Here is a 288358-nt window from a genome sequence, read left to right as displayed (position 1 = left end):
ACGCCGGAAAATCTGGATGAACACCCGACCTCCAGGCTAGCGAACCAGCGTCTTACCCACTTAGCCACGTGATCCCTTCAAACAAATTTGGTTTATATGTTTTTTTGATTTCAGATTTGTTGAATGTTGTTAATAATTCTCGTTAGGGCGTGGCGGAATTAAATTTAGACCTTTTTGCACAATTACACTAAACCGCTAACTGTATTTCAACCAAATTTTGTAAGTATTTTCCATGGCTGGTGGTGCTTATTCGTATGCATTTACCTAAACTGCTGAAGCAATTTGAGATAAACTGTTTAGGGTTGTTGATGGGTGTTTATTTAAATGGTTTATTTCAATAATATGATTTGTTCAAATATAATAATTCTATATACATGTACACCTGTACCATTGATTATATATTGAATTGTTTATAAGTTTAACATATTGCTGGTGTGTTTTATTAGATGTTGTAGAGATATAGATTGATTAGATAGAAAGATCTGGTACACACCATCAACACCATATGTTATACTACATGGTATAAACACTACCATAGTCCATATGTCATTTTGATGATTAATACAGATGGACACTAATATTACATACCGCATCACTTAAACTCACCACGTATTTTAAGGTGATGAATCATAATCATGAAAACAATCTGATGTTATTATGAATGTCTGAATATGAGAGAGACAGAGAGAGAGAGAGAGAGAGAGAGAGAGAGAAAAGAGAGGGGGGTAACGTCCACACGACACAAACTAGGTCATTTCGGGACTAACATACGGTCCACGGAGCTGGACAGGCGACCCTACTCCTTATCACGACACTTGACTCAATGACAGACCTTATGATTTCACGCGCACACCTTAAACCACTAGGCCTTCCTCCCCCAAGATCAACAAACCGCAAATCATAAATTTTCTTCCCCGTTAGAAATGGGTATTGGAATGCATTTGTTGATACTGATGCTTTCTGATCGAATCAACTGTAAGAACTTTTGTGTTTGAAATGGTTTATTACGTACAACCCAGTGCGACAGTGGTTTGCTTTGAAATGCATAGCCATAATGTTTACTCTAGAATGATCTTGACCTATTGGGGTGACGAGATTATATACACGCTTACCGATCCAACACCTTTCACAATCTGTTAAATGAGTGATAATGAAACCGAAATATATTTCTTTTGACAATTGAAATAAGTATCCAGACTTTATACAACCCATGGTTCGTGATTCATCGTTTAATGATGGACAGTGATGCCAAGAAAAGCTTACGTATCTACATAGATACTCATTGAACTGATTCATTCTATACTTGCTACAATCTATAAAATAACACATTCTCTACGTCAAAGGAAAACTGCTTCTCTTCCCACTAACAAATTTGCCGGCAGGTGTCACCGCTTTTCTGACCACCTGCTTCCGGTTTTCTACCAATAAGGGTAATCAAATGTTTCAAATTTCGTTATATTTCCGTTTGAAAATTTGTTTAAGCTCAGTACATGTTCTATCAGGGTGCCAGTAGGCAAATAATGTAGTGTTTAGTCGTGTGCTTATATCATTATTAAATGATGTTATTCCATATATTATAATGTTGATGGTGATATAGTAGGTGGTAGGTATAAATAACAATTTATCAGTAAAGTCATTGTTGGTCACCATATGACAGAAACTGCCTTCTGTTCCTGGACATTTTGTAATAGTCGGTCAGTACGAATTCTCCCAAAACAGTAGGAAAATACCTCAAGATTCGCACAGGATTGAATTTCAACCATTTTTACACCGGAACTAAAAAATGACATCCAAAAGTAAATATCTTCAATAATGCCACATAATTACGTTTCAAAATGAGTAAGCATACTATATCTCGCGCGTGGCACTTACTCATACGATAACATAGGTAATTTGGCTAAATACAAAAACATCATTTCATATAAGTTTTTGAATGGAGTTTCAAAACTGGGTGTTAAGAGTACCCGTTGTTAATAAACCACATATGTAAGTAGAAAGTCACCATAAAATGTACATGCTCTAGCTAGATCCGGTATATATCTACATAAAATACACATGTTCTAGCGAGAATGTTTATATATCTCCATAAAAATATACATGGGTGGATATTTTTCAATAATAAGTACATACTCTAGCGAGAATGGGTATATTATATTTACATTAAATGTAACAAGATTGGGTATATATCTACATTAAATGAAGATATAACCTTAGGAAAATTAAAATCATTCTCTGTTTCGGACAGATTCAAGTTTCTAGTTTTAGTCTATTTAGAAGCAATGTAATTGAAGATGCTGAGGTATTTTTTATCTTTAATCTCTAACTAGTGAGCGTAGATAATCTCTTTAAACACAGTGATTTTACATGGTTGGAAAACTTGAATCCACAACTAATAAAACATATTCTACCGATTGAAAAAATATTATTTCAGAGTTTTATAATCTGTGATATTTATTAAAAGTAGATTATACGTATGTACGTGTTAATATATAATAGGTTTATCATGTGACTCTTATGAAATGAAAGTGTTCAGTAGTTTTCTTTTTACATAATAATTATTATCTATTAAACATACATTATCTGGCTCATAGTGTGCTCTGGTGGAAACTTTTACTCTTTTTATCATTTATGACTCACTCTCACTGAAACACTCATCAACTAGTTTTTATACCAGTAATATTGTAGTAAGTTACGGTCTTAACGGCTCATTCAATGTACATTTCATGTTGATGGATATTGACGAGTCAAGTTTTATTGAAAAGACATGTGTCTACTGTAGCACGCGCATCCCCATCATATATCACACCGTCTTACAAATTATGGTGTAAAAAGTCTGTAGAAAATGGTATAAACATGTACGTGTAATATTTATATGAAAATTATACTTACATAATATGCTCGTGAATTTTCAGTATATTTTAAACTACATAAGAAACATGAGTTTATTAAAGGGGCATTAGGTAGCTGACAGTTCTCGCTATAATAGTTAAAATATAGATAATGAGAAGAGATTATGCTGAAAATTTCTGTCAAATTGCCTCACTTTGAACCTAGATGGGGGTGGGGTGAATGGCCGAATGGTTAGCACGTGCGCGCTGTATCAAAATTATGTCATTGAGTCAACTGGCGGGGTTTCGATTCCCCGGTTGTACGTGACAAGGAGTAGGGTCGCCTGTCCAACCTCGTGTGTTTTCCTCCGGGTCCTCCGGTTCCCCCCACTGCTAAAGACCCCTACGAGCAAGCGAATTATTGAAATAAAATTAAAACATGTGTTAGTCCGGAAATGACCTAGTTTGTGTCGAGTGGACGTTAAACCCCGTCTCTCTCTCTCTCTCTATCTCTCTTTCTCTCTCTCTAATCCTAGATATTCAATTTTAGGCTAGCATCCATCGTCATTACTACCGTTGTTACAATAATAAACACAGTCTCGATTGTCTAATTTTACGGCTATGCATCCACAACCAATCTGATTAAAACACAGATCCTACTTCGTTTCGTTTTTTATAGTTCAATATTTCGTTTTACTTGTCTTTATTACACTAGGATCTGGAAAAGTTGTTATATACTTTTCAAAAGAAAGTAGGAGATATTGAAGTGGAAATACCTATGCAGGTTGCGATATGATAAATAGTCATGGACATTTGACATGCTTTGAGAGTATGTTCACATATGAAGAAACACAGAGCTGCACATGCGACACGCAATAGTGCCATACACGCGGGAGGGGTTCATTGTCAAATTTGACACTTCAAGGAAGGGTTGATGAAAACTGCCGCGTGCTGGTTTATCTACCCATGTTTGCTTTCCTATCGGTTCTTGCATAAGATTTACTGTTTAGCGTATCTTTGCTTTAGTGTGTTACGTTTAATTTGATCGGGAGACGTGTTCGTCGACGTCAACGTCAACCGACAACACTGCAAGAATTAGCCGTGGCACTGCAAGAGGAGTGGGTCAGATTGCCCCAAATCGTGATTGGACGGTTGATTAGGAGCATGCCACGACGAATGTACGTCCATTTTCACTTTTAACCGTGTATCTCTTTGCGAGTGAAATGAGTCCGTCAGATAAGCCGCCGATATGAACTGTTTATGTTCATGTGTAGGCAATTGGGCTGTTATTAACATACACTGGTTACCTCTAATAAAAACAGCAGTTTTGTATTGTTTCTGGATATCCCCTACTTTTTTTGAAGAGTATATTACCAGCGTTCTAGTTGAGGTGATGGATTAGCCAATGAAACGACCTGTTACGACGAGCTCTTTGTGTGCGATGCACGGGACTGTGGGTAAACCACTAGAAACATCAACGCCGCTCTAATGACCCTGACGCGACCTTCCAGTATAGCCGGTCAGATCTTCATGTAGTGTAGGCCATCGAAAATAAAAAAAAACGAAACGAAATATAAATTTGTATTTTAATCAGATTGGTCCACCACAAAACGTATTCAAATCCACTAAATCTGGCAGGCTAACGATGACACCGAGAGTTGATTATGGTCTTGATAAGTTCATTAATGTCTAATTAATAATTTAGATAAAATTTAAGGCCCAAAGAAAGACCTGCAAGAGGCAGATTTAGCTCTTGCATAATGATGTTTAAGTGTGGTTTAATAGTCGAGGTCGAGGATGAGACATTAAGTAATATTATAGTCCGAGGGCTATATCTATATATAACGCAACGTCTTGCACCAGACCATTAAACAACTTTAAATACAGACACTATCCCACACGTGCATTTCGATGAGTCCAATATTTCATATAGTATAAATAATGTACGATTGGCACGTAATGACATGCAATTGAAAAAATGGTACGCCAACATCAAAGGATGACGTCACATTTATACTTCAACTATTGATGAAGCAGGACATTTTTCATACACCACATTTTCATTTGGACGTATTATGCCGTCAACCCTGTCCGTCCGTCTAGTATTTTTTTATGGACACTCTACAGGTCACAATTTTATCCGATTTTGACGAAACTTGAAATATGGGTCTCACCCCCACAGATCTCGGTCCCTTTCGATATTGGCGTGTATCGGGCCATAACTTCAAGGATTATGACCCCTGATTGTATGAAAAATCACGTTTTTGGCTTGTGAACACTCCAGAGGTGACAATTTTCATCCGGGTTTTGATGAATCTTGAAATAAATGTTTATAACCCACAGATCTTGGTTCCTTTCGATACTCGCGCATGTCGGATCTAAACTTCTTGAATTATGGCCCTTGGTTGTACGAAAATCGCGTTTTAACTTATGGTCCCTCTAAAGGTCACAATGTTTATCTAGTAGAAAAAAAAAGTTTAAATATATCACCGTTTGGGTCATTTTATAAAATTAAAGTAAAATAGTTCTTACAAATACAATTTTGCAAGAACAAAGCCATTCTAACGTAGTTATAGTGAAATAGTATTAAAAGTGTATTCCAATACGTAAGTATGAATATGACAATTTCTTATATCATAGTTTCTCTGTCGCATAATAAATTTTAGTTCCGTTATAAATCTCTACTAGCCTTTATATCTCTTCAACCATGCCCAACGGCATCAGAACGGAAACGTTACAACATCGTATACACTTATTATACAATAATTACTGTAACACAATATATACAATCCCTGTAATAATACTGCCATACAAATTGTTTATATAATAATAATACAAAAGAGAGTTTGGTGTCTACAATTTTAACAGAAAATACTACATTAAATTATATATAACCGGACCCTTCTATTTAAATATATGAGCTCATTTAATCTAATCTATTGAGAATCCAGCAGCCAGGAATATATTTCCTAACCGAACTGGCGAGACATTTTCTTAGGCTCTTTGAAAGTTGAGACTAAAAATCAACAGAAGGGCGCCACTGTACAAGGTTTTATAAACGATAGTTAGAAACCACTTTCATTTTCTACAATATATAATGTTAACATGTTCATTAAACGACCCTTTACTCAATTGACTTGGAAACACACCCTATTTGCTGCTGCACGATTATAAAATAGAAAGATTGCTAACAGGTACCCTCACGTGAGGTCATAATAGTAATAGTTCTCCTACGCTTTTGGCAATTCTTCAAGGTCGACGTATTAACCCATTCATAATTTATTTGTTTAACAATATACTATATAACCTTTACATATTTCACACATCTACATCCTTACATCCGGTCTCGGCAAACAGCCAACATATTGTATGTCTGTTCTAATTTGTTTTTTTTTAATATAAATATATACACTATTAGTCGACATTAAGTAAGCGACTTTATTGAGAACGTCTCAATAAAAAAGGAAAATAATTTGAAAAAATTCTTTGAGTGTGACGATTTTATATTATTGAACTATGTTATTTTTCCAGTCTAATTAAATAAAATATATAATACAGTAAATGTATTTTATTTGCATTTATTATATATCTAAAATTTTTATGTTATCTTTAAATTTTTATTTTATATCAATCAACTTTTCTTGGTTTCGACTTATTCTTATCGCTTATCCAATATATCTACCCCCCCCCCCCCCGCTTTCCGAAAGTAATCTGTAGCCCCCTAACATTTGAGAAATAACCCCACCCACATCCCCGCAATTTTAAAAACAATATTCGGGGATATACCTTAACCATCCCTGTTACCCAACATTAAGCCGGGCACCTGCAGCACAGCACTAGTACATGACTTTATTTTTGTCTAGACGGACATAAATGGCACAGAACGTAAATTTTGGCATGCAATTTATTATTCTTTGGGTGCAACTTTATACGTTTTAGTCTATCGCTCATTTGCTCACTTTATAAAAGACAAATTTCGTATAAAAAAACTAGATATACCGTACTCATCCAACCATTCAGCTACAATTTGATATTAAATTCACTGAGACTGTAGCAAAATACCTCCCCCTCTTCCACCCCCCCCCCCCCCACATCCACCAGCTCGAAATGTTATGGGAGGTTTGATAAAAATACTCTATTGCTCGTCGGAAAATAGAGGTAAAATCGTTGTCACGGCGCACGCGTCTGAATTAAAGATAGTTTTACCTAAATACAAAACTGATTGTTAGCCAAGACGTTTGACCCCAACTCCACCTGACAACGAGACATTAGTGTTTCTTTGAAAACATACAACGTATATTCGGGTGTTTCCATGGTTTGGACTAAAATAAAAGATTCTTAGTCTAAGATTTCCACTCAGAATTAATCAGTTTTCAGACCAGAATATTGCCCGGGTAGACACAAAATTAAAATGTCGTGAGAAAGGTAGATGGATGGTAAATTTGTAGCGGAGGGGGTCGATTTTCATGCAAGTTTAAACACAATTTGGCAAAAACTGTTACCAGTATATTATGTAGAGATAACCTGGTCTATATCTGCACACAAACTGATGTACGCCTCTATAAGGTGTGACATTCTGCCACCGCGGCATCCCACTGGACTATTCTGCCAGGAGGACTAACCAGGAAAGTGGGTCTAATCGTTAGCATCCATGTCAAGATGAAAGCCGGATAAGAGTAGGCGGGCAATTCAATGTCTAAGATTTTGGGAATAAGGACTGCTCGAGCCGGGTATTGACATTGGACTTGTGACGCTGCATTACGTCTCAATTTTGGGAATGAGGGTTGCTCGAGCCGGGGAGTGACGCTGCTTTACCACTTCCGGTTTCATAGTTATACTACTTCCTGTTCATGCACTACCCATGCAACGTCGGATCAACCACCAGTATATGGGCATTTCCAGGCATTCTCGGAAAAGTAATCACACCGTGTCTTAAGCAGGGCACCGATCACAAAGCGTACGCGACTGTCATCCGACCCGGTTTCAGCATCTTTGCATCCCAGTGAAAAGGGTGCACATTCTGGTTATTGTCCGTCACACTCATACAAATGCATTTTGTATGTTAGTATGGCACAAACATATACAACAGAATAAATAAAATTAGAAATTATATACTATCTATATAAAATTCACATTTAATTAGAACAAATTTGTTGGCTCCTTTAATATTGGGGACCTTAGATGCAGCTCACTGAGACGTAGTAAATGTATAGAAGCGTGTATAAAAGACTATATTTACCTATGCGGAAAAATGTGGAAACCTTTTTAAATGCGATATTGATATTATATACTTGTATCTATTGCTAGTCATCAAACCTATCACATTCAATGACACGCCCAACTCGTGAAAAAAAAATATCAGAAGGTGATGAACTCTACAATTTTTTTAGCAACCTTACCATTTTACCTAAGATGCTGATTGCTGGCTAGATTTCGTTTAAACTATTACCCGAATGCTTTGTTACGGTGTAAAGTTACAACAATGGCTGTCTACTGCAGCAGATCTGTGGTTTTAAGTGGCATAATACCACACATAACCAACACATATTACTAACTTGTAGTTTTCACACCTGGTTTTATCTCTATATTTATAGTTGTTGTTTGTTTGGCTGTAATATGTTTGCCACATGATGTAGGGTGTGTGAAAAGAAATCTCTATATATTATTGTTATAGATGTTAAACGTGATTCACATAAATATAAACTGATATACATTATTTACATTGTTTACTGTTTATAATCGGTATATATAAGATAGATAATATAATATACATATTTTATAAATCTAAAGATATTTGTTAATTAACAAATACCGGCGTACTATGGGCCATATAACGAGTATGACGTCATCGCAGCCATCTTGGAATTGTTACGTCATATTAAAGTCAATGCGAAATTGTCCAAGGAACAAACATGCCAAGTTTCATGCCCAACGTACTTGAATTGGTTGTGCCTTAGGCTCTCTTCGATGAGCGTCGACCCCAAAATGAAGAAGAACGCCAACAACAATAACAATTACAAGATTAGTAGCGCTTGCGGCAAAGTCGCTGGCCGTATAATGTATTATTTGATCGGTACATGAAACCTGCTGTATGATCTCGTACTAGACAACCTGGCCAGTTATCTCGATTGACCACTCCACTACCATTACCAAAGGGGTGCATTTAATACCGAGATGAAATTGACTAATATAAAATGGGGTTAAAAAGTTCCATTTTCCTTTACCATTCGTGCAATGTGCTATGGAAGAAATTTTGTCCAGTGGGCGGTGTTTCCACCTAATATTTATTGAATTTCTGTCATAGGTTCTTTTACGTATACGGTTTTACATCCCATCTGCACTACTAAATATTTTACCCTGCCAGGCCTACAATTCTAACAAATAATCAACTGAGAAATTAACAAAAGAAGAGTGGAGACCGGATAGGCTTCCAACAGTTTTAAGATAGCATGCACGCAGTTACCTAGTAACTTGAAAGACTTTGACGCAAAAGGTTTATCCACAAGTTCCAACGTCTGTACAATCAAATAATCTAGCGTTATGGGACACCTTATAGTGTAATATAACAAAGCATTTTATTTTTTTCAGCGGCTATTGAACCGATTTACTCTATTTAAATTTATAAAATCCATTAGAAATTATGTAAAATCCGATTTCGGAGAAATACATCAATTCAATTTGTCCCTTTAAGGGGAGGGGACGGGGTAGCATACGTGTAGGTTTGATTTGATAATAAAGGGTTCATTAGCATACAAAAGTCTATTTATCCCATTGTTGTTTTATCTGCTAACATAAACCCACAAACAGTACGCTACGCTTTACAGGAATTGTATTTAGTCTTGGGGCCACTGTGGCTTATTGAGTATTGCGCTGTGTCACTAACCAGGGGATTCCCGGGTTCCCCGAAATCGATCCCGGTGTTGGCCGGGAAAGTTCCACCGTCTAGTTATTCGGTGCAGGCCTACACGTAAAAAAAGCCTTGACAGCTGGAATTCGATGAAGGGTAGACGGAAATGGACGCTGCCCATACCAAATTTCACCCATAGTACACTGTATGGCATATGTCCGTCTTTCATGCCTCCATTAGGACATTAAACCCCATTTCATAAAGGATGAATTCAATTTTAGAGTCTCCGCCATCTTGGACAGTGTTAGGTAAAAACGTTAATGCCCGAAAGAGATAAAGTCAAATTAAAATACACAAAAATAGACAAATCTAAAACTATGATAGACGGATAACATTTAAAGTTGAATCGACGTCTCGTGGTCTACATTGCATGTAATGTAGGGTAAAATTTTAACCTCGACGATCTTGGGTTACTGTTTCTTGGTGCCTTGTATATTCATTAAGATAAGAATATCATATGCATAAAGTGATTGTAAATGTCAAATTATAAATTACAACATATGATATGAACCAAGGCAACATCCCTAGAGTCATAATTATACACCGGTTTATATGATAATATAGATATATGTAGTCACATTTTCAATAAACACACCTAATACATCTTTCACTCAAATATCAAACATTGAACTGAAACACCCTCAGCTCTTAAAGGGCTCGGGAATAATTAGGTGTGTGTACTTTGAAATTGTTTATTTTGTTTCCAGAATTTAAATTCACAAATTGAAGAGAAAGTGATCAGCGACTGACTGTTTCTCTATCAGTGATTGTTTATTTATCAGCGATTGACTATTTCTTTATCAGCGATTGACTATTTCTTTATCAGTGATTGACCGTTTCTTTACCAGTGATTGGCCGTTTCTATCGGTGATTGGCTGTTTCATTATCAGTAATTGACTTTAAAGTGAAAATGTGCAGGAATGTCAGAAAAAGTAAATAAACAAAATTTCTAAGCTAATTATTAAAATTTCTTTTACATAAACAAAAATTATTTTTCGGTCAATGGCCAAACTTTTAATAATATGAATTCCCTAGGAAAATATGACGTTATTAGCGACATAAATGTGGGGTTATTAATCATGTTTATAAATGTAGGGTTATTATTCATGTTTATTAATGTAGGTTCTGGATAGAATTAGCTTTCTCATTACCAATATCTTGCAACATATTTGGTATAGTAGAAAACAGTTTGTGACACACGCTCACTTCAATATGATAAACTACCTCAAAATTTATAGGTTTATTTTTCTTTCGCTTCCATCTGTAGACTTCAATTATATGTAAGTATGAAATACATGTTGGCATATGGAACTAAGTGGCAGTAATTTAATATACATGCTAGAAGTTTCTTAAGTCGACCTTCATCTTCTTAGTAGAAAAAGGTTGACCTAAGTGAAAAGTGCCATAAATTATTTTGAAAATGGTGAAATTGAGCTTCCAGTTTAACGCTTAGAATGTTAAATGGAGCATATTTAAAGGGTGATCTTATACTTATATTTCTCGAAAATACGAATCTTATAAAATATATCATTGGACAAGGCTATCCACCTTGTTCTCCTTCTTGGGGCGACGCTCTTCGACGAAAGCCCAAGGATCCGCCAATTTAAGTACGATCGACGTGAAAGTTGGAATTTTCCTTGGACAATTGCGCATCGATTGATTTCACAAATCTAAGACGGTCCCTGGTCCATAGTACACCCTTTCTTGTAGCTAGTGACAAATAATTAAAGTGGTGTGTGACAATTTATTAACATATTGAAACTCCTTATGCTGTAGTTGTAGTTGTTGTAGTTACGGCTAAATAAGATAGTTTCTATTTGATAAACTGACACTCATATAGTTCATATGATAGTTTCTATTTGATAAATTGACCCTCAGATAGTTCACATTATCAGAGAATTAGTTTTCACATTATTCCGTGTAGCGCGGTCAGTGTTGGTATTTAAAATATAGATTAATGGTGTCGTTAAGGCAACAGGTTTGAGTATTTTAGAGCCTCTTTATTCAATTTTATCGTAACAGACACCGTGTTATTTATTTATTTATTTATTTTTTTTGATCTTGCCCATCTGCAAGGCGTTCTGAAACGGACTTGATTCCTTGTCATTTTGATAACAAAATAAGGGCCAGTGACGAAAAAAACTGCCTCATAAGAAAAGCCTAAATTCCTGTTACCCATACTGACCCGGGAATCCACTCGTCGTGTCGGTTTTCTGCCTGGAGAGGGAGGTTACCATCACAAACTTAGATAACTCTTAATTTGTTTTTGTGGTGAATTAAGGAGACCGATCACCCTGGGTAACTGATTGATAATCTCTGGTACGAGTAATAATAGTGTCAGTGTTTCTGATTGTATATATTATTTACTTAGGCTTCTTATTTGATTTTTTGTTGGGTTTTTTTTAGGGGCGGGGGATATAATGTATATGCTATCCTTGTATCCGTCGACATTCTGTTTTAAATACAAACTCAAGAATATTTTATTATTGATCAACCACTAATTATCTTTGTTCAATGTTTTAAAACTAAGAACAAGTTGACCTTAGTATTTTGAGTTTGGGGAGTAACTCAACTTATATTACAACTCCTGTTTTAAAACTTTTAACCGAGATCTTGTACTGCTGTCAAGTTATAAACGTATTCTAGTCTGTTTAAATTTGTGCACCATGTGTGTTTAGACTTGTTTCTAGTAAAACACATGTTTTTTGCCAACTCGACGTAAATCTGTGTGAATCTTCAAAATGGATCCAGTGACATTTGGTTGCTATAGTAACGTTCCAAGACTAGAGTTATAAAGTTACCGTGTAGTAGGAATAAGTAGCTGTAAAGCACAATCTATAAGACGTACCTCCACAAAATTTGCAACTCAATTTAATGAGATACGTAATGCATTTAGGTTGAAATATGTTAAAATATTTGTCTCCTTAAATAGTGCGTTGACAATGCAACAAGGTAAAAGTGGCCAGGATGCCAAACCCCATTTCATTCATTCATACAGCCAAGTAAATTAAAAGTTAGATCACGAGAATATTATATGCCTATTTATTGCATTACGTTATTATTGATTTAATGTTTATCATAATAAAATGTTCATTACAAAGTAAAACCGTTATTGTCAAAACACATGACATTCCTATATATTTTTCCCACATGACATTCCTATACATTTTCCCCACATGACATTCTTATATGTCTTTCCCACATGACATTCTTATATGTCTTTCCCACATGAATTCTTATATATTTTTCCCACATGACATTGTTATATATTTCCCCACATGACATTCCTATATATTTTCTCCACATGACATTCTTATATATTATACACATGACATTCTTATTAAATTTTCCCACATGACATTCTTATATATTTCCCCACATGCCATTCCTATATATTTTCCCCACATGACATTCTTATATATTTACCCATGACATTCCTGTATATTTTCCCCATATGATATTCATTATGTTCCCCCACATGACATTTCTATATACATGTATATATTTGCACACAGTACATAAACACGACCAAAATTGCATTTCACTAATGCTTAAAAAGACTAAATTTTAAAAAATAAGTTTAAGTATACATTCATTGAAAAGATAACCAATTTATATAGCCTACATCATATTTATATAAAACTTACATTCTCATCAAATATTAATTAATTATTTGTGTTCCCATATTATTACTTATATGAAAACAGGTGTAGTCTATATAAGCTTGCCATAGTTAGTGTCTAGTCTATTTGGGGTAACTTTCATGCTGCCTCTTTTACTGATTGGCAGAGTACTTCCTCTTCTAGAAGTATTATTTTTATTAACAGTGGAATTAACAGATAAACTTGTACTAGTAACAGAAATTGTCGGCACTGCATTAACAGGTTTATCTATAACCAATGTTGTCTTCGGCACCCTTTCCCCTTTCATGGAATTTCTGGCCATACTGACATTGACTACTTTCCGTATTTTATCTTGCGCCTTTTTGTTGCTCGTCTTAGGCGGTGCTGATTCACTTGGTTTATCTTTGTTTTTCTGGTTCGAATATTTGGTAAATTTTTGCTGTAATACCTTTAGTTTCTTCATAGAACTTTGTCTACAATCAAAGGTATTCTTCTTCATGAACCTCAGATGACGATGCAAGGTTGCCACATCTAGCATGACGATAATGATGATGATGGCAAGAAGAATTACAATACCAAAGAAACCGAACACTATAACTGACCCTCTGTTGTCGCTAGCACTTGTATATCTACGCCTACGCTTTGATGTACTTTCATCGTCGACTATTAAATATTGAAATTGGTCGGTAGTTGCCACACTATCTGTAAGATGGAAATAAGATAGAACATGTATTTGAAGGCGTGGACATCATTGATAATGATTTAGACTACCAAGTTATAAAAAAATTAATAATAGAAAATGTAACATTTAGAGAAAGAGGTAATGAAAAATGAAATTATTGAAAATTTCACTCAAATTACGTTATTTTAAGCGAATCTATGAATGTTTTATGTTTTGACAAACTTCATAAATTGTCTCCGTCGATTTGCGATTGACAGTTATGTTCTCAATTTCCAAGTACCATTGCCATGATAATAAACTATTTTCTATCATTTTACTGTTTTACTAGGGTCTCTGTGGGTGTCGGCCATATTAGCGTTCATTGTCTAAACTCGCCCAATATCTATGAGCTGATTATGGGCTTGTGATGTGAACAAATGTCTAATTATTATTTTATATAACATTTGAAGCTACAAAAACGCATGGCAATAGGGGGGTTGGGTGGCTGAATGGTTAGCGTGCGCGCACTGTATCATAAAGTCTGTCATTGAGTCGACTGGCGTGGTTTCGAATCCCCGGTTGTACGTGACAAGGAGTAGGGTCGCCTGCCCAACCTCGTGGGTTTTCTCCGGGTCCTCCGGTTTCCTCCCACAGCTAAAGACCCCTACGCGCAAGCGAATTATGTAAATAAAATTAAACCATATGTTAGTCCTGAAATGATCTAGTTTGTGTCGAGTGGACATTAAACCCCATTTCTCTCTCTCTCTCTCTCCCGCATGGCAATAGGCAAGTTTAGCCCCTTCATAAGTCCTCTTAATGCTTTCAAGACAATGTTAATTTTTTTTTTGTCTTTTTGAGATCAACTATATCCGTGTATAATGACCGTTTATAAAATATACAAATAAAGTTTATTACCTTCAGACCATTGTATGGTTAATATAGAAGCTGGTATGAATTCACCACCTATAGATGACAGAATAACAAAAAATAACAGACGATCAGTACAGTACTAATACAATATTATAATTAAGGCCCTTTGCTACAAACAAACAAAAACAAAATTAAGTGTCACATTGAAAATGACAAAACATATAATTATGTTAATCAATGTTCAAATTGCCTCCTTATTAAGTCTATTTATTCCTTGATTCTATGAAATAAAAAGAATTTTGTCACCGAAGATGGCTGGAATCTATTGTGTGAGCAGTGAACCTATGACTAGATTATTATAATGGTAAATAAATATATAAATATTTTGAGACAAGGAATATATTTGCTAATTCCATTTTCATTATACGGGGACCGACTGGAGGCTATTCTGTGCGCAGTGAACATACCCTAACCAGATTTTGTCAGGGTAACCATTATGATAATGGTAAGTAATTATATAAATATTTTGAGGTTAGGAATATATTTGCTAATTTCATTGAAATGACGGACATGATGTAGTGAAACGAAAAGATTTTTCGTTGCATTTTAAAAAATAAATTTACATATACATTCATTTCAAATCTATTGCCTACATCATACTTATACACCGTTCCATGCAAGATAATTTTGACAAGAGATTCATTTTGAGAAATTGTCCTCCATGGATGTATTATATTCGAGAAATCTGCTGCATACTATTTTAAATAAGTGAGAAAAAGAACATTAGTTATATCATAAAGAGACCATGTTTAAAGATACATCCTCGCGTACAAACTTGGTGATTTGATGATATATTTGGACTAAAAAAACATATTCAAACTAATTAATTTATCATAATTTTGCTTCAAATGGGTGTTTTTTCATGGAATCCAGTATTTTTCTAGTAAGATTGGATGTTTCGACTTTCCATATATTATACCATAATTGCCATAATTTTATTGGAAATAAACACCCGATAAATACTTTTCTTGGAAATTATCTTTGAAAGGTTAATATTTAACAGAAAATATTCACGGTAAAATGTTGCTTCCATTGTGAAAATGTCAAGATTAGACAAATAATATTGGATTTCACAATAAAATCGTGTCTGAAGGATGACGCAGTGAAACTGATCAAATTTGACCAGTTTGGTTTTCCATAGTAATAACGCGGAGGGATATTTGCTGTCATAGAAAGGGAGATCACCCTCTTTAAGCGTCGCAAACACTTTGTATTCAGCTTTTGTATTCTGTTTGCTATAAGAGAAGTGTTATTTTTCTCTTAAACAGACAACGTTAATCACGATTAAAATTCGGTACCATGTTTGAGACTAAGTGGTTCAAGAACTATAAACCACAGTAGCCACAAGTCGCCATCATTTGTCTGGTAAAAATGTACAAGGGAAATTTATAATGTGCAGTTATTTCAAAATAGATTGATTGTTGATAAACCACGATTAAGAAACGAAATGAAATGGAATGGGGTTTAACGTCAATCTTCTGCTCCGACTGGGCTAATGAAGACGGGCATACGCCATACAGTGTGCTATGAAGGAAGTTTTTCCCGGGCAGCAGCACTATGGCCTACTCTTATATCGAATTCCAACTGCCAGGGGATCTTTAACGTGTACGCCAATGTATACGCACGAGACCTTGGTTTTTCGTCCCATCCGAACGACTAGACAGCTGTCCTTGCCAGGCCCTCCATCCTGCACCACTGACAAAGAGGAACCACGTCGAAAAATCCCCATGAACCTTTTCGGTCAATGCAGGGGTCGAACACGCGACCTCCAGACTAGCGAGCCAGTCTTACCCGCTTAATCAGTGCGGTTAAGAGGAATTACGACGATAGACTGTACAATTCCTACATAAAGTGATACTAGCTAAAGTGATACAAGATTGAAACAGACGAAATGTTAATACATATTATGCACAACGCACTTTACACAACCCTTTGCTAGAAGTCAAAATCGTATACGCTTCTTCGATTTCGATAAATCAGACCGTTACTTTTCTCTTATGTCAAAATGCCTTACTATTATTTTCAAATAGACTTAAAATTGCTTAGACGGCACCATTCTGCAATTAAGTTTAAGGTGGGGAGAGCGCGCGGAGTTAGTGCACCCGGAAGCCATGAAAGTCTCGCAACTGCGCCCCGTGTGTCGCCTGTTCCACGCGATATATTATTATTAAATATATGTCTTTAATTTTAAAAGAGCTTGCCCTGGAAATTTTCATCAAAATCCACGAAAAGCTGAAAACATTACTGCTGGTTTCAAAAAATCATCTCTCGATTATATACATAGCCATTGTTACAAATTATAATATTGACTTCACAAACCTTTAAGTTACGGGATGGGGGACGCCACACGATAATAACACGCATAGAGAAGTATCACTGATACGTTTACATACCCCGCCATTCAAATCTGTATATTTTATTACCATAAGCACGACTTGTATAATCTAGTCTTAAAGTATTGAACTTGGTTGTTGCCACGGGAAAAACATAGTTGACACCTTTTGTAGAGTTTGGTCGAAATACCTGGCAAATAAAATACAGATCTCTGGTAACCACTGGTGTAAAATAGTTCAGCAGTGGGGACGATTTCGTCGTTGTTACAATCATTGTCAATAACCTTTGGGAAATTTGATTCTAGGTGCGTTCTATAGGGCACTACATATGAATGGTTTATACATGTACCTTGTGACTGTGTTAGTATATTAACGGTCGTGAGCAACACTGCACAAGGCTAAAACGCATCAAACATATTGCTATACAAATTTATAAGTTACAAAAAAAACCTATCCTACCTCTTCCTCTCCAAATTTATTTCTGTAAGGAAGTAATCCAGCGTAACATGTTTTCTCTGTACTTGTTTGAAACCGAACATAATCGATAGATGTAGAGGCTGTAAGACTATTCTCTATACCAATACCATAGATATATCTAGTTGTAGTACATATCTGTAATATTATTTATAAATAATTATACCAAAACCATAGGCATATTTAGTTGTAGTACATATCTGTCATATTATTTATAAACAATTATACCAATACCATAGATATATCTTGTTGTAGTACATATCTGTAATATTACTTATAATCAGTTATGCCATACTATAGATATATCTATAGTTGTAGTACATATCTGCAATACTATTTAGAAACAATTATACCAATACCATAGATATATCTATAGTTGTAGTACATATCTGCAAAACTATTTATAAACAATTATACCAATACCAAAGATATATCTGGTTGTAGTACATATCTGTAATAATTATTATTTATAAACAATTATAACAATATCATAGATATATCTGGTTTTAGTACATATCTGTAATATTTATTATTTATAAACAATTATATAATACCATAGGTATATCTGGTTGTGGTACATCTGTTATTTATAAATAATATAATAATAATCGTTTAAAACAAGATTACCGTCAGAGTTAATATCAACCCTCTATTTAATAAACATTTCAATTAATTATAAAAGCAATACTATAATTCAATACTATAAAATGCCATTAAGGTATTGCAAAACTGATATCAATTTATATATAATAATTATTTTAAAACAACGCTTCAATTTATATAATAATTGTTTGAATACAAGATTATCTTTATGATTCTACGAAAGAGTAATAGCGTCATTAAAATTTAAAAAAAAAATACATTATAATGGATTGTGCGTTAGCGCATCCAATCCGTGGAGCACATTCACTCCACCATGTCGCATTAAAGAATCCATTATATTCAACGCCTTGCAATGTATCTCAGAATGATAACGGATTGCAGAATCTTTATTTAACGGATTGCAGAATATATATGTTTTAACGGATTCCAGAATATGTTTTTAACAGATTTCCAAATGGGCTACAACGGAATTTAGAATGAACTATATAACGGATTTCAGAATGAATTATAACGGAGTTCAGAAGGCATTATCGCGGATAACACAATGCTTTAAAAATTCTTAATGGTACTAATACTCTTTTGTTGATACCAGTTTACATAAAACTAAAGTAAAAACAACATTACTGCTCTGTTATCAGCGACCACATTGTAGTAGATCATATTAGTAGTCTGTAATACCAGTTGATTATTCGGTAGATACGACACATCTGTAAATATTGCATGTTTATCAAATAAGAACATTTAAATTATACTAAAAATTAATATTTTAAACCTACAAATTTTAAATGACAGTACATATAATCTGAGTCCTGTTTCTCGAAATCTTAACTAAAGATAAAATCCAAATTTTAGTAGACACCTCAATTTTGATTGGCTAAGCACTAAAATCAATCTAATATTGCATCATAAGGTCTGTCATTGTGTCAACTGGCGTGGTTTCTATTCCCCGGTTTTACGCGACAAGGAGTAGGGCCGCCTGTCCAGCCTCGTGGGTTTTTCCGGGTCATCCGGTTCTCCCCAGTGCTAAAGATCCCTAAGCGCAAGCAAATTATTGAAATAAAATTGAACCATAGGTTAGTCCCCAAATGACCTAGTTTGTGTCGAGTGGACGTTAAACCCCATTTCGCTCTCGAAATAGGGATAACCCATGGGGTTAATCTTAGCAGGTGTGCTAAAATACCTGCACACTGGAGATTAGTGTTCAGATACCGGTATTTCTGCGTGGAGGGAAATTGGTAGACATGTATTTAAAGTTATTTAGAAACAAACTCTGTAGAAAACGACAGTCCTTAAGATAATTACTGAAAACGTAAGATGACAATTTAGTTGATTTTGTAGAAAGTTTCACAATACATATGATCAGTGTATTGTACTGTTTGACAATACTCGTGACCATTGTATTATACTGTTGGGCAATTTGTAATACCATGGACCGTATATACTTACCAGCTAACTTGGTTCTAGCTATTGCCCTACTACTCGAAAACGCTATTTCAGGTCCCGATGATGCAGTTAGCCAGCTAGTATGTAGCCACGTGTTTTGATCTTTTTGTTGAACTGATATGGTGTCTTGGTTAAATCTACAATTATTATTACTTAAAAGATTAGAATAGATGCATGCTATAGTAACCCAATTTCTGGATAAATTTTGAAAGACTTTATTTAACCTTTCTACGGTTCCTATTCGACTTTTTTCTGGCTGGTAAACAGTCGTCTTCTATTTCCAACTTTCGGTGCTGTTAAATCAGTTTTTGTTTTGCTTTGTTAATTTTTGATTTTACAATTTTCATTGTTTCTTAAATATTGGATACTATGAGCTCATATATAGTAAAAACATCAATATTGATTAAAATTGACCAATATAGAATTAATTTATTATCAAATATTATGGATGACACTGAGTTAGAGCTATACTCTCTTTAGACGGCATTCACCCTCCATAATAAACCATCTAAGAAATAAATATAAACTTTAACTGCAGACGTGAAACCAAAGTTTGTATCACATAGTTTTTTAGTTGGAGTAAATCTTTTAAAAAATGTTTGGAGAACTTACATGAGCACCAAGTTATTTTGAAGTTTTTTATCCATTATTGTAGTATCAAGCGATGATATTAGTCGTTCTACTGTAAACCAACTGGCAGGATCTTTCGTTGTTTCACTTCCGTTAAAGGTCATATGCCATAATAAGCCACCATTATCGTTATGTAGTGCTAGACGAATCTGTAGTCGATGATTATATTATAATTACTATTTAAAACAGCAACGATAATCAATTTAAAAACTAAAATTTAGAGAACCAATTTTGTGTTTCAGGAGGAGGTGGGTGTTTCAATATGTCAATGCTTGAAATTCTTTGTGATGACAAAAAAAGAGCAAGATTTCATAAAGATTTCCTTTAATAAAGTTTTGAGGCGTAGTAATAGAGTTCAAGGTACCTTAAATATAGACCTGGCTCCATATTCACAAAACATTCTCAGACTTAAGTTAAGAATTTACTCAAAATTGTTTCTGGATCAAAGATGTTTCTCAAAACTGTGACTGGAAGTTGAGAAAATGCTTAACTTAAATCTAAGAATGCTTTGTGAACTCGGGCCAGAACTGTCATATCTCAAAATATTGCATAGTTAGAAATCCGTGTTTTGTCTTTACCTTCAAATAAAAACTTCCAGAGCCATTTTAGTCTATACTAATATCCCTATAATATTTTCGAGACCAGTATTTTCAACAGAGGCAATGTGTAAATATGAACAAGCGAATGTCCCTTTATTTTCTGTACTGTTGGTAGTAAGTCCAGTTCTACGTTATACATTAATTCTAAATATTTACCTTTTTGGGCGTTCGGGTACTCCATTTATTAAAGATGTTACTTTTGTAGTTGCCGTCTGCCGCGATGTGACTTGGATTTCTTAAGTTCTTATCTGGATTAAGGTCGACATCATCGCGAAAACTGGCTGCTTCGTTATAAAAACTCCATATGTTTTCTCCTGTACCTCTTTGTACAAGAAAAACAGTTCTCCACACTACAATATAATTTTTAAAAAATGATATAAAGTGAAACACCACCCACGCATCATAGCTAGTAAGTACTGTCTAAATGGATTGCAGTGCTCAGAGATTGTTGATAATGGTGTTAAACAAACGTTTATTATATAAAGGATTTCAATGAATTAAGCGTGAAGTTTCGGGGTGAGCAAAGATAACAACAAGAAGACCATAGATTTACGGGAGCAAATCCGCAAAATATCACATTAATTTGGTATTACATATTCCAAGTAAATTTCAATACTTTTACATAAATATTTATGCGAATAAGAATATTTTAATACATCGAAAGCCTATAGCAAATAGGAGAAATTGATGATTTAAAAAATATTCCTACCATCAATACATGAGATATCGTATAATCCAATAATCTCCAGGATTAAGTGTAAAACTATATTAGATCTCTTCATATCTGTCGTTTTAAAACACCTCTTTGCAACAATTCATATACATCCTTATCTATAGGCGTACAAAATGTTATTAAGACTTTTCCAAGTAATTCAACTTTTTTTCTGGAACGTGTTGTCAACTTCGGTTAACAAAACCCATCTTTATAACAATTCATATATAACTTTATCTGTAGGTATAAGAAAATGTTATTAGCAACTAATTCGGGTTTTTTCCGGAAATGACTTTACCTTTGGAAATACTTTCTTTTTCCATAAAAAAAACCCAATGTTATTAAGACTTTTTCAAGTAATGCAACTTTTTTCTTGGACGTGTTGTCAACTCCGGTTAACAAAACCCATCTTTATAACAATTCATATATAACTTTATCTGTAGGTATAAGAAAATGTTATTAGCAACTAATTCAGCTTTTTTCCAGAACTGACTTTACCTTTGGAAATACTTTCTTTTTCCATAACCCCCCCCCCCCCCAAAAAAAAAACAAAAACACCAAGATGAGCCTGAACAAAAACTACCAAATAAAATTGCAATAATCTGACGCCAAAAACTGAACGACAGAATGATTACAAATGATTACCTGATCGTTGGACACAAATACAACATAGTATTGAGAATTCTGTACCAAAATAAATATAATTATAACTCAGGCTTGAAATCTTCTGTGTAAGAGTGCCCAGAACCAGTTAATTTATGATACCACATTAATAATCAATCAGCGTATCCTCTCAATCGACACCTTGCTATTTATTATATAATCAATATGGTATTGTATTAAAGTTATTCTAATCTTAACACAGGAGATCTAAGTGCTTTCAAAGTGATTAAACGCACCTTTTATCCCCATTACATATAATGTTCCTTTAATGGTATTCGGGTATTTTTTTATATATTATATATTGCTGTATTATTATGCTATTACGTTTATGTGTTGTATGCGATAACAGTTATATGCAACCATGTTCAAAATAATTCAAGATTAATTCTAAAAGTACGTTGATTCAAATTGCACTCAACGCCGTAAAACCAAGAACAAAATCTACATGATTTATTGATTAATTCTATTAGATGAGTATAATGTGCTGAATTCAATCACATTGGCTTTATCTCTTTATTTCATAACAGTACGCTATATATAATAAAGGATTTATTTCACATTCTAGTCTTTGAGATTGATATATTGTACTGATGGGTTTCTGAAAAGCATTCCGTTTGTTTAATTTCATTACCAAGAACACAAATTGACTATCCTTTCTTCAATGAAAGGCTGCCTGGCGCATGTAAAAGAAAACTTGACAGTTGGAAATCGCCTAAGATTCAGCAGAAACGCCGCTACACGCGAAAACATTCCTTTTCCCTCGCATTGCACGCGTAAACATTGAGCATATATGTTAGTCTCAGAAATACTGTGTTGCCACTCCATCTTGTTACCATGATGTCGTGCACTATGGAAGCCTACGCGTCAACGAGGTGCGAAGGCGATAAGCCCCGACAATGGTCCTATCTCGCCCCCCCCCCCACTTGCCTTCGCTTCGCTACGATTAACAGCGAAGTCAAAAAAGCAAGTAACCAGTGCGAAGCCAAAAAGTCGAGTCTGGCCTTCTTGGCTTCGTGCTGTAAACTCAAAGCGATGACCACGCTGGGCCAAGACCAGTCGGACCAGCCAAAGGCCACTAGGCCTAGTGGTACCAATATTTTGCTTTATCCATTCGCTTCATAATTAAAATAAAAGACTACTTATTTATTAACTCATAAGACCCCCCGAAGGAGATTACTTGCCGAATATCCCTTTTCTGGGACCATTTGTAAGAGTGGTAGGTTCAAGTAGCTTGACTATGGCATCTGTCTCACGTTCAGCACAATGTTTGCTTTGCTACGTTTTGGACTCGTAATAATAAAATATTTTACTAAATTTTGATTCGCGATGATGTTGCTGTACGTTCGCTTCTACAGAACGCATGTACTGGTTCTTTGTCCTCTATTGTAAGCATGGGCGTGCCCCCCCCCCCCTTTAGAATCGGAAGGGGGAACGAATAGGTCTCTGACCCCCCCCCCCCCATGATTTTGATCGCCAGGGCAGATTTTCAGGTTTATATCCACATGAGATTCTGGACAATACGATGGTGAACTTGTTTTTACGTATCCGGAACTGAATCGGGATTTGGAACAAGAATTGCCAATCTTTAAGCGCCAGTTTTCGGCCAAATCTATTTCACTTGTGCACGAAGCGTTCCTCGGTATGTCACCTGAAGTGAGACAGATGTTCCCTTCTATCGAAGCTCTTCTCCGTCTCACACTGCTGAACCCTGCTATTTCCTGCTCAGTCGAGCGACCCTTCAGCACTCTGTACCGTATCAAAACTTGGCTGCGCAACTCCATGGCAAAATGGGGATCACCATAGCTAAGTGGGTAAGACGCTGGCTCGCTAGCCGCCTGGACATCGGGTGTTCGATCCCTGCATTGGCCGAGAAAGTTCATCCAGATTTTCCGGTGTGGTTCCCCCTTGTCAGTGATGCAGGACGGAAGGCCTGGCAAGGACAGCTGTCTAGTCATTCGGATGGGACGAAAAACCGAGGTCCCGTGTATACATTGGAATGCACGTAAAAGATCCCTTGCCAGTTGGAATTTGATATAAGAGTAGGCCGTAGTGCCGTTGTCGGGGAAAATTTCCCTCATAGCACACTGTATGGCGTATACCCGTCTTCATTAGCCCAGTTCGGAGCAGAACAGTAGGACGTTAAACTCCATTTCATTTCCATGGCAAAATCGACTGAACCGCCTGATGGTATGTGCGGTGCATAATGACCTCCTTCATGATCAGGGCCCAAAGCATGTCGCCAAGATATTCATAGAGAACAATCCTGATCGTAGAATGAACGTCTTTGGGCGATTCACTTAACTTTGGGAAAATCCACGTCCGTGATTGTAAGGATATTAATTGGACATAGTTTTAAATCATTATGCATCTCAAGAACACCCTCCTACTTTTCTTCAGAAAGTGTATGCCACGCCTGTGTTTTCTCCAGTTCAAACATCCAAGTCAAGACGAATGACCTGGAATGTTTTATCAACACATTGAGACTGTGTCATTAACTCTGTAACATTCAATACGGTAAAGCAAGTGAATCTATTAATGTTTTCATTGGTTGTACCAGTGTGAAATAGTTGCTTTTATTAAGTCACACGCGTATTAATGACTTTGGTTTGAATACAAAATAAAATTGTCGATTTCACTTGATCTTTTATGTTGATTTATTTTGTGGAATAACAAACTGTCTTCCTTTGAAAGCAAATAAGGTAGTTTTGAGATTAAAATAAACAAGCACCCCCACCCCCTCTTCTATCCTCCCAAAATTTACCTAGGTTTCAACTTTCAAAACAAAAATGTAATCGAAATTAAACATCAGATCATTTCAATTTATTCCTACAAATGCCCTTAAACACACTGGCGAAACGAACAGTTGCTTTAAATCTTTCAGGACATTTCCCTGTGATATTTGATGGCCTGGGGAGGCAACGTTCCCTTATATATTATTACTATTGACTTGGTTCTGGTTTATACACGTACCCTTGACGAGTCTATGTTTTCAGCGATAACACTATCATCCCAAAAGTCATTCCTCTAATATGCTAGGTGGAATATAAATGGGACTAAATAGACATAGAAAGTCAATACAAAGCACACACTCGTCTCTATTAGCCAAATGAACAGTGAAAACTTATCTGGAATAAGCTGATTAAAATGCAATTATTATACAAGTCGTATCCACCTCTTTGAACTTATATAGTAGTTAATCGATTAGGTTCTAATCCGACGCTACCTAGTTAATCAATAAGTTTGTTCTTACGTGAATACATAATTAAGATAGGTTGGTCTGCCTGATCAGATTATTCCTTCATGCTAATTTACCTTTTTGTGAAGTGAATATATAAAAAAAAAATGAAAAGTATCCAATCGATGATGTCGAATAATACAATGTCAGTAAAAACAAAGGCTGCCAAGCAATAAGGCATATACCCACCAGCACCTAATTATATAAGTAGTCCGACAGTTAATATTGGGGCAGCCAGGGTAAACCTCTTTCTAATCTTGATACAAGCACTAAGATTTGCTAGGGTCTTTATTAAGAAAATCCCGTTTTCTAAGATGGGTGTCCTTTTCGGTTTTTCTTTTACAGAATTTTACCCACTGGACCGATTGAGAGAATTTGTATACACGCACATTTATATTGTCATCCATGTCCGTCCGTCCGTACACATTTGTTTGTAGACAATCTGGAGATCACAATTTTTATCCGATTGTGATGAAACTTAAAGTATATGTTGATATCCAAGAAATGGAAGATCAAAAAGCTCTCTATTCAGCAGTGTTCTTAATTCTTAGTTCTAAGTTCACAGTCCTTAAATCTTATTTCTTCATTTGTTGTCGTATTTCGACATTTGTACACTAAAATTAACATTTGTATCTTAAAATCATTATTTGTTTTACAAGTTAGACATTTGTCATATCAGATTTATAAAATGTATTTTTGATGTAATTTTATTTTAATATAAAGACAAAATGTATTTTAGTAAATCAAAAAAATAATCCATATTTACATTTCATCATAGACATACAACGAAAAACAAATCTCGAACAACAAATTTCTAAATACAAATCTCCAAATACAAATCTTGCAAAACATTTGTCTTCAATAACATTTCTCGAAATCCATCTAACCGGAATATCATGACGACATGAGCGAAAATCATAATGGCATACATTTTTCTATAATAACATCTATAGGGTTATTATCCTATATTATAAAGCAATAGGATTCTTCCATCCGATAGGATAGACAAACAGTAAAAGAATTCAGAAAGATAGGGCATTAACTACAGCCTGTAAAATTCTAACAAGATTCCATAATAAAGTGGAATAATACTGAGGTGATTATTGAAAAATATTAAAAATCAACAATTTTTTGTCCCATCTTAAAGATTAGAGGCTAATCCTTGCTAGGACCCCCACCCTGCACCAATAAACGCACCTGGATCGAACCCGGGACAGTTTCGTTAGAGAGCCAACCGTTTAATGAATATTTGAAACGTTTATATTATCAACCATATCTATGTAAAAAAAATAAGCAGTTAGTTTCTTTATGTCGCTCTTGGAATTGTATCCAGGAGCACCTACATTATTTGTTTAATAATCTGGGAAGTTATTATTTTAAAAACATTTGCAATGCTGCACATTAAAGTCATGTTGGTATAAATAAAAAAATATGGCGATAGCAGAAGATATATTTAAAGAAAATGAATTCTTTGTTGGAAACAAATTATTATAATAATTTGTTTTAACAGATAATTTATGCATTGCGTGTAATGACCTAACAGGCGACCATATTCGTACACAATGCCGGTGCATAAAATTATAGTATTTCTGAATGGGTATACTTATATGCCTTCGGCAGTGGGATAGATGCTGAAAACCTAAATAAAAAGCTTAAGGATGACGCGATTGATTCGATTCCAGTTGGATGCAGACCACCAATTTTTTCCTCCATCTTACTCAGTACGAATGTATTTATTCTCTGTAGATGTGGAAGAATAACGGAGCTAAGACATCAGTTACGGTGATATGTACGACAGATAGTTATATCTTTACTACTTTTCTACTTCAAATGTGTGTATCTAAAATTTAGGGAAAAGTTGAAGCCGGGCAATGAGAGAGTTGACATTAAAGATTTATCTCCCCTTGATGTTATAGGTCGATGTTGACTGCTAAGAACTGTCGATAACAGTAATTGATAACCATTCTGGTTTTAAGGTTATGTGAGATTATCTTGAGAATATAGTTTGCCAAAGTTATTGACGTAGCATGAAAAATGTTGATTTTTGAAAGCAACTGTGGATTTAGTGTCATAATAAATCATCTTAAGAATACTTTGGCGGACGTCACGAATTCCACTAGAATAGAGTCACGGGCATTATGAAAAATTATCATAAGATATATAATTTAAAATATTTGTCAGATATGGGACAATATGGGTTTTAAGAACGCGTCCACGACAGGACCACGCAGAATTGAAAAAAACGACAACACGCGTGGGTGGGGGTCAGCAAATTTCAACCATACTTAGTCTATGTGGACCCCTAGGCGACAGAAGTCACACGGTGAAGTGAAAATATTTTGAACGGACGACTCCCGGTACAACTGGAAATTTGACATATTTCGACCAATTTCTTACCCTAATTTCAAAACTCTCTTACCAGAAATGTTGGGTCTCTAAATTTTTGACATTGGTCAGGTATGATAGGCCTAGTAGTAGATTTAAAATCTGGCAGTTGTTTTGGACTGAATGAAACGTGTGAAATGCTCTGTGAGTAATCTTAAAGTGGTCATTTTACATTATGTTTAAAACTACGCCATCCTAAAACGCATGTAGCTGTCTCTTCGCAAGTCTCGCATAGAATTGCTTGGTCTGGTTGTGGAGGATATTCCTCAGAGTAAATGTCAGAAGAAAAATACGGACGGCAGCACAGCCCACTAGAGTGCTGCAATATTCCGAAAATGTGTTAAAGCGGTCTTTTCCACGCAATTCGTCTTTTCACTGATGACCGACTACTGTCTTCAAGAGTTCAAATTTTAATGACCGTTGAATATCAACATCAGTAGGTCTACTATATTTTGTTACTTGAACTTTCTCGTGCCAAATATACTATCTTAGTTAAAAATCATGCAGTTTTTGTGACAAAATCGAACGTTCGCGGTCATTGTAGGAAAGTGGTGTAATTGGTGTATTAACGTCTGTATTCTGTAGTTAGTAGCACGGATGTGCATAAATGGATGGGCTGGCATGGCAAGTTTTTTTATTTGTACAAAGCAGCCGCTCATGTAAAAAAAGAACCATAAGAAGAAACATTTAGAAGTGTTCATGTAGGGACATTTAATGTCTGGTATTGAAATCTTTGAAGGGGAAGATGACATAGATCACAACAAGATTTACGGCACTCCAGGATAATGTTGACCGCAAGTGTCAACCTCCTACATATACCTACGTTCGAGCAGAAGTGCTCACTTACTTAGATTCCTATGTTCGAGTGTAAATGCTCTCTGACCTTCCTTCAAGTTTTTGGACCCCAGAGTACTGTTTTGTTTTGTAGTACTTTCAATATGGAATGTATGATAGCCTCCTAATTTCCAATGCCTCTCGAGAACATCCAAATGTTACTATACAGCGATCGGCTCCTAAATACAGATGAGAATAAGCGGGTCTGATTCCTAAAATATTTTTGACCGAAATAACCTCTTTGGCACAAGGAACGTTGGTAGAAAGGGTGATACGCGAACCCACTAATCCTGTGCTTGTTGTGTAGTCATCTTGCTGGTCGTGCGAATACGACTAAATGTCACAGGATCAACAATCCCCTTAAAACTCGTTACAAGCGCGAACATTTTCTTTCCTCAGAAACGTCGCGGACTTGGTTCTCTACAACCCAAGAACTATTGCGGTTCGGTTGGCCGGTTCTCTACGGAACATTTCCAGGCACGAGGAGGTACCGAAGATGCTGTTGCGAACCTTCCGCAGCCATTGACAGAGCGTAGTGATCTTGTACTTGAGAGCTGAAATATGCTACCCTGAATCGTGTATCATATTTCACATTTCGTTATCAAATCATATTCATATAAGATGACGTATTCTGTGTAAATTACACGATACTTGTCCCTGGTCTAACACATAGACGTTAGATAATAAGATCAACTGCCATTGAGTTAAGTGCCGTGACAGCTTGCAGGGGGCATGGCGTAGTGTTGTTTGTCCAACCTCATTGATTTTCTCTTTTCGCTCAAGCGAATTATTGAAGTAAAATTGTACCAATTGATAGTCCCAAAGTGACCTAGATTGTGTTGAGTGGACCTTAAACCCGATTTCTCTCTCTTAAGGGAAAATCATGATTTCTAACAACTGAATAGAGAGAGAGAGAGAGAGAGAGAGAGAGAGAGAGAGGGTGGGGGCGGGTAACGTCCACTCGACATCAACTATGTTATTTCTGGACTAACATATGGTTCAATTTTATTTCATTTTAAAATTCGCTTGCGCGTAGGGGGCCTTAGCAGTGGGGGCAAACCGGAGGACCGGGAGAAATCCCACGAGGCTGGACAGGCGACCCTACTCCTTGTCACGTACAAACGAGGAATCGAAACCACGCCAGTTGACTCAATGGCAGACCTCATGATACAGCGCGCAAGCGCTAACCAATCGGCCATCCACCCCCACCCCACCCCGACTGAATGGAATATATTGTAATGATGTCCATAGATTTGCATCACGATATGTTAGTCTCATAATGACCTAGTTTGTGTCCAATGGGCGCTAAAGCTTATTTATCTCATGTCTAAATGACCATTGCTAACGACCAAATGGAATATATTAAATTTGCAAAGGATGTCCGTACATATATACTAAACAGCAAAAAACAAACAAAAAAAAGTCAGTACGATTTCAAAATCAGAGAGGCACTTTCATCAAATCATTCTAGAAAACGACTAACTAAATGGGTCAAAGCATTTTTTTGTGAACAGTATTTTGACACATTAGTGATTAATTCATCACAATTCCAAGACATTACGAGAAGGTTTATACATCAGTATCTGGTGTGTCCACCGCGAGACGTCGGCGCACTGTATCGGTACTGATGGGTCTTCCGTGTATTCCCACTGTCTGACGTGCTGTCACAGATGCCTGTGTGAAGGGATTCTGCACGTGCTGTCGCACAACATGGCGGTCTTATCGCCTTGTGGTGACCCTTAGTCTACCAGTTCGAGGACGATCATCCGTGGTATTGGTGGTCCGGAAGCGTTGCTGAAGCCTGTAGATGGTCCAAACATTGACCTGGAAGTGATTGGCAACGGCTTGGGCAGTGTGGCCAGCGTCGAGTCTTCCAAGCGCCTAGTTCCTCTTAGCTGTCGTGAGTCGTTTCATGCTGCTGACGTTGTAGTGTGAATGATTCAACCAGGTATGGGTGTGCATTTTATAGGGCTGGTCCCGGTGAACAGCACGTGCAGCATGAGTTACATGAAAATCATGGAGAATACATTACCATCTCAGAAGTCAGGTTGCGTTTATGAGAACATTTCCTGTGTTCAATTCTGTGTTTGGGAAGGAGCCTAATTGCTCAGGTAAAGTTGGCGATGTGGTCACAAATATACAATAAAAACATTTGGCAAGATTTATACAATGCGTCTATTCAGAGTAACATACCAACCTGGCGTTTCTTTTGCTGCTTAGTATATTTCGTCTGGGATATTGACAAACGGAACATTTTATCCCAATTTTGGGTTGTTTTGTTTTTAATTTATTTTATTTCTCCTGTTTTTAAATACAATTTTCAGTGAGTGTTGGATATCTGGGCAGTACCCAAGTATCTATCATTAGCAGTAGAAACTTCAAACTCGGCGTGAAGGAGGAACCCGAGTGGTCCTACTAATGCCCAGAATTTTGTCTGTCCAAATCATTGTCCGAAAAGCAGATCATCCAAATTTGGTTCCATAATTGTCCATTTTTTGCTTATTTTTCTATTAAAATATATTTTTCCAATTTTTGAGGTCTGTATCAACTGAATCAATCTAATATATTGTGGGAATGTATCTGAGTACAAACCCATCTCACAGAAAAAAAAATTGGTCCAAATCCCTGACCCAAGCTTTGTCACCCCCTGCATGGTGCTCTCGCGGACACGCTCTTAAACATATAATTATTATTTGCTGAGAGACAGGTTTCGGCTGTAGAGACCGTGTGTTTACAGGGCGCCGAGGTGTCCACAATATATAAAGACGAATGTTTTTACGTTAACATGTAGTCGAACGTTGTGTTTCAGAGATGTGGGACACAATACAGACCGTGCAGGGTAAGGAAATATATTTTGGGGCGTGGGTTGCTGGGTATGGATCATATAAACTAAATTGTCACAAATTTGAAAAATGTTTTAAGATCTGCTGAATGATATTAAAATGACATCCAATTGGCATATAAGGTATAGTGTAAGCATGCTTTGCTCCACACACGACACCGGTAACAACCATAAAACAGCAGATTGTGACGTACAAGAAAACAAATATCGTCTAAAAAGATGCACTGGTACTACTTACAGTAACAGGCATATAACTGGGACGGAAAGAAAATACACCATTGATTTGACTTGAAGTACTGATGAGATATAATGTAGCTGAATTGTGTTTATTAAGTTGACTGAAGCCTGGAAATTTACCAACACAAGTAAATCCACAACAACCGAACTTTGGCATAAAGGGTAAAAGCAAAAGTCATTAACGGTCCAACGTAGGCCGTCTGGCGCGCATTCCAATGGAGCTTAGCCGGCGACCAACAACATCAGCAGAAATAAACCCATGGGGAACTCTTACAGTAGCACCAGCACGGAAGCTGTGTCGGTCTTGTCAGTCGTAGAATGGTAGTGTGGTGGCGCGTTCTCGGTATCAACCTTTCAATAGTTCTACTCATTAAAAGCCACATTTTATGCCCCATGTCTGCAACATGAAATTGTGATAATTCAACATTCCCATTCTGTCAAATTCAATTTTTGGAATTTGGGGGAATTAATTTGTGGTGTGTTTACGCAATCGGCTAACCATGTGTTATCTGGTGTTACATTTATTCACACTTGCAAGATTAAAGTGTATCTCTCAAACAAGATTTACAATCACCATTTATAAAAAATGGTCTCAGTATATTATATTTTTCGTTAAAATACATATGTAACGCCATTCTTTGATGTTGACGTACCATTACTTCAAATAATGGTACTGGCAACGTGTCAATCATACATTATTTATAATAGTTGAAATGTTGGGCACGCATGGAGATTTCACTGAAATGCACGTATGAGATAGTGTATGTATTTTAAGATGTTTAATGGTCTCGAGCAAGACATTGCGCAATATATTGGAACAACACCAATTGGGCTAACGCCCTCGTGCAGTATTACTTAATGTCTCGCAATCGACCATTAAACCACACATAATTTCTATAGTTGACAGAAAATAAACGTACGCACATCAACTTTGAATTATATACCTAGCTACACACGTATGTTGTTCAAATCTTGATGAATAGCGGAATAAAGCCTGGAAACTGTTGGGCAACCAAAATGTACGTAATTCCTCTAAAAGTTGGCCACCCGTAACAAAACTAAAACTCGAACATGTATCTACCCATACTACATCTACCAATCAACTTCCAGCTTGTGATAACGAAGCATTCTGGAAAAGGGTCCATAAAACACTGACGAAAATTAAAGTAGATCAGATTTCAGATTTAGATCTTCAATCATTTGGGGAAAACGTCCGGGGAAACTATATGGGACGGACAGTAAGACTAAAGGAGCGGGACCGATCAATTTGTCCATCTACCCCTTTGTGGCACTTACAAATATGTCAATCTCTGGCCAGGGGCGGGCTGAGTAGCTCTGGGCCCTCGGACCGACTCGTTTCCTAGCCCCCCCCCCCCATCGTGGTGAAGAATCTGTATGCAATGATTAAACAAAACTAGGTTTATCCACCTTTCCCGCCCGCCACTCCGAGTTTTAGTAGGTCATTACATTTTTCAGTGGATGCAAAGAATATAGTTAATTCGATCAAATTTCGTTTTAATTTCCTGATATCTCAGATATTTTAATATTTCAGTAATATATTTCAATTGTCACTGTCATCAAATTGTCTTTCTTTTCGGTTATTGTGTGTTAGTTTTGAAACCTTACTGTCTCCCCCAGAACCTCCGCCTTACCTCCTAATGAAAAAAATTCTGGCGTCGCCAATGGTTAATTAATAATTGTAAACGTCAAACGAAAATAAACAGGGATTATATAGTCCACTTTAGACTTCGATGACATTTGTATATCTAATAGAACTGTGTGTATTAATAGAACGTAGATAAAGCATCTACTATATAGATATAGAAACAGCAAATATCAAAGTTTGTCTGTTAACAATAAACCACAATAAGCAGATATAATTTAATATGGTATCGTGTTTGATAAACTCCACTCCCAATTACGTTACTAATATATAATTCTCTTGGATATTGAATTGTAAAGATAAACTGCGGTGATGGAGTTGTATTATTTGACAAATTATCCAACATATTCTGTGTGCCAGTTATAATACGCAATAGACATTTTTCAACAAGAGTTAAATTAAATAATTGTACATGTACATAAGACACATGCAGACAATACAACCAAGAGAAAAAACATATCGCACAACACCCCCTACAGTTGAGCAAAGTGACAAATGGTATGTATTACATAGAATTAGTTTTTGTTTTTCTTCCATTTGGAACCAAAATAATCAAATTTAAATTGAAATAAAATGAAATGGGGTTTAACGTCCTACTGTTCTGCTTCTATGCTGGGCTAATGAAATGAAATGGAGTTTAACGTCCTACTGTTCTGCTCCTAACCTGGGCTATAGTGAAGACGGGCATACGCCATACAGTGTGCTATGAGGGAAATTTTGCCCGGGCAGCGGCGCTACGGCCTTCTCTTATATCGAATTCCAACAGCCAAGGGGTCTTTTACGTGCACGCCAATGTGTTCACGGGACCTCGGTTTTACGTCCCATCCGAACGACTAGACAGCCCCCCCCCCCTAATTTTCGACAGTGCCCTTTTTTACTGCTGAAAGTGCCTTTTCTCAGACCCAAATATGTCCGTTCCCAACCGGTTGCAGGGATCCCAAATGACTCAAACCATCGACTCAACACACCAGTCTGGTCTAATTAATGCTTCCACTTTCAAACGAATTCTTGTTGTTTAGCTGACGGTGCCCTAATCCTATAGAGTGACTATAGACAGACATCAATGATAGCATCTTGTGGAATCGGCGGCGTATACTACTATACACTCAAGCCCATCACCGACGCGCATTAGTGCAACTTGATGTAGCATTGTTTCATGTGTGGACAGTCCAAGTTACAAGGCTTAAATAGTGAAGTGGCTAGGGAATAGATTCGTCTTTTTTCCCATCATAATGCCTCGCTCGCCTTGACAATTTTCGAGTCGCGTGTTAAACTGGCTTTTTTGCTCGATTTTAAGGCTCTTTTTCAACGATTTCCGAACGTTTACTTAGACGAAAATATCAGCCAAATAGCTCTTGGAATGGCCACAGATGCAGGAAATGACGGATAATTTTCTTGGGGGACCCCCCCCCCCCACCTCTCAGCCGCGTGCCGTGTCTCCGCGGTCAGTGCCCTCATTTTGCGGCGCCCCCCCATTTCAAAATTCCTGGATCCGCCCCTGGTCCTTGTCAGGCATTCCATCCTGCATCACTGACAAGGGGAAACCACGCCGGAAAATCTGAATGAACTTTCTCGGCCAATGCAGGGATCGAACACCCGACCTCCAGGCTAGCGAGCCAGCGTCTTCTGGGCTAATGAACACGGGCATACGCCATACAGTGTGCTATGAGGGAAATTTTTGGCCGGGCAGCGGCACTATCGCCTACTCTTATATAGAATTACAACTGCCAAGGGATCTTTTAGGTGCACGCCAGGGTACCAAACGATAGGGGGAGGGGGGTCCGGGGTCCCGGCCTCTAGAAAATTTTGAAATTTGTCAATTCCGAGAACGCTGTTTAGAGCGCCTCTAGCATTCCAATTCCAACATAAAACGCCTGATTATTCACAATTTTCGTATCATGAGCAATTGATCTCATAAAAAATTCTTTTTAATTTGACATTCAATACACCAATTTTCCTCAAGAAAATAGAATAAGCTTTTTGAACGAGACAGCAGATTTAGAGAGCAATTACATATCTATCATTTAAAAATGAATAGACTAGTAAAAAGGTTAAAAACTTTCATCTTTAGGGCATGGGTATACATTTATACCCCAGAAAAGGGCAGGGTATCATTTGTATACCCTGGTACCCGGGTTCCGGCGCCCACAAGAACGTAAAAGAGCTAACATATTTGATGAAACAGTAGCACTATATTCAAATAGGGGTGCTGCGATAATTTTTTTCTCTGTGCATATATGACGGCTAAATAGCAAACATCTGACAAAATGTCTTGTATGCGAGTCTCCGTTTCGTTTTACAGCTACGGAAATCGGTAAATTGCATGTTGCCTGTAAGTTCAGCAAAAAGCATCGATTTTTATTTCCGTTTCTGTAAATTATCAACCATTGATAGAATGTAACACTTTGGCCCTTGAGACAATTTTGGGTCTTTATAAAATTGTCTCTTCAATTTTGTCTATAAAGTCAAATCTCACGTACTTATTGAACGTGAGTATAGTTATTCGTTAAAAAAAAGTGATATTTTGGTCAAATTATAATCATTGTCAAAATAGTCATCAAATTCTGGCTGTTATATTGACCTATGGTTGATAGACCAAAAATAGGTAATGTTTCCTATCTTATTTGTGGGAAATAAAGAGTTTTATTCCTTATATGGCGTGGAAATTAACGTCAAGGGGGTATAAATTAGGGTGTAGAGGCGAGCTGGATTAGAGCTCACCCAGAAATTCCTACTAGCCATTATATTATAAACTATATTATTACTGTAGTATTATTTACGATCACAAGGAAACACAACAATTAAAGAAGTCCATAGTACTACAAGAATGCAGAAACAGTAATCGTGGTGCCAGCGGTCATACATTCTACTGAAAATCTGCAGTAATAGTTCCGAGACAGTTGTTTGCACAATGGCAATGAAAACGTCAATAACATAAGTGTCGTCATATTATAATTTCTTACAAGAACTTAGCTAATCATAATATACACCGCCAGACACGAAGAAACCATTTTGAAAGCAAAGGGCTATAATTTAAAAAGAAAGACACTAAAGCGAAGTAGAGTGCGATGTGAATCTTTTGGGAAGTATTTTCAGATTTATTTCAAAAAGATATGTTCCCTCGAGCTTAATTATGTTATCTACCGAGAATGATACGTACATTATATCAGATCACGTACGTGACTGGATCTGGGGGCTTGTCGAAAGCCTCCCCTGTTCTATACAGTTCAAGTCTTCACTTAAAATAGCAAGATGCAATCTCACGGAATCTCATAATTTTAATATTGGATGTTGAAAAATTAAGATTAATAACGGCGAGCGGAGTTCATTCACTTGTATCTTAATTAAAGAAAACATAAAGTTTACTATAAATAAGGTGCATCTAAAATCTAAGCTGTCAGGGCTTTTTTATTCAAGAAAAATGACAGACTAATTATTTGAAAGAATTAAAAAATAGAACCGTTAATGTCTGAACATCCGTAAATGGACACAAGTCATTGCGCCTGTCATTTAATAACAAGTAGGACATTACACGGGGCAATTGATTATATGAGTATAACAGTTTGTATACCCTAAGAAGCATTGACCTTACTGGTAAACTTTTTTACTTTTCATCTGACACAACAGAATTCTACCATCACCAACATTAAAAAGCCGGAAGTTAAATATTGACAAACATAATGTCGCGGGAGTCGAATCGGAAACGAAAAGCGCGGTTGGCACATGTCTTTTAATTATAACTATACTGGCGGATCAAATTTGACATTTCACTTTCAAGTTTACTAATAGATATTGTAAAATAATTAAATATTGGTAATCGCAAAGCCTATATAACTAACACCCCAGCTTTCAGAAAAAAATACAAATAATTTTCACTACAATCCACAACACTTGTTTTTATATTACACACGAGATGATGATGTCACATTTTTGATGAATATATTTGAACAATTTAAAATACTGCTTATTTCTTTTAGATGTTCGTTACAACATGGGCACTAGTCTAAAATGTTTGACCCTTTCAATTCTTTTTATTGATTGGTATTTTTAGAAACAATTTGGACACAATTTCAGCCCCTCAACAAATCTGTACTGACATAATCAGTGCAAAGGGCCAAAGAATATACAAGTTCGGCTTGGGTGTATCAGGATCGAAATTGATGTCAATAATATACTGAATTACCGTATTGCCTATATCGACGTCTTCCTTCACATACCGACAGGCTGATATATTCATAATATGCGACTTTTATCCCTTCTAGGCAACAACCAATTCTAAAACCTCTAATCAGCATACCTTGTTGTCGTTTTTTGTATATTTAAAAGCCGGTCCCACCTCAGAGTCCCCGGAGACATCTTTTTTTCTTAAGTCAGATTCCGGTGTTTTCAGGTGTAATACAATAATAGCTGAAACAACTAATTGAAGATAGTTCTCCTTTTTGTCTTCTATATTAATAATTTCTATGGCCTCTTCAATGTCAAAATTTGTGTCAGCTGCAAACCGTTTTAGATCAGTAATAGTCAAAGTTGTCATATTGGCCAATTTCTTGAGGAGTGAACCATTTTCTCTGAATGCCTTCAGAACATTATTTTGTGATGGATTTGTTTCCCCGTTCTACGTGGTTCTCGACATTTTCACCGATCGTGCGCCTGACATGTTGCCGATACCAGTGTTTAAAATCAAGTAATGTTATGTAGTTGGGACACTTCCCTCTTGTGAGAAGGACCGGTAATTCAGTGAATAATGTAATTGTCCATTACTAGGGTGCCCCATGCAGCGAAAATTTTCCCTATACTGAAAGTTGAACTCATCACGCGGTGCGATAACACTCAGCGTAAGCGTCTATAAAGCGCCATCGCACGTGAAATTCTCTACACATCTATCAACTACATGTACAGCCGTAAAAAATCTATTGTCGACGATTCTGAATAGCAGTAATATTTAGCTTTTTGGTGTATTACAGCAGCTTTAGAAATTACTTTTGTTTTATTTTTTAAATTGCTTTATCATTAACTATACCGTTAGGAGCGGCAACTTTTGATTTAGTACAAATAATATCTCTGAAAGACTCGGGTTAGGCAAGAACATGATATTAACAGTAGTTTCATTTTACTTTTACAAGGTTCTTAAAACAATTGTTGAGTTGCCCAACGTGCGTGTTTCTAAATTCAATTTCTTGTTCCAGCTTTCGGTTATGTTTCGTAAAAAAGTAGTCTTGATTATCCCGCTCTGTCAATCAGACGGAGAATGGTCGGTAGACTGGTTAAGCGAGACTAATTTCAAAACAATAGCACGTAACTTTACTCAAAAGTGCCCGGATGCTATGGCCGGCAGTCGTAACTATTTTCAGTCTATTATTCATCGATGGTTAAATGGTCATGGCTTATTAAGTACAACATGACCTTTTATTTAGTGGTGTAATTATCGAGATATTTGTAGATATTTATTTATGGTGGGGCACTCTACCATTACTTCGTGGGTTTTGGGGATCTGTCTAGATCGGTTTATTCCCACAACGGCGCAGTTATTGACCGTAACGGATTAAAGGAGATCGTTTTCGAAGCCTTCGTGGAATCCAGCTTTTAGAGATTAAAATGGATTAAAAATGTAACAATGGTGTTATAGATTGTTAGTTGGGGGCATTGCATTTTGGGCGTGCAATACCACACCCACCACCAGAAACCCGGCAGACTTACATTCTGATGATACCAGATATACATGCATTGATACCACTGGGCTCCCGGTCTATTAGTTGCCAATTCGTGAATAAAATTCAGAGTGAACATAAATTCATAAAATCTTTAACACAGTTAAACATACATTATGCAAGAGCTAAATCTGTCTATTGCAGGTCTTTCTTTAGGCCTGAAATGTTATCTAATTTATTAATTAGACATTAATTAACTTATCCAGGCCATAATCAACTCTCGATGTTATCGTTATCCTGCGATATTTACTGGATTAGGATCCGATTTGTCGCTCAACTTTCATTCATGATTAAATCATGAAATGGATAATCGAGACTATGTTTTATATCGTACCGACTTTAGAAATGATGATCGAGGCTAGGCCGAAAATTCAATCGCTACTTTCTCGGTTCAGAGTGGATCAATTTGACTGAAATTTTCCGCAAATCCCCTTTATATTATCTAATTTTTAACTATTATAGTGAGAACTGCCAGCTGTTTATCTAATCTCCCATTATGTATCTTTAATTGGGCCCTAATAACAACATGGTTTATTTAAAACGAAAGCTGATAAGTCAGTATCTGCGCCTTCGTGGGAAGGAAGTTCATCCAGATTTTCCGGCGTGGTTCCCCCTTGTCAGTGATGCAGGACGGAGGACCTGACAAGGCCAGTTGTCTAGTCGTTCGGATGTGACGAAAAACCGGGGTCCCGTGTATACATTGGCGTGCACGTTAAAGATCCCTTGACAGTTGGAATTCGATATAAGAGAAGGCCGTAGTGCCGCTGTCCAGGCACAATTTCCCTCATAGCACACTGTATGGCGTAAGCCCGTCTTCGTTAGCCCACTTCGAAGCAGAACAGTAGGACATTAAACCCCATTTCATTTCATTTCGTGGGAAGGATTAATTTTGGCCACGCTCTGTAAATGCGCTGTTGTGGGAATACACCGACTGATCAAGTAAACACGTGCCTCGCTAACTTCGCTGAAGTGTTGATGTTTCGGCAAACGCGTTTCTCATTCCACGCAGGGATTGTGTGTAGTTATATCATTACCTATTTAATTATGTGATCTCATAGGGTATTATTCATCATCACCCCTAATTAATAATTATAGTGAGGATCCAGAGACCGTGGATAGGTGGGGGGGGCGCACGGGCGGCGAAGAACACAGCGAGGAATTGATTTTCAGAGTCTCTGAACGCCGGTTTAGAATTGCATCATGATCACCCAACCCATTGGTCAGTAAAAGTCTCGGATTTCGGATACTTCAGTTTGCGAGATGGAATAATTTTCATATCTTTCCTTTTATATCCACGAAAAATTTGATGAACGCCCGTCCGAAAAAAATTTTACTTTGTCAGACTCCGGGCAATCGTAGGCATGCCAAAGATTTGGGTAGCGCTAACGAAGTTGCTGCGGAAGCCTGAGAAACTCCACAGGCGGTCATACGATGGCTTAATATACCCTCACGAATGACCCGATGTTTTTACGACCAGAGCCGAATTTGAACATTTACTTTATCGTGTGACCATCTGGTATCAATTTCGGGACACTGTGACGCCCGCAAAAACATCTTTCCGAGTCAGTCCTGAGCAACTCTATAGAGCCATCGTGAGACAATCGTGTGCCAAGTGGGTATAAACTACAAATTCACATCTTCGTATTACCTTAGTGTGTGGTTCGGGTGCCATCGCGTGACCTTCTGTGGGCATCGCACTTGCTTCGGCTTTTGAGTGGCTGTTGACAAAGTTCATGGTCATCTTCGCGCGAAATTCAAAATTTCATATATTCATATGGCCATCTGGTGTCAATTTCGGTACAGTGTGACGCCCGCATTAACGAATAATATATGAATGTCACGTAATGCCAAAATCACGACATTTATTGAAATATACAGATCACAGTTCTATGGAACTGTACTCCATATAATTGTGACCTGTATATTCCAGTTCAGTTACTAAATGCCATTGCATCAATTTATGTATTGATATATTCACATGTAAGGAAATAACCACTAGCCATTCATAAAATAGCCATATAAGGCAGCAATCCCGTTCCCTGGTGGTGGATGCCGTACAATTGAACTTCATCAAGAGTACAAGTGGTTGTTGCCAGAATCTAATCTCGTTGCATTACAATCCCAATTTGTCATTCATTTTTGGATATCTTTTTGTGGGCCCTTGTTCAATGCGTTCTTTGCACCATGATAAATTAGACATTGTGTAACTCCTGGCCTGTACACAGTGGGAGATGGATGGGGAAGGCGGGGGGGGGGGGGAATCAGGCGACGGTAATAAAATTGTTCAAACTCCAAAAAACTGCTTTTCTCGTGGCCAACGATTTGCAATTTCCGAACTCAATCAATATCCCATGTAACCCAGTGATGCGTGTTTAGTAATTCAGACAAAGATATCTCATAAGCTTATGATAACGTAAATGACTAGATTCGTTGACCTAGTTTCAAGGTTTAATCTCGCTTACCCAACCCTATATTATATATTATATAGTTTAATCTGTAGGGGAATTTAGACGACACCGTTTTCCATTAAAATAAAACAAAATAGCCACGTGATCGGCCGTAATTTACTCAAATATCTGGAGGAAACAAACTGCACCACGTTGCTGTGCGAAGGACATGTTAATTTGTCCTTGTGTCCCAAAGAATACATGAAGTTACTTAAAGAAATACATTTTATTATAACTTTTCACATCGTTAATACGTTGTAGGATAGTTCAGCAGTTTTTTTGGTTTTGGTAACAGACCATAAGAAAGCTCAGACAAAAGCATAATTGTTTTAAAACAGACGTAGCCTACTTGCAAAATTAATATTGTGTAAAAACAACTTGGTGTATCTATTTCGCCTTTAAACTTGACAATAATATACATGACAACCAAGTTACATGAATAAACGTGCAATCAGTTAAAGATGCATTATGTAAGAGCTAAATCTGCCTATTGCCAGTCTTTATTTTGGCTACAAATGTTTTATAAACTATTATTTAGACATGTAATAACATGACAAACCCATAATCAACTCTCTAGACCACCGGGATTTAACGATAAAATGGATAATCGAGACTTAGTCTGGTTTGTCCAGTACCGTTGCTACGATAATAAACAATCTACGCTACATGTTCTAAAACCCATAACTTCGCTCAGAATAAAGCAATTTAAATGATCTTTTCAATATATCAATTTTTCATAATCTATTTTCAATTATTATAGCAAGAACGACCAGGGTCCTGTTTCACGAAATTTTAACTAAAGATAAAATCCAAATTTTAGTAGATACTTCAATTTTGATTGGCTAAGCACTACAATCAGTTCAATATTATCCAATCAAATTACTAAAATTTGGATTTTATCTTAGTTAAAATTTCGTGAAATAGGCCCCAGTTCTTTATCCGAATCTTACATAATGCATGTTTAGCTTGATATAATAATATCACTGTCTTGCTTTTTGATATGTGAATTGGGAAATGCATTCACAATGTCTTGACTTATTACCCAATAAAACAAAATATTAGATTCAAACAAAAAATATTGACCCCCTTTTCAAATATATCCGGTAGTTGGCCACCACAGACTGAAACTATTAGACTGACACTGAACAATATACTTCTGAATGAATGAAAATACACCATAACTGCTCAGTTAGTGAGATCTGATCACAAAAAATAAAGTTTCAAAGCCTTGAACGGATTCACTTAATATGAACGTTCCTTCTCCACCAGTTTCCATAATTCGATGATAATTTAAACTTTCTTGGTTTTTCCAATTTATTTCTTCCTAGAATTCGCATTCTACAAATATAAGAATTTTTACTATAATTATCAATTAATTAAATGTATCAGTGTGTAGTGGTCAGATAAAAGTCCTTAACTTTTGGGGTGATATTTTACTGTAAAAGAGAAAATACTCAAGATAGTTTTAGATGTATGTTTGTTTTGAATATCTGCCGCGACAAGTATGGTGCGGAAGTAATCAGCTGGCTTTGTGGTATTGTTCATCGGTGCATAGACAGAACCCTACGATTTCGAAGTTCTTCGAGTACAGATTACGTACACTTGAGAAAGCGTTTTGAAATAAAGTAAGCATGATATTGTGGCGCACCATAACACATTTTCGCGGTAAAACGCGAAAACCAAAAGCAAAAGCACCGAAACTGACAAAACTAAACCGGCGATAAGAAGAAAATAATACATGACTTTTTAGAGTCAATAGATTCTCTCCTGTCTCTCCACGCGCTTAGTAGTAGCAATATATACTAATGTCCAAAAGAAAGTATACACCCGAAAAGTATGACTAAGTTTTATTTAGATTAAAAACATTTGATAAAACATTAGTGAGTTTGTCTCTTGCGTCAAAACTCAACATTTCTAAGCAAAATAAAAAAGCGAAACAAATTGACATTGTACCCAAATAGTTTTTTCTTGTACAATTTACTTATTTGAACGAGAATTGTTGATCCGGTCGGGGCGGGAGGATCACTCAACGGGTTTAAATTTTTGCAAAGCCGAAAATAATTTTGTAAAATGTTAAAATAAAATGTCAAAATAATTTTTAAAAATGTCGCAATTCTTATAAAAACGTAAACTGGAGCGATATCCGATTGGATATATATCTAGATACGTACGACTCTTTCTCTATAACAGTGGGAGAATCGTCAAAAATATTACCCTGTCGTTCAATGTATTGACATGGCCATGTTTAATGTTCAAAAATGGGACTTGGCATTAAAATAATTATATCATTGTGGAAAATATGTACAATTCTAGAAGGCTTTCACTATAGCCATAATATTAAAATAGCAATAAAATATATATACGTACCTATCTTTTAAGTGGTTTTCAATAGTTTTCAAAATCTTTGAAGTAGTTGGTTTCACACTCAGTAGACGGGTTCTGTCAGTGGCATCTATAGCGGTATGTTCTGTATTTAAACTACTATGTCGAGATTGGTTAAACTCTCTTCTGAGTTTTCTAACATAGTCTTTGTTGGAAGGTAAATTTTGATTAACGATCACATTATTTATCTGTGAGATATACTGTATCCCATGGTCTGATCTACCACTCCTTTTAAAACAAGCCCCAAAACAGAACAAATCAACAAAACAACACGACCCTTCGTTTCTCTGTACATCATGCCACGCAATAGTTTCTTTTATCAAATTTATCGAAATAAGAATTATTAGATATTGTTTTAAAATATGTTCATCCATTTTTCTTAAAACTAAACTTTAAGTCGTGTAAGTGCGAAGAAAGTTAACGAACTTTCGCGTAATTCACGAATAAGTGTTGTCGCAGGTCCAATAGTTATTAGATTATTGTAAAAAGAAAAGTTATACATTTTATATAGAATTTCCACCTGATAATAAATTGAATAATGGTTTGTAATGTGCGGAAGCGGTGGGAATATTCTAAGTGAAAGCAGACGGCTCATTGATCATGTGACATGTTGGTTTTTACTGAGCTCCATTATACAAATCAATGTACATCCTGATATCTCACGTAGACTTTGTCTAGTAAATTATAGTGAAATGTCAATTAGCAATTTGAAACAAGTTTAAGCATGAAGATCAACAAAAGTGATAACATGTTCTTATATTTAGCCATTTATCGAAGTTGTTAATAATGATTGACCGTTATCACAGCCAAGTATATATATATATAATCAAAAAATATATATATATAGTGTGTGTACCGATAGTATCAGAGCAATATCGACAAGAAACATATTACTGTCAAACAATAGAGACAATAAAACCCAATCAACCTTTTAAGCTCATATAGGTCCCAACTTAATAATGCTGACTGATATATTTTACCACCCACACTCCATATATTGCAGACATGATTATATTATTATGTATGGGCACGTATTGTTGGCATTCACCTTTTCTGCGTCGCCACACAGTTATACAGTTAGTATATTCTCCTAATTTCTCAATATTCTAATACCCCAAAAGTTGGATTTCTTTTTTAAAACTCGGCAATTTATATAAGTACAGTTGCCTGAATAGACTACTACGATCGCATCTCTAGGAAAACACGATGGCATTATTTATTTTTGCAGATTTCCAGAAAATTCTTCGGAATTTTTCCCTTCTCAGTGGCAAGGGCAGTGTTTGCTCATTCGGATGGGATAAAAAAAAACGAAGTCCCGTGTATACTTGACAACTGGAATACAAAATAACAGTAGGACGTAGCACCGGGCAAACTTTTCCTCATAGCCCGTCTTCATTAGCCGTGTCTGTGCAAAAAAGTAGAATGTTAAACCCCATTCCATTTCATTTCCAACTTACTTTTAACTCGAAAAAATAATCCACTTATATATGTTTTATGGGCTTGCAGCCTTGGTATCATTCTTGAGTCTTGTTTCCTACTTAACAACGTACACTATGGATTATAACATTTTCAATTTTTGCACCTTTGAATATGATCTGCAAAAATTGTTTAAAATATCAAATATCCCACCGTTCTAATGCAAGTTCTGTTACCATGAAGGTAATTCAATTTTCTTCTTAAAGAGTCAGGTAATATCATTGATTTCTGATTTAAAGAGTCAGGCATTATCATTGATTTCTTATTTATTATAACATCATATTCAAAATACCCCTAGATTCGTCTAATTATTGAAATTATCTATAACTTGTAATTACATGTAAGTCTTGAAACAAACTGGAAGAACTGGCTTCTAATTTGAATACTCCAGTCAAATCATTGATCTATTTAAACTGATATTTTTGCTATTTATTTTCAAAAAACAGCAGGGGGTAGGTGTGGTTACTAACTTCAAGGAGCATAGGATATGGTTGTGACAAGCTTTGATATTTAGTAGATTTACAACATAGGGAAACAAGATGGTGTATGCAACCAACAAATAAGGAAGCGTCTGTCTGTTTAACAAACTTAAAATAACCACTGTCATTCGTCGTTCTATTGACAGGAAGCTGTGGATTATAATCTCTGTAAAAAAAAGGATAAGCGCATGAAAGGGGCGTGGGTGGGGGATTGGATTGGGTGGGGTGATGCAATTCACACTGGAGATCAGAGTTTCAAAAAATCACACAAATTTGATTTTGATTCAGGATGCCTAGTCCTCAAACTCAAACTGTAGTTCCAGAAAATTCGCCCCGGTTATTTTGTGAGTTCAATCTCTCGACTGTGACTGAGACTTTTACCATCAGCTGATTCATTATTTTGACCGGTACGACATTTGGTTATGAACTGCATGCAATTCGCATTTTGTTTTTATCTGGTCGGAGGATGTATGATGACCCCCTCATATAAAATCCCTCGTCACAGCCAGATTACTATTTTGCACAATGACCGATTTCGATTCAGACTGTTTTTGTATTACACGTTTAATTTCACTAGAAAGTGATCGTTTTAATGAACTAATTTTTAGAATTTCGTCTCTTATGCTGTTCACAAGTTCTCGAAGAAACGTCCCAGAGCTAAGGGTAGAATTGTGTGTGACTAACTCAGGATTGTTATGGTTCACCTCTTTCTGCTGGGTTTGTTATTTATGCTGTATGTTTTGTCCATATATGTGTTTAGCTATACGTAGAGCTAAATTTGGAGTAGAGTTTGGGTAGAAGTCTTAATTATTTTGTGAGTCAAGTAAAGGCAAAATGGAGTTAATTAATCTTTGAAGAATATGTGTAGAGCCCTTGTGTAAATCGCGAATAACGTTATGGGTTTTAGTGGGGATATTTATTACAAGAGAAATGAAAAATAAAAGGAGTTATATGACCTTTGAGTTTTAGGGTTAAGTTCTGGCAGAAGAAGTGCCAGTATATTATATGCATTGCGCCTAAAAATCGCCAGAATTCGTGTAGGTGATTTTGATATAGTTTTTCGAGGAGGAATTAGGATAATTGGCTCGTTTACTTTGCGAGATTATCGAGCGAGTCAGTTATTTAGTATATTACAATTTCGTAATTTTTGCTTTAAAATTTAAAATACTATATATCTGCATGCGTTATGTATGTTGTTAGAAATGTTTAATCGATATTATGTCGTCTGCTCTCCTGTGTGCAAGTCACGTGGTGATTTGATAGATAAGAAATGAAATGAAATGGAGTTTAACGTCCTACTGTTCTGCTCCGAACTGGGCTAATAAAGACGGGCATACGCCATACAGTGTGCTATCTGTTACGTGCGCGCCAATGTGTACACGGGGCCTCGGTTTTTCGTTCCATCCGAACGACTAGACAGCTGTCCTCGTCTGGCTCTCTGTCCTGCATCACTGACGAGGGGGGACCACGCCGGAAAATTGATAGATAAGAGATATTTACTAAAACAATATACCGTTGGTTTATCAAATTAAAATGTTGAGTTTAGATAAAATTAGAATTGCACATGATAACAATTTGTTTATGTTGACGAGTAAAATTGTAGATTAATGATTTCAGGTCAAAAGGTTGATCTACTGCTTTAGAGTATGGTAATTATCTTAAAGAGACACGTTAAGGGTTTTTCCATTATTAAAGATACACTATGGCAGTTCTCACTATAATAGTTAAAAACTAGATAATGTAAAAGGAATTTGCTGAAAATTTCAGTCAAATTGATCCATTTTGAACCGAGAATTTAGCAATTGAATTTTCGGCCTAGCCTCGATCATCATTACTAAAGTCAGTACGATAAAAAACATAGCCTCGATTATCCATTTCATGATTAAATCTTGAATGAAATTTGAGCAGCAAATCGAATCCTAATCCAGTAAATATCGCAGGCTAGAGTTGATTATGATCTGGATAAGTTAATTAATGTCTAATTAATCAACCAAACATCAGAAGGGCTGATGGAAATTTTATAAAGTCGAGATAGATTTGTGATTAACGAGATAATCTCTGCTTCAAGAAAGGAAACGATTTATTGTTGAGACTTACGGTAGCTGAAACAGACCAATAGAAATCCAAGGCGCGAAAATGGTTTGCCAATGATACCAAATTGGGGATTCCTGACACAGAATTTAAAGTGAAAACAGAACTTTATAAATACTAATGTAGAGTTGTAATATTTTGGAATAAGGACATTTGAGTGTTTACTTAAAGATAATTATTATAGGACTTTGGAAGTGCGGTGAATAACTTTTTGAGGGCGATTGCATGCGACTTTTGATTTTTGATTATTTATGTTTTTCTTTTGGTTTTATTCTTAAGCGTTGGAAAATTAACTTTACAGCCCTAACTGATACGTGTTGGCCATATGTAATATTGGATGTTAATCGTATAGTAATCATATTTAGTTAATAGCCAAAAATATAGAAAATATACTGGTTATGTTGATACGTTAACTGAGCTATAGATTAATACACATGTTGGTCGTTTACATTTGTCTTTGTTATAAAACCTATATCATACTTGTTGACCAAATTAGGTAATAATACCTGCCGATATCCAGGGTATGGTGCATATCTACTCCATATTTGGAATTTAGCTGTTATCAGTCTATGACGTAAATCAGTTAGGGGTAGGCACCTATAAAAGACGGCTAGACATCATTGGATTCTTTAGAAGACCAGATATCATTGGATTCTTTAGAAGACCAGACATTATGCAAATTCTTTGGAAAATCAGCCTCGCATTGGTTTTTTTTAGAGGACTATTTCATGATGTAGTTGTTTCCCGAATTTAGTCACGCTGGTTAGACTTTTACAGGAGTTGGGGGTTGAGAGAAAGAGATATTAATTTTAAATATTGTAATGTAGACTATTGTGTAACTGTTGTGAAGAAAAAACTGTTAGTAAATGTCAAATTAATAATTTATACAACATTTCAGGCCCAAAGAAAGAATTTAAGAAAGTATGTTTAAGAAGAAAGAATTTCAACAATATTCGAGCCCGAGACAAAACTAGACAATCACATACCAAAAAAGATCTGCGGCAAGAGAGAATATGTCGGACGTCGGATGGGGTAAGCTTTTTGAAGGTTTTGGGCTTTCCATATCTGACCGACGACGTATATTGCTACAATCGCTGCAATTTCCAGAATGGCGTTATTTACGGCCAAGACATATTTAGATTTGAGTACCGAGAAAAATATTTTTGAATTCTTCTTTGTAAAGTGGTATGTTTTTGACATAAAATCATTAATGATTGTGAGAATAAAGTAATCATTATCGTTTAGAAGAATAACATCATGCTTAATTTATATATGAAACCAAAAACTATAGGAACTGTAATTTCACCTATTTTCTTCTAAACTTACACTAATTCCCAGTGGGGGTAAATTAACTCCAGCATGGGAACGCTTGCTCAAACCAGTACCTTTCCTTTATGAAACCCTTCCCACCAAGCGCATTGTATTTGGTGCATGGCGGTTCCTCTGAAATGTGCTTTATAACGATACGAGGATACTTGTCGAAACGCCGTGCTTATATAATAAACATAGAAAACTAGTGTTGTTCATTGTCAATATACTAGCTCTTAGTTAGACGGCGAATTAAGCCACCACCTGCTTGGTGCATGCGCAAATCCACCCGAACATGGACCAAGTAGTAGGCAATGGCACAGCCAGGCGTTCCTAGACCAAGTAGTAGGCAATGGCACAGCCAGGCGTTCCTAGTCAAAAGTGTTGTCATAGTTATATTCAATGACATCGTTTAGTGTAACTTTACCTCTACCTGCAATTTCCCAAATAGTATGTCGTTTGCCAATACCATACCTCAAAAGACAAGAACGGCAACATTTAAGACTTTTCGGTTTCATATGCAAACTAAGCATGACGCTATTCCTATAAATGATAATGATTACTTTATTCTCACAATCATTAATGATCCACGTTACTCTACTTTTCTAGTCAAAGGTTGGCCTCTTTTTTCAGTAACTTACTGTTCTCAATTCGCAGCCATTTTGAAGGGGTTAAAAAATATTGCCATTCCCTAGTCTATGGGCTGTCGCTGAGTAGTGCCCGGAATTTGAAATGGGTAGCTGCGCGACAATGGCTACTCGCCATGTGGGGCCAGACGTCCAGTTCTGACATCATACAGTGTAAATTGAAAGACATAAACGTCTCCCTGTCTTGGGGAAATCAGGCTATTAGGATTTCGGATTAAGAAAGGAAAATAAAAACTATTTAGGGGGGTATCTATACACATTTAATTTGTTTTAGTTAGTTACAAAATAATATTTTTAGTTAGACACGATTTAAAATTTACTGATAAGATTGTAATAATAAGACTATACAATATTGGTATTGAGAATAGAATACCAATACCCCCAGGTTTAAACTGCATATCTCCATTTAAAAAATAACTGTTGTGCCATTTTACAAGATGACTGAAAAAATGAACCAATCTAAGTCTACAAAATATTGAATTAAACCTACATGGTAAACACATACATGAATTAATAATTCAAATCCAATGAGCACTGATAAAAAGAGATTAATCAATCAGCACCTTGACTATGTTGACTTTAACCCTTTAGTGACACCAGGTGCCACTGTGGCCCATATCTAACTGTGTGGCTTTGACTTGTGTGCTCATTGATATGCTGAGGTAGAACAATAAATAACACTTATTATTTAACTTATTAATAAATCATGAATACCTACAATGCAATGATAAAGACACAATGGTTAAATACTACGGCAAATTGTACCTTGTGTGCGTTAAATTTCCCATAATCAATGCCGACAGTTCTAACACCACTATGATAAAAAAAAATGAGTACTGAACTCTAACAGAACATACACCCCATTGCCAGCAAATCTCATGAGCAGTCGGATAGAATCAATCGCCTGAAGTTTAGCAATGGATTCAATTATCATTGAGCCACAAATTGATTGCTTAGCATCAAATGAACAACCCATTTTATTAAACAATTGTTCCATGTGACAAGTTGGAATATGGTTGATAACTATGAAATAACCTACTGTCTGTTTCAGGAGATATTCTGACTCTCTAAAATTCCTCGCCATGTCTTAAGTTTTTAATTTAAACTGCCAAAACCTGGTGACATACCTGAAAGTATCACACCGTTGCTCTCTTCGTCAAGCCTTAACGCCTAGAGGTTTGATAAAATCCACTATTCTCATGTAAATTTCTCTTGTAAATGGTACTAGCTATAATTATTATTCATACAAAATATTTCTTTATCTCAATTTGGCCGATATACCTGGATAGCCCTCGTAAATAAGAAGAGCAAGACATGAACCGATTTTTGTACTGTTTTCCCGCAAATGTTATTTAACTTTAATATTTGTATTCGAAACATTTATATACACGTAGTTTTGAATTTTTGCCATTTCCGAGAAATAGGTAATTTTGTGGGAGTCACTTTTCAAAAGAATAAAATATTGTTCTATTTTCATGACATTTGCACCATTTGATGCCTACTGCGACTGTTCATTATTGTAACATTCTTGTCATTAGAAATGACGTCATTTTGGCAAAACTTGTACTTTTAACCTTTATTAAACAAACTTTTGTTTCAAATGTACCCGTTTTTTTATATTTAAATTTTAAATCTTTAATTCCACTCATCGAAAAGCACAAATCAATGCGAATATATAGATATCAAAATATAGTTTATAACTTGATGCAATTGTACAAAAGCACCTTTTTACGTTGTTTTGCTCAACACATCTATAGTGATTTTGAAAAACATACCCACCTTAAAGCAAACATTTAATAATAATGTTTACTAATTTCCTTTAAGTAATATTGTGCAGATGCACGATCAAGCACTTATCACAAAATTATTTCTTACATTAACCATTGGTCACTTTGTAAAGGTTCTACGCGTCAACATGCTTTCATACATGACCATTTCGCTTAAATTTTTAACAGGTGTGTCATGCTCATATGGGAATATATTAAATTGGCGTCAGTGTTAAAGGATAACTGGCACTGGTGAAACCCGTCATGACTCTATCGCAGTTATAGTTTTCTATAATTTACTGAGCTATTTCTAAACCCCTTTTTTTTTGCAAAATAAATGCCGATATTTTAATATCCCTCAAAGTTCATTGCATCATAGGCATTCATAGTATTGTATTGCTATCAAAAGGTACCCCACAGAACATTTATTGGACAACAGTTTCGCATAACGGTAATGAATAGTTTATTTTTGAGGTTTAGGCACGTAAAATGTTTCAGATATTAAGTTAGAAAAGACAAAAAAGCGAATCTTAGAAAATATAACCCCTAGAATAATTAATGGGGTGATGGCAATTCCAGGTATGTCACTAAATGTCAGCCGTTTTAATTCAATATTGAAGAAATGACAAGCAATTTTCTTGTCGTAGTGTCACCTGGAACAGACAGTAATGAGTAATACATATATAGTGTTCATCCTTAAAATATTAATATGCAAGGGCAATAACCATGATAATGCATTGATTTTCATGCAAATTCAACCATAATCATATCTATAATACATTTACATCCTTTATCATATGAAGTACCAAGCCAATAGTAAACTTATTTTATAAATTTTACTAGAACTGCAGCGTTTTTTTTTCAGGGTTCATCTGACTGTATGTCATATTTGATCAGAATGTTTTCAAGGGCAATAAGTCTGTAAATAATTGCAGATATGTGCTGATGTTTCGATTTTATGACAGTTTGAAAAAGATTTCATCATTTAACTTTTCTCTAAAACTTGTTCACATGAAAATATGAAAGGACAACGGTCTGGATAACAACAATATATATCAACATCAAAAACATTTAAAGTATCATCACAAGATTTACTTCAAATTAGAAAATGCATTTAATACCAATTGTTTTAATTAAAACAAAATATATAACGACAGTCCACTATTGTATTCTCGTGAAAAATATGAACCATATTTAACATACATGTCTGACTTTTCATTAAATTTTAGACCATCATCTTATTTCATGAATAAGATTCTTTGTAAAACCACATTTAACTTGACAGCCGCTCAAAACAATGGCTTTAAATTTACAGTCTAAATATCTTTTATATGATAATTTATTTAACAAGTTGTTGTAAAAGTCAGATTGTCCCTCAAAATTTACTATTACCTGTGATTTAAATTATAATTTAAAAATGAAATATGAAAATAATTTCAGTACCTAAATATTCATAAGATTTTAGTACAATATGACATTTTTAATAACCTTAACAGAAGAAAATCAAGTAAAAACGAATATGATATAATTAAAATCTAATCATCTAAAAATTCTAATTTAAATTAAAAAACTAAATCATTGTATACATAGCTTCTGAACAACCACTAAGCTAAATACTGAATTGACTAGCCTAAGTTGATTTGGACTATTTTTTGTCACCTTATGCATGAACATTTGCTTCGAAACCTACAAAAGGCTAAACATAATATAGGTTTATCTCATATTTTTTTACCAGACTTTTCGGATATCATTCATTACATTTTATAGACACAACTATAAGAGTTTTACATTTGAACCTTTATGAGAGGAGCATTTCATCATGGTTTTTATTAAACATACTCATATGGAGTGCTAGCTTTTAAGAGAGTAAATATCTGAACATGGTATATAAGGAGAGTGAACTGTGAGTAAAAGTGCTCACAAGCTATTTCTGACACTGGCTATAACTCTGGGAATAACTGATGAAATGCGATCTCTTGGATTTTTGGAGTGTCATTAAAATCACAATTTATGTTGAGGGTGAAAACTCCATGCATAATTGACAAACATTGTTCAAATCAAACTCATCCAAACTATGAATGCCAGACTAAATACAGTACCAAGTTTCTGTAGAAAATGTAAATGATCACACAAGAAGTATGGACTGACTAATAGACAGTAGTAACGATGATACAATACACATGTGAGCATAGAAAAATGCAACTATTAGCAAAAATGTAATCTTTTGACAAGGCCATATGTTATATATGCAATGGCTAAAATATTACCTTTATTAAACTTATCAGAAATGTATGACATAAAAAATATCAAAGAACACATTTCAATGGCTCTCTTAAGGTATACACATTACATTGGGGAAAAAAATGAACACTTTTGGTTAATGAGAGTTGAGCCCCTTTTTATCTTAGAAAAAAAAAATCTACAATCTATATTATTATATTTGCCATTGGGTTCTTCTATGTCATGATTTTGAGGTATTTCTATAGACTTTGTTAAGAAAATATTACCTCTGATATTTAAATATAAAACAATGTACATGAACGTAAGATAAATATTATAAGGACATAACACATCAAATATGAATTACCATACATGTTTTTCAAGGGTCTGGCAAACTAACAGTTTATAAAAAAAAAATCAATCAATAGGCTACAAGTAAATGCAATATAATTATCAATTTTATAATATTTACACTTCTGTCACCATATTATTTTATATACATCAACTAACAATAGGTGAAATATATTACATTAACAATAATGAACAGTTGCAAATTATATGTGTCTATTTGTCATCCTTTATTATCTGACAAATTCTGTGGCCATCCTTAGGTACCTGTTTTAAGTACTTGATCCTCAGAGATTCATTATGAACACAAAACTCTATATTTACTTTGTACAAAATATATCCTCTCATCACAAAACCTTCACAACCACTAGTTCTGAACAGCCCAGACTATCACCATTTACAACTGATTGTTCATGTACAACATTCCATCATATATGTCCTTTAAACCAGTCCATTTGGCTTAGTTTGTGCTTTATCACTAGATTTCTGGTCAATTTAATTAGGTACCATTAGGATTTTGAGTTTGTATTGTTATCTACTTCAATTGACTTAATAGGAAATTCCATCCTAATTTATATGATAAATGAACTGTGGTCAGGAAATACAAATTAATTGATCTACAAGATCAGGTTACATTTAACACTTTGAACAGCCACATTTACGAATAACTGGAAGTTCATAAATGTAATTAGTTCCATCTTGACAGAAAAGGCGAACTTTGCGTGTTTTGATCTTTTTTGGTTTACAGCACATTTTACCACAAGTACCCTCACATCGTCGATACTTTATTCTGGCTCTTGATGTACATTTTGTTTTTGGATCCGAGTAGGTATCTCGGAAAACAATTTCTCTACATGTTGGTGCTATAGAAAAACATAAAACAAATAATATTTATCAACTGGGAACATTTCAGAAAAGAATATGTCCATCGTTAAACATTTCTTTGGATTACAACAAACAACTATTATTTAAGATATTTGCCAGAATTCAAAAATGAAAAACAGAATCAAGCCAACAGTGAGACAGATGTCTCCTGCCTCAGTCCCAAAATAAGTAGATCATTTGCCAAAGCAAAAGAGGCTCTTCATGATCTCAGTCAAGGCATTCACCTAATGAACATCTTCATGTACATCAAGTTAGAATATTTTACCTCAATTAGAAGCAGAGGTATTATGTTCCAAAAAGTGTGAATGATGAACAAATAGATTGACAAACCAATTTTAGTAGACAATAATCAATTAACACCTTGAACATGAACAGCTTCAACCAGTCCACGATCTGGTACGTGCAGATATGCTTGGATATATTTCAATACGATCAACACAATTGCTACGACTGACCTCAAAGTATTGTTGGGATCAACATGATTACTCCACGATTAAAACCACAATTTCAATCGTAACATGAATCCTGATAGTGGAAACCTAGCATTAGATACAAGAACTGTTTCTACGACAAGCACCACAAGAAAGCAACTTTGTGGTGCCCAGAATACTAACAGCAGGCTGTGTGTTGGTCCAAGCGCATAACAAGTACTTATATGAGAACATATAATTAAAAAAGAACTTTGAATGGAGGAACATGTAGCATTGGTATAACAAGTTCTATTAAGATGTACCATGGAAAGATTTCTTAGGTACTTTATAAGATTTTGTACACAAAATCTTTTCAGTATCAAGCTTAAACCCCATAATATATTATTTAGACTTTATACAAAAATATATTTTGCTCACAAAGAAATAAATTAATACACAAATTTTTAACAGATAACTCTGTACAGTGGCAGCAGAATCATAATATTTGTTTAGAGGGGACCAAGGGGTGGTGGCCCTCCTTCAGGAACATTTTGAAAAATGGGGGGGGGGGGGGTCAATGTAACATTCAATTTCATCAGTTACATCAACCCCAACAAAGAGCTCAGATTCATACTTTTCAATGCAACAGATTGGTAAGTTAAGTTTTATACTGTTATTGAGGTGGTGGTGGGGGGGGGGCATCTGGATCTGTCACTGCCACTGACTCTGTGTAAAATAAACATATTATTAAAGGCTAGTTTCTATAGATCACTACTTAATATTAACAAAAGAAAAGAAAATTAAACAAGACCAAAACCAAATATGATGCACAGTATTAAATGGATGAAGGTAGGATAAATGAAAAAAATCTTACCACTGCAAAAACAAGAGCTAGGAAACTATTTCTAGAGGTCTGTTATTAACTAAATTAACAACAATGAAATGACAACATCAATGCAACTTGCCAGTAACAGAAAAACATTAAAATAATAATTTAAATTGTTAAACAGAGTTTAGTCATTTAATGCGACTTGATAGTTTTGTTATACATTTATAAGAATTTGGTATAATCAAGTTTCATTTAATACATTTCTTAATAGCATTATTTTAGGTTGTAAAAAGATTTCTTCACAATAATAATAATAATAATAACTAGATCTGCTAGGCAGATATGAAAGCTTTCATATTCACGGTCACTTCCTGTCACATGTCATAGGTTATATAATGAAACGTAGTGTGAAATAAAATCAGTGATTGTTTTCCATATAAATTTGTGTTTTTATATTATAAAGAATCTTAAAGAGAAAAAATAATTATTAAAACTCGCAAAGTTATAAGCTTAAATATAGCGAGAAATATTTCACACTGGCAAAAAAATAATCTGAAAAGTAAAAGAAAATAACTGAGACTTGTATTTCTGTAATCCGATGACTTCCAGTTCCAAAAGTTTCAGAAAAAAACAAGACGGATCAGCAAATACAATGAAAATGCTGGGAAAAATCTCCAAAATGGTGTGAAAAATGAAATGATATAATTTTGAATGGAACTTATATTTTTGGAATCAGATTGACCTCAGCTGTTCGAATATTTAGGTAAAATTTGTAAATTTTGAAAATTAAGGAAATAAATTGTCTTATAAACAATTTTGTCGGCACGAAAAAGGTCAAAGGCGAAATTCGAAATTTTCGAACATCAAAAATTCAACCCTGAGCCCGGGCTATCCAGAAATGTATTCATTTCGGATATAGGAGAGGTATTCTTCAAACTACGGTCTATTGTCTTCATTTTCACGTTCGTTAACATGGATTTTTAACTTTTTTCATATTTATTTCAAAATGGTGACCATCAGTTGATTGTGAACACATCAATAATTTCTTAGCTAGTACAGAAAAAAATTTCAAGGCATTCTGACCTACTTTTTTTCAATTTTCTTAAAACTTTGTCGTAAAATTCTGTGATTTCGGACTTGTAAAGTGTTTTGAAAATATATTCATTCCAAAGCCACAACCCATTAGTACACGGAGGCTAACCAGAAATGTATTAATTTCGGAAAAAGGAGATGAATACATGAAACTACAGCCTATTCCGAGTATTTCCAAGCTGTTAATGCAGATTTTTCACTTGTAAAAAAACTTTGTCAGCACGAAAAATGTCAAAGTGGAAATTCGAAATTTTGAATTTTTCAAATACTGTTTAGGCGCATTCACTGAGAATGATCTGTATCCAAACAATTTTAACTTCCACCTTGATCAACACAACTAATGAAGTCTGTTTGACCAAAGGTTATGCGAGGGAACATGTACTTGCATAAGGTCCGATAAGTATTTTGTAGCTAAGCCATTTACACACAGATATGTCAAAGATAGAATTTTGAAGATGATTCTTTCATTTATTGGAAGCCAATCGAGTGATTTGAGAACAGGAGTAATATGAGAGTATTTTGATGATCTGGTAGCAATTCAAGCTGTGGTATTTTGCACAAGTTGGCACTAGATGTTTCTACTAACAAGCTACTACAGTAGTCAACCCTCGAGAATACCAGAGATCATACAATCTATAATCATTATCTAGTAACATGTACATTGAGGGAAATAATCCTTTACGCTAATACAGCCTCCCAATTTTTTTTTTTAATGTCATCTTTTTAATTCCATATATTGACAACATTAGCTGTGCAAAACCATATCTGCAAATGTGAGTGAAAATCAAATTGTCCTTTGCAGATAAAATTTTAATTTGTGACCTGATAAGTATGTGAGAAATTATTCTTACTCGGATAAAAGTCTCTGTTTTTTGGTTTTTTTTAGAATCTAAGCTTTATCATTTTATCATTAAAACTTAATCATACTTTTTATACCAAATTCTTTTGTAAAACAAAATAATTTTGTAATTATAAATGTATTATTAGTATAAAATAACCTATCTACAGTAAAATACTATTGATGATACTACGGGTATATTAAATAACTTTTTCCATAATTTGTCAGAGAGCCATGGTTGTCAAGTGGTTATGAAAATGGACTCTTTAACTAGAATGCCTTGGGATCAAATCCCAGTCAGTTTTTATCATCTGAGGATTATTTGACAAATGAAGTAGTAAGAATTGCTAAAATACTGTCATAATCCATGGAAATGCACAAAAATGAGTTTGTCTGTGGTGTTTATGTTGTATGTATATCAGCTAGAGTAATGCAACACTTGTTCTTATAGCAATAATGTGAAAATAGATTTTTGGAACTAATAAGAAAAAGATCATAATTGTGTTTTGCTGGCGTTCAAAAGGCCCAATGAGTAACATCAGTAATAAGATGTTGAAGTAGTATCATCAATAGAAATATTATGTTTAATAATCTGACAAGTTGCTATTGAGATGAGAAAATGATATGCTCACGTTTGTCTTGGCCTTGAAGGAACCCCGCAAACTTACGTATGTTGCAAAATGTTCCAGAATAACCTCTTTTACACTTGCATCTATAGCCTGGTTTATTTTTACGCGGTTTACAACGGCCATTTTCACACTTATGATCTTGACAAGGATCAAACTGACAACCTGGTGATACTTTATGACTATCAGTTGCTGACAACAAATCTTGTTGTTTTCTGTTTATAAACACCTGACTAAAACAACCTAAAATATAACAATACATGGCATGACAACATAAAGCCCTTTACTTTTGAACATAACTGTTTTCAGGATTTTTTGTCAAAGTTTAAAGGGATATAAGTGGTTTTGGGTTTTCATTAGTTCGTTAGGAAAGCCATTTTTAATTTGACTTGTCTATACAGTTACATCGGAGATGTTCAAAGTAGACCCAAAATGAGACAACTGAGCTAAGCTATTGATGAGAAAACAGTGTTTTAAATTTCACTTAGGATATTTCTACCTTTAAAACTAACACCTTCTCTGATATGCCACTTTTTAAATGCTCTTGTATTGACATCTGCTGGTAATCCACCAAGAAACAGATCATCTTCCACTTCTAGATAATCTTGTGGACCTTGATTAACAACAGTTCTAGGGAAACCATCATAATCTATTTTCATGGTGAAGTTCTTCTGTTTGATCAGCATTTCTAAAGAATGAAGTTTACCATCATCTACACGTTTATAACTAAACATGGTAGATACTGGATAATTGCCCACATCAAAACTAACTCGTACTCGACCTCGAAATAGTTCCACAGCAACATGTTGATCCTGACCAGAATATAACAACACACCAGTTGAAGAATCCGTTTTAAACACAATAGTAATATTTACACCTCTCTTAAAATCTACATTTGGTAATTGAATATATGAGTCCTTTTCCTTAAAGGAAACGCTTGCCATCTTTTCACATTTTTTACCATCAAAACCTGTTGAAAATAGTAATTTAATATTAAATAATGTTTTAGAGATTTATATCATACTGTATGTATTTATTATATTAATAAAACTGTGAAATAATAAACAGATACAGAACTTAATGAATGAATACATTAAGATTAAGACAAAAATGGCAAATAAAACAAAGTAGTTCAATTTGATCTTGAAAATATCAGGAAGTAGACCAGACCCATCCCTGACAACCTATTTGATGCTGTCGAAGGCTATTAATAGCAATAATTTTACATATTTCAGCCGTGAATCCCTATTGGATTAATTCTTTAAAAGATTAGGGGATTTGTTTTTTTTTCTATTTCATATGGTAAATCATTGTGTATTGCATCATTAAGCCCGGCCCATACCGCTACGACTAGACACAAGCCGACAGGACTCAGCGTCTTGGGTAGTTGTAAAAAAAAATCGGGTCGCGCCTTTACTTCACTTGCCTACGACAGTACAAGTCCACACAGGCCCGACTCTCACAGATTATGCGTCGTGAGTTACGTCACTTCCCTCTAGCGAGTGATTCCAAAAGTAAACCGGAAGCATAAAAGTAGGACAATTGATCACGTCGTGTGAGTGTCCACACAAACACAATAAGTTACGACTGCAACCAACTGCATCCGACTACGATTGAACATGTTCAATCAGGCTGACGGGCCACGACGTGACGGAAATCGATTGAATTGTGGTCGTGGGACTGTCCACACTGCACTGATTATCTGAGACAAGACGTTGCGTTGGGTATAGTCTGGGCAAGTCGTGGCGGTATGGGCCAGGCTTTAAACATTAAAACTGTAGACATTAAAAATGAAGATGGTGATCCATATTTGGATTGTTTCAAAGACCACAACAAAACCTAAGTTTCTTTAACAATAAAAAATATACTAGCAAGCAATTGTCTTGAGTTTAGGTCTTTAGGTAGTTTGGCCAATCCAGAACATGAATGTAATACATGAATTGAAAAAAAGAAGATTTAAATTTGTCAAGTGTGACATTTGAAATTGTAGGAATATTCTAGACTTGATCGTCTTGAGCTCTTGCTGCTACAGCATTCATTTAATACTAAAGATAGGTTGCCAGGCCACTAAACATACGTACATAGCGGCTAAGTCATTGTCGATAATGAAACATTTATAATACACTAAAATCTGATTAAGAGTAACAACTAATTAAATAATTATCAGAAAATCATTAGAATTTGTTTGGCTTTTAGTTCTACTCCATGCCAACGTTTAGTATACGAAACATTTAATATCATGGATTTAGCTGTTTAATATACTTGTTCATCTCAAGACCTTAAACTCTGTGTATCAATCTAAAGTCAATCGGATGATAACTTCGGTCTCTAGAGCCTTTTCGTCTCATGGCCTTAAACACTGTGTTAATCAGATATCAACTTTAGCCTCTAGAGCATCCACAAGATTTTTCGAAGTGATCAAGGGCCATAACTTTGGCAGTAATTATCGAAAATCATTGTGAAAATCGATAGGATTCTTCGTCACATGAACTTAAACACTGTAAATTGTTGAAAATCGATAAGCTTCACTCGGCTTTTTCGTCTCATGACCTTAAACACCATGTATAAATTTAAAGTCAACTCTGGCAATAATTATCGGAAAAAATCGTTGAATATCAATAGGCTTCTTCGTCTCATGACCTTCAATAGGCTTTTTCATCTCATGACCTTAAATAATGTGTATAAATTTAAAGTCAATTGGATATTAGCTTTAGCCCCTAGAGCATCCTCAAGACATTTGAAAATCAATAGGTTTCTTCGCCTCATGACCTTAAACACTGTGTATAAATCCAAAGTCAATTGGATATTAACTTTAGCCTCTAGAGCGGCTGGACAGACAGCAAGACGGGTGCCATGACAATATACGACCACATTTCAATGTTGGCATATAAAAAGTGATAACAGTCTACTAAAGCAATGAGCAGACATGGTAATAAACATTTCAATGTGGAAATGAAAGGAAATATTTGAAAGCCAAATAAAGCCATATTGTGTACATGTATGTCACCAAATCATAGTGAGATACCATAAATAATTTAAAACATAAAACTTCTGGTTAATTTCTTAACCCTTTCAATGCTAGACGTAAATCCACTGCCTGTGCTAGACCCTTTTTTGAGGAAAAAAGGGAGGTTGGAACTGAATGCCTAGCAGTACTTATGGAAGCTTTTATGAAAAATCTTTTTGTCTGTTGGGATGGGCATGAGGTTGGGCTAAGAGGAAAAAATAGAATTTTGGAAATTTCCATAATAATGTAGTCACGTGACGTCATGGCGGCCATTTTGGATTTCTCATTTCACACTAAAGCTAACACGAAAACGAATTTTTCTCCATGAAATACTTAAAAGATACTGTTTTTTTTACTGGATTTTGATAAAGATATATAAAATGAACAAAAATATCAATAGCAGCCATGAGCAATGCCGCCGCGAACACGCGCATCACGTCTCCCGCTGCCATGACCACGTGCGGATTGCAATACCTTGTTTTTACTTTCACTTTCACTTTCATCCCCAAGTCCCATATCATTATCAATATAGTCAGTCAATAGATCTACACGTTCGGGAATCAGGAATTACCTACGTATTTTACGATCCAGCAGGCCAGCATTATTATCAATATCAGAATTATTGTCAGAATCTACTGCAGACACAGGGCTATCGTGTTCACATTGGGCTTGTTCATCATGCACGGGAGACATAGCTAGCCATGGGCGGAACGTCGCGCAACAAATCACACACTTCATAATACCAATCACTGTCCTGACTACTATCATTATCAAGTAACTGGAAACGAATTATGTGTATCACCCGCCTCGAAATTGTCCACATGTTGGTCAGCAAGACGTCATTCACGACTTCGTCGAGAGTGCATCGTCTACTTGCAGTTACGGTACTAATTTTAGCGAGGGCTTTACTGAGTACACGGTAATACCGGGTACGGGCATTTTACCGACATTTTATAATACCCGGTACTACCGGGTATACGCAGTGAAAGGGTTAAATCAGAACTAAAACACTGATCTCTGGCTAATATACATCTTTCAACATATGTTTTGCATATCAATTCATATGATATAATATAAAAATTTTTTAAAAAGAACATTGAATAAAACAAGCCAACAGACTAATGTTCCCTGCCTTATTTCCAAAATAAATAGATGACACTTAATAATTATTTGCACATTGCTTTTTATTCTGCCAAATAGTAGCAGAAAATGCTCATCATCGAACTTAGTCAAGGTATAATTGTAATGAAACCATAGCAGAGTTATTGTGTTCCAAGGTTTCAACCAATCAAATTACTTATCTCTGTTTGGCTCAAGCAGAAAATGTTCATTATCGAAATCAGTCAAGGCATTCGCCTAATAAACACATATTAGCTTAATCATCTAATAAACACATATACTAAGTTTGAACATTCTAGCTCAATTAGAAAGAGGGTTGAGTTATTATGTCTTAAAAAAGTGTGACAGACAGATGGCGGATCCCATCTTACAGTACCCTGCTTTCTTTGAAAAAAAAAAATAACTACAAGTTGGCAGCAACAGCTTAAACAAAGTAGCCACTAAAAATTGTAAGCAGATTGATGAAAGAAAATGTATTCTGGCACATGTATAAAGCAGCTATGTACAAGTGCAAAAAGTCCTTCATACTTTTGCTTCCATAAAGAAGACTGGGTAAGAATATAGTGTAGAACTAATCCATGACTTGGGGTGTTAACAATAATCTGATTTATGAAGTAGACATATTTTAGTACTTAGTCAATAATCTTTATTTTGTTCATGTTAATTTTAATAAAAATCAGATCATGCATCAACATATGGTACCTGATAAACTGTAAATGGGAATTCAAATGATTAATCAAGTTTTAATTTATTAGAAAGTAAGCTGAACAAAGCGACAAAATAGCAGAAAAACAGTTACTTGCAATCAACAGAAAATTTGTAAATAATTTGAAATGTATACAGAATCATCAAAGAAATGATGGTGTTCTACTTGACAAAGAAATAGCTGTATACCTCTTGACAAATTACAGTGTTTTATACTTGACAAAGAAATAGTTCTTGTTATAATAACTCAGCTAAATTGTGAGAGCAATGAGGAAAGCTGCCAGTTAAAGCAAGAGAATTACAACTGACTAGGGATCTTTTACTTGAACTGTGTACCTCATTAGTTTTATTTTAAGAGAAAATCAATATAAAATTCTACATTGGCACCATTAAAAAATTCTCAATAATTAGACTATCAAAGTAAATCTGATGAAATACGATAAGTTGTAAAAATTCTATACTGCAGTTTACATGTAGAGTATTACAACACAGATGTATGGACGGATATGTGGGTGAAGAAAGATAAGTGTATATAAGTAATAAAGATAGGTAAGCCATCTATATTAATAAAAATGTAATATATTATACAGCACTTTATAGATAGATAGCAAGAGTATCAAACAATGAGAATATTTTAGAAACTGAATTTGATGATTTCTTAAAATAAAAGATGAAAGTTATAATGAAGGCTATAAAGGGCTGTATAATTGTAGTAAGAAGCATGACAAAGCTTGTTAAATACCTGGTGCACATCTACACTGATAGTCAGTGGTTTCCATGGCACCACGTGGCATGAAGCAGACAGCATTATTCTGACAGTCGTGGTACTTGCAAACACTCGGCATGGACTGCCGATGCCAAAACTCTACAGAAAGAACTGGTGCGATCTCACAGTGTTGTCCTGAGTAACCAGTGGGACACATGCATGTGTAAGTATTAAAGCCATCCACGCAAGTAGCACCATTTTGACAGACATGGGACTTACAGTCGTCTATGTTAGAAGAACAATTCTTTCCTGTATAACCTGTTATACATTCACATCTGTAACAAATATCATTATAACAGTATACATTATCATACATTTCAATAGTTATATCATTATTATACACATCTTAATTATACTGACAGGCAATAAAAAATAAACACTTTTTTTTACATGATACACGTTTGAGAGATATAAGATGTTTTACGATCACATAAATGCACTGCAGATCAATTCTCTAAAGCACCAAAACAATGAATTTGAAAACTGAAAGTCACAATTTTATTATGGGTATTTAAAAATTTGGCTTTTAAAAATCTAGAATAACTTCTACAGTTCTCTGGAAGACGCAACTATACACATGAACACTGAGAATATACCATTGCTATAATTCAAGAGGGCATGAGTAGCAGAGCCGTCACACGAAGGTTTGGATACCATAACACTACCGTCCTGAGACTGGGCTATCATTTCCTGCAAATTGGATGCACCAGAGATCCATCAAGGTGTGACAATGCCTTGACAAGAGAGGCACTTTATACAGCAACATCTGCAGGATGGCACCCTGTTAGTCCACAAGGTTCATCGGTGATGCTGGTATTGAGTAGGCTCTGCCCGTCTTCATTCCAGACAACCTTATATTGAACAAATTTTGACTAAAATCTGTTAATGACTTTCGATTTGTACACCCTTTTGCCTATGTTTCACTTTCAAGTAATATTATCATGTTCTTGTATCAGTAAGCCTACACTGATGCTAACAATTATATTTTAGCTGGATTATGTCTCTACAACACTTTCAGTCAAATCACTGGTGCATTTTTATTGCATCTCAGTATATTATATAATGATCATACATAATATTCACATATTTCAAATGGCATGTCATCACTACACATTCGATATAGATTTCAAATTAGGAACACTGAACATCTGAAATTAGGTGTCTGTTGAAAATGAACATTCATTCAGAAGTATATATTATATACCTACTGACTTATTTTAGAAGTATATGTATACCTAGCTACTATAAATAACTACAACTATATACCTGTAATCTGTGTTCATACTAACACATGTAGCACCATTGAGACAATAATTAAAACCAGCTTTACAAAATGGTATCTTATTCTCACATCTTTTACCTAATATAAATAATGACAACTATTATAAACATGAAATAACAATAACAAAACATCATATCTTAAATTATATAGATTAACGCTTACATCACCAACCTAATATCTTGTTATTAAATAGGGCTGGGAAGAAGAGATTACAGGGAAGGCAACAAACATCCACATTGACGGCATGTGACATGCTTTGACTGCAGTACAGTGATCAAATATGTGTAGATGGCATTGATGTTTGAAATAGGGCTTGAAACTGTTATGAAAATGTATTATAAATCTGGTTACTTGAAGTAAAGTTTTGCACTTAAAAGGCCCGATTAACCAGATTGTAATACTAATAATTAATGATATAGATTGTAGTGATGTTCAAACTGAGAAGAGATTTTTAGTATTAAAACAATGTTTTGATTTCTGTTGATATCTGTTGACTAAAAGTAAACATAAAGTATTTCACAAGATCTACCAATCAGATAACTGATGTTCAAACAACAAGAATAATGAAGATCTTTGTAAGGTTTGATCTAATTAAACGAACCATAAGTACAGATTTTGCATTTGAAAAAAAAAACCAATCAGATTATAAAATAATATTTCACTATGAAAAATCATACCCGTAAAAGCTGGAGCACATCGACAAGAATAAGACATAATCTCATCAACACAGGTGGCATTATTTTGACACTTATTATTAACACAATCATCTATATTAGTTTCACATCTTTCACCTTTAAAACCATCTAAACAACTGCATCTGTAATAATAAAATATTTATTATATAACTATAAACAATCACACCTTTTCCAGAAGAAGCTGTGCACATTTGATATGAAGGAGAGATTAGACACACTTTCAGATATATAATAGTCGTAGCCTACATATATCACAACTTGATGTGTCTATATCTGCATAAACTATTATATATCTATGAGGATTGTGTATTCCCTGCTCAACAGAAGTACAACAGATTTGGTAGAATAATAGTTTAATATATAAGGTTTAAATGTTCATTTGACAAAGAGTTATTATAAGACCCGAAAGTCTGTTGTATCTCTGAGGGTAGACTATCCTCTATTCTCTACCTGCATCATTTTATGATCCAGTAGGGACAGAGAATAAATTGGTTTATCCGACCTCTTTCAAAGAGGCTCTTTGACTCATTCAGTGGAGTGTTGCAGATCCCCACCATATCCTAATCATTTATCTAGATACATGTAAACTAGACAGACATATCCATCTCCAAACTTGCTAACTTTTTAAAGTTTCTGAAGTTTACAATACACCAATAGTAATTACCAATTGTATTACCGATATTATGAGAGTATTGAGTAAAACCATACCTGAATCTACCATGTTCTAAAACCTCACAATTACCACCATTATTACAAGGATTACCAAAACAAGCATCTATCTGTCTTTCACATCTTTCACCATGAAACGCTGTGGTACATTCACATGTAAAGTTTTTAAATTCTACAGTATGACACGTACCTCCATTAGTACATGGATTTGTCATACACACATTACATTTCTCTGCAATCATTGGATCCAATGTTCCTATAATGGAGAATTAACAAATGACTCTCCATCAACTATGAGCTATGTAATAATTATATAATGTTCGTATCATTCAAGCCTAAATATATTATACATCTTCCATCTGTACAATTAAACATAAATAAATATATTCCAACTTACCTAAACATTCAAAATATTTGGATGGTGTGGTTAATAATAATTTATGTGTCATTTGTGGAGGTCCAATACACAGCGCTATACCAGGTTCAATAAAATCTGCCTTTATCCAATCTGACAGCCATTTTAAATTACAGTCACAATACATAGGATTTCCACCTAGAGCACTAAATAAATACAAAGTAGAAACCATATAACAGATATATTGTATATGACCAATAAACAAATATATTGTATATGACCAATAAACAAATATATTGTATATGACCAATAAACAAATTGTTGTATATGACCAATGACCAATAAACAAATACATTGTAAGATACGACTGATAAACAAATATATTGTATATCAAGGATAGACAAATATATTGTACATCAAGGATAAACAAATATATTGTATATGACTGATAAACAAATATATTGTATATGACTGATAAACAAATATATTGTATATGACTGATAAACAAATATATTGTATATGACTGATAAACAAATATATTGTATATCAAGGATAAACAAATATATTGTATTTCAAGGATAAACAAATATATTGTAAACAAATATTTTGTATATGGCCGAAAAACAGTGATGGGATTTTGCCCGTATATTCCGGACATGTCCGACACTATTTTCCAATCGTCCTAAATTGTCCGACCAGGAATATGCCCAATCAGACATCAAGACATGGTAAATAATATTCAAAATTCCAAAATTAATATAGTATACTGAGTGCATAACTACCACTCAACCCGATTATTGTTGATAATAGGCTGGATTGATTAGGTAATTAAGTAATCAACATATTTATCGTTTTATGCCGTCAATACACCTACCTTGATTAACTACTTAATCTGCCTTGATTGGCTGACTTAATTCTTTGTCGGACAATTCATCAATTCAATCCTGAACAGAAGTCATTGCTTCTCTTTGTCCAACTATATATCAATCCAATAAACTTAATCTATGTGATTAACCTGTGATTTCTCCATTGTCTCATGTTTTAATCTCCTTGATATCGGCCGTAGACATTAGTCATATATGTCACATATCCTAATAGTATATAACACCCAAAATCAATATACATTGCGTCCGATAACTTGTCTGTGATATTTCTTCAGTGGAAGGCGAAGTTAAATAAAGCTATTTCACACACACGCAAAATGAAAGTAGAAATCTCGCGAGACACGTGGAATTAAGAGGTGTAAACGTGCCAAATGTAATATGGCTGATGTCGGCAGAAAAGATTCTATTTTGATGGCATATTGTCAGATTTATAATCATATTTTGAATGGGGTTTATGTTTTTAAATAAATGTTGACGAATATTTCGATTGGAATTACGTAAGTAGTTACAGTAATTGTTTTTAGACGATAGCGTGTGCTTAGAGTCGAATGGGATTATTTAGCAGTTGGTGTCACTCACTCATTCTGTTACAGCGACGTTTACTACGGTTTAGGGCCAAATAGATTTCAGGATGTCATTTTTTTTTACCTTCTGTATATAAATCGAAATGGAGCATAAGACGAATGCCGGACTTTGCTGAAAAATATATCGACTTATGACCTGAAAAATACGGTAATTTTGGGGGAATTTGAAACCGGTACGGATGGGCAATAGTCGGCACGCTTTCATTCTATGGTATTATGATGTCATGTAATTTTTTAGGAATATTATCGACATAAATTTGAATTAAATATGAAAAATTACGAGGTGCATCTAATTTTTTTTTATTACGTATGAATTTGAATAATTTGTTGACACGTGATTCTTAATTGTGGTTTGAAAACGCCTGCTTAAATAACGATAAGAGTTATGTCCCTTTATTTTCGGGAAGAAAATGTCTGACAACTAAAATTTTGAAATCCCATCACTGCCGAAAAACATATATAATATTGTATATGACGATACACAAAATTAAGGTATTGTAAACATAATTATAAACAAAATTGTATATATAACTTACATGTGTCGTAGAGCTGTGAGGTCTTTAAATGATCCATAAGGAATGCTGGATATATTGTTTCCATGTAATGACCTGTAAAATTAAGATTCATTTTAATTGTAAGAAAATAAAAGTTTAACATCTGTCATGACTAACTGATGAATTATTATATTCTATTACTATTGCATAAATTAGTTATTCAAATATCAAGAGATCTTCATACTTACAAAATTCGAAGTTTTTCTAATGATTTAAAACTTGAAGCGGCTATGCACTGCAATTTGTTGTAACTTAAAATTCTGAAAATAAAATCTTCATTAAATTAAACGATCACATTTGACTGATTTACTTGAAACCATTATATAGTTTAATATTCAACCATTGAATGTGGCATTTTTCTGTGAGAAAAAGCAGAAGAACATCTTTGTTCACATTATTGACAATTTGATTTGATATTGTAAAACTGAACAACATTTTAAGATACTTACAATGTTTCTAAGTTTGTTAAATTGCTAAATACAGATTCTTGTAATGTAATCAATTTATTATGACTCAAATCCCTGTAACAAATAATACATTGAAATGAAGCTTATCATGAAAGATTTAGAAGAATTTAACTATTTCTAAGGCATTATCACACTAATAGTATATATAACTCTTTAAAACAATATTTATTTTGTTTGTTATTATATTAATATAAAAATGGGAAAGAAGATATTATAAAACAAGAAACAATTCAAGGAGTCATAATAGATATATCTCAGTGAATAAAACTGCTTATTGGTAATTCTATTTGGAAGCCTCCTAAATTAGTAAAGTACAGCCATAGTTTTGGGCAACTATTTGAAGTTATGAATTATCATTATTCAAAGAAATACAAATGCTCAGTTTGCAAACTGACAGTGAGTCTAAAATAACATCACACATGAGTAATACACCCATATGTGCATTATGTAACCCAGTCAAGCAATTTTGGTGACGGTATCTGAACAGCTCAATATTTTAAGCCAAAATTTTCAGGCAAAGTAAATGGGCGATTCCTGTGTGTGGTATGATTCAAAATTTGGGACTGTTAATTTAAGTTTGATATTGTAAAATTATTCTACTTACAATCTGTTTAATTTTGTTAATAAACCAATTTCATTTGGTATACGAATTATCGAGTTCACATCCAAATATCTACAAGATAAAAACAGAGTTGTGTCCCTTACAATAGTAAATCAAAATGGCTCTTAAAGGCCCATAATATCCAGTTTCATTGTTACAAGAAAACCACCAAATGTATGAAATATCTAATCCATAAGAAACATACATGAATGGTGATTATTATCAAAAATTCATCTGGTATCCACGTCAATGAAGGCCTTACAAACTACCAAGTCTAAAAGTGCCATTATCCATGTTTGAACATTCTACTGACACATGAGACGAACCAATTTTAATATATTCATCAGTTGATTTCTTTATCTTGGTTATCAAACTAACGTTTCAATATATTTTGGACGTTTGATATTGATGACATTATCAAAGTGGACATGACACTTTTGAGCTGAAACTAATCATCCATGTACATTTATTTATTTACTGGTATTTGTATTTTTTTGGGTGGATCCAAGATATACAAAATGATGTATTTGATAGTTTTAGAGAGATCATAAAACACAGATTTAGTGGTATAAATGTGAAAATAGTTTATGATTTCCTTTTTTATAATTGTGAGGGCCATATTCTATGAAAGTAAATGATAAAATTTTCAATGATTGTCAAGTGTGAAATGAAAAAATTCTACTTTTGAAATGAAATTTAATTTGTGTTTTTTTTTAAATCAAAAAATTATATTTCAAACAAGCTATATGTATAAAAACTACACATTTCTAAAATTTAAATACTCAATTAAGTAAGATAAAAAAAGAAATGATCTACTTACAATTCTGTTGTATCAAGTGGAATGTATTTAGGTATTTCAGTCAGTTCTTGACGACTACATCTAACAACAGTACCTTTACATGAACATTTAGGAGGACAATAAGCTCTAGGATCACAACTATTCTCTTCTGTAACTAATTAAATATAATAATACAATATAAAAAAAATCTTTTTTCAGAGATACTATCAAGACAATCATTAATTCAGTCATTTTTTCTAAGAAACTCAACTAGAATTTTCCCAATTTAAAAACCAGGGTGAGATCTTTTGTGTGTTTTATTTGATAGTCAATGATTGGGTTAAGAGAACTGAATTTCAGAATTTTCAACTGAGCATCCACATATCAGATAAGTGCTTATCATATAAGAATGTAAACAAAATCAGTCTTACTCATATTACTATCATGACAGCATCCAGGTATACCAACATTACATCCCACATCATTGTTTTCTACAAATATAAAATTATTGTTTTCTACAAATATAAAAACATTGCTACATATTTGGGGCAAAAATCATTGATTTTAGCAAAATATGTAAAACAATTTCGGAATTTGAAAAATAAAAAAATTGTGAATTATTACCTTCACAAACAAAGTCTTTTTCTTTTAGATCTTGTATAGGTGTATTTTTATGTATGTGTGGAGCGAAACACGTTGGTGTTCCTGTTATAACATTACGTTGTTTTAACCATTTAGATAACCATCCCAAATGACAATTACAGTTGAAAGGGTTGGCCATTAGATTTCTGAAATAAGGTAAAATTACACAGAGGATATTGCCTGTTATTTTTACAAATATTGTATTTATCTTATCAAGAGAGCTTTGAGGATTGATATTTCACATGTGGCTTTGCAACAAGTTCACAAGATGATATCACAAAATATAATTGATAAATTCTGACATTTCACAGATATTATGTAACAAAACATCTTTGTTCCACCATCTATCAATAAATAAACTTATAATATAAAAATAACTTTTAAGGTGAATAGTAACAATTATATAATTGCATATAGTAAGTGTTTTGATAAGATTCAAATTCCTCCTTTATTTATTCAATGCCTAAAGAAACATATTGCAGAAAACACAAATGATACGCCAACATTTTGCAAGAGATGGTTAGAGACCAAACTAAAAGAAAACCCCACAATTTTTTGTACTATCAGGGGCCATAATTCACGAAATTTGAACTCAACCGACATTACAGTGTAATGATGATATATTCGAAGGGTTTTTAAATCGGATAATAATTGTGACCTCTAGAGGGACTACAAGCTAAAAACTCAATTTTTCGTACAATCAGGAGCCATAATTCAGGAAGTTACGATCCACTATGTGCGAGTTTGGGTTACAAACATGCATTTCAAAATTTATAAAAATCAGCTTAAAATTGTGACCTCTAGAGTGTTCACAATCTAAAAACGTGATTTATCGTACAATCAGGGGCCATTTTTCATGAAGTTATGGTCCGATACATGCCAATATTGATAGGAACCGAGATCTTTGGGAGATAGACCTATATTTCAAGTTTCGTTACAATCAAATAAAAATTGTGATCTGTAGAGCGTCCACAATCAAATTGTGGGACAGGGGTGATAATGAAAATATGGTCATATAAAAATGTTGTAGTTTACAAAAAGTACCTGAATGTAACAAATATTTCATATCTATATAAAGAGAGAATCTTGACGCTTACTTTTGAAATAAAGTTCAAATAATATGATATTATGATTTTATAGTGTCTACTATTCATGAACATGTCAGAAATCTTTTAATTTTTAGCCAAGATCCATTAAAGTTTTGTTTATGTAAAACCCATTTTTGATGGAAGCTTCAATCAAATATTTATTTTGTATACTTACAAAGTTGAGAGGTAGTACAATCTATCAAATGATCCTTTCATAATACACCTGATTTGATTATCATAGATAGACCTACAATATAAATATATACATTAAACTAGTCGATTATATAAACCATATGTTAACATTATTATACACTCTTCTTCCACAACAACTCAACATACTCTATAAGATTACAAGGGACATGCAAAGACAATATCTGTAATACTTTTATCAGTTTTATATACTTTAGATTAGTGTCCTTGTAGAACAGATGTGTAAATAATGGTGCTTTGCCAATCAAACTTTATGGACATGTTCAAAATTTCTGAAATTGGAAATGAAATGAAATGAAATGAGGTTTAACATTCTACTGTTCTGTTCCTAACCTTGGCTAATGAAGACAGGCATACGCCATACAGTGTACTATGAGGGAAATTTTGCCCGGGCAGCGGCACTACGGCCTACTCTTATATCGAATTCCAACTGCCAAAAGATCTTTTACGTGTATGCCAATGTGTACACGGGACCTCAGTTTTTCGTCCCATCCGAACGACTAGACAGCTGTCCTTATTAGGCCCTCCATCCTGCATCACTGACAAGGGGAAACCATGCCAGAAAATCTGAATGAACTTTCTCGGCCAATGCAGTTCTGAAATTGGTGAGTTTGAGGTTTGATTTCATTATCTGTTTTCCGTTGAGCACATGGATTATCTTATTGAGATTGCTTCGTCACATTATTTCTTTAATTACTACACCCACTGCTTTGCAAAAATGGCTATATTTAAGTGTTTACTCAATTTAATAAAACTAAAGCCATCTACTCAGTTTATTGTAAATATATTTTACCGGTTAAAAACTGGTGAAAAGCAAAAGCAACTTCTATTAGAAAATGAAAATGAAGCAAATGTTGACATGCTAGAACCAAGAGAAAAAAAACTAAATAATTATTTCTATGTTCTCACAAAACCATTTTTCTTATGATGTTTCAAAGGAAAAACTTATCTCCAAAAGGCCATAATAGATTACAGTGAATTATTGTTTTATCAGAGTAAAAACAAAATGAAATGAGATTTTCTTTGACTTGTAAAGGTAATAAGGAATATATTTGACAAGTGAAATCAGGCTTTTTTCAAAAGAAAAACACTGAACATTATCACATAATGGTTTAAGAATTTTTCGGGCCCTGATAATACAAAAGTTTGTCTATAAAAATATTTTATACATACTACATAAATTTTTACATTTTACTTTCATTTCCAAAAGGGTGAAAAATATAGAGTATAATATTTTGATTTTCTCTTCAAAATATAACTGGGTATACATATATTCAAATAAGTTTACATGAAGGCATTCTAGATACAAGAATGAAGCGAAACCATTAGCATAGTGTACGTTTTACTCTTTAGCCACAATTGGTCTCTTAGTTTTAAGTGTAAAATTATTACGATTCCTGAACCTGACAAAGTTGGTTCGAACAATCAATGGTTAATTAGTCAAATGAAATGGGTCATGCTTGAAATAACACCAAATAACTAACCCTTGCTACAATTCATAACAATTAAATAACATATCAAAGTGTCATAAATATCTTAAGGGAATAATGGTAAGCATGAATCACCTCTGGAAGGTAAGATTTATTATTGCCATCGTAAATCATGATAGACCAAGCAAAATGTATGGGAAAAAATGCTACTGGAAATTGAGAGGAGAGTAGAGATAGTTTCTAATTTGATGCTTGAATAAAGGAGCCATATTGATGATTCCACAATTTTTTTTCTGGAAGAGATCTTTAAGCATGGCCTATTTTGGTGCTTCACCTTCCCCATACCTAACCTCGTATCCAGTTTGTTAAATACTAAAATATACTTACAATAATCTTAATCTGGGTGTTTCTGTAAATGTAGAGTTATTGATACACGTAATTTTATTACCTCGTAACATTCTACAATAAAGTAAATAATTTTTTCAGAAAGGTGATAAAACAATACATCACTAGAACAGTATGAATATATATAGAAAGAATCTAAATACTAAAATGCATCTTATATGTCGTTAAAGGCATAACTTAATCTGGTTTGAAATTGCAGACAATTGTTAAGAAAGATTAAATTTGTCTTCTGAATGCAAAGGTGCACCAAATAGGGCCTAACCCAGGTTAAAAACTGGCTACCTGTATTTTTCTAATTAAGCTGGCTTATCTTGGCCCTCTGAACACCTTAGCATGAAATATTTTATTGTTTTATTGAAATCTTTGAATTTAAGTAGGATTTATGTGCATTACTAAGTATAACCTGTGACTGTTAGAAGTAAAGACCGGTTTGGTTAGAAAGTGTGAATGCTATGCAATCCTGCTGTCCTAGATTAATATCATCCATGTTCTTCAACTAGCTTGTATATGGCCATCTTGATGGCATATTTTAATGTACACTTATATTTTATTGTGTATGCTTGACTCATACTTCTGATTAGTAAAAAATTTTAACAACACATTTTACATATTTACACTTACAGAGTTTTCACATTTTCTAAACCAGCAAATATTTTCCCAGATAACTGTGTTAAACGGTTATTGGTTAATTGTCTGAAAAAAAAAGAGAGCAAAATTCTTAGACTTTTCAGATCACAACAACCACACCCAGCAAAGACACGCGATAAGGTCTTAGATTATGTGAACCAGAAAGTTTTTAACTTTTATCTTAATCTTTTTCTAACTCAAACCTAAATACCATTAAATTTCAAAATACTTTCAATGATTACAATCATTATGTCTACTTGAATTAAAAAAAACTCCTGAAAATCATAAACAATTCAGGCAAATCATTTAGAATCTAGAGACCAATAGGGAGAGTCTATAACTATATCTAACATAAACAAACAAACAATTTGTTTTAAAAAGTGTGAGAATCCAATAACAGATAAATCAAACTTCTCATAAATTTGTAAAACCAGAAAAAAGTGACATTTATTTCCCTTATTATTTATGTTAATAAAATATTAATGGAATACCACCCATATATCCCAATATGCCTTTTTTTCTCCATTTTCTCTTACATGTTTGTTATGATAAAAAAACAATTCAAAATATCTGTCTTATTTTGATTTGATTAAAAATCAATAAATCAATAACCATTCACTGTAAATAATTACTGTTAAATTTTGTTAATTTCACTGTAAATAATGGCTGTTAAATTTTGTTAATTTCACTGAAAATAATGGCTGTTAAATTTTTTATTTTCACAAATATTTCCAAAAACTTCCAACACCTGAAAAATTGACATTGAATTGAATAATTATAATTACGTCAGTGTGTGAAGCGAAAGTTGTGCATGGCATAAAAATATAGAGAATGCTTTACAGTAGAGTATAATAAAATATAACAGGGAATTAATGTCACGAGATTCAGGTCAAATGTAATCCCTGTGACTGATGTGATATAAAACCCAACATGAAGCTAATGTGACCTAGGTGTGTTATTACATTAATCATAAAACATTCACTATTCTATAAAATATATCATGGCTACTTCATGAATTGTAATTTAGAGTGGCTTGGTGGCTGAATGATCTAACATGTGTGCTTTAGATAATAAGGTCTGTCATTGAGTCAAGTGACATGGTTTCAACCCCAGGCTTCCTCTCACTCCTAAAGATCACAAGGAAAATAATTTAAGTATATATATATATATGTCAGTCCCAAAATAACCTAGTTTATGAGGAATGCCCTCTCTATCTTAATGTTTAATTATCACCAATAATATAATCATAACTAATTATGGTACTAGCTTTAAAATGTAGCAGTTGCCCTTTAAGTGTTTGTCAGCGTGCTACGTAAGTAAGTAAAACAAGACTGAGCAAATTGATTTGTTTGATAAAGAAGAATTTAATCATAGAATGATTGTATTGTTTAGTCTGGGTACAATCTACACCCTTTCATTATTCTAGTTTTGGCAACAAAGTTAATAGTTATACTTACAAATCCGTTAGTTGACTGGCTCCAGCAAATGTACCTTCTTCTATTATTTCTATCTTATTGTCATTTAATTCTCTAGAAACATAAACACAAACAGTAGACAAATATACAGACTCAAAACATAGAATAGTACATCCAAATATTATACAATTATTATTAACCATACATTATATCCACACATTAATGTATTAGATGGCAGTCCAAATCAGATTATTCCAAACTTTTATTCAATCCATTTGGTTATTTACTTCACTACATCACAGTTTAAAGAAATGTGTTATCAGGAGTGCTAAGCATAGGCGTACGGGCAAATTTTTGATTGAGGGGGGGCGGGGGCGGTGGTGGTTGGTGCCCAAAAAATGTAGTTAGGTTCTTAGTATGTTACATAATAATAATAAATTCGCTGTTAAATTGGACACATTCAAGAACACAATATTTTTTTATACAACTTTTACAAAGTACAATAATTGTGTGCCCAAATTTTCCCAGCTTTTCCCAGCATTTGGTGCCCAAAATGGGGTGGCGGCCGCCCCCCCCCCCCCCCAGCTCGTACGCCTATGGTGCTCAGTAATGCTCAGAATTTTATTGGTCAACTCTAGATTTACTGACTAATCAAAACCCTCAAAAGATACTTAGAACTTGAGATCCTGAACTCCTGAGAACATTATGTAAAGATATCTTGATTTCATGATACTTATGAGGGATGTCCAGATACGATCATCCGATATCTGTATGTCAGGAAGTCTTGAACTAAGGATCTTAAATTCTATAACAGATCTTGAGCCAATGATCTCAGATTCTATTACAGAAACTCTTGTGCTAATTAAGTCAAGATCTCAGATTGTATAACAGATCTTGAGCTAACTAAGTCAAAAATCTTGAAATGTCTTGATATTAGTTCTCAAAATTTCAAAATATTAATTAGGGGTCTGAGATGTTGAAGTGAGGTTATTAAGATAATTATGTTGCAGCATCTCAAGATAGAATATCACAAGATTTCCAGCTGTTTATGTTAATATCATGTTATGTGTACATTTCATCGTGTCGTGTTGTAGTTTAAAAAATAAATGTATACAAACGGTGAAGTAGTAAACACTGTATCTCCATTTATTATGTGTATAAAGCCTGTTATACAAAAAACCTATTTTGTTCAAAATAATGCACATTATTTTCAAACAAGTGAATTGGTCTTATGTTTACAAATGTACAGCTGGGAATACTTAGATTTGAACATTTCTACATCACAAGTATAGAAAACATTAAATATATTATAGCAGGTTTTTCTACCAAATATTCTATTGTAAAAATGTTCTATGTTTATTTTTGAAGTCACATACAAGTATTTCAATAAAGCAGATTGTACATTGTTTCAGTGGTAGATAAAGTAAAATGTCCACTAGATGACCTTTGACTGTTGTTCAGTAACAGTATATAATAATAATACTTACAATACTTGTAGATTACTGAGCTTACTAAACAACCCTTCTGCTTTTACTCTTGTTATTTCATTGTCTCCTAGTTTCCTGTAAAATACATTATACATTACGTATATGTGTGGTGTTTTCTTTGTTTTGTATTTTTGAAATTTATTTGAATTACAAAATATGTATTATGTAAAAGCTAAATCTGCCTATTTTTTAGGTCTTTTATCAGGCTTCAAGTATTATATAAATTATTATTTAGGCATTTATTCACATGACAAGCCCATTATCAAGTCTTTAGGCCATTGGATGGCAGAGATATTAAATGGATTGGAACACTTGCATCATTTAATAATATAATGTTAAAATGGATAATCAAGTCTTTGTTTATTATTTTATGAATGAAAACTATTTACATCAAAGCTTCAAGCACTCTTAACTTGGCTCAAAATTTTCAATATATTCAGAACATCAAGCAGAACATTTAAATCTTACATAGTGCATCTTTAATGGTATACATTTAAAATTTGCTTATGTAATTATAAAAGAAACAGTAAAGTGTAACTTACAGCTCTGTAGTGTACATGGGTAAGAACTGGGGTAGTGTTTTTAGACCACGTCCTGAACAATCAACTGTTGTACCTATACATGTACATTGTTGTGGACACTCTCGATCTATCATACAATTACCAGCATTAGCTGTACGATGTACTTCAGCTCCTTTAAATAAAACAAATATTTCAACAACGATTATAATATTGTTTTCTAATAATAAATCTGAATAGTCATCAGTTATGAATAAAATGTGAATAGATGTAAAGTTATCTGTGAAAGAAAAAACATATAAGAAGCCTTTCCATAACATCCACTTTAAGTATTCCTAGCTTCAACTTTAGGACCAGCTTTCTCATAATGGTTTTTAGTCCATGTACATTGAAAGCACTATCCGGCTAGGGACAAAACAACTCATGATATTTACTTTGTATGAACGAAAAGCTTGACAGCTCACATTCTGTAGATGGACGGATGACAAAGGCCTTGAAGTTGATGGCTCAATGGGCTTAAAAAATGGCAAAGGGTTACCATGCAATCCAGTGTCTTGCCTCTACTTGGCTAACTTTTCGTATTGTAATATCTTATTTTGGGGGAATATTAATTTTTTAAATATAAGTTGTGTTATGACAAATATTGGTTTGACTATATCTAATCCTTTTTTTCACTGTTTTTTATTGGAGGTTGTCCTACATATAAGACACATTAATGGAAGATAACCGATGATTAATTCTTGGCCTTTAAAGTACGATACCTTTTAGCCAAAACATATCAGAGCATGCGTCAGTCTTACCTTTGCACTTAAATTTGTTTGGTTTTATAGATGCTATTTTTTTACGACTCATACGTCTTGGAGATTCACATCGTGCACCACTAGTTTCAATAGGATTTATCTGTAGATATTTGGCCATCCAGAATAAGTTACAATCACATATAAATGGATTCCTTGCCAAGTGCCTGAAAAAAAATTATATCTATTTGCCTCAGATAGAACTATATGCTCCATTCTTTTCTTTTGACATCAACAATCTATCTACAGCTTTGTGAGAAAGGACAAGAATTTTGCCAGGACAGCATCATTCAAATCCAATCCAGGACAGCATCATTCAAATCCATACATTAAAATTCAATATAATATCTCCACCATGCCAGGGTGCTGGCTTTACATACACTACATTTCAAACATTTCCATCCAACAAATTTCTGTTTGATGACTTTAAGGGATGTCAATTTTTCTTAATGAGATCATTATAGATAAAAATTAAAAAATCAACTTACAATGTTTGAATGTTTTTCAATGGTGTAAATGAACCATTAGCTAATGATTGGATTTTATTATCATATAAAGATCTGAAATAAAATATAATTACCTATAATTTCAATAACGTTTAAAAAGTTAAGATGTACAACCAAACATTCTATATCAATAAAAACAATTCCTTTAATGACAGAACATTTCTGTAGCATCATTATATCTTTAGATGATATAAAACGCCTAAGGCAAAATTTTCTCTTCAAAAACAAATTCTAAATTAAGAAAAACTATCAATCTAATGCCAACATTACTGCATATTTCAAACAAGGTAACATGTAATTAACTTGTTACCATGCTATATGTGTATCAATCCTATAGAATGTGTAAATAATTTAGTAATTACAGTTACTATTAACACTAGTTTATATTATTTCCTCAGAATTCTTCAGGTTAAGTGATTCAGGAAAAGGCTTTAACTATATTAATATTACAATTACCTGCATATTAAAATATTTTAATCATTTCCTAAACAATCCAAAAATAATGCTAAATTTTGTAGCTACAAGGAACATTTACAAGGGATGTAAAAAATATACCTACAGTATGTCAATTTTGCACTGGCAAGTTATCATCCAATTTTTATTGATTGACAGAAAGAAAATAAAGTTAAAATGAATATCATTTAATTTGTTTGGATATATGCCCTTCTTCAGGTAAATAAAGACCCCAATTAATTACATACAGTTTTAAAAGAAAGTTACTAAAAATGGCATTATTTGGATAAAATATACTAGTTCATCCTAGTCTGAGAGCCTGAATCTCAATTAAAGATCCAACAAGGTTGATTCTACTTACAATAAATTTAAACTGTGTAAATCTTTAAAAGCGTCTTCTCTTACACATGTTATCTTGTTAGCATTCAACAATCTATAATATATAATAACATATTATAACAAATACAATAATACTCGACCAATACAAGCAGTAAAAATTGCAGATAGCCCCACTTAGAGATTCCAGTAATGAAAGAAAGAGAGAGAGAAATGGGGTTTAACGTCCATGACACATCATTTCTGGACTAACATATCTTTTAATTTCATTTTAATTATTTGCTTTTCCGTAGGGGTCTATAGCAGTGGAAGAAACCGGAGGAACTTGATAAAACCCACGAGGTCACATACCAGCTGGGAATCGAAACACCATAACCTGACTAACAGACCTTATGAACCAAAGTGCACATGTTAGACCACTCGGCCACCAAAACCCTCCAGAAAATAAAAGCAGTCAAACACAGACAAATTTAGGGTTCCAACTTTGCACCATAAAAGTTACTATTGGAAGAAGAGTGAATTGGGTGTTTTTTTGTAAACCAATGGAGATGATCCAGTGAATAATTAATGAAATGCATCCATATTCAAATATATCCACAGTCTCATGTAATATAAGACCATAATACCAATTTATTAAAATAAAATACAAAGATGTAAACTTGATATCATTTACAAATTATTTTGGCATAGTTTAGACCAATGACTTGAGCAATAAATAATCAATGAATTTCGTTCAAATTGAAATCTATGGCCAAATATCAAGTTTCATTAAAATCAGATGAAAAGTGTTTTCTATATCTCATTTACAGGTTATTTTTGGACATAACTTAGCAATAACTTAAGCAGTAAATAATTAATGGATCTTGCTCAAATTCAAACTAACCTGAGATCTCTTGGATATAAGTGCACATAACAAGTTTCATTAAAATCTCATGTATTATAATTCACAAACTACTTTTGACCAGGAAATAAATAATAAATCTGGCTCAAATTCAAACCTGCATGACCACACACCAAGTTAATGCTATTTGTGCCTTTGTCAAGAGCAATAACACAGTGAATGATAGGACAACATTTGTTGAAATTTTTCAACCATTTATGGGCAGGGTGAAAAACCTAATTCAAACCATCAAATAGTGATTTGACGATTCTTTAGTATTTACTTTGGCTCATCCACTTAATCAAAAGCAATCTGAATTTGATTGTAGTTAAAAGTTCCATTCGAAATCTTCCAAAGCAATAACCTTAATCGGTTATCATTAAATGTATTATGTGAAAGAAATATACTGTGTTCAAAATGCAAAGCAACAAGGTTATTTCTTCAAAATTTAATTTTGGAACAAATTTGACTTACAGAGAGAAAAGTTTATAAATATTTGAGCATTTGACTGCCAAAAACATAAGAGAGATAAATTAGTTGAGTGAAGTTTCTGTACATCATATAAGATATCATATACATTATATGGCACCTGTTATACTTCTAAATAAATATAATAAATATCTTATATATATATATATTATAGATAGAATAGTTGGTATAGAGAGATATCAACCTCTCAACACCTGAAGAAACCTACTTAATTTACCCTATATATGAAATGGGTTTAATATCCTACTTTTCTGCACAGACTGGGATTATGAAGATGGGCATACACCATACAGTGTGCTATGTGGGAAATTTGGCCAAGACAGCAGCATTATGGCCTACTCTTATTTCAAATTCCAACTGTCACAGGTTCTTTTAAGTGCACGCCAATGTATACACAGGACCTCCATTTTCATCCCATCCCAACAACTATACATTGTTCCTTTTCACGCCCTTCGTCCTGCTCCAATGACATGGGGAACACACATCCAGAAAATCTGAGGAACTTTCTCGGTCAACCCCTGGAGCAAACCAGAGACCTCCTGGTTAGCGAGCCAACAGCTTACTCCCCTCTTCCCTTTCATGTTTCACAAAAGTTAGAGAACATTCTTTAAATTTTAAACAATTACAACCAAAATGTCCTGTCTTTATTATAAAATATAGCTTTAATGATTAAACATGCAGTAAAGACTTGAAATTAAATTCTATTAAAATTTCTATGAGTTTACATATCCGGTGTGTGGTATTACTCAACAGAGGTATTCTTGTAAGATTGTAACAAACTACCTGAGTTCTCATATAAACATATCTAGATAATTATCTTTATCTTCAAATTTCTCAACATTTTATCATATAATCTATAGGTTATCAAATCTTCAATTATTGTCAGGATATCATCCTTTCATGTTACACTAACCAATATTTTACCTATTAGTACATATCGGTACTAGTGATTCAAGATGGTGGTCCTTGTTTATAGCATATTTTCAAGATGATAGACTTTTTCTACTATTACTGCGCAGTAGGTTTTCAAAATGACAGAATTACCATACTGCATAATTGAACAAGAATCAAAAAAGCAAAAAATTATATGATTTATTACTGGTTAGTTATATCAACCAAACCCAGCAAAAATTAAATATTGTCCAGATGTTAAATGAAAATCGAAGGTGTAATGATATCTTGTGTGATATATTGGTTCTGTTTTTGAAGTAGGTAATATGGTAATAGATAATTGTAATTAGTTGATTAGTGTCTTATTTTGTATAATGTCGACTGGTTGTGCATTTGTATTTTCGAGTCTTATATCAGATTTGTATGGCGGGATTTAAGGGCCAAAACTAAATGTATGTTGAAAGTGTTATTATACATCATAGAAAATACAAAATACATGTCCTTTGACCGTTGACCTCAAGAACTCTAGATGCAAAACACAAAAGACAAATGTCATTTTGCAAAGTTGCTTTGTTGAAGTGTGTATTGTGAAAAGGTTGTGCACATTAGTGGATTTTTTCCAAAAAACATTTGTAATTTGACATTTGACTTTTACTTTAACGGTATTATGTATTTATCATTATAAACGACATATGTATTTTGCATCTTAGGTATTAGGTATTTTCTATGATGTATAATAACACTTTCAACATACATTTAGTTTTGGCCCTTAAATCCCGCCATAGATCTGTGTCCGTTTGCTCACAGATGAGATGCTCATCCACTGAATGCCTGACAATATTTAATCAGACTTCAGAGAATCTCGATGTCAGACTTAAGAGAAACTCGATGTCTAATAGCAAACGATTATATGTCTTCATACTGAACTTTATCTGTGGTATGACGACAAGCAGACATGTATTACATGGCATTTCAGGGCAAAATAATATTTTATGCAGTATCTGTGAATGGGATTGGGCTGCAGGAATAGTCTATGTAAACCCCCATTTAAAACATGACAGTCTGATAGGACATTAATTAAACAAATTATATTCACACATTACAGATATTTGAATGACATTGACAGTGTTAATAATCTTGAAGGATATAAGTCACCCACGGTCCCGCTTCACATTTTACTAAACAACTCTATAGAACTTCAGTGTATATAATAACTTATGTACATTCGTTAAGTGGGCTTTACAACTGAAAGTGATATATTACTTTAATTAGATACCATCACCTAAATTCTATGAAATTTTGTATAGCAACACAGACAACTTGAGTGCGTTTCTGTGTCTCTGAAGGCTCTTGCTTTAATTAATCATGATTTGTCTCCTGTATATTGTAATACAGTGTACAGCATACTTGTATTTGGAAGTATAACCTAACCCTTGCCATTATTGCAAGGTTTTTTCCTACTACATACTGATCAATGTCTTGAAGTTGCTTTAGTGAATCACTCTCAAATATACCTTAGTCTAAACCAATGCTTCACAATCTTCCGATGTGATATTATAAGCTGTTTCATTTTCTCACCTAATACTTTTCTATTTTCAGTGAAATCATTTCCATGAATACAATTGACTAATCTATCAATAAGGCTTCTGTTACGTTAAGCTTGGGTAAAATTTTTAAATTATATTGTGACTTCATACATATGAAGCAGGAGTGAATGAACTTTCTTATCAATTAAGACAAAAGTCATTTATTACACAATGAAGTTTTGATAATCTCCACTAGAGCCACTAATATTATAATGAATAGGTTAAAGATATTTGAAAATGAATGCAAAAAGTATAACAAAGAAATTCAAATAACTTTGTAGTAATCAAATTAATACAGTAGGCTACGGTAATAATATATAGCCAAAATCAACTTATACATTGTTTCCTCTTTTTTACTTTTTTTCCAACTTGTAAACTTGTTTTGTTTAAGCGTTATTTTTGATACAGCACGCCAATTGTTTTGCCAATTAGTAAATGTTCTGATTGCCTAATTAAATCTTGCTATGGAATATGAAAGCATTTTTGCAACTATGTTTAATTATGTAAAAAAATTCTAGTGCTGTAAACTACTTTCTTCTTGATAACCTTGTTCTCCATTTTCAGCATTCAACTCTTAATTATTAACATCCTGGGAAGCCTTATATAATTCCTGATCACTAAGACATTGATTGATCGGATTTGTTTGTACATCAGACAAGACTATCATTTGTATTGTATGTACACATCTTAACTTGTCATGTACTATCTGGGCAATACTTCAGTCATGTGAAGTGTAAGTCAAAGGACATATGCATGTTCAGGTAGGAATGTTAACATGTCAATATTTTAAATACAATGTAGATTAGTGGTTTTTAACTTTTCAAGAGATTGACGATCAGTATATAAATGCAGTGAAACGAAATGAGGTTTAAAGTCCAACTTTAAGAAGTAAGAATCTTACTACAATAAAATTAATTTTAAGGACCAAGAATCTTCCAATAATTTAGAGAAAGAGAGAAATGGTGTTTAACGTCCACTTGACAAAAACTGGTAACATATGGTTCAATTTTATTTCAATAAGTCGATTGCATGTAGGGGACTTTAGCAGTGGGAGGAAACCGGGGGACCTAGAAAAAAAAACCCAAGAGGCTGGACAGGCGACTCTACTCCTTGTCACGTACAACCTGGAAATCGAAACCACGTCAGTTGACTCCATGACAGACATTATGATACAGCATGGACGCGCTAACCATTTGGCAATTCAACCCCCCATAAGGTGAGCAAGAATCTTTAGGATTAAGAGTAAGAATGTAACAATAAATGCAATTCATAAGGTTAAAGAGTGGGATTCTTACAATAACTGTAGTTTATATGGATTTCTGTGTATTTTATTTTGTTTATTTTATTTTGTTTATATTTTAATGTAGGTAGAACTGTTTCATAATTGAAAAGTGCATCTGACCATTTCCTAGTGAAAGATTGCACTGTTAAAGGTTGTAAATCACATCAGATAGGCTGCTAATGAAGGTGATTGTGGCTGCCTTGTAATGCTGGTTTTATCTGCTTCATTCGACACCATCGATCCATCTGTACTCCTCCAGAAATTAAATGGTGAATTTAGAATATCGGAAAATGCTTTGAATTGGTTTCAGTCATACCTTATTGGGTGCTCGCAATCTGTACAAATAAGTAAATGAATGGAGTAACCCAAGGTTCCGTCCTTGGACCACTGTTGTTTGTGTTGTATACTGTAAGGGTCGCCAGTATTCTAAAGAAACACAATTTTCTGTATCACTGCTATGCAGATTAACATTAACTATATTTTTATCTTGTGATATGTGGTGAGCTAAATGAGACTTGAGCATTAGCTTTGATGGATCGGTGTGCAATATAAGAATTTACTATTATTATTATTATTGTTATTATATAACAGTTTCAATAATAAAATATTAAATAATAATGATAATATGCTTAATAATTATAATTTCTAAATATAAGAATACTTACAATAATTGTAATTTACGTAATCCACTAAATACACCAGGTGGTAGATCCACTATTTTATTACCATATAATACACTATAATAGATAATGTGCAATGTAAATATAAAAACAGTAGTTTATCTTAATATCCAATGTTTCATACCTTAATATACTATTTATCTTTATGCATGTACATATCTGAGTTTTTTCATCTGTTTACAGAAATTATGTCATCCCTCTAGTCTTTGACACACACCTACATTCATAATTATATTAGCAAGATTTACCAGACCAGAATAGCAGTATAGTTTAGTAAGATTTAATTAGTCTGAACTATATTTTTCTTGATGCATTCTATTCCTTAAATTGAATTATGACCACTCCCAACCCCTCACCTTACATATATCGGTATACAAATTATACTTACAGTGAACTAAGAGAATGTAATCCAGCAAAGGCATCTGGCGCTAAATAAGCTATCTGGTTATTGCTAAAATCTCTGAAAGCCGTTAAAAGAAAATCATAAATATAGCACATCATGCACATCATTTGACGATTGGTTAGCCAGGATTTGGTATCACAGAGTCAAAGTACCTAAATTTTCCAGAGAACTGATTGAGAAAATGAGAGATATTAGTTATCGGGGTCTTTTGCAGCTTAAATCTTTTTATGCATCTGAAGTAAAGTCCAGCTAATTACGTTTTTAAAGGCCTTTTTACTTCTAATGGAAGCCAATTGTCCGTAGGCTTATCTGTGAGAGAGCTTCACATAGCCGATAGTAAATCAAATGACATGTTTAGCGTTACAAGGTGAAAAAATCCTAATAATTCTTAGTGAAGTTTGTAATACAACCACATTTTAACATTGGTGCATAAAAACTGCAATAAGATAAAACTTACATTCTTCTGAGTTTCTTCATATCTTCAAATACCCTGGATGGTATCTCTGTGATATGATTCTGCTCCATTCGACTTAAAAAGAAAATAAAAACATAATGATTTAATCCCATCTGAAACCCATTCTCTATTCATTACCGGACAACCCTCAGTAGGGCTGAAAAGGTTGTTGTTGCATATCATTACAGAGTTTTTCAGCCAATTGGGCACTTCTCTGTATATTTATGGGGTTTGTCCTCTCATAACCTGAATGCCTCTTACTAGATTTGAAAACAAATACATTAAGGACTGTAACCTTTATCATGCTCACAAGCTTTTTTGAATGCTGAATATCAATACATGTAAGCGCATAAAAATATGAGAAAAATCTACTGAATAGTATGATCTCTATGCCATTTGATCAGAATATTATAAATATAAAAAAACAATTTAACGATTTCTAGCTAAATCATGGAGTCAAAAACGAGTGGTAGAAAACTTTATTTATGTATTTATTTCCAATATAAGTATTAGAAATTGTGTAGTAAATGTAAAGGCTGGTTTGGTCTAGTTTAGTCTTACTTACACTACATTAGTTACTATTATCTTAACACATTTCTATCTGTATTACATTTAATAAACATATTATTACATGCAATATTACAGTTCTCCTCGCATTTCTCTAATTAAATATGATATAACTTTTCTTATTTTACTAACAAAAGACAGTATAAGTATATTTATGGGCATTGTATGACATGGTCTTATAATTGATAAAACAAGCCAACAGTGAGGCTGATGTCCCCCGCCGAAATAGGAAAATAATTAGAGGACACATATAAATTTATCACAAATTATCTTTTACAAAGTATTGAACAATCAAACAGTATATCTTTACTTATAGTCTAACAATCAAAGTAGGAGAGTTATTGTTTTCCAAAGTCTCGACCAATCAAATTGCGTATCGCTCTGCTTACCCTGAGCAGAAAATGCTCATTATCAAACTTAGTCAAGGTATTACTGTAATGAAACTATACACCAAGTTTCATCAATCTCACTTAATTAGAACTAAAGTTATCGTGTCCCAAAGCATCAACCAATCAAATTGCTTATCTCTGCTTACCCTAAGCGGAAAATGCTCATCTTCGAACTCCATCAAGGCATTGACCTAATCAACACATACACCAAGTTTGAACATTCTAGCTCAATTAGGAAGAGAGTTATCGTGCCCCAAAGTATCAACCAATCAAATTGCTTATCTCTGCTTACCCTAAGCGGAAAATGCTCATCTTCGAACTCCATCAAGGCATTGACCTAATAAACACATACACCAAGTTTGAACATTCTAGCTCAATTAAAAGTTATCGTGTCCCAAAGCATCAACCAATCAAATTGCTTATCTCTGCTTACCCTAAGCGGAAAATGCTCATCTTCGAACTCCATCAAGGCATTGACCTAATCAACACATACACCAAGTTTGAACATTCTAGCCCAATTAGGAAGAGAGTTATCGTGTCCCAAAGCATCAACCAATCAAATTGCTTATCTCTGCTTACCCTAAGCGGAAAATGCTCATCTTCGAACTCCATCAAGGCATTGACCTAATAAACACATACACCAAGTTTGAACATTCTAGCTCAATTAGGAAGAGAGTTATTGTGTCCCAAAAAGTGTGACGGACAGACAGACGGACGGACAGACAGACAGACGGACGGACAGACAGACAGACAGACGGACAGACAGACGGACGAACCCATTTTAATAGTCCCCTGCTTTCTTCGAAAGGCGGGGGACAAAAAAAGCATGAACTGCTTATAGAAAATACAGGATTTAAATCTCAGGAGAATATTCTAATGGACAATGTCCCTTAAAACTGAAATACCCTAGCTTTAAATATATACAATACTATAGGAAGAACGTATGTATATAGGTGGAATTTATGTTGATATACTGCAAGCAGACAGCCTATTATGTTATCTAAACAAGCAAACCATATGGGAGGTACCTATTAAAACATTATTTCTTGCATGGTTTAAGTTTGTTAGCTGATATTAAGCCTTCTGCCTTATAAATAGAAGCTGGATCTATAGTGAAAACTTTACACCAATGACATTATGTTATCTCTAATTGAACAAATGTTTTAACACAAATTGTTTGTTCATCAATAAACTACATTCCTCAAGTATTATTCTTATCTAAATTACAATTCCTGCCAATAAAACAAACACATCTCTTAAAACTTTAAAGAGTGGTCTCAGCAGCACATTTAAACTGATTTAATGTTAGTATGAATTAAATGAGATGGTCCATCTGTTTCTATGTTTTAGTGATAATGAGGAATGAAAATTTCAAGATACCCCTTCACCCAATTCACATACTACTGTAAAGATTACCAAAGGAAAAAAGAAAATACATATAGCCAGGCAACTTATACAATTTTAAGAAGATCAGATGACAACTGTATAGCCCCCAACCAAAGGGCTTCTTATTCTGATATAGCTAGCTAGACAACCTACTAAAATTTCAAAACAATCAGATAAAAATTCCATCCTCTAGGGCATTAACAACGTTTCATAACAAAGGGGAATAACTCGAAAATCTGAAGATAAAAATCAATGAAAATAGCCTTTTTCTTCTTATATAACTAGAAAAGTCTTTAGTCTTTTTTTTTTTTTTAAATATTGGAAAAAAATTGTAGCTTCTATATATAGTGTTAACAGATGCACGGACTGAAAATGAAAACAATAGAAATACATCAGCACGACTAGACCTGTCAATATTGTGTCTTCAAGTTAATAAATAGTCATGTTTTGAGTGAATTGGTCAAATTAGTTCATTTTGTAGTCAGAGATATTTGTTAATCATGTAATTACTCTTTCCTGGGAAATCACAAACACCTTATTATAGGGTAGCTTATTATGATCAAGGCACTAAGGTTCGGCTAGCTGTCATTTGTCATTGTAATCTAATATTTCTTCAATAATAAAATTAGGCGGACTATTTCTTTGAATACCATCTTTATTAACCTCACATCAAAAACTATCATATATAATGGTAGAGGAATTAATATATTATCTACAATCAAATTAACATCTAACAATCTTAGCACTGCCTCTCTTTCTTACTATAGTTTGTAAATATTACTATATTTGTTTAATAATAATCATGTTAGCTTCAAATACGTTAATCACAATCTTGTCAATCTAAAGATAAAGGCAATATTTCTTTCATCTATCAATGGTCTGTGTGTGATGACTTACAATAAGTGAAATCACATGACGTCTACAGACATCTTAAGATCAATATACAAATATGTTTAATATGAAGAAATAATCAATATGTAATCCAGGAAGTCTTAGATCAACTTTCTCTAATTTGGCATTTGATATAATTTCTAACAAATTGTAAATCAGTTCTCCTTACATTGATTAGGTGATATTTGATAAGTTATTATTTTTATCCCAAATATCATATCATATCATTTTGGACAAATTCTTCATCAAAAACTATTTACAGAAAATGAAAATCAAACATTGAAGTTCTGAAGTATCTGATTAACAGTATTTATAGTTAAGTTAAAATCTATGATTCATGTTATCATTGCTATCAATGGTTCATGGGGTTGTTATTTGGCACATTTTTTCAAACTTAATTTCCAATATTAAATATGAGAAATCTACAAGTGTAGCACATTGTAACACAATTTTTGGCCATTTGCAAAGCAAATACTGTGTATGGACCAGATTTTTAGGTAGGTAAAAATCTTAATCTGAAGCATAAACAATAAAATATTTAATCTAAAATGAAACATCAGTGAAACATAGTTTTACATTATTCAAAATCACAACTTGGCAAACTCTAAATACAGAGTGACAAAACATTTTAAAAATCTTCACCAAAGAAATATCTTGTAGAATTTCTCTCCAAATTAGTCAAGGATATAATATAGAGATTAAAGTTTACATGTATACCACCCAAAATTGATCATTATTATCATAACTAATCTACTTTCTTTCTTATTCTTATATTTGTGTTTAATTATGGAACAGTATGTAAAACCGGGTTCTTTTATCCCTTTTACACAAATGCCAATCTATTAACCACCCCCTAGTGTGTAGCTAATAACTCTACCTGCCATCACATTTGGCCTTAAGATCGCACCAGGTAGTTTTATGGTTAGAGAAGTGAAGGTGATTATTACTGGACTATAATTATTGAGGTAATAATTGTTTATGGATCATCAGATTCATATATCTGTGTTCCTTTCAACTTGATGATAGATATAGGTTAAATATACACTAGAGTACAATTACTTACATTTCTGTGGCTGTTTCAGGAATATTATCAGGTATCTGAGACAAGCCTTTATTACGACAATCAATGACCCCTTCTGTACATGTACATTTATGAGGACATAAATTGTCAACAATACAGTGCTGATTATGGTGGTCGTCTCGAACTCCATCTGTAATAAAATTAAAGAGAACAATAAAGGAAGAATTTATTAAGGGATCACAGAAGTGCTAGACTATCAATGTAAGAATTGGGTGATAATTTAACAAGCAGAAGAAAAGGAATTGTGTAAGGTTCTGTTGAAAAATATATATGGTATTTCAAACCAACAGATAAGAAAGTAGTCACCATTTTAGATCTACAAATTACTAGTATATATCTCACTAGTAATTAGCTTGAATCTGTTTGGCGATAAACTCCACAATATCCCTTAGTGCCTGGATAGTCATGCATACTACCTGCTCAAGATTATCAAGCCACTCATACAATTGAACAATGGATTCCTTATAAAAGTTAGGTAACTCTGTTCAATAAATCTAGTCATCACTTCCAAACAATTTATCATTTGGAGCTGAAACTTTTAGACAAGCAATTTGGGTCATTTCTTTTGGCATTGAATTTGTATGCTGTAATGCACTTTTTATCAACAAGTACCTTGTGAAATCTGGGACTATTCCTTTCAAATTAAACAAATTAGGACTCTTGATGCAGCCAGTGTTGTTTGCAAAATAAAATGAAGACAAGTACCTTGATTAACCTGCTCTTTTAATTTAAGAATCAAGCAAATTAAATTTTAAAAACTATCAAAAAAATAAAGTTTAAAAAATATTCCTCTATGACCAGCATACCTGACAAGCCATCTGAATTTACAGTAAGACGCCAGTAAAGTAGATCATTCTCAAGTTCAGAAAAGAAATCTGGTACTGGAAGAGTAGACATATCAACTGTAGACTGGATCATCATGTTATTGTACAGTTAGTAAACTGTTTTTTAGAAACATGCAATGATTAATCCAGTTCAATTGATATACATGTAACTATGTGAGTAGACCTAGAGGCTGTAGAAAGCAGGGTTTATTATTATTTTGGCCTTTCTAGCAGTTTTCACAAATTGGTAAAAGAAATGAGAGAATTATGTGGAGAGTTGATTTTTTGCACACATTTAATAAAAAGTTTCATAAATATAGTCTATTACAAATTCTTAGTAGAAGGAAATTGGTTATAAAAGTCCAGGTACGACCAGGAAATTGCATTTGTTTTATTGTATTCTACACGGTCTCCCCAGTTCTTACGATATCATAATTATATGATGGTAAAAACTTGACATTGTTTGAGGGATGCTCATCATTGGAATATATATTTTGTATTTTTAAACTGTAAATAGACAATATTAAAGATTTCTAGTACTTTAGACAACTCAACAATAAATACACACATCACACATTTTTCTTAAATATTTGTATTTTTTTTAATAGAATAAAAAAAATCACTTCATCTTCACATCTAATTAAAATCAAATAACTACAGTAACTAACCAACCAATAATAAACAATTCAAACATCACACATCTTGTCAAATAAAAACCAACAAAAACACTTTAATCGATAAACAACAAAAACCCAATGCCCACAAGGTTGAATATGTGTTTTTTCAAATCTAGGTTTACAAAATAGCATGCCTTCATGGTGTTCCTTGAAAACTTTTCTTCAAATGAGGATAAGAATTTAAACAATGTGTGAGATTTTTGGGTGTATCTATAACAGCATCAAATTTAACCTAACTCAGAAAATCAAGGTTTTAAATTTAAAACAAATTGTAGCTGATCTTTGTACATGTACTTGTCACATTTGTATGTTCCATTACAGATAAAGTGTTGACAGACTTTAAATCTATGTTAAATATGATGTTTAAGGCTGTATATATATATTTCTGTAAAGTATGAATATAAATGTATATAAAGAGCTAGATTCCAAAAATTCAATCGCCCATCTTTACACCCATCTTATTGTTTTAAAGTCATTGCATATTATATTTTCATTATTCTATCTTTGGTATTTTGAAAGAAAACACCCTTTTTTGACCCCAAAATAGTGAGGATTTTCATATTTTGGAAACGAGCTCTTTGTTTTAAAAATAGAAAATAATTCAAACAAATATATATATCAATCTTCTGTCAAAATATATTTAATACATAGATTTGTATCTTGTAGTAGTATATTCTATTTGACACTGTAAAACTAAAACTGTGCATCAAGTTAACCCCTTGTGTTTCAAACTAATACAAGTATTTATAAATAGACAAATAAATTTTTTTTTATTCTTTAAGAGGTAATTATCTGATCATGTGTCCATTGCTGGCTGGCTATAATCTTCAGTTTAAAATAATAATTTCACAATTAATATTCTGTACATGGCATACAACATAACTCAGATTCCTATATTATTATTATGTTTCAACGGATTCTGTGTTTTTGAATAGTCCAGTGTGTGAAAGTCTTAAACCACAGAAATTTGTAGCATGAATGGTTGCTAACCCAATTTTTAATATCGCTACCTTAATTTTTAATATGGCTAACTTTATTTTTAATATCAGTTGATACTAGCAAAATTTTTAAGATTTTAAAATGAGTACAGATTTTAGATAGTGAGAAAAGACTAATATAAATTTCAAACATCTAAGCCTTGCCCACATGTCTGAGCAGAATTTTTCCTATTAGTTAAAATTTCCAAAGAAATGAAATGAAATGGGGTTTAATGTCCTACTGTTCTCCTCCGAACTGGGCTAATGAAGACAGGCATACGCCATACAGTGTGCTATGAAGGAAATTTTGCCCGCACAGCGGCACTACGGCCTGCTCTTATATCGAATTCTAACTTTCAAGGGATCTTTTACGTGCACGCCAATGTGTACACTGGACCTTGGTTTTTCGTCCCATCCAATTGACTAGTCAGTTGTCCTTGTCAGGCCCTCCATTCTGCATCACTGACAAGGAGGAACCACGCCGGGAAAATTTGGATGAATTTTCTTGAGTAATCCTGGTATCAAACACCCGACCTGCAGGCTAGCGAGCCAGCATCTTACCCACTTAGCCACCATGACCCCCAAATTTCCAAATAGGTAAATATTTAAGAAGCTGTATATCTTACTTGAGAAAATATCATATTGTCTTACCTATACATTTAAAATCACTTTCTTGTAATTCAGCTAATTCCTTATTTTTCAGATGTTGTGGATTAGCACACTCTGTAAATAAAGCTAATGTTGGTTGATTACGTAACCAACGGGCTAACCAGGCCAGATGACAATCACATACTAACTTATTCTCACTTATACGCCTGGAAAATATAAACATTTTGTTAAAAGACACATATATATGAATTGTTACCAATGACTATATAGGGTAAAGAATGCACTACACATCATTTCACTAGATTTATTTTTTGTAGGGGTGTTGGGGTTTGGGTGGTCCAGTCCAGAGATCTAACGCTTGTGCTTTAAATTGTAAGATCTGTCATTGAGTCAAGTGACCCAAGCCTGGACAATTTTCTTTCGGGAGTTCAGATTGTATTTTGCATATAAATCCCTGATTTTGTACAGAATTTCTTTAAGTTATTTTGTTATTATATGCAACAAATTGATTGATTAAGATGAGTGTGTATATTTAACAACATCAACTATTACACAATATTGCTTTTTGGATAGGTATAAAAGGCCTGTCTGCTCTCCACCACCTTCCATGTTTTAGACTAATTAAGTTTCAGAATTAGGGTTAGAGAAACCGAATCCTTTAATCTTTAAATTATCTGGAGAGCAGGTCGACCGTGGAGGGCCTGAAATACACCCCATGTTGCTTTTAATATAACATTGGGGATTTGGAAGCGAGCCGACATTTTACACAAGTCAGCTAGCTTAAACATGTCTAAATCTGACATAAAGAATATCTGTGAAGATGTAAATAATGTGGAGCTAGTTTTTTATCCTTGTGAAACCAGGTGTAATTATAACAGAGAACAGATGGTAAAATTCATGCTCCATTTGAAATATTTATCTTTCAACCAATTACACAGCCTGTTAAAGATTTTCTCTGGGTAATTACAAACAGCAGTAGAGTTATATATAGAAACAATAGTACAGAAAGTGTTGTCGACATTTTTGCAAGCTATTATACAACTGTTTTTACAACTCCACTCTTATTTAAGAGTTCCATGACATGAAAAGTACTTTAAATATTATAATGACATGAATTCTTTAACAGCCTGGTTATCTTCGATTGTATACTTACAGAACTCGTAATTTGGACATGGAAGAAAAGACATCTTTTGGTAGTGTAGTTATATTGTTGTTACTGAGTGTTCTGAAAATGAAATGACAAAGAAATTGATAAATACATTGTTTTATAGCTATATATTCTTAGTCCTTCGACAAGGAGTAGGGTCACCTCACCAATCTCTAGATTTTCTTCAGGTCCTCCGATTTCCTACCACTGCAAAAGACCTTTATGCACAAGAAAATTAAAGATACATTATGGGAGATTCGATAACGAGTTGGCAGGTCTCAGTATAATAGTTAAAAACTAGATAATGTAAAGGCAATTTGCTGAAAATTTCATTCAAATTGATCCACTATGAACCGAGAACTAAGCGATTGCCTAGCCTCGATCATCATCATAACATTTCAGGCCTAAAGAAAGACCTGCAATAGACAGATTTAGCTCTTGCATAATGTATGTTTAAAGCATGTCTCCTCATAAGTTATTTCCAGTTGTTGGTACCCGGCACAGTGGACGAAATTATTTCAGAAATGATATAATGAGATAACATGTGTTATGAGATGTTATCTTGTGAACATGATGTTACAGTGTGAACATACAGATTATAAATGGTGGTGGCAATGGGATGAGCTACCAGAAGTAACTTATTGCTCATGTCGGTTTTGTCACAAGAAATATTCTAAAACTCTAAAGCAGGGTGATGTAAACCCAAGTATTGTAACTTTTGTTGTTGTTTACTAGTCTTTACAGTTTATCCTACACATTATTTATATCAGGGTAGTCTCTATCATTTCCATAACCCATTAACTACCGAGTTCATGTATGTTTCAATGCCAAAATACTGGTTGCCTGGTACCAAGAAGTTGGACATCAGCGCATAAATAAGGGTTGATCATGGCTAGAAAACTAGTATTGTGGACACTACATTGTTGCTGTCTTGATCTATCTCCAATATTCTACTGTATTTCTGCCTGATGTCTGACATTTGGACATAAACAAGTAAACAGAGCTCTACAAATCTGGTTGGGTGTTCAAACGGTTAAAAATCAAGATATTTTCTTGATGGGTGACTCCACTAACATCCAACAATAAAATTTATTTTGAGCTGTTTGATTTATTTTATGAGCAATTATACACTTTTAAATGTACTCACAACGACCAAAACAGATCATAGATTTTAAACTTTACCTAATAAATTCTCAAATTTTACGAGATGAGTTATCAAAAGTGACAGAGAGTGACCTCAAGTGTGCTTATAAACACATAACATGCAATTGAAACTGACTTGAATATCATTTGGTACACAGCTCTTATCAATTTTAAGAAGGATAGGATGTCGAACAATAAACATGTGCACCTACAAGCTTAAGCCACTTGGTCATCTTGGCTATAATGGAAACTAAGTATATTATGTCTAAAATTAATTCATTGGTATATACTTCTGCCAGTCAAAAATTGTTTTGGAAATCAATGGGCGCAAATGTTATGGCCACAACATTCAAGAATACACAAAAGAGCAAACACAGGATTTAAGACAATCAAAAGTACTCTTAAGGGGGCATTATGCTATAAAATTTCAAAAATAGATCATGAAAACATGAATATATTGAAAATTTCAGTCAAATTATTTTAAGTAATCACCTGATCCTAGGTTACACTATTACGAAAAGAGTTTTCCCCATTAGAAATCAGTTCAAACTATCTAATTGTGAGAGAAAGTAAAATATGTGTAACATTAGTTTAAAATAAACATGAACATCCTGTAGGTGAGATTATATTAGATTTTTTTTTTAAACCTATATCTGATTATATTTTCTAAGTTGTAAGATTACAACCAAGAATCACAATAAAAACATAAGCTTCTTACATCCCTAAAACAAGAACTGATCATTTTAGAACCAAGTGCTTAACTGTTGCTATAGTTATACTCAACCGATAGTGAATTGTATGCTTTTTGCTATTCAACACCTTTAATTGTGCAGAAGTTTACCTTGTGCTTGAAACACACGGCGAACTTAATTTACACATGCGACAATGCACTTTTGGTCACATGATATAGGCGGTGATAAATATTCAGGAAATAAATATCAAACATGTTTGAAATTGGTGGATGATGTCAGCCTTGTGCGAATGTTGCCAGTCTAGAAACACTAGGCAGAGTTTGTGGGCAATGGGTTCGCGCGAATTATTCGCCTAAAATTTGTCTAGTGTGTCCTAGCTATTACAGAGCACATAAAGTAAACACATTATAATTATATGAAGATTTCATGTTTTTATATACCAAAAATAAAATTTCATCTAAATCTATTCATATTAATTAAATATATATATCCACTCAAAGTAAAAATATAATGTGCCCATGACTAAGACTAACATTAATCTAAAACACAAGTGTGTGACATCACTACAGAGACCAAATGTTTGTTACAAACTACTGGTAGCTGATCTGAATGATTTTAAATCCAAATGCGTAATAAAATATCACATGAAGTTGAAGAGAAATGATGTAAAGTGGTTTTGTTTTAGATTCTATTTAAAATTTGTTATAAATGTGGTATAATCAAGCCAAAAACACACCTACAATAATTGGAAATTCAGAGGATGTGAAATTATTATACATAAACAGACTGCTAATACAATGTATATTGTGATTAACTCAAAATGTACGTCTTCCATAGCCTACTTTTACAAGTTAAAATATGTACAAATAGGTTTCCTATGGTGATAGATCATACGTAAATACTATAATACAATTTTAATAAACCCTCAAAATATATATAAGACTCTTTTATTTGTATTGTATTTTTTGGCAATATTTTAATAAAGAAAAAAAAAGTTTGTGGACTTAACTATGCCTATTAAGTTTGACAAGATACTAATTGAATTTGGGCATTTGACAACTATATTATGACTATATATATTCTTCATTACATATTTTCCATCTTTTAGGGATTGGGGAGCTGCTAATTATTAAAGGCTGTACTGAGATCTCATTAATCTTGTTTTATGGAAGAACATTTAAAGGGGTGTGACTCTATTCTTTGGAACCTTATAATAGATGTTTGCAAAATGATCTCTACATCAATGGAAATCTACGGAACGACATGGCACTAACTCCTGTTTCCCTGATGGAACATGCACAAATCTTAATCACAAATATGAGAAATCTTCACATTCAATTTAAATTTAAATAATATCCAATCATGATTACAATTAAGAATAATTCAAGAAGAGAAAAGTTCATTTATTTTACCGATGACCTTTAAACAGGTGCATATTAAATCAAAGGTTGAGTTAAAGAGTCCTGGAAGTAGAACATGCTGAACTTTGATAAAATGAAGAGTTGATATGAGTTGTACACATACTTGTTATCAGTTGGGTTGGGTTGTCTACATATCTACTCTTACCAGTTTTAAATTAGCTTTAAGTACTGGTATGTCCTTGTAATTTCTCATCCTTTACTTCATTCTACAATATCTTGTTTTACATGCATACCAACAGTATATACGCTTAGCAATCTCTATTTTACATTTAGATCATAAGGTCTGTGATAGAGTCAAACGGTGCAGTTTCGATACCAAGCTTGTGTGTGACAAGGAGTAGGGTTATAGATCCCTACTCCCAAGCAAATTATTGAAATAATTTGTCACATTTGTGTGACCTAGTTACTCTCTCTCATTTCAATTTGATACTACTATATTTCCACATCTAATCTTTATTTCAGAACTAGAAGTATAGTACACCTTAATCATTTATTTCAGTCTTCAATGATGGCTCAAAACTAGCAACTACTATATAATATAATCAAAAGCAAAGTTATTGTTACTTTTTTAGTGTGATTTTTCACCCAGCAGTAAATATTTTTCTAGTATGTATAGTATTTATGATGCGTACAATGTATCTATTTCTATATGTATGGTAAATACATCATCACATTAAGACTGTTCTTCTAACAAACATTACATTGAATACCTTAATATACCTATCTATTTCAGCACTCTTCTATTGTTATTTCACAATTCTCTAGTATATTTACCATGAAAAGAATTTTTTACGGTATACAGATATTTGTAAATGAATACTCCACACTTTTATGCAATTAACCAATATTTACAGAACACATTGTCTGAATATTGTTTTACTAATTCTCTTTTCGGTATTTATAAAAAGCAAACGTAGCAAGTTTAAAACTGTGTTGATTGACAGTCTGCTTTGGAATATATTCCATGTTAATACATCACAGCAACAAAGATCAGAGTTACTTTCAGCTCTACTAATGGGTTTATATTTGAAATCATCAATCAACAACTATATGATGATCATTGGATAACAAGAGTAAATTGTTAGACGATTTTGAAGACAAAAGTCAGTTTGATATCTAAAATATCTGTGGACTAACCACTTGCTTTTTCTTTAAAAATGATTTGTTGGTAGATTTAAGACTAACTACAAAACTGATGGTGTTTAAGACTATAGGGTCATTCCAGGTTACATCAAGTGATGCAGAGAACACCCAACCATCTTTGACTAATAATGTTATAAACTATCCAATGCAAAATTTCAAATTTTACTTCCATTAAATGAACGGTTCCAAAATTATGGAGTGCTAAATATGTCAAAATTTGTAATATGTTCAGAAGTCCATGTTTTACGATGTAATCCATCAATACTGACCTTTCTCATTAAACCAAGAATGCAATATTTGTGGACATTATGGCTAATAAAAATAAAAGCAACACTAAAAAAAATTAATTGTTATCCTCTCCAACAGCCCACTCTCTTCTTATGATCAATCATTTGTTTGACATGAATAATGTTTTAAAGGAAATTTCAATACTTACAGAATTTCCATATCATGTAGTCCCCGAATAGCTTGATCAGATACACAGGTAATTTCATTATGATCTAATTGTCTGTAAATAGATTGATTCAAAGATTTAATAGTTTTGAGAATGAAACATACGCCCACAGCAGCTAAATCGTCTGCGCAGTCGACAAGGGTTGTCACATATTTATTCTTTTGTAGATAATGAGCACCTTTACAAGACACTGATATCAATTTCAAACAGATCGGTTGACAACTTTTGTTGAAATAACATTCACAAGGTTCTACAAAGTGAAACAAGGGCCACAACTCTAAAAATAATTAATGAAAATTGCTAAAATTCAATAGGGTTCTTCACTTGACTAATTTAAATAATGCATATATACATTTCAAACAGATCTGATGACAACTAACATTGTTAGAGCATTCACAATGTTCTACAAAGTGAAATTAGGGCCATAGCTCTAGAAGTATTTCACGGAAATTGTTGAATATGTGTCACTAATTAAGAAGATGCTTATAAATTTCTTACAGATCGGATTATAACCTTTGTCATTAGAGTGTTCACAAGGATCAGCGAAGTGAAACAAGATCAGATGATTACTTTTGTCATTAGAACATTCACAAGGGTTTAACAAAGTGAAAAAAGGCCCATAATTCCAGAAGTAATTAACGGAAATTGCTGAAATTCAATAAGATTCTTCAATTTACTAATCTATATAATGCATATGAATTTAATACAGATCAGATGATAATTTTAGCCATTAGAGCGTTCATAGGGCTTTACATAGTAAAACATCGGAGTAAAACATTGGCCATAACTCTAGAAGTAATTAACGGAAATTGCCGAAAATTAATAGGATTCTCCGTTGTACTAATCTAAATGATTCATATAAATTTCATACAGATCAGATGATCACTTTTGTCATTAGAGTGTTCACATGGTTTGAAAAAGTGTAACATGGGTCCTTGAAGTAATTAACATGAATACGTGCCTTCGTCTTACCAATATAAACAACATATATAAATTTCAAAAAAATTGGATAATAAATGTAGTCTGTGGAGTGTTCACAAGAAATTGTGGACAGACGGCAATTTTCTACCATATTTCCATTTGGGCATATAAAAACTTGTTGCAATTAAACATAGATAGGAGCTAGTCAGACCCCTAATTTCAAAGTTTTGACAGCCATTTCTCAAGGCATATTAACTTTGCTCAAATGTGTGTGAAACTGTACTTCTATAAGGTTCAACTTTCTTGAACTTCTTTCAATGACAGAGGCAATAACTTTGCAAACAATTATTAGTGAATCTGAGTTTCAGTAGGGTTTAGAATTATGATCAGTTGAAAATTTTCTGCAAGTTTGAATAAAAAATCTCCAAAACTCTGACATGTAGAGCCACTATAGGGTTTCAAGGACAAGGCCATTTGATAGGGTTCACAAGCATAAGATTACACTAGCAAAAACTCAAACCCTGTAGAGCAATTACAATGTTTTGATGTCAATGGTGGTAGCTATCTGAATAGCTGATATTGGATTCTGGCTTTTTATAGGTCTAACTTTATTACTATCACACAAGTTCAGATTTCTTTTCTTCAAAACTCTAACCTGTAGAACAATCACAAGGTTTAATAACTAGGGCAATAGTTCTGATGATCAGTGTTTCGATAGGGTAAACAATTCCAGAAGTTTTAAAAAAAACCCCAAAAAACAGTCAAAATCTCTGATATGCTGATTACAATTTGTTGTTGTCAAATAATTGTGGGCGTATAAAAATTGATTATGTATTGGTATGGAGATATTAAGGGCAGAATATAATCTTGAATCAACAAACTTATGGGCAAGATAGCGGTGAGCGTCACAATCTGATCTGTAATCACCGTCAAAAAACCTTATTATATCACCAATTTAACATTTGATCATAACAGTGGGCTGAGAACTTCCTATATCCGTACATCTATTTTATACTGAGTAATTATTCATTCCCTTGTCACCAAAACCTTTTGACCAGACATGTCTGAATCTTTCCTTAGCCTTTTTTGTGCTGATTTCCAATGGAGAGTCAGAACAATAAAACCCTGTGTTTTGTCAGTTTTCCCAACCATTGAAGCTCTGAAGTTGTTGAGAATGTTGTGAGACAGCTCATATTATACATTGATTGAAAGCTTAATTAATACCTATACAAATATGTATCCCAGACCTTTCTAATACTTGTGTGTTGGAAAGTATCCAAAACAATACCACCTATATGAATATCACATGTTGACAATGAAATTAGCAATGTTGATATGTGGTAGGTTTATTGGTTTGTGCACAGTTTAAGAAAGATAAAGAGATGTGTCTTTGGAAGTAAAATAGCCTCATGTTTTATACTTTTGGGAGGTCATCCAAATTGGTCTCACTTAAAAGTCTTAAATTTAATTTTTGAGTTGATAAAACATCAGAGTTCATAAGGGACTCAGCTTCTGATGATTGTTAGTCATGTACATGTAGCTCCAAAGACCTTAATAACCTCTTTAACTGGTCTTTTGTCATTGAGAATGATTTCTAAAATAGACATTTTTTTCATAATAAATGATTTTTAAATGTATCATATTGTTGATGTACACAATAAAATCTTATATTGTCATCTTCAAACAAAAACATCTAGTTTTATATAGGTCAATTTTTTTACTATTAACTGACAATCTAAACAAATTCCTCACATTTATATATTTATGGGTAACACCATTAGGTACCAAATCACCCACTTCATTTTGACATCATAAATCATCAGATCACCCACTAGTGACCAAGGCTCTAAAGTAGTTAATAATGACGGTAGGAATATGTTTTCAGCAATTTACAGATATTATGAAGAAATTCAGGTGTTATGTTGACCTCCGTAAAATTTGGCAGAAAATTTACATTTAACTTAAAATGTGAATGAAGGCTATAACATAGTGTCCCCAAAATTTTTTTGTGAATTCTGCTTTCAAAATTGGTATAAATCTAACAAAAACACCTATAATTTTTTCTATATTATGTAAATACCCTTTTATTTTTCTAGAAAATAAACATAACATGTGATGTTCCATATAGAATAGCTTAAAACATCTGATATCACTTTGTGTTCGAGGAGTTCACGTAGCTGACAATGTTTGTTGTAGGCCTACCTATCAATTATGAGTCCTTAAAAATATATCATGACCTTATGATTTTAGCTTAAATTAAAAAGATGTCCCCGTAATTTGATATCATTTGTAATTATTGATTTTGGTACCCAAGGGTAATTATACATGTTTCAATAATGATTACATAATATTTTATATAGCTTATAACTTACAGATTCTTCAACTTTGTTGAGCTTTTCAGGGTTTTCTTTCCAATAAATTGTATTTTGTTATAACTTAAATCCCTGAAAGTAAAAAAGTCATAATTTAAATTTACATTACAATTTCCAGATGGTTGCTCCACAACTGTTACTACAACAGGATGGTCATTATTATCAGGTGGTACTATTTAATATAGTCTAATAAAAAGACTGGCAAATCCATGCCAATTCAATTCCAGGTGTGCTCTAATCATATGAAAAATGTATCTATCCGAAGCCTGCACTGTATTAGCTAATACACACCAGTTTAATTTTTCTCCATTTAAGAAACTACTTCACGGCTAAAATAGCACTTGCTGACAAGCTTGCATTGCTTTCTACAAAAGCTAACTAGAATGGTTCATTTTAGTGGAAAAAACAAGTCATATGGGCAAATAACAATAACATGGTGACCATGCTTACATTGCTTATGGGTGTCGATGCTACACCGATGGAATTTTAAAATACCGTTTATAAAGATGACAAACTATTCTTATCACAGAAGTTTTACTGTCATTTTCTGCCGTATTAGCGATGACACAAAATTTTGGAGGAAAATTACTGGCATGAGTTTGAAGCAGGTATGGGTCGGTACGCTTTCATTCCAACGTATTACAAAAACACATAATTTTGTAGGAATATTACTAACATAAATTTGAATATCTTACGGAAATTATATGTGAAAAATAGCATGGTGCACCTATTTTTTATGCTACATAACATAAAAATATTTTTAGTTGAAGTCTATTAAAGGGAGTAGAAGCTTCTTGACGCTATTCCTGAAGCTGACAAATGACTTCTGGTGACCTACTTCTGGTCTCTATTAATAAACCTCAACTAAAAATGTCTGAGGAGCAAAATTTTGAAATAGCATCCCTGGTGTGCTTTCAATTGCGCACCAGAAACATGCTCAAAAAATTAAAATTCAATCTCATTATCAAATCCTTGATTTCTCTCACTAAATTAGATATAAACATTCGTTTACTGGGCTAAGTGGGTAAGACGCTGGCTCGCTAGACTGGAGGTCGGGTGTTCGATCCCTACATTGGCCGAGAAAGTTCATCCAGATTTTGCAGCGTGGTTCCTCATTGTCAGTGATGCAAGAGGGATGGCCTGACAAGGACAGCTGTCTAGTCATTCGGATGGGACAAAAAACCGAGGTCCCGTGTACATATTGGCATGCACGTAAAAGATCCTTTGACAATTGGAAATTGATATAAGAGTAGGCCGTAGTGCAGCTGTCTGGGCAAAATTTCCCTCATAGCACACTGTATGGCGTATGTCCATCTTCATTAGCCCAGTTCTTCAATATATTGAGTTCCTATTCAATTTATGGATGTATTATGTCAGGCTGTTTCATGGAAATCCCATTTTGATTGGTCAATTATAGTATTTGAATATTACCGTGACATATCTTCTACGCGGGCCAGCTGAAAAATTCTAAGCCTATCTGTGACAGACCTTTACAAAATCAATGGTTTCTATTTATTTTTCTACATAGTAGCCTTTGAGGTATACACACTTTTGCCAACGATGTTGCAAAGCCTGGATGCCGGTCAGAAAGAAATTTCTTCAGCCACCCTAAAAAAAGTCGTTCACAGCTGACATGATGTCATCATTACTAGGAATCTGATGACGGGCTATTTCCTTTTTCATTTCTGGAAACAGGTCTCATCCATTGTTACAAATCTGGCCAAAAATTCCAAATGGCGCAGAATGTCATGGGACGTCAGGTATCTGAAAAGTTTCAGATCTGCAGTCAAGACCTTTGACACCTATCTTACAGAAACTTTTGTCATGCCCACAACACTGGCAGCATGTTGAGTGGTCAATCACCATGAGATGCACCTAACCAATGTTTTCTTGAATGGTTGCTGTTAATGGCCTTCCAGGATGCGGGACATTATCAAGGCTCTCTCTGCCACACTTAAATTCTGCAGCCCACTTCTTTACTGTGAAAAGGAAGGGGCATCATCACCTAAAATGTAGACCATAGCAGTATATATCTGTGTTGGAGTTAGTCCTTTCAGTTCCAGGTACTTGTCCATTTCTGGTGATTTCAAAGGGTAGATTCACAAGATGGTCTGGTACAAAGACAATAACAACACTACAGTTGCAGTTCTTATGTCTATGATTAATTCAATGATTGTCCTTGTTGGTGGCAAAAGATTGTTTCAACCCAATTGATCTATCCTTTTCAGGCTTAGAACTTTTCAGCCAGCCATCCCTCGTATATAAAAAAAATATAAGTTTAATTATGCCATAGATTTCGATAAGTGAATATCACAGGTTTGTCAGTTATAATACTGGGAAGATAGAATCAAGGAATGTTAGCCTTTACATTGCGAAATTGTCCGTGTCCGGTCTTAATGTGACCAAAAGTGTTTGAAAGATCTCTATCCCATGAAGATCAGTACATGTGGGTCATAATATAAAATATTCAAAAGAGATAATTTTGTGAACTTGTTGATCTTCCACTATTAAATTTCAGACTCTACAGACCTCATTCAAAAGTTAGTTGCAAACATTAATTCCGCCTGTTACACTTAAAAATAAATGTTGACCAGATAATCAAGTACATATTTATGCATTTCCTGTTGACAATGTAACATATCTATGAGTTAGTATGGTTATCTCAAATATCCAGATATCCAGACATTTGTGATATGTTTCCATCATCAAAAACTTATTTGTGCAGATGGAAAAAAGATAAAATACATACAAATGGCATGTTTTGATGTGCTATTATAAGGGTATCAAAAGCTCTCAAATGCTTTGTTTCCATAGTAAATTGCATGGATTATCTATAATACAGCTGTACTATGTGGCAATATCCCTTTAATATTATATTTGAACCATTCCCCTACCTGCACATTCAACATACATATGTATATGAAACTGGCATCAAACTGTATATTGTTTTAATTTCATATCATCATAGTGACACAATAAATTTTTCTCAGATCAGAAGCTAACAAAGTTTTCTTCTACTATTATTATTTTAAATATTCTTTTTTTTTTTAATTTTAATGCTTAAGCAAAATACTTTGATTTCAAACACATCATTAAGAGAAAGTATTTCCAAAGTGTACACGTAAATTTGTATGAAATAATTTTATGATATTTTGATGCATGAAAATGAGCATGAATATCATTTTGCAAACTTGAAAGGTTTTTGTGACAGTAGATCTGTCAACTCATATACATAATCTCAAAGTTGCTGACACAAACATTATCATATCCTTTAAATATCATATGTATATGAATAAGTAAAAGGATAAAACTATTTTCACATTCATAGAGTGTGTATTTAGGGAAAGAAATGTTTTCCAGTCTGTATGTCCAATAGAGACATCATGTATCCAGGTATGTAAAGATAAAACCATGTAAAGTGTAATATACACTAGTTAAATAAATATATACATGCATAAATATATTTATATAGACCTTTAATCTTACAACAAATGTCTGCTTATCTTATATAGACATAAAACTTATATTCAAAGTACGTCTCAATATTGAAGATCATGTGAACACATTTTCAAAGAATTTTGCAGGCAAGAAGATCTATGAGGACCACACACACACATCTAATATAAATCTATTCAACACTTGAATCAATAAGTTTCACATTGAAATCTTATTTCAAAATCTCACTACCATTTTCAATCTTTAGTTTTATAACACACAAAGATCTGTAGTTGATGTCCAAAATGTAGAACATGCTCTAAACCTAGCACAGACAGTAGTAAATTATTATTTTAAGAAAAGAGCTTTAACATTTACATAGTTAAAACAATACTTGGCGAACTTCTTTCATCTTAGTATTAAGTTATAGCATCAAAAACACCTTGTCTTACAAATAAGTTGGTAACAGATCACAGAAATACTTAAACATTCCTTTTATGTTGGTATCACTTAATACTAGGGTTATTATACATAGTAAAAGAATAGAAGTTTTGGTTTAAAGGTTTGAATATAATCTATGTGTTCTACAAGAAGATCACAAGGTCTAGAACGTGTTTCTATAAGATATCTGTAAGGAATGGTAATAACACTGCCAAATATGTTGTCAGATAAAAAAACTTGCCAACTTGCTGAGTGCATCTTCAATGATTAAGATCTGACTTCCACAAAGAAAGACCAAATTATCTGATAATTTCTTGCCATGGTGTTTATGTGTAGGCTTTGTGGTTGACCTATGTTTTGTTTTACTCTAGGAATAACAAATGTATCTGATTACATCACCAACCGGTTTGTTTTACAAAAACTCAACACTCACCATTTGTCTACCCAACACCTGCTTTATTTTACTTTATGTCGTCAAAAACTACCATATATATGCGTTTGTGAATTTTTTTCGAAAGGCAAACAATTGACAATAATATGTCTTTTGTATGTGAACAATAGTGAGTTCATTATCTTCACACTAAGAGTAACCTAGCTGTTTAACCTTATGTTGTTGTTTTTTATTGTTTTACTGTGGAGGTATTCAAATATGTCAGTTTGAATGGTTGAGTTGCACAATCTAAGACTTGGGATTGGGAACATTATTTTATGTAGGCTATTTTGTAACCTAATCTTTTCAATAAAACATTCAGTTCTAACATTGTTAATAACTACAGTAGCTTGGAAGCAGGGTTCTTTAGCAGTGGGAGAAGAGCCAGAGAAAGGCAATGACCAAGGCCTAAAATAAGGTGGAATTCTTGTAGCACGGATTCTGTGTCCGGTGGATCAAGCTCCAGTTTCCCATCCATATTTCAATGCTTAAAATCGCAGTTAATACTGAAAATTCGTGAAAATTATGTCAAAAATAAACTTTTTCATAGTGAATTTGAAATGACGGTCAAGGACGCAGCGGATCAGATACCAAAGTTACTGAAAACCTGACTAGTGTGCTGATGCGCCTGGCGTTCACTCGACTCATCCGAGGAAGTCGATCAGGCGCCAGCTGATCTGATCTGATCTGCGCAACTGACCACCACAAGAGAAAACACTCTTTAGGGGTCAGGAGGCATCGCTACCTTACACTTTTTCAGAGCCCTACACCATTTCTTTCAGAGCACGGTTTTCTTATTTTTGAAGCACAGATTTTTCATTTTGAAGCACGTTCGTGCTCCAGGGCACGTTATTTTAGGCCCTGGCAATGACATTCCTTCTCCTTGTCACACAAAAAGGTTGGACTCACAATCAACTTAATGATAAACTTTTCATTCACAACTAATTACACTATGAGGCAAGTCACCCCCCCACCATACTGCAGACCCAATACAAAAATGCAAAGGCATCAATTTGAACTATCTGATCTTTTAATAAAAGTAATACATAGACAACTTCCTTTCTTTGAGTCGAGACTGAGCATCAGTAATATAAAATATTTAAAGTATGTGTTGGGAGAAGTAAATGTTTTGAAAGGTTTAGACATGGAAGTACAGGTTAGGTAAAGAAAGAAAATACAAAAGATAAAGAAGAGTGTTATTTGAGCTATTCCCTTCCTAGTAAACATTTGGTCCACTTGCTAGTCCAACTTTCAATATTGAGCAGACGGGTTGTAATTAGTGTTAAGAAAAAACCTGGAATTCTGATGAAGATTACAAGCCTAACAGGTAGTTGACAACAAACACAGGAAAAATAGGCAAAGCTGTGCTAACAGATTAAATACACACACATCGCTTGAGACATACCTGCTATTGTTGACAAACTATTGTACTCTTCCCATCAAATAATAAGGTCATGACCATTTAACATATGTATACTGTTACTTGGTCTACTCATCAATTTCTTTAAACCGGTGGAAATCATCTTAACACGCATGTATATGCATTTCTTAAGTCTATTCAACAAAAGCCACCAAAGTTATATGGTGCTCTCAGTCATTAAATGATAGTTCTCTTGTAAACTTTTAACAATCAAAATTTGTATGACATGTCTGAAATTGACTTCAATCTGAATACACAATAATCGAAACATATGCCCACAACATAAAAGTCGTCTAAGCAGTCCACATAAGGTCTTTTTCACTGTGAATATTTAGGTAAATTAGAAAGAAAAAGAGAGAAGTGGGGTTTAACGTCCATTCAACACAAATTAGGTCATTTTGGGACAAACATATGGTTGAATTTTATTTTAATAATTTTCTTGCGCGTAGGGGACTTTAGCAGTGAGGGGAACACCGGAGGACCCGGACTAAAACCAACGAGGTTGCACAAACCACCCTACTCCTTGTCACATACTACCAGGGAATCAAAATCACGCCAGTTGACTCAATGACAGACCTTATAATACAGTGTGCATGCACTAACCATTGGGCCGCCATCCACCCCCCAGGTAAATAAGAATCCAAAATCTTTTTACTTTATACCAGTAATATCACTGCACTTTGTTAAGATTTTATGACATAATCAAGGGAAATAGGATAATCAGAAATTGTTGAAATTTAAAACTATTTCCACTGACCACTAATTAATGCTAGCTGGAACTCAGATATATGAAATTTCTTTCAGCATTTACATTCCTGAATCATCTCATTCAGTAATAGTGCCAATAGAAATCCTTGGATTCGGCATTGCAGTTTGAGTTCATGTTAAAATGTATCAGTTACATATATATTTGGTGCCCTGTTTTCTTAAGGAACCTATTTTATAACAGCCGAAAATTTATTCAATATGTTGCTTCTTTTTGCAATGCATTTATGTAACTCTCTACTAGAAAGCTTTTCAACAACCCAATTGTAGGGTGGTCCACAGAGGTTTACATGTACCTGTTCCTGTTCATTCAGTAACATGGCTGCCCTACCAATTGTCTATCACATAAGTATAAATCTTTTACTTGATAAATTATAATTCTTATTTATTTACATATTCTTCGGTTTTACATATTATGTAGGTCTATACTGACCACATGCCTACCATCTTCTTTGCAAAAATGTCAAACAATGATACCAGCTTCAAGGTAGTTTGAAGCTGAAACACCATTTATAAGTCTATAATTGTTGATAAAGATTATGTAAGCGGGTAATGTTTAAACTATGTTGAGAAGCAGACAGAAAATAAAGGCAGGTAACTAGTAGCATACATTCATCATCTTGTAGTTATCAGGACGTCTGCTACAGACAGACTACAAACACTACTTCCATCTTTAATTGTTTATTGGAAGGTAATCAGACGGCCAAAATAAATAAGCCTACAGAAAGATAACAAGAGTAGATTCAGACAACTAAACTTGTTTCACACACCTTTAACTATAAGGAGAGGCAGGGTACAACCTCAAGTCACCCTGAAAATGACCAGATAATCGTCTTGACTATCTTAAATGGTGCACTCAACCCTTTACTTCACTGTTTGCTTCAAGTATATACAATAATCCAGCAAATGGCAAATAAATAATTTCTTTCTATCTACTGGCCTTCAAATGACTGTAAACAAATGCAAGAAAGAAATAAACAGAACTCATGATGGTGAATTCCATCCCCTTGCTACAACAAATTACTTGTTCATCTTCAAGTGGCTGAAGTGTTTAAATGTGTTTTATATTAATCAAGGTGTTCACCTATCCCCATCCCCAGACATGAAAGATATTGTTAAAGGCTTACAAATACTGCACTATGATGAGAATGTGAATTATTAGTGGGCATGTGTAAATGTATGAATACCAAAGAAATAGCTATGTCTAATAGAAATATGATTTATGATGTTTTACAACTTGTGTAATAATTCATACCAAGGTGGGATGAAATATGTATACCTTGCATAATTCATAGATATTTTCATGTTCATATATATTTTTATGGAGCAGAAAGTATGTTATATTTCAAAAGTTCAACAAAATGTAAGACAAATATATAAATATCTGGATACATTTCTGTAAAACCAATATAAGGTTGCTGTATAATAAATTTTATATTCAAAATTAAACTCTTTAAATGAAATTTAGAGTGGGACATGTACTGTATATTTGGCATCATATTCTGTGTAATGATGCAGTTAAATAATACAATATTTTTCACCTATATTTATTCTCAAAATCTAGTCACAATTAACTTATAAGAGCCTTGAAGGGTGCTGGTTGACCATCTCAAATTTTTCGTTGCATGGCTAAAGCAATTTTTTGAATCTGACCTCATTTTCAAAGGTAATTTTCCACATACCTCCTGACCCTTCTGCCTCAAAATCATGAATATTCATCAAGTCCTAATAAAAAAAATGTAAGTTCAAACACTCTTCTTCGATTTTTGGCCAAAAGTTCAACAAAAGTTGTCATGCAAAAGGAGGGAGGTGGGGGAGAGAACTGCTATAATTCAAAATCATGAATATTCATCAAGTCCTAATAAAAAAAATGTAAGTTCAAACACTCTTCTTCGATTTTTGGCCAAAAGTTCAACAAAAGTTGTCATGCAAAAGGAGGGAGGTGGGGGAGAGAACTGCTATAATTCAACAACCTATATTGGTGTGTACAGAAAGTGTTGTAGAGTATCTATCGTGTGGTCATTTTGCTTTAGCTTGTCAATATTTTCTGTTATAATAATCTGAGTATGATACACCAGTTAAACCTGAATTTACTTCAATTCATACACTTTATGCCCTCTATTATAGAGTTGATTGACTGGTAATGAAATAATCTGATTAGTGTTAATTAAGTCACAATCATTGAGTGCATGCAGCCAGTTCGTTATACATGTACATGTAGTTAGAAAGAATGGCTATTTTTAGTTAGTGCCAGTTTGTGTCTAATGTTTCATTTTTGGATATATAAAATCATAATAATAATGGTAATGTCTGCTAGGCGGAGTCAGTTCTTAGGTCATTGAGATCAAAGTTCAGTTTAAATAACTGTCAACCTGACTTAAAGCCCAGAAGGAGATAACTAAATGAACCTGGCTAATAAAGACAGGAAAATGCCATGAAGTCTGCTTTGAGCGAAAAATGATGTCTGGACTGCAGCATTTCCACCTACTTTTTGTGTAAATCCAACTATCAAGGGTTCTATGAACACTGTGTACACAAGATCTCAGTTTGTTGTTCCATCCAAACGACTAGACACGATTCCTTGCTAAGTTTTCCTGCACAAGTGGAAACCAAGTTGAAAAATCCTGCTTTACTTTCATGGTCATCAATAGCTTCAACCCCTGGACCTCCTGGTTAGTGAGCCAGCCCTTACACCAAGGTTGGAAACTCCCTGGACAATATTTCTAGATATTATTAAAGGCAATGTCTGGCAAATCACAAAACCTGGTACCATTTGGTTACAGTAAGTTGTATTAGGTGAGAAATGATGTTAACTATTGATACAATTTAATGTACAATAGGACAAAACATTAGATACAGGTAAAAAATATGATACTAAAATATGTCTACTAAAAATACACTAAACATACCAAATGATCACCAAAAAAAGAAATAAAATCTAAACTCTATAAGTTAAACCCAGCTCACAGATATTTTATGAAACCGGTCCTTTCCTCCATCTACCTATTCATTCCAGCTCTATGTAATTTGTACTAAATTTAAGGTTGTTATTTTCTTTGTGCATTTAAAAGTGAATTTTGACAATAATTTACTATAAACTGTGATGGCTAAATTACAAATACTATTATTAATGAAAATTTTGGAAAATTCACAAAATATGGCCACAAAACTTACAAATATTTTTCAAAAACAGAACAATTATGATCACTGTAACCATATGTTGTTTTCTGAGGGTACAGACATGACTATTCAATAACTAGTCTGTTTTTTTTCTTGATTAATTTTCAATACAGCTTTGATGACAGTCAATGACACCCATAAAATAAATATAACAGTCAAGTGTTAAATAATAAAGTAAGATGAAACTACTCAGGATAAACAGGTTTGTCGGAAAATAGTTTTCATTTTTATATCTCAATATGCATGCCTCAGTTTTTTTGTTTTTTGGGGGGAATATATATTTCTAGTCTATTTCAAAGTGCCATAAAACTGTTATGATAATCGTGTCTGAACTTACACATAATTTGGGTGTAAAATCATCTACACAAATGTTGGGTTTTTTTTCTTTTGTTTTATGTTCATTTAGTCATAGCTAGATATTTAAAGAACCAAAGAAAAAATCTGAAATTTAAATAACCAAATTCGTTCATGAAATAGATAATATTTGTACTTCTGTAGTACTGTTTGTTCTGTCTATGATTTGTTCTATAGTCAGCATTGTCTATTAGAGATCCAGTACAATTTCTTTTCTTTTTTTGGAATCAGACAATGCAAGTCAATAGACTAACTGAATATGAGACAAAAATGTGATGCTTTGTCTTTAGACAAAAAAATGAAATTACCCTCAGCTGGCGTTTGCTGGGTTTATTAATTTGATCAGCGATGTTATCTTATATCATATTAAAGATGCATTATGTAAGATTTAGATAAAGAACTGGTCGTGCTTGCTATAATAGTTTAAAAATAGATAATGAAAAATGAAATATATTGAAACTTTCAGTCAAATTATGTAATTCGGAGCCTAAATAGTCAAGTACCATTGCCATGGTAATAAACAAAGTCTCAATTTACAGTCCTTCAATCGGCAGTCTCTGGCAGACATTGTCTAATCCACTGAATATCTTAGCCATCCGATGATCTAAATAAAAACCTGCAATAGACAGATTTAGCACTTGCATAATGCATCTTTAATAAGATTCGGAAACTTTTAAAGTTGTCTGTAACAGAGAAAGTGACAACTACTAGAATGTGTGGTATGATGTAGACTGTATGTACATGTATAAAACTACAGGTTATACTTGCTGTATATCATATTACTAAATCCAGGTGAACTATCAGCAAGCCAACATATTTAAATGACTATATATTGATAATAAAGAAGGTGGTCAGGTGGTCAATATTGTAATAAAATAGTTGATATAAATGTCTCTCTAATCTTTGTTTATTACATGTACTTGTCATACTATATCATCACATACTCTTATCACTTCATACATATATCAAACACTAATTGACCAAATGAAGATTTATTTTCTTTTCAACCTCTTTATTTATAAATCAATTTAATAGTAGAATAGTAGACCCTTTGTTTATCTGAGATAGTAAATATTTACTGTACGTTTGTTTATGTGGCATGATTCACAATTTCAAAAATAGTAGATTTATTTCTCTTATGGAAGTAGAAATCAATGCAATAGAAGCTAATACACAGAACACAATTCAATGGAATACAATTACTGAGCGATGTTTCAACTATGCTTATTTTCTAGTCTTTATCAACCAATGTCAGCAATGATGAAATATAAAATATGAAGTATTTCCAGTTATGCCTTTGGAATTTTTTTAATAGAGGCCTCTACATTATCATCAAATTCTTTTTCTCATTATAATTAAATGGGATCCTTTGACTGGTATTTAAATGAAAATTTAAAAAATAAGAAAGAACAAGTACCAAGTTATGCTAGCAAATAGAAAACCCTTGTGAAGAAATTTGTGGTAAAGAAAAGAAAGACTCTGGAATATCTTTATTCAAGTTCAAATATGTTGTTGCAATGGCATTTAGTAATTGAACTAGAATTAAACAGTGCTCCATTATATGGAATACAATTACTGTTTATTACTGAGAAACAGTTTGACAAGGATTCTCTAGTCTTTATCAAGTAATTACTAAATGCCATTGGAACAATTTATCAGACATCAATATGGAGATGTGGCAGTTAAACTCACCGATCAAAATTGATGGTAAATATATTCATGTATCTAACAATCTTACTTTCTTAATACGATGCAGTAGAGATGCTGGTGTAATTAGTGGCATGTCTGATCGGTCATAAGTTGTTGTCATTGTATCAAATGTCCGATTACTTTTTATAGTTTTATCATTTGGTTGATAATGACTTAAAGAATCGTAGTTGACGTCACTCAATAATAAACAGTACTTGTATCCATAAAATTGGGTCCTGTATAAGTTCAAATATATACTGTTAATGAACAATGAACATCAATCCTATAGAATTTGAGGACTATAAAACTCTTCTTTAAACTGACATGAAACTGTTGATTTTGTTAGATCTTTTAGTTTCACTTAAAAATGAAGTTGTAAATTTATTTGAGCCATTGGTTCAGCTGAGATAAAAAAAAAAATATGCAGAACAGGCGGAATTTTTTAGCTGCAACTAGAGCTTGTACAGGAAATAACAACCTTGTGCCTGCACAGTTACCATTGCATAAAAGTTACCTTCCACTAATATTTTGAACTTGGGGTAATTGAGCTTAAAAGGTACTAGTGATAATTAGAATCACTTTCTTTCATGGCTTATTTTCATTAATATTTTTTCCTCCAGCAAAATTTGTTTGATTTGCAACCATAAGGATGCCATGTATCAAAATTGACATATTTATATATGCAAAATACAGCAGATATATTTGCAGCAACATACATATATTACCCCAAAAGGTTTTTCACATTCATGTCATCTATACATGTATAACCATTGTTTGAAATAACTTGTCCAATTCACCAAATATCACTATGAAACAATTCAGTTTATCAATAATTTTTTTAATTATGACATATGCCTTCTTTTTCAATCTGTGGACAGTATTATACTCAGCTGTTTCAGTTCACATGAATATTTTTACAAATACATTAATTCTTGTCACAAACAATTAGGTTTCATGATTTGTAGCAGCACAAAAACAAAGAAAGAGCAAGAACATGCCATGTAAAGCAATTAATTTAAACATTATGATTCATTTCCAGAGATCAATGCGATACAACGCCACTCGTTATATTTTCTTTTCCACTGGTATCCATCCATATAATGATTTCAACTAAAGACAAATTAATGTCCAAGTGTGAAACTTCACAATCAGTTACAAATACTTGTGCAGTGAAGATTTTACTTATTAAGAATATCAATGCTTTTTAAAAAAAACATTTTATTATTGTAATTTATAATAATGCATAATAATCATTTTCAACGCTCTGGAGATCTTTGCCATTAGCTAAATCATTTTTTTTCTGATATGAGTTGATCTGACAACATTAGGGTCCCAGGGAGTTCAAATTGTATTGTATACCAAATTTGGGATAGATCAACTAATCCTATATACCGGTAGACGACAGGTGTTTCAAGTTTCGACTTATGAGTCTACTCATTTTCAATGGTTTTCAAGGAGTTTACTTCTTGCAAAATGTTTTAGTCTATAAAGTCAGTCAGTACCTAGATTTTAGACAATTAGGTGTGTCCAAGGTTTTGTTTTTAAATGCAATTTGATTCAAAATAAAATGCTCTTCCCTTTGGATGAAGATTTTCTGGATATGTACTAATCAAATTTCCCTGTACTACCTTAATATTCAATTTGGTTGAAATGATATCAAAATATTAAATCTTAAAGAGACTGAAAACGTAACACGTTTATGCCAGGTATCTGAACATCAACAGTAATGATTTGCCAGGGTTGTAACTTTTGGAACAGTAACAACACCCTAGCCCTACTCTTGTTGTTCTACTTGGAGTCAACACTCTTCAAAAAATACTTAAAGGTCTGCCAATTTATAGACGATCAACATGCTTGTTCCTTGGACAATTGTGAATCGATAAAAGGTAATTCCATGATAGTAGCGATGACATCAAGCTCAGTTCCTGGTCCATTATTTCTATAGTACTTGTTATTCGATGATCTAGAAAAATTATGCTTTGATAATAAAAAAAACAATAAAAAACTATTCATTGTACAGGTACTTGTAAAACCCCTTGTCAAATCATGTGAACAGTTGGCATTACTAATATTATTTATTTCTAAATATAAATACTTTAACCTTTTGTATGAAATTTTACCTCTGATTAAACTTTGGGTGCACAGTAGTTGAAACCATATTATATTACAAATATAATAGAGAGACTTTTTCTATTAACTACTGGTATTTCAATTATATATTTATACATACATTTCTATAGGTATAAATTTGATGAATTTTTAGACTGTAATGTCATTATTTATGTGGTCATTTGATTTTTACTTCTTCTTAACATATAACTGATCAATTATAAGAATGGAAAACTGGTTATTTGATCATAGTTAAATTACCATATTTGGGGAAATTACATGTCTCACTTAATGAATAGTTTGTTTGCTTATGGGTGTTGATAATCAGTAGAAATCTTGCGTAGACACGTCTATACTATAATAACATCATATAAAAAAGGCTGAATGATCTATTTCATATGTTGATCATATATTTAAGTAAATAATCTTTATTATATATTTGCAATGAACTTAGATATAAATAAAATATGTTTTGGGATTAAATGTATGTAAATCCAATGAAAAAAGATATGAGTTATGTACAAATCCAAGAGTGTCATTGTATTTATATATCTCTGTCTGGACAAAAAGCCTGAACACATTTTTGCTACTACTCTTAAAATACTGTTTATTCAAGCATTTTTGATATACAATGTAAGATATGGGCTTATAATTGACCTCTTTACTACAAATTTTGATAGTCATTTAATTTTATAATTGCAAATTTTGCAGATAAAAATCAAATGTCACGGTACTTTACTACAGTGAACAAAAGTTGACAAGTACAAATATCTCGAAAGAAAAATACTGCTATATTGGATGAGGAGGCCAATGAAATTTGGGGAACTGGGTCAAGGAAATCGATGTCAATAACATAGATTGTCTTTCACCTTCAAAAGCTTTCTATATGCATTTAAAATGAAGATATTTTACAGTCTGTACATACTCTCCTTGCTATAGTTTTATTGTATGGATGGTATCAGAAACTTTATTTCCATCTTTTATATCACTTTCAAATATAGACATACTTCAGAAATATGTTTTACTATTGTGCATAAATCAAATTTCTTGCTATTTGGGATTGTAAATTGGGTTTGGTTATGTCATCGTGTTAAATTGTGTTATATTTTCATAACAATAGTTATGAAACTTCCAATGAAAATGCTGGGTTGAACCTAACTTTGACACCGCTTTCCCCCAGCTTCATTGACTGAGCCAAATATAGCCTTGTTAAGCAAGACATCTAATAGACCATTCATTAATCAAAGTAATCAAGACTAAAACATCAGAGCCTTGTTTAAAATGGTGACTAGGTGGCGCTGCCGTCATGCACTGGCCAAACTGTGCCGCCTACTGAGCCCAAAAATTGAACACTGGGCGGCAACATACATACGTTTAGAAAATCTCTGACAAGGTTTTTCCCCAAGTCCCAATACTATATCATGGTGCGTAGGTTTACAAAATCGTCTTTCTGATTGTTTTATGGGTATATTCCTGTCTGTGGGTCAGCCGCAGCAGTGTTTTGATCTCGATTTTACAGGGTATTAATCAATCCATGGTTTAACAAGTTGCCAAAACTAATAGTGTATCAAATCTCCGAAACTATTTTTTAAGTGCTCAGAAATCGAGTCTAATGGAGTCAATTTTCAAAATTTTCTGGGGGAGGACCCCCCAGAACCCCTGCGCGGGCTCTCACCTGTGGGGTGCTCGCAGGTGAGGCTTCGTCCGAACGTTGCCGCGCACGGCCAAATCCTCAGACGAGGCTCTGCTAAACATATCCTTTAATAAATTGATGAGGGTTAAACTGAAAGTGATTCCTTATGTTTTACTATTTCTTAAACAACACCATTCTTCATTAGCCCAGACAGTGCAGAAAAGTAGGACGTTAAACCCCATTTCACTTCATTTCCTTAAACAACTGTACATTTTCATAAAAAGGACAAAAATGTACCGGTAATAAGTAGTGCAAGGAATGGTCCAGTTCAGTCAAGCAGATGGTAAATAAATAAACAGTAAAGAGTGTCTGAAGGTGCTGACCAAACATCTTGGTTAAACATAAATACTGGAGGCCAACTAAATCTGTTGATAGTCCTTCTCAATGTGCAGTCCATTAGTAAATAACTAGAAACATACTGAAAAGCCATTAGACTACAGTGGACAGACAGTCGGCTACTTAGAGATGAAGTAGGCTATACAAAACATAATACTCTTCTGAACTAAATGTGTACTTCGAGGCAGTTTCTTTTTTTGGATGTTAGTAGATTTTAGTAGATCAACTTTTCTTATAGATTGTAAAACTCCATTTACACTGGACCAGTTAATGCACCTTTCAGACATTTGTACATAAGCTTGTTTAAAATCTCAGGGATATTTAAACCAATTAATTTTAGACTTCATACAGACAATAGCTGTACTTAAACCATGATTTGATCCACAACACAATAAAATATGAAGTCAAACATCGAAATACATGGGTGTAAAAATGATACAAGACCTATTTTGGAGCTCAGATCCCATGCTTAATTGGCCTTGCATATTTGAGGCTTTTAAAGCTTCAAATTTCATGGGGTGTGAATAAATCCAGTGTATTATAATGTAGTGTCGATGATTTAATACTGATCTAGATAAGAGGTCAGTTTGGCCCTGTATCACTGTGACTGCAGTCTAAGCATTTGGTGTGGACCTAAACTGCACCCGTACATCACCACTTTTTTTTAAAAACAAACAATTTCAGATGGCCAAGTTAAGTTAGCTTGATAGAAAGCTGTTAGTAAAGACAGGCTGTGAGCTAACACTTTCAAACTTCATTTATTTGCCCTCCCTTCATGTACAGGTGACAAAGTTAAGCTAGCTATTGATTGCCACAGATTTTGAACCAACTGAACTGTGGCCTAACTGAATGTCCAATAAATGTCATACCCATTCATGAACATCTGGTACCACATTCCACTATGAGATTTTTTCCATGTGGCATGGTCACTTGTTGTTGTTAATTGATTTTGCCAAATTCATCAACTATTTTTTTTGTATTTTGACCACTGGAAGACTGATTGTACTTGATTTTAATTTGCTATCCATGAATTTTGTTGTTCACCTAGAGTTTAACAGATAATATGATAGGTCTGCTATTCATGTGTTTCAACTTGTAGAAGGGTATACTTGACAGGAAATCTGATAAAACAAGTATAATACCATAACCTAGTGGACAGTATGCTATAGCAACTAGTTGATGACCATAGGTCAGATAAGAACATCTTGTAGAGTCATTGTGTCATCATTTACCTACTATCAAATTGACAATAGTATATATCATATTACCTACTATCTATGTTTACATATAGTTAGTTGTCATATTACCTACACCTCTTTAAAGAGATCCTAAACCTTCTAGAAAAAAATATTTTGTTTACTGATTTGCTTTGAAAATTAAATGCTGAACAAAACTTATAAACAACCTGAATCAAAAAGAAGCCTATTATATATATATATAGCCAACTGGAATTCTTTCAAATGAGTTAAGATATATTATGGGAGATTAGATAAAGAGCTGGCAGTTCTCACTATAATAGTTAAAAACGAGATAATGTAAAGGGAATTTGCTGAAAATTTCAGTCAAATTGATCCACTCTAAACCAAGATTTTAGCAATTGAATTTTCGGCCTAGCCTCGATCATCATTACTAAAGTCAGTACGATATAAACATAGTCTCGTTATCCTTTTTTATGTTTGATTATTTTTTAAAAAATGTATTCCAATCCGTTAAATATTGCAGGCTAGCAATGACATCGAGAATTGATTATGGTCTGGATAAGTTTATTAATGTCTAATTAATAATTTAGATAACATTTCAGGCCCAAAGAAAGACCTGCAATAGGCAGATTTAGCTCTTGCATAATGTATGTGTACTAATTGTGTGTGAACTTAACAGAATGATTTTATCTCAAAAACTCATGTGCTTATTTGGATAAATACAGAAGGTTATAAACTCATATGTCAGAGTGAAATATCAATATAGTTTGATACCACGTATAAGATACATAATGCAAATACTGATATTTACTCCATGCATTATATCATATTCATGCTGGAAACCAAATGTGAATACTTAGAAGTAACAAGGATTTTTGTCAAAATGTTACAGGAAGAAACCGATATATAGCAGAAGTTTTCACATTTATTCTGGATCCATTTTCACCTGACATTTTCTTAGGAATAAAGTCAGAAAACAAAACATTGCAAGTTGAGGAACAGCAGGGATGAATTTCTTCATGCACGCTTATCAGTTTGCCCATTCCAACACAATTTGGCCGAACCTTAACTTTTGAGCAATATAACTAATTTAAAGAATAGATTTTGCTTGCACCAAAACAGACAAAGCAATGATAAGAAATATTATCAGCTCATTAACCCCAACCACATCAGGCAGCAATCATTGGCATTTGTTTTCACTGGTCTACCAAGTTCATTTGATAACTAACCAAAATAGTAAATACATCCCTTCCTTTAGTGTTTTTACTTTATACTTCTATAAAACTTTAAAGAAACCCAAGGTGACATTTCATCTCTTTTATTCAGTTCAATCCCTATCTTTCAAATGGTAATCTGTGAAAATTTGAGATGATGAAAATGTCGAGGTACTGACATTTAAAAAGCTATTTGGAAATACGAAGATGCACAAAAAGTAAGCATGGTTGAGTTACTAAAACATTATCAACAAACCCAATAATACTACCAAGAAGACTCCTTCTTTTTGAACAGTATTCCATTCAATCACCTTCTTGATATAAACAAATGAAAGCTGCAACATTATGGCCTTGTCAATATTAAGATAAAATTACCTAAAACATCATTCAGCTACTTAATATTTTAAGAGAACAGTGTTAAAATGATATTCTTATATTATCCATGAATTTAAGGCTGTGGGAGGTCGGTACCCCAGTACTACATATTGTTTTACACATTACAAACTTTCAAAAGGGCATCGATTATGTTTTTAGGAAAGGTGTAGTACATATTGAGGCTGTATTAAGTCAAAACAACATGTATGTAGCGGTGATCAGTCTTGAAGCCCCTAGCTATAGATACCGTATATCAGTGTCGAAGAGGGGATAGTTTTAGGTCCAAAAATATTTATGACAATATTTCACTCATAGACTGACCCGTCTCATCAGATCAGACCATATTCTTGTCCTGTATATCTCCCTCGATAGAGTCCTTACTGTCAATGAATTTAATATACTGTAGTCTTCTGACTGTGCAATCACTTTAGGCTTCTTTTTATGGTGGTGTTTCTAATTGCTACTTCATCATTTGTCCTTGAAACATTGTGTCTGACTGAAATACAGACATGGACCATATGGTCACCATATTGAATCTTTAACCCCAATGACTCTTATAAATATCGCTACCTTGATATATACAAAAGTTTGCAGTGTCTGTTCTACATTATCAAAGGTACAACTATGAGCTTTTATTTGTAAAAGTAATCGTTAATAATAAAGAAAAATATAATATATTCAATAGTTTCAATTAAATAATGCATAAATATCAAGTTAAAGATACATTATTCAAGAGCTAAATCTGTCTATTGCAGGTCTTTCTTTAGGCCTTTAATGTTATATAAATAGCAAGAAGTGTGATGTTTCAACAGGACCGTTATAAGGTCTACATTGAATAAAGTATAAGACAAGATAAGAAAAGATTTTATTGTATCTATATGAATGTGTTTATGAGGAAGTTTGTCACAGAGGTTATCTTTTGGCCCTAGTTTCATCCAGCCTACAGTGTCCGATATATACGTTCCATAGTGTAGTACAAAAACACAGATTAAGAAATCAGTCTGTCCAATTAGAACAAGTTCATAAATTTGTTGCACTGATAAATATGTCAATTTTAGATATAGAAGTTAAGTTTATGTTTGATTTGATCGTAAGTAACATTAACCACCTACATGTCTGTTGATATTGAAACTATCAGACACTCTACTTCAGGAAGCTATCTTGTTTAAAGATAACTTTGACATATCTTAATGCCTGTACAACTTAAGCCTGTTTTAGAAATATACTACCAATTGGTACCTATCAGATAATATTTTTCTATTTTTTTATTACCAATCAAACCTCTTGCAACTATCAGAGTTACCGAGAAATGGAACAGGATTTTCTGATAAGTTTCTTCACATTAACCCCTTGAACCCATTACCTTGATATGGATCAAAGTGATTCCAATTTTCCTATAGCCTGCTACCTTAATATTTGAAAACAGATGCATATTCTATTTGTTTGTAGCACTAGCATTTGCCATTTATTTACTTATTATCAAGTATTTGACATCACCAATTTGGGGTACATCGACATATATATATTTACTGAACAGGGGCTCCAGTTCTATGGGTCAAAAATAAATTGTGAAGGAATTTAGTCTCCATCCACTATCCAAGAAATTAGTGTTTATAGTTATATATCAAAGCTGAAAACAAAATGGTTTCCTGAAAATTTATTAGTTGCATTGGGTTGATGTACTGTGATATTTTGATTTGTGACATACTGACAAGATTATTATTATCCTTTATTTCAGTGGAATAAGTGAAATCAGTGGTTCATGATAATCTATAAATTAGATCAGTTTTTGTCTCTTTTCCTAAAACTAGATTGACAGCCGTGCTAGAGAGGGTCAGAAACTTGTGGAAAGAAGCAGTCCCAAATGGGTAGCTGTCTTGTTGTCAATGATTAGTCAGTCATACTGCACATTTTACTTGGATTTCCAAGCCTATGCAAATTATTCAGGACTTTATATGACATATATCTGCCACAAGACCTTCAGTTCAAACAAATGATCCAACGATTCGCACAATAATGAATTAATATTGGTTCATTCCCAATTAAGTGCTGGCACTGTAAGTTTATAAGGGTTCCTGCAATCAATGATAGCAAACTGAAACTGTGGAGGCTGTCATATTTATCTGACTCAAATCTTTTTAGTGAAACAACCGAAGTAGCTGACTTAATCATCACATTCCAACAATTTACCATTCACACAGGCCTAATATTGGTTTTATCTAAAACATATTAATTCTCATGTAATATTTTCTAGATACTCGATCTTATAAAATAAATCATCATGCCAAATTAAATTCAAATAACACTTCCATTTTTCACCCAAATCAAAAAGATCATCTCCCTTTTTTACAAATCTTTTTCCCCAGAAAATTGCATGAGGTTCTTGTAATAATTTCTTCAAATAATAGTACAATTATCATATTCAAATTACAAATAATCAATAACCTTCACAAATATTCACTGACAAGACTAGGTTATTGCTCATCATCAACAACCCATCATTTATCTATCTTAATAAAAGGTTAAAAATGGAAAGGTTGGGCAAATAATAGCTTTCCATAATTTAGGGTTGTTTAAGGCAAGGATTGAATAAAGACTATAATTTAGTCTTGGTAATAGTAATAACCTATAATTTAAATGCTCTTTTATCTACAGTAGTAGGATGTTAGAATTTCATGAACTATATTAATTTACTTAAAACCATCATCAGATTAGATACAAAACATTTACTGGTTTACCTCTTCTAATCCTTACACTATAAATACCCTAACCTTTTACATTTGACACATTTTTCATCTTCATATGGATGAATTAAAGTTATTCAATGCTACTTCAATGCAGATAAATTATGTATACACACAACCAATTAAAAAATTCTTCTTTTTGGGGATGCTACAAATGAGTATATAAATAATCTTGTGAGTTTGACCTATCATTCTCAAAGCAAATGAACACAGCAACAGAGAAAACTAAAGAATTTGAAGTTGATGGTAAGAATCTTCGGTGAATGTAAATGTCAGTATATTTAGATGGGTTTTATTCATACAGCTAATTTAGCGACTATAAGATCAGTTATCAAAGATGAAAAAGACATTGATTTGTGAGTTGAAGTGTAGGTGTGAGGATATATATAAATACTAGACAGTGACACAGAATACATTTTTATATAAATACATGAGTTTACAATAGACACTAGAGAATAATGATGAAGTACTGAGTATAAACTAACAATACGAGTGAATAGTTCAAACACACTCTAATTCCCTTTCTAATTTAACATGTTATGGTCAAATTTACCATTTAATTTGGATCAAGAACTTATTTGTACTGTAGGTAGAATATTCAGGTATTTGTCTTCATTATTTTTGTTATTACCTCAAATTCAGGTAGTTTGACTTTATTTCACATACATACATATACCTCCAGCATTTATCCAAACTTCGATATGTCTGGCATGATTTGGTTGTTTATGACAATGAGATTTTATGTCCTGACTTTGGATGTTACCCAAAATTCAAATTATCCAGGTTCACACATAACAACAGATTTTGCTGACTTTCTGATTGTTTCTCATGGCTTTGAACATCTAGTAACACATGAGTATAATACTACATACAAACAAATGCACAATATGATCTGTATATAGCTATGAACACTAGGTTTTTTAACACATTTTATGCATGTATTTTAAACAATTTGCTACAACCAACTGAAGATTTAAAAATGTATTCGCCTAGTTTGTGATATGACATTATCACTATTTACATTACATTACCCTTCATTATACAATGTGAAAGCTTCATGGTTTTGTAATATTTACATTCATAGCACTTAACAGTCAATCTTCTGGCTTAAGGAGATTGCTTCACATTTTCTTCACCAATCTCCTCAACCCCCGTTTAAAATGTAAGTTAGAGCAAACATGCAACTAAGATAACACATACCTCAAATACCTAGGGTTTTGAAAAAAAGAGGGGTTAGTCACTCCCCATCTGGATATCATCATATACATATACACTTAGTGAAGGGCAGCACTTTTGTAGTCTATTTTTATATTACTAATTCCTACTAAAATTATCTTTACATGCAATAATTTTCTGATTGATCTCAGCGAAGAAATATCCGAAATTCAGAGAGGTATGCAACACAATGTCCTATTTTTTTTAAAAAAGTAAAGACAAGATGCCTAGGGTTAATCTGTGCATGACAGATGGACTAACATTACATTTGTGTGCTGCAGCTATAACTCCCCTCATCAGCAATTTGTTCATGAGGCCATCCCAAAAATCCAGATCTTTGCCCTCTAGTAAAATGGTGTTGGTTTGATACATGGTGCATTTTGTATGACTGGCATGATCTTGCCAAGGTGCTGATTATAGAGCAGAATTAAAAACATCATGCACTATGACCAATTCCTTGAATCTGTGAGTGGGCATATAAACAAAGAATAGTCTATAACACCACACAAATTCAACCAATTTTGTGGATACAATCTGTCCAGAAAGAGGTATGTTCCCTAATTTGATTGTTTAGTACTTTAAAGGACCTAGTAGAGTTCAATTGCATCCATCACATCTTAAACTGAACTGTATCTATTTAAATAGCAAATAACATTATTGGTTTACAAACTATGTAACTGTATTTAAATTGTATATGCTAACATGAAGACCATGACATTATCAGTGACCTATACCAACCCAAGAGGTATTTTCCTTGGTGCCATATAAACACTATCTGGAATTATATCTGCTAACATCAAGGCCATGACATTGCCTGACCTACCACTGAAGAGCTACTTACTCCAAAAATGGAATGGTGTGGATGGCATTTTGGAAAATAAATCTTTAGTTTCTTTTTAATCTTTTAACTGTCTTTTCTAAAGAAATACTTTTCAGCTTTTATTTTTGTTTAATGTAGACATGAAAAGCTTTTATTGTTATGTTGCCCGGTTAATAAATTGAGTAATAAATGTGCAACCATCTTATATAAATTTATGTTTAAAGGACAACAGAAATATTTACAATTGAGACCATTGTGATATAGAAATACAGAAATAAAAACAACATTTAAGTTAACATGCGATACATCTAAGAAATACTCTCAACGGGAACCTAGCCAATAATGTAACTCTAGACACTTGCTGGAGATTTATTGAAGAAATAAATTATCCAAGTTAAGAAAATTAAAGGCTAAAACCCAGGTCTTATTCCACTTAAATCATCCATTATGAAAAGGTGGTGACCAGGGTTGATATGAGGAATAATAGTTTGGACGCCAAAGAAAATTTAATTAGGGTATAGAGAGTAGTTTATGTTGTCATCTTATTGCTTACTGTAGATATAAGGGTAGCAATATAAGATAGTTATCGTCATCTGATTTATAGTCTCTCTATATTAAACATCCATACCTTGACTTTAATCATACATATTTCATTCTTAATACAAACAGAATGTTGCCAGGCAATGAAAATGAAAATATTATGTCCATCAGCAGGCAAATACATCTCATTATTCTATGATGTAAGTCACAAAAAACTGTGATTTGTAGAAGTTTCGGTTGAAAGAGACAATAACTCCACATATATATATTAATGGATACATAACTGAATTTAAAGAGGGTTCTACCTAATGAACTAGCTGCACAATCCCTGACAATTATTACCTGTTGTTGATAGGTTTCCACCACAGAGGCAGTAATTCTGTATGAAATCAACATTCAACTCTTGAGTTTTGATATAGTTCCCCCTCATGACTAGCTGTACGTATAACCTCAACTAGTTTCAAAATTAATTTCAACATTAGAGCATTTATGAACATTCAGTGACAGGGCAAATAAAACCAAAGTGTGACTTTTCTCTTTATGACTAACCAAGCAATCCCAGCAAGTTTGAATAAAAATTCTCAAAAACTCTGACCCATGGTGTGGACGGACTATAGTCGCGACATAATACAGTTACAATACATATGCTGTGATATTATTTGAGAAAAAAAAAAAAAACTAATAGACATATGTTTATATTTTAATGTACTGGTAAGTAGAACTTAGATAATTCTGTTACCATATGTTTTTCAAAGTGTAATGAGAGTCATTTTGTACCAGAAATCATTGAAATCTATTGAATAGTTCATATTAAAACCAAAGTAACAAGTATCAAGATTCACACCTTGTTTTTCAATACAGTGTACTGCATAAAGGTAAATTACAATTTAACAATGTATTGTACCAGCACTAATATAGTAGGTATAAATATATATTACTATAAGTCAAAGCTAAAGTTTTAAAAAAAACCTCAGGATTGTCATATTTATTAGATTGGGAAGGTTAATATGTAAATTAAGCTGGTGTGTATATAGGAATATACTGTGATCCATCATAGTTTATTTATTAGTATTATCCAAACGTCTGACATTAATACCATTAATGGTCTAAAATTTTGCTTTGGTTTTGACAAAACAGATTTAAAGATCAACCAAAACTTGTGAATTTTTCGGATATTAAAAATCAAGATCAACCTGTACATTTATGGGGTCATTTATCATTAATAGGCATAATGACTCAATTATTCATCACATGCATTTGTAATGATTGTGGAGAAGTTCATATGGTGTATGGAATAACCAAAGGCAGCTACTTCTTAAAAGAAGAAAAAAAATAGGTTACATTTTCTAGCAAACTTATCTGGATTCCAAGGGTTCAACCTTATTTCTGTACGTAAAACCTGTGTTTGAATGATTTATGTGATGAAAAATCAAATTCATAGACCCAAAATTAATGGAAATAAATGTACTTATCATATGTGCATAATTTCAACAGTGTAAATTACAACAGTTCTGCATACATTCTTACACTAATATATATAATTTTGTCCAATTTTTTTTAACAAATTTTATTTCATTTAATAACAGATGAATCATTGTAAATTTAACTAGTTTTCTTCAAAAATACAACATTAATTAAAAGTGTCTATATTATAATTTTATCAGAAAAACTATTTAATTTCTTAATGTATTCTGCTTTGAAGTCTGCAAGTTGATTCTTTTTTGCTACACTATATTCTCATATATATATATATATATCATTCAAGCTATCTAGCTAATCTACTTTACTTTTAAAATTATCTTTATAAAAATAGGAAATACTTTAATTGCTTAGGGGTCTCTTATCATAATTTGAGGTTCATATATTGTGATTACAAGTACAAGCCATATTAGTGATAATATAGCATTACTTGAAATATTTTATCCTAAAATCTGATAAATTTGTATGTTTCTGGACAGGTTTATTAAGTCTATATCTAAGTGATACATGTATATACCAGTTGTATCATGGGCACACTGACGCACTTAATGCTATATTAAATATCAACTTTTATGTGACTACATATATCTTAAATAGCAGCAGGTACAGGGAGAGGAGATGTCAATCAAATCATTTACATGCACATTATCACATTTATATGCCATTCACACATGCTTGGTTTAAAAAAAAACAGCAAATCAAAACGTGTTTAAAAAACCAAACTCACTACTCGTCTTCAAGAAGTACCATTTCTTAGTTATCTGAAATCTAAATGTGTCAGTTTAATATGCCAGCTTCAGCTAGGTTAGAGCATGTGCATATCATCACTTTCTGAGGAAATTAACAATTTCAAGTAGGATATATGCATGTGTATAATCGCTCTGGCTTTGTGTGAACACTCCATCAGTATATACTCCTGGCTTTAAAATCCTCAGGTATTTCCAAACTAATTAATAGAAAGCTGTTTGGTCATTTTACATCAAGCTACTCTTTTTAGTTTATGAATTATCTGAATTAGCAGGAGTGGGATAGGATAAATCACTGTGTAGGTTTTTTTAACCCGTTACTAGGAGAATAAATGAGAAGTTTTGTAAGAATATTTTCACAAATGACACTTGTCAGTCTATACATAGTTAAATAAAGCCAATTGTCCGAACATCGACTATCTACCAATCTATATCAAATCTAATACAAGTGCTATAGCTCAACACTATAATTTGTGCAGAATAATAATCCGTTTCAATTAAATTCCTAAACTAAATATTGTTACTCTCATAGAATAAATAATAATTCTCACACAAGTAATATCACTAGAACATTGCACTTATTTTCTCTCCAATATTCACATCTCAGCCAATATAAGCAATGGAAAATTACTTTCCCATTTATTTCAATTGTTTTCCAAGAACACAAACATATTTACACAATTGACAAATGAAAAGGGTGCTGTTTTCATTACCTGTTCTCCTAATTGGATTTAATGAAATGATATTCCTACTAGAAATTCTTATCTTCAAGCATTATGGATGAACATGTACAGTTGTCCCTAACCCTAACTAGAGAGAAATATATATATATATATATATCATTACAAGTAGTATTATTTACAATTTTTATTATTAATATGAAGATCTATATTCATATATTAAAAACATCAATCAGATTCTTCCCTCTCCTACCAAATATAAGCATGATTGTCTATTTATAAGAAAATTATTCATGATATATCAAATCTGAACTTCCTTAAACCAAGTTGAAAATCATGAGATGACTTCTTAATGAGAGACTAGCATCGAAAGGTTCAATAATTTGTTGAGATATTTATTGATTAAAGGATGCAATAGCTCAATAGAGACGGTCAAATTAGATATACCAAAACCTTTGACCGAAGGTCATAATTATAGATAAATGAACTTAATTGAAAGCAAAATTTCTTTTGAAAATGGGATGAATTTAAATGTTTTAATCTTCCTTATTCTTTTCTCACATAACTTACCAGTAATTCTCTAGAAAAGGTACTGTTGTAAAAAAAACTAATATCACATTCCTTGGGGAATAAAATTTATATAAAAAACGGACATACCGTAAAAGGCTCTCAAAGTAGCCATTTGTTCATATCAAGTGGCATTATTGTCAACCCTATGCCTAGTTAATTCTATTTTATTGTGGTGCTTTTGTGAGGTCTATAAGATTGGTGTTTTGATGGGAACAATATTTATCCAATCTAACACAGCTGCCTTCAAGTAATTGAACATGAAAAACCTCTTCAGTGTTAAAGCATGCAGAAGACGAACAATTAAGATGAAGCTGTCACATTACTATACAAAACTAAAGCTTGTTAACAGTCAGGTTACTGATATAAAATAGAAAACAAAACATCTCCTTCCCCAGTTTCAAATTATCATCTTGTATTTTAAAGATACATTCCCGCGAAGTATTTATAGGGTAGTTATTTCCAATAAAAGTATGGCAAATTTGGTATATATGGAAAGCAGACACACAATCTTACTAGAAAAATACTAGATTCCCTGAAAAACACCCATGGGGCACATACAGGATAAAAAGGTAAGGTTATCACTAACTAGCAACCTGTCAGCTTGTTGTCTATTGGGGTGAGGTAGGGAGTACTTGTTATTTGTAAATTGAATAGCTATTGGTTGTAAGATCAGGAAAAGCGTTGTTCGGTTTAGGGTAGCTCCTTGCGTTTAAATTTTTTTGAGAGGGATTTGAAGCAAACCATTGATAGATAAATTAGTTTGAATATGGTTTTAGTCAAATCACACAACAGTTTGTGGATGATAAAGCATCTTTAATGTGTGTAGTCAAAGCAGAGATTATCATAATTTGGGCTAGAAGGATTGAGACTACTATAATTAACTAAAGATGAAACTAAAGATGAAAAGGAACCATGTTTCTTGTATATCAGATTATCAGTATACTGAAACCAATGACACTCAAAGAAGAAAAACATGTTGATTTAAGATATAATATTAATAAATCAGCTTAAAAATACAAATACTTGCTAAAAACCTCATGAAACAATCTCAAAATAGGATATGCACATCTTCAATATGTATGAAACATCTGTACTAGTTTCAAAATGATCCATGGATAATTTGAAGATATGTTGATTTTACTCTCTAAGAATCGTTGTAGAAAAAATCTATGAAACAGTTTAAAAATAGATGTCTGTAATATAACAACCGTATACAGTTCCAAAACAGCTCATCATTTAGTGGAAGATTTGTTGATTTCATAATCTAATTACACTCTATGTCTACAGAAACACATGTTTCTGAAATATTGACAAGGGAGCTTAATTATCAAAAAGAGCAAATTTAAAAGGATGAGTGAATGTGGATTGAACCAAACAATCAAATGCTATCAACCCTGACAAAATTTTAGTAAATAATTTGTTATTTTTTGGTTCATCTTATGTTCTCTTTAATGTAAATAGCAAAGAGCACTTGAATTTTGGAACAGATTGGGGAGGGGGGAATCTCATTGTGTTCCCCTTACTCCTGAATTCACACCTCATCGAAATTGCCAAACTTCATGCCAAAGATAGTCAACATGCTTTCATCCCAACTTCTCTTTTGAAATTAGTTAGCAAAAAAAATATACTCTATCATGTGATCATGGAGAGTAGGTAAACTATAGAAACTGTCACTTGAATTTTTGAAGGTGGGGAGGAAGGACGCTTATCAAAATTGTCAAAATTCATGCCAAAAATTAGTCAACATGCTTTCATCCCAGTTTCTCCTTTGATCTTTATAATATTTTGAAATTATTTGGAAAAAATAAAATATGCTGCAATGTGATCATGAAGAGTAGGTAATGTTGTAAATAAATGTAATAGAAAGATGATAATGTTAAGGTCATTAATTCTATATCCTGTCAGTTGACAGTTTTAAGATATTTAAACTGGGCTATGCCCTACAAGTTAAGTGGCTGGTCAATATGATCTTTCCCCTTGTAATTATGATACTATTGTCATACTGGGGTCATACCAGAAATGTATAGTTGGGACTGATTATAAAACTTTAGACAGAGATTAAAAAGTTCATAAAAGCTGGTCACTTGTCACATATCAAATTGTTTGTGATTGCTTTTAACAAGTGCAATACTGCCTGACCAAGGGTCACTAAGGTATATGATAATTGTTGACCTATGACTCTTCACAGAGTTGGATGCAAACAAATATTACATAACTTTTTTTCATTCACCAGTACTTAAATAACAATTGTTGTCCAGCTATAATGTAAATGATTTAATGTCTGCAAGATGTCAATAAATTTGAACCCTAGATATCTTTGATGTTTAATATATAAAGGTAATTGTTAATTATAACACCTATGTAATATGTTTATTGTTTCATTTAATAGTGAATACTATTTGTTCATCAATGGCATTATTATCTTTTAGAGTATAGAAAAAGGCCAGCTTAAATCAACATTATTTGAAGGTGTTGAATCTGTCCTATTATGGATACGGGTCACAAGTTCTAAATAAATTGACAGCAACATTATTTCTTCAATCCTCAATCCTTTCTGTCATACAAAATTACCCGCTACTGCTACATGAATTCTGGACATTGGATATTGAAGTTACTGGCTTATTTAACAAATGCTGATAGGAAATAAGGATGTAATAACAACAATAAACTATTCTTATTTCAGAAAATTGTAGTATTAAAGGATTAATATACTTTTACACAGGATTATTAGGCTCAATTACTTATCTGATAATCTATAGTGTGTGACAAACACTTACAAAAATTCTTCAAAAACGTTAACCCTTATTGACATAATCAAAGCACCTTGATTAAATTTATGGCACATGTGTGGTTTATTTTATGTTGATGTTACATGACAGGTAAACAAATGCTGTTTACAGTAAAAGATGGGTGGCTGGGTGCTTATTGAAGTTCTGAGAAACAGTGGAAGGTTGGCTCTAACTTGAGGGGGTAATTATTACATCCAGTACAGTATTGGTGTGCAATATCTCAATGAATTACTTTCTCAAACCCACAATACACAATACTAAGGTGTATGTATAAAAAGTTAGTGAAAGTATAATATATATTGCAGTCAGGGTCAACATAATTGTATCTATAAACCCCATATACATGTAGTATATTGTTCAAGGAAGCTTACAAGATATACCAGGGTTAATTTAATAGATATTATATAACTTGCAAATTATACACCATACAGACCTACCAAGTGACATCAAAGTCAATTGATACGTTATCAGATTGTTTGAAATCATTGAATTAATAACTGAAGATAAAATTTGTATGTAGATTCAGTAAAAATTACCAACAAGTTACTGAAATATCTCAATCCATAAACAAATTATAAATGTCATTTCCACTGAAAATTAGATTAGAGCCATACAGAATTAAAAAGGGTCGGGGGGGGGGGGGGGGGGGGCTTTACTTGCTGCTTTATATTCTGGGTTAATTGGCTGTTCTGTGTGCTGTGGTTTTCCTGTACATTAGTGGTCATTAGAAAAAAGACATGACAAAAGACGAATTTTCAATGCATTCATTTCTACAATCTAAGGACGGATAAAATATTAATTACCAGTCAATCAAACAAGTTTGTAGATTTGTGTGTTTTGGTACCTATGACATTGTGTGTTTGATGGGAGTAACCCTACATTTGTCTTATATTCTGCCTTGTTCCTTTTAATTTGGATGGTTTACCATGACCCCTAAATAATGTGAAACAGACTGGTTTACCATGATCAGTAAACTTTGCTAAATAATGTGAAACAGATTGGTGTCAAAAAAGTGATCGAATTTGGATTTTACACTGATCCTTTTGTAAGAACCTGTTTTCCATATTAGACTGAGAGGGTCATAGACCATGATCTAAATGACATTTATATGTAATCTGCCACTGATTACACAAGAGTTTTGAGGACTGGTAACATATATAGATTAAACATAATAATATCAATGGTGAAAGCATTATAATACCTCTTTACAATGACTAGTCAATTTGAATAATGTTTGATGAGAAGAAAAAAACACAAATTATGGCAAACTTGCATTGCTCTATTAAGAGGTGTTACCTACTAAGTATTTCCAAACAGATGAAAACTCTTCAATAATCAAAGATGCCTGTCTTTTGAAACCTGCCATAAACGAAGCTACTATAATGGTGAAAATATTATTACAGGCTGCAGTGAAAATATTTGCCATAGCTCTCACTCAATGTCAAGCTGAATATTGAAGGTTTTATTGAAAGTAATTCACTGATTAATGGAGGAGAAATATTGAAGTACTTGTTTGGCACTCATACTAGTGCTATAAAAACAACAATTTACCAACTTCAAAAGACATGAATAATTAATTTGTGATGACTAGATAGAAATATGCAGGGTATACTGTTATATAAGCGCAATGACTCCTATAATCTAGTATAACTGTGTATATTTAGAGACCTCTCCCATCAAATGTAATTAAAGTAATGGAAGGGCTTTATTATATATAGAATAGTAGATACATTTTATAACAAAAGACCCCAAAGCCTTAATCCCTCACAAGAGAGTGCATGAATTGTTCATACCTACACATTAAAATCCTTTAATTGAAATCTTTGTGGGGCCAATTTCAGAGTCTATCAACCAACCATATTTAATAAATGTCCAATTGGGAACAATTTTAGCAGGTTCACAGTCAAGGTCTGTCTTACAGAAATTTAGGCAGTTCTACTTGAGTTGATTACTTAAGCATTGGGTCCAAATAGGGGCAATTGATCCAGCTGTATTAAACCAGTCCAGTGTTTACTATTCAGTTCTCTTTTACCTAAAGAAAGGGAAACCAGCTCAAAATCAACTTATGAAAACAAGTGAAAATTGTCAGCTAGAATCACAATAAATCTGGAACCCATACTTAGCCAAGATCCTTCACTTTTCAAACACAGAGACCTTTCAGAAGATAACTTTGTAATTCTTGTTTGAAACACATGATCCAATCATTCTGTATTTTAATAGAATTCTTATGCCAATAAACAATCCCACTATGACCTAAAACAATTCCATATAGAACTCTTTCCTGTAAGCTTATTGCACTAACAATTGTCCCTATTGAGTCCACGATCTGGTACGTGCAGATATGTTTCGATATGATCAACATGATTGCAACGACTAACCACAATATATGATAAGACCTGATAGGATCACCACAATTAAAACCAGGATTTCAATTGTAGCGTGTATCGTAATAGTGGGAACCTAGCATTGTCACCTACACGCAAACTACTGTAATGGCAATGGAGTTTAATTATTGTACCTTTCTGTTGTACCAGTACTTTCTGGGGTTTTTTTTAATTTTAATCTTATTTCAATGTGGTTTGATAGATAATATGTTCACCTATTTTAAAGCTCTCTAAAATTCCTTCAGTCACACACTGTTAAAAATGGGGTCAATTTAACAAAAACGAAAAACTGGTTTTGTAGTCTATATAGCTTTAACATCATTTCATAAAAATTTACACTGTTTTAAAATTATTAGTCAAAGATGTCTGACCATTCAGGTGTGTTAACATCTAACACCACGTGTTCAATAGATGTTCTATATGTGTGTGTAGGATTTTACTGGCTTACCAACCAGGAGATCCCTGGTTTCATCCTGTGGTGGTCCACAAAGTTCCTCAGGGTTTTTCAGTGTGATTTCCCTTCTGTCAGTGGTACAGTGTGCATGTTGGCGTGCACGTAAAAGAGCACTTGACCGTGTGAAATGTATGAACCCTTTTTCATTTCATCTGAAATTTAACTTTTTGGAATCTGTGAAAAGTGAAATTTCTGTCATGTTTGTGTATATTAGAGAAATAAAATAGAAGAGACTGGTACTTACAATCTGACTAGATCTGTCATGGATGAAAATAATAAATCTGGTAAAGACACTAAATTATTTCTATCCAATCGTCTGAAATATAAATATAGAAATATTTCAATACACCAAAGGGTGGTTCAATAATATCAGCTTATCTTAAATATGATAATGTAAAAAATAAATTGTGTTCATGTGTATAATGAATGCAAGAATTTTGCAATGGAGACAAGACAAGAAAAACACAAAACACAACACTCAAAAAAATGGTTGATGGTTTAATCATTGACATAAAATAATATACCCAATGACCAATTACTTAGCCCATTGGCATTGAATAGGTCACCAAGACATAGTGATAGCAATTCATTCTTTACAAATAAGATTGGCAAATAGACAATACAAAGCAAAAGGTATACAAATGAAAAATGAAATGATATGGGGTTTAACGTCCTACTGTTCTGTTCCGACTGGGCTAATGAAGACAGGCATAGCCATACAGTGTGCTATGAGGGAAATTTTGCCCAGACAGCAGCACTATGGCCTACTGTTATATCGAATTTCAACTGTCAAGGGATCTTTTACATGCACGCCAATGTATACATGGGCAAAAGGTATACAATTACAAACAAAATTGGTACTGAGGAGTGGTAACAGATATAGGTTATGATACAAAAGTACCACAAAAGTTTATAATAGATATATCCAGGGGCAGATCCTGGAATTTTATGAAGATCTGACCAGTTGTACTGGGATGTCGCGTCAGGGGTCATATGAGTGGCTTTTGATCCTGTGACATCAGACATTGATTAATCAATCAGCGTTGACGTTTCTAGGGGTTTACCCACAGTTCCGTGCTGAGCACGCCAAGAACTCGCCGTAACAGACCGTTTCATTGGCTAATTCCCCACATCATCTAAAACACCTGTTATATAACAACTCTTCCAGATCCTAGTGTTGTGAAGACAAGTAAAATGAAATTCTGAACTAGAAAAAACAAAACGAAATAGGATCTGTGTTTTAATCAGATTGCAATAGAACACTGTGTTTTGACCAACTGCTTTGAAAATAAAATATCAACGTAATACTTTTGATTCACCTGGGCCCTTATTCACGAAAACTTAAACTAAGATACAATCGAAATTTTAAGAAATACTGCAATTCGATTGGCTGACCAGTAAAATCAATTTGCATATATCCAATGAAGTTGCAGTATTTCTTAAAATTTCGGTTGTAACTTAGTTTAAGTTTTCGTTAATAAGGGCCCAGGTTTATTACATTATGATTTGAGAATGCTCAGCAGATGTCTATGACAATTGGAACTAAGCATCCTTATATTTCTTAAATCAAATGATTTGAAGGAAAATTCTGAAACTAATTGGATATTAAGTGTTAACCTACCAATCTGCTAGTCAATAAATATGGCCTACATACGAAAATATTCACAATACATGTAAATGAATGAATTGGTATATGGATATGTAGGTATGGCTACAGAAGATGGCATTGATATTGTGCCCAAACTCAGGAAAAGTCTAGTGGTAGATTATATACTCTTCTAAAAAAGTAGGGGATATTGAAATGCAAATACATGTACCTATGCAGGTTGTGATATGATAAATAGTCATGGACATTTGACATGCTTTGAGAGTATGTTCACAGATGAAGAACTTATCCCCCCAACAGAACCACTGAGCTGCATGTGCGACACACAATAGCCCCATACACGTGGGAGGGGTTCATTGTCAAATTTGACACTTCAAGGAAGGGTTGATGAAAACTGCCGCTTGCTGGTTTATCCTATCCATGTTTGCTTTCCTATTGCTTCTTGCATAAGATTTACTGTTTAGCGTATCTTTGGTGTGTTACGTTCAATTTGATCGGGAGACGTGTTCGCCGACGTCAACGTCGACCAACAACACTGCGAGAATTGGCCGTGGCACTGCAAGAGAAGTGGGTCAGATTGCCCCAAATCGTGATTGGACGGTTGATTAGGAGCATGCCACGACGAATTGCTGAATGTCTGAGGATTGGTGGAGCAATTACTCATTATTAAGACAAAAATCAAAAACGTCCATTTTCACTTCTGACAGTGTATATCTAATTGCGAGTGAAATGGAGCCGTCAGATATGCTGCCCATATGAACTGTTTATGTTCATGTGTAGGCAATTGGCCTGTTATTAACATACACTGGTTACCTTTAATAAAAACAGCAGTTCATTTCCACAGTTTTGTATTGTTTCTGAATATCCCCTACTTTTTTTTGAAGAGTATATTATCTCTTCAAATTTGATGTCATTGCACTGTGCAAGCTTTGAGAAAATGATTTTTTAGGATTGGCTTATAAAGGGTTTTCTTTCTACAAAAGTCGAAAAAATTCTGGACAATAACCATGATCAATATTAAACAATACATTGTGATTGTACAATAATTATAAGGAAATAAAAAATAAAAATATTGCGCTGCATGTTATCATTCAATCAAACCACCCATTTCTTGACAGCCCAATTATACAACAGATGTTCAACCCTTTAAAAAGGAACAATACTCATAAATACTTCTTTCTTGTATAATTAAAGTTCATGCAATACTTGTTTTGCTGGAGTTTTCAATTGGGACCACCTTAGTACATTTTTAACCTCCTTGGCAAAGAGGGAGGTTGGATGGCCGAATGGTAAGCACATCCGCGCTGTATCATAAGGCCTGTCATTAAGTCAACTGGCGTGGTTTTGAATCCCCGGTTGTACAGTCGCCTGTCTAACCTCGTTGGGTTTTCTCCGGGTACTCCGGTTTCCTCCCACTGCTAAAGACCCCTACGCACAAGCGAATTATTGAAATAAAATTAAACCATATGTTAGTCCCAAAATGACCTAGTTTGTGTCGAGTGGACGCTAAACCCCATTTCTCTCTCTCTCCTTGGCAAAGAAAGTGATCGCTGGTCAAATTATTTAATGTCTTGCTGTAGAAGGTCTGTCATATAGTTTCGCCACCCCCCCACCCCTCCCCTCTGAAAAAATTTTCGACAATAAAAAAAATAGATATACATTGTCCGTCAATATTACAGCACCCCCGAGAACACTTCCCGCCACCCCTCGTTGCTCTGAGCTAGTTACGGCCCTGCATATATTCAAGAGTCCAATGTTCCTCCTCTAAAGACCCCTGCTTGAAAGCACATTATTTGAAATAAAAATAGTTTTCTTAGCAGAGAAAGGCAGTTTCTTTCAACCATATCACCATTTGTTACAACAATTTTATTGTTCTAGATACGAATGATATCCGTACGGTAGTAAGTCAAGCTTATTTTATAAGAAGCCACGGTAATTATAAACCACCGTTCATCTTACATTAAATTTAACCTGTTGGGTTTCATCCATGATGGTTTATAGGCGTGATTTTCGTCATAAAGTTTCCTTTAATGAAACCTAATGAACAAATTAGGCACTTTTAGTAAGATACATCTAACTCTGGAATTAGTCCTTGTCGGCGAGTTGTATTATTAAAATGATTGTTTCTGCGCATGTCTAAAAAATGGCATCATTTTTAGCTGTAAAAAATACCCTGATTTTCACTCGATGGACTTTTATGATATTAGGAATTGAATACACATTATTTGCAGGTCTGTCAAAAAGAACTATCTGGTTGAATTTCTTATATCTTAAAGGGACAATAACACTCTTACTGGCTTGAAAGCTCCAGAAAATAAATAATATCTCTATCTAAGTACTAGATGTTTAAGTGTCCTACCTGCATAGGCGTAGGAGCTCAAAGTAATTCAGGGGGGCATAAGAGAAAATTGCCCGAAATCAATACCGTTTTTTCGGGCATACCTATCATAAGGGGGCTTCGGGCATATTTTCGGGCATGCAGTGGACAAGAAAAAGACGAGAAAATACTTTTCGGGCAGTGTGGATCTCAAAGAAATAAGTTAGTTATATTTTTTCTCTAAACGTTAATAGAAAAAAAAGGTCGTCGAATTTTTCATTGCCCCCCCCCCCCCGGCTCCTACGCCTATGCCTACCTGTTGTGTAAATTATCCATTAAATCCTATTTTACTTGTCCAGAGGGTTCGAAAATATTTTTAAATCGAAGTTTCATTTGAAAAGGTTTACGTTAGACGTTTCAAACCATTATGTTGAATTTTTCAAAATTTTTAAATAAGGTGTGTTAAGATGAAATTTGTGTCATCAATTAATTGGAATATTCTAAAATAGTACAATTTGTTGACCAGAATAAAGATTGGGACATATTATTCAGTAACAGCAAGAGTGGTATTGAGACTTTAAATAATATAAATATTAGACACTTTGTATTTATATAGCTGGGCCAGTGTAATTGATGAATGTCAACAGAATGATGCCAATTACGTTTCTTCAAATCCGCTCTGTGAAAGTTCTCTCAATTTGTTTTAAATCGCTCTATATTAACTCTTTATATAAATTCAATCATTTAAAAAAATCTAGAAAATAACTGCTCAAATATTTTATGTTGAAATTTTCGATTTATTAACTTTATATACGCATCAAAGGAAAAGAGAGAAAAAGGGATAGCACGAACTGTACATTGTTTAGGAATTGGGTGACCGAGTGGTCTAATCAATCGTGCGCACACAATCCAGGCTTAGGCAACATCCAGGTTGAAAAGAGCTATACCTAGTGTATTGTCAACTCCCACCATTAACAACTACTGGAAGCAACAGCGTTATTTGATACTGTTCGGTGTCCCACTTTTCTTTACAAGAATTTAACTTTGTGATCCGATCAAAAAAGGTCTTATTTCGATAACGGTGTTATATGATATAATGGCTGCAGTAACAATGGTGCATTGACAGCAACCTGCATGACTTGACAGCAGTAGAGATCTTTCTCTAACTCAACTTGAGTAACTTTTCCGACGTCAGTAGAGGTGTAATGCAAGTGGGTTCGATCCAAGCTACCCCCAATAACTGAAAATAACTAAATTAAGGCATTTCTGTTTAGGGTTTTTTCCCGGAAATTCCACCTCCACCACTGTTTATCTAGGTAATATAGGTTATCGTGAACGAATTCAATTCATAATTCTTGTTCTGGGATAGGCACACTTAATTTATTTTTTTATTAAAAGCTCATCTACTCGTTCGTGAGTTGTAATATTCCTTCTATTCACACCAAACTGATTATCTATAATAATACCATTTCATTTTCTCCTTACAATGGCCGAACATGATCTTTCATATCTAAGACCGTGAGTCTGTGGCCAACAAAGTCGAATGATTGAGAAGTAGACGAGTGTTAAAGACGTATTGATGATTGTTGAGAGTATTTAATCCTGACTGATTCGTGTAATCAAAGATCGATATAAGTGATTGTTTTGCTCTAATCTACCGTGGCTTTCACATTCAGCATGTATAGCTAGATTAGAACGCCTAATTACATCCACAAGACTAAAACATTTCACTATTTTGTGAAATAACATGACCAAACAATACATATTCGCCCATACGAAAGAAAATATATCCGTATCTGATTTTTATTTTATATGGAAGAGTTATTTAATATTCTGCCAGTAGTCGTTGATATCGATATATCTATTAATAAAAGTGGAATTGTAAGGTAGACGTGACGGTCAATATGTTATAGAGATTTATTTACAAGAGAAACGCATGAATCAAGCCACAGACAGGACATTATTTTCTTATTTAAAAACATTGTTTGTTTTTTCCCAAAATAATGAAAAGCAAATAATTAAAGGTGTGTTGCCATTCCAACCAAAATTACAAATTTTGAATGATGTTTTTTTTTATTGAGATTGAAAAATGCCCGGAATGAAAATTAGCTGACTGCTATAAATGTTGACAAATGCAAGAGATGGGAGCAAGAGAAAGTCTTCTAAAATTGCAGGGGATTATACGCTCCTGGACATTTTTTCGGTTAAAAAATTATGTACTGGCAATTATATAGACATTTATGAATGAATTATTGCTAGACAATGTAACTGTTTACAATTAATGTAATCATCTAAATGATTCTACTGTACAAAGTAGCTGTTTATTTTTCAAAGGTAAATTGAGTAAGAATAATCTAAAAGCACTCAAATACATCCATAATCACAGGTGCTTGGTTGCACATCTTAATTTGTTTAATTATAGCTTTTTAACTATACACCCATCTCTATAATTTCTTTATTTTTCGACTTGTCCAATCAGTGTTACTGTAAAAATATTTCTATATTGGTGCTTTACCCAATGCACTTGTAATTCATACAGATGAATTGGTTTGCCCTGCGTATTAAATACCATCGTCACGGAAGGTTGTCTTGGCGTGAATCTGGTCAAGTTAACGGTCTTGTGCACGGTGGTCAGTATTATTAAGTCTTTGGCAAGCTGTGACGACAGTTTAACAATCCACGTATCATATAACTCACGACAGCTTGACAGCTGCATTTTATATAAATGACCACCGATGAGCATATAATAAGTTTAATACAAACACAGGCTAAAGTATTAAACTAGTTGGTGAACCTATCAGACTACCGGCTCGATCATCTCCCTCTCTTCAATGTCAAATATTTCGGCTTCTCAGCGTTGATTTTACGACGTACTACAGTATTATCAGACTTGGCAATCGAAATGAATGCACTATGCACCTTGATGACTAGTTCAGATGCCGTGAGTCACCTCGATTCATTTTCTTCTCTTTGTGCCGGCGTTTAGTTTTATCAGTATTAAATAAAGGTATCAAATAATATGTGATCACACTGTGCAAAGAACTCCATAAGAGGACTGTGTTGTCAATTTTTTAGTACAATAAACCGTGGAAATGATGTATTTTTGTTATCCATTGAAATGTTCTACGTTCGTCATCTGTTTGATCAATAAAGGGTATAATTATATAATTGACATGTCAAGTTAACGTATTGTACTAGTGTATATCTGTGACCATTTAACATTGGACTGCGAAATTCCGTAACATGCTCAAGCATCTTATTAAAGCGCTAATTAGGTTATGCAAACCAGAATAAATTTGTCGTCATTAATTAGCTCTTAATTATACTAATTGGTGAACATGCAATTTAATTAAGAAATTTAAACAGTTTATTTCACTTGCAATATTATTGAACAATGTCCATTGTTTATCACTCTATGGCATCACTTACTTCAAAAAAAAAAAAAAAAAAAAATCAAGCGTTATTTTGGTAGCCATTCAATTTAATTAAGAATTACGTTTTTCGAAAGTTGTATTTGTGAAATTTGGAAAGTTATAAGATTTAATAAATAGTCCATAAAATAGTACATTTTTACTCTATTAACAGATAGGGCGTGGTTGGTTTTTATATTTTTATAAATAAATGTATTGCTACTTTAAAACTTTCTTCAAGGTCCAAACATATTTTTCCATTTTTTTACCACAGCTTTCATATCAATACCATGTTAATATAACCACGTGATACTTCTCAAAGCTACAAGTTTTCTACATGTTCTAAATATAAATACATGTAGTGGAAAATAAATACCGGATGTTTTACGTCACACATCTAAACCAATAATTAGCCCAAAGATTTAATTTGAAAAAAAAAAGATAATTAGAAAAATTTGTTTTGTAACCAAATTAATGTATATAAATAGAAATATACATGGATAAATAATAGGACCATTACTGTATACCTACTTTCAAGCCTGTAAATATCGACAACCCATAGTTTTAATTTAGAATACTACATGGTTTTAATTTAGAATATTTAATGGTTTTAATTTAGAATGTTAAACTGGTTTTAATTTAGAATATTAAGTAGCTTAATTTTGACATTGATTATAAAGAACAATTAATATAAACACAGCGAATGTTTAAAGTTTTAGCTTTTAGGGGGGGGGGGCAGAGTGAGAGCTTTTCCGCCCAAAATAAAACCATTTCCATCCACGATGAAACGCTTTCACCTATGTTGTTGTTCTTCTTCTTAGCGTTTAACGTCCGCTTCCACCGAAGGTGATCTTTCACCTATGAGTTTATAACAGTTTTATAGGTCGACAGATTGGTCTCAAATGTTGCACAAGATATAATTTGAACATGCCCGATTGAATTAGTTAAATGAGAAAACCATTTACTGGTCGTTGACGGTCGTCAAATTTAGAGTGCCACAATGCAGTCTAGACAGTGAAAGATAATTCGGTAGCTTTTATTTGGAGATAACCAGAAATAAAGGCCTGGTGCAAGTCTCAAAATGATCGATGATTAAACAACTTAACAATCGTAAAGAAATAAGTTAAACAGATTTCAAATATACTTCAGAATAGAAGATATGTGACATAGTTGATCCGTGACCCCAACCCGCACATTCCTGATAAGAAATCAGTTTATGACTGACGTCGAGACTAGTGACAGATGAACAAAGTTAACGGTAATCAGCTCTTCCATAAGAGAAGGCTGTCAATGCCTGATACATGAGACCGTCAGTGCAGAGACTGTTTAAACCCGATTATTCACAACTAGTTTAAATCTAAAAACTCTTATTAGAGAACCGAAATTCCACTAAAACCAAAACACAAAACTTCCAACAAACCCCCAAAACCTATCCACGCGTCTGTGGGATTTCTCAATACATTTTGATACGCTTAACATTTCACAGCAGGTTTTACGCGGTTAATAAACAAGCTAGTCTAGCTTAGATTTTGGATCCATTTCTTTTGCCCCTTTGACCACATCCCCCCACAACGGGCGCGGCAGACGTTCATATCCTGTGACAGTGACCCATAGGGAACCTAGTGACACATATAGAAATTAGTTAGCTTTTCAGCTAGATTGAACCCCCTGGGCTCCTAGTCTACTCAGCCAATTAACCAGATTTCCTTCGTTTTAGGTTTGGTTGTTGAATCTACTTCATCTTGGTGTCGATGAATTTCTTTATATGGCGAGCTCTGTGGTGTGCAGATTGTAAATACATGTAGTCGGACTACATCGACTTGCCATACAACTTCTGTGGTACAGAAAATTTCACGAAATCTTCTGAACTATCGAGAAAATTTATTGGTTGTCTAATCAAGGTATGCTGTAACCTAACGTATTACTCTTTAACAGGCCTTCTTTAGATGTTAGCATGAAGTGGCCGCCCGAATAAATGGAATGGAAATAACATATATAGTCTTATTTAGATTGTGTCCTCTTTAATATCATATCACAAATACTAATTAACTTTATCTTTAAGTATTCTCGTTAGGACCATTGATCTTATCTCGCAGAATGAAGTATTCGTATAGGTGCATATGATCAATAATCAATAACTCTTCTGTGTGCCTTCTTATATTATATTTGAGATTAAAATTGTATGGGTACAGCCATCCAGTATAAAACATAGTGTTTTTTATAATCAATGTATTGTCTTCAGAATGTTAATGAGTAGTGGCCTATTATCAACACTGCCTGTGTGCAAAAAGTCTTTTCACAACTAAAATCGCCTAATTTCATTTCGTGAACTACTTCATATGTAATTTCTTTATCAAGTTTCTAATCATTAAGATCCTTTATAGTTATAGATAATAAAAGATTGCTGAATCAAAAAGGTTGAAAACATTATCTGTCAACCATGGCTTCAGAGAACTGAAATAAGCATTTGGTGTATTATTATCATGAGTACCCGATAATTGAAGGATATCAAGTGAAGGAATGAACACAAGGATTAAAAAACATAGAATGCGATAAGTAGATAGGCTTATTTAAGCGAACGACAAGATAACGTCTATTAAAACACCTTTAGAGAGGGAATGGGTCATAGAGCGGTTACTACTTACAAGCTATACAGTCTCTTCTGGTCTTTCAGTATTCAATGAGTAACCAAATTGGTGGGAAGATATTTAGACAATGTTTTACATTTTTTTTTGTATTTTCCATTTTAAGACTCCTCATTGAGAAATCCACAAAAACAGACCATTCTCCAATGTTTTTCATTTTGCATTTTAATTAAGATACTGATAGAAGACCCATTCCCCAATTTTCAAATAGAATAATCTTTAATTAACAAGACTGCGTTGTTCTAGATGCATAAGATAATACAATGTTCAATGAAATAACTTCATTTAGTAGCAGATGAACCGCTTGGGGTTGCTAGTAGAAACAAATGATACCCTCTTTCTACAACGAAATGGTAACTCCACAAATGCTCTAGCAGGAATAAGCCCATCAATCATTTTATAAGGGGTAATTATTATAATAATATAAAGTAGGAAATATATATCTGGAATGTAATTAGGGGGAAATAAAAAATGTTAATATCTTGTTCGTGGTACTCGGTACACAGCGTGGGGACGCCATGTGGATCGTAAACATCGTATCAGGTACAGCACACGGATTCTTAAAGAATGGTGTAATTGTTACTAGTCACTGTGGGATAATTAACCCATCACTGGGAACGGTTATTTTGCTAAGTGAACAGTCCCGATATCAAAGCGTTGAGAAACAAATGAAAACGGTCAGTGATATGAGTTAGTTCCTTTCTGACTTCTACTTGATTACCATTGATAAATGGAGATATTCACACAGGCCGACTTAAACAAGCAAACCTTTACATCTGATGGTCACGTTATTCAATCATTCGTCGCTCATCTTATGTTTATCTGTCAGACCCCTTGCTGATTTTATTATACTCCACTTGAACTAATCGCCTTTCTTCAAATAATAAACATTACGGAATGTCATGACAACAAAGAAATATGACTCTGTTTCAAGCAATGCGAGGTAATAAGTATCAGTGAGGTATATCTGTGATCTCGGCATGTTTTTCAGATTACAAATCACCAATTACAATATCACACACCTTTATATATCACTCTTTCTTATTCGGCCACTCACTTTTTTTTTATCTTGGCGTACCCAACTATCCAGACTGATATTCAATGTATGGATATAATCAGGGGTGTATGATGAGAGTCTGACTTTAGATTAATCACAGATTCTGAATCAAATCTGTATGCGTTTCCTTTTGATTTGCTAATCAGAATCCAGACAACTGCATTCGGGAATCACACACGTGGCATGGATTCCCTAATTTCAAAATGGCGAACCTTCACGAGTTAGGAACACAGCATGTTTGGTTTCCTTGATCCAAAACCAGATTCCTAAAACTGTTTGTGGCTCGAATTTGGAGAGTGGATAATCTAGATTTGGACAATTGGCAATCCAACACGTTTTAAATTAAATTATCGGACTATACAATCAAATCCTCAACAGTATCCAAGTAATTGTATAATGAGTGTATTGTATACCTTTCAGTAAAGGAAAAATCAAACTTTACCGCGTGTAAATATGAAAGGACAAATTACTGTATGGATCCGTCTCAAATAATTTGAACATGCCCGATATACCCGACAAGTCAAATCACGTTAAGTTATTTTTAACCGATCGACGAAGATCACCATAGTGCTAGTACTTCTTTAAATTAAAAGGTTTTTGAAGCATTCATTTTCCAACTTTGTCCAAGCATACTTCATGGCTTTGATGTACTATTTACATTTTATTTTATTCTTTGGTATAATTTGTTTGAATTAATGAACAAAGCAATACGTTATAACTGTTTCTCAATTCATTACAATCAGAAGTAGTTCGGTAACAACCTATTTAAATCCTGTGATAAAGTATCAAAGATTGAATTTTCTTTTGTTGTTGTGCAGCATTATCTACTGGCTACGTCATCAGTTCACGTGGATTTGTATGTACATGTATAACATGTATATGTCATCAATGTGTTTATATTTGATACCACACACGATGTTTTACGTTCACCGTCATCTGGAATAGTCGACTAAACCTCGTGTAAATAATATACTATGGTGTAATTATACAAATCTTTATAAATAGGTCGAATTCTACAGGTCATTCCACATGTTGATAAATCACAATTTAAAACTTTCTGTGAATCTATTAGAAGTGTTCAGATGTCAGATAAGGGTTTGTATATATTTTGTGGGAGACTATGTCATAGAAAAACCTGGTATTATAATAAAAAGCAGAAGTAGAACTTTAGAAGTAGAAATAACAAAATGAATCTGTTCCCATCGGATTCGTCCTTATGCTATCATGAACAATCTCAGGGAGTTTTTAACAAATTATGTCAAAAACTCTGTTCTGGATTATACGGTTCATAAACGTAAACCGAGTATAACTCCAAAATATCATCGACAGATTCTTAATTTCGACCGTCTCCACCTTACGCTTCTTTGAAATTTTCCACCAGAACAGTTTCTCGTTCACAAAATGTTAACGAAAATTGAACTCGGTACGATCCGAAACATTTGAAATGTGATAGTGTTCTTCCATTCCAAATTTACGACCAATCAAAAGCACCTTTGCGTTTGTTGTATTTTTTTGATATAATATTACAGTCGATTCAAATGGGGCGAATATTTTAATAAATCATATTTTGCAAATTCTATTTTACACTTGGATTTATCTTAACACTTAGCATAGGGCAGACCGAAATCAATATAAAAGAAGTTATGTGACATAAGTGAACAAGTCATCTGAAGAGATCAGTCATTTTGTAATTTGTACTTCTGATCTAGAAATTTTGGCCAATGAGTATTGTCACGAACCCAATAAAATGTTAGACAAGAAAACGAACTCGTTCAAGAGTTCCCGATCTGCGCTTGTAACGGTCAATATTGATAGGTATCGCCATGACGAGCCGGTTACCACGCTGATGTAATAATTACACAGTAATATAATATGGTTTAAGGATTGGAATAATCATTACAATAATACTCGATAAGCAATTTTAATCGTCCGCAGGAAGCAGATGTCTGAAGACAGACAATGATGGATCCGAAGCAAGCACGCACTGTGTTACACGCAGTTGATGTCGTTATACTGTAAGTATAACAAATTCAAGACTTAAAAGATTAGCGACATATTGAATAGGACAATGGTCAATTACTTAAAGATACATTGTGTAAGATTTTGATAAGAGCTGATAATGTAAAATAAAAATATTGAAAATTTCATTCAAATTACTCTATTCTGAGCCAAGTTATCACTGTTTGTAGTTTTGACAAGATGTGTGCATTGTGGTAAGCAGGGCACTGGTTTATTTGAGACTTAGCCTCGCTTTTCGATTTTTAAATTAAATCTTTAAATGGAAATGAAATGAAATGAAATGGGGTTTAACGTCCTACTGTTCTGCCCCGAACTGGGCTAATGAAGGCGGGCATACGCCATACAGTATGCAATGAGGGAAATTTTACCAAGGGATCTTTTACGTGCACGCCAAAGTGTACACGGAACCTCTTTTTTTCGTCCCATCCGAACGACTAGACAGCTGTCCTTGTCAGGCCCTCCGTCCTGCATCACTGACAAGGGGAACCACGCCGGAAAATCTGGATGAACTTTCTCGGCAAATACAGGGATCGAACACCCGACCTTACCCACGTAGCCACCGTGGCCCCCAAATTTTTAAACAGCGAACCGTTCTAATTTAGTTAAAATCTCGAATATCCGATGCCATCCAGAGCTGATTATGGTCTAGTTTTGTTTAAAAATGTCTAGTTTATAAAATTTCGGGCCCAAAGGAAAGACCTGCAATAGGCAGATTTAGCTCTTGTATACGACCAGTAGGCCTACGACCAGTCACTGATAAATGTGTCACTTTGACGTGTTATCTGGTGATCTGATCTAGTCGTATTCGTGTGGTAAAGATGTCTACCGGGAGACTACATTCAGAAGTATATTAAAATAAATCTTCAAATCTGACAAATATCAAAACCTAGAGATAAATCTCTAAAGTGTGGTCAACTGGGAAATAACGTAGATCACTTTGAGACTGGCCTACTGTACAAACTCAAGTCACAAACCGTGGTACTACTAGTCAAGTCAGCAAACCGTGGTACTAATCAAGAAATCACGACTCGGGGCCCCACTTTTTAAGTGCCTGGCGCAGTAGCGCTAAATACTTGCAAGGTATCAATTCCAATTCAATATTTCTGCACTTGATCTATTGACTTGCCATCAACTTTTATAAACGGCTGGTAGCGATTTTATCTCCTTCAACAGGGGTGATATATTATTTTAACGCAGTAATTAATTGGAGTTTTATGGCATTACTATTATGTGGCTGTATATCAAATAAAGAAATATAATTATTTTACGATGCATGTAAAAGAAATGTTTTGATATTTATGTGTATTTTTAAAAAAAAAAAAATTAGGGTCCCTTTATACAGGCCCCGCACTGATTTAGTTCTGTCTGACTCTGGTGTAGTTTTTATAGTTTACTCACATGCTTCTCTGCATGCCTTTTATGATTTTAGGTATTTATAAAATCCGGTTACATATTACCGATTACAATTGAATTTCATCATCTGTCCACAAGAAAGAGATACCGTAATAACAAATCTCTGCACAGCGCAATAATGTAATCAGGTATTAAATTTGTAGCTATCACACTTTTATGTTTCCATAATTAAACAGGTTTTTTTTAATACTTATTTTAATTGAGATTTTATATTCGTTGCATTTTTGGTCATATTATTCTCCAAAAGTTAACAATGTCGGCTTTTGCAACGTATATATTCTAGGCTAAACGTTGATGTTTCAAGATATCAGAAGTGTGTATCTGCCTTTGTCGAGTGATGAATGTGAAATGTTCACGAAACACGGTTAATCAATGGTGTAGTGAACAAGTTAAAGGTGAACTGTAGCCGTTGCAGACTTTTTATATTCTGTTCATTATCAAGTATTAAAATGGCTTCAGCACGTGACGTCGTGAAGTGTCAGACATTTTAAATGTCTGCAAGAGAGAGAGAGAGAGAGAGAGAGAGAGAGAAATGGGGTTTAACGTCCACTCGACACAAACTAGGTCATTTTGGGACTAACATACGGTTCAATTTTATTTCAATAATTCGCTTGCGCGTAGGGGTCTTTAGCAGTGGGAGGAAACCGGAGGAGCCGGAGAAAACCCACGAGTTTGGACAGGCGACCCCTACTCCTTGTCACGTACAACCGGGGAATCGAAACCCCGCCAGTTTACTCAATGACAGACCGTATAATACAGCGCGCGTGCTATCCATTCGCGCCCCCCCCCTCCCGTTCTTTAAGCACGTATTATACTAGTCTTGATCAATCGGTCGGAGCCACGATGGCTATGTGGGTAAGACGCTGGCTCGCTAGCCTGGAGGTCGCGTATTCAATCCTTGCATTTGTCGAGAAAGTTCATCGGGATTTTCCGACGTGGTTTCCCATTGTCAGTGACGCAGGCCGGAGAACCTGACAAGGACAGCTGTCTAGTCGTTCGAATGGCACGAAAACCGAGGTCCTGTGTATACATTGGCGTGCACGTAAAAAATCCCTTGGCACTTGGAATTCGATATAAGAGTAAGCCATAGCACACTGAATGGCGTGTGCCCGTCTTCATTAGTCCAGTATCGGAGCAGAACAGTAGGACGTTAAACCCCTTTTCATTTTATTTCATTTTTGACCTATCGGCTTTCCTACTGTACATGCCGCGATAGCAATATATTTTTTAAAAAAGTACACAGAATAGCTATGTAGCTACAATTTTTTTTAGAAAATCTGCAATGGTTATAGTTCTCCTTTAAAACTGATGATAAGCTATCTAAAGACAATGACAGGCCGATTGATGCAAACAGTAAAATCTAGATGCTGCCAGTCTATCTGTTAACATGACAACTATCTTACATACTTTATGTGTTGAACTAGTTGAAGAAAGCCTTTTCTCCAATATATGTTTGATTACAGCTGCCTTAGAATTGCCATGACTGCCAGCCAAGCATAGACGTACCTGAATAAATGTGTCAGAAAACAAAGTTAACACCATGCATGTTATTACACGAAAACCAGTTCTAATATTACAGTGAATTGCTGCCATGCTGTTAATAGTCCCTTTTATATTCACCAGATTAATATGACACATGCTAGGACATTGGGGACATAGATGCCCCCCTCCCCGGAAAGACTACAGTGGGCCGATGTATCGGATACAACAGAAGATAAGAGATATTACGAACACTTAGAGACTATCTTAGAAACAGATAATAAGCAGCTTATCTCGTCTATCCCTGGTAAACACATGTTGAATAGTGTCCGGTCAACTATATGACGGCTACTGGGTGGTTAATTCCTAACTCGGCATAAAATATGGCCAATCGAAAATTGAATATTTAATCGAATTTCTTTTCTCGTCTTTTAGGTGCGGAATTTCAAAAATCGCTGTCATATTATAAATGGGTGAAGCAAAATATTAAAGTGGCGACATTCCAGAATAAATAACCTGTACAATGAAAAAGAAGATAGTTGAAATACGTGCACTATCAACCCAATCAAGCTTGACGAAAGTTACTGTCATTTGTAGCTAACAGTTTCTACCAATTTCAAACATATCAGATAACTTGGAGGTGGTGATATTATCTAATAATGTAATAATGAATTTACTAAGCGCCAGAACTCGAACACCAATGTGTTACCTGTATCTAAATAACCCTTTTCACATAAATTGGGTCCTTCGTTTTGTTTAATAATGTAGTTTCTGAATTTTGTATTTTTATAACTATTATTTAAAAAAAAATCATTATAGATGTATTGTGGAATGTATATTGTTTATCACAAAATTAATTTTAAAGTGTTTCTTCAGAAAATTTTACACATGTCGCATTTTCGTGAATTTCACACTACACTTTTCAGAGTGTTTTCGAACTCATTCTTTCCAAATGAAAGAACACTGGCGTCTGTGTCCAAACAACAAATACGGCGAAGATTTTGACCGCGCAGTGTTTTAACTGATTTAAATAAATTGTTACTAAAGAAAAATTTCCCCCATTGTTTTCCAAAAGGCAGAGATGTCGATCCTATCTTTTTTTTCTGTCGGTTACAGCGAATACGACAAAACAACACATTCTATGACTATTTGAAGTATGGGTTTGAATTCGGACAGTATTCTGAATTTGTATGTGAACAGCTAGAGGAAATAAAAGAAATTACACACACGAAGCTGGTGAACCGATTTGTGAAGACATCATTCTTTGTCAGTGTGAACCATAATATTCTAGTCAATATTTAGATTCACGCTACCTCTGTTTAGCTATTTTTAAATGCGTGCTTGGTGGGAACTCATATCGATGCCTAGAGAAGTAAATGCTTCTTAGGAGGAAAAGAAAATATTATGAAAATTTTAGTTCAGATTAACCAATCTTTACCCTAATAATAAAAACACAATAGAAATGGGACTAGCATATTTTCCTTTTTCAAATTAAGTGCAATTGTCGTTTGTTTTTTCAGGTTATTGCTCAGATTTAGTATTATATGCAAGGTAAATAATATCGCTTATAATCCAAACATAATTCACTCGTCGAAATGGGTTAACATAACTATTTTAGAAAATGAAATAAAAGGGGCACCTAGTGCAAAAATTTGATCTTTTGAAATGAGCTATATTATGTTATAAAAGAATATTCAGTCTTCGTAGAATAATAATCCCAAGACTGTGAATAATTTTAATCATTTGTGTTACAAAAAACGTATCATTTAATAAACAACAGTTGTATGACTTAGATGGTGTACCAAATTCTGTTATCACACAATAGGCCACAAACAAATGTTATATTTTTCTTTCAAGAACTATTGTAATATGTCATGAGGTATAAAGATAAATTGCCAGATAACAAAACATACGCCCGCGACATGGGTCGCCCGATGAGTTCATAAATTTTGCACAATTTCACTTCTTTAGCGAAATAAAACACACAATCGTTTTACTGATAAGCGTCACTAGATTGTTCACAAGATTATAAACAGGGACAATAACTCTAGATGCTGTAAGTTGATCAGATGATAACTGCTGTCGCTGTTCGCAAGATTTACAAAGGGCAGCGACGTTAGAAATAATTGTCTGAGATCACTGAAATACAACAGGATTCTTACTCTCACTAATTGTAACAATAAAATACAACATTGAGATCAGCCTGACGATAAATGCAATTTCTAGGGCGCTTAGAAGAAAATGTTTATGAAGGACACAAGAATATTTACAAGCTGCTAAAAAGTTATCAAAGATAATTACTTAAGGAGTAATTGTAAAAATAGTTGAAAATCAATGGATCTTTTTTTCCTTTTTGTCTTGTTATTTCAAGAGGACTTGGTGATAACTTTAGCTCCCACTCCACACTAGTTTTTAAAGTAGTCAAGGATAAAAGGATTATCGGAAATCGTTGATGCTTGGTGGGTTTCTCCATCATGCTAATCTTACCAATACATGTCAAGTTACAAAGTAAATAATGTATGATAACTTTTACAAAATAAAGCGCCCAGAAACTAATTATCAGAAATCATTAAACTTTGACACATTCTTCGTCTCGCCCATGCCTACACAGCAAAGTAAGTATGGGCAATAACTCTTACGGTAATTAAAACCTTTAAAATTTTATAGCCTTTTCTGTCTCAGGGGTGCTGTAAAATTGATGGACAATGTATATCTATTGTTTTTATGGTCGACAATTTTTTCACGGGGGGGGGAGGGGGGCGAAACTTTTTGTAGGGGAGGGGGGCGCAGGTGTGGGGGGGGGGGGCGGAGTTCTGCACATATAGATATATCACATTTAAATGAGGGTGTATTGATTTTTTTTTAAAAAATAAGGTTTTTCATTTATGTAAAAAAAAAAAAAATTAGCTAGAGCATGTTTGTAGGTACATGTATGTATAGGGTTTCTATAACCAAGAAAATCTCAACTTGAATATTTTAAATGGAACGCCAATGTGTTGGAATGGAGCCCGGGTTAAAACATCTTGTCTGTATACACGACGCAATTATTTGGCGTTAAACCAGATTGGTGAAGTTTCGGATCTTCCAATAAAAGTTGGACGAGATGACTTGTGGAGTAAGTGAAATACTTGTACATTGATATAAGCGACGGTGATAACAAGGGGCATTGTGTATTTGAATACAGAAAGTGACGCCACTCCTAATTAAATTTGAAATTACATAATGTAAGGTCGGTACGGAATACTTAATTACTTGTACAGTACAATTTAATTTTATATTCGACACTATAGTTCCACAATAATCCTTTCGGGTTCCCTACAGCCAGCCGGCTCATACTTATGAACAAAATCTGAATGTGTTTGGGTTGACGCATTCCAAAACTGAAACCTCACTCATAAATTGTTCGCCTTGAACCAGATTAGGTGTTACTAACTTACAGATGCAATTTGGCTCAAATCTCAACGGTTCTAACGAAACAAATCGAGAATTCAAATCGAAGTGACGACATAATTAATTAGTCCCTGATGGTCAGATGTGGATATATATCAAAAAAGACGAGTAGGAGATTTTATTTATCACCCAATCCCTTCTTACACGCACAAATAGATAAATACAATTCTTTGCTGTAGATTTCACTTTTACTGAACATTATGTCTAGTGATACATCATTTTTTGACAATAATTCAACCATTGCAAAGTCCTTTGTATTGACCCAGTGTTTCCATCAAGGTCAATTGAATAACAATAGTTCATTTTTAATAAAAAAAAAGTTACTTTTAATAAGAAATGAACTGTTCTTTGAAAATAAAAAAGTAGTTCCTTTTCAACTGACCAATCAAATTCATGTAAAGCGATATCTCCTAAGGAGATATCGCAGTAGATTATGAAATATATCACACAAGCGATATCTACTGTAGAATGTATTATTGGGTGATAAAAACATATTAGGCTATACTTACAATCTCATCATAGATATCACATCTACGAATGCTCCTTTCTCTATAGTATAAATCTGATTATCCAATAGTTGCCTGTAATAAAAACCATATATAAATGTAAGTTGTTATGTGTAGGAGGATGACGAGAATGCTGAGTCCCAGGTTACGATCCGGGGCAAGAGTTTTTCCTCCGCGTTTATCTTTAAACAGCATATTCGAATGCCCTCCAAAGTTCAGACCGATCAGCAGGTTCCTCTACACGTACATGCATAAATGATCCCAAAGATAAAAAGAAAATCGCTTTCCATTCGACCACAGTCTACTACTAGGACATGTTTGGGGGGAAACGTTCGTCAGATTTCAGGCTATAATTTCTCACTTGCAGGTAAACCTGTACACTAGGGCGTTCACATTTTGGAGTGGCGTTCCATCTATTCTCCTACCACTGACGTTCTAACCTAGTACTGTGGAAATTGGTGGGTGCTGCGCACAATATAGAGTGTCCTAACGTTCTTCTATTTTCGAGGGATGTTGATTATTCTATTATCATTAAAATACTTACAAGATTCGCAGTTGCTTCATTCCTTGAAAATCTGCCCTTCTTATGATAGTGATATTATTTCCCTGAAGATCACTGAAAAATTAAAATACCCAAATGATTATCATACTCTTGAGGGTAACATATATTTTGAATTTGAGTTGTTCCTAATCACCAAATGGACAATGAGGGTGTATTACAAATATTTGTAAAAATAAACAGGGCTAGGTTACAGCGACGGGCTTATGCATATACAAAATGTAGTTAAAAAGAAGAATGCATTATAATCGGCATTTTTAAATGTTAAGATAACTAATTAGTGAATTACAAAATCAGAATTTTTACACGTTTATAAATGATGTAACCCTTCTTTAAATACTCAAATATAAGTATGTACACAAATCTCTAAATTCGATTTGGCCTTGTTCCTTCGTCCAATGTGTTATCACCGAATTGGGGATTTACATAGTCCGGAAATATCTGACCACTTTTTATGACAAGTGTCAGCCGAATTGGGGGAAATTTGGTCACTGAATTCAACGAGGTCACCCCGTTAAACCATGTCAGAAACGTTTGCCGCAGAGCACGTAAATGTTAACACAATTAGTCGAGGGTGATAATGTTAAAAAGCTAAATCATGTGAACGACCAATCAAATTGCAGCATCTATTTCAAGTTTAATCAAAATTAGTCAACTAAAAGTACAATCGGCTAATGAGACTGCAATAAGCAAATAAAATATACACAGTAGGACAGGTTCTGTTAATACGTATGTAAGTCCAAATTTAGTAGATGTAAGTCCATTAGAAGTAGTTATTGTATCACCAGAACCGAAAAAAGAAATTGTGGTACGCTAATTAAATATGACTGGATAGCCTTGAAATTGAATTAAGAAGAGTGACTTTGATACTGAATATATTCGAGTTTTGTCAATATCCATTTACTGAAAGAAAAGTTATTGTTGTTCAAATTTCACAAATAATAAACGTTAATATCCCAATCTTTGAGGTTTTGGATTGTATGTGCTGTGGTGAAGTGGAGCCGTGTGTTGCTGAGCTGTTATTTTACACAGTTCATTAACTTCCGGTGCCAAACAAAATAACACTAAATAGTAGCCATTCTAATCACGCATCTCATCCGCCAATTATTCATTTCACGATTGAAGATGCACTTATTACCGAGCAAATTTCAAATAAATATATTAATTATTGCTAATTTGATAACCTGAAATATTTCGTTATTGATTCCGAACAAATTTAGTTTCAAAAAGTGGGGTGATCTCGGAACGCTTGTGAAAACGGCATGGTTATATCTTCGTAACAAACGGTTTCCGTTATGAGAACGGTTCTGAGAACACATCTGATAAAGATAGGTCGTCAGGAAGAAAAACACCCGCAGCAGTTGGGTCGTCCAAGTAGTCCATAAAAGTTGTCGCATTGCAAACCTTAAGGTAAAGAAAAAGCAAATATGTATACATGTACTTCAGTAGAATGAAACTACAGGGCATATTATATATAAGCTGTGTAAAATTTTAGAATGTGAAATTTTGCTTATTACGTATTGTTTTGTTACTCTACTTTTGAGTGATCAGAGTCTTTCAGCTAAAGACGTTTCGATGGTCATCACAGAATTCACCAGATTGGTGGAAATGGAAGCAAATTCTCAAAAACTCCCAATCCCCACACCCTTTATCATTGCGGTGTCATTAGTTAAACGCGCTACGCTATTTCGTATCCCCGGAGCTCTTTGTGAACCACGTCTTATAAACTTTGTAAACTATTACTTATTTGTAATCAATGTGAAGTTCCATAGCATTGATTTCCATGTGCTCCTACGCGTACCTTCCAGTGATTTTAATTGTCAATATATGATTTTATCGATCCACCAACTACTAATAAAGAGGTAATATTCATAATAAAGTGATAAAACTTTTGGAGTCATGATGCAATTAACCGTTACCTAATTACATACTTATAAAACTATTTTAGATTTCAGAGAATAAACTACATCACGAAGACGAAAAATATAAGAACCAAATCAATATACATGTATCCATAAACACAACACTAACAATTGTTTTAGTATTAATGTGATTTAAATATGCTCCCTTGTCGCTAAAAGAGAAATGAAAGAAGATTAAAAGGTAGATATATACAAAACAGAGTCAGTTATTTATAGAAATGGTTATAATTTCAGCCACTTTTACTAATATAATGACATGCAGACAAAAACTAACCGCGTGGTGATTAAATGACAAAGATACAAGCACATTTTTAACTGTCAATTCTTAAAATGGGAAGTTTCGAAACTGGAGACTTCCATTCAAAACGAAACAGACACAGAGTCACCCAGGCAGTTCACACAGGTTGTCATTCCCAGACAGTGATTTTTTTTTTACATAATTCAGCAAGATGCAACTATCAGATATTGTTTAAGATTTGCTTTTTGGTCTTAAAGACACAATAGCTCAACAAAAAATGCATGTATGCCAGAAGATAACCTTAATATCTACACTAGATAGTGGGTTAACGTCCACTCGACACACACTAGGTCATTTCGGGACTAACAATTTTGCGCGTACTACCGAAGAGAATAAAAATAAAGGAGATCGCTTCATGACTTTGTAGCTAAACTTTTAAAGGGCGTTCAGAAGTCATCACGAGCAATGACGTTTTTGAGAAAATGTTGAAATTTAATAGGCTTGCTTATTTCACTCATCTGAATATCACAGCTAAGTTTTAAATATACACTATAACCAAATTACCCTTATAATAAATCTACAAGCTTTGGCAAAATGGCCAAGGACAATATTATTTTCGTCGTCATGGTATAAGATTTAGAAAAGATCTGATAATAACTCAAGCCTATACATAGTGGCAAATGACAATATTAACGAACGTAAAAATGGGAAATCTGCGAATTTACTATATTGCAACATGTACCCTTAGTCCGCACGATTCTGCAAGAAATAATCAAGAGCAATCTGGATGTAATAATAAAGTTAGAAAAATTTGATAGGGGTCTTCTCAATAATGTTAAAATTTTAAAGCTGGATGTAATAATAAAGTTAGAAAAATTTGATTGGGGTCTTCTTCTCAATAATGTTAAAATTTTAAAGCTCGACTATAAGGCGTCGAACATATATTTTGGAAGATCCGACGAATCAACGGACTGGGTGGTGAAAATATACGACCACATTTTAATGTAAGTTTATACAGCAACAAAAGAACAATGGGTTGATTTGTTCTCTTCATACATTGTCAAGTATATATTTTTAAAATACACTTACGTTGTATTGGTTTGAGTATAAAAGTCATTTTGACACATAGTTATATTTATCTGAGTCTACACCTTGTTTAATTCAATACTGTATAATTTATATTTGCAAAAATAATTAAAATTTATACACAAAAATTGTATAATTTTAAAATGTAATCTTCTTTTACGTAGTATCTCAGACGTTGGTGACAACGACAGCCAATGGCACCACACGGGTGTTTTCCTGTGAAATTAGAAAAATTGCCAAATTGGGTACGTGCATGATAAACAAATGCATTATGCCCTAGCCAACCCCTAATAAGGAAAGGAAACGAAACTGATCCACACTAAATAATGTGCATGTTTGCTGGTTTACGTTTATTGGTGCCATATTCATATATCGCGTTTAACTAAACCGCTCGTTTGCAATGGGTACAAATTAATATCTTTATCTAACACCACTATGTCACGACACCATTCTTCGGCTAATCTACGAGACCCTTAACTCGAAATTTAAAAAAAAACCTGATAGAACACAACTAGCCTAACGTTTGATGTTATTCATTAAAGGTTAGAGTAGAGGTATTTAATGTATTGTCAGAATGTCTGTACAATCAAGGTGGCAAGGTGGAATATATGTATCAACACGACACATTAGAACAAATTACCGAAGAATTTTAAGGTAAAAATGTTTATGTGCATTTTACAGATTTAAGCTGACATTAAGGTGTTTGTTGTGCTGATCTTTTGATCACCTGACCAAATACTTAAAACGTGTCAGACATTTCAACATGATACTGTGTGATTTCAATTTAGCAACATTACGTTATGAATATATATACATAACTTAGTGTTGTCTTGTATACACGATAAAAACGTTTATATAGTGACAAGAATACACTTGTCATAAAAGAAGAAAACAACCGCTATAAATGACATCGGTAAATCTATAATATCATAGCGGTGGAAGCGGGCGTTAAATAAAGCTATTAACACACACACACACACAAGAGGGCGCAACATGTGCTGTAAATTATGTACCTGGTACAGAAAAATGGACTCATTTGCCCCATGCGTACGCTTTTACAATAATAGGATCAAGCAAGGATACAATGTAGTTTGGCATCTTTATTAAAATTAAATGTGTTAAATTGAAATACACGGTAATAATCACATATTACACTTATAACTACATGTATGCCTTCCATATCATTTCAAGTTAGATAGCAAAAGTTCATCTTCCACTCAGCACACCGAATTTTGATTTGATGTTCACAAAAATAAGCAAATATTACGGTAGGGCTTCGGTTATTTCCTTGGACATTTACTAAGTCTTCAGCTTAAATTGCTAGGCGAAGAATTTAATAAGGTTTCTTTCGGTGGTACATGTATGTGTATGGACAGCTCGATAACTGTGAAATACAGTGGAACAGTGAGTAATGCGCTAGCTCGATAATCAGGGGGCCCCAGTGTGGTTCCTTCTTGACAGTGGTGCAGAACGGAGGCCTGGAAAAGAACAGAGTCTAGTCGTTCATATGGGACGAAAAAACGAGGGACCATGTCCGCGTGCACGTCAAAGAACCCTTGACAGTTGGAATTCGATGAGTAAGATATTAAATCCCGTTTCATTTCGTTCCATTTTTTTTTAACTACAACTATAAATTTCTATTTCAAAATTTACATGACCATGTCGGCGTGCACGTAAAAGATCCTTTGACAGTTGGAATTCGACGAGTAAGACATTAAATCCCGTTTCATTTCGTTCCATTTTGTTTTAAAATACAGTTATAAATTTCTATTTCAAAATTTACATGAACTACATAGAAAAGGTGCAATGTATATAATGGCTTGGAATTTATCATAAAAGGACATTTACTTAAATTTAAAGGAGGCAAGTCTCTAAATCAATATCATCCACAGTCTTCGACAGTGCAAACTCGACTTATTGGTCAATTTAAATCAACATTGATGTTGTTATCTTGCCGCGAAAAGATGGGCTTATGATATCCAATATTTAAGTCAAAATAAAATTGGCACACGAATCGCGCGCTAGAATGTTTTCGAGCGCCATTTGCAATGAAGCGACTCCATGAACGAGGATAAACTTATCGCACAGGAGAATACTACCGCTGTAGACTGGGATAACCAGACGTCAAAGACTGCCATTCAATTGAAATTACAGTAAAAACCGAAACGATTGGATGTAAATCAGTTTATATACATTCATTTTACATTATTATATGCGTTGCAACCCATTTGTGTCCATTTCTAGGTGCCAAAGGAAGGAGATTTAGTTTATCTGAACAAAATACCGATGTCTTCAACTAGCAGTAACCAAAACGAAAATAGGGGTAACCAATATTGCCAGATAAATCTGGCTAGACAGTGCTCAGCCCTCAGCCCGTTTTCGATGTAACCGACGAAAACGCACTCAGAAACATCGCGAAAACGCGTACATGGAAAACGAGCTTATGTAAATGCTGTGAAAGTCTAACAAAACGGACTGGCATGGGTATATTGCCAATTTCGGTAGTTATATGTCAATTTATAAAACAGATAAAATATGGCATGTGGCCTACCCCCCCCCCCCCCCGCCTATATACAGAGAAAACAATGGGACTTGAAAGTGTGTACATATTTGTTGTCTCATACAATTTGAAATGGCGAAATAATATACGTTCATTTAAAAAGTCTACTAATAAAAGTATACGTTTCAATAAGTTGTTTTAGTTGTTGATAAATTGATTTTCATGTTTCGTCAGCACTTTAGTAGTGCGTTTTCATTGCGTCTAAGTACATGTCTTTTCCCCATTAAGTATTGTTTCACCTTCCAGGGATGTTCGCAAAACATATTCATTCCTATAAATTGAAATAACATTAAGTAAATTAGTGATCTTTTGAATCGGTAAATTACTACATTTTTGTATTTGGCTAATTGCCCTTTAAACTTTACTCCTAAATTTTAGGTCTATATATGAGTATTTTTCATGCGAACATTTTCCATTTTCAATTAAAGGTAAAATACAAAAGAGTGGCTCCCACTTTTTCTATTAAAGATAAATATATGACTTAAGCTTTTGGTCCATAGAGTACCGAACTGCGCAATAACATTCTTGCAAAACAAAGGTTACATTATAGCTTTCCAAAACATATCTTATTTTTATGTCTAATCGAAAGCTGTTTGATACAGGCATCATTACCTGGTTATTTCGACTTTTAAAGCTCATCAGATAACGTATGAATTTGACTAGGCATGGTTTTCCGAAGATGGTAAAAAAATGTAATGATATGTTAACATGGCAAGACTTAAAGAAGTTAGACCTCTTTGATTTATAGTTTGAAAAATTCAAAGTTTATCCCAGCGTCTCTTTCAAGACAAATTTATATGGTTTCAATTGTATGTTTTTTTTTATTTGTTAGAAAATTTCTGATGAAACTAGTTTGCATTGGTATCCTCAATTAACAAAAATAAACATGATTTGAATATATAAGGCAAATAATCAGATTCACCAATTTCTGTTTTTTAAAAACCGCTGGTTTACTTTTCCCGACGATCACCTGGACTCTGTATAACATTAAATGTTTACCCCACTGTCGCCACACTATTGCGCGGGCCCCATAACCCATTAATTAATTGGTCATTGTTTAATTACGCATAGAGTCAGCGAATCTACAAATTTAATGTGGTGTACAATTTCACATTACAAATCAATATGGGGAGATTTATCCTAATCTTATCTACTTACTATAAAATGGATTTTAACATGTAACTGATAACGCTTTATTAATAGATTATAGTACACTTAAATGATAAGAAATGACAATAAAATTTAACATCTAGTAAAGATCTATACTTTTCAGTTTTTGAATGATTATACGCGGGACACAGTAATATAATCAATGGAAAGAATGAACCGCACAAGGGAAGACTTACGTTCAGAAGTTTCAATATGTAATTTGCATAAACTTAAAATCAAATATAGCGTAAAACTCATGGAACTTTAAATCACATAAGAATACGGATGCGTAAAACCCACTGACTAGGCAACACCCTCTAGCCTAGCATTGCATTACAAGATAACCATCTTAGTCTCAAAATAAACAACGTATTGTGTTGATGTGATATGTTCTATTCCTTCCAGACTCTAATCTTCTGTTCCGTGCCTAAAGTAAATGATATTATCGGCATACCCAAACCAACTCTGTGGCTAACCAATCTTAACTTCATCTAAAAATTATATATAAGGAGTGTTGTCAGCTAACTCTAATGGTCGCATCTGCACACCAAGCCACGTGTACTTGCCACCTTCCGTTTCCAATATATTGCAATAACTATTAAAGAGCATAATGATTTTCGATTTGCCGTGATATTATGATGGTAAGTTAGACCTACACCATGACTGTTCAAATTAGATTATTTCAAGATTTGTGGCAAGTCTAGCAAGCTATCGCTAAAATATTATATGAGGACCAACATATCGATTGTCTTTATTAACATCTGGATTAAAAGACATGATAGCTATATAAGAAATAAAATTATATCGTGTTATACCGTTATGTGACTACTTACATTTTTTCCGCATCTCTTGCCATATCTTTAGGTACATGGAATAGATTCCTGAAACTACAGTCGATGGTTTTATGATGACACTGACATGATCGGGGACAAGAATTAGCTGAAGTTATCCCCGCACATATAAACAATAATATTATTAATCCAAGACAATGAGCCATGCTGATTATTCGTTCCTTCATTTTATCGTCAGTTAGATTCTTTTAAATTATATCCGTTTTGTTTGTACAATATTGAGAATTATTTCACCAACAGATCACAATTAACCTATCTTCATCTCAATTAACTGAAACTACATGAGAGGAAAAAACTGGCTTAAATACCATCTGAGCCCCTTTTACAACAGTTATCTCCTTAAACAGACAACATTGCTTTGGTATACGAAACCACAATCATGGGGTTTTAAACTCTACATACGATAGTACTACTAGTAATAGGGGAATCTAGAAGTGCATAATTATACAAAATATAAATTCAACTTGTATCACTAATTATTGTAATCCGTATTTTCTCTGCATCTTAAAGTTATAAAATGACAACATGGCACACCACCATCCACACGGGTAAAGAATAACTGTCTGTACTTGTAAACAGTCCTTAGACACAATGATCGTCTGCTTCAATGTACGGTCATCGGGCAAGTCATTTTGTAGCGTAGGGGAGATAGGTTGCTCGACTCTGGAAACCCCCTGCATGCTGATAATGTGGACGGCCGTAGCTCCGCCTATCATATTATAAGATTGGCGTTTGTGTCAATCAAAGCTGATACTCACGTGCCACTCATTGCAATAAAACATCGGTCTATAAATGCCGTTACTTTAAAGTGGTGCCCTCTAGTAAAGAGATAATGGCATAGCCTGGATAGGCAAACCAAATCTACTGTGTTGGGAATCTTGTAGAACTTTACTTACTGTTCAATTTCTAAATTATTACCACAATGAATAATTCGTTAAATTTATCTACCTTACAGTACTACAAGTTGTTTACAAATATAGCTATAACGTATTACTCCGAGGACTTACTAGTAATCATATTCTTAATGGTGACAATGGTGATAAAAAGTATTATTAGCTCATTATTGTGCTCGATGCAACTGCTTTTTACAAAAAAATCAGGGGGTGGGGGTCATTTGTTAGGACGTCGATCTGATGAAATATCCGACACAATAAGCACAATGTGTCTTGATGTAGCAATAGATGCCCCTATACCGACGAAGACTAATTTTACAATGATCTTGAAAGTGCCGATACTGCGGATACATTTCTTTGAATAGTTTAGGCAAATACATATAGTTGGAATATATTCTGTTATTTTTTTTTTCTTTTCAGAAAAGGATTTAGGAACAGGATATGTCTGTATTATTACCTCTCTCCTGGGGTTTAACGTCCTATTGCAACGACTGGGCTAATGAAAACGGACATACGCCATGCAGTGTGGTATGAGGTAAAGTTTGCCAATTTCAACTGTCAAATATTTTTACCCGCACATCAATCTGTACACAGGGTCTCTGTTTGTTTTTTTTATCCCATCACCGGAATCGAACACGGGACCTCCAGTTCAGTGAGTCAACATCTTACGCTCTGAGCCAGCGCGACTCCCGATTCCAGAAAAGAATTTTACATGGACTTTTTTGTCAATCAAGGGACATAATTCAGCAAAGATTTAACTGAATTCCAAAAGACGTGAACTTGGTCTACATATAAGTGTACCATCTCTGAATCAAATACCAAAAATGATTCCGGAAAACATAATTTTTTATTGATTTTATATCAACAAATTTATCGGAATGACACGAGACGTGTACCAAATCTCAGTCAAATATCTCAAAGTTAAAAAACAAACATTGGCGGACGGAGAGAAAACTTATAGACCCCCCCCCCCTCCCGTCTGATGTCACCGTGTTTTATTTTGATTCATTCAAAAGCGCCGGAGTATAGATCTTATGAGCTCATATACCTCATTTCCAAAGGGCTAAGGATTAAAACATTAAAACTGACATAAATTAAATGTCGATAAACGGAGCGGGTTATAGGTTTTGCAAAGCTCACAGTTTGGGGTGAAATCAATTCTGCGTTATTCCCGTATTGTTACGAGATCGCGTTAGCACACTAATTGCGTCAATTGGGATCCTATCTTTCTGAAATTTATATTGGTTGTATCAAACTGAAACGATATTCGATAACTTCCAAGGTTATTCCCCTTTGCTTAGAAATTTTGTCAGGACAATCGGCTTTAATTATGATCCTGATTTTCCGTAACTTACTTTGGTTGCAAGTCTGTAATATTGGACCGTAAACCCATATTGATTTTCAAAGATACTAAATCTTATTAGCACTTTATAGGCTGCTATAATTAACAAATCTTTCTAAATTTCATATTGGTTGTCTATCTGTTCTGGTCGTTCGGGTGGGATAAAAAGATCCCTTGGCAGTTGGAATTCGATAGCATATTGTATGGGGTATGCCTGGCTTCATTAGCCCAGTCGGTGCAGAATAGGACGTTAACCCCCATTTCATTTCATTGGCTTAGGGGCGGTCTAAACCCCACCATGCTCAGCTACATAAAAAAAATTTGTAAAACAACACTTTTATGAGAAAAGTGTCACGGTCGTGTGCTTTATCCTTTATCATCAGATGGTGGGATGGGATGGGCATTCAAATCGCGAGATAATGATATAGACATAAAAATATGTGATATCACAATTAATGCTTTGCATCAATGAAGTGCCGGATTTCTCTCTTTTAAAAGCTCAGTGTGTATGTATGCCTACGCAATTTAAAGACGATAATGGCATCATCAGGGCCGGCGGAAGCAATTCTTGATTGGGGGGCTTCCATCCTAGGTCCTTATAGGCGTGGGTCCAGGGGCCGCAATAACCTGGAGAAAAGAGTACTTGCGGCCAAATTATTGGGGGGGGGGGGGCTGATCATGCATTGCCAACTGTCAAATTTCCTTAACAGGAAACTGGCAAACCCCCTGCTGTAAAAATTCCTGGATCCGCCCCCGTGTCTATCTGCTCTATTGAAAGGAAGTATCCTATTCCATGATTTGTCATGTGAATCCTCTTTGAAATCAGTGTGTGATAGGCGTATTTTAGGTACATGTACCTCAGGTTTGGTATAGTGCTTTGAAAAAAACATTGGTGGACATATTCGGATATCCCCCCAATATATTTTTCAGGGTTATTGCGCATCTTTCGTAGTAATTAAAGATAGACTGCCAGGCAACGAAATATACGCCAACAGCAGCTAAGTCGTCCGTCCAATCAACAAGAATTGTCGCATCTTTGGTATTGTTTTGTTAATAAATGTCTAATTAATAATTTATATAACATTTCGGGCCTTAAACACTGTGTATAAATCGGATATAAACTCCAAAGGCTTCACACCAAATTTAAAAGTCAATAGGGCTAATCCGTTTTAAACACTGTAGTCTCTTTTGTGCGTTAAAATGGTTTTCAGAGTCACTCTGTATAGTACATTTACTGATAGAGAATCGGTTTCAGAGGAGTTATTTTCTCGGTAACTGATAATCTCGCTTACACATGAACTTTAGATATTATGCTTAGTCACAGCTTTAAATGTTATTTTTGAAAGATTTTTCACGTTACATGCTTATGAAGATTTAACTCCCCTTACAGGCCCGTTTATACTGAGCCCGAACGCAACTATTTGGACTTCCCGAGCAAATCATCGTTGATACCAAAAGCGGCTATGCCTATTCACGCGGAAATTCGCAGATGAAACTGGCCCATTTACGATTTGAGTAGGCTATGTCCGGCTACAGCGATATGTTATTTTACCATAAAGAATAGAATGCTTCTCGATTTGCAGAGTGAGATCTTCTTTACTGTCTCCTGGCATATGACGAAGCCGTCTCAATGGGTGTCTCTATAGACAAATCATGTTCATGCCTCTGATATTGGTTAACTATTCCAAAAAATCGTTTTGGAGGCAATCTCCATTGATTTCCGCGTGAAAAGAAAGCGACCTCATTCGAATAGCAGTTAATCAATCAATGCGATTGTCGCGGTGTCAGTATAAACGGAGATTACGAATGACAGAAAACCAAAAATGTCAGTAACAGTTATTACTTTGAATGCCAGAATGGATTGCAAAGATTTCATAACATAAGGGGGCATAACTCCAGAGTTGAGGTTTAACATGGAAGTAGACCACAATTAATTTCTCACAGTGGTGTCATTGCCCGGGTCCAACCTTTTCCCAAACTGGTCATGTAATTGCTCCAACGTTTGTATTAGGTTGACCTCTTTTAAAAGAGAAACTTGTTTGAGAGAGAGAGAGAGAGAGAGAGAGAGGGGGGGGAATGGTACAATTATATTTTTTAGTAATTTGCTTGTGCTCAGTATTAATAGAGGGAAATCGATTTGTGGGAAAAAAGATGATGGAATTTAAATCGTTTCTGTACCAACCAGCGTCCCATGAGGGATAAAATGAAATGGTTTTTAAGGTCCTACTTTTCTGAACTAATAAAAATTCCCCAAATGCCTTTATCATGGTAGTTCCATCTCCAAATACACCTTTGCCACACCAAAAAATGTCAGAGGTTTAAAGTACAACCAAGATGTAGAGTAGACCATGTTTTTCCGTCTTATTTGGACAATGAAATCATCGGTTCCAGCTATAAGCTTACATGGGGATGACCTATCCCTTTTTCTGTTCCTTCTCCTATTTCTTCCTGGTGTTAACCTTTATTATACAATAATAGTGCCGGTAATCAGAAAATAACTTTAGCTGTTATCGGTAATATCGTTAAACAATCACAAGCACTAAAGGGACCACAAGATTTTAACAAGCAGTTGCCATATAACATACACCCACATTTTGCAAGAGATGGATAGAGAACAAGCTAAAAAAAAAAAAGCGATTTTTCGTACAATCAGGGGACATAATTCTGGAAGTTATGGTCCGATATGCACAAATACCAAAAGGAATCAAATCTCTAGGATATAACATATATTTTAAGTTTCATTGAAATCAGATAAAAATTCTGACCTCTAGAGGGTCCATACTACTCCATACCCTTGGTATTACATACTTTCACATTATTTGTGTACAAGGAGCGGCCATTTTGTCGGGCGGCCACTGGTCTGATTTTTATGAAATTCTAACTCAACTGTCATTAGGTTGTAACAGTGATATATTTAAACGCTTTTTAAAATCGGATAAGAATTGTGACCTCTAGAGGGTGCACAATCTAAAAATTATTTTTTGTACAATCAGGGGTCATAATCCAGGAAGTTACGATCCGATATGCGTGAATATGGAAAGGAACCAAGATCTTGTGGTATAAACATATATTTCAAGTTTCATTGTGAAATCTAGCGGGTCCACAACCTTGGTATTACAAACTTTTACACTATCTGCATACAAGGAGCGTCCATTTTGTCAGGCAGTTTCGGTCCGATTTTTACGAAATTCGAACTCAATCATCATCAAGGTGTAACAGTGATATATTTAAACAATTTTGAAAATCGGATAAAAATTGTGACCTACAATCAGGGACCATGATCCAGGAACTTATGGACCGATATGCACGAATATCAAAAGAAACCGAAATCTTTAGGACATAAACACATGTTTTAAGTTTCATCAAAATCGGATCAAAATTGTGACCTCTAGAGGGTCCACAACCTTGAGATTACATTCTTTAACACTATCTGCGAACATAGAGCGGCCATTTTTTCCGGCAGTTTGTGTCAGATTTTCACAAAATTTAACCTTAACATCAAACGGTAATATATTTGAACGTTTTTTTAAATCAGATAAAAATTGTGACTTCTAGGGGGACCTCAAGCTAAAAACGTGATATTTTGTACAATCAAGGGCCATAATCCAGGAAGTTGCTGTCCGATATGCAGAAATAATGAAAGGAACCGATATCTTTGGGTTATAAACATACATTCCAAGTTTCATCTAAATCGGATATATATTGTGACCTCTTGAGCAGGTATGCTATTTCGCCTGTATATTCCGGACATGTCCTGCGGGATCTTCCAAACGTCCGGCCAGGAATATGCCCGATTGGACATCAAGATATGGTAAATAATATTCAAAATTCCAAAATATATTGGGTATAACAACTACTCATCTCGAATCAAAGTATTTATCATTCTATATGCCCGATCGGACATCAAGATATGGTGAAAAATATTCAAAATTCCAAATCAAAGTATTAACCATTTTATACAGTCCACCTTGATCAACTACTTAATCTGCCTTGATTGACGGACTTAATCTAAATGATGTATATGAATTTCATACAGATTGGATGATAACTTTTGGCATTAGAGCATTCACAAGGTTTAACAAAGTGCAACAAGGGCGATAACTCTAGGCATAATAAGCATAAATTGCTGAAATTCAATGGGATTCTTCTTTTTACTAATTTAAATGACACATATCAATTTCATACAGATCGGCAGATAACTTTTGATGTTAGAGTGTTCACAAAGTGCAATAAAGTGAAACAAGGGCCATAACTCTAGAAGTAATTAAAACAGATTATTGAAATTAAATAGGCTTCTTCATCTCACTAATGTAAATAACATATATCAATTTTAAAACAATCGGATGATAACTTTTGGCGTTAGAGTGTTAACAAGAAATTGTGGAAGACGGGGGCAACGGCAATATACATCCATATTTCCATGTGGGCACATAAAAAGCACTGAAAAGATTATGGTGCTGCATATATATTTAATTCACAAAAGAAATGATACTAGATATAATTAACCTCTTCGATACTATAATAATACTTATAGTAATAAATTATAATTTTTGTATGTATATGTATACAATGTAAATGTATATACATGTTGATGTTTTTGCCATTTATTGTGGGGTACCTATTTCTGGGGCCTAATTTAGCTGTACCATCATGTCCAGTAAATCCTTCAATGGAACGAAATTATGAGGCTTTCTCTTCCTTTAATGCCCAATTGTGCTTAATGGTTAAAGATACATTATGGGAGATAAGATAAAGAGCTGGCAGTTCTCACTATAATAGTTAAAACTAGATAATGTAAAGGGAATTTGCTGAAAATTTCAGTCAAATTGATCCACTTTGAATCAAGAATTTGGCAATTGAATTTTAGGCCTAGCCTCGATCATCATTACTAAAGTCGGTACGATAAAAAACATCGTCTCGATTATCCATTTTCCGATTTAATCATCAATGAGTGTTGAGCAGCAGACTGGATCCTAATCCAGTAAATATTGCAGGTTAGCAATGACATCGAGAATTGATTATGGTCTGGATAAGTTAATTAACTTGAAAACGTGACCTGTATGTGTTACTAAACGTCGTTATTAAATAATAGAGAAATAGTTCTATCCAATTAATAATTTAGATAACATTTCAGGCCAAAAGAAAGACCTGCAATTGGCAGATTTAGCTCTTGCATAATGTATGTTTAATCCATGGCTGGCTAGACATACTATCAAATTAGGATTAATCAAATCCCAAAGTATTTGGACTTTGTTTAAATTTAGGCTTCAACCAATAAGCACACATAAGTGACAGCACAGAGCCACAGACCATTTGGATTATGATTTGTCATCATCTAGATTTTGTAAAACAAAGTTAAGATGTTCACTTATTATACTATTCAGATCTCGTGATATAGTCATTAAAACACAGAAATTCTCTTTATCTGCCACTACACCACGGGGTGTTGCCATAACATCTGCCAAAGTCTTTTGCACTTGTGACATTTTTTGAAACAAGGACACTTCTAAAGGCATTGGAACAGTTTTACATAGTTCAGTGAAGCTTGACAACCAGTTATAATATTCCTGACTGGTAAAATCTGGTGTCTTCACGTAATCTGGTACCAATTCTAACAATGATTTTGGCGACATAACATTTTTACTACATTCCTCTTTATTTTGATAATGTACCTCAAACACTTGTTCATCACCATTCACTGATAAATCTATAATTAAAAATATATAACAAATAATTCTATACAGAAATGAATAGGGATATCTGAAGTACTCTTTCCCAAAGAATGCAATAAATACCATTCAGACCTTAGTGTTTTCAAAATCTATTTTAATTCCTTTCATTTATTTCAATTAAATCAAAGAGTATTTAAAAACAATGATTTAAAAACATCGGTCCTACTAAATACCGACAATAACTGACTAGTGCCTTTTTGTGTCAATATTGCATAAGTATTGCCAAAAGTGACTGACAAACAAAGAGATGTTTTACATGCAGCAAAGTGCCTTTGTCTGATGGAAATGTATTATTTTACAGCGATGATATTATATTTACCTTGTATTATTTGATAAGTGCATTCTGAAGGATCCACTGTCTTACCATTTTCATCTGTAATTGCAATAACTGTTTTTTCACCTGTTTCTTGTTGTTGTGATGTAATCTGTGATATATCTGTGATTGGGATCTCTAACTGACTAATAGTATTATCTACAGATTGAGATAAATGAATTATATCATTATCTTCTACAGATCCCACATTAACTTCTTCTATATAAGTTGTTTCACCATCATTGTGCGGGTCTATCTCAATTTGTTGAACCACTATATTATTGTTCAAATTTTTGATCAAGCTTACTATTTTACGGTGACTCTCATTGGAGGAAATATCTATCATGCCCAAGTTTTCTTTTGCTTTTGAACTTGAAGGTATTTCTACATATTCTTTCTTAATTTTGCTCTCATCTTTGGTAAAATGTCGTCGGGCTAAATGGGATCGCAGTTGTCCAGTGCGTTTAAAACCATCACCACATAAGTTACAAGTATAGGGTTTAGTGGCTTTGTGTTCTTTGATATGTCTTCTACAACTTGATGGATCACTAAATTTATGAGAACAGAAAGTACAGTGATATGGCTTTTTACCTGCAATATAGAACAGACAATAGGTTGACAGGCAATAAAACATATACCTCTACAGTCTACAGCTGTTGAGATGTCCTAGCAGTCCAAATTGGATGCCTCACCCACACAGCTGCACGTGGCAATGTTAGGCTATTTTAAAGTCTGTACAAGTTTTACCATGAAATCTTTGAGATACATACATGTAAACTGAAAGTACATAGACTTTCTCAGGAAAATGCATCACAGTAAATAACATATGGATGTCAAATGAGTATCAGGTGTTTTGAAAAGAATGTTGTTGCAGTGACTAACTTGATTATGGCACATTTATAATAATTCTAAATGGGATCTACAACAAAAATACACATTTAATACTACATATGACATGATGGCAAATATTAAACCAAATTATTACTATGTGAATATCATATACCATATAGCCCTTCCATGATACTGTACTTACATACCTGAATGTATAATTTTATGTCTTATCAGATCAGATCCATGAGCAAAAGCTTTATTGCATTTATCACAGGAAAATGGCTTTTCTCCTGAAATAGCAAAAATAGAAATGGTTTTATTACAGAAATATATCACAATTAATTGTGCTGTTTTGCAACTGAACCTATACCTACCAGCAGAACTTTATCATCAGCTTTTTTTCCCCCATCATCCTTTATAAACAAGTGCCCAGCATATGCCAGATAACAAAAGTTGAATTCAAATGTTAAAAGAAATCATGTTTCATGCTTCACAGAGTCTCACAGAAAGACATGGCACTCAAGGAATGGACTGTAGAAAATCCTGTATTAGCTGAACCTGTCAATTTACCAACGGTTGCCAGACAAGATATGTCCACATTTTGCAAGAGATGGATAGAGAACAAGGTAAAAAAAAAATGTGATTTTTTTGTACAATCAGGGGCCATAATCCAAGAAGTTATGGTCTGAAATGCGTGAATATTGAAAGGGACTGAGGGTCCACAACCTACACATTACATACTTGTACACAATTTGCGTACAAGGTGTGGCCATTTTGTCAGGCATTTTCGTTTTGATTTTCCCAAAATTCGAACTCAACCTTCATTATGGTGGAACGGTTTTTAAAATCTGATAACAATTGTGCCCTCTAGAGGATCCATGAGCTAAAAATGTCACTTTTCGTACAATCAGGGCCCATTATCCAGGAAGTTATGGTTTGATATGCTCAAATATCCACAGGAACTGAGATCTTTGAAATATAAACATATATTTTAAGTTTCATCAAAATCTGACCAAAATTGTGACCTCTGGCGGGTCCACAACCTTGGTATTAAATACTTTTACACAATTTGTGTTCAAGGAGCGGTCATTTTAACCAACAGTTACAGTCCGAAATTCAAACTCAATTATCATCAGGGTGTAACGATGATATATATTTAAACATACATTATGCAAGATCTAAATCTGCCTATTGCAGGTCTTTCTTTAGGCCTGAAATATTTTCTAAATTATTAATTAGACAATAATTAACTTATCCAGGTCATAATCAACTCTCGATGGCATCAGATTACTCCGATATTAAATAGATTAGAACAGTTCAGCCATATTTTGATTTAAGCTAAAAATGGAAGAGCGAGACTTTAATTTCAAAGGCTAATATCTTCGCTAGCATAGAGTAATTTGAGTGAAATTTTCAAATTATTCATTTTAGATTATCTATTTTCGAACTATTATAGCAAGACTGGCTAGCTCTTTAATCGATTTTTAAAATCAGATAAAAATTGTGACCTCTATATGTAGAGGGTCAAGCTAAAATCGTAATTTTTCGTACAATACGTGAACATTGAAAGGCACAGAGATCTTTGGGATATAAACACAGGGGCCATAATCCAAGAAGTTATGGTCTGAAATGCGTGAATATTGAAAGGGACTGAGGGTCCACAACCTACACATTACATACTTGTACACAATTTGCGTACAAGGTGTGGCCATTTTGTCAGGCATTTTCGTTTTGATTTTCCCAAAATTTGAACTCAACCTTCATTATGGTGGAACGGTTTTTAAAATCTGATAACAATTGTGCCCTCTAGAGGATCCATGAGCTAAAAATGTCACTTTTCGTACAATCAGGGCCCATAATCCAGGAAGTTATGGTCTGATATGCTCAAATATCCACAGGAACTGAGATCTTTGAAATATAAACATATATTTTAAGTTTCATCAAAATCTGACCAAAATTGTGACCTCTGGCGGGTCCACAACCTTGGTATTAAATACTTTTACACAATTTGTGTTCAAGGAGTGGTCATTTTAACCAACAGTTACAGTCCGAAATTCAAACTCAATTATCATCAGGGTGTAACGATGATATATATTTAAACATACATTATGCAAGATCTAAATCTGCCTATTGCAGGTCTTTCTTTAGGCCTGAAATATTTTCTAAATTATTAATTAGACAATAATTAACTTATCCAGGTCATAATCAACTCTCGATGGCATCAGATTACTCCGATATTAAATAGATTAGAACAGTTCAGCCATATTTTGATTTAAGCTAAAAATGGAAGAGCGAGACTTTAATTTCAAAGGCTAATATCTTCGCTAGCATAGAGTAATTTGAGTGAAATTTTCAAATTATTCATTTTAGATTATCTATTTTCGAACTATTATAGCAAGACTGGCTAGCTCTTTAATCGATTTTTAAAATCAGATAAAAATTGTGACCTCTATATGTAGAGGGTCAAGCTAAAATCGTAATTTTTCGTACAATACGTGAACATTGAAAGGCACAGAGATCTTTGGGATATAAACACATGTTTTAAGTTTCATCAAGATTGGATAAAAATTGATACACATATTACATACTTTAACACTATTTGCATACAGGGAGAGGCCATTTTGTCTGGCAGTTTTGGTCCGATTTTCACAAAATTTGACCTCAACCATCATAATTGTGTAATGGTGATATATTTAAACGTTTGTTTTTAAATCGGATAAAAATTGTGACCGCTAGAGGGTAAATTGTCCTGTCCGAGGGTTAATCCAAGTTTTGAAGACTAAGAATGAAATCTGTAAAGATATAATCTTACCTGTATGTACTTTCTGATGAGATCTAAGATAAGCCATCTGTGAGAACTTCTTGTCACACTGATCACAGCAATATGGCTGATCTTTACCATGTGTAACTAGATGGCGTCTCATACAGCTAATCTGTCGAAATTTTTTGTCGCATTTATCACAACTGTATGGTTTAGTATTGGTATGTCGAGTCATATGTTCTGTTAAACTAACTTTACTAGAGAACTTATTACCACAAACTCCACATTCATATGGTTTTACACCTGCCAAAGCAATACAAATAGTTATAATTTTTTACTCATAATATTTCCTTGTATTTATCTTATATTTTATTATGATGGTTTCTCTGTACTGCCTTTTTTTTATTTCCGTCATAAGGTTAGATAAATCAAAATGCAAATTTTAAAATGAAATTAAATCAAAGAAACTAAGTTATAAAAAACACAGCATTAAAATTTCTCAAACATTATATATTAAAACACTTGAATTCAATTAAGTATCTCATTTGCACTCCAAAATGTCTTAATTGATGACAAAGATTCTGGAGTGTTAATACTCAATGGAGTTAGTAGCATTGACAAAAATTGTTGGATATGGACAGACTAATAGTTGGACATGGGTGATGTAAATATAGAGTTAATAAAAAAATAAAAAATTTAATATCAATTAAAAAGCTTTACCAATATGTGTTAATCTATGACGTCTTAGTGTTTCGTTGCTCCGAAATCTTTTTGGACAATCTTCGAACTGACATGGATAGGGGCGCTCATCTGTGTGTAATCGTTCGTGAACTTTCAGATTTCCTGTAAAAAAACCCAATAATTCTAAAACCAATATTGAATAATCCAATTTAACAGTAATTACACAATTAAATATCTACGAGAATATCGATCAGGTAAAACCATTTATGCACTTAAATTTAAAGTAGATCAGATGATGACTTTTGCTTGAGGTGATTACCTTTGCTTCACAAAAAAACTACCAAGTTAGCCATGGTAATAACTCTAAGAGGTAATAAACGAAAACTGTAAATTTTTGTTTCAGTCTATATTATTCATTGAGCACTAAAGCTTGTAGTCTATATGTAATAACAGTTACTGGTTTATAAACAAGCTGGCTCTAAATAAAGACTGTGTGTAGTCAGTGTACCTTCCCCATTCATGATCAAATCATTATAAGCCTAATTATTGATATGATCATAGTAGTTGTTTGCAGGTAGTTAATATATCGTTTATCCTTACAAGTACATGTACATAATATATTATTCAGACTAGACTTGTATTCTTTTACTAATCTGTACTACTCATCCTAATCATCTAATGGTTGTTATTGTATTCACTTAATTATGGTTTCATATTATACATGTAGTGTAACAGTTAAAGTTTATATTGTACATTCTTTTAAGTACAAAATATTTATTAATAGTTTTATATACATCACTCAGTACTATATTTTCTGATTTTGTATCTAGAACACAATATTTTTGGGCACATATAACAATGAATCTTTAAACTGAAAAACAAACAGTCCACCAGGATGAAGACAAAAGCAATATACAAACTCATAAACTATAAGCCTTCAAATGGTAAAATATTTTCAAATTTAGTGCATATTGAAACCATTATACTAAATTATTACGGTACACAGAATCTTATATGACACAAGCAGTCAACTTACTTACCTTTTTGATTGAATACCTTGTGACACAGTTCACATTCAAACGATTTTTTGTCTTTTTTCTTTTTGTGAACTTTACTACCTGTAATCAACAAAATTAAGAAGGAATACAATAGTTACAATTATAAAATACAAATAACGAGAAATGAGATATGGTTTAACCTCCTACATTTCTGCACCGACTGGGCTTATGAAGACGGGCCCATGATGAAAGCAGAGCCCTAAACAATTATTTAGTTGTTCCTACCATTTGTAATTTGTACTAGATTCAAACATTTTATGGCCTAACTTAAATAACGCTGAAACTATCTCTACATATGTCGGTGTGTTTCCACACCATCCACATTCATCTCCTGGGGATAAAAATAAAATTAATCTGGAAAAAACGAATTCAATACTTTTCAAGATACTTCCTTTGTTTTGTTTGAAAAAGTACTTTGTAGTTATATTATCTAGATGTGTGCTGCAAATCTACTCGTCTTTGACCTTCAGCGTTGAATATCTTGACTATTAAAATTGACAACCACCCAAAATTAAATTACAGATTCTTTTGGTTTATTTTTCGTGAGTTTACACTATACATTGTAATACAACAAACTTTTTATCATAGCTTTGCTGTGCCAGAAAGAGTAGCAGACATTTGCATTTGTATTCAACGTGTTTATAATCGCTATAGGCTTTCCCATAATTCAGCACACAGCCCTATAAACAGACAATTTGAATAGTTAACATGATCTGAATGTCCACTTCAAACATAAAAAAACAAAACAATGTACATTAGTAATATATAAACCTACCAACTGTGGACTTCTTTTCTGATTCCAGCCTCTTTTTAATATTTGTTTTCTTTTTCTTTTGACTATATTCCACGTCTGTTTCTGGTTCATAATCAGAATCACTTTTATCCAAATCCACATTTTCAGGATTTTTATAGTCTCTAAATATAATAGCCATTCAAGTAAAATATAACAATCCATATAAAAATCTTAATTTTAAATGCATTTCTTCCAAAAGGTTCAAGGCTACTTGAATTAATCATTTACACATATAAAGATGTTAACATGAGAAATGTGAAGTTAAAAACAAAATCTACTTAACTGTTGACCTATTGATTGAGCTTAATCGAATAACAAGAATACATCGAAAAACTGTAATTAAGATTTGACTGTGTATCCCTGTTATGTACGTGTAATAAGAACTATAATATGTTAACTACATATTTCTAGATAGCATTTAGATCAGTGATCTGAGAATCCTTTAGAATAGAAAACACTTTTGTAAATTCCACAATTACACTGTGAACCAAACCATGCAGTGACATGTCTATTGAAGCGCTGTCATGTGCCGAGTGGTATTGTGCCTGTATGAATGAGTGACATGATACATATGGCAGTTGTCATAACAATGTTATTATTATACAACAGAGAAATGTGTGATTTGGAAAAATCGCATGGGATCAAGCATCCTGATATTGTTTCCACCTGTTCATTTACCTGCACCATGCTAAAGTAATGATGGTTTTGTTACTCTTTTAAGATTCCAGTCATCCCCTGGCCTTGTTCTGACAACAATCAAGATTGCAAAAAAGAACATTACCTAAACTTGAAAGGGACAATTCTTTTCCTGCTTGGTATCTTTCCTGATCTTTCAATATCATAATCATTGGCCTGTATACCCACTTCAAATACAACGTGACAGGTAGGTTTAATGTCTTCTGCATCATCTGAACCTACATCTGTTCTTATTCTTGACTTTCCTTCTATCTATAATACAAATTAATTAAAACACATTTTGTAGGTATTGCAGTTGAAGTTAATGATTAATGCTTCCTTAATTTCGTAACAGTGAGCTCTAAATTTTTGTAGGTTCCTTTTCTAATTTGATAGTCTTACATGTCACACTAATTTTAAGATTGTAACTTTTACTGCTCACAAAATTCCAGAAAGTGAGCATGGACCATAACGCTAGAAGTAGTTGATGGAAATTGTAACAGGCTTCTTTGTTTCACTAATCTGAACAATGCACATTATCAGTATCACACAGATCAGAAAATAACTTCTGTCACTGGAGTAATTACATATACTAGAAGTTTCACTAATGTGTATAAACCAGTAATCGTTTTTCATATACATTGTGTTGTGTTTTGTAATATGCTCAATAACTAAATGTCACTCAAGGATTATAGTATTGTAATAGTTTTAAATAATGCAAAAATTATGCTGCCAAACCACATTTGCATGTAGAGGTTAAAGGCTGAAATTTCACTCATGGATAATGGATGTGACATCTGAGAATCACTTACCATAGTAAATGTTTGATAAATACTTGTAATATCCAATTTACGGACACCACAGAGAATAAAAGATAGGTTGCCAGGCAACTAAACATACGCCCACAGCAGCTAAATCGTCCGAGCGGTCGACAAGAGTTGTTGTATATTTGTTCTTTTGTAGGTAATTAGGGGGCATTTAATAGACAATTTCATACAGATGACATTATAATTTTCGTCGTTTGAGGGTTCACAAGGTTCTAAAAATTAAAACAAGGGCTGTATTCTACAGAAATTGTTGAAATTTGACAGACTTTTTCATTTGACTAATTCAAATAATACATATCAATTTCATACAGAACAGATGATAACTTTTGTCATTCGAACGTTCACAAGGTTCAACAAAGTAAAACAAAGGCCATAACTCTAGAAGTAATTGACAGAAATTGCTGACATTCAATAGGCTTCTTCATTTCACTAATTTAAATGATGCATATGAATTTCATACAGATTGGGTGATAACTTTTGTTGTTCAAGCGTTCACAAGATTCAACAATGTGAAACAAGGGCCATAACTCTAGATGTAATTAACGGAAATTTGCTTAAACTCAATAGGCTTGTTCGTTTTACTAATTTAAACGATACCTATAAATTTCATACAGATCGGATAATAACTTTTGTCGTTAAAGCATTCACAAGGTACAACAAAGTGAAAAAAGGGCCATTACTCACGGTGTAATTAACAGAAATTGTTGAAATTCAATAGGCATCTTCGTTGCACTAATTTGAATGATGCATATCAATTTCAAACAGATCGAATGATAACTGTTGTCATAAGAGCGTTCAAAAGATTCAACAAGGTGAAACAAGGGCTATAACTCTAGATGTAATTAACGGAAATTGCTGAAATTCAATAAGCTTCTTTGTTTTACTAATCTAAATGATGCATATAAATTTCATACAGATCGGATAATAAATTTTGTCATTAGAGCATAAACAAGGAACAACAAAGTGAAACAAGGTCCATAACTCACGGCGTAATAAAAGGAAATTACTGAAATTCAATAGGGTTCTTCGTTTCACTAATTTAAATGATGCATGTCAATTTCAAACAGATTGGATGATAACTGTTGTCATTAGAGCGTTCACAAGATTCAACAAAGTGAAACAAGGGCCATAACTCTAAATGTAATTAACGGAAATTGCTGAAATTCAATAGGATTCTCTTTTTTACTAATTTAAATGATGCATATAAATTTCATACAGATCGGGTGATAACTTTTGTTGTTAGAGTGTTCTCAAGAAGCAACAAAGTGAAACAAGGGCCATAACTCTAGATGTAATTAACGGAAATTGCTGAAATTCAATAAGCTTCTTTGTTTTACTAATCTAAATGATGCATATAAATTTCATACAGATCGGATAATAACTTTCGTCGTTAGAGCATTCACAAGGTACAACAAATTGAAACAAGGGCCATAACTCACGACGTAATTAACGGAAATTGCTCAAATTCAATAAGCTTCTTCGTTTCATTAATTTAAATGATGCATATCAATTTCAAACAGATCGGATGATAACAGTTGTCATTAGAGCGTTCACAAGATTCAACAAAGGGAAACAAGGGCCATAACTCTAGATGTAATTAACGGAAATTGCTGAAATTCAATAGGCTTCATTGTTTTACTAATTTAAATGATGCATATAAATTTCATACAGATCGGTTGATAACTTTTGTCGTTAGAGCGTTCACAAGGTGCAACAAAGTGAAACAAGAGCCATAACTCCAGACGAAATTAACGGAAGTTATTGAAATTAAATAGGCTTCTTCATCTCACTAATGCAAACAACATATATCAATTTCAAAACAATCAGATAATAAATGTAGTCTGTAGAGTGTTCACAAGAAATTGTGGACAACGGACGGACAGGGGCGACGGCAATATACGACCACATTTCCATGTGGGCGTATAAAAACTGAGTTAACATTCAATTTATAATTATAATAAGCCATAATTGCCGAACCCCATGTTTACAAAGAAGGTAATAAAAGAGTGTATTAAATGTGAAGGTTTTAAATTGAGTGTATTTGACAATTGTTTGCCAGAAAGAAAGACAGTTCAATCAAATATACCTGTTTTCCATTCCACTCCAATATAGTATGAACAAAATCTCTTTCATCTTCAGTCATGGATTTTTCCACCTTCAAAATTAAATATGGTCAAAATTTAAGAAAATTTTATGCAGGAAAACAACAAAAGAATTACCCTACATTCAGAATGCTAATAAATTTATTTATAAGCAAGTTCCTCCATGATTTCCTTAACAGTTAGTTGCAAGGCAAAAAAACAAGGCATCTTTTGCTGTCTGGCCTGTAAGTAATAACATTTCATATTTCAGTAGGTTAATTTGAGATGCACATATGCATACATATGAAGCAATTAAATTATTCCCTCATTTGCCTTGCTAATAATTCATGGACAATTATCTGATTTATCTATTTAAATTCTGCTATATATTACGCATATATATCATACATAGTTTGCAATCACCATGATTCAATTGGCCAATTTAGACTGAAACTTTTAAACCATAGACTACTGACATTGTATTAGAAAAAAATCTTTAAACCTTACCATATTTTCGGTTTCACATTGTTTTGAGCTTGATGATTCTGGTAATCTGAAATCCGAATCCTCATTCACCGTGCCAGTTTTCTCATTAAGCTCTGTAAAGGTTAAGACAAATGATTTATGGTAGTTAAATTTACAGCGGGGTACATACCAGTACTCGGTACTGTAGTGTATAGCTGCAGAAAGCAGTGCAAAGTACTCTTTAACTGGGGTTTCACACTGCACAGATTCTGTTTTTGTTTGAATTAATATTACAATTATTTGGGTTTGCTTGTGTGGAATACATGTAGGCCTACTATCGTTTTATTTAGACAGATCAATATTAGAGTGTTTTTGTTCTTACCATGCATTTTAATCTTGTTTTTTTCGCGACATAGCTGCTGTGTGGGTGTATTTCCATATTTTGCATGGATATCTTTCTGTTATTAAGTCTACAGAGAGTAACGTGTCTGGCCATCTTCATGTTGCTTTTCTAAAGCTTACTTTGTTAAAGTGTAGCATAAATATTCACTGAAAATCTTCTAGGCCCAGTATGGTACCATTATTAAGTTATGGATTGTTGACTTTTTTTCAATTTTTCTTTTTTTTTTTTAAAGAAGCTTAATCGCTAATTAATATTTGGGATCTAGAAATTCACACAAATGGGTCGCAACACATATAATAATGTAATATGAATGTATATAAACTGATTTCAAATTTCAAATCAGTTACCTTTGGCGAAATATGCCAGAAGTCTCAATAGAGGTCTCAATTGAATGGCAATCGCTAACGTCTAGTTATTCCAGTCTAAACCGACAGTATTTATTGCACATGCTCTCCAGATAAGAATATGAGGTCACCGTTTGACATGATTTGTGGAATATGCCTAGCCTCGTTCTTCGAGTCCCTTGTTACAAATGGCACAGAAACGCATTATGGTACAATGGTAAAATATCTATTTTGTCTTAAATATTGGATATCAGAAGCCCACCTTTTCCCGGAAAGATCACAACATCAATGTTGATTTAAATTGACAAATAATTTGTGTTTTCAATGTCGAAAACTTTGGATATTGATATTGAGTTAGAGACCCAGCTACTGACTCAATGGCAGATCTTATGATCTAAAGCGAATACGTTAGACCACTCAACCCTGGCTTCTAGCCGTAAATTTGGGTAGAATTAGAAACTTGGGTCTCTTCACTAATCTTGAGTCTTGCTCTTTACAAATCTGCTGGACAAAGGGGATAAGTCGATTACACTGCATCATGACAACAATTTTGTGATAATATAGCGCGAAGCCCAGTGCTTGAGCAAAGCACTTTTCAAGTAACACAGGAACATAACTAAAACTGTCACCAATGTACAGGCTATTGATTAAAAAAAATTCAGACCGGAACCGGATACACTGGGCAAAACTGGCAATGCGCATGCCAACTTACCAAATCTCGCCCAAGACGGGCCAAGGTACGCGTCTCATGATGTGTCTAATCAATGACGTCACATATTTTTGACGTACAAATGAAAATAATTCTAACACTTTTTTTTTAAAACAAAATAAATCATACAATAGTCAATATAGATCTAAATTAAAATCTATTGGGAAAAACGAAATTACTTAACATTACCGGTAATGATTATTTGTACAACTTAATTATCAAGGTTTTATATTTAACAACAATCACATGATAATATGAGCTTTGTTCTACTCAGGCAATGCCTGTTACATATCATTAATTTAAATTAACTTTCTTGTGTCAAATTCTTCCTAATATTGTAGTGATGTCAAAAGAGTAAGATTTTACATGACTACTAATGGCACTATCTGCCACCATACAACTACTAGATCTACAAGCATGTTGTTGTTAGTTAGTTGTATTTTACGTCCGCTTCCACCGAGGTGACATCGCAGACAACAACATGTTATGTATACAAGGTGCAATAATTTACAATGTGATTAGTGAAAAAGAGGATAATTAGGTTTTTGTATATATGTACAGAAGACAATAGATAACAGCAAGATCTACAAGCAGTATGCTAGTCCTATACTATTTGATTTCTCTGGTTGGGCCTCTCCCTTCAATGAAAACAGAAATGCTTGAGGAGTGGAAATTAGATATTAGAAAAACAATGTGACTGCAATTTATAATAATCGCGTTAATATAGATAGTTATTGCATTATTCCGAGCAGCAAAAATATATCTCAATCTATCCAATAGCCTATGTACAAAAAGAATCTGTTAAAATTTACCATTTATTTCACAAGCGGCATCCATTTTGTCTTGCGTGGCTATCTTCGGTCGGTACTCGATTTCACATCAGCTTATAATGCATTGCGCGTGATGTAGTTCCGGTTTGGATAAAACCAAAACAAACCTTTTATTTAAATATTTCCTATATTACGGATTTTATTTCCGTTTAGATTTCTATGGCACGGGACACCTTTTTAGGCAGACCTCCTTTATGTTGTTAAAAAGTAAAAACGGCACACGTACATGTAGTCTCGGTCAAACGCACCACCGTGCCGAAAATGACGTCATAATTATAAGGGAATTCCGGAAAAACCTCTATTATTAACCCTCACGTGACTTAATGGCGGATGACAGTAACTACAGCAGATATTCTGCACCAAGTATCTCCGATATTCATTACAGACCGTTTGTTGGGACAGAGTATAAAATCTACAAAAGAAGATGGTTTATTGTGTTTGTTGTCTGTATTGTCAATATGGCAAATGCGTTGGTAATTATTTAAAAAACGGATTTAATACGTAGGCCTACCGTAACACTGTGAAATGGTGACAGCCCAGGTCACGCGACATGTTGTTATCTGATCTACTTTGGGTTGTTTTAAGTTTGTTTTTTTTTTTTTTTTTTTAGTTCAGTAATAGTTATGTTGCACTAGCAATGATAACCTATCTAAAAACATTAACTGGTGTGTTTGTTTTTAGCTACGGTTGCATGACTTAGTTTTTCCTAGCTGGCCTCCTTTTTTCTTTAACATCTTCTTATCTTATATAAGTTAATTTTATAATTATTAGGTCTAATTAAACATACCCAGCTCAATGTAGTGACATAACTATGGTTGTTTATCTGCAAAGTTAATCAAAGGTTTTTTTTAAAGAGAATTGGAACGGGCATTTGATCATGGTGTATACAGTATTAGTCATACGCGACCCATAACGGTTCTCTACTTGCGATTTTGAATTGTCTACGTCTCGTTTTTTGATTGGTTGTTGTATGTGACTGAATTCTGTTTCAAAATGAGGGGGGGGGGGTGTTGGATGGCCGAATGGTTAGCTCGTGTGTGTTGTATCATAAGGTCTGTCATTGAGTTAACTGGCATGGTTTTGATTCAATGGTTGTACGTGACAAGGAGTAGGGTCGCCTGTCCAACCTCATGGGTTTTCTCCAGGTCCTCTAGTTTCGTGTCACTGCTAAAGACCCCTACGCGCAAGAGAAGTATTGAAGTAAAATTGAACTATATGACCTAGTTTGTGTCAACTGGACATTAAACACGTTAAGCACCGAAGCTAAATATGGGCGTATAGTATGTCCGCCTCGAGTTTGAAGGCCATCTTCACTGTGCAAGGAGGTCGAGTAACATAGGCCAAAGTTACTCTCCAGATGAAGAGAAGAGGTCAGATGGGGTTTAACATCCACGCGACACAAACTAGGTCATTTCGGGACTAACATATGGGGGGGGGGGGGGGTGCGGAGGAATTGGAAAAACCTCACGAGGTTTGACAGGCGACCCTACTCCTTGTCAAGTATTAGCGGGAAATCTAAACCACGTTATTTGACAATCTGATTAAAATACAGATCTGTATTTCGTTTCGTTTTTTTATACTTTCGATAGCTCCTACTACACAAAGATCTGACAAATTGTAGTGCGAGGTCATGTCAGCGGTCATGCGAGCGGCTTTTGACCTTATGACGCTAGACATTTGATTAACCAATCAGCGTTGATATTTCTAGTAGGATACCCACAGTTCCGTGCATCGCACGCCAAGAACTCGCTGCAACTGACAGTTTCATTGGCTAATCCCTCACTTCAATCGAAACACAGTTTATACCAGATCCTATTGTAGTAAAGACAAGTAAAATGAAATTTTGAACTATAATAAAACGAAACGAAATAGGATCTGTGTTTTATTCAGACTGCGTCATTTGAATGTGTTAAACCATTCGACGTCAAAAATAAAGATAATACTTTAAGCGATGCAAAAATTTTCTTACAAAAATAAATATTTCAATTATTAAAACATAATTTAAAAAAATTAAACAAATATAAAGCAGCCAAACCATTAATATAAGAATTACTCGTCTATAATACAACTTTCATTTTCACAAAAAAAACAGTTAAATAAACAAATCAAATAAATTAATCAATCAATCAATTATATTTTACAAAGTTTGATTTGTTTCTCTCTGAAGGCAAGTCTGGAACAATAGTTGTTGTTTTTCTCTCAAGTCTCGAACAATAGATGTTGTTTTTCTGTCGGTAGTATTGTATACCTGTTCAGGCGTTGTGTACCTGTTCAGGCGTTGTATACCTTTTCAGGTGTTGTTCAGGTGTTTAATGCTCGTACCACGGAGACAGATCAATTTTTGGAAACTTGCTACAGTCAACTTTAAGATTTCTACAAAATACAAATAAACATACATTTACAACCCTGAATCTATTAATTATATTATCAGAATTACTGTCTGAGTAAAGAAATGAAATGGACCTCCTACTCTTCAGCTCCGACTGGGCTAATGAAAGAAATTTTGCCTGGGCAGCGGAAACAACGGCCTATTGTTATATTACGACTGTCAAGGGATCTTTTACGTACACGTCCATGTATACACGGGACCTCGGTTTTTCGTACCACACAAACAACTAGACTGCTGTCCTTGTAGGTCCCTACGTCCCGTGTCACTGACAAAGGGAAAACCATGCTGGAAAAACCCGATAAACTTTCTCAGCCAATGCAGGGATCGAACACGCGACCTCCAGGCTAGTGAGCCAGCACCTTACCCACTTAGCCACCGTGGCTCCTAAATTGGTCAAACATACATTTATAACCACAGGTAATATTTATCTATTGACGATATTATAAGAATTATCGTCTCGTCTCAACATAATATTTTGGTTATTATGGGACTAACACATGGTTATATTTTTCTGTGGTCTCGTGTGAAATACCCTTATACATACACCGGTCTTTTGCGGAAACTCGTGGAAACCCTGATCGAATTTTCGTTAGCCTGCGATCTTTAGCGGGTTGGAATCCATTTTGTAAAGGATGATTAAACGTAAAACTGGGTAATCGTCACTTAGTTTTTTATCGTACAGATTTTAGTAATGATGATCGAGGCTAGCCTAAAATTCAAAATCTAATATCTCAGTTCATCGTGGAACAATTTGACTGAAATTTTCAGCCAATTCCCTTAACATTATCTATTAACTATTATACGAGAACTACCCACTCTTTATCTAATCTCTCTCTCTCTCTCTCTCTCTCTCTCTCTCTCTCCTGTTTCAAAAGGTCGGCAAACGCCAGATTTTAACACTTTGATTTAAAAAAGATGATTTCTACCTGTAGTAAATAAGAGTAGTCAACCTGCCGATGTTTTGAAGAAAAATTTTTAATTTTTGCTTATTGAATTCCTGTGTGAATCACATGTGATGTACCATCTCTTATCTCGAGACATGCAGGGTCAAGTGATGAGGTTTCTTGATTGCATCTAGATTATAACACTTGTAGTTTTGTGTTGAGAGAGAAAGACAGAGAGATGGTGTTGAACATCCACTCAAAGTCATGTCACAAACTATATCATGTTTGGACTAATATGTATTGGTACATTTTTATTTAAAAAATTCACTTCTTCTTGATGGTCGTTTGCAGTTGGACAAAACCAGAGAAAACCCACAAGGTATTATTAGACATGCATTGTAGGCTCCTTGGACATATGTAGCCATGGTGGCTCATTGAGTAAGAAGTTGGCTCACACCTGGAGGTCCTGTGTTCAATCCCTGCATTGGCCGAGAAAGTTCCCCGTGTACACATAGCCTTGCACATAAAAGATCCCTTGGCAGTTGGAAATCAATACAAGATTAGGTCATAGTGCCGCAGTCTGGGCTAAATTTCCCCTCATAGCACACTATGTTGTCTATTGCCATCTTCATTAGCTCAGTTGGAGCAGAACATTAGGACGTTAAACCCCATTTCATTTCATTTCCTGGACATTTACAAATGTGGAATTGAAATCAAACCCAATCACTCAATGACAGACTGTATTTTGACCGTTCAAGCCCTATACCGCTGTTCAGACCACCTATTGTTTTCCTCCAAATTTAACTTTAAAGAACAGAAATTAAGGTATTAGGTTATGCCATTGTGAAAATAAACATTTTCAATTTTCTCCACATAAAATCACTCTTGTTTGTTTCTGTTTCAAGTTTTTGAACTGAGTTCGTGTTCAAAAAATATAGGAACAGAAGCAAACATAGGTCTTGATGACCTACTCTAGTCTAACAAAATTTGGATCTGCATGCCTGTCCCGTGAGCGTGCATATGCATGAGTTTATACATGTACATGTATCTAACACAAATGTACAGCCTAAATATATACAGGTTGAATAACTCAACAATGACTTCACACAAACACTTAAAGTATTGAAATGACCAAATGTTTGTTTCGGTGAGATGAAGACTGGCAAATATACATCTCTTTTCACTAAATGCATATCTTACTTAAGGCTATTATCCAAATTTGAAAGGATCATTAACATTTAATATACATTTTTTTTCCAGATATGGATTTGCTTTTCACCTATTACAAACATCACTACAGCCTACTTCAATATCAGTGGAATGCAAGTTAATTGGTTATCATTAGTTTACCTAATAGCTTCTATACCATGTGGTTTTACAGCTTCCTGGCTTTTAGATACTTTAGGTTTAAGAATAAGTGTATGTATTCTATTGATCATAATATATATTCATTACTATTAGTAGATTATCAAAAAATAAAAAGAAATCTTGTTTGAAAGAAGGATTTAACAACCAAGTTTTGATAGGGTACAAAAATCTGACCACTTTGTGTTCATCAAAAGGAATTTGATTTATCATACCCAGTAGATATCCTAGTCTATATTATATTGAAAAAGACTAGTAATTAACAATTCTCTTTCTCCATTTTCCCCTTGGCATATATATCATTACCTCAACACCTTGACTAAGTTCGATAATAGTGCGCATTTCGTATAGTTTCATTGCCTCAGTACCTTGACTAAGTTCAATAATCTTTTGGGAGAGTGGTGAAACTGGTGTATATTTTCATTAAATCAAACTCGGATGAAATTGACTAAACTCGATCATGAGCAATTTGTTTGATCAAGACTTTGGAGCTCGACAATTTAGATTCTAATTGAGTGAGAATGGTGAAACTTGCCATATATCATTTCATAGATACCTTGACTAGGTTCAATAATGCACATTTCCTATTGTTTCATTACAACGATACCTTGACAAAGTTTAATAATGAACATTTTCTGCGTCAATGATTTGATTGAGAGTGGTGAAATTTGGAGTATAGTTTCTGTACACCAATACTGTGACTAAGTTTGATGATGAGAATTTTCTGCTCAGATAAGCAAAATGATCGATGCTTTATAAAAAGATAAATATTTAATTAAAAAATGTGTGTCATCTAATTGCCTTTTCGATTTAGCGGGGAGACATTAGCCTCATTGTTGGCTCGTTTCTACAATTTTGTTAAATAAATATAAGTTTCTATTCAGTATATGTCCCCATACGAATAAATAGATTTATTTATTATGTGTTTATTTTTTATTCCAGATAATTTTGGCGGCATGGTTGAATGTTACAGGGGCTTTATTACGATCTCTCACCACATATACATTTATTCCGTCAGATATGAAATATCCTGTTTTATTAACTGGTCAACTTATAGCTGCTTGTGCTCAACCATTTATTATGTTCTGTCCTACAAAGCTTGCAGCAGTATGGTTCCCAGGATCACAGAGAGCCACAGCTAACACTATAGCCTCAATGGGTATGTTTGGTTTTGCTTAAATATATGCTTATATGATGGTATTATTAGGGTTCCAGCTGCCTTGACGATAAGCCTGTTATAATTGTGTTTTCTTTATTTTATTCTCCTTCTTCATCTAAATGTAACCCATCGTTTTCTTGGAAACTATTGTATATTTCTGCGGTTATCTCAAACAATAGAAAAAGGTAACCCAACCAAATTTTCTCAAAATGTGAGAGAGAGAGAGAGAGAGAGAAATGGGGTTTAACGTCCACTCGACACAGACTAGGTTATTTCGGGACTAATTCTCAAAATGTACACCAGATATACCGGTATAAAATTCTGTGGAATACAATCACTGGTTATTACTAAGTAACATTTCAGTAAAGACCAGAGAAGCCTGTTGTTTAAATACATGGTAAACAAATATAAAGGATGCTGACAACCAAAACTTGATGTCAGCTGGTTACCCACAAATAAATGCAGATCTTTCTCATTATAGTCTTACACTTTGTTTTCTGTTTTACACCTTTTGCAAAGCAGTTTTTGTTAATATTTGGTCTATAATTGAAGAACATGATTTCAATTTATATTTACTTCCAGAAAATTCTTGTTCTTCATTTCTTGTCATTCTAATTTTTTTATTATTTAATTTCTTTGAATTATTTTACAGCCAATCCCCTAGGAATATTATTAGCCAATATAATGTCACCAAAAATTGTTCAAACTAAAGCAGATATGCCATTAATGGTAAGTATATTTTCATGGGATAGTCCTTAATTCTTGTTACCAGTATCACTCTACTGATCAGCTATCATCCAGCCCAGCTGACGACTGGAAATTTATACTACCAGTAAGAGTTGATAGGCTTTGATCCAGATTTAGTGTTTTTAGCATTTTATCTGTTCAAAAATGTATTGCTTGTAAAAATAAATTATGGAAACTTCAATGGTAACATAAAAATTAATTTTCCATATAAATACGAACATCAATTTCAAAGACATGGCACATATACAGGGTTCCCGCGGTCCTTGAAAATCCTTGAATATCCTTAAATTTAAAATTTCATTTTCAAGGTCTTGAATATCCTTGAATTTCGCGGAAATAGGAAAATATCCTTGAATTTCAGTTGAGATCCTTAATTTTGTTTCAAATGTCTTCAATTCCTTTTAAATATGAGATTATAACGATAGTTGGTAATGTTTTGATTATTTTTAAGATGAAAAATTGTAACTTTAGGCTAAAAAATGTCCTTGAAAATCCTTGAATTTGACGTATATTTATCCTTGAATATCCTTGAAAAAATGTTTGACGAAGCCGCGGGAACCCTGATATATGTATCTGATTGATCTTCAATGGTCGATATTAATCTATCAATATATCGTAATAATAAGTCTATCCGGATTGCTATGTCAGTGCCATCTGTGCATATTTACTTACCCTACTTCATTGTGATAAGTAAACGTCTGCATGTTGCATTCCCTGTAATTTCACTTATAAAATATTGGGCAGACAATCACAGGTGACACAGTTTGGTTCATCTTTTATTGTTTTGGAGTTTTACCTGTCCAGAAATATATATCTACATGTATATAAATGTCTATTAATTTTGAAGCTATGGGTCTGTACAGGTATAAGTGGTCTAGGTGCCATCATTGCTACATTTGGTGTGTGTAGTTCAGGACCACCTACTCCACCCAGTGCTAGTGCAGCAGAAGTATCAGAGCCTTTCTTCTCAGGGCTCAAAAAGGTAGGAAACAATTATGGAGGAGTTTGTATGAACAAACTGGTATGTGAACACAAACTGTTACACTATACTTTTACATACTGTATACAGCCACATTGAAATGTAGTTTACTTTGGAATATCTTGAACTTTTTTTTTCAATAATTTAATAGTGACATAATAAATTACATCCTTTTTCAAATTTTATAATTATTATTAATTTTACTGTTTTTAATGATTAGATATCCTCACTCAATCATTCAGTCATAGTTCCTGTCATTTTCAATGTACTCGCTTGATCAAGTAAAACTGAACATAACTGTACTACTAGTTGCTGTACACAGTGCTAACATTGTATGCATTTGAGATGATTCTATTCAATCAGTTGCAAAGCTGATCAATACTTAGCATTAGAGAATGTTTGTTTGAATAATTTTTGTCTTTCCATTCAAACAAACTGGGCTGAGTTTTTGGTATGCAATTAATATTTCTGAACTTATCTTGGAAACAGTTCAGAATGACTTTATGAATGTACACACATCAGTCTATTAAAATAGTTGAGAGTATTCCTCAATAGTAAACTTATGGTTGAATAAATTGTGTACTTCATTGGAAATAAATCTGACTTAGTTTTTGGTATTCATTTGCTTTTCAATATTATTGCTCAGAAATATTACCCTGTTAATAGATAAATGAATTTACCATATGCTAATTAACAATACATGATACTGGTACACAACCAGAATTCGGTTCTTGACTGTACTACAGAGTCTGTACCAACCAGAACATATCCAAGGTTCTCTTGTTATAATTAAAATGATAAAATGTTGGGTTTTTTTCAGCTTTTAAAGGTAAAATCTTATTGGTTACTTTGGACAGTCTTTGGTGCAGGATTAGCAATATTTTCTGCCAATACAACTTTCATAGAACAGATTTTGTGCCCAAGAGATTACAAAAATGTAAGTTCATTTTGTATTTGTCCATCTTAAAACAGTCTGATTGAAATACAGATCTGTATTTCGTTTTGTTTTTGTATACTTTCAGTGGCCTCCACAACATATAGATCTGACCGGTTGTAGTGGGAGGTCGCATCAGGGGTCATGTACGTGGCTTTTGACCCTACATGTATGATGTCAGACGTTTGATTAACCAATGTTTTAAGTGGGTGTTTGGAAATACAACTTTTGCTTTGTCTTTGCATCGAATGTCTACTCACAATTCCATGCACCGCATGCCAAGAACCCACCCCAACAGATCATTTGATAGGCTAATCCCACACATAACCCAGAACGCAAGTTATATAACGACTTTTCCAGATCCTAATGTAGTGAAGACAAATAAAAAAAAATTTTGAACTCTAAAAAATAGGATCAGTGTTTTAATTAAATTGATCTAAGAAGGTGTGGTCATTAAAGATCTGTTGGACTTTGAAGATAAAGTATTCAAAATACTTGGGGTTTTTTATTATTTTCTTGCCAAAATTGATAATGCCTCATTTAATTTTATCTGATATCTTTCATCCATCTGTCTTGTTTTGCTAGAGGAATAAATGAATAGTCACATCTTCAATGATTGTCCGCTCAGTTGTTGCCCCTTATCCAAAATCTTAACAACCACTCTTCAAAATGTTCCTGGTGGTTGTATATTCATTGTCTAGCGATATCATATTTTGTGTCTTGTAAATAAATCACTATGTGACGGCATTTATGGACAGCTTGGACAATCTTGCTTCTGTGGCATGCAACCGATCTTTCAAAATTTTGAGAACCAGTTGGATTAATTTAGTATAATTTCACATGAGAATGGACACTGCAATAGATTAACCTAAAAACAATGTGTCAGATTTACTTAATTTCCATGGAGTATTTAAGCATAGTTATTAACATCAGTGGATAGCATGAATACTAAAAGGTAACTGAATGTGTGTGAGATTATTAAATAACAGATGAAAGGATACTTGTTTCAAAAATAACAGTAACTAGTCATGTCTAAACCATTGACTTGTATAATACAAATGAATAAGATAACGCAACAAATAAAATACACATTGTTCATGACACTAAATAAAAGTATAATATTGCTTAAACAAAAATTTTGACAAATTGCATTATAACGATGTTAGAAAAAGATGGTGTGACGTCATACACACTTGATCTGGGCAACTTCCAGCGGTACAGATGCTGGTACAGGCCTGCGTTACATTGGATGATATTTCTATTTCTAAACAAAAACAGTTGATTAAAATGGTTCGTCAATTGTACCACTGGAAGTTGCCCGGATCAAGAGCATGTGACGTCATCGCCATTATTTTCTAAGATCGCTATAGCATGGAAGACAAAACTGCTTGTGTGTAGATGTTTCATTGCCTGGCAACCCTTTTTTTCCTAGTCTTTTTCAGGTCTTTGTGGAGCACTAATGATTGCTGTCGGGGCTGTTGGAGGAGCTGTAGCTGGACTGTTTGTTGATAAAACAAAGCTATTTGAAGAAGTTATTAAAATGAGCCTTGGCTTAGCTACATTATTTGGAATATTCTTTACATTGGTCAGTTGCTTGAACTTGCTATAGCACATAAACTCCCATCACAGACCCAACAGTAGGGTAGAAAATAAAGACCCCATTATTTCTATGTTAATGTAATTTGTACAATCTACTTGGGTCCTCACTTTCAGTATTGTGCTTCAGACATATCCTAAGAAAATAAAGAAATTGAGGACTTAAGCACCATTTTTGTTTTTTTTTGTGGGGGGGGCGGCTGATTAGGAAGTGATGATCGGTTGACTATGTTTTTTGTAGTCATATTAAGGTACACTGTTGATGTATAAGCAGGATGGTCAAAAAACCTCAAATGAAATAAACAAATATTATACTGGAAATGTTGCACATCTTGCTCAAAAGTAAAATAAATAAAAATTATATTAGAAAGGCTTATCATCTTGCTAGTGTACTCGCACTTTTGGTTCTCCGCATCAGTTCCCTTATAGAGAGCTATGGTGGCTCAGTGAGTAAGGTGCTGGCTAACTAACTAACTGGTGTTGGCTGAAAAAGTTCCTCAGGATTCTTCACCGAGGTCCCATGTACACGTTGGCAAGTAGAAGAATCCTGATAATTCTAATAATTACTGTTAAGATTTTTGCTCAGTTTTGGCCCTTGATCACTTTGTAAAATCTTGTGGATGCTCTAAAAATTTATACACAGAGTTTATATTTATAAGATGAAAAATAAGTTTCTGTATACTTTTGTTTTATAATTTGTCATTTTCAGCTGCTCTTATTTATTAATTAACACCAATTATGATAAGGCTTGAGATGTCATGATAATGTCTCTAGTATGCCTCTATTATCAGAAACTAATAACTTTTAACCTTAATTGTCCCCCGCCTTTCGAAGAAAGCAGGGGATTATTAAAATGAGTTCGTCTGTCTGTCTGTCCGTCTGTCTGTCTGTTTGTCACACTGTTTGGGACACAATAACTTTACTTCTAATTGAGCTAGAATGTTCAAACTTGGCGTAAGTGTGTATTAGGTTGATGTCTTGATGGAGTTCGAAGATGAGCATTTTCTGCTTAGCGTAAGCAGAGGTATTCAATTTGATTGGTTGATGCTTTGGAACACGATAACTTTAGTTCTGATTAAGTGAGAGTGATGAAATTTGGATATAGTTTGGTGTATTTTCTGCTCAGGGTAAGCAGAGCGATAAGCAATTTGATTAACTCTCCTTCAAATTGAGGTAGAGTGTTCAATCTTGGTGTAGGCGTTGACTGGGTGAATGCCTTGATGGAGTTCAAAGAGGACCATTTTCTGCTTAGGGTAAGCAGAGATTAGGAATTTGATTGGTTGATCCTTTTGGACACGATAGCTTTGGTTCTAGTTAAGTGAGAGTGATGAAATCTCATCTATAGTTTAATTATATCAATACCTTGACTAAGTTTGCTGATGAGCATTTTCTGCTTAGGGTAAGCAGAGTGATAAGCAATTTAATTGGTTGAGACTTTGGAGCTTCTAAGCAACTTTGTTTCTAATTGGGTGATAGTGGTGAGATTTTGTGTATAGTTTTATTACATCAATACCTTAACTAAGTTCGGTACTGAGCTTTTTCTGCTTAGGCAAAGTAGAGACTTCAATCTGATTGATCTAGACTTTGGAACACAATACGTGTAACTCTCATTCTAATTGAGGTAAAATGTTCAAAATTGGTATAGGTGTCTATTATGTAATGCCTTGAGATAATTCGTCCATGCGCATTTTCCACTAGGGCTAAGCAGAGATGAGCAATTTGATTTGTTGAGGCTTTGGAACACGATAACTTTGGTTCTAATTGGGTGAGAACAATGAAACTTTGAGTATAGATTCATTATATCAATACATTGACTCAGTTCAATGATGAGAATTTTCTGCTTAGGCTAAGTAGCGATAAGCAATTTGATTGGTCAAGACTTTGGAACATAACAATTCTGCTTTTAATTTTGGTATAGATGTTCATTAGGTGAATGTCTTGTCTGAGTTCAATGATTAATATATCCCATTAAAGCTAAGCAATTTCTTTGGTCGATGCTTTGGGACAAGATAACTTTGACGCTAACTTCAAAATCTGAGTTTGATAGTGAACATTTTACGCTTAGACTAAGCATAGATAATCAGTTAGATTACTCAATACTTTTGAAAAAGATAAATGTGCAATTAATTACTCTGTGTCTGGTTTTTTTTGGTTTTTTTTTTAATTTCGGCGGGGGACATCAGCCTCACTGTTAGCTTCTTTTCTTTTAGATCAGTAGAATACGAGGTCATCCAATTTTAACAGCTATATCAATATCTGGATTTGGATTTTTTGGTTTTGCTTTATATCCTATATCAATGGAATTAGCTGTTGAAATAACATATCCAGTAGCAGAAGCAACAAGTTCTGGTTTTCTCTTTATTTCAGGGTAAGTTATTGTGTTATAGCCACATTGTTGTAATAAGACAAACTATGAAAAGGGTTCATGAAATACTTCTGTCCATCACACATCCAAGACTTTCATTTCATGTTTTCTGGTATTATCCCTTAACTGGTCATTGTCGACTATAGTCACCACAACGTTATGCAGCTAAGTGGTCACGGTCGACTAAAGTCGACCACAGCAAGAACCTTTTTTATAAGCCGCATTTGAGTATTTAGTTTTGTATTTAATTGATATGACCACGCATGCGTGTCAGACAGGAACTTGTCTTGTCAAGGGCATTAAGAAAAACATGTCTTTGTTCAACATGTTTTGACGAAAAACGTAATTTAACGGTGTCGGGAACGTTAAAGACGCTCAAAGTGGTTGAAATACTTATGAATTATTCCGAATCGGATTATATCGATGACACCGATTCAGAACACAATATTTCTGATGAAAATGATTTAGAATGATTTGCAAATTATAGATCAACTTATCCCCAGCAACTTTTTTATTGGTGTCAAAAGTCTATCACTTATAATTATTTGGCAGAAGTCGATTGAAATAGGCATACAAAATATTTCACATCAGCCTTTATTTAGCCTGACCACTTGATGTCATAACGTCAAAATGACGTCGACCGGTTAAGGGTTAAATAGTTTTAATAATTCTGGTCTGGCGTGTATTTATTTATTACTGAATATTTTGTCTTTAAGCCTCATTGTGTCTTTAGGTATGTTGATTTAAACTTGCTGACTGTATCACATATTATTATGGCAAATATTTTTTATTAATAGGCAAATACAAGGTGTTATTTACATGTTAGTGGCACAGTATTTAGCTCAACCATTACCAGCAAATGAGGTTATATTACCAAATGCATGTAGAACCAATGGTACTAGTGGCAGTGATATCAGTCAAGATTGGACAGGTAATCAGGTCTATCTATATTTAACTTATACTAGTTCTACTGGTAACAAAATGTGCACATATATGATTCCTAAAGTGATTATGATCAAATTAAACGGATTATATGTTTCCAGAGACTTTTATTACACCCCACATTACTGGGGACTGAATGAATTCTAATGTTGTTTCGTTCAATTTCATTTTGTTTATTTTCTTGTTTCACCCCGTTTCTTGTTTTATCTTGTTGCTTAGTTCTTAGATACTCTCATTAGAATACAGACTGAAAAATAATTTATATGACTGACCAATTTAGTTTTTTTTTCTATTTTTCAGTGCCAAATTTATTTTTTAATGCCTTAGCAGCGTTAGGTACAGTTATACTTATTGTCTTCTTCCATCCCCATTATCGAAGAATGAGAGCCGAAGATGTAGCCAAGGCAGAGTCCATTTTAAATTATGATTCCACAGATTCATCACATTCAGGAGCATCCAACAGAACACCCCCAATGTCATAGCATATGGAGTATTATTTTTCTATAATACTCTTGTACCAACTGTCTTTCATTTTATTAAATTTTGATGATAATTTCTATTTTGTCTAAACACAAATTTTATAATTAGTTCAATCCTTTTGAGGCTGGTTGAAAAAGAATGGTGCTGCTTAAGATTTGTAAGTTCACTTACAAACTGGATTGGGGATCAGTCTGCATGCTGATGCTAGCTTTAAAGAAACTTAAATGACTTATTGCCAACTGATAGTCCCATGCTTGTTTCTTACGATTCTGTATCCCCTATGTCTGTATCTAAATACAGATGCTTAAATTTGTGAGCACTGTTACTCTTCTGTAGCAAAAAGGTGGGTGGGGGGGGGGGTTGTATGTGCCATTAGGGACCTAAATTGAATCACCATACCGATCATCAGTTTTTTAAGACTATCTACCAATCAAAGGCGGTAGGACATTGCATGAACAAATGTGCTGCATGCCATATAGCTTACATGAAAAGATTGCATTTATTGCCCATTATTGGTACACAATATGACAAAGGTCTGTGTACGGTCTCAGGTATATACTCATTAGTTTGTTTTACCTTAATATGAATGCATTTATAATAAAGAAATGAAATGAAATGGGGTTTAACGTCCTACTGTTCTACTCCAACTGGGCTAATGAAGCCGGCCATTCGTCATACAGTGTGCTATGAGGGAAATTTTGTCTGAGCAGCGGCACTATGGCCTACTCTTATATCGAATTCCAACTGCCGAGGGATCTTTTACATGAATGCCAATGTATACATGGGACTACAGTTTTTTGCCCCATCCAAACAACTAGACATTAACTTATCCAGACCATAATCAACTCTCAATGTCATCGCTAGCCTGCGATATTTACTGGATTAGGATCCGATCTGCTGCTCAACGCACATTCATGATTAAATCAAAAAATGGATAATCGAGACTATGTTTGTTATCGTACTGACTTTAGTGATGATCGAGGCTAGGCCCAAAATTCAATCTCTTAATTCTCGGTTTAGAGCGGATCGATTTGACTGAAATTTTCAGTAAATTTCCTTTACATTATTAAGTTTATAACTATTATGATGAGATCTGCCAGCTCTTTATCTCATTTCCCATAATGTATCTTGTATTTGCATACTATTATGCCGCCTACAAAATGCTGTCACCATGCGATACGTGAGGGGTGCCTGTTCTGATCTGGTCAGTTTAAATTGCTCGATTCCTGCCCGTAGCCAGAACCATGAGGCAAGCGAGATTTCGAGAGGGGCAACTAAATATCGATAATGATACTGTGGGTTCAGAAAATTTATGAGCTTGCTACCCAGCTTAGATGTTGAAAATTATAGATCACGCGAGACCACTCTATTCAAAAACCTTGCTGCAAACAAAAATAAACCTGTGGCAGCCAGGAAGACACTACCACATTTTTCAAGAACAAAAGAGATTTTTCGTAGAATCAAGGACCATAATTCAGGAATTATGATCCGATATGCAAGCAGGGACCAAGATCTTTGGGTTATAAAGATATATTTCAAGTTTCATCAAAATCGGATCAAAATTGTGATTTCTAAAGGGTCCACAACCTTGATATACCATATATTTACGCTGTTTGCATACGAGGGGCGGCCATTTGTCTGGCGGTTTTGTTCCAATTTTCACTAAATTCGAACTCAGCCGTTATTAGGGTATAACAGTGATATTTTCAAACGTTTTTTTTTTCAATCAGATAAAAATTGTGACCTAGAGGAACCACTAGCTAAAAACGCGATTTTTCATACAATCGGGGGCCATAATTCTGGAAGTTACGATTCGATATGCGTAAATATCGTAAGGGACCAAGATCTTTTGGTTATAAACATTCATTTCAAGTTTCATCAAAATCAGATGAAAATTGTGACCTCTAGAGTGTCCACAAGCTAAAAACGTGATTTTTCGTACAATCAGGGACCGTAATCCATGAAGTTATGGTTTGATTTATGCCAATATCGAAAGGAACCAAGATCTTTGGGTAGTAGACCTATATTTTAAGTTTCGTCAAAATCGAATAAACTTGTGACCTGTAGAGTGTCCACAAATTGTGGACGGCCATCCGGACGGACAGGGACGACGACAATATACGTCCACATGAAAATGTGGGCGTATAAAAAGTTATCATTAGATCTACGTCCACTTATAAATTGATTTTCTGTTCTATTCCCGGGTTATTAGAAACACTCTTGCTGCATATTCCTGAAACAATGGCCCGAGAAATCCCTCTCTAGCCATTGCTACACCGAGAGAGAGAGAGAGAGAGATGAGGTTTAATGTCCACTCGACACAAACTAGGTCATTTCGGGACTAACACACGGTTCATTCTTGTTTCAATAATTTGATTGCGCGTAGGGGTCTTTAGCAGTGGGAGGAAACCGGAGCACCCGGAGAAAACCCACGAGGTTGGACAGGCGACCCCACTCCTTGACAAGTACAACCAGGGAATCGAAACCCCGCCAGTTAACTCAATGACAGACCGTATGATACAGCGCCCGTGTGCTAACCATTCGGCCATTCACCCCCCCCCCCCCCCCAAGCTACACTAAAAACTTGAGCTTTTTACGGAGCGTGACCGTTCTCAGCGTCCAATCAAATCTCTCTTAGTATTAGTAGGGCCTATAGTAAAATAAACTGCCGCATAAAGGGGGTGACCTCCGATCAGGCGCGTAGCCAGCCTACTTGCTGTGGAGGGGCAGTGATCTTTTTAGGGGGGGGGGGGTCTCTCCCCCAAGACGAAGGTGGGTACCTCTGTTCTCCCTCGCAACATTTAGAAAATTGGACGAACGCAACCGTGTTTTCCAGCCCAGAAAATCGTTCTCTGAAAAATGAACATAGTGACAAGACGGGCCCACACAACAGTGGGCCATTGGGCAAGTCAGTACGAAATATATGTCAGAGCGTAACCAATAAAATGTAATATATAAATAACTCCCAAAATCAATACTCCACATGATGATCCGTGACTGCTGTCTATTACAAACAGTAGGTATTTTAGGACTATTCTCGGCACTGCTTGCCCCCGGCTGGCAACGGAGTTGCCTCCGATATAAATTCTATAAACGTGAATGTTTGTACCAATTATTACTGCCTACCTAGGTCTATTCGATAATATTTATCCATTTTTGTGAAGAAAATCCATGAATTATTTATTTTATTAAAAAAACACATGTATATCTATTCGAAACTATGGACATCCAAAACTGGAAATGTATCGTCATCACCCCTACTCGGATCATGTAGGCTAGTCTTGCTCAATGAATGATGCATTTGCAGGGAATGTAAAAAGAGCTCATTACCGAGCTATTGTGTGGTGTTCACTGGAACATGGTAATCCATCGAACTTGATCCGTAACTGTATTGCTGGGTGAAGGATACTAAATTGAGAACGGTCTGGCATGTGGCCCATCAGAGGCGAATGCAATCTGAGTGACACCCCAAGTAGTACACTTGCTTATAGCTGCACTGGGGATGGCTTAGAACGTACAGTGTTCTGCGCCTATGCTGTCGCAGGTTGCAACCAGACACTCGACTAAAGGATTAAGCTGAATATTTCCTAGTTTTGTGGGGTTTGTTTTCGTATTTTGTCCCCTTTTTTTCAGGGCCATTCCATGTGGCCATGGATCTTCTGATAGGCATGTATGTGGTGTTATCGTATCACTGAAATGCTCCTATGTTCAGAAATATACTAAGCAACAAAAGAAACGTCAGGTTTGTATGTTACTCTGAATAGACGCATTGTATAAAACTTGCCAAATGTTTTTATTGTATATTTGTGACCACATCCCCAACTTTACCAGAGCAATATAAGGCTCCTTCCCAAACATAGAATTGAACCCAGGAAATGTTCTCAAAAACGCAACCTGACTTCTGAGATGGTAATGTGTTCTCCATGATTTTCATGTAGCTCATGCTACACGTGCTGTTCACAGTACAACGTCAGCAGCATGCCACGATTCACGACAGCTCAGCTCAGAGGAACCAGGCGCTTGGAATACTCGACGCTGGCTACACTGCCCAAGCCGTTGCCAATCAATTCCAGGTCAATGTTCAGACCATCTACAGACTTCAGCAACGCTTTCAGGCCACCAACACCACCGGATGATCGTACCGAACTGGTACACCAAGGGTTACAACAACGCGACAAGACCGCCATGTTGTGCGAGAGCACGTGCAGAATCCCTTCACACGGACATCTGAGACAGCACCTCAAACAGTGGGAACACACGGAAGACCCATCAGTACCGATACAGTGCGCCGACGTCTCACCAGAGAGAATATCCATTACCGTAGACCTTACCGTGGGCCGACCTTCACCCCTCGCCATCGACGCGAACGTCTACAGTTGGCCCACGAAACCAGAACTGGTGACACAGGCAATGGAGAACTGTTCTGTTCACAGATGAGGGTCGGTATTACGTATCAACTGCAGATGGCAGGACCAGAATATGGCGTCGACGTGGCCAGCGTTATTCTGACCAATGTGTCATTGAACGAGACTCATGGGGAGGTCCAAGCATAATGGTTTGGGGTGGAATCGGCCCGAACCAGTGAGTGGGCCATGTGGTGTTCCAAAATCTTAGTCCAGGGAGAGGAGGCGGCATCACAGCAGTGCGCTAAATCGATCAAGCTCTCAGACTCCACGTCATACCACATTTTGCAACATTGTCTAGCATGACAACGCCCGTGCCCACACCGCCAGAGTTACCCGGGACTTTCTACAGCAGAACGGCGGTGTAAACGTTATGCACTGGCCAGCCCTTAGTCCGGACTTAAACCCGACTGAACATCTTTGGGATGAAGTTCAGAGGAGACTTAATAACGTCGTACCGAGACCATACACAGCCGATGGAATGCGCCAGGCTTTTCTGAGAGTGTGGTTCCAGGTGCCAATGGCGTTCATCAATCGCCTGGTCCACTCCATGTACAGACGCTGCGCTGCTGTTATTGACACTCGCGGTGGACACACCAGAAATTGATGTATAGACTGTGTACAGGCTCTAAACCTTCTCGTAATGTCTTGGAATTGTGATGAATTAATCACTAATGTGTCAACATACTGTTCAGAAAAAACTGCTTTGATCCATTTATTAAGTCGTTTTCTAGAATGATTTGATTAAAGTGCCTCTCTGATTTTGAAATCGTTTAGTATATATAGTTTGTATCTAGATATAGTTTGGTTTGATGAAATAATGGACCTCAACCGCAGCTATCGAGTTAAACGTCCATATTGTCTGGTATTTTGGATTTTACTATATCATCTAATGATTTCAATGTATTCCTTGGCCCCAAAAACATACGGTTAGACACCAAAATTATCATCCTAGACAAAATATAAAGGGAGTTATAGGGAATTATTTGAATTTCTCAAAATGCTCAAGGGTGACCCCATGTTCCTGAATCAACGGCCGCGAGTTTTACAACATCTAGATGAGTACGTAGTTAAGGCGAGATCAAGCCTTCTATTGAAGATGGGGTTACCCTGCAGGGCAGACTCTGAAAGGCAGGCGTTCCTATAGATCATGTAACCATTGTAGTGAAAACACGTGGAATGAAAATACCAATATCATTCATAACTGAATGTTTTTCTGTACAACATATTCTATTCAGACGCACGAGAATTAGCTTCATGTATATGTAACGAAAAGAACGATTTCTTTCAAGGATAAAATCTCTTTATTATAATGCGTTTATTAAAAGCAATTTCTAAACTTCCAATTTCTAAACTTAGATATATAACCAATCATATTTTGTTAAATGATACACTTACATAATATAATATTGGCAATTTCAATATTGGTCACCAATCTATATTTATTCTCAAATTGCCGTTATTGTTGCTAACGGGTCCATATTCTTGTCCATCTATGTCATTTTGACAAAGTTATCTCGTTCTGATTGTGGCTAGTGATTTAGACGTTTGTGTCTCTTAGCTTTCTAATTTCTCGTACTTAAGGCCCATTGATACTGGGCGCAAACGCGACCGCTGCGACTTTCCGAGCAAATCATCGTTTGTACTGAAAGCGTCGTGACACGACAGGAAATTCGCAGATGAAACTGGAGCATAGATAATTTGTTCATTACTTGCCTTTTGATCTTTTGGCTAATTAAAATCGTTCGCGTTAACCGTTCACAAATATTAGACAGCGTTCGCGGTTAGATGAACGGCTTCATTCAAATAGTACTTAATTAATCAAATGCGATCGGCGTGTTCTCAGTCGTGTTCTAGCTCAGTATAAACAGACCATTAGTCCATAGGGGCTTTTTTTTCGTTGTTTTCTGTCCACATGTTCATCTTCTGGGTTTGGCGTTCATTGTTATCTGTGGTGCGGGTCTCCTGCATTTAGACATTTTCGACTCTTTTCCATAAACTGTTTGGTTGATTGCAATCAAAGTCTGTAAGCATGCTGCTCAGACATTTATTTGAATTACATACCAAGAATGTTGCAATTTTATCACATTATATACACAAACCAACAATAAAAATCACATCCCTTTAGCTATTTATGGCTGATGTTATGCAATTCCACAATCTTAGCAGATTGTGAAATTACTGCGAAAAATAGTACTTAGTAACCAGGTATCGTTAGAAATTAAAGAAAAATATGAAATATTTATTTTGCTCATTCACTATATTTGGTCTACACATTGGCATTTACTCGTTATTACGGTAAACTATTCATTCGATGATCTCTTCTTCTCCGTGATTGCTGTGCAAACATGCTAAAATGTTTCCATCCACAAGTACGCATGCTTCCACATAAGGATTCTATCGATACACGTGGACAAGCACTACCCCCCTTCTCAGGCTGTTGTAAAATCTGCCTCTTACGCATTCTCCTTCCAAACCCGCATGTCATACTACACGGCCCCCATGCACCCCATTCTGTTACCAAACAATCTAAGGATTCTGGAAATATAAAGCGAAACAAAACGTATATGAAATGAAAAAGCATCGCGGAGTTGTGACATAATGATGTAATCGAAATATGAATTGAATGATTATTTTAAATCATAACATATCTGCAGGGTCTGACCTTTTAACATATTATTTTGTTCCTGCACCATGGAACACATTACGATTTGGATAAGAACGTTTTTATATAATTTTAAGAACTGTCTGTTGTTTAAGCAGAAATGTTCCGTTTGAAAGGGACAATAGAAGTTTTGTACCGAAACACGTTAGCAAAAATGCAGTCATTATTACCCGGCAATGATATTCAGGACGATTTCTTTGCTGGCATTTTCAAATGGGGTGCGGTTTCTCAGTGAGAATCTGGCTTTAAGATGACAATAATTATGATGACAGGTGACAATGGGTGTAGGAGCCTGATGAGTTTGGGGAGGGGCGGAATAGAAATGCTCGATAGACGCTTTGATTGGGAAAGTTTAACCTTCTCCAGAAAATTTGAAAAATTAGGCGGCTTCCAACTAGTGTTCCTGCCATTCCGGTCCATGAGTACAGTAACTAGAAAGCGGTCCAATATATCCTTATTTATATGACTGTGCCGCCCAAATTTTTTTTCATAAGATTTATGAAAATTTGACAGCTGCAAACGCGTATCCCTGCTGGTTCAGTTAGCAAGTACAGCAATAGTCTATAGCCTTTTTTGCATGGTTTTGTAACCGAATCCTACTATATGCCCATCTGAATTTAAAACCAACCAATCAATCAGCATGCTGACTTCACTAGACACTAGTAATTTTACTTCCCCAAAAATGATGATTCTCGAAAACATATCATTTTACTATGAAAATCCCCACACCTCTGTATGGTTTCATCTGAACATTCAGAAATTCTAATTTTTATTTCCACACCCGGTAAACATCTACGAAGGAGTCCCAAATGTGATTCTAGAAATCAATCCGATTATAATCAGGCAGTAGGCCTCCGATTTGGAGGAAAACAGTCCGAAAAGTTTATTTAACAGGAGAGAACGTTGACCTCGTAGATTCAGACAGGTCAGAAATTCACATGACGCGATATATACCGTAACGGGTAGGTTTAGGTAACCTAACACTAATCCCAACACAGATTGGAAAGACGTATCTTATACATTTAAAACAAAAACATTAATTAAATGTTCAGGCAATGGACACTGGAGAAACTGCTAAAACCAATACCATTGGGTTGTGATCATTTATATGATCATTTATATATAAGATATTTTACAACATTTTACCTGGCCCATGGTACTTTGTCGTGTCTTCACCATACCGAATCCCTTCATTGTTACGGAATACGGATATTGCAGGTACCGTGGGCTCTGTGGGTTCCACAAAGTTTTGTGTTGCTGATCTCCACTTTGGGGAATTGGCAATATGTGAAGATGAGGATGACATTACGGGTATTTGGTCTTTTCTGCTTTTAACCAATGATGTAGTTCTGTCCGTAGACGGTTGCAGCTCCTGTGTCGTTTTCATCAATATATTACTTCTAAAAATATTGCCGTGTTCTAGCCTTTTGGATCTTAGGTAGCCTAAGGAACTATCTTGGATTGCTGAACTGTCATCACTTTGGGTTAGCAATGGTGGGGTGTGTGTCTCGCTTACTTGTCCCACGCTCTTATCATTATTTACAGATTGTGAAGAAGACAAACTCTTGTTCTGATATAAAATGTTTGAGTGATCGTTTTTGTTATTTGATTGTTCTGTCTCTTCTCTATAATTTTTAGTTTTAAGCGGAAGCCCCGTGGTTATAACCTTTGCTGTTTCTAATGTTGTTGTTGGATCTTTAGGATTTTCACTGGCAACAAAAATGTTTATAGAATCCTGGAATTTTGAGGATTTTCGCTTACCACGTCGCACAAACTCACCGATTCGTTCGATCAGAACATGAGCTATTCTTGGTAATTTATCTTGATCGGGATTGTAAAATGGACTGGCTGGATGACGTGGCTTGGTTGTAAGTATCTGATGAACGGGTTCCTGTGGGTGGGAGGGCCAGTTCGGAGAGGTATACGTTAAGCCCTGATCTGTACCGCCATCCATCGGCCTCATCGTCATGTGTATTCTACGACGCCATCGTCCTGCTCGACAAAGGTCCACACTGTCAACTCCAGCAAACCAATCGGGACTTGGAACCATTTTAACTATGAAGGATAGCTGAAATATATAAAATAGAAAGACAATGATAGTACCACTGAAGAATATTATGCATGGATTTAGCTACTTATATATTCCAGACCGCGGCTCCAAACTCACACCGCTATTGCCAGACTGTGTGAAGTAAAGAGAGCTTCTCCGAACGAGTATATCCTCTTTGATTATATAAATCCCCTAAATCAGAATATAGATACATAATGTAGAACTAGTTGTACAGTGATGCAATATTCGTTGTTTGTCTCCGCTTTTGGCAAGGTGAACCGGAAGCGCTAAATCCATCGCAGCTAGAAAGAAATATTGTCAGAATATTTTATCATGTGTATTTGTTTTAAAATTTAAGCAGTTATCCACACATTTTTTTTTCTAAATAAAGAATTCTAAAGACCAGCAAATATTCGTCTGGCACAATTCAGTCAGAAAATATCTGGTCATCAAACATTGATTTTAAACTTGTTTTTTGCTGTTTCTTTAAGTTGTATTGTTGTTATTTGTACACACTTTACGGCATTTTTCAGGCAATGTATTTCCGTTTTTCGGGCACAAGCATCAGAGAATGAGACCATATATAATAGAATTATAATTGGAAAATGAAATCGTTCACGGTTTAGGTTTTGCATACTACATGTATAATACTTAAGACTTGCGCAATAACATTTACGGAAAACTCATTTTAGTTAAAGTAGCTAAGTCTCTAACTCAGTACCATCCAAAGTCTTCGATATGGAAAATACGAATTATTTGTCAATTTAAATCAACATTGATGTTGTGATCTTACCGGAAAAAGTGTGGGCTTCTGATATCCAATATTTAAGACAAAAAGTACATTTTACCACCGGTACACGAATCGTGTACCATAATGCGTTTCAGCGCAATGTGTAACAAGGAACTCGAAGAACGAGGCTAGACATATTCCACAAGTCATGTCAAATGGTGATGCCATATTCTTATCTGGAGAGCATGCGCAATAAATGCTGACCGTGTAGACTGGAATAACCAGACGCTAGATTGAGACTTCTGACGTATTTCGCCGAACATGGCTGATTTGAAAGTAGAGAAAAAATGAAAACGATTGAATGTGAATCAGTTTATATACATTCATATTTAATAATTTTATGCGTTGCGACCCATTTTAAATTAAATTAAATTAACCTAAACAAACCTTTGCATATTTGCCGTTTGCAACGACACGCACTGTACTTCTTCCGACGCCATTTCTTATAGCTTCAGCTGAGAACGAATCATAAGTTCCATTAAAACCTTGGGCATCTTTGTCTAGTAATTTAGAACTTCCTTCTTCAACAAACTTTTGCAACGTCGGCGAAGCAAGTTTCCCCTCTCGCCACAAAATGTATGTGGAATCGTGTGTTCTTCCTGTAAAGAAAACAACAAAAATATATTAACAGTTACCTGTTAACTTATAACACCTGTTAACTTATAACACCTGTTAACTAATAATGGTGCTCTCACCTTTCAGAATTAAAATTTAAGTGACAAAGTATTGTTGTTATAACATTTATTCTCTACAATTATGAAATATACTTAATTTTATCACTTTTTATGCTACTTGACAAAAATAGTTCGAAATTATGACTGTAGGGGGTACCAAAGGTTTATTTGCCTCTCTGACGAGGGCTTCATAGAGAGGCCACACCACCGAAAAGCTACCTGAGACCATCTACATATATTATATTTAACATTAATGTGTGTTGCTAATCAACTTTTGAATGCTCTTGTCTCTGGAATAACTGCGAATAGAGAATTTTTTCAAAATATTTGTCAACAATTGTGTCACTTAGATGGTTGAGAGGTAGGTTAAGCTTTTGAATGTGATCTTTAGCTGTCTACCTTGATCATTTCTCTTGTTATGCGCTGGTATTAACCCAAATCCCGGTCCACAGAAAGTGTCTATCTTACGTCTTAATACAATCAAATGCTAACTTCATAAAATAGCCGTGTATATGTTATCCTATTGTGGTGGATGGTGAAGATGGTGGATAAAAATACAAAGCCTCTAGTGGACAATTTCCACCATTCATATCAGCAGACCAACAGCACTGCAAATTAGTGTTGTATTGTGCTTAAAGATTTCACCGCAGACGTTATTTCAAAGTCAAGTATAATTTTTACGATATTATAAATTTATTCAGGATTGTCCTACTTCGTTTTTAAATAATTTTAATACAACGGAATAAATAATAGCTGTAGCAATTAACTTCAGTTGGGAAAATTATAATTCTCTATGAGATATTCAAATCTCACGTAACCAATTTACAAAACCATATTACCAATTTATATATTATAATTGTGGCCGAATGGTTAGTGCGTGTGCGCTGTATCACAAGGTTTGTCACTGAGTCAACTGGCGTGTTGGACCAAATATGTTTATATAATGTTACGTCATGACTCACGATTTTATTATTCCCAATTAACCAGTGCATAGCAGAATATCGGAGAAAAACTAATTGCATGACAAACGAGACTATCTAAACGAATACAATGTAAACAATACTGATTGGAGACGAACAATACTTTCACCGTTTTTAATACCTTAAATCACTCTCCAAAGTTATAGGGAAGACCCCAGATTAAAGGGCGGTCATGTTGCTGTACTTGGGATAGATTTAATTGAACGGGAAGAAAAGACACACTTCCTCAAAAGCTCAAGTATCAGAAGCCAATCCAGCAATGACCAGAGAGGATTTTTTCGGGCCAGGAATATAGGAGTAGGGTCGTCTGCCCAACCCCGAGGGTTTTCTTCGGGTCCTCCGGTTTCCTCCCACTGCTAAAGATCCCTACGCGCAAGCGAAATATTTAAATAAAATTTAACTATATTTTAGTCCAGAAATGGCCTATATATAGTTTGTGTCGAGTAGACGTTAAACCCCATTTCTCTCTCTCTCGCATAAACTTTTGAAAACACAGACAACTAGAAAATAGAAAATCTAAAAGTGTATATTATTTTAGAATGGTGGAAAATAATCAAAATTTTTTGGACGAATAAAAGTGGTGTTATTAAGTAATGTAAGTTATAAGTTGTCGATTAAGATTAGCTATTGTGATCTTGAAATTCCCAATACGACGTTCATGACAATATCTAACTTTACGAATAAAAGTTTATTTCTCCAGCTTATTAATTATCGGCATTATCATACAATACACATAGAATTAATAATAGTGAAGTGATATAAATTTCGAGGAAACTTGTCATTTTCTTCTTAAAACATAAAGCGGCAAAGGCATCATAATTAACTCTTTGTCAAGATAACAACCAAACCGGCATTTTATCCTTCCAGTTGTTTTCGTATCCTGTTTGTCAATGGTATTTCCCTTCTTATTAGAAATCTGAGAATGTGGCACCGATTGATACAAGGGGTCAACTGTAATTACCGCCCGTTTCACTCCTAATTCTCTGTGTAAAATTATGCCAAAAATTATTTAGGCTACTACCATTAAAATTTCATGATTAATCACACCTTACCAATGAGATTTCCTGTCCCCAATTTTCGACACTTTGTCAACTCTGAGAGATGTACAACTATATTGTCAGTGCGAAAGTAGTAAAGACAAAAGTTACTTTCTTTAATATCTAAAGGCAAGTTCTTCTTTGCAACATGTCTTGGTTGTTATTTGCAAGTTTCAACATTAGGTCCATTATTATTCCTAGTTTATACAGATGATATAAAAGAAAATAGTCAGACAATGACACTCTTAGCTTAGGTTCCCTTCTTTTCTGCCGGATATTGTACCTCGCCTCACTTACCACAGTTGGTCATACTAGCGAAAAAATAGCACATTTTGTAAATAATGCGTCCCTTTTCCATATTAAAATGGTTGTGGGATAATGACTACATAACGTATATCTTAAGGTTTTTACACGGTGAGTATATAATTAGCTGCACATTTAAATATCAAGTTCTGTGTCATTTAAAACGCAATGAAGTTGTTTATTGTTTTAAATGTTAAAAAAGAGAACAGAGGGAAGGATCAAAATTACCCCGAAAAGATGAAGGGCACCAATAAATAGAAGGTGAGATGACTAATAATGTAAGCAAACCTACAAAAGCTAGGTGGCCAAACCATGCCAGAAATTACGATGGCAACAATGCTTTGGCGAACGTTAAAATATACCGTGACATGAATATACCAAAGGATAGTAGAGCAGGCCCGTAATTGAGGAGGGGGGGGGGCACCCTGCAAAAAGTTTCGCCCCCCCCCCCTCCACCCAACTCCTGTGAAAAAATTGTCGACCATAGATATACATGGTCCGTCAATTTTACAGCACCCCTGAGAACACTTCCCGCCCCCCCCCCCCCCACCCTCGTTGCTCTGAGCTAGTTACGGCCCTGTAGTAAAATCTTCAAAAACATAGAAATCAAGAGGTGAACAAGGTGCCGCAGCCTGCAGGAAGGTAAATTTACCAAACCAAAAATTTTCCGCTGCCTCCGCCACACTTTACTGAAAAAAGCGATGTCTGATATGTATAAACACATGAATTTCAGAGAGAAATAATAAATATTGGTAGAGGTTAAAGACTTGTTTTAAGAAAAACAGCACGTGTTAAACTCCTGTATGCCATGCATACCAGAGTATTCCTGTACTTTCAGAGAACCCGAGATTTGAAGATATCTGTGAGCTGATAGTAAACATAGCTTGCTGAACACATAGCCTAATAGTTTCGTCGCCAAGGGCCAAGGTTACAATTATAGAAGTGTAGGAAAGTAACTTTTTAATTATTATAAAATAAATGATAACATTTTCTTCTAAAAAGTGTTTAATTTCAGAGGATCTAGTTTTAAATCTGTTAAAACCAACAGAACGGTATCGCCGTTCAAGCTGACTAGACAGTTAAAACGTGAAAATACTGCTGAAACCACAGTTTAATATTAAAGTGTTGTTACTCCAGAAGGTATTATTAGAAACAGTTGAAAATAAATAGGCTGATCTAGTTAAATAATAATTACATTTCAAAAAGTTTGCTGTTTTGCAATATAGGTAGTTGCTAAAGTTATTATTAGAAATCCTTGAAAATATTTAGACGGGCGTGGTCATGAGACATGCTCATGTCGATACTATCTTTGAATTTGTCTTGACATTTGGATTAAATTCTTGACATTGTGCATTATTATTGTTTGTTTTACACTTCGCTATAAAGACGTTTAAGTTAGATTACACAGTGCCGTATTTCAATCGGTTTTTGTTGGTATTCAAGGTGGAATAAGTAATAAATAGCATAAATATTAACCCCTTTTATCATTTAATGTCAACCCAATCCATAAATGGATACAAATTATTGCATATGAGGCATATAAGCCAATTCTTCTTAAAGTAGCTAAGGCTCTAACCCAACATCATCCAAAATCTTCGACATTGAAAACACGAATTATTTGTCAATTTAAATCAACATTGATGTTGTGATCTTACCGGGAAAAGATGTGCTTCTGATATCCAATAATTAAGACAAAATAAACATTTTACCATTTGTACACGAATCGTGTACCATAGTGCATTTCAGTGCCATTTGTAACAAGGGACTCGGAGAACGAGGCTAGATATATTCCACAAGTCATGTCAAACGGTGGCCTCATATTCTTATCTGGAGAGCATGTGCAATAAATACTATCGGTATAGAGTGGGATAACCAGACGCTAGAGATTGCCATTCGATTGAGACTTATGGCGTATTTCGCCGAACCTAACTGATTAGAAATTACAGTAAAACAGAAACGATTGAACGTAAATCAGTTTATATACATATTACATTATTATATGCGTTGCGACCCATTTGTGTCAATTTCTAAATCCAAAATATTAGCGATTTAACTCCTTTAAAGGGCCCATCCCGATAATATTTTGGAGAATAAAACTGTTTAATTTTGTGTTAAAATCCCTTAAAATCCTCTACCCTAGGACCGAGAACTAACTCAACATAATTATGTGATACATTTTCAAACAACTTAAACCCATCAGTCTTTATCTGGAAATGGAGACCGGGGTCCCAAGCTGTATCATGCGATGTTTGGATAAAACCAGAAATTTATTTTATAAAAATAATGTGTAGGTGAAATTTACCTTTCGTTATCAAGTACAGCATATGGGTCATTCATTGTAGAGACCTCTAGAGGAACGGGAATCGATTGGCAGGTCACTCAACGAAACATTTGACCCGAAATCTTAAAAGGGTTACGTGTCTGGATAAGCAGTTTAGACGTTCACGTCCAAACGACTCAATATTTTGAGCTGAAATTTTGAGAAAAGGTAAATACACCATTCCTCTATATTTAAATTCCATACGTACTTAGAGTTTTATTTTTGAGACTCTTTTCAAATCGGGATAGTCCCTTTAAGTTTTGTTGTCCTTATCCCTCAGTTCCTTTAACTGGCAAATTACCTTTGGCGACTCTTAACTATCCTTTTGTAAATTCTCGTTACCACGCTGTTTTAATTAAAGGACAATATTGGTGCCAGTCATTATCACATATGTGTTAGAGCTGGTTAAACACATTCCAAATATACTTTTAACACAGAGATCATTGCTACGATAGCTGAGTAATACAGGTTTCCCGTATCGGAAGTGACGAACGCCAAAGGAAAACACGAGTCACCGCTCTATATAACTGACTGAAGCGACGAGTGATAACAGATACACGGCCGAATTTCTACTCACTAATAATTCCTTCCAAGACCAAAAGTTGTTATATTTGGAATGTGTTTAACCAGCTCTAACACATATGTGATAATGACTGGCACCAATATTGTCCTTTAAGTTAGGCAGTGTGAGTCATGTGTTGTCCAATGGCAAGTTCATATAGCTTACAACTTTGGATTCTTTAACTTTTATTAGTTCGTGTTAGATTTGTGTAAAATTAGTTACACCGAGGGGTGTTATTATACGTTGGTTAGGAGCGATTCTACCGATCATCCACAATAACGTTTTTGTCAGTAGAGCCCACAGCATTGCAAAAAGTGAAAGACAAGGAAATATATGTTATAGAACATCATGGCAATATTCAAAATTTAAATGATTTAATAAAAAAAAAAGGACAAGTGAAATGACACCCCCCCCCCCGCCAAAAAAACCAAAAAAAACAACTGCTCTTGTTAGTCATTAGCAAGACCGTTTTAGTCAAATTTTCAATCATCCATAATTTTTATAATTTTTCATGAAATCTCTTTAATTTTGGATACGATGTGTAAAATGTGCATATCAATAACATATATTTTTATAATACTTTGGGAGATACTGAGAGCAGAAACGCTCTTGTCGGTTCTGTCAGTGAGGACATTCCCAATTGGAAAACACGCTGGAAAATCCCGAGGAACTTTGTCGGCCAACCCCGGGATAGAACACGGAATCTCGAAGAAATATCGGCGGAAACGACGCTGTCCGGGCAAATCTCCCCCCACCCACTGCATTAGTCTAGTTGGTGCAGAAAAGCAGGACGTTAACCCTAATTTTATTTGTTTTTCGTCGGGTTTTGGCAACGAAATCATCGGTTCAAGTTTTTATCTGCTGAATGTAATGTTCAAAAAATTCTGGGGAATGACCCACGTACCCCGCGTCGTATAGCTATGAAGCCAAAACCAGAGAGACAGAGAGAAATGGGGTTTAATGTCCACTTGACACAAACTAGGTCATTTCGGGACTAACATATTGTTCAATTTTATTTAAATAATTCGCTTGCGCGTAGGTGTCTTTAGCAGTGGAAGGAAAACCAGAGAACCCGGAAAAAACCCACGAGGTTGGAATGGACAGGCGAACCTACTCCTTGTCACGTACAACCTTATGATACAGCGCGCACGTGCTAACAATCCGGCTATCCACCCCCGCTCACGCCAAATCCATGTCCCAATCAAAATTGGAATACACATTAATGTAACAGTATTAACGGGAAGTACAGAGCAAGTGTATAAACATTATCAGGAAACAACGAGGAAATTCTCAATACGGATACCTAGACTAAAACCCCTGTAGGAAAAATTTATAACAAAGCACGCACACAAAAACATGACATTACGCAAAGTGAATCGAAAGGAGTCAACTACTACTACGTTGACTCAAGAAGAAAACACTCGAGCCCACATCAAATGAGTCCAGTTATCAAGTCTATGAAAACCACTCAATTTTATTCGACGTATACATATAATTACATATACCACCAACACATGTCAAACCATGATGCGGGGTTTGTACTTTGAAATCGGACCTTTCTAAACTATTACATTAGCATATGTTATGTCATATTGGCCCGCAGCCATAAAGAATGTAAATACTCAGACAATCGCTTTGCTGAACTTTAAGTATTTACTCAAGTTGGGAAAATATACCCATAGTCTGAGTTCACAGAAACAAAAGGTGACTAACTTCATTTAACATTTTATTCTAGCATCAAAGCAAAAGCTAGAACATAATTTAGACCAAGAACTAGATCTAAGCAGGAACTGACTTTCTATTACTTTTGTAATACAAGTGTTATAAACATAGGTAATCATTAATAAGAGAAATCATATCTAAAAATATTACTAGGAATTGACTGGATATCAGTGGTTCGGAACCTTTTTTTGCCAACGACACACCTTGGAACACATGAAAAAATAGCGACACACCTGGCTAACTATACATGAAAAATATTTGAATTTTGCAAAATAAAAACATGGCAAATCATAGACGACATACAACCGTAGACAAATACTAGTTATAGACACATAGAATGACTCAAACTAAATAAAGAAAAACACAGCATTGAACTAACTAGTAGACACCAGTGACGCAACTGGGATCATGTGGTTTTTCGCATTTTCTTAGTGTGCCGTTCAAAATTTCGCGGTACACTTAGGAAGATCTCGCGACACATAGGTGTGCCGTAGCACACTGGTTGAGATTCACTACACTAAACATTCGACAAATTGTACAATTATATATGATCAGTTAATGATCAATATAGAATTGATGTAAGGAACAGATGTGATACCACACTAGCCATTTAAAACCTAAAAAAATAATCCAAAGTGTTGAAAACATCTGAAAACTTTTCTTTTGTATCATAAGAGAGGCCTTTATTTATGTAAGATTTACATAAAGAGCTCGCCGTGCTTGCTATAATATAAAAGTAGTTCCAAAACAATTCAAAATTAATATATTGAAAATTGCATACAAATTAATTTATTCTGAGCGACCTTATCACTGTTTGACGTTTTGACTTAGATTGTTCATTATCGCAGCAACGTTACTTGTTAATCGAGACCCAGACTCTCCATTTTTAAATTAAATCATTAATAGCGATCGTATTTAATCTGTTTACATCTGCGCCATCAGATGTTCTAGAGAGTTGATTATAGTCTTGGCGTGTGAATAAATGTCTAAAAAATAAATTAATCATTATTTGAAGCCAAAATAAAACTCTGTAATAGGCAGATTTAGCTCTTAAATAATGCATTAGCTATTTTGAATTTTCTATGCAAACATTGCTTGTGACTAGATACAGTATTAGCAGATTAGACGACATGCAAGCTGCTATTCAGGACGATTAAAAAATTAGGATTGGGTCACCTATGGCACAAAGAAGCAAACATTATCATTTGCTCTTTTTGTTAAAATACGTGTACTTTATTTCATGTCAGAGATGTCAGTTTTAAAAATGAGAAGACGTCGTCAAATGTAAATACTGATGGCCGCTCCAATTTTTAACAGGGATGTCTCTCGCTGGATAAGTATGGTAAAAAATGTCTCCAATTTGCGCAAACATGATTTATTTAATTATTTCTATGATTCCAATTTTTACTCAGGTAAAGTAATTTGAATTAATTATGAAAGTTTAGCACAAAAATGAACTTGATGTATTATAGGACCCGAAGTCCAGATATAGTAAAGTGTGTGTGCTTTAAGATTCCTCTATTTAGGATGTTCATATTATAACAATTTATGTTATACTTGCATATATTTATAAACAACTTAAGGTTTGCAACTCCACACATTGGTAGGTTGGACGTCCAAGTTATCGACTAAGTTGTTTTTATAGTGTTGAGTTTTTACGGACCGGACATATAAAATATAATGGAAGTTATGCACATGATGTTATTTTAAGAAGGCTATATTTAACCTACATAGGTTTTTATTTCGGTACCATGTATACTAGTATATATATATAAAACCATCAGTTGGACGGCACATGTCCTCTTAATAGGTTACTGCGTGAGAAAATAAATTATCTTACCTACAAGTTTCGACCATTGGGCATGCGGTCTGTATCTTGGGTACATTTTAGGGTAAGATTTCTTCGACCAGTCTCCAAAAAATGACACTTCATACATAGATATTATATCCTCGTTACATTCTTCGCCACGCTTAAAACGGCGCCTGCGACACATGCATGACGCCGACATATAAATAATAATGGTTAAGATTAGCATATAACGGGATCTGTTATATGCCATGCTTTAAACCTTAAACACATCAATCCTTCATATAGAAATATCCTTGATCAGAAATTAGAACGAGAACTGTGTTCGTCCGAACATTTTTCATGCCCACTCACTTTTATTTACGAATAAAACGATCAGTAGCAGAACACGTATTATATATTTTCTATAGTGTAAAGGTAGTTTCGCACTGGCTGTATATTATTGTAACACGTTCGCGAGAAATATCTTAGTCTCACAGAGTGTAATGTATATAAATACTCGATGAGCAATAAATTTATTCAGGGCTTTCATTGGCCAATACATCCATACGCAAGCGATTGTAGAATTTTTTTAGTCTGTGCCTCCATCCAGATGTAAATATAAGTATCCTGTCCAAGAGATTGTCTTGACTGACTCTTAACCACAAAAATATGTTTGCAATATATTTTAAAAAAAATATAATAATAATAATTACATGAATAACATGAGTAACGGTTATGTTTAAAATCGACTAAAATAAGAAAACGTACACGTTGACAAGTACAATACAGGAATTGCTGATTGTGTGCGGACACAGAAAGATGGATAATCCATCTTCCTTACAATGCCTTAAGACGGGATTAATATTAACACTATATTGTGATTCAGTTTATATTGTGTTTTTTCATTTGTGTGACTTCATTGCCTCCGTAGCAACCAATTCTTGGCTGCCCGTCGGTCTGTAATTTTATCATTCATTTATCATCATTTAAAGGAGGCAAGTCTCTAACTCAATATCATCCACAGTCTTCGACAGTGCAAACCCGACTTATTGGTCAAATTAAATCAACATTGCTGTTGTTATCTTACCATGAAAAGATGGGTTTCTGATATCCAATATTTAAGACAAAATGAAAATGTAATGATTGGCACACGAATCGCGTGCCAGAATGCTTTTCAGTGCCATTTGTAATGAAGCGAATCAATGAACGAGGCTAAACATACTCACAGGATTTCGCCGAATGTAACTGATTAGAAATTACAGTAAAAACAGAAACGACTGAATGTAAATCAGTTTTTATACTACATCTGTTAACACTGTTCATCACGTACATTTTGCATTTTGCATACGGATAGTCCATTGGCCAACTACGCTATTTTACCGAAATTTCGTCTAATGGTTTGGATGCAGCTATGGCGGGTGTGGCGTCAGGCAGGGTAAGCTTACTCTTCCGGACACCTGTTACCACTGTTTGTCGTGTATTTTGTACACGGTGAACAGTCCATTTGCTGATTACACTATTTGACCTACGACTTCGAAATTTGTCTAATTGTTTGGATTGTTCGTACTTGGTTTTATTTTATTATTATATGCGTTGCGACGCATTTGTGTCCATTTCTAGGTGCCAAAGAATCAAGATTTAGCTCCTGTAAGGTCCTCGAATAAAATTAAACTTATACAACCAATTCTAGGCTGTCACAACAGTGCTGTTGTTTTGTTTTTATGGTTGAGGACACCGAATGATTTCACCTAAGACCCTAAAGAAAAGAATATTAACGATTGATTTAATGGGACATGTATTTATATTTATAACGTATTTATTAATTATGAAAAATTTCGCATAGCTTCACCCAGCAGGTCATTTAAGAATATACACTTTAGTGCAGCTATCAGGCTTCAATTGTATTTTAGATAATCCACCTTCCTGACATCTTAGGACTTAATAAATACGCAAAAAAACATACAAAGGGCGCGGTATATAATTTGTATTTTTCAAGCTTCAAAGAACAAGAAAATACGTTGTTGGTTCACTCCGTTCGTTCGACAGTCTTTGTCCCTCTTTATCGGATATGTAAGATGTATCGCCCGATACTAACGCGAGTCTATTGCGAGAGCGGTGATCTTTTACGTAATCGATTTTGCGATGTGATTCTTATTCCTAAAAATCACTATAAATGGTCTAAAATATTTTGACTCTCTATCATCGCCCTCTCTATCCCCTGTGTTCTGTGTGAAAAATGGTATACAATATAGATGACAATGAAGGCAGTGTCTGCTTCATTGAAGAAAAAAAAACAATATCAGATGACGATATTTAAGGGATTTACTGGTGATAGTGGGTAGTTGCCTATGTCAATAATAGTGTATGGTGATTGACCGACACAGTAACCTATGTAATCCTTCTGTAAAAAATACTATTGATAACTTTTATCTCCAGAACAAATTAAATATGTTTTATGTAGGCACATTATTTATATCATATTACTTTATTTGCTCCGTATTTTTTTCTTTTCGTTTGAAGGTTTGTTCAGTGCGGAACCCTCGACGAGTGTGAAGCACAAATTGTGTCTTTTAAACGACTAAATATTTCGTTTAAACGGCAGAATTGTTTTATTCAAAACACATTATTATCTCGTTTAAACGGTACAATCATCTATTTTAAACGAAATAATTATCAGTTTAAGCAATGTAATTCATCATATTAGTTTCAGATGGAATCTTTTATATAGTCGAGGGGTCATGGTAATCGAGTGCTTAGGATTTTGAACTCATGGTTAGAATATCTAGGTGTAAACCTCGGGTACCTTTCTTAGGGATATTCATATGACGTGTGTAGTCGTTTGTATTTAAGGGGCCTATATTGAATTCATAAGTTTTAAATAAATCAAACAAAATATTAGGCAATCGGACCAAAGGTTCAAGTGGCTTATGTCATACCCCATTTTGTTTTTTCTTCTGCTGAATCACCAGACGGAATTTAACCAAATTTGTTGCTTGTGTGAAATTTGGACAAACCACGGTTTAAATTAAATCTAAATATACTATATATAGTACAACCAACGGCTGTATCAGCAAATAACCTGAAAATGTTGTTCAATACTTCATAGATGTCGTTTATATAAACAAGGAACAAGATCGGCCCAACACGGATCCCCGTGGCACTTCAGCATCCAGGTTAATCTGTTTGGAGTAAATATTATTTGCTATTACATTTTGTTTCCTTCCTTTTATGTAGCTTTTTATTGAAATGGCTTCATCAATTCCATATTTACTAAATTTACGTAGGAGACCAGAGTGATATACACGATAAGAAGCTTTTGTTATGTCGAAAACAACAAAGCAAGACATTTCGTAACTTCGATAGCTCTAACACAATGGTGATAAATTTCTAGTAGTTGATGTATAGAAGAGCGATTAGGCCTAAATCCAGATTGAAACCAAACCGTAAAAAAACTGTAGCCTCTGTCGCGTTCACAAGGTTTTGCCTCATCCTCTCATAACTCCGATGCTTCCCTCTGCTATAAACTACAGCCTCTATCACACTCACAAGATTTTCAGAACTCTTTACGATACACAGTCTGTAACCAATGTACTGTAATTCTTTTATTTTTCATGGGGTAATGTGTTGTCTACTATGGGGTTTGGGCACAATGAGATTTGACTCGGAAATATATTTTGTATCGTTTTAAGATGATTAAGACTACATTGTGCACATGATCAAGTGACTTTAGTGTCTGGATAATCTGGGTGGTATTATAGGTATATACACAACACCTGCAGCTGCACCTGGAGAATAAAACTCATCAACACTGCGGATGTTTGTTGGTCACTTATAATCATAGTCATAGATTCATATTACAAAAGGCATTAACTAACACTTTACAGGTGTTTACATTAATACATGAACGAATTCTACCAATGGTATACAGATGGAAATTACATGATTTACAGATGTTAAATATATTTTCGTATAAAACAGAGTCGGCAGAATCTCTAATTTAAATAGAATCAGTGTTTATTGTAGCTTTTAGTTCCCAATTTAATTATTTCAGTTTAGCATTGTTTAGTTTAAGGAAATTACCAAATCTTGTGAATTGCCATTGGAACTTATCCCATTTCGGGACTAACATATGGTTCAATTTTTATTTCAATAATTCGCTTGGACAGGCGACCGTACTCCTTGTCACGCACAGCCGGGGAATAGAAACCACGCCAGTTGACTCAATGACAGACCTTATGATACAGAAGGAACGCGCTAACCATTCGCCCCCCTCGGGCAAAATCGAATACAAATTGTGACCTGTAGAGTGTACACAAACAAAATGTGGATGGAAGGACAAGGGCGGCAACGATATACAACCACGTGAGTTAATGGGCGTATAAAAACTTTTACATGTTTCGGCAATAAAGGGGGCTAAAACCTTAAAAATATTAATCAGATTTTGATGGAAAAAAATAAATCCTCGTCTTATACGCTTACCGAAAGTTTCGAAACACGCCAACAGTGAGACTGTTGTCCCCCGCCGAAATCCTAAAATAAATAGATGACACATATAATTAATCGCACATTTATTTTTTTCAAAAGTATCGAGCAAGCAGAAAATTCTCACCGTCGAACTTAGTCAAGGTAATGATATAATAAATCTATATTCAGAGTTTCATCGCTCTCACTTCATTATAACCAAAGTTATCGTGCCCCAAAGCATTAACTAATCAGATTGCTTATCTCTGCTTACTGTAAGCAGACATTGTTTATCATCGAACTCCACCTAATGAACCTCAATTAGAAGGAGAGTTATTGTGTTCCAAAGTCTCGACCAATCAAATTGCTTACCCTCAGCAGAAAATGTTAATTATCGAACTTAGTCAAGGTATTGATGTAGAAAAGGCTATACACAAAGTGTCCTCACTCTCACTTCATTAGAACTAAAGTTATCGTGTCCCAAAGGATCAACCAATCAAATTGCTTATCTCTGCTTACCCGAGGCAGAAAATGCTCATCTTCGAAGTCCATCAAGGCATTGATCTAATATACACCTACACCAATTTTGAACATTCTAGCTCAATTAGAAAGAGAGTTATTGTGTCGCAAAAAATGTGACGGACAGACAGACGGACGGACGGACGGACGGGCAGACAGACGGACGAACCCATTTTAATAGTTTTCTGCTTTCTTCGAAAGGCGGGGGACAAAAATCTGATCATAATTCTGGCCTCTATCGTGCTGACAAGCATTACAAGCAATGTGGACAGGTCTCAGGAAATAGTACAATGTAATCCGATATTAATGACAAACAGTCAAGCCAACAGTGAGGCTGGTGTCCCCGCCGAAATCTCAAAATAAATATTGATTAATTGCACATTTATTTTTTTCAAAAGTATATTGATCAAGTTTCACCACTTAATTAGAACTAAAGTTACCGTGCCCCAAAGCATCAACCAACCAAATTTCTGATCTTTGCTTACCCCAAAGTTTGAACAGTCTGGCTCAGTAAGAAGGAAAGTTATTGTATCCCAAAAAGTGTGACTTACGACAAACAGAAAGACAGACAGGCAGGCAGGCAGGCGGGCGGGCGGACAGACCCATTTTGATAGTCCCTTGCTTTCTTCGAAAGGCGCGGGACAAAAAATAGGGATTTACATTTTATAATTCAAGCTTCCTTAAAGTTTCAGAAAAATCTGATGAAAACTCTGGCCTCTATTGTGCTGACAACCATTACATTCAGTGTGGATAGGTTTCGACACAAAAGAGGCACAACCCTTAAAATTATTAATCAGATTTTGACAGAAAAAAATGGAACCTCGTCTTATAATACAAGCTTTCTGAAAGTTTCGGAAAAATCTGATCAAAACAGCGTGGATAGGTTTCGGTAAAAGAGGACACAATCTGATTTTGACGAAAAGAAATAGGGAGTTTTCCCTCTCTTCTCCACCCACCCCCCCTTACCGAAAACCTTGTGAGCGCGATAGAGGCTATAGTTTTCAGGGGGCACATAAAGATTTTTTGTTGGGGGGGGGGGGGGGGTGTTTAGCAAAAATGCGACCGACTCATGTACTCATGTACATGCCCCTATAGGCCAGTAGCGGATCCAGAAGCTGGGCGGTGGGCGGTTCCAAATCTAGGGCGCCATCCACAATCTCACCCACAATGAATGTCAACAACATACTGGCTATAACACTGAGCGTCCCAGTAGAACACAGATCGTATTGCCTACTATATAGTTGTTCCCCGATCGTTATCTCGCCGGAAAGCAGTTTTATTTAAGTTGACATAATGTTCATGTCATATAATATATTGATTGTTACTGATTTTGTTATCAAATTTATAACACTGAGCAACCTGAAAATATTTTGAAAAATTGAATCAATATCCTGAAAACGAGAGAACCAGAAATGGTAGTCATTGGGTCAGAATCTCGAGATCTGTTGACAGAACATTACATTTGTACAGTCTGATGCCCCACGCCCCACACACAAGTGGTGCCACTAAATGGGCAGTTCACTATAACCGTGAATATGATAGTGCTGAGACAGTATAAGATCACAGAGGAGTGGAAGAATGACGTGATAATGGAATCTTGCACCACAAGCGCAAAAAGATTTCATATATGTAATTAAGCTTTTAATTTTTGGGGACTGGGCCTGAAAATTGCTGTCAATGTCATGACAAATGGAACCAAATGCTCGTTAACGAGAGGATATGTAAGAAATGGGACAGAATCTTGAGTAGAAATAACAATTCTACAGTATGTCGCTCCACGACCCATTCACTAGTGGTACTACTAACTGGGCTATTCACTTGTGAAAATGATAGTGACGAGATGGTATAAGACAGAGGAGATGAAGAATGATGACATAATGGAATTGAGCGCCGTAGATTATATAACTGAGCTTTTCATTTTTTGGGACTGGGCCGGAGGAGACTTTGTCTCACGGAGGCGCTTTCTTGGTCTCTGGGGGAAGATTTTGCATAATTCTGATGAAAAATCAGAATACAATTTATATGGAAACCAGTGATTGTTTTTCCATATAAATTGTGTCGTGTTTTTTTAATGTGCTCAATCGCTAAATGCCACTCAAGGATTTTTAGAATTCTGATAGTCAGAAAATACTTACAGCATGATAACTTCTTACCAACTGTTCGACTAATATTATTCATATGAATATAGAGAATATATTTTGAATTATCAAAATCTTCGCAAAACGCTCTCTTAATTTCTTAGACCAACATAACAGAGAATTTTTTTTTTTCAAACATGACAAGTTGACAAGGAAATTCACAACTGGATGACGTGCCATTTTCTTAAATTAAATCCAGAAAACAACAGAGCTTCTCCTACTTGGAACTAAATAACAACTTAAGAAACTCTCTGTGACAAAGCTGAACTTCCAGCAATAGATCATCTGCCTTTCAGAAGTAGCAAAGAATATAGGTGCTATTCTTGATTCGCACATTAGTTTTAAATCTCACATAACAACGATAAAAAATATTTTCTTCAGCCTACTTTCTATTTCACAGAATTGCAAAAAAAACAAAAGTGTCTTTCTCTTGAATCTAAAGAACTTCTGGTCCCCTCCTTTGTTACTAATAGACTAGATTACCACAACGCACTTTTATACAAACTCCCGAATTATCTCATCCAACAACTTCAAACGTACAGAACTCAGCAGCAAGTCTTTTAACTTCAACCAGAAAATTTGACCATATAACGCCATTACTTAAATTTCTGCACCGGTTACCCATTGAACAACGCATCAAGTTTAAAATCATATTGATGACATACAAAGCACTGAAAAATACAGCTCAATCTTATGTGATAGATTTAGTTACTCCACACACGTCTCATCGATATCTTAGATCCTCCGATAAGAGTCAACTTAGTATTCCGAAGTTTAATTTAGAAATAGGAAGACGTGCCTTTTCTTTTTCTGCTCCTTCATTGTAGAACGAGACTCTAAAAAATATTAAAGATCTGCAATCCATAGAGTCAACAGAAACATTCAAAAACAAACCAAAACCCTGCTTTTTCACAAAGCTTATTCACATTGATTTCAAAGCGCAATAGAAACTATTAAAATACATGTATCAAGGATTATCATTATTATTATTCTATCCGTTACAATTTAGATGCACGGATTTACACAAAAAAAATTTCTCTTCTATTTTGGCATTGTTTGTTTACCTCATTAATTCATTTAGTCTGAGACCGACAGCAATGAGCACTTATTTTGAGACCCACTATTTTTTTCCCTCGGGGGAAACATTTCTGAGACCATCATGGCAACATACGCACAACAGAACAAGAGTGAATTTTTTTTTTCAACATGACAAGTTGACAAGGTTATTTTATACTATACAGTAGTTTTGTGTGACATACGCAATTTAGTTGCACGGATTCACGCAATCACATCCATTAAGTATTTGACATTTTTCCCGACTGTTTGTTTACCTCAATAATTCATTTAGTCGCCGGTGCATAATTTTGAGACCGACTGCAGTGACTGCATTTACTTTGAGACCGACTATTTTTCTCCCTGGGGGGGGTCCTTTGGCCAACATACAACAGAATAAAAGTGAAAAACTTTGGGATTTTCCTTCTATTTTGACATTGTTTGTTTACCTTATTTATGCAGTGAGCTCTTATTTTGAGACTGACTGCATTTATTTTGCGACCGACTATCCCCCACCCCCAACACCCCCAATTTATGCCCCTAATAGTTTTCCACGGATTCTTTTCAAATTTGGTGTGAAGCATTGTGGTCAGAGAGGACGAACCCTATCCATACTTAGGGTTCTGTGACTTTCCATTTTAGAGTCATAACCCTTAAAATTTTTAATATGGATCGTCGTCTTATAATACAAGCTTCCTGAAAGTTTCGGAAAAATCTGATCAAAACAGTGTGGATAAGTTTCGGTAAAAAAAGGCACAATCCGATTTTGACGAAAAGAAATAGGGAGTTATCCCCCCTTGTGAACGCAATAGAAGCTATAGTTTTGAACAGATTTCTTTCAAATTGGGGTCATTGGAGGATGAATCCTATTGATATCCAGCGTTCCGCTGTTATTCGTCCCTGAGTTATCTCCCCCAGCTCCATCCTTCTGACAACCTTGTGAAAGCGATAGAGGCTACAGTTTTTAACAGATTTTGTTTAAATTTGGTTTGAAGCATTTGAGTAATGAGGGGACGAACGCTATCGATATTCAGCGTTCTGCCACTTTCCGTTACACAGTTACCCCCCCCCCCGCCTTTTTTGAAAACCCTGTGAACGCAATGTTTTCAAATTTGGATGGAGGAATTAGGGTCATGGGAGGATTAACCCTAGCAATATTCAACGTTCTGCGACTAAGAAATTTGTGGTCGGTCGGAAGCTGCGGCAATTTTCATTCACATTCAGTGCGAGAATATGTGATGGACGTATATTACTGCCGTAATTGTTTCAAATTGTGTGGTGTTGAATCTGTACTTCTTGTGTGTAATGGTGTGCTATGTTGATATAAAGGTCCCTATTCACTTCAATGTTAAAATTGATGTTTCTGTTTTCAGAAAGTGGACATTGTCGCTGCGTTTTTCATTTGCCTTAATTCATTTTAAAAGCACATAACGTCTTTAATTTGGGTGAAACAAGTATTGATTAGTTGTTTTATATCCCAAGATATCTTTCTCCTTTTTATTATTTTACTTTACTTTAGACTCGGGGGTGTTTTCCTAAATTAACAAAAGGTAGGCCCTGACCGACAGCGCCACAGACGCGAACCACGCCGGCGGGGATCACGGAAACCTCCTCTAGAAAATTTTGAAAAATCGATTCCATTTTGTGGATGTTGAGGTATTTTTGATTAAAAAAAATATCATGTTTGCTACCTTGAAAAAAGTCACTGGACAGTGATAATGAACTATAGAAAGTCGACCTATTCTTTGTCATCACTTGAAAGACAACCATACAAAAATAAAAGAACAAATCTGATTGGGCATCGGCATCAAGACCATTCATTTATCATTTTTAATCTCAGGGAACTAACTACCCCACGCCCTACACATCTATTTTAACCAGCCGTTTTAGTCTGTGACTTGACTGAGGGAGTGTACCTTTCATTTTCATCTTCTATTTGTCATTAGTCGCAGTCAATATACCAGAAATATGGAAGACTAAGCAAATTCTTGGATTATCCTCTGCCAACTTCTTTTTATGTGGTTTAATTGCAGTGTCTGCTCTATGTTACAGTCTCTCAATAGACTCACATCCACTAGCCCTTCTATCAACATATAACAAGTGCTTCCTAATCACTTGAGCAGACAAATGCTGACAAGTTGCCAGTTACTGATATCCTTACATTTTAGTTTTGTGTGCACCTACATTTCAAGGAATCCAGTATTTTTCTAGTAAGAATATTGGGTGTCTCTACTTTCCATATATACCAAATTTGCCATAAGTTTTATTTGTTGGAAATAACTACATATACCCTATAAATACATCTTTAATTTCATACAATACCATATAGAAATATATGATGTTATGACCACAAATGTTTCAGCCATGGAGGTTTTTAACCTAATCAATTACCTCCTACATATATTAGCACATATTTATTTAACCTCTGTGGACTTAATCATTAGTCCACTACTGAAAAAAACTTAAGACCGAAAAAGCAAAGAAATGAGCAAAATAAAAGAGTGTGTCTTCGTATCATTGTTACATGATAAAGAAAGTAATTAAGACACAGTTTTCATTATATACAAACTAGGTGTTTTTTTTATTATCTTTACTCATATATATATATATATATATCACACATCTCAGTTATTTCCCATTTCTCACAATGAGGTATTAAACAAATACATAATAATATTTAAAAATAGTTTCAACTACAATAGTATTCCACAATGATAAATAATTTATCACAAATAAATTAACCAATTTACAGACGGGCAATGGCTCTCTTCATACAATTTTAATAGCCATGACAGAATTAATGAAATTAAGGTTTGCATAAGATTTTTAAAATATGCATGTTTCAATTGATGCTTGAATAAACATTTTTCAAACTACACAAGTGCCTGTCGAGTTATTAGAACTGCTGAACTACTAGTGATGTTATTTATGTATCTGTTAGTAAAATTAACTGATAATTGTGAAAATGAAATTCACTCAAAATGTTAAAACTATGTATAAATTTTAATGTAGAATGATTACAATTCAATTCACATGTATTGTTTTGAGTTTTTATTCTGATTTGCAAATCTAGCCATGTTCTGAGAACGTTTATTAGACAATTTCTAAGGAGAAAGGCAAGATATCTTTAGAGAAACATCTGCATACAAAAAACATTGTATATTTAATAAATATTAATAAAAAAAAAGAAGGCATAAATATTTTGTCCTCCTAGCTCAATCTTCATTCAGCAATATTACTGTGGCGTTTTTCACAAACAAACTAATGTTGTTTTACCTTAAAATGAAAGTTTGTTGTTATATTAAAATTAAATTAAAATAAATAAGAAAATCAACAGTTGCCAGGCCGATCTTGGAGAATTATAAATCCTGTACTGTGGAGGTAGACTCGAGCAGAAACTGTGTTCATCTACTACTTCTGAACTAGAATACAATAACATGGCAAATTTTAACAGATGGTGTTTCATATCCCGCTTTAGTAGTTTTCTGAATTAAGTGCACATTTCATCATAAACAGTTTCGGGAAGAGTTTAATGGATTATAGAGTCATTTTAATCAGTCTTTAAGTCTTAATAAACACAGTATCAATGTAGATATTCGCTAACACTAGCAAATGCACAAGATCCTATACCAGCTTTCGCCATAAGTTTCATGCATTCTGTGGCCTGAGCTATGGCAACTTCAAGTGGCGGTTGTTTTTGCAAACCTTTAGATTCTGAAATGAAAACAATAAACAAAAAATTAATTACCTGCCTAATGAAAATATGTAAATAAATCCTAAAATATGGACTAGTTCTTAATTATTTACATTACATTTAATAACAGTCAATGTCAAAATTATTTCAATCATGTGTCTACTAAATTTACAAATTTTTTAACAACAATTTAACTAAAATAGTATCCTTGATTTGTTTCGTCTTTATGATCATGACTGTCTACGCTACATAAGATCTAACATTTATTAAGTATCACTGAGTAATGCACGCTTCAGTGAGATTGTTAATAGATCAGTAAAAGCTGCATTTTCTTTGGCCGTTAACAATACACAATAAGAAAATGACACAATGATAAAACATTTCAAATGATAAATACGAAATAAAAAAAGAAAATAAACGTTATGGTCTCCAACAGCCTTGGTTTATAGTTTTAATAATAATATAAATACTTTACCTAATATGGCACTATTTAAAGCGGCACACACTGGTTCTCTTTTAACAGGTTGTAATTGATGACCTACTGGACTATTCCACGGATCAGAATATGCCAATAAACTAAAAGCATCCTGAAAATAACATAAAATAAAATACTCAAAAAATTTTATTCTCATAAATTCTCATAGCTTGCCAGGAAAGGTAACATACACTAACTTTGTCAATCATTGCTATTGAGTAATTAAAGGGGAGTAACAAATTTTAGTTAACAATCATAAACATCAGTGGCAATAACTCATTATTCCAGGAGAGAAATGGGATTTAACATCCACCCGACACATTCTTGGTCAATTTTGAACTAACATATGGTTTAATATTATTTCAACAATTCTCTTGCGTATAAGAGTCTTTAGCCGGGAGCGGAAATCACTAGACTCCTTTCCCTCCATTCCAGAAGAACTCTATATAGTGCAAGTACAAAAAACCATGGACTGACGGATGGACAGTGGACAACGACAGGGTTCTTAATCATTTTGAAACGAACTGGCCATAATTGGGTCAAATGAGGTCTAAGTAGGAAATTCGGTAATTATAAGCCACCATTCCTTTCACTTCAACAAAAATTATTCTTGGTAATGTATGTGATTATCACAAAAATAACGACAAATATAGGTACACCTTTCCATATTTAATTCACGTACTGGCATGAAGTTCACATTAGTGATATTCCTGAATAAATTACTGTCTTCGTTAATTCGATGGATAAAGCAAAACGTTCGGGATAAGATATATATATAGTTCATCAGTCGATCGAAAAAAATCAACAAGCTTGTTTTTGTTTTTTTCTACCGGATTATGAAATTAGCGCTAAATGTACTAATTATGCAGATTATGAACCAAATGGCCGATTCTCACTATTGTTGCAGACAAACAAGTTGATACAAGTAATAATTAACCCATTGTAATTTAGCCGAAAATTGATTGATTTATGATACCATTATGGATGGTTCAATGTTTTATCATTCTGCTTTTTCAGACATCAAGCGGCTGAAGGCGACAATAATGGAGTATGTCTTAACAAGCGGTTGCCATGCAAGATACGCCCACGTTTTGCAAACAAGCTAATTATAAAACCGATTTTTTGTACAATCAGGGGCCATAATCCAGAAATTTATGGTCTGAAATGTGTTTTAAGTTTCATCAAATTCGGATAAAAATTGTGACCTCTAGAGGGTCCATAACCTTTGTATTGCATACTTATACACAATTTGCATACAAAGAGCGTCCATTTTGTCGGGCAGTTTCATTTCGATTACCCCGAAATTCCAATTCAACCTTCATTACGGTGAAATGGTGATATATCTAAACGGTTTTTTCGAACAATCAGGGGCCATAATCCTGGAAGTTACTTTCGGATATGTGTGATTATCGAAAGGAACCAAGATCTTTATGATAAAAACATGTGCCTCTAGAGGGTCCACAACTTTGATATACATGTACTATATTTTTAGGGGGGTTGGGTGGCTGAATGGTTAGCACGTGCGCGCTGTACCATAAAGTCTGCCATTGAGTCAACTGGCGTGGTTTCGAATCCGCGGTTGTACGTGACAAGGAGAAGGGTCGCCTGTCAAACTTCGTGGGTTTTCTCCGGGTCCTCCGGTATCTTCCCACTGCTAAAGACCCCTACACGCAAGCGAATTATTGAAATAAAATTAAAAAACCATGTCAGTCCCGAAATGACCTAGTTTGTGTCGAGTGGACGTTAAACCCCATTTCTAAAATTCTAACTATATTTTTACACTTTTTGTCCGAAATTCGAACTCAACCATCATTAGTGTATAACTGTGATACATGTATATTCACACGTTTTTTTTTAAATTGGATAAAAATCGTGAACTCTATAGAGACAACAAGCTTAAAACGCGATTTTTCGTACAATCAAAGCCATAATTCAGGAAGTTACGATGCGATATGCGAATATATCGAAAGGAACCAAGATCTTTGGCTTATAAACAAGCACTTCAAGTTTCATCAAAATTGTAACCTCTGGGAGGTCCACAACCTTGATATATACCAGGTATTAACACTATTTGCGTACAAGGGGCGGCTATTTTCACCGGCAGTTTTGGTCCGGTGATATACTAAAACGTTTTTTTAAATTGGATAAAAATTGTGAGCTCTAAAGGGACCACAAGCTAAAAGCACAATTTTTTGTACAATCAGGGGCCATAATTCAGGAAGTTACGATCCAATATGCGCGAATATCGAAAGGAACGAAGATCTTTGGGATATAAACATGCATTCCAAGTCTCATCAAAATCGGAACAAAATTGCGACCTCAAGAGGGTCCATGACCTTGATATACCATATTTTACACTATTTGCGTACAAGGGACGGCCATGTTGTCCAGCAGTTTTGGTCTGATTTTCACGAAATTCGAACTCAACCAGCGTTGCGACCTCTAGGGGGACCACAAGCTAAAAACGCGATATGAACCGATATGCGCGAATATTGAAATGAAACAAGATATATGGGTTATAAACATGCATTTCAAGTTTCATCAAAATCGGATCAAAATTGTGACCTCTAGAGTTGTCCACAAGCTAAAAATGTGATTTTTCATACAATCAGGGGCCATTATCCATGAAGTTATAGTCCGATACATCTCTTTGGGAGATAGACCTATATTGCAAGTTTCGTCAAAACCGGATAAAAATTGTGACCCTTAGAGTGTCCACAAACATATTGTGGTAGGATGGGGGCGACGACAACATACATCCACATGTGGGTGTATAAAAAGTTATCATTAGATCAGCAGTGTATGCTTGACAGTGATCCTGTGCTAAATCATTAATCAGCAGTGAACATATATTCTTGGGTTTTTTTTCAAATCGTCCTTATAAATTCTGCCATGAAAGAAATATGCAATGCAGAGTTTCTCCAAACTTAATTTTCAATAATTTTATAGAGGATTCATGGACATCACTGAGGAATGCTATATTAAATTTTCTGAGCTGAGTTCACTTATACTTCCCCTCTCCCCAAAACAACCAATATTAATAGCACTACTTACTTGTAAAGCTCTTTTATTTGCATCATTTTTACCAAATTGTCTACGAAGTTGTTCACTCATACTCTGAAGACCTTTACCGTATTGTAACATTTTACCTATTGCTTCTTGATTACCACCACATAGTTTTCTTTTACTACTGGGACAATCAACTTCTGTTAAAATAATAATATTAATATTTTACTGTTAGGACAATTTACTTATGTTAGAATATTCAATAACATTAATATTTTATTGTTAGGACAATCTACTATGTTAAAATATTCAATAAAATTAATATTTTACTGCTGGGACAATTTACTTATGTTAGAATATTCAATAATATTAATATTTTAAGGTTTGGACACTCTACTTATGTTAAAATATTCAATAATATTAATATTTTAATGTTGGGACAATTTACTTATGTTAGAATAAAGAAGACTAATCTTTCACTCCTGGGACAATCAAGTTAATACAAGTTACATAATGCTATTCATCTCCTTAATCTGAATTATAAAATTTGCTACTTACTGAACAAATAAACCATAAAAAAAACTTTACCAAATTATTCAAATCACACCTATTGGTAAATTTTTGTCCGTGGTTAATAGCACATATTATTAGCTTATATCAAAACTCAAATCTGATTTTACTCAAATTTATAACTCTCCCAATGCCTAAAATATGAAAGAACCACAACATTTTCAGGACTGGGTTGAAAACAAAATGATTCTGTTTTGAATTGCATACTTTTGGTACTGGTGATAAGCAAATAAAATTTGAGTAAAATTCAATTGAGCAAAGCCTGAACCAATTTTCCGACAGACCCCCACTACACCTTCACATGAATAAGGTGAAATATAATTAAGTTATAAACCTACCCATTTCTTCAGTGTAATCATCGTGAGAATTGCCATTCATACACACAGAATCCGATTTACCGTTAGTCACAACTCTTTCATCTATCAATCCATCAGTCATTTCTATATCGTCATCTATATATCGTGAATTCGATCCATTCACTGAGTGATTGTCATTATTCACACTATTCATTTCCTCCTCTATACGATGTAAATCCGTCTGACCCTGTAAGTTCTGATTTTGTGTGTTAAGACCTTTGACTGATGAGCGACTAGGGCTGTTATTACCCGAGCCAGTGGGAGTTCGTTGAGGGTGGAGATTATTTGAGCTGCCATAATGGACTGGACTCATAGTCGGACTGGATCGATTACTACCACTACCGTGACGAGATTTAGGACTGTGAACTGACAGACCTCGAACTTCTGAATCTGTGCCGTTCACCATTTCAATAAATTGTCTACATTTAAGTGTGAATAGTAAATTAGGATTGCTCTCCAATAAACCTGGATAATAATCTTGAGTTGTATTAATGGCTTCACCCATTCTTCCTGCTAACACTAGTTTCTGTATTTCTACAATAATAAACAAAAGCACAGACAGAGACATGTAAAATAAAATTCTGCAATTGGTCAGGTCAACCATTGTCCAGTCATTTCAGACTGATCACAAACACAGTGAGGATAGCTTGTCCATATCCTAAGGATTTTACAGGATAAACAAGCCAACTGTGAGACTGCTGTCCCTCACCCCAATACCATAATAAATAGATGACATTGTTGCTTGAGCAATTAAATTCTGTATCACTCTGTTAAAACGTTAGCCGAAAATAACCACAATGGAACTTAGTCACGCTACTGTTGTAATGAAACTATACAGTAAATTTCATCACAATCACTCGATTAGAAAGAAGCAAAATGATTATGTCTCAACCAATCAAGTTCTTATCTTAACTTAATCTTAGCAGCAAATGCTCATCATTGTGCTAAGTTGAGGTATTGATGTAAGGAAAGAATATACATTATACATGTACCTAGTTTCATTTGATTTAAGGAAACGATATACCAAGTTTCATCATTCTCACTCATTTAGAATCAAAGTTATTATGTTTTAAAGCCACAAGCAAACAAATGGATTATCACTGCTTAACCCGATTGGAAAATACTCATTATAGAACTTAACGTATTTGTAAGCAGAAAATGGTCATCATCAAACTCAGTCAAGATAATAACAAAACAAACATCTACACCAAGTTTGAACATTCTACCACAATTACAAGCAGAGGTATTGTGTTCCAAAAGTGTGATGGAAAGGAGGACCATGGATGAACCCTTTTTAAAAGGCTGGGGACAATTATTTAAAATTTTCACTCAATGGCAATACAATTACAGAACATGCTGAAGTTGTCTAAAAATTTTGTTAGTCCCAAATACTTTTTAAGCTTTCTAAAGTACATGTACATGCAAAATTCTGACCCCTTTAAATCTGTGCCTGGTCAGGTCAACTTGTGTCCAATCATATTAAATCGATCTCAAAGCTTTCCATTTTCCATGGATTTTACAGGATAAACTAGAAACTTGATTGGAATAAACCAATCTCAATAGTATTTATTAAAGAATGATAATACTGAGATCATCACACAGTTCACAATGCCTTTTAATAACTGATATAAATGAAATATTCTCTTTTAGAATATTCAAGTTTTCTGACTTACTTTGTCTGTTTTTTATTGATGCTATATCTTCTTCTATAGGTTGTGCTGTGACTTTAGAAAATGCTTCAGCAGTTGAACAATATCCATGATGAACCAAATAAGTGGAAACAATTCTGTAATTATTTTGTAATCCATACAGTAATGACAAGGGATTTAATGTCTCATTAACACTTTGCCTACCGGTAAGTTATTTTGAGTCTAACATTCAGTTATTTTTAAAATGCAATAGGGTTACATCATAGTTTCTGCCTACTAACTCTTCTTAGAATTCAACTGTCATGGGTTCTTTTAAATTCTTTAAAAAATCCCTCAAATAATTCAAATGATCCGAGACTTTAAATAAAATTTAGTCAACTCAAATGGGTTATTCAGATAATAAGTGAATTTTACCTGCAATAGTTATAAATATTCATTCTCCTACGTTTCCTATGGTTAAGTTTTGGTACAAAGTGATCAGATAGATATGATTCTAAGATTTCGTAAAACCTGTGTAATATGGATTTAGTAATACCTGTGTAATGTGGATTGCCATTCTCCTCTTCTATCACTAACTGGAAATCTTTCTATAGTCATTCTTGTCTTCATTCTATATTCCTTTAATTAAAATATATTTTATATTGTGTAATATTAGTAACATGTTATGATGCATTTAATTCAAACATGTATATATTATAAATATTGTTACCAAATGGGTTCTAGTGTGAATTATACACCAAAGTTTAATCAATATTGCCATTACCTGAGGTATAACATAATGGTAGATAAAAAATTAATTCCACACATGACTCAAATTTTTGTTAACATTCTATTGTGGGCGATATAACTAATCCTCATTCACTATAAGTTCTTGTTCCCTGTGGGGATTCTATCAGTGTGATAGGTAATGGTATCTGTATTAATACTGTGAAACGAATATTATTTACAGTATCAAATGGTATATAACAAATAGAAATTGTACCTTCATATAATCTTCTATATCAAATATAAATGGTGCCTGACCAAAGTTTGCTTCAACAACTTCACCTGGTGTCTGTAGACCTACTGTAGGATATAGATTTGGCTGAAAATAAATTAAACAAAAATAGTAGTTTTCTTTATTCTGCTGATCATCATTCGAGAATTTTACAATATTAAGAAAGTTCAATCTGTATTAGAAATATCAGCCCCAAAATGGTTCAATTTTATTTAGTATTTACAAAGGTATGATGACGACATAATAATGTCAGTGTCACCTATAAATAAATGGTAAAATCTTTTGATTGGGCCTTTTTTAATCCAAATGAATTCAAGCCGCAAGATTATCTACTGTTGATGTTTTTGTTTTCTTAATTAAAGTAACGATGAGTGATTTGCTTTTATTGGACACTTAAGACAACTTCATTTCCTTTATATATTTTGCATCTCTTGATGTTTTTTTAATTAAACACAATACTGATACTTACTGGTAGAGCAGTGAAGGCTACCCCTGTAAAGTATAAGAAATAAATTAATTTTAGTTGTATCACCAATTAAATATGGAACATAGGTAAAAAGCTATAAATAAATATAATGACACAAGCTGCAATTTCCTTATTATAGACAGTTCATTTTTACAATACATTATTATTTTTTTTCTCTCATAATCAAACCAATAACATACCAAGGTGAATGCCATTTTTGGTATAGAAACAGGTTTTTTCCACCAAATTAACACAACAGCCAATGACATCACCGGTTGTAAAAGTTGGTCCATACTGTTGTCCAGCACCAGATGAACAAAAAGAATTGCCATCATCACCATGAAAACCATACGAATGTTTATCCCATCCTGCAACAAAAGAAAAAATAAAGACATGTACTTTTAATACAATCTGCAAATATATTTCTCTATTATCTCTTTGTAATGATCAATAAATAAAGATCATTAAAACATTGATGAATGTATTTAAGTATCAAATCAAACACACATAATTACACTGCATGTACACCTACATGTATGTAGTATACATCATACCTTACATAGTAATACTGGAAGTAAATATACCATCAATACCATTTAACTATTTTTTATTTATTTACATAGTGTCATAGTAAAAATCTATTACCTAGTACCAATATCACCTACATGTACATAACATCCACTGGGAATACAGATAGATGACTTTTTAGTGGGCAATATTGTCAAGCAAGCAAGATATAATAATTATAATAGTAGTAGACAGGAGCTTGTCATGTCCTACATGTAGTTCCTTCAGGAACGGTCTCTGATTAGTCTGATTAGACGCTATCCTCTAACAGTTCCTATTCATCCCTATATAGCTGCAATTTTTTTTGAATCCTTACCCTCTATTTTTCATTGTGATTTTTTTTTCGCCAAATAGAATCATTCAATTTACAATTATTTGACACTGTTTTCCAGTAGAATTTTTGGATTAAAAACTCATGCGGTCTGGGCATACTCGAGCCTCTTTAATGATTCCCCGCAAAGGGAGTGTGAGAGAGAGAGAGAGAGAGAGAGACAGACAGAGAGAGAGATGGGTTTAATATCCACTCAACACAAACTAGGTCATTACGGGACTAACATATGGTTCAAATTTATTTCCATAATTCGCTTGCGCATATCCCCGCAAAGGAAAGTTGAGGTGTGGTGAGAAGCACAGGAACGAGAGCAGACCTTAAACGCAAAGGACTGTTGTAGTATGTGATGCCATATGGTAATAAAATTCAAAGCGTTGAACATACGGTTCAAATTTATTTCCATAATTCGCTTGCGCATATCCCCGCAAAGGAAAGTTGAGGTGTGGTGAGAAGCACAGGAACGAGAGCAGACCTTAAATGCAAAGGACTGTTGTAGTATGTGATGCCATATGGTAATAAAATTCAAAGCGTTGAACATGAACATTGGAGAATTCTAGCTAGCACGTCCATAAGCAATTCTCGATGATGCTAGAACAGGCAGAAAAGCATGGCGACAAATGAAAGAAATGAAATGGGGTTTAACATCCTACTGTTCTGCTCCTAAACTGGGCTAATGAAGACGGGCATACGCCATACAGTGTGCTATGAGGGAAATTTTGCCCGGGCAGCGGCACTACAGCCTACTCTTATATCGAATTCCAACTGCCAAGGGATCTTTTACGTGGACGCCAATGTGTACACGGGACCTCGGTTTCTCGTACCATCCGAACGACTAGACAGCTGTCCTTGTCAGGCCCTCCGTCCTGCATGGTGACAATGTATGATCACATTTCAATGTGTACATATAAATTCATTTCAAAACTTTGTCCTGTATCGTGTTCAAATACACATTTGACATTTAAATTCTGATAGTCTTCTTCCTTATATAATGAACAATCTCAAGAAATCTGACTTTTAAGTGCTCACAAGAAATTTTAGGTAGATAACAAACCAGTGGACACAGGAGACGACTGCATATATATATACAACTATATTAGATGTTGGTGTATAGAAAGGACTATCAGTAATCTTACTATAGACAACCTTAGGTCCATCCATATACTTTTTGCAGATCATATGAAATACAGATTAATCTAATTAACTTTTGCTGACTCAACATTGTAAACATCATACTCTCACAACACATACAGTGTTAATTATGAACCAAGAAATGAATTATTTGGATATTGTGCAGACATAAATATACCTCACCTGGTAATCGGTTCATATTAACACCTTGAGCTGACAATCCTATTCCCATATATCTGAAATATATAATATGAAATACAACACTCAAAATGAATTATTAATACTACACCCAAAATCAATTATACTATAGAACTCCATGTTGCTTTTTATTGCTTTCCTGATAATTACCAACTACATTATTGGAGAGTGTTACATTTACACAAACATTGGTCTGTTGTTATAATTTCCTACCCATGTGCATAATAGACACTTGGCCATAATTTACCAGAAAGCAGGTAAAAATTATTGTAGTCTATACTATATTAAGGTTGTACTTGTTGCATTGTAATTCTATGGGAAAAATCTTTATCCTGTAAGATACAGTGTATCAGCAGGATTCTATGACATAATCTCAAAGTAAGCTTAATCGCATCTCTGTTGATTGGGTTAAACTATCAATATATTAACAATTTCGCCTGACTTTGACATGAGCAAACAAGCCAACAGTCTGATGTCCCCCGCCAAAATCTTGAAATAAATAAATGCTGAAATCAAGGCATTTACATGTACCTAATAAACGCACACACCAAGTTTGAACATTCTAGCCCAATTAGATGGATGGACGAACCCATTTTAACAGTACCCTGCTTTCTTCAGGGTACAATAATGTGTACAACTGCGCATTCTTGTAAAAAATAAAATATAAATTGTGACCCCTGGAAGGTTCATAAGCTTAAACCAAGTTTTTTCGTCCAATCAGGAGCAAAATCAAACTCATTCGAGATCTTTGGGATATAGAAGGTTCACAAGTTAAGAACACAAATTAATTCCAATATTATTGTTATTATTAGCCCACTCTGAATGCATGTGCAATTGACTGATTGAATATAGTTATGTTTATGTATTATATTGTAAATAGTGTACATATTTCTTTTGTCTTATTTCTTTACATGTTAAAATTTTGGGGAGAGGGATTATATAGGTTTTGGCCATTTCCCAATCCTAAAATAAAATAAAATATTGTTTATAAAAAAAAAAATTAAAAAAATAATCCAGGCGGTCATGGTCCAATACATAGGTTTACTAAAATATTTATAATAAATTATAAACATATATTTTAAGCATCATCATTATTGGAAAAAAATTGTGATTTCCAGGGGGTCCACGTGTTAAAACCATGATTTTTTGTACAATCAGGTCCAATAATATAGAAAGTTACGGAACGATATGTTCAAAACACACTTCTTGGTCCACAAATTTGAACAATCACATCAATTTCAGCAGATCTGGTTTTAACTGATTTTACAACATAAAGAAGGCTGTAAACACAGGAAGTTAACAGAAATTGCTGAAATTCAATTGGATTCTTCAACTCGCTGATTTAAATACCATAAATATAAATTTTAAAAAGTTCAGATAATAAATCTGGGGTGATGACAAATACAACCAAATTTCCATGTGGGAATTTCATTCATAACGAATCATAGTCCCAAAACATGAATTTCCACTTTATTCCACATATAAATAAGTCTGATTGTACTTTTGTTTAGCCGAAACTACTCCGCGTATATTTTGATATGAGAGTGAATGTACGTACGTGTACTATACATGTACAACACAAGAACCATGAAGTTTATCTTCGGTTCAGCTTAAAACAAAAGGAGATACATGTACATGTCATGTATTGTACAATCATTTAAAGCATAACTGTACAAAGATTCATTAACCAAAATCTTACAGTCATAGTAAAACAGAGTAAGTGTTAAATTTCCTATACTTCAAGTACTAACTACCAAGGGTAACCACTTTAAAGATATAAGAGAAATACATAACATGTTAAAAATATTACTACTACACTACTGATGTTTATAGTAATGTAATAAAGCTGAGAAAAAATAATACTTTCAATCTAAAAATAACTATATGGTAAGCAACCTTACAACATGCTGTAAATAAGCGACTGACTCACTATACAGACTGCATATTGTGTAATGAATTACTTTACTACTCATTTCATAGCTGTACGTACATGTATTAATTACATGTAAATATAGAGAGAAATGGAGTTTAACATCCACAAGACATGAACTAGGTCATTTCTGGACTAACACATGGTTCAACTTTTATCTTATTAATCTGCTTGCACAGAGGAGTCTTTAGCAGTGTTAGGAAACCGGTCGACCCTTAGTTAGAAATACCATGAGCTGGGAATCAAAACCACACCACTTGACTCACTGACAGACCTAAAGCGTATGCATAAAACCAATCAGCCACCCAATGTCATTGATAATTAAAGGTATTGTCATTTAAACATGCATTATGCAAGAGCTAAATCTGCCTATTGCATGTCTTTTTTTTAGGTCTGAAATGTTTTCTAAAGTATTAATTAGACATTAATTAACTGATCCAGGCCTTAATCAACTCTCGATGGCATCAGTTTTCTCCGATATTAAATAGATTAGAATGGTTCAGCGATACTTTGATTTAATCAAATATGGAGGACCGAGACATAGCTTCGATAAACCAGTACGGTGGTTGAAATTATTGCACACTTCTGTCAAACCTTCAAAGGCTAATATCTTCGCTTGCAATAGAGTAATTTGAATGAAATTTTCAAATTATTCATTTTACATCATCTACTTTCGAACTATTATAGCAAGAATGGCTAGTTCTTTATCTGTATCTTACATAATGTATCTTTTCTTGTTAGTTGCAACCTGTAGGCCCAAAACAACTATATTCAACATTTAGGCTATGTACAATATCTATAGTTACTGAAAAACATGTTTATCTTCTTAGGAAACCCCCCCCCCCCCACCACTTCTTTGACAGTTTTGTTAGATTGAACTGGGTACATGAAATTAAACTTAAGCTAGTGTTACATAAATGAAAGTATAAAATTCAGCTACAGTTTGTAAGTAAAATGTTACATGATTTAAGTAGTTCAAAGAAAGGAATGGGGCTTGAATCTGATATCTCCTCAAAATGTTCTCATAAGATATTGTTATTTTTATGTGTTCAAAGGAGAAGCTGTCTGGACATGAAAGTTTGTATCTACTCATGTAAATTATAAATGCGACTGTATCTTTTTAGGTGTATTACCAGCTACTGGAGGTTGCATTGGTTTTCTATCCAGTTCAAAGGACTATACACTTTTCTTCTAAGCAAGACCTTTGACAAGTGAGAACCCAGCTTGACCCAATTATGTATAAATATATGAAATTAAGTAATCAATGAATAAACACAACTTATAAAGGTTGAATGAAGTTGGAGATCTGTAAACTGTGTTAGCAAAATCAATAAGATGCATTACATGTAGAGGATACAATTTTGTAATGCTGTAAACTGGTTTATACTGGTCAGGTATACTTGAAATGTCCCTCTTCATGTACTTAAAGCCCTATGCTCTCAAAAACCTTCTGTGACTCAAAGTGCAAATCACCTACATTGTGTATGCTCTCAAAAACCTTCTGTGAATCAAAGTGCAAATCAACCAGTTCTAGGATTCGAAATCATAGGATTCAAATATAGGGTGCCCCATAATAAAAAAGAATTCTCATTATTATCTCCATTTATCATTACTTAATATATATGGTAAGTTACATTGGATGTGGTTAAAAGGTTGAGAGCGAGACAAAAAGTAATATATATAGATGCTGCACAAGGTCATTAGGAATGTCTCGCTTGAGAACTTTATATAACTACAGATTACAATATAACACACATCAACTTATCATCAAGTGACCGCTATCTTGTATAGATAATATAAAATTGTCAAAGTGTCTGTAACATTATTTAAATAATAATGATACACCAATATCTTTCAGCAGAACTTGCTCTTAGTTTGAACATTAATTGTTGTAAAAATAGTCTACAGTCTGTTCATTGGCTGATTGGAGGAACCTTGATACCGGTAATCAAGATTATTTTATATGAAACATTATAGGCGACCGTAAGTGAAAATAACAATAACAGTAATTTCTTGTTAACTGTGTGTTCTTCTTAAATAAACTCTAACGCATGCAAAGTTTCATGTCGATCGTACTTGAATTGGTAAGAGTTTATATTTAAAAGTGTCAGCACAAGAACAAGAAGAACAAAAGCAAAATGAGCATCATTTGGGGACCACTTTGTTGTGGTCCAAAATGAAAGTTATTCAGAACTTTTAGAGCGCTATTAATTGATAGATTATGTAAATGTACAGAGATTAGAGAACAGCACATGCAAGGCTATTCCTAGATAAATAGTAAACCAAGGCTCACAAATGCACATTCACAGAGACTGTTAACTATTTTGTTTCAGGTTGAAGGTTGAACATTGATAGAGCTAACTTTAATTAGAGCTCATTTCTGGCTGTGTGACCTTCATGGTACAGAACATATTACACCAACATAGGTGGCCAGGCTAACTAGTCCAGTCAATTGCAAGAAAAGTTTTTTTAATGGCTTTTGGTAGCGATGGGTGTACTGAAACTTTACCAAAATTGGAGTACTTGAAAGTCTCAAATTTTGCGGGTAAATTTCAGGTTTTTAAACCAATTTCCATTAAAAGGTACAACTTCAGACAAACAGAAAGTAGTCAATTTTTGAGAGAAACACGACATTGATGAAATGCATTAGGTCGTCAGGGTCGAACCTTTATATGGCATGGTCTTCATTGATGTTTGGTGCTCTCTTGAGCCATTTTCAGGTATTTCATTACCCCAGAAACTTCCTTTGGTCTCTAAAGGTTTAAGGGACCAATTAACACCACTGGGTACATTAGTATATGAAAGAATGACACCTAAATAAGCATTAGTTTTATATGTTCATTATACATTAATGGGGTCTTAAAAACAAACCATTTAGATTTTTTTGTGTACATTGGTTAGGCAAATGCCACAAATGTCAGCCATCTGGGATTTTACCACTTAAAGGGACCAGTGAACACTACTGAATATATCTTCAAATTAAAGAATGACCCCAAAAACATTAATTTACATGTTCATATTACACTTACAATGTATAGCATCTTAAGCCAAACATTTTGGATCTTCTTGAACATTGAATTGCTGAATGTTGGCCATCTTGGATTTTATTTATTTTTACCGCTTTAAGGGACCAGTTAACACTACTGGCTATATTTTCAAATGAAAGAATGACCCCAAAAGCATGAATTTATATGTTCATAATACATTTATAGGGTCCTAAAACAACAGTTTAGGATTTTCCTGTATGTACATTGATTAGGCAAATGTCGACCATCTTTGATTTTACCGCTTTCCGGTCACAAAATTTGTTAAACTTTGGGGATTTTAAAAATTACACCTAAATAAATGCAAAAATGCATAAAAATGTTTTCTTGCAATTTTTGGGGGGTAAAATCATAAATTGACTGGACTAACCCAACTGAACCCCAATAGTCTGGCAAGAAAAACTCTGTAATATTGGCAACTAAATGTATTTTTTTTAAAAAATTAAGCCTGTATATAGACATACTCCCTGCAGTGTTTCGTTTGATTAGACCTACTCTGACTCAAACAGTCTTACTCAGCGCAAATTTCTGTCCCAAAACATGACTGGTTAACAGTCAACAACCAGTACATAACAACGTGACAAAATCAATTGGGATTAACCAGAGTTTTAAATATGTTACCGTAAAGGTAGCCAGTAATAATTGGTACATGTTTATAGAATTTATATCAGAGATTTGAGTGAAAGAATTGTCGTTCCAATGGCGTGTTTCAGCCAAATTTACCTATGCGATTATCGATGTTTGTTCCCGATGCATCTACATGTACATGTAAGCTTAAAATCAGCACTAACAAACACTATGATTTTTCTTTAAAGAGGTCACCCTGGTTAAGTCCCCCAAAATTCCCTATCTTTTACTCAGGAGAGATTTGATTGGATGATGAGAATGAACACGCTCCGTCAATGACTCAAGTTTTCAGTCTCAATACAGCAATAGCCAGAGAGGGATTTCTCGGGTCATTGCTTCCGGAATATGGTATATACACCTGTAGATTGCAATAACCCAGTCAATAATCATAAAAAGTCAATATTTTAAATAGGAATATGATATCATTATGACATCAAAAATTATCTACTGCAATAATGAATAAAATGTACATGTAGTTATTTCCCTTTGAAATGGATTCCGTGTCCAGTTCACAGTAAGTTTATTTCTCGTAGCGATTTCTCATGCACACAAAACATTTTGTATGGTGGCTTAATACTTAATTCAAGTTTTTGACTCTTGGTCACTATGAGATCTTTATAATTTCAATATTCAACATTCCTGCAAATATTTGCATTTATCATAAGCAGCCGAGAGTTCTTAGCACTGGTATATTTACTCTGTGGCACTGGCGTCTTGTGTAAAAAAACAAAACGCGTGTTGAATGACTTTTCTGTTTAATTACTACAGATACTGAGCTAGGCCCAAGCATGTGTTGTAAAGAATACTGTGATAAGGATTATCTCTTATGGGTTTCTTCTCACATGTGACTTCATGTACCTATAATTATAGATATTTTAAATCTGTATTGATTAACAATCTTCAAAAAGACTTAACCAACGATTATTGGCAATATAGATATTTTCTGCCAGCCCTACCTGGTAGCGAAACTATACACTAACTTTCATCATTCTCCATGTAGACTCAAAGTTATCTTGTCCCAAATATCGACCAATGAAATTACTTACATGTACATGTAGTCCTGCTTTGCTTTAGGGAAAATGTTAATCATCGAACTCAGTCAAGATATTCACCAGATAATTAAACATCTACACCAATCAAATTGCTTATCGCTATTTAGTCTAAGCAGAAAATTCTCATCATCAAACTTAGTCAATTAAAGATACATTATGGGAGATCAGATAAAGAGCTGACAGTTCTCACTATCAGGGCTGTCAGTAATTTTTCATAGTTGATTAGCAGCACTGCTAATCAAAAAGTCCAATTTTGCCAAATTTGATTAGCAAATTTAAAAATTGATTAGAAGTTTTTCAGTTTCAACGTAAAACACCTAAATAACAAGATATTACTTTAATTCATAACAAATATGATTAGATTCCATTCTGACTATTCTTAGATTTTTTAGAACTGCCACAAGTACTCGTGACAGTTTGTGAATGTGATGTAGACATTTAGTTAGGTCTTATGTCTGAAGCCAATTCTTGACAGTGACTTCCGAAGCCCCACTCATTTTAATTGTTATTTTTTTGTTACGTTAGAAATCTTCGTTAGAAAACAATCTCGTCTGCTTTTTATCGTGTATTACTATTTTTGTTCAATCGGGCGCACCTCGATTAACTAGACACACGCGATATAAACAATAATATATTACTGGAATTTTTACTTTGATTTATCATTTTACAATATGTTAACATGTATTTATTTTTTTATATTTTATTTACAATACGTGGGGGATACACTGGATTTATTTCTTTCAAAATGAATATCGTCGGTGGGCGATCAAAACCTCGTATATCGGATTTTATTAAGTTTTCAGGGGAAACAAAAAACTGTCTGCGGTCCCGGATTTTTTATTGAATGTGATTATATTTCTAATTTATGAACTAAATTGTGGAAAATTTTTTTATGGGGAGGTTATTTTTGGGATAATTTTAGAGGTTTATGTGCTGTGGCTATATACGACATTTTGTCTTGTGAAATGGCGGCGTATGTGATATACGACGTTCTGTTCACAAACTATAAGCCTGTTCTGAGTATATACGACGTTTTGTTCTTAATAACCTATTTACACAGATTATTTTTTAGGGTAATTTACCTAGTACAGTGACGGAGGCAGGATATTTTTTTATCGGCCGGGAGGGGGGGGGGTGCGGAGCAAATCGGGTGTCAGTGGTGGATTGTGAAGCTTATCTGCACCCGAATACAACACTCAATTTCATCAGCTGTAGCTGACATAATTCAAGGCAAATAACCCTGAGCCATAATATCCAAGATATAATTCAAGGTAAGTAATCCAAGGCTATAATATTCAGGGCATAATTCAAGGTAAGTTACCCAGGGTCATAGCATCTACTACACAATTCCAGGTAAGTTGTCTGGTAGGTAAATAGCCTTGGATCGGTTCTGGCAGGTAAATATAGCCTTGGATAGGGATGATACTGAATACGCAACCTAAGATAAGATATCAAGTGTCGTGATATTTACTCCATAAACAGGAGTTATAAACAAAACCCAATGTACGTTTAGCCAGGAGCATGGAATCTATTAGAGAAAAGCTATCGAATTAGACTTTTCAAAAAATGTTGTGAAGACTTGTTCTAGGTACATCTTGTCTGACGATGATCGGCAGTAATGGGACGGCAATTTAGATAAAGGGTCTAGAAATCTTTTAGCGGTTAAATATGTAGACGATTCTCTGTTCTTGGATTTTTTTCTCTTTTCGGTCGAGCCAGGTGTTGTACCGTTTTTGGAACGGTCGAACCATCTGTACACCATTTTTTCTCCGAGAGCAAACGTCGATAAAACATATTCTTGCAGACCTGTAGTCTGTCATTGTTTTTAATTAAGTGGTAATGGTAAGTAGTTTGCTTTCTGTATGTCTTTTCTTCCGTTTCGCATACGGTTCTATCCTTGACATTACATTTTTTTACAAGATTTACTATGTATACCTCTTTTTGGTCCCAACTCATCTTCCAGAATGCTTCAAATAGATTACGCCTGTCATCCTCTGTAAATTTTGAACATAATTTGCTAGGATTTGGAGCTTTACACTTTGATGTACATGACGATGGGGTAAGTGTTTTTCCTGATCTCTTAGCGGCATATTTTTAATGTCCAACATTATGAGCTAAACCCATGTATGGTTTACCATGCATGCGTAATAGTTGGTTGTTGTTCTTAAGCCAAACTGCTGGATCAGAGCACCCTTTTTAGCTCTTTTTAGTATCTCAGCTGATATTGATTCTTCAGCGGATTCTATTGCTTTGTTTTCTTCAATTGCAATTGCGACCGACTCGACTGTGGCTGAAATGTCTGACGATGGCAATCCTGTAACTGTCAACAGATAATTAGACTGTGTTGATGCTGAAGCATTGTAAATATTTGTGGAAGCAAGGACCGACTCCCCAACGATGACGAAGCGGGGCTAGAATTTGTCTGCGAATTGAAATCAAGGTACGTTCTTTTGGTTGATGTTTGAGCGAGGTAAATGTTGGTTACTGAAGGTGGTGCGTGAGCGAGGTAAGAACTGGTTAGTGAAAATGGTGTTAAATTTACATAAGTAATGGTTACTAAAGGTTGTGCTTGGTCGAGGTAAGAACTAGTTTCTGGAAGTGATGCTGGGGGGTTGTAAGTACCGGTTACTAAAGGTGGTGTTTGAGCAAGGTATGTACTAGTTACCGAAGGTGATGCTGTAGGGTTGTAAGTACCGGTTACTAGAGCTTGTGCCTGAGCGAGGCAAGTACTAGTTACCGAAGGTGATGCTGAAGGGATGTAAGTACTGGTTACTAGCGGTGGTGCTTGAGCGAGGTAAGTATTGGTTACCAGAGGTGATGCCGAAGGGATGTAAGTATTGGTTACTATAGGTGGTGCTTGAACGAGGTAAGTGCTGGTTACCAGAGGTGAATCTGAAGGGATGTGATTAGAGGTGGTAAAGGAATGTAAGTACTGGTTACTGGGGGGGGGGGGGGCTAAAGGTATGTAAGTACCATTTACTTGATGTGTTGCCGGAGCGGGATGAATACTGATTAGTGGTGATGGTTCTGGAGCGAAGTAATTATTGGTTATTGGAGGTGGTGCCGGGGCAGGTAAGTACTGGTTTCACGAGGTGGCACTGAGGACTGGTAAGTTCTTGGGCCTGGAAATGATGTTGAAACAAGGTAAGTACTGGTTGCATGAGGTGGTGTTGGAGCAAGGTACGTAAATCTTGTAAAGAAATGTAATGTCAAGGACAGAACCGTATGCGAAACGGAAGAAAAGACATACAGAAAGCAAACTACTTACCATTACCACTTAATTAAAAACAATGACAGACTACAGGTCTGCAAGAATATGTTTTATCGACGTTTGCTCTCTGAGAAAAAAGGGTGTACAGATGGTTCGACCGTTCCAAAAACGGTACAACACCTGGCTCGACCGAAAAGAGAAAAAAATCCAAGAATAGAGAATCGTCTACATATTTAACCGCTAAAAGATTTCTAGACCCTTTATCTAAATTGCCGTCCCATTACTGCCGATCATCGTCAGACAAGATGTACCTAGAACAAGTCTTCACAACAGTTTTTGAAAAGTCTAATTCAATAGCTTTTCTCTAATAGATATCATGCTCCTGGCTAAACGTACATTGGGTTTTGTTTATAACTCCTGTTTATGGAGTAAATATCACGAAACTTGATATCTGATCTTAGGTTGCGTATTCAGTATCATCCCTATCCAAGGCTATATTTACCTACCAGAACCGATCCAAGGCTATTTACCTACCAGAAAACTTACCTGGAATTGTGTAGTAGATGCTATGACCCTAGGTAGCTTACCTTGAATTATGTCGTGGATATTATAGCCTTGGATTACTTACCTTGAATTATGTCTTGGTTATTATGGCTCAGGGTTATTTGCCTTGAATTATGTCAGCTACAGCTGATGAAATTGAGTGTTATATTCGGGTGCAGATAAGCTTCATAATCCACCATTGACACCCTGATTTTTCCCCGATTTGCTCCCCCCCCCCCCACGGCCGATAAAATAAATATCCTGTGTCCGCCACTGTACTAGATAAATTACCCTAAAAATAATCTGTGTAAATAGGTTATTCGAATTGAAGGAGATCTGAAGCATACGTTTCCCCCTTGAGAAAGACGAATTCGAATACGTCATTGTAATGGGCACCTGAAACAAATAAGAATAATAATAAAACAGTTTGACAAAACTTAAGACTTAGTAATGAGAAATTAAATTCTTAAGTAAGCTGGTTCGTTCGATTGTCTAAAAGTTCAAGACTATTGTTTTCTTTTTTTTTCATCTAGATTTGGGACACAGTTTTACCTCTTTCTACTCTAACGTGAATTCCTCTATCATTTAGATTCAAAATACTATTATTATGTCAAAATGGACAGGCTGTGTTAGACAAAACTTAAGACTTAGTAATGTGAAATTAAATTCTTACCTTGTTAGCCTGTAGCCTGCGTCGATGTCAATTAGGAGATACGACTTTTTGGTTCCTAAAAACCACGTGACTTTGAAATATGTTTTATGACAAACTGGCGTATATAAGATACGACATTTTGGTTTGTAGAAAATTTCACGAATCAGAATACGATGTTTAGTAACATGCCTATAACTTGAGTTCTAACTGCATTACAACTACCGCGAATAGAGCATTCGACGCGCCATTAATTTACGATTCTAACCATGTAAAAAACGTTTTTGGCGCCAAAATTGATATACGTGGTTTTGATCGCCCACCGACGATATGATATAATTACTTTTGATGTATTGCAACGTGAGTGGTACTACTTGATTCCCTATTTCCGATTTAATAGTCCCTATTCATAGAGTTATGTCCCTGTGTTATATAGTATTGTGTCTGGGTAGTTCGAGAAGAAAATGTCACACAGAGAATTCAGTTTTGTTTATAAAATTTAATTCAACATTTTATACATGTTGAAAGTGTTGAGTAAGCCTTCTAGTCTTCAAAATGTGGATTATTCTTGTGTCAATATCCAAAATGACAGTCATATTAATGATTCACAGTAACTGCGAATCAAAATCGTTAGATTTTAATTTTTGGCTAGCAACGGACAAAATATGTATCGCAAATTGCGCTGCGATACTGGTTGTCGGCAGCCCTGCTCACTATAATAGTTAAAGATATGTTGCCAGGCATGGAAACATACACCCACTGCAGCTAAATCGTCTGGGCAGTCAACAAAAGTTGTCGCATATTTTTACTTTTTTCAGTAATGAAACATTTATAATACACTAAAATCTGATTAAGAGTAACAACTCATTAAGTAATTATCAGAAAAATCATTAGAATTTGTTTGGTTTTTATAAAGTTCTGCCCTGCCCCATGCCAACGTTTACTATACGAAACATATAATATCATGGATTTAGCTGTTCAAGTTATCAAAATTCATTGAAAATCAATGTACTTGTTTGTCTCAAGACCTTAAACTCTGTGTATCAATGTGAAGTCAATCGGTTATTAACTTTAACCTCTAGAGTGTCCACAAGATATTTTGAAGTGATTAAGGGTCTTAACTCTGGCAGTAATTATTGGAAATCGCTGAAATTCAATAGGCTTCTTCGTCTCATGACCATAAACACTGTGTATAAATTTAACGTCAATCGGATATTAACTTTGGCCTCTAGTCTAGTGTATCCACACGATCTTTTGAAGTGATCAAGGGCCATAACTCTTGCAGTAATTATTGGTAATCGCTGAAAATTAATAGGCTTCTTCGTCTCATGACCTTAAACACTGTGTATAAATTTAAAATCAACCGGATATTAACTCTAGCCTCTAGAGCGTCCACAAGATTGTTTGAAGTGATCAAGGGCCATAACTCTGGCAGTAATTATCCGAAATCGCTGTAAAATTAGGCTTCTTCATCTTATGACCTTAAACACTGTGTGTAAATTTAAAGTCAATCGGATATTAACTTTAGCCTCTAGAGTGACCACAAGATTTTTCAAAGTGATCAAGGGCCATAATTCTGGCAGTAATTATCAGAAATCGCTGAAAATCAATAGGCTTCTTCGTCTCAAGACCTTAAACACTGTGTATAAATTTAAAGTCAATCGGATATTAACTTTAGCCTCTAGAGCATCCACAAGCAATATACGACCACATACATGTATCAATGTGGGCGTATAAAAGTGATTTTTCCTACAATCAAGGGCCATAATTCAGGAAGTTACGATCCAATATGCACGAAGATCTTTGGGTTATAAAGATATATTTCAAGTTTCATCAAAATCGGATCAAAATTGTGACTTCTAGAGGGTCCACAACCTTGATATACCATTTATACACTATTTGTGTACAAGGGGTGGCCATTTTGTCCGGCAGTTTTGGTCCGATTTTCACGAAATTCGAACCCAGCCATCATTAGGGTGTAACAGTGAAATATTCAAACATTTTTTTTTTCAATCGGATAAAAATTGTGACCTCTAGAGGGACCACAATCTAAAAATGCGATTTTTCGTACAATCAGGGGAATAAGGCTTTAGCAGAAAATGCTCATCTTCGAACTCCATCAAGCATTCCAATTAGGAATGATTGTGATTGTGTCCCAAAAAGTGTGCCAGACAGATGGACCCATTTTAATAGTCACCTGCTTTCTTCAAAAATTTAGTTTGACCGTGATGACTGTAACATTAAAATGTGGCTGTACATGTATATCCTTGTCAATAGAGAGAGAGAGAGAGAGATGGTTGGTTCAATTTTATTTCAATAATTTGCTTGGGCGTAGGGGTTTTTAGTAGTAGGAGGAAACTAGAGGACCCTACTCCTTGTCATGTACAACCAGGGAATCAAAACCACACCAGTTGACTCAATGACAGACCTCATGATACAACTTCCACGCGCTAACCATTTGGCCATCCAAATGGGCCCCCCCCCCCCCGGCACTTTATGCTATTTGTACAACCACAAACACCACATCTAATATAATAATCTGTCTACCATGTGTACCATTGTAATCATACTATCAGTGAGTGTGTGTAGTTAAATAATGAATGGGCGTTAACCACAAACCTAAACCATAATATACATTTCCTGTAAACTTTATCACACCTGAACCCTTCTATTGTTTTTTTTCCAAATAAACCACAGTTTCAGTCAAGCTGACTCAAGCTGAGTATTGTGGTCAATGGTGACTAAAAATTAATCATTTTTTTTAATTTACATGAGTACTAATTATGTTACAATGAAACCAAGCAATAGTTGTGTGTGAACAGTTAAAAGAAAAACTTTACAATTCATTTCTGATATCAAATATATCAACATAGGTAACAAAAGATGTGTTGTAAGAGCTAAATCTGCCTATTGCAGGACTTTATTTTGGCTTCAAATTTTATATAAACTATTATTTAGACATTTATTCACACGAGAAGCCTATACATGTAATCAACTCTCTAGATTTAAACATATTAAAAGAGTCGCCATTTAATGATTTAATTTTATAATGGTGAATAGAGGCCAAGTCTCGAAAAGAAAGTACTGTTGTTATGATAATAAAGAATATATGTCACATCTTGTCAAAATTCCATTAATCTGAATGAAATTTTCATAATATTCATTTTGCATTATATATTTTTAACCTATGATAGCAAGAACAGCCAGCTCTTTATCTAAATCTTACAAAAATAAAGCACCTTTAATGTAAAAAACTAGTCTCTATTTCGCCCACAAGGTTTTCGGAAAACGAGGCATAACTCTGGTATGAAAAGTTGCAGAATGCTGAAAACGTCTTACTCCGACTGGGCTAATGAAGACGGACATACGCCATGCAGTGTGCTATGAGGTAAATTTTGCCCGGGCAGCAGCACTATGGCCTACTCTTAAATCAAATTCCAACTGCCAAGGGATCTTTTACGTGCACGTCAATGTGTACACCGGATCTTGGTTTTTTGTCCCATCCGAACGACTAGACAGCTGTCTGTGTAAGGCCCCCTCATCCTGCACTACTGACGAGGGGAGACCATGGAGAGAGTTACAAGATATTCGCCCACATTTCAGTGTGGCCGTATTAAACTTATTTGAAAATAGACCTACTCAAAAACATGAAAGAAAATATTTAAATGACCACAAATAAGACTTTTGCTCTTACTTATTGCATCTTTAATCTGATAAACCACTGTCACTTGTTCTTGTTAATTTGTTTGTTATTGAATTTGATAATAAATTAATAATACTATGTATAAACAACTGTGAATAAAGATGTCCCAATAAGGCGCCCCTGATAATCATCTGAATGTTTGAAACCAGTGAACATTCACAATTGTTATCTATGCTGAAAAGGTTATTATTAATTATTCAGTTTTCTCACACATGTTCAAAATGGACATTTCTCAACCTGCATCATTGAATTTGGATTTTTGACAATACAAGTAATAATTTCATGGATTTCAACACATGTAATTACATTATGAATTTGTGAGGGTGAGGCCCTTTAAGGAAGTTCAGTTTGATGTGCACTGCCGGGCTACTTTTTCTGACAAGTAATAATTTCATGGATTTCAACACATGTAATTACATTATGAATTTGTGAGGGCGAGGCCCTTTAAGGAAGTTCAGTTTGATGTGCACTGCCGGGCTACTTTTTCTGACGAGTCTACACATAAGCTTACTAGATATAATTTTGTGATACACAGATTGTTAATACAATTACATGTAGGCCTACAAGCTATTTGATTTATGTGAGCACTATTACATACCCATCTCTTCCTTTGCTGATTATTTTGACTTCAAAGTAATAGATTCCACATGATGATGGGATGGGGTGAGTTGCTCTTACACTAGCAGCATCCTTATGGGTTTTCCCCATGCCTGAAAAAGTAATCGAAACATGTAACCATACACTAAAATATCTTCACTGTAGTCAGTGTAAACACATCAGAAAAATCCTTACCGTAACCATATGCAAATTTAGGGAACAGTCAGAGTTGGTGAAAGAGACAAGAACTGAGAAGTAATGTTAGAGTCAATGGGAATAATAATAGTCACTAACATTAACCCATACTACCAAATATCAATCCATTTCTGTAAAATAATTGGCCCAAACTACCAAAAAATATTTCATTCATTCAATGTTTTGGTGCTCAATTTTTCACTGATACTATAAATAGATATTTCAGATCACTGTACAATTTTTGCCCTTTTTCTGGGATTTAACTCATTGATCCTGTAGTAATTGAAGAATTCTGTCAGTTTGGCATAATAATAGTACATATATGTGGTTGTGTTTTGTAGTATTGGGTTAATTAGTATTTGGTTATATCGAAGTATTCTGTCAGTTTTTCACAATAATGAGGTTTCTCTAGTCATATAATAATGAGGTTGTATGTGGGTGTACATGTACATATACATGTAGCCTATTATTGTGTTAGTATTGGGTCAATTGACTCAATCGTCGTGTTATCCTTAGATCAGCTCAGAACGTTAAGTCTCATGTTTAGTGTTGAACTACTATTAGTAGTAAGTGCAGGGGGACTGCACCACACAAAATTTACACAAAAACAAATACACGGACAGGACATCATACTCAGGAAAACACAAACATACAGACAATTAAAAAAAAAATTTTTTTGCCCTTTTTCTGGGATTTAACTCATTGATCCTGTAGTAACTGAAGAATTCTGTCAGTTTGGCATAATAATAGTACATATATGTGGTTGTGTTTTGTAGTATTGGGTTAATTAGTATTTGGTTATATCGAAGTATTCTGTCAGTTTTTCACAATAATGAGGTTTCTCTAGTCATATAATAATGAGGTTGTATGTGGGTGTACATGTACATATACATGTAGCCTATTATTGGGTTAGTATTGGGTCAATTGACTCAATCGTCGTGTTATCCTTAGATCAGCTCAGAACGTTAAGTCTCATGTTTAGTGTTGAACTACTATTAGTAGTAAGTGCAGGGGGACTGCACCACACAAAATTTACACAAAAACAAATACACGGACAGGACATCATACTCAGGAAAACACAAACATACAGACAATTAAAAAAAAAATTTTTTTGCCCTTTTTCTGGGATTTAACTCATTGATCCTGTAGTAACTGAAGAATTCTGTCAGTTTGGCATAATAATAGTACATATATGTGGTTGTGTTTTGTAGTATTGGGTTAATTAGTATTTGGTTATATCGAAGTATTCTGTCAGTTTTTCACAATAATGAGGTTTCTCTAGTCATATAATAATGAGGTTGTATGTGGGTGTACATGTACATATACATGTAGCCTATTATTGTGTTAGTATTGGGTCAATTGACTCAATCGTCGTGTTATCCTTAGATCAGCTCAGAACGTTAAGTCTCATGTTTAGTGTTGAACTACTATTAGTAGTAAGTGCAGGGGGACTGCACCACACAAAATTTACACAAAAACAAATACACGGACAGGACATCATACGCAGGAAAACACAAACATACAGACAATTAAAAAAAAAAAAAAAAAAAAAAATTAAAAAAAAGTGAATGGATCCGGGGGCTAGCCGTAAGCGTCCACTGCGCTGTACAGTCCCGGGTCTGTAGTGAAACAGACTTCACTCAAATTTGAAAACAATTATGAATAGAACCCAAAGAACCCATTGTGTAATGCCAGCATGAGTCATGATCTGCTACACGAAATACGAATGTAAGCATATGTAGTAAGAATCAACTATACAAGTAACCACATCGGTGAAATGTATAAAAAAGTAGTCTAAACTCTTAAAATCCAATCAAGAAACGCTTCAGTATTCAATACATATAGGGTACATGTTCCACTGTCACAAAAAACAAAAACAAAACTGTTGGCTACTCCTTAAAGCAGGTACGTCCTTAACTCAATATCATCCACAGTCTTCGACATTGTAAACACGACTTATTGGTCAATTTAAATCAACATTGATATTTTTATCTTACCGTGAAAGATACATGTAGGCTTCCGATATACAATTTTTAAGACAAAATAAACATTTTAATATTTGTGTGCCAGAATGCTTTCGAGCACCATTTGTAATGAAGAGACTCGAGGAACAAGGCTAAACATACCCCACAGGATAATTATTAATACTACCTGTGTATACTGGAATATCCAGACGCCAAAGACTGCTATTTAATTTGCACTCTTGGCGTATTTCGCCAACACAACTGATTAGAAATTACAGTACATGTTAGACATGTATAAACAGAAATGACTGAGGCCAAAAAAAAAAGACTGCCATTTAATTTGCACTCTTGGCGTATTTCGGCAACACAATTGATTAGAAATATTTGTGTGCCAGAATGCTTTCGAGCACCATTTGTAATGAAGAGACTCGAGGAACAAGGCTAAACATACCCCACAGGATAATTATTAATACTACCTGTGTATACTGGAATATCCAGATGCCAAAGACTGCTATTTAATTTGCACTCTTGGCGTATTTCGCCAACACAACTGATTAGAAATTACAGTACATGTTAGACATGTATAAACAGAAATGACTGAGGCCAAAAAAAAAAAGACTGCCATTTAATTTGCACTCTTGGCGTATTTCGGCAACACAATTGATTAGAAATTACAGTACATGTTAGATGTTACATCGTTAGATCTAGTAGATCTACTGTGCAAAAATCTTCAATTCTATGTTAGGTTGAGACGGCGCCGGGGAACATAAAGCACGAATAGATTGGTGGATGGAATTCTTGGATAATTGTTTAAAATGTATCAGAGCCAGAGGCTAGATTATGATTTAAATATTCTCTTAGGGGGCAAATGGACTTTTTAATCGTTCTATGCTAAAAGAAATAGCATTCGGAGGCCATTTTGTTCAAGGGAAAGAACTCGCTATGAAAACTTAATAAATAATATTGTGCCGTCGCAAGAAATAGATCCGTAATAAATTTATTTGTCTTGTTTTAAATACCAATTGAGCAGTATTAACAAAGTTTAACAAAAAAGTTTTTTTTATTTCTCTTGACACTAAAAAAAATTTAAGAGTCGGCAGGTTTTGTAATGGGTCGGTCCGGTTACCGGAAACAGAACGTTTTTGGGGGGCCTGAAAGTAAAGCAGTTTATACACAGTTTTAGTACATTTATAATACATTATGCGTTGTGACCCACTTGCACTTGGGTTCATTTCTAGGTGCCAAAGAATAGCAATTAGCCCCTTTATATTAGTAGGTTTAATAATGGTTTACATATATGATATTGATATACATGTATATATGTTGACCGCCTTACAATGTACTTACATACACTTTGAACTTGACTTAAAACTAACATAGTAATAAATCACATTCTTGAATCCTTAGTTTTAAAACTATACATACAGAATTGTATAACACATTTAAATTTAAGATAGTTCTTACTATCTAAGTCTTAGCCGATTCCTGATTTTGATAGAGGTCTAGATCTAACAAAATAGTAAAAATACTAAATTGAATTTATAATTTAGGAGCAGGACTTCAATAATTTTGACCCAAGCCTTAGAATACCCATTTCATTTAAAATTAAAAACAAACCAAACAAAAACAGTCTGGCAGGTCGAATGGGGGAAATAATTTGATTCTCCGACAATGTGACAGTCTAAAATGAAATCCAATTAATAAAACGATGATAAATGCTAAAATAGAAAATTATATATATATAGGAAATTAAGGAAAAATAGGTCAAAAGGAATGACGTTCTCATGTTCCAGTCTAACGAAGAAAGGGCTAAAGAGAAATACTGCGATTAAAAATTCACCTTTGTAATGCACTCGTAAATTATTTTGCGAGAGCCCTATGAAATTGTATTTGTCTTTCGGGCTCCAAGATCGTGGTAACGGGGTTTCCTCCTCACGAACAGCGGGATATAATCGCTTAAGACGGTCGTCAGTCGACATCGTCTCTGGATTTTGAGATTCATCTAATCTTGAACCAGACGAATTCGCCATCTTTCTATCCAACTTCGTTCACTTCATTCTAACAAAACCCGGATGTGACGGAATAGTTCTTAAAATAGCAATTTTTCTAACAGTACTTTGGATTGGTTACTTGAAGGAAACGACCCAATATAATCAATTCTTACACATAAGTTTAATATTAAATCGCACTGTGCTACAGATAACAAAGCACATGACTTAAACCTAGACGGAATGTCTTAACTAAAGTAAAAGTACTATGCTTTCTTTCTAAACATTATAAATTAACAAGGTAATATACTCAAGGATAATTGCTTTACATAAAAGTAAATGTTAACAAAACATCTGAATGATAAAATTATTTAAAATAGGTAAATAATTATAAAAGATGATTGATAAAGAGAAATGAAATGGCGTTTAACACTCTTCTGCAAAATGATAATCAGAAGCCACATAAAATACAGTTAAGTATGTATATCAAATGAAAGCCCGTAAAAATAATGAGATGTCAATAGAAAAAATAAATCTCCATATTTGCTCCAGCGAGATTGGATAAACAGTTTAAACTGCGTAATGTTCAGAGCTTGTGCGCAAACAGTCCTTTTGTCATATATCTAAGTCGCTAATATTTGGGACCTAGAAATTGACACAAATGGGTCGCAACGCATACAATAACGTAATATGAATGTATATAAATTGATTTACATTCAAACGTTTCTGTTTTTACTGTAATTTTTAATCAGTTAGGTTTGGCGAAATACGCAAGTATTCTCAATCGAATTTCAATCGCTAGCGTCTGGTTATTCCAGTCTACGCCGATATTATTTATTGGGCTTGCTCTCCAGATAAGAATATAGCGTCACCGTTTGACATGACTTGTGGAATATGCATAGCCTCGTTTTCGAGTCCCTTATTACAAATAGCGAAGAAACGCATTATGGTACACGATTTGTGTACCATTTGTAAAATGTTTATTTTGTCTTAAATATTGGATATCAGAAGGCCATCTTTTCCCCGTAAGATCACAACATCAATGTTGGTTTAAACCGACAAATAAATCGTGTTTTCAATATCGAAGATTTTGGATGATATTGAATTAGAGACTTAGCTACTTTAACTGGGTTTTAAAGACAGATATAGGCAATTAAAGATGCATTATGCAAGAGTTAAAACTTCTTAATGCAGATCTTCCGATTGGCCTCAATGGAATATATTAATTAGACATTTATTCACACTCAAAGCTCATAATCGAGCCAACTAGACTATCGGATGGTCGATTGTCAGTTAATAAATTTAATTAAAACTGGATAATCGAGACATTATTTATTATCGTAACATCGGTAGCAAAGATAATCGAGACTACACTGTTATTCAAACGACCCTAATTCCGATCAAAATCAATTATTTTGACTGAAGTTTTCAACATGTTTCCTTTTCATTATCTATTTTAACTATTATTGTGAGAACTGTCAACTCTGCATCCAAATACAAAATGTTTAAACATGGACCGTATAGCGAGGGTAAACTTATTGGAATTAATACATTTTCTCTGGTACATATACGGTCCATGGTTTAAAAAGATGTCAATAATTTTAGGCAATCTGATTAAAATACAGATCTATATTTCGTTTTTGGGGGTTTCTTTTATATACTTTCGATGGCCTACACTACATAAATATCTGACCAGTTGTACTGGGAGGTCGCGACAGGGGTTATACGAGATAGCGGCTGTTGACCCAATGACGCCAGAGATTGATTAATCAGTGTTGACGTTTCTACCCTACAGGGCACGTCAAGAGCTCGCCGTAACAGACCATTTCATTGGCTAATTCCTCACATCGACCATCCTCGGTATCCCCAGTGATTTCATTCAGTTTTACTCTATTAACCCTTGGGTTAATCTATGGGGGCGGGACACGTTTTCAAGTTATCCGCCCTTAATGATTGTTCTATTTTTATCGACCAATCCCATAAATCGTTAATTGCAAAGGAAGCCGACAAAGGGAAGTAACTCTCATCGGACAAGGTTAGAAGAGCCTAAATGAGATAAGTCAAAATTATTTTAAATGCGTATTTGTTAACAAATTATATAATATTATATTAATGAAGACTGGACGTTTATGTAGGTTCAGAGTTTTATTGATAATCAATCGTTCGTTCGTTCGCGGAGTTTTACGTCCACGTGATATCGTAGACAAGTCATTGTGAATCAAATTGCCAAGTATAAGTTTAATAATAATAAACATAACATAATGAAACATTTCAGACAAAGAACGAATAGTAATAATAATAGCAAAAGTCAAACATATAGTAGATGTTATACATATTTGAAATCAGCGAAACATACTACAGAGTTTGATAATACATTAATGAATTAGAAATATATACATTATTTACATAAATCATACAGTAAATGGACATGAATATGGTTATCTACCCTTATAAAAACAAAGGCGAAACGACAGGTTTGTAAACTGTTTTTTTGATTGGTTCGTAGACTATAGCTACAATCATGGCCAGGGCAGATAATTTGAAATTGTGGAAACCCTATGGATTAACCCAGGGTATAGTGGAGTAGAACGGAATGAGTACACTGGGGATTCCGAGGATGCACATCAACTAGAACGCCTGTTACATAACAACTCTTCTAGATCCTACTGTTGTGAAGATAAGCAAAACGAAATTTTAAACTATAAAAAACGAAACAAATTGGATCTATGTTTTAATCAGATTGTAATTCTAGGCAATGTTTCTTTAACCAATTTTAATCAATTCAGTTTGTCACTATTTAACGTTAAAAAAATTAAGGACTGCCATTATTTTATTTCATTAATACGCATTTCGAGCTGTGATTTAGATACAGTAATACTAGTTTCGGGTCAATCTGTTTCACAGAGTATGAAAGTTAGTCTTCTAATATCTCTGTAAAAGATGACTGCCTTCAACACATGACGTCACATCTCGGTGTCAATCATTGGCTCAATGTCGCGTGCATTGTTTACATAAGACACCATACCCATTTACACTAAAATACGAAATAATTTTTACATACAAATACTTCAAACGTCTTTATTTATTTTTCTAATACATAAAACAAAATGTTTTAGAATTTAATTTGTCTTAGGCAAAAAAAAATATTTGGGGCTCATTAAGTCGCATCAATGTCATCCTTATCAGTGATTGTCGCGGCCAAGCAAATATTCACTGCGGATCGGTGTGGTTTCGGGTGTTTAAAAGATATGTAGGCTACAGTTGTGTGTATATTGACAAAGACAACTCTTATGACATATTTTCGGAGAACGCTAGATCGGAGTCGGCCCTGTACATTTTAGCACATCTGACGTCATATGTGGATTGTGGGGACCTGCAGATTTCGTCAGTCTCGAGATGTAAACAGGCACACTGATCCGCAGTGAATATTTGCTTGGCCGCGACAATCACTGATAAGGATGACATTGATGCGGCTTAATGAGCTAGAAATATTAACTTTTTTCCTGCGACAAATTAAATTCTAAAACATTTTTTGTATATATTGGAAAAATAAATAAAGGCGTTTGACGTATTTGTAGGTAAAAATTATTTCCGATTTAGTGTAAATGGGTATTAAATTGACTAAAATGCAGCATTCTCTCCGAAGCAGTTATGTCTTATGTAAACAATGCACGCGCCATTCAGCCAATGATTCACACCGCGTGCTGTGACAGCACGTGTTAAGGCAGTCATCTATGACAGAGATATTATACGAGACTCGTAATTCTCTGTGAAACAGATTGGTAAACAGGGTTAGCGTTAACCCTAACCCTGGAGCAAACCTAGCCCTTACCCTAACCTAACGCACAACCGACGTGATATGCGTAGGACCGTCTCCGATCTAGCGTTCTCCCATATTTTCTTGCTATTTTGCGAAGTGAATGAAATCGAATACACTGCCTTCTGGGACACTCAACAAAACATTATTTTGCTCAGACAAAACGTTGTTAAAATAAAACCTGTTTGACCGCAGACATATTAAAGCCTTTATTTTGAACAGACGATGTAATAAATTATGAATTTGTAGCGCGCGTTCTTTTCCAGTAGACCGTTTAAGCGCGCTCTATAGTCATATATTTGCTTTAAAGTTAATGTCTTTAACTACGACTTAAAATTGTTCAATGTTTCGGATCTCTTTATGTAATAGGAATTCTGTTCCATAAAACTACAGCACACCTAAGTAATGCACGATCTCCATGCATACTTGATTTGGACGGCACTGTCAACTGTAGTTGATCTGATGATCTTTAAAAAGTGCGTGATGGTTGGATCTGCAGTTTGAGTTTGAGAATTACACATCCTGAATCAAATTCAGAATTGTGTAATTTTCTGAAACTCAAAGAATTGCAACACACCACCCGATGGTCAGTAAAAGTATGAAATGAAATGAAATGGGGTTAAATGTCCCACGTACTGTTCTGCTCCGACTGGGCTAATGAAGACGGGCATATGCCATACAGTGAGCTATGAGGGGAAATTTTGCCTGGGCAGCTTGCCCTATGGCCTACTCTTATATCGAATTCCACGTGCACGTCAATGTGTACACGGGACCTCGGATTTTCGTCCCATCCGAATGACTAGCCAACTGTCCTTGTCAGGCCCTCTGTCCTGCTGACAAGGGGAAGCCACGTAGGAAAATCCCGATGAACTTTCTCGGCTAATACAGGGATCGAACATGCATCTTCCAGACTAGCGAGCCAGCGCCTTACGCACCGCGACTTTTGACCCTATGGCGTCAGACATTTGATTAACCAATCAGCTAGCGTTAATGTTTCTAGTGGATTGCCCACAGTTCCGTGCACCTCACGTCAAAAACAGACCGGTTCATTGGCTAATCCTTCACATCATCCAGAGCGCGGGTTATATAACAACTCTTCCGGATCCTAGTGTATTATAAGACAAGTAAAACGAAATGTTGAACTATAAAAAACGAAACGAGATAGGATCTATGTTTTAATCAGATTGTCATCTTATACACGTATGGCTTTTGCGATACCTCTGTGAAACAGATTAAGTGGCAGTACTCATTCTATTTCTCGTCACCATCTATAAAGGCATAAAGAAATATCCGACTGTTTTTGCCAATCTAAGGGCAGAGTCAGTGGCAAGCCATGGTTGATATAAATTTGGACTGGAGCCGAATGACATTTAGTTACCCAAAATTGGTCGGGTGGATAAAACAAAAATAGATATTTAATTATTATGGCTTGATGGCTGTGAATGATACTAAGCAAATGGGTAAAATTACATGAAAATGATGTAAACTATATAAAATTAATAAATATTGATTATCAATCTCTTCTAATAGAAGTATTTCTCAATGTCGTAAATTCAAGGTTGCTATGGTAAATACAAGATGGCGGAAAATATTAATTTTTATTGAGTTGTCCAGGTTAATTTGGGAGAAAGCACGAATTGTGCATTGATTTATGGAATTTTAACGTGTTGATGCATTATTAAAAACAGCAAAAATGAGCGACACAAGGTTGGCAGTTGCGCCATTACCGCCTCTTTCAGCGTAAGTAAAAACAAAAGTCTTGTAGATCTGTCTCAGTGTCATCATAGATAATACGTGTCATTCAATTCATTCATTTTTTTACAAAATTACACTGTAAATTTAATTTACACTCGACATAAACAGAAACGAAAAATGCCAGTAATACCAGTCAAGTGAGTCAGTGGCTGGCAGAAATTTATTCTTATCTGAATTTTACGATATTAGAAAGAATAAATGATGTTTGTAGTGTATGTTTTGATTTTTAAAATAATAATAATAAATCAATGTCTGAGCTCAAGAACATGAATCTGTCACACTCACACAGTGATTTAATTTTATAAACGAATGAAATGATACAATCATCATGCTACTGGTATTACTACATGACAGACAGCATCATGCTGATAAGTTATAAGGAACCTGATGCAATGACATGATGAGACTAGAGCGGACTGATTTAGCAGACAACCAAATGAACTACACAAATACATGAATCACCCATTCCAAAAAAAGGGCATGTCGCTGTTGCATTGTGGGAGATCGGTGAGCAAACATACTCGAAGGCCGCCATTACAACGCCGATTTTACGTTAATTGTGGTGATGGGAGATATTTCATATGATGTGATAGAGACACAGATGGTTGATGCACGTAAAGAATACCTCAGAAAGCACATTTTGAAGTATACAGATCGCAAAAAGGTAAAATTAAAACTTCAAAACAAACAGCTGTCAAAACTTTAAACTTAAACAACAAGAGTAATAAAAGTAATTAATTTTAAAATATATAAATGAATAAAACTGAACATAATAAACATGTTTTTTTATTAAGCATTCTTAATGTACCCTGTGCTATTTATTTCTATGCAACACTGTACACTCACAGTTTGAGTATTGACCTGCTAAAAGTGACAGCGATCAGCTGATTGATAGGAAGGAATGTTAAGTTTTGACAGCTGTTTGTTTTGGAGTTTTCATTTTACCTGTTTGCGATCTGTATACTTCAGAATGTGCTTTCTGAGGTATTCTTTACGTGCATCAACCATCAGTGTCTCTATCACATCATATGAAATATCCCCCATCACTAAAATTAACGTAAAATCCGCGTTTTTCAAAATTTGGTCAGAGAAATTCAATGCAAAGTAATGGCGGCCTACGAGTATGTTTGCTCACCGATCTCCCACAATGCAACAGTGACACGCCCTTTTTTTGGAATGGGTGATTCATGTATATGTTTATTCATGTTATTACATCTAATTAAATTGAGTAATATTGTCATTGAATCTACAACTGAACATCATGGTTGGTATTAACAGATTTGTCTTTCCTTGCAGGGGGAAAATAAGCAGAATTTCACCAAGACTTGGTCATAGGCTCGAAGGTTTGAGTGGACCTATGTATAAATTAAATCAATTACACCACCCACTTCCACCACCAAAATCATTGAAAGTGAGTTTTGTTATGCTCTGATATAACCGTAAGCTATTGGTCCAAAAATTTGTTTACGGTCAGATAAAAGGGTAAATAAGTTTGTTATGCTCTGATATAACCGTAAGCTATTGGTCCAAAAATTTGTTTATGGTCAAATAAAAGGGTAAATAAGTTTACATCATAAACTCAAAATATCCTAGTTCATCCAAAAGGAATTTAGAAAAGAAGCAAATATTTTAGATCATTTTACGGTACAAAACAAATTATTATCTATGACTATGAGATGGATACTGCTATTACTATTATTGACATATCCATTTTTACAATTGTTTTATTTTTTATGGATAAACTTATGTCTGTTTTACTTATTCTCAAGCCATATGTAGATACCCAGGCTGGGGAAATTGACACATGGCCAGCCCATGCGAGTGGTCAAGGATTTACCTCAACATCAGCCATGTTATCTAAGAACAAGAGTTTGGTACTAGTTAATGATGAAGAAATGGGCAAACCACAGATGATACCTAAACCAAGATTCCTAGAACAGCTGGAGAATTTTTTAAAGAAGGAATTAAGAGCTTTAGGCGTGACTGATTTAGCACCAAGTGAACTGAGACTACAGGTTAATATGGTTTAATTCATCAGTTTGCTCATAATTGTACATTTTTGGTGTAGCCCTTTTCGCTGTCTTACAATACTTTGCCATTGCTTTTAGTAATTTTAAGAATTATTCTGTTTTAATAAAAATCCATAGAATTGAAACCAAACCAGTAAATTTACAAATTGTAAAATAAATATTGTGAAGATTTTTCTAAACACAAAACTTAATATTCTATAATATTTACTTGTTGGACTCATATGTAAACCTGTGATAGAATATGTTTGTTTATTTTTATATTATTTCTTTATTTCAGGCTCATAGAGAGGTTTTTGAGTATTTAATTGAAGATTTTAAAACATACAAGCCATTATTGTCGACAGTAAAAAATGAATATGAAATGATGCTAGCTCATCAAAGGCAACAATTGCGAGATATGGAACCACTCAAGGTATGAATAAAAAGCAAGAGTTTTGTATTATTCTGTGTTATTAGCGATTTCAGAGAGAGAGAGCGAGAGAGAGGGCGAGCAAGAGAGAGCAAGAGAGAGAGAGAGAGATGTGGTTCCACTCGACACAAACTAGGTCATTTCGGCACAAACTAGGTCATTTCGGGACTAACATGGTTTAATTTTATTTCAATAATTGGCTTGCGCGTAGGGGTCTTTAGCAGTGGGAGTAAACCGGAGGACCCGGAGAAAACCCAGGAGGTTGGACGATTTCAAATAGAAGCAGTTAGTTCTGTTAATCATTTGCTTTATCATTCATATCCTTTGGGAGCCAAAATAAAATGAAATTCGTTTTCAAGTCCTACTGCTCTGCTATGTATGAGGGAAATTTTGTCCGGGCAGCGGCACCTATTCTTATATCAATTTCCAACTACCAAATGATCTTTTATTTTCACAGCAACATGTACACAGTACCTGAGTATTTTATCCCATCTCAACGACTATACATTATCTCTTGCCAGGCCCTTTGTCCTTCCCCAATGACAAGGAGGAACCACCCGCAAAATCCCGATGAACATTCTTAGCCAACACCGGAATAGAACTAGAGATCTCCAGGTTAGCAAGCAAATGCCTTACTCACTGAGCCAACGTGGCTCCCAGAGCAATACAAAGGGCCTAACAGGCAAAATTTTCCTCATAGTACACTGTAATTTATTTATTGATTAATAATACTGAAGGATAATTTTTATCTCCAGCAAATGTTAGTTACAGTCTCAGAACAGTGTGATCAGAAAATCATGGTACTCAGAGAAGAGGAAAAGAAAGGTAAATTGTCTTTAATTCAATTTCTTGTTATAAATAAGGTGGTATGTACTCGAAGCTAGTGTGTTGTCTGCGATATGAAGTGAAAAAGTACATAAACTTTGAGGGGTCACGGTGGCTAAGTGGGTAAGACGCTTACTCGCTAGCCTGGAGTTTGAGTATTCGATCCCCTGCATTGGTCGAGAAAGTTCATCCAGATTTTCCAGCGTGGTTCCCCCTTGTCAGTCATGCAGGACGGAAGTCCTGACAAGGACAGCAGTCTAGTCGTTCGGGTGGGACGAAAAACTGAGGTCCCGTGTACACATTGGTGTGCATGTAAAAGATCTCTTGACAGTTTAAGAGTAGGCCGTAGTGCTGCTGTGCGGACAAAATTTCCCTCATAGCACACTGTATGGTGTATGCCTGTATTCATTAGCCTAGTTCAGAGCAGAACAGTAGGACGTTAAACCCATTTCATTTACATAAACTTTGATGGGGAAAGGTGCCAAGGTACTGGCATACCAATGTCAAAGTAGTAACAGCAACTGTCATGGTTATGACTCAGTTTGTATAATGAAGCGTACACTTTAAAACACTTCTAATAAACTTGATCTCTGTGATGTCAAAAATGTTTAGGAAAATTTTGATTGTTTTAGGCAGTTGGTGACTTTGACTGGAGATATCTCCATTAAAGGGCCAATTTCGATTATATTTTGGAGAAACTGCTCAATTTTGTGTTAAAAGCCCTTAAAATCTTTTACATTAGTGCCGAGCAAGTAAGTCAATATACGTGATACATTTTCAAACAAATTAAACCTGTCAATCTTCATCTTGAAACGAAGCCCTATGTTCCTAGCTGTATTATAGGGTGTCTGGATAAAACTAGACTTTTATTTTATAAAAACAATATGTGGGTGAAATTAACCTTTCGTTGTAAAGTACAGCATGTGGGTCATGCACTGTATAGACCTCTAAAGGAACGGCAATAGACTATCAGAACTCAATGAAAAAATTGACCTGAAATCTTAAAAGGGTTACGTGTCTGGATAAGGGGTTTTGACGCTCACGTCTAAACGATTCAATATTTGATCTGAAATTATAAGACAAGGTAAAATGCACCATTTCTCTATATTTTGGCGTTTAAATTTCATACGTTCACAGACTTTTATTTCAGAGACTCTGTTAAAATCAGGATGGTCCCTTTAAGTTTGAATATTATTAACCAGAATTTTCTTGTGGTATATCAAAATACAAGACCCTCGAGCACATACTAATTTTATTATGCATTTACTTTATGCGGTCTTTTATATTGTTGGAATTATTTCCTTTTGTTTCTTTTGATGTTATTTTCGCTATTTTCACAGAGATAACAGACCTTAAAGCACAGAATCGAGCTCTGTTCCAACAAATTTCTGCCATGAAAAATGAAGAGGGAGATTTACAAGAACAAATTGCCAGACTAAAAGAGAAATTAGCTGAGGAATATCGTAAATATCGAGATGAATGTGATGCACGTAAGCTTCTGATATCTGATATCAATGATTTAAGATATCAACAAGAAGATTATATGATGTCTAAACAAAATATGCAGGAAATTGAAGAGGCACAAGAAGATCCAGTCACATTAAAAATAGCATTAAGGTTTGTACCATTAATGCTGAATGACATGCTATACTCTAGTGGATAATTTAAATCTTGGTTAATTTCTCTTTAGAGAATAAGTGATTTCTGCTGTGCCTTATCAAGCATAATAAATTTGTAAAAGGAAAGGGTGTCTTATCATTTGAATACTGGTAGTACAAAATACACCACAAATACCATACAATTTATTAGTTCACATGAAAGATCCCAAGCATAATTCCTATAGTTGTAAGTACAGATAATGTGTTTTGGCAATCTGCATAATCCTAGCAGTCTTTCTGTATATTGTGGGGCAAAACAAGCCACCCTAAGTTCTATCCTACAGTTGTACATAATATGGTCTGGAACCAAAGGCCTAACTTTGTGGATATTTTTTAGTTTCCTCTCCCTACTAAAGAGCCTTTTGCACATTCCAATTAATGAAATTGATATTATACCATATGTGTGGGTGTTATTCTAATATTCTAAATCTAATAATCCTTTTCTATAGCGCTGAACATTCAGTCAGTCTGACTGCTCTGTGGCGCTTTATTCGCAATCCTATTTCATTTTTTTTAAAAGCAGCTTAAATTAATTTTTATAGGAAAGCTCGTGAAGATGAAAAAGGAGCTACACAAAGATTGAATGAAATGATAGCTAACTATGGTGATGTCATTCCAAGAAGAGATTATGAAGCATTGGAAGCTAAATTTAAAGTAAGTAGGCTAATTTCAGTTTAATATAATGTTGGATGCATATTTTATTTTTTTAATGATTATCATGAATTATTAGACACCTTATAGTTTCTTCAAACTCCTGGTCACGGAGGATTGAGTCAACTGTTTTGCATGTCACAGAGGATTGAGTCATCTGTTTTGCATGTCAAAGCATCCTTATTGAAGATGGCTGATCTCAGTGATTAATTGATGACAAGGTCATTTGATTGACCCAAAAAAATGCACCTTCAGAAATCCAAGATGCATGGCTGCAGTAATTATTGAATTTTTCTGTTATAATTTATTTTGTGCATGTTAGAATATAGAAGAACAGACCTTAATAAAGGAAAAAGATTTCTTACAATTGAAAGCTGAGCACGAGTAAGTTATTCACAGTTTTTCTCCAATTAAAAGTGTATTTAAAATTGTGTTCATGGATGCTGATATGGTTAATTTACATAATTTGTGTTTTTTGAAAAATAATTTGTTCATGATAGGATGGTTGTCTTTTACAGAATTCACTTTAATTTTTAAAAACTTTTATTTTATTAAACATTAATTGTTTAGTCTGTTATTAGTAAAGCATTTTGTTCTACATTCTTTTTTGACAAAGCCTTGAATCAAATCTAATATACTCTTAAAGATACTTTCCCACAAAGGTATATATCGGGTGGTTATCCAATAAAAGTATGGCAATTTTCATATATATGGAAAGTAGAAACATCCAATCATACTAGAAAAATACTGGATTCCCTGAAAAACACCCCTAAAGCGCATACAGGACAAATATGTAAGGGTTTCCCTAACCGGCAACCCGCCAATCAGGGATGTTTTTTAAGTCCAAATATATCATCAAATCACCCAGTTTGTACGCAAGAAGGTGTCTTTAAATATTGAGACACTGTTTATTTCTTCTCCAGAGCTTTACTAGATGTACAAAAACAAGTCACACAACAAAGAGATGAATTTTATGTTGAACTAGAAACACTGAAGAGGAGTGCAACACCAAGGTAATTTAAATGAAAATGATATTCTCCAATATCATTTATGGTGTTAATAATAGTGAGCCAAAAGGTTTTGCTTCACAGGTTTTGATTGAATAGTTTTAGACACTTCCATTGCTCTGTTAGTCTAACTGAATGAGTGTTTTCTTAAAGATACAAATTTATGATAATAAATCTGATTTTCTTAGTGGGGTGAAGTGTTTAACATTTATTAGCTGGTCGTATTGATTAGCAAAGGTTGGAGTATTCAGAATCAGAAATCATATATAGTGATAAAGTTGAGACTTACAAGAGCTTTGTTAAAGATGTGAGGTGGAATGCGGAAATTTTACTCATGAGATTAATTTAGTTATGCTTCTGATTCTCAAAGGAATAATAAAACTTTAAAGAAAAAAACAAATCAGTATATTAAATTTTGCAAATATTTTTGTATGACTTATCTACACAACACTGAATTATATTAATGTCATTACCATTGCATATTAATATTATGTTTTAAATCTGTATTTAGACCAGAATGGGATAGATGTGCAGAATATATTAATGGTGGTGTAAATAAATGGAAGGATTTATCTGATGGAAAGAGAAGTGCTGAAATGCTAGAAGTATTACTCAATGAAATGGGACAAGGTGGAATAGTAGAATCTAACGGTGCTGATCATTTTGAAGGCCGGGTAAGTTGCATTTGTTTAGGATTTTACTTTAAACGCATAGCGGGTAACATTGGTGGATTGTTGAGTGTGGTAACCAGAAGGTCTCAGATTCTATTCCAGTGTTGGTTTCCCCTTGTCAGTGATGGAAATGGCAGGCCTGGCAAGGGAAAGCATATAACCATTCAGATAAGATAAAGAACTGAGGTTAATCATAGGACATTTTTATTTGGGCCAGAATTAGGTCACCAGAAGCTTCGATTCCCTATAATAGATGTCAACTCATGGGTTCCAGCTTGGCCATATATTCCGGTCATGACCGCTTGAGTTAAACATGTTTTGGGGACCCATCGGTTAATTTACACACCATAAAACTAGCATATTTTTCAAAACCCCATATTCAAACATGGCTACGAGAGAGAAAAAGGGGGTGTTACGTCCACTCAATGCAAACCAAGTCATTTTGAGATATGGTTCATTTTTATTTCAATAATTTCGCTTGCACATAGGGCTCTTTAGAAGTGGGAAGAAACCTGAGGACACTTGAAGACCGTTGACAAGCGACCCTACGTGACAAGGCGGTAATCGATACCATGACAGACCTTATGATCCAATGTGCATTTGTTAACCTTTCGATGACCCAACCCCCAACATGTAACTATAAAATTTTATGGCCTGTACAGGAAATTGCACAAGTATAGAAGCACAGAGTTGTATACATAGCTGTCAATAGGATTATACTGAGTGTTTTGTTAATAATTTAATGATGAATGCCTGGATAGAATAATAAAAGTTAATTCTTATGTGTGAATCTTATCAATGACGAGAAGCAGTCTATTGTTGTTCATTCTCTATTTGAGTTCCCACATCCATGTGTCATAAGAATTTCTAGAAGAAAGTGGCTAAAAATTACATAAATCCTCAATAATATGACAGGAGAAAAATGCAGAAGAAAATGTATAGGCTACAGTGGTATTATTGTCTTGTCGGATTATAAAAATAAATGCTTGAGACAAATCAACTTGCTCACTGAAAAATTATTCCAGTGCTATTTTATGCCCCTTTATTTTTGGTAAAAATGTCTGACAAGAAAAGGGGGCTTGGGTGGCCGAATGGTTAGTGCATGCGCGTTGTATTATTTGATTTGTCAATGAGTCAACTGACATGGTATCTATTCCCCGGTTGTAGGGTCGCCTGTCCAACCTCGTGGGTTTTCTCTCTTGAAATAAAATTGGACCATGTGTTGGTCCTGAAATGACCCAGTTGTTGAGTGGATGTTATACCCCATTTCTCTCTCTTACAAGAAAAATTTTGAAATTGTAAACCTGTTTTGTAGCAATATTGAAAATCCTACAAATCAACTACCAATATTTCAGTGTCAATTATTATTCAGTTATCCCCATTTTGACAGAATAAGTTTTATGGAATAACTGGAGTATGGAAAATTTATATGTACAAATTTATTATTTTTTTTATTTTTTTATTATAAATGTACCAACTTTTTTTTAATAATATTTGTGTTACAGGGCACAGGAGACGATGTCCCTATTTATTTAAAATATGAAGGTTCCGTTAGAAACAGACGCCTAGGTAAAAGGGACTGTGCACTGTTGATTCGGGATATTTGGAGAGAAAAAGCAGCAAATGATGCAGAGGTAAATACTTTTAAAGGAGTCAACCCGGATATAATTTAGTGAATCAAGTGGGTTACTCTTAGAAATATTTATTCTAGTCAACTGTAGGAAGCTCTGTGATACTTATTTGCAAAAAATCGAAATCTGTGAATGAGTTTCTTAACCGTGTTAATAAAATCTACTAATCACCTTGAGTTGAAACAATCACTGAGGCTATCCAGTATTTGGAATGTTTCTTTACATTTGGTCTTTAATTTTTATACTTTGTAAACACAGTTTTAATTACCTAGCTGTAAAATCTGAAATCTGTGATTTTCTGTTAATTGAAATCTGTGACTTCCTGTTAAGTGTTCTTGTAACAAACAACATATTATATATGCTCCTTCTAATATTGCATGCTTTGAGTCCACTTTCATTAGATTTTGATATTATCAAAATTAACTGTAAAATTTTTCTGAAAATGTAACCTCTTCAGAAATTGTCTGATTATTTTGCAAGCAAGCTTGAATGTTTTTTTCTCTCCTATTAAAGAAAACTGATGGCATAAGAGACAATATGGCTGATTTCCTACAGAACTATCTTAAACGTAGATTTTCTCTGGATCAAATGGTGACAGAATGGGCCTACAATCTTCATGATGCTTGTCAGAGATATACACATGATGAAAATATTGGTTTGTTTTTAAGAGTTTTAACCGGAGAGGTAAATATAAATTGAGCATCTTTGAATGAAATATGGCAGCCATGGTGGCTCAGTGTGTGACATGCTGGCTTCTTACCCAGAAGGACTCAACTTAGAAAGTTCCTTAGGAATTTTTGGGAGTGTAATTTGCTGTTTTCAGTGGTGTCTTGTTCAGATGGAATGAAAAAAACCCAGGTCAAGTACACGTAAAAACTGCCTTGACAATTGAAATAAGTTATAATGGTAGGCCATAGCGTAGCTGTGCAGACAACATTTCCCTGATATATCACTGCCCATCATCATTAGCCCAGAAATAAAGATCTAATGTCACTTAAACAATTTAATTTTAATTAGATTGGCATGTTTCACAATCCATAAAGAGTCCATATTCGTTCATTGTTTCAAATTCACAAGTTGATGTAGCATTTCCCATAATCTCAACCGTGGTTAATATAATACATTTTAAAATGCATCTAGATTTTCAACAGATTTAATTATGATTTGCGGTTAATGATTTAACGTAAAAATGGATAATCGACACTGTTCTTGTAACGACAGCAAGTCGACTAAGAGTGAAGTAATTTAAAATTTTCAACATATTCCCTTTTCATTTTCTATTTTATAACCATTATAGCGAGAACTTCAAATAATGCCTCTTTAATCATAATGATGCTGAACATATTTATGAACTTTTTTCCTTTAATACTTCTTTGTCATGGTATGATAACCGATACTCGTCTAGAGCCCCAGATTCTAAGTGTTCTGGAGAAGTTTAGACAAGTTACGGTTTTATTATTTTCTTTAATCTTTGTGATAATTGTCTTAGATGGACGAAGAAGTTTATCACCGGCAGCTACAAGTAGTACATCAACTGATGACTCACCTATTAAAACAAGACATGGAAAATGGAAACCAGGGAACTTTAAGTAAAGATGACTTTAAAGAGGGATTAAAAGAATTTTTGGTTGGAGTAGATGAAGATGCCCTGACAATTTTACTTAAAGCTGCAGAAACTGAACTAGATGCTAATGATACAGCTAATTTAGAATATAAAAACCTTTTTACAGAGGTAAATGTTATGACTATGTATATTATGACTATTGATTTACTGTTGTCTTGTTCAGAAAGTGATTACAGGTTTCAGAAAACTCTATGTGAATTTAATGAAGTATAAAAAAATTAATTGTGGTATTAGATTACCAGTGTACCACCCTTCTTGATTGGATTGGTCATTGTTATTTGGAAAATACATGTAATTATTTTTGAAAATTACTGAATCATTTTTCAGGATGATGAAGGGAAAACTGGTCCATTCTTAGAAGAAATAAGAAAATGGTGCCGACAACAAAAGCTAGAATTTGTGAATGAAATTAAAGAAAATTTAGGGGATGTGAGGTAAGAGTTCTTTGAATTACACTGAAAAATAATATTTTTGATATTCGAGATCTGATATGTTCTCAATTTGACACTAATATTGTTAAAGCTAAGATCACTTTATTTTCAGTTTAATTCCGGTTGAAGATTTGAAACGTGCTATATTACAAGCAGATATGGAAATGCATGCTGAACTACTAGAGTCTGTATTAGCATTTGTTTTCCAAACAACAACAGAAAAACTTTATGATAGCCACCCTCTTGAACCAACTAAAATTATTGACCGATTACAAAATGCAAATATATATCGTGTAGGAAGAAAACAATAATTGCATTAGTAACTTTATATATTACAGCGGCCTGCAAACATGAATTGCTATGATGTATGTATAAGATAAATCATACTTTTTGCAAGATATTTTTAATTGTACATTCTATAAAAAACATGAAGGTTTTTATATCGTTGTAACACGTCATTGTTTAATGTATCATTAATTGATTATGTGTTAAATTAAGATTCATGAAATAAACTGTGATATTTTTGTAAACTGAAAAAAAAAAGTGTTTTGCAACCACATGGTATTGGAGGTCCAACCGTCCAACTATGTCTTACATAGAATTATTTTATTTATATTTATGGATAATGTATGCTTGAACGATTATTTCAATATCATAGCCTTTAATTTAATAAGTATAGTTGTGAAATAAATTTATTCAAGACATCAGATAATTATGTTGTTTAAATGTTACAAGCTATTCTGCATAATATTTCGTAAAACTATATTTTGAGAGAATTTAGAAAAATCTTTAAGCCAGAGAAATCATAATACCGCTAATTCGTTGGCACATGCATGTCTTAACTGTATAGAATATCAGGAATGGCATTACACGTCCATTAAAGTTTGAAATATAACGGAGCATTCCTCACTCCAAATGACAAGTTAGTGCAATGCAGATAAAAGGCAAACACCTGTATTACAGAATAATTCTTTTAAAATATCAAAAGTTAATTCGCAAAACACTTGTATTACAGAATAATTCTTTTAAAAAATCAAATGTTAATTAGCCCAAACAAGTACAATAATAAAAAAAGTAGTGTCCAATGAAATGTTATCTTGTCCTCTTGCTAATAATTATCCTATTAAGTTTCCACCGGTAGTATTCAGATGTATGTTAGCAGGACAGCTTGGGGTTTTGCAGCATTTACCAGGTTTAGGTGGTAGAAGTGTACATTCTGATGGTAAGGTATATTCGAAGCACCTGAAATAAAACACATAAAAATACACACTTCATTAGAATCACCGTGAATGAAATGAACATCGAAGGTCAATTGAAAAGAAAAATATATGACCATTTAAAATACCTTTGCTATTTTGACATATTATGTATTTTAGAAAATATAAATAGGCCCACATTTTATATTTTTACATATAATCTGGACGTATATTGCGTCGCCCCTGTGTGTGTTCCTTACAGGTCGCTATTCTTAAATGATCGTCTTGAAACTTTACATACGCTCGTACTTAATCCTTATAACCTAAGGATGATCCCTATTGATTTTCTTGTCTACAAATCAAATTTCTTAACGAATCTACTTCAAACTTGCATACTTATTCCTTATACCCTAAGGATTATCATTATTGTTTTTGGTGCATGCCCAACCCCCAGGGGCAGAGCCACGCCCATCTTTTTGTTTATCTGTGTGTCGCCTAGAGGCCGCAATTTTTAACTGATCATCTTGAAACTTTCCATACTTATACCTGATACCCTAAGGGGCATCCCTATTTTTTGTGGTGCATGCCCAACCCCCAGGGTAAGAGCCACGCCCATTTTCGTGTTGTGTGTTGCCTACAGGCCGCAGTTCTTAATTGATCCTCTATTATTTTTGGTGCATGCCCGAACCCCTGGGACAGCCACGCCCTATTTTTGTCTGCCTTGTGTTTCGACTACAGGCCACAATTCTTAACAGATCCTTTTGAAACTTTACATACCTATTCCTTATACCCTAAGGATGACCCCTTTTGTTTTTTGGTGATTGCCCGACCCCCAGGGGCAGAGCCACGCCCATTTGTTTATTTGTGTGTCGCCTGCTGGCGACGATTCTTAATGGATCGTCTTGCAACTTGGTGTATGTATTCGTTATAGCCTAAAGACAACAACTGCATGTTCCGACCCCAAGGGGCAGAGCCACGACCAATTTTTGTGTTGATCGTATACAGGCCCCAATTCTGAATGAATTAGCTTGGAACTTGGCATATGTATTCCTTATAGCACGGCAACTATTGATTTTGGTGCATCCCCCCCCCCCCCCAGGAGCAGTGTCAATTTTTGCGTTTAGTGCCCGAAGGCCACAATTCTGAATGGATTATCTTGGAACTTGTTATGCTAATTCCTTATACCCTAAGGATGGCAATTATTGATGTTGGTGCATCCCCCCCACGTTTTGTTGATAATTTGTCTGTAAATAATACACAGGTCTCAATTATTAACAGATTTGGATCCAATTCGGAATGATCCAGCATATGATTGTACCTATTTATTTTGATCCATGTCCAACCCCCAGGGGCAGAACTACCTCCATTTTTTGTGGTTTTTGTCTACAGGCTGAAATTCTAAATGGATCATCTTGGATATTTATTCCTTATACTGTAAGGATAGCAACTATTTATTTTGGTGCATGTCCCGTGCAATACTCTACAGCTTGCAATAATTAACAGATTTTGTTCAAATTCAGCATATTAGTTATTTCAATATCAGGGTGGTACTTATTTATATTGTTCCATATCCAACCCCCGGGGGTAGAGCCACACCCAATGGTTGCATTTATCGTCTACAGGCTGCAATTCTGCAATTCCTTATACCGTAAAGACAACAACTATTTATTTTGGTGCATACCCCACCTCCTGGGGCGGTGTCAAACCCACTTTTTTTTAAATATTTTGTCTGTAAATTTGGCAAAACAAACCCAACGCCTAGCCTTCTTTGCCTCTTGTCATATTACATTCATTGCAGCCATTTCATATTTCATTGTCTTCATTTTAAAAAGTACCATATCAATCAAAGCAGGAATGTGTGGGTGGACGTATATTGCATAGTTAGCTATGCTCTCGTTAATGGATGTTGAAACTTTTTATAACGATACTTACAATGATGTGCATCCGTACCGACCAGTATTTCCATCGTGACAGATGCAAACAAATTTACAACCATCTTGAATCTGAGCCCCCTCTTCAAACAATGTACCGTTATAGTAGCAGCCTTTATCTTTAAATTATAAAAAAAGGCAAATGTAAGCAGTGTGTTAGATACCGGGAAGAATTAAGTGAAAGACTATGTTACGGGTTGTTCAAGAGTCCAAAAACTAATTCATTTATCTTTCTTTGCCAAAATAATTGCACTACTCAACTTCAGCTATTATGAAAATGGGACAAAAAACTGAGGTCAACCCGTACGTAAAAATACCCATGACAATTGGAATTCGATGATGAGTAGGCCTTGAAAAAGTTTCGGTGACGGGGTAGAAAATCTATAAAAAGATTGTTGCGCAACTCTGAATTTCGATAACGTCCCTCTTTAGAAGTATATGTGGTTGCGATCCCCGGTTGTACGTGACAAGGAGTAGTGTTGCCTTCCAACCTCGTGGGTTTTCTCCGGTTTCATCCCACTGTTAAAGACCTCTACGCACAAGCGTAGTGGACGTTAAACCCCATTTCTCAAAAAATTCAGACAATCTTCTAATAACCTTTCTTCGTACACCTTTATTTGAGAAATTGTCATAGGTCGTGGTCAGGAACTTACCACACATGTTGCATTTTCTGGCACAGTTTTCTTTAGCCCACTGGGCATAATTTGGGGTGACACATACACTTGCATCGAAATTATCACAATTAGTTAGTTTATCGACACAACCTATTGATAAAAACAAATCCCCTTTAATATGTGGTGGGCATAGTACATGTAAATACACAATTCGGGAATGTGAGCAAAAAAAAAAAATAAAAAAAATAAAATCCTGTAACGAACTTCTATTATCCGGCAGATTTTTTGTTGCGTAGTCTTTATAGTTGGTACAGACATATGAACCATACTGAGCACAATTAGCTATCTTATCCTCACAGATCTCTAAAATGAATTTCAACAAAAGGCACATGGGTGATATACTTCAAGATATATTTTCAGTTTAACAATGAGAAAAACAAAACATATAGTACGACATTTAATTCATGAGTCACAATCATTATTTCCTTTATTTTGAATAAATCTAGTTAAAGAATATAAAAAAATCCCATAGATTCAGACATTCTGAGAATAGCATACATTATTTTCTATGGTTACTATGGTAAGGTAGAATTTGGTCATGGCCGTGGCGTTCCCGAGTATATTCTTGTTCAAATTCAACCTGCACCTCCCGTTCGACCCCTGAAAGGAGTGTTAATTAGCAGCTTTATTAAAGAATTTTCACAGAAAACATTAGTTAAAGAAACAAGCATACTTGGACATAGATTACAATATCTTTGACAGTTGCTTTTTGCCCATTGTGGATAGCTGCCACAATCATTGATACTGTAGAATTCACAGTTTGGTATGGTATCAACACAAGCTGCTGAAAAAATAAAAATAAGTTTAATGAGAGCGAACAATTAAAAGTGGAAGCAAGACAGTAAAGAAAATAATCTATTTTAACTGAAATCTAATTTTTATTGATTCACGCCGCCATCTTTGTACGTCTGAGGTAAAACAAGTAAGTTTTCTATCTATTCCGTATATGCCATTCCATTGTTTATATGCAAGGATGTTCTTAATTACATAATTAAAATCAGCACTAAATGGTACGTCGTTTGACTTGGACATATTTACGAACCACCTGGGGTGGCTTGGTGTAATTTTACGACTCTTATAATATTATGTTATTACTTTGGTGCGCTTTAGTAATTTACTATTCCTCAACCTACCTGCTGCTGTTGCGTGTGCAGTAATAATTTTAGTTGTTGGGACCAATGATGTTGTCTTGGGATTTACTGTTGTTGCTACCGTAATACCCCCTGTAAACAAATTTGAGAACACCGAGTAATGATTAGAAATAAAATTAAACAAAATGATTATCCCTGGACTATTTGGTCATTGTCCATTGGTACAAGGCAAGTTGGGGATCAGTTTTCAATAAGCTACTCGGTGAAAAGGTAATTAATAATTTTATTAAAGCTCTAATGTCAGTTGTTTTATTGGATTTTTTTCCAGATTATTTTAAAACTGTCTTAGGAAACCTTGTGAACACTTTAGAGATCAGAATCTCTGAGAATTAAGGATTACGCACCACAGTTTTGCGGTGTTAATAGCCAAACCTTGTAAATGTTCAATGGGTCAGAGGTTTTTACATTATTTTTTCCAAACTTGGGATAGTTCGATTCGTCGCAAAGAAACAGTCTATCGAAATGCACCGACGCGTAACAACCTTTGTGAAAAATTATTTCATTTGTCGCTGAAACCCACAAAAACTCTACAGATTCGATTTAGTTTATTTTTGTTTTAGCATACTATGACTGTACAAGAGTAATGTCAACTGGCGTGTTAAGGATGGGTCATGTCCCCAAGACACTCGCTATTATTAATACAGTCGTCAATATGGTGATGGTTTGAGCTAGGGCCCATGGGATGGGAGTGGGGGCAGTTGGGATACTTGTCCAGGGGCCGGTTGCTCAAAACTAAGTTATTTTAACGGTCTGTTAAACTCTAACGGAGCTTTGCTAATGTGTCGTTTGTTAACGGTCCGTTAAATTTCTGTTGCTAGGAAGTCAATACCATTATCCATTAGCTAATGGACTGGTTAACGTTAATCCAAGAAAATGCTGTTTGTTCATAAATGACTGAATTCTAAATATATATTTAAATTCAATGTACATGTATATAACAACTTCATAAAAGTTAATATTAACAAGTAACTGAAGACAGTGGGACAACTGTGCAGTCTGTTCACAAAACTTGATTAAAGACAAAAAAGATAACTGTAGAATGTACTACAGAAAACAATACAAACAAAACTATAGAATACTGTATTTTTTCCTTTAGAAATTTTAGCACAGTTATCTCCAGATACTTCAGGTATACGCCAAAAAGACCACGTATCTTTCAAAGATTTTCGAGCCGGGCTGACAGACCCCCCTTCCTCCCCCACACACCCCTTGTCGCGGGCCCTGGTTTGGACAATTTATAAAGATCTATATACTTACCTTCACAAAGTTTACAATGACCTGCACAGCTAGCGACCACATACGCATGGTAAAGCGGATTGGTACATATATCTAATCCTAAAGCAGCACAACTTGGAGATTTATCCGCACAAACCACTGGTGCTGGAAAACATTATTAACCAGTAATACTGGGTTTATCTAGATGTTTTAAAGAATGTGACTAAATATGGTTGGTGCTGGGATATATGGCTGTATTTGGCCGAAACAGTCTAAAATGTCATCTACAGCGAAATGAAATGGGGTTTAACGCCCTACTATTCTGCTCCGACAGGGCTAATGAAGACGGGCATACGCCATACAGTGTGCTTTGAGAGAATTTGTGCCCGAGCAGCGGCACTATGGCCTACTCTTATATCGAATTTAACTGCGAAGGGATCTTTTATGTGCACGCCAATGTATACACGAGACCTCGGTTTTTCGTCCCATCCAATCGACTTGACAGCTGTCCTTGTCAGGGCCTCCTTCCTGCACCACTGACAAGGGAATTCTGAAAGGCGTTAGAATATGACACATAGCAAATGAAGGGTGCACTATAAAAAGTTACAATAACCCGAAATAGGAGTTCGGGGGGCTATCACTTTTGTCACTCTCTCTAGATCCTCGCTCAATACATACCTTTATCTGCACCGACGGTGGTTTCTGGAATCGCCATTGTCGTCACCACGCCATTGTTAAGAAAGGCGGCTTGAAATATAGAAATAACAAAAATAATAGATTAGTGGGGGTGGGGGCTTGTTTAAAGTGAGATTTTATAGTGCTTTACGATATAAAATATTTATAATTTTTTTAAAGCGATATTTCCTATTACTTTACGTTATAGACTATTTACAATTCCATACAAATTTTTTTTAACGTTTATTCGGATCGTAGTGGATTCGGAATAAATTTAATTCGGCTCGATTCGTATCCGATCGCTTTTGATTCTTGTTAATAATATATTGACTGTATATACCGCATTACGAATGAAAAGGGCTACGCGCATTTGGGCTAATTAAGTAATGAATAAAGCACGAATCAGAGGTTATGCTCGGGAAGAAAAGACCCGAAGAAAGAACCCGAGATGACAGATGAGGCCTATAGGCCGAGGTTTTTCTATCGAGGGTTTCTTTCTGAGGTCTTCCTGACCCAGCATTATTTTAAAATAATATCTGGACTTCATTTCCAATGATTCTTATACATAACATCAACAGATTTCAAAAGTGTCCATTTAAACCCATCATGGCCATTATCGCATAAAACTGTGCGGCTTTCTGTTAAAAGTTAAAGGAAATAGGGCGACAACTAACTTTGAAAATATCAGTAGATATTCAGTTATTTTATGTATTTAAACAATGAAATAACATATTGTCGATTGTTTAATCACTTCTTTTTTTTGGCTTTCCTTGGAATTTAAACAAAAATTAAATTTGGCTTCCAATGAATTTAAAACAAAATTTTAGCTTCCTTTGAAATTAAAACAAAAATTGAGTCTGTTGACCATAACATCGTAAGCTTGTATTATGTTTATTTGTGAATTAAATTGGCTTTATTTCATACAGACGGTGTAATTGTTTGAAATGAATGGTAATCCCTGGCAAAAGTCTCTGGTTCTGAAAACCCCACCCAAGCATGTGATTCCTGCACATTTTCTTTTTTAGAGACTTGTGGGGCAGAATTCGATGCAAATCCGATCGACACATCCTACGTATGACCCATTCACTCTAATCTTACTACATATCTTAATAGCCTTACTGATCGTCTAGTATTTGCAATTCTCTTCTTAGATTCGTTTTCATGTTGTGTATTTTCTTCTTACTATGTCGTTAAGACGTTTGGTTTGTCTTTTCATTAGTTAAGACGTTTGTCTCACCAGGAATAACAATGCAAAAGTTCAGTTCTAAATTTTTATGTCAAACTGGGTACATATGGTACAATGCATAATAGATTACAATAAAGTCATTCTCTCAATCCCATTCCACCCAGAGGCGAGTCTGCTGATGGAAATTGCTACATCATATGGTCTAGGAACTCAGATGGTAATCTCTCCGGAACCCAATGATATCTGAATCTTAAATGGATGGTTTGGGCTTTTTAACAGATTTGCTTAGGTTATGACTTAAAGGTCACCGGAAAAGCATCAATTTTTTTTTTAAATAATGCAAGTAATTATGTCAACATATCCTTTCCATAAGTATAACCCGAGCCCGAACGTCAATATTACCTGCAACAGGTAAATTTCAACATTAGTAATTTCCGCCGTTCTCCCTCGGTAGTCGGAACTTTCCGTCAATAAGCAATCCGTGACGTCATTTTAGTCCTTCTGCACATAGAAATAATTATAGACTTTAATATCAGCAGAAGGATTAAAATGACGTCACATTTACGGAAAGTTACGACTACCCACGGAGAATGGCGGAAATTGCTAACGTTGAAATTTACCTGTTGCAGGTAATATTGACATTCGGGTTCGTGTTACACATGATATTCTGATTCCAACGGAACCAGCTATGTTGTAGCAAGATTGGTAGAATTTTTGCATTTTAAATTAGTAGCATTGTAATATTAATATATTTTGTTAATTATTAGATTCACACATTGTATAGAAATCATATTGTCTCATATGCACTTAATTCAAAATGAGTGAATGGTTGACATAACAAAGTTATAATTTGGTAAACATATCTGGTTTCCGTGGGAATCAGAATTATCATGTTTAACACGTGATTGGGAAACTTCCTATTGTATCATTTGGCTTACCATCCAGTCATATCAGTAATTGCACAGATTCAGTGTCATGAATAGCCTGGTCTATGCATGATAACCATATGGGTCTTATAAAAGAGAACCAGGCAAGCCTTTAAGTTTAGATATCCTTGGGTTCCGGACAGAGTACCTTCTGAATTCCTAGACCATATGATGTAGCCGTTTCCGGAGTCTAGCCATGCTGGATAGATTTTTACAGGAGTTGGGGTTGAGATAAAGATGTTAATTTTAAGTATGCTAATGTAATCTACTATGCTTGTAATCTACGCAACTCAGTGCTTTATATAAAATGTAGAAATGAACTGTTGCACTGTTATTCCTGGTAAGACAACTGTCTTAACTACTGAGAAGACAAACGTCTTAACTACTTGACTGATAAGAAGAAGAGAATACACAACGTGAAAAGGAAACCAATTGAAAATACTAGACGAAGACAAGGCTACTAAGATATGTAGTAAGAAAAGATGCATGAGTCATACGTAGGATGTGGCGACAGGAATTGGGGGCCCGCTTTCCACGTCTGACAAAAGACCCGTGGTGCTACGATGTTTAACAAAGCATAACCCTTTTTATGTTTAAATCCGTCACTCATTATTTGAGTGCATTAGATATGTTGTCTATACAATGTGTGTATGTGAACCCAATAAATAGTTAAAGATACAATATGGTACTACAGTTTGATGAAAACACAAAAAGGCATAGACACTTGTCAAGTACTCAGGACGACTGAAAATCCCAATCATTAACATGAAATATTCAATTATAAGGATGTGCACAGTCAGCAAAAGACTTTCTTAAAATATTAGTTAGAACCCTGTAATTTTCAGGTCGCGAAGTGAAGTGTCAAGTGACGAACACAGAACTAAGAATTTAGGATTAAAAACTAACGACTTATTCACTGGGATTATCTTCCATGGTTTTATTCAGATTATTTGTCTAGCCTAGACCCATAACTCACATGAGTTTAAAATAACCATCTCAAACTAAGGCTGCGGTCTACAGCTAGCTCTTCCTGAGGACAGGCCCTAACCTGATTGTCGAAAACACTGAGTATGCTTTTAGAAATTTTTAGAAGTATTTATTTCTCTTCTATTTTCATATTGAATGAAATTAAATATTATTATTTAGCCGTTGTGTGTATGAAAGATGTCAAACTGATCAGAGCGGAATCACGAAATAGTCCACTAGTTATTCAATATGGCGGCGCCCATGAAAGATAATTTCACAGAAGCGGTTTTGTTTGCGGAGACAAATTTAGAGTATCTAACCTTGTTTTGAAAGATAAACAGATTGAAACTGTAAAAACAGTTTACAATGGTAAAGACTGTATTGCAATATTTCCCACTAGCACATATTATATATCGCTGTTACCGGAGTGGCAGAAGTCGACATTTTGCTAACTTGACATTTGTTTACATAAACCACGTGCTTCGGGTGTACAAAGCAGTAGGCCAGTCGACAAGTCCCGCTTCAAAATGATCACGTGAGCGTTTTAAATGAACGACATTTAGGGCAGTGATGTATTCTCGAAGTATGAAGTAGATGGATCGTTGCGTGCAGTATGTAAAATAACCTGACAAATTATTAAATTTAGGTCTTCGATATATTTCAGGCTACAAAGCGATATTGGATCAACAGACGAGTAATAACCAGATTTGTTGTATGATAAACT

The 288358-nt window shown here is 34.4% G+C and overlaps 8 protein-coding genes across 10 annotated transcripts; 2 read left to right on the top strand and 6 right to left on the bottom strand.

Annotated features, from left to right (window-relative positions):
• Positions 1-12754: 12754 nt before the first annotated feature.
• LOC126814916 (uncharacterized) lies at positions 12755-22466 on the bottom strand. The gene is made up of 10 exons (XM_050540364.1): positions 22389-22466; positions 21741-21980; positions 21188-21381; positions 20415-20581; positions 19806-19939; positions 18984-19066; positions 17742-17894; positions 17343-17472; positions 14935-14982; positions 12755-14060 (listed from the first exon to the last, which is right to left on the bottom strand). Exons 2-10 carry the CDS (start codon positions 21811-21813, stop codon positions 13450-13452), a joined length of 1593 nt encoding a protein of 530 aa, XP_050396321.1. The 5' UTR covers positions 21814-21980; positions 22389-22466; the 3' UTR covers positions 12755-13449.
• A 27911-nt stretch (positions 22467-50377) lies between these two features.
• LOC126814911 (slit homolog 2 protein) lies at positions 50378-166813 on the bottom strand. The gene is made up of 37 exons (XM_050540358.1): positions 166204-166813; positions 158401-158472; positions 157860-157931; positions 138199-138270; positions 104894-104965; positions 101583-101654; positions 96754-96825; positions 95643-95806; positions 93320-93394; positions 92496-92643; positions 88203-88274; positions 87731-87802; positions 87328-87399; positions 81560-81631; positions 80728-80799; positions 80243-80406; positions 79467-79617; positions 78925-78999; positions 77480-77551; positions 76017-76088; positions 75378-75449; positions 73526-73597; positions 72245-72408; positions 72052-72111; positions 71663-71795; positions 70846-70914; positions 70224-70295; positions 69963-70034; positions 69757-69828; positions 67795-67958; positions 67437-67653; positions 66711-66850; positions 66018-66111; positions 64971-65026; positions 59654-60124; positions 59161-59397; positions 50378-55337 (listed from the first exon to the last, which is right to left on the bottom strand). The coding sequence occupies exons 1-37, from the start codon at positions 166386-166388 to the stop codon at positions 55111-55113; spliced, it is 4290 nt and encodes a 1429-aa protein (XP_050396315.1). The 5' UTR covers positions 166389-166813; the 3' UTR covers positions 50378-55110.
• Positions 166814-172905: 6092 nt separating this feature from the next.
• On the bottom strand, positions 172906-187022 carry LOC126815500 (zinc finger protein 69 homolog). 2 transcript variants are annotated; one of them, XM_056099691.1, is made up of 11 exons: positions 186942-187022; positions 184716-184807; positions 184214-184282; positions 181407-181573; positions 180608-180747; positions 179815-179892; positions 178814-178936; positions 178145-178396; positions 175539-175622; positions 174508-175092; positions 172906-174163 (listed from the first exon to the last, which is right to left on the bottom strand). In XM_056099691.1, the coding sequence occupies exons 1-11, from the start codon at positions 186964-186966 to the stop codon at positions 173775-173777; spliced, it is 2004 nt and encodes a 667-aa protein (XP_055955666.1). In that variant the 5' UTR covers positions 186967-187022; the 3' UTR covers positions 172906-173774. The 2 variants fall into 2 exon arrangements, with proteins under 2 accessions (XP_055955666.1, XP_055955667.1); XM_056099692.1 differs by lacking the exon at positions 186942-187022 and adding an exon at positions 185056-186766.
• Positions 187023-187264: 242 nt separating this feature from the next.
• Positions 187265-201372, top strand: LOC126815596 (solute carrier family 49 member A3). Its single transcript, XM_050541312.2, has 10 exons — positions 187265-187432; positions 191493-191651; positions 192540-192756; positions 193409-193485; positions 194351-194485; positions 195303-195419; positions 196849-197001; positions 199223-199380; positions 200175-200308; positions 200620-201372. The coding sequence occupies exons 1-10, from the start codon at positions 187283-187285 to the stop codon at positions 200799-200801; spliced, it is 1482 nt and encodes a 493-aa protein (XP_050397269.1). The 5' UTR covers positions 187265-187282; the 3' UTR covers positions 200802-201372.
• A 6057-nt stretch (positions 201373-207429) lies between these two features.
• Positions 207430-220602, bottom strand: LOC126815671 (spondin-2). Its single transcript, XM_050541533.2, has 4 exons — positions 220146-220602; positions 211095-211306; positions 209014-209935; positions 207430-207740 (listed from the first exon to the last, which is right to left on the bottom strand). The coding sequence occupies exons 1-4, from the start codon at positions 220363-220365 to the stop codon at positions 207496-207498; spliced, it is 1599 nt and encodes a 532-aa protein (XP_050397490.1). The 5' UTR covers positions 220366-220602; the 3' UTR covers positions 207430-207495.
• Positions 220603-230508: 9906 nt separating this feature from the next.
• On the bottom strand, positions 230509-261285 carry LOC126815069 (ran-binding protein 9). Of its 2 annotated transcripts, XM_050540601.1 has the most exons (12): positions 261058-261285; positions 257060-257171; positions 241688-241740; positions 239679-239846; positions 239482-239504; positions 238998-239099; positions 238551-238633; positions 238040-238152; positions 236349-236900; positions 235489-235640; positions 232435-232546; positions 230509-231979 (listed from the first exon to the last, which is right to left on the bottom strand). In XM_050540601.1, exons 1-12 carry the CDS (start codon positions 261245-261247, stop codon positions 231849-231851), a joined length of 1791 nt encoding a protein of 596 aa, XP_050396558.1. In that variant the 5' UTR covers positions 261248-261285; the 3' UTR covers positions 230509-231848. The 2 variants fall into 2 exon arrangements, with proteins under 2 accessions (XP_050396558.1, XP_050396559.1); XM_050540602.2 differs by lacking the exons at positions 238040-238152; positions 238551-238633; positions 238998-239099; ... (3 more) ...; positions 257060-257171; positions 261058-261285 and having other exon boundaries at positions 236349-238021.
• A 5180-nt stretch (positions 261286-266465) lies between these two features.
• Positions 266466-278326, top strand: LOC126815623 (translin-associated factor X-interacting protein 1). The gene is made up of 15 exons (XM_050541353.2): positions 266466-266762; positions 268074-268188; positions 268547-268792; positions 269085-269219; positions 269972-270041; positions 271382-271658; positions 272242-272353; positions 272673-272734; positions 273274-273363; positions 273869-274031; positions 275534-275662; positions 276173-276343; positions 277149-277391; positions 277611-277717; positions 277827-278326. Exons 1-15 carry the CDS (start codon positions 266716-266718, stop codon positions 278023-278025), a joined length of 2166 nt encoding a protein of 721 aa, XP_050397310.1. The 5' UTR covers positions 266466-266715; the 3' UTR covers positions 278026-278326.
• Positions 278327-278711: 385 nt separating this feature from the next.
• Positions 278712-288109, bottom strand: LOC126815624 (uncharacterized). Its single transcript, XM_056099765.1, has 8 exons — positions 287955-288109; positions 284560-284628; positions 283924-284046; positions 282649-282738; positions 282189-282299; positions 281495-281605; positions 280843-280960; positions 278712-278956 (listed from the first exon to the last, which is right to left on the bottom strand). Exons 2-8 carry the CDS (start codon positions 284594-284596, stop codon positions 278830-278832), a joined length of 717 nt encoding a protein of 238 aa, XP_055955740.1. The 5' UTR covers positions 284597-284628; positions 287955-288109; the 3' UTR covers positions 278712-278829.
• Between the last annotated feature and the right edge of the window lie 249 nt (positions 288110-288358).

The sequence above is a fragment of the Patella vulgata genome, chromosome 3 (assembly GCF_932274485.2).
Source record: "Patella vulgata chromosome 3, xgPatVulg1.2, whole genome shotgun sequence".
NCBI lineage: Eukaryota > Metazoa > Mollusca > Gastropoda > Patellidae > Patella > Patella vulgata.
The sequence above is the reverse complement of the archived record's forward strand: the minus strand, read 5'-3'. Positions and strand labels throughout refer to the sequence as shown.

What these genes read in the sequence shown, in the direction of transcription:
- LOC126814916 (XM_050540364.1), bottom strand. Translation starts at nt 21,813, where the DNA reads ATGAAGAGATCTAATATAGTTTTACACTTAATCCTGGAGATTATTGGA. An exon ending in AGCTAGAACCAAGTTAGCTG is followed by an intron (nt 19,067 to 19,805) that starts GTAAGTATATAC and finishes CAATATTTACAG; the next exon opens with ATGTGTCGTATCTACCGAAT. An exon ending in AACCATACAATGGTCTGAAG is followed by an intron (nt 14,061 to 14,934) that starts GTAATAAACTTT and finishes TCCATCTTACAG; the next exon opens with ATAGTGTGGCAACTACCGAC.
- LOC126814911 (XM_050540358.1), bottom strand. Translation starts at nt 166,388, where the DNA reads ATGAAGGAACGAATAATCAGCATGGCTCATTGTCTTGGATTAATAATA. An exon ending in AAAAGACTTTGTTTGTGAAG is followed by an intron (nt 72,112 to 72,244) that starts GTAATAATTCAC and finishes TTATATTTGTAG; the next exon opens with AAAACAATGATGTGGGATGT. An exon ending in CTCACAGCTCTACGACACAT is followed by an intron (nt 67,959 to 69,756) that starts GTAAGTTATATA and finishes GTATTTATTTAG; the next exon opens with TGCTCTAGGTGGAAATCCTA.
- LOC126815500 (XM_056099691.1), bottom strand. Translation starts at nt 186,966, where the DNA reads ATGGATGCCGCTTGTGAAATAAATG. An exon ending in TCATCAGAAAGTACATACAG is followed by an intron (nt 175,623 to 178,144) that starts GTAAGATTATAT and finishes TTGCTATTTCAG; the next exon opens with GAGAAAAGCCATTTTCCTGT. An exon ending in ACATAAAATTATACATTCAG is followed by an intron (nt 175,093 to 175,538) that starts GTATGTAAGTAC and finishes TCTATATTGCAG; the next exon opens with GTAAAAAGCCATATCACTGT.
- LOC126815596 (XM_050541312.2), top strand. Translation starts at nt 187,283, where the DNA reads ATGGCGGATGACAGTAACTACAGCAGATATTCTGCACCAAGTATCTCC. An exon ending in TCAATATGGCAAATGCGTTG is followed by an intron (nt 187,433 to 191,492) that starts GTAATTATTTAA and finishes TTTTTTTTCCAG; the next exon opens with ATATGGATTTGCTTTTCACC. An exon ending in TATCAGTCAAGATTGGACAG is followed by an intron (nt 200,309 to 200,619) that starts GTAATCAGGTCT and finishes TCTATTTTTCAG; the next exon opens with TGCCAAATTTATTTTTTAAT.
- LOC126815671 (XM_050541533.2), bottom strand. Translation starts at nt 220,365, where the DNA reads ATGGCATATAACAGATCCCGTTATATGCTAATCTTAACCATTATTATT. An exon ending in CAAACGGCAAATATGCAAAG is followed by an intron (nt 209,936 to 211,094) that starts GTTTGTTTAGGT and finishes TATATATTTCAG; the next exon opens with CTATCCTTCATAGTTAAAAT. An exon ending in GACAAAGTACCATGGGCCAG is followed by an intron (nt 207,741 to 209,013) that starts GTAAAATGTTGT and finishes TTATATTTCCAG; the next exon opens with AATCCTTAGATTGTTTGGTA.
- LOC126815069 (XM_050540601.1), bottom strand. Translation starts at nt 261,247, where the DNA reads ATGGCGAATTCGTCTGGTTCAAGATTAGATGAATCTCAAAATCCAGAG. An exon ending in TTTACGAGTGCATTACAAAG is followed by an intron (nt 257,172 to 261,057) that starts GTGAATTTTTAA and finishes TTACTTTTTCAG; the next exon opens with GCATGGGGAAAACCCATAAG. An exon ending in TAATATGAACCGATTACCAG is followed by an intron (nt 239,847 to 241,687) that starts GTGAGGTATATT and finishes CTTTTGTTGCAG; the next exon opens with GATGGGATAAACATTCGTAT.
- LOC126815623 (XM_050541353.2), top strand. Translation starts at nt 266,716, where the DNA reads ATGAGCGACACAAGGTTGGCAGTTGCGCCATTACCGCCTCTTTCAGC. An exon ending in CACCACCAAAATCATTGAAA is followed by an intron (nt 268,189 to 268,546) that starts GTGAGTTTTGTT and finishes CTTATTCTCAAG; the next exon opens with CCATATGTAGATACCCAGGC. An exon ending in GAAAATTTAGGGGATGTGAG is followed by an intron (nt 277,718 to 277,826) that starts GTAAGAGTTCTT and finishes CTTTATTTTCAG; the next exon opens with TTTAATTCCGGTTGAAGATT.
- LOC126815624 (XM_056099765.1), bottom strand. Translation starts at nt 284,596, where the DNA reads ATGGCGATTCCAGAAACCACCGTCGGTGCAGATAAAG. An exon ending in CACCGTCGGTGCAGATAAAG is followed by an intron (nt 284,047 to 284,559) that starts GTATGTATTGAG and finishes AATGTTTTCCAG; the next exon opens with CACCAGTGGTTTGTGCGGAT. An exon ending in TGCACACGCAACAGCAGCAG is followed by an intron (nt 282,300 to 282,648) that starts GTAGGTTGAGGA and finishes TTATTTTTTCAG; the next exon opens with CAGCTTGTGTTGATACCATA.